Consider the following 247,985-nt stretch of genomic DNA (forward strand, 5'->3'; position numbering starts at 1 on the left):
ATTTCGAGTGTGTTTATACATAAATATGGCAGTTAGGTATAAATGTATATCATGGGCCTTCAAAGTTTTTAGGCGATAAATATGGGGTCAGTGTGAGCCAAAAAAATGTGAATGTGTGCATATACGAAGAGCCTTTTTCTGGAGAAGAAAAATTGTGTTCAATTTTGTTTTGCTACTGTTGCCCCATACAATATTACAGTACATTACATATGGTAAAAATAAAGTGTTGTATAACATAATTAAAGTTTGATCATTAATTAAATATTTTATTCTTCTTAAAAACACCAGTTGCTTTAGATATTGCTGTTGTAATATTCTGAACATGAGTATTCCAAGTTAGATTGCTATCTAGGGTTACTCCTAGGAACTTGGTTGAATGTTTCTATAATATAACTGCACTGCTAATTAATAATATATTCTTAGCACCCAAATCCTATCCGATGACCCAAAACCTTTGCCCTCATCCCCCCCCCAAAAAAAAATCACCTTCAGACAACAAATTCACGATACCAGGTATCATCAACATACCCATACCATTTTAGATACACAATAAAAATAAAAATAAAAAATGATTTCAAAACCTTAGCTTCGTGTATCGTTAACCTGAGGCTCCATGACCCGTTTTCTCTATGAAAATCCTTATGTGGTAATACATACACCACTGTGCAATTAACAGTGTATATACGCACCGAAATTCATAAATACTATTGGGTTTTGTGAAGAATGACTAAAAAAAAAACAACCAAAGACAAAAACAGTGAAATACTGGATCAATTATATGTATGTCCTACACATAAAGTCTGAAACCCAGGGACAATAAGGTTGGATCGGAAGCAAAACTAAATATAAATCAGTCAATCATAAATCAAAATGTATAAAAAATAATCTTAAATTCAATTCAATTGTACCTTCGAACTGAAATCCCGTGGTGAATGGTGTTCGCCCCCCCCCCCCCTCAAAAAAAAAAATAGTCTGTGTGTCATAGCAACCAAGAGCAGTCACATAAAGAGTAACAGCAAAAACAAAATCACAATCCTGGTCCTAGCACATTGAAAAGGGAAACGCAACTCCTTTCTCCGTTTTCACCGACATTGTGATTGGTGAAGTTGTTGAAATTCGAGGATTTCATCTGAAATTATTTCCTTAGTTCATCTCAGTTTCAGTTGGAGAAGAAAAAGGTTTTCAGTAGATGGAATATCGCATAATTACGGTCGGAAGTCTCTACAAACTTGTCGTTTCGCAGCAGAGCACGTCGCTACAAAGAGCTACACGCCATGTGCCTGCTGGATAGTTTGATGAGGTGCGTAGCATATCGGTAGCCAAGTATAGTCTTCTTCTTCTAGACGCTGAAATATACGGAACCGCTACCACTGATTTATGTGTCGAAATAAAGTGGCCGTTGGGGGCGGTCTTCAATATCCCGTCGCTCGTTGCAAATGGAAAATGGAAAAACGAATATCGAACCGATATCCTGTTTTTCATTTCCTATTTTTTGAAATGTTCAGAAAATAGGATTTTGAGTCATTTTTTTTTGACATTTCATTATAATGAAACGCGAAAAACAGAATTTAAGAGCAAATCCATTATCCTGTGTTCCATTTTCAGTTGAAAATAGGATATTGATATTTCTCATTTTTCCGTTGGAATAGGCGACGGGCGACGGGATTTCCACGCAATATTCGATTTTCCGTCACCAGTTGTCGACCGGTCACTGAATGGTACTTTAATACCCTGATTCATCCCAGCAGGGGACACCTGTTCGTCAAAATTCAACGGCAACGCTGGTGTGTGTAGGGACTCTCATTTCAATGAAATCTTCGCGTTGTGGCGCCAATTCCGAGAATTACTCGCTCAGTGGCTGATAACCGGATTATCTTTGAAGCTGTAGTAGGTAGCACGAGGCATCATAGTCCTCGGGTAGCTCGGGTAGCAAAACGCTTTTACTCAATAGGTCGTACATGTTCCGCAAGGAAACGGAGATCTTATCACATATTATAGTCCCTTTCTCTCTCGCTCCTGAGTTCTCTCGCCTGTTAATTTCCTCTCTTCCCTTATTGTACTATTGGTATGGGTCTACATCTTCCTCTCTCTCCTTTCTAATTCTCTATTTTCCTTTTCCATTCCTTCGGCGCGTTTCCTGTCTCCCTCTCCTTTGCCCTCAATCAAATTCCTATTATTCTGTTTGCAACCTATATATCTCCCACTCTATCTTTGTCTTTATAATATATTCTTCCTCATTCATCTCTCAACTCTCTCACATTTCCTGTATTCCTCTTATATTCAATAGCGTTATTGTCCATCCCAACTTTTCTCCCTCGATCCTCCAGCTCGCTATTATCTTCTTCATTTTCCTCATACTCTGGATCATTACTCCAATCAATCAATCTACTGTATATCTATCTATCTATCTATCTATCTATCTATCTCTTATTGCTTATCTTAAAGGGATGGTATAGTATTGGTGGAATAGAGAATTGGGCTTTTAACTTTTTGTGAGATACTGTACTAAGAAACCACTTATGAAATATAATGCTACATACCATTTTATTAGGAATTCAAAGTTTACTAGATGAAAAGTTTTGGAATAGCTGAGACATCCAAAAACAGAGTAAAACAATTAAGCAATGCTAATAACAGGTGGGTCCCACCTTTATAGGATTCCTCTGTTTTGGATATCTCAGCCATTTCAAATACCAAGTTTCATCAAAATAAAACATTGAATCCTTCTTGGAATTGCGTGCGCCATATATTTCATGACAAGTTTTGCATTTTACCTCCAACAAATGTTACAAACCTGAAGTTGGGTCTCAACAAAACTATACGATCCCTTTAACATGGCGAAAAAAGTACTACTTCATCGATTGGCTAGTGGGAGAAAGATTCATAACAGTTTTCTGCATCCTTATTTAAATTATTTTGAGTCCCTCCCAAAGCTGCCCCCAATCCCTGCTATCATTTGCGTTAAAAGCATTAATCACCATTTGGAGATGAAACAAAAACCCCGCTTCATTGTTTCAAAATAGTTCTAAAAATGTGAGTTAGAGATAGAAACAACCAATGTGAAAATCTTATTCAGTACATAATCCATCACAAGCTTTGTTGAATATACAAAATGTGAACAATAGTTACAATATGATTGTTTCTAGAATAAACCGTCTGCATGTAGTCATGGATTATTAAAAAGATAGTAATATGTATCATATTCTACAAGTTTTTTTTGATAGCGACATTTTTATATGATAGGATGTTTTGTGATTCAAGTGACCTACACATATGCATCAAACAAATGTGATAACTTGATTTTTTTTAATCACTGCTCACAATGGTAAGTAATACCTTTCAATACGATTGTCAGAAGCGTTTTACTTGCTTCAATCATAACTAATGCTTACGTTTGTGATTGTGTAACGAGAACCATTTTGCCTTGTTATTGTGAGGTGAAGCGCATGCATAGAGCCTGGTCGAGCCTAGTGGGAATTTAAAGAGGGGTTATAAATCGTTATTCCGAAGGAATATATAGAATTAAGAGATGTTCATTCGAAAACGAGACCTCGTTTATAATGCGAACATTATTTGTGGCGTTATTCCGAAAGTTCGTTGTTTCTAAAAGGTTTGTTCAACCGAATATGAAATAAGGTTCCCTAGTCCGAAAGATTCAATAATGCGAAAATGGAATTTAAAAAAAGAGTTGCATAATAACCAACTTCGGACTTAGGAACTTTTTTTTTTTTATTTATGAACCTCAGGAATATGGATTGTTTTCTATTTTTTTTTTTTCATTTTCCGTATTACGACATTCGGAATAACGAAACTTTTTTGGGTTTTTTTCGGATTATCGAAACTTTGGAATATTATAATACGCCTAATTTAATGTTCGGATTAACAAACCTTCGGAATAGCGAACCTTATTTCAGTGTCTGATTTATTAACCCTCTGAATAATGAACTAGTAATCGTCTATAACATTTGTAGCGGCTTATTAACCTTCGGAATAAAACGAACCTTGTTTAATTTTCGGAGTCAATGGCGGGATAACGAAGTGGTAACCAGTCTATAATCTGTCGCGGCTTGAAACGTATTCATAGTAATTTCAACCAACGGCGTAAATCCGTACTGAGGAGGGGGGGGGGGGGGGGGATGATAGGCGATAGTCACCATCACCACGATTACAAGCCCATAACCGGACCGGCGCAGCCTGTGGGGGGCGGGGGGGGGGGGGGGGGAAAGAAGCTTGGTGCCCCCCCCCCACACACACACACACTTTACAAGGATCTGATGTTCCAGTCTTTTGCATGAAATATAAAGTGGGAGGAAAGTGGCAGCAAAAATATGAAGACTTTTTGTTAGTGTTGTTGCTTTTTTTTTTACTTGTCAGATGACTTTCGGCGGAAAATCAAACCTTAAAGGTATGAAGACATTTTTTGTTTTTGAAATATCTGTGAGAGGGAGCGGAGCGACCGAACGGGGGGAGGGTGTGTGTGTGTGTGGGGGGGGGGGGGGTATCCCTCTCCTACACGAGGAAGATTTTGCATTTTTAGACCTGAAATTCAGCGATCTGGGGGGCATTTCATGAAGCGTTTTGGTCGGATATATTTCTGACAAACTGTTACAATTCAGCTATCGAAATCCTTGCATCTGATTGGCTAAGAGCAATTTTGTCCGACAACTTTGTCGGACAAAATGCTTCATGAAATGCCCCCCTGGTGCACATTTTTGGTGAAATTTTTGTTGTTGTTTTTTTCTTAAAAAGCAATAGGAAAATAAAATATTCACAATATATTATTGAATGACTAAATCGTGGTATTTCAGCTCTTGCTCCGCCTGTGCGACATCACTGTGAAGGCCTACTAAATAGTGGGGCCTATCACCGGCGTAGACAGGATTTGATCTTAGGGGGAGCAGTTATGCGAGGGAGCGAAGCAAGCGAGGGGGGGGGGGGGCGGTTATGGTACTGGGGTTTCCCCTTCCACGGTGAAATCTTTTTGCATTGAAAATTTTGACATTTTACAGTCCAAAAACTACCGTTTGTAGCTATATTCTTCGCTTTGGAAATTAGGGGGGGGGGGGGGGCGCACCGGGCGCAACTGCGGTCAATCACTGGCAGCAACATCCGGAGAATGGCATAGCGATTAAATGCGAGCTTGAAAATTTTGACATTTTACAGTTTAAAAATTGCAGTTTACAGCTATACTTTTTCGCTTTGGAAATTAAGGGGGGCCGCACCGGGCGCAGTTGCTGTCAATCACTGGCAGCAACATCAGGAGAATGGCATAACAATTAAATGCGAGCGAGCGAAGCGAGAGAGCTTGACAATTTTGAAATTTTACAGTGCAACAACTTTCGTTTTGGGCTGTATTTTTTCGCTTTGGAAATTAAGGGGGGCGCACCGGGCGCAACTGCTGGCAGTTACTGGCAGCAACATCAGGACATCATCGACGCCTCTGCATATGAGGGATCTGCTGCACACTCTTTGATAGTAGGGAAATATACGTCAATCTCAAAAGTGTACAAAGTCTATCGAAAGGGATCCAGTATAGCGGAGCTTTTACATGTTTATGACTGCAATTCAACGATCTGGTGCATAGTTCTGGCGGTATTTGGACAATTTTCCATTAAGAAAGTTCGAGATTTGTCTTCATCTCGTGAATTGCTTTGGGGATAAATGATTTGTCTGTAGGGGCGAGGCAAATGCCCCTTTGCCCCCCCCCCCCCCCCCCCCGAGATAGATTCGACGCTCATGATATTCCCTGGGCATGCCCATAGATGTATCCTGACTGAGTCATCACTCACTGTCGTTTCGATTCAGGAAATTGAGGGGGTTCATGCTATTATTATGGCGATATATTTTTGTTTATTGTTTGTTTGTTTGTTTGTTTTGTAGATTGTCCCCAGTTTCTCGCGTCATAGCATGCTTACATGTAGGCCTATACTATTTGACGTTGTCAACGTCTGAGCCATACCTTACAGTGTATGTCGATAATACTTTAATCCTAAATACTTTAATACTAAAATTATGTATACATTTTCCTACAAGATAGAATACTGTTCAGCTCTGTTACCTGTCTGAAGGCCGGCGTACAAACGTCATGCAATATCCCAAAATTGATACAATCGGATTTTTGCTTCCTCCATTTTTTTTTCAAATTTCAGGGGGGATGATTGTACAGGCCATCCCCCCCCCCCTCCTCCATTTCAGTTCACTATGCAAAACAGCGGACTAGCGTTCAATGAATTAGGAACGAAATTCGGCGGTATGCCAGGTAGAAACATTTGGGCAAATAACCAGGATCAGGACCATGATAGAATAAAATGTTGCGATGAAACTATATTATACAAGGAACACATTTGCTTTGAGATTTTCAAAGAGCATTCGACAGAGTGGAACATAATTTTCCCTTTGAAATTTTCATAAGATTTACCATGGAACTTAGTTGATTAGGTAGATAGAGACTTCTGTTTATTCTTTTTTTAATACAATCCAAATTTTTGCCCATCCCAGTCATGTCTATATAGAAAATTTGCCTACAGGAAAGAAAAAATGTACGCCACCTTACACAGTCATAGCCCGACTTCCAGGGACCACACTGCCTTGTATTATGCCATGGGCCTACGTGTAGCCCCATGATTAGACCTAGCAGTATTTATTGGGCGTGAAGAAAATAAAGGTGATCGTCTCAAAGGCAGCCATTGATCGAGGTGGGTGTGTCAAGGACAGGGGGAATCCCCTTTCTTTCCCGTATAATCTTTCTCCGCATTGTATTCCCTCGTTAATTCCCATGCAGACCGTTATGTCTTACGTAACCGTTAATCCAGGTGGCATTCCATGGGCTAAAGATTTGCTGTACATGTTTTTTACCTATTGTTGTATCCAGTGGCGTATCTAGGGAAAACGGCGCCCGGGGCAAGTGCGAAAATTGCGCCCCTAATTTCTGAAAAAGACTATTGTTCAACCCCAACCCCATCCCGGTAGGGACTTTAAGCAAAGTCCACATGATATGCTTTTCAAGCCCTTAAAAGGGGTCTTTTGAGGGTGATTTAAATGTAATGAATTTTGATAAATTTTGGCGAGCGAGCGCAGCGAGCGAGCCGAAAAGTTGTGTATTTCAGCTGACAAAACATGGAATTCTTGTCACTTTTTGCTTATCAAATCTTACAACTCTAATCAAGATAGTGACGGCCTTATAGATAACGATTTATCTATACCAACAAACTGAGTACTTTAAAAAATATTCTAAATCAGAGGGGCATTTCATGAAGCATATTGTCCGACAACTTGGCGGACAAAATTTGCTTTCAGCCAATCAGAAGCAAGGATTTCAGTAGCTTTTAACAGTTTGTCAGACGAAATATCTGACAAATTGCTTCATGAAATGCCCCCCCCCCCCCCCATGTACGCGCGAGTGAGCCGAAATTTGTATATTTCCGCGTCATCATCACGTTTTGTTCTTATCTCCTTTTTAATTTTGATAAATTTTGGCGAGCGAGCGCAGCGAGCGAGTCGAAAATTTTTGTATTTCAACTTACAAAACATGGAACTCTTGTCATTTTTTGCTTATCAAATCTTACAATTCTAATCAAGATACAATGTATAGTGACGGTCTTATAGATAACGATTTTTACTAACAAACTGAAGACTTGAAAAAATACTCTGAATTAGTACGAGCGAGTGAGCCGAAATTTGTATATTTCCGCGTCATCATAACGTTTTGTTCTTATCTCCTTTTTGTTTTGATACATTTTGGCGAGCGAGCGCAGCGAGCGAGCCGAAAATTTTTGTATTTCAGCTTACAAAACATGGAACTCTTGTCATTTTTTGCTTATCAAATCTTACAATTCTAATCAAGATATAGTGACGGCCTTATAGATAACGATTTTTACCAACAAACTGAGGGCTTGAAGAAATACTCTAAATTAGTACGAGCGAGTGAGCCGAAATTTGTATATTTCCACGTCATCATTACGTTTTGTTCTTATCTTGTTTGATTTTTTTGGCGCCCCCCCCCCCTATGTTCGAAACCGTTGGCGCCTTCTTTTGATCCAATTGGCGATCGCTTCAGAACGAAAGAAATTGCAGCCGCTGATCAGTGAAACATTTTGCCTACTAAATATAAAATGACATGGGTGAACACAATAGACATTGTCATTTTTTCCGCTTCATCATCACATTTTGTCCTTACCTTCTTCTTCTATCAAAATTTAGAGAGCGAGCGCAGCGAGCGAGCCGAATATTGTATTTCAGCTTACATAACATGGAATTCTTGTGTGAGCACAAAACATTGTCATTTTGTCCGAGTCATCGTTATGTTTTGTTTTTATCTTTTTTTTTATTTGGTTTTCTGCCCCCCCCCCCCCCCCACCACATTCTTCCTCCCCCCCCCCCCTTCCGGTGAGTTTCTTCTTCTTCTTCTTCTTCTTTTCTTTTTCTTTTTTTCTTCGTTTTTTCTTTTTTTTCTTCTTCTTCGTTGTTTTTTTTGCGCCCCCAAGGAGTGGCGCCCGGGGCACGTGCCCCCCTTGCCCCCCCCCCCTAGATACGCCGTTGTATCAACAAGTCAATCGTGGATAGAACTTTCATTTCGCCCTCTGCCATTGAAAGTACAGATGTACATTTTACCATCGTGACGCTTGTTATTCCGTAGAAATGTTAATCCGAAAATCGTTATAGGGTTTGTAAGTCAGAAGGTCCTCATTCCGAAACATACAAACTCCCTGTACCTAGAGGTTTGTTGATTCGAAAATAAAGGGATTCGTTAATCTGAAAATTAAGAGATTCGTTATTCTGAACAATAAATTTTCTGGAATAAACACCGAATTGATCAGTGTTTAGTTGTAGCCATGATAAAAATCATGGACATACACTCAGCAAAAAAAAAAGAAAGTAAACACTTTTTCGAGTTCATATTTTTCATAGCAGATTTTGATGAAAATCAATGTATTATTTACCATATTAAAGATAATTTAATTGCCTATCAAGCTAGTAGGTTAATACAAAAGGAAATTTTACGCATGAGTGAACACATTCGTTTTTGTCCTCCAAAGCACAAAAGTAAAAATTGCAAAAATTGACATGCTGCCTTACATTTGCAAATGCCCATCAGGATAACAATGACAGCAAAAGACAAGTTTAACACAATGAGAGACATGAATGAAATAGCAAAATTAAGTTTTTTTTTCTTTATATATATATATCTAACCTCCAACAAAAACAAAGTGGGGCACTAAAGTGGAAAATAAGAATTTTCTGTCAACTCAAACTTAAAATCATATAGGAAGTAATATGCATAAACATGGTTGAATGAACAGAATTTTTAAATTTCATTCTTTTATTTTTTAAGAATTCATAAGACCAATTAAAGAACCAAACATTATTGACAATTTTCTAATTTGAAAAAAGCAAAACTAAAATTTCTGCCATTTTTGTTAATTATTGCTTCTTCTCTTATTTCATTTGAATTTAGATTTGACAGAAGATTCTTCATTTTCCTCCATTGTTTTTAGCCTTCATTGATCTTTGGGGCTTTAAAGATATCATGGAGATCATAGGTTTATTTTTGCAACTTAATTCATGTTGCTTTTTGTGTGAAATTTGTTGTTTGTTCTCATTGTTATATTGAAGGGCGCCTACCCATGAATAACAACTTGCTCAGTTTTGCAATTTTTACTTTTGTGCCCTGGAAGAGAAAAACAAAGGTGTTCACTCATGCGTAAAGTTTTCCTTTTTGTTGACCTACCGGGCCGATAGCCAATTAAATTATCTTTAATATGGTGCATAATACACTAACTTTTAGCCAAATATTATATGAGAAGTATAATCTTGAAAAGTGTTTACTTTCTTTTTTTGCTGAGTGTACATACTTGGGTAGGATTCGAACCTGCGACTTTGTATTAAAACACCAGACAGGTCTGGAGTCTTATCCACTAAACCGTGTTTCCGCCCGACAGCCAGTGATGGCTCTTATCCTGTCGGGTTCTAACTCGCTGGTGCGGATACTGTGTGTTCATTCAAATAGGCCTAAATTAGGTTCTTGCATTGAGATGTTTGTTATTGCAACCATTTGTATGATTAACAAAGTGCCCCAAGTCGACGTAAATAAGACTGCCCGAGTATGCCCATGATCTTTTATCATGGTTACTACTAAAACACTGTCGGTGGTAATATTTGCATTGATGTAGGGCAATTTTTGAATCAGTTGCAATAAAGATATCTCGACGCAAGAATTTCACTAATTAGAATGAGAAAATTAGAACCCGAAGGTTCGTTGATCAAAATAAATAAACAAATAGATAAGGTTCTATATTGCGATGGTTAGTTAATAAGAAAAATAATTTTTAAAAAAAAGTGATGCGTAATATTAACGAACCTTCGGAATAAGAAACCTAATTTCATTTTGGATAATGAGCCTTCGAAATAATGAATCTAATTTTGATTTTGGATAAAGTAAACGAACCTTCGGAATCACGAACTGTTACCAAGACATGTCTTTTTTCCCTCTTCATCATCTACCATAATATTTGAAATGTTTATTTAAAATAGTTCTGTTCACAACTACCAAAAAACAAAAAACAAAAAACAAAAAAGCGGAAAAATTAATTGCAGAAATCGTTGTCTGTAGGGACAAAATTGTCGCATTCACCGGGCCTAAACTCTGGAATTCATTCGATCGAAGTTTTATCATCTCCATAGTTTTATCAAATTTATGAGACACAATTCAGGACTCCTATACTACATAAATATTCTGTTTAAAATAATCACTCCTCCTGCTCGATATCCTGTCCTCTCTCTCTCTATCTCTCGCATCGCCGCTCATCTCAGCTTGTATTTTATTATAACTCTGCTCTTTATTTCTTCTCTCTCTTCTTTGCTCTTCGCATATAATAAGCCGAACTTTCGCCTCAGCTTCATTTTTTAAATCTATTTAATCAATTTTGGTATATAAAAATAATAATAATAATAATAATAATAATAATAATAATAATAATAATAATGATGATAATAATAATAATGATAATAATAATAATAACAATAATAATGATAATACGCATTGTTATACATTGTATGCGTTTAAAGGGTACGTTCACCTTACTTGATACAAGTGGGTTGAGTGAATGCAGTAAAATCAATAGAACACATTAGCAAAAATTTGAGGAAAATCGGATAATCCATTCAAAAAGTTGTGAAGTTTGAAAGTTTCTATGCAGTCACTACTGGATGAGAAGACTACTATAGTTTTTGATGTCACATGCGTACAACGATAGTAAATATGTAGAGAAGTCCACAAAATTTCAATCTTTTGAAGAAAAAAAAAGCATACATTACCTTGACTTGTTACTGACATATGTTATAAGGGTAATATCATTTGCCCCATCCTTCTGAAAGAGACAAATCAAGCGGGATAAGTCAACCACGCGAGAAAAGTGATTTTTTTTTTTTTTTTTTTATTTGTTAGCTGTATAGTCTTCTCATCCAGCGATGGCGGCACTGAAACTTCAAAAGTTATACATTTTGAACAGATTGCCCGATTTTCCTCAAACTTTCAGTGATGCGTCTACTAATATTGCTACATTCATTCTATCCGCATGTACGAAGGTACCCATGTATACACCTGGGTCGAGAGGGACGTGGTGGGTAATCTTGTCCAAGGACGCAAGTACTGGGCGGGAATCGGAATCGGGTCCCTCGTACTGGGAGTCGGGAGTCTTAAATCCGCTATGTCACAGCATTAGGTCCATGGTCACAGCGCCCCCACAATGTACAGATTTATATTACTGAATTGATGTCACCTCCCTCCACAACCCGTCTTTCTCTCTATATAGAATTATACTGTTATATATATATATATATATATATATATATAACGAAGAATCAAGAAATAAAGTAGTAATGCATTTCTAAATTTTTTTTTTTTTTTTTGCTAATAAAGAATGAGTTTATTGGACTCAAATTTTCAGTGGCCTCCACCTTCTTCAGGAGTCTCGACGGGAGGCCACCGAAAATTCGAGTCCAATAAACTCATTCTTTATTAGCCAAAAAAAAAAGGAAGAAAATGCATTACTAGTTTATTTCTTGATTCTTCGTTATATTGGAGCCAATACAAGAATTCTCAACATGTTTGTATATATATATATATATATATATATATATATATATATATATAAATATATTGTGACGAACTCGCCTTCTCGTCGTGAAGTAAGAGAATGTATTTGACTGTTTGTACAAAAAATGTCTCCGCGAGCCGTGTCAGGATGGCCGAGTAGGCGGGGTTCGTTTTGTTGCAGTTTACAACGATCCCTTTAAATTATTAAAACTACTAGTCTGTACACTACCATGTATTATGTTGTGTCAGAAGCAGCTCACTAACACAAGCGGCACACATACCAAGTTCAGCATCACTTAAAGTATGTCACTCCCAAGCGTCACTTTGTAGAGGATGTTGAATTGGTACACTTATTTTGTTACCAACTTTTACTGCCAACTCTTGCTACCAAGTTCTGCTACCAACTTTTGTTACCAACTCAGTCACGCTAACGTGGAACACCTTTCACAACCATATGGTGGCACGGGGTAAAAGTGCTGTATCGCACCGTTACCAACTTCCTCAGGCGACGACTGGAACTTGGATTGGGCACAGGGCATATATGCGACAAGTCACATTACCACTATCCCGAATACCAACGGCGACGACTGGAACTTGGACTGGGCACGGACTATGCGACAAGTCACATTACCACTATACCCGAAATCCAACGGCGACGACTGGAACTTGGATTGGGCACGGACTATGCGACAAGTCACATTACCATTATACCCGAAATCCAATGACTTGCTAGTTGGTCTTCTCAGGAACGGCGCTCCAACGCAATCAGGAACATGTATCACCACTCTCCAAGCTATTGCATCATGGTAGTACCCTCAAGAAGACACAGTGAAAGCAGCAGCTCAGGAACACATGTACCGTTTATTACATATAGAAGTGAACAATAACAACACATTGGAAATGTATCATACACGGGCTACTTGTTGCGGACTATGTCACACAACGGTCACTTTATATGCCACTCCTCCTGTCGCGGAACGAGGAGGCAATCCCGCACGGCCGTGAACAATGTGGAAATTACCCGCAGTAGTTTTTCAAATTATTTACAATGTTGGCGTGGTTACAAAATTCTTACAATGATTATACGTTTTAACAGTATCTCTTGTACATGGTTACTATAATTCGGCATGTATCATCGGTCTAAACCGGAGTTGGTATTAAAGTAATCCAAACTTGCCTATGACAAACAAGTAACCACATATCTAATAATAAATATTAAAACTCATAATAATGCACTACCACATTACAGCATTTGCCAAACGTTCCAATCGTGCCCCCTTTCTATGCTATAGGCACAATCGATCATAACAAATTATAATCGAAACGGTTAAATCGAATCGGTTCCACCGAATTTCGTTACAATATATATATATATATATATATATATATATATATATATATATACTGTACTTTTATTTACTGGTATATGAATACATTGGTTTATGCGGTGGTTTCTATAACTTTCTCCTACATAATTATCACAAACGTTGCCATTACACTATTGACTTGCATTATTGATAATTCAATAGGACTTGTTATATCAAGCTCTTTATATTGTTTGCCCACTCTTCATCACACTGTCATCAATTCGTTTTACTTCTACTGTATGTTCGGTTTAATTATCCTGTAAATATGTTCCTCAGGATGATGCAAACATTATTGCAAGCTATATGTCGCTTCCCTTTGGAAGATAAGAAAATAAATAATTTGTCTCTGGATGAAATAATTTTTGTTCTCTCCTACATGTGTGTTTTGTTTCTATTTTCTGCTTCTTTGTTGTTGTTTTATTATCATTTTTGCATACTAAAATGCACTTTATTTCTTATGCATGCATAACTATGCTCATTTCACTAACACAAGTCAACACACCCATCTCAAAGACACATCAATTAAAAAAAAAAAAGCAGCACAACATTATCATTGGAACATTTTCCCCAGTACCCTTTGATAAAGTGTATTACACAATATATGTTTTGAATGAAGGGAACAGCATCATTTCTTCAGTAAATACTCTTTAATGCAGACCACAGACATTCTAAAATATTCAAATCGACATGAATCAATAATCATCATTACCATTTTTATACCATAATTATGTATACATGATTTTATTTAAATCAAAATGAATTGATAATTAACATCTACACAAATGTTAGAGTAAAATATCGTTCTTCACCATAACCTTTGGATTTTCAACGAAGGGTACTAATCTTCCAAAACTTGAACAAAACGTCTAAGAATACAGGGTAGAATAGGATAGTATCACAACAGTTCACCTGCTGAAAAGGATAGCAGCAGTCAGTCTAAATAATAATGCAATAGATTCTTTCTATGCAGTGCTTTTATACTTCTTTGTCGAATGCCATCAAATTTAACAAGTTCATTTGGGTCTCTACTTCAAATTGTAACTGTTCAAACACCACACTTAAAAACATGCTTTGAAAGAACACATTTTTTCCCTCTAATTAAGTCGTTTACATGAATTTTTTCTTTCAGTGCAAGCTATGATAGTATAAACAAATTCAAGCTAAGATAGTATAAACAAATTCTTGCAAAACATACCACCGAGTGACCACTTGCTCTATTATTAATTTTGTATACCAGTCTATGGACTCAAATATCAAGTTAAACACAGGAGCTTGAATGAAATAAAAAAATTCAAATAGAGAAACATGTCAACACAACTTTTTAGTAAGATATAGGCTTACAGTCAAGCAACAAAAAAAAAAAATACATAGGCAAGATAAGACCTATTTATGAATAGTCATAATAAGGGACATTAACTTTTGCTATACTATGTTTGCCCATATAGTGAAGATGGCTGAGTCTCTTCACCATCAGTATCACAACTAATCAGTACAGATGTTCCGAAGCTTAATCAACAATAAGCAGGGATAAATCAATCCTCTCAACACTCTATTGTAACAAAATGGCCTTTGTTGAGGACTAACTACAATGATATGACTGAGTGGGGGGAGGGGGGGATTCTGACTTTTAATACCTCATACTCAAATTCTGACAGGGCTGAAATCGGATGAGCTGAATGCTGCTGATAATATGGCTAGACGAGTTAAAAGCTGCAGTTATCATGTGTGAAGGTGTACCCCTTTCAGGCCAATTAACTTAAAAGTGCCATTGGCATTAGTACAAATAATTTGCCTCCAGTACTGAAAGAGTTAAGGCATTAGAGTACCACTCAAGGTGCGTGCAGAATCAGTTAGTAACCGGAGACCTCCCATGAGATCCTAAGTCTTCTTTTCAATAGTTGAATAACGTGAATAACCTCTCCTCTTTACATACAAGTCATGGGGATCACATCTGCTGGAATTTATGTGCACTTAACTTAATGTTCTTTTCTTCCTCTTTGAATTGCTATTTTCTTCAAATCTCCTATCTAATGTGAGCCAAAAGTTGGCAAAATACCACTTTGCAGGTCTATTTTTTTTCTTGAAGAAAAAAGGAAGCTAAATGCAGAAGAGCAGAATGAATTAAACTTATTGATTAAAATGTGTTATTGTGCCAAGCTAATTTCATTGAGTCCATACTTCACAAAATATATTCCACATAAAAAGTATTTGGACTGGGAGAGATGGAATGTCCTTAAACTTTCAACCAATCGCAATCAAGCATTCAGGACTACCTCTGATTTTGTGGCTGAAGTTTATAAGTGCCTCTCTAAAATGGTATACCCTGTTTTACAATTGTGGACTATATTTCATGAGATTACACTAGATTATAAAGTATTCTTACTCTGAATATGTCTTACACTTCCCGCAACTTTACAAATTGGGACTTGTAAGACCATTTCACACGTGGTTGAATTCGCGATCAAGAATCATTTTGTGGAACGAGAAAGAAGCATTATCATTTTCCAAGAGAGGGTGATTTCCCACCTTTCAGATGATATACAACAAGTTTATTTGGGTCGTGGTAGGAAATGATTCATTATTAATTTTTGTTGTCAATCTTTCAAATATCTGTCAACTCACTAACTTCATGAACATATCAACACCATGTGTACACTATACTACATTTCATTCATCAGGGCAAATACCTAATCAACATTATGTGTAACATTAGACCATGAAAATGTATATAACTGACCTCCTGCAGTTCGTTCTTTTACATGGGTGAAACTGAGAAAAATATTACAAAAATATATGAGAATTTACATAGTAAATGAGTCGTATGAAACACAACTGAACTGTCAAGACATAATATGCCATCCATGGGTGGATTTAAGGATGTGATTTCAACAGTACGGGAGTCAAAGCTGTCATCAAAAAAAGAAAAAAGGAAAGAAAAAATGTATTAGTGAGGCAACTATGACACCACTAGCACAGCAGATCACACACATTTGCTTCCCAACACGAAAAGACCAAATCTAAAAATCTGTTCATACAGTCATGAAAGAATTAACATCCACTTCAAATACCATGCACTTTGTGCTCAGGTATCTTTGGGAAAGACTTGTAAAATAGTACTTTGTGTGTCCTAATGGCACACATGAAGTTGATGGTGTGCACCATAATATAATGTAAATCACAAGAGCAGCATCATGCATGTACAAACAAAGTGATAAAATCACAATCATGTAAAACTCATGATTTTTCTTTCATGCACCCTTGTCTTGATACTCACAGCAGGAGACTATTCACCAATGTATTGCTCCTGTTTTCATGTACTTCCTGTACAAGCTTTTATTACTGTATACGCTATAATTTTCGCGTACATAAATTTTCGCGAATTGCCGCTGTCACACATTTTCGCGAGTGGTTAAATTCGCGATTGGGGGACCAGAGAAAATATGAAGTGGCAAAGAAAGTGTGAATTTTCAACGATACTAGCAAATAAAAATGATACTAGTTATACACTGCATGAAAAAAAAAAACTTACCAAACTCTGCAAACTAGTAAGTTAGAATTCAACATTTTTGAAGTGGTTAAGTCCATTGCATTAGATTTCTGACGAGTGGTCCCCTTGCGATAATGGATTGGCTCTCTACAGTGTTTGTAAGTAGACGTGGACGAGCGTAAACGAGCTTAGCCAGTATGGTCTGTTCGGTAAGCCGTGACATGGTATACTAGTACTGAAATGTTCGTATCATCAAAGCAAGGGATTCATTTTGGAAGGTAATATTTTCGCGTGTTGTTAATTTCGCGAATAGCTCCCGACTCGCGAAATTCGCGAAAATAAAACCCCCGCGAAATATATAGCGTATACAGTATCACTAAGGGTTTAATTTTTTTTGCAAATCACGGTTGGACCACAAATTAAGCATGATCTCGAACTGACAGACATTGGTCCATGACCTCCTCATTCACACACACACACACACACACAAATATATGTATGCAAAAATGACAGCTCATACAGTATAATTATGCACTCATCATTCTGATAAGTTTACCATATCACATGCCAAGGTGTCATTGCTGAAGCATACAAACAGAGTTGCGAAGGATAACTCGATCTAATCATCATCACAATCAATACTGGAACAAAATTTTTGTTCCCAATTCACTTGGCTGAAATTCTGTTTATGATTTTTTTTAATTTTTTTTTTACAGGGTCTGTCATACAACTGGCTAATACACCTGTGACTAATTTATATACACATCATGGGGTAAGTTTTGACTGCATTCACTGCATTTATAAGCAAAGAGTACAATGATTTTCTACCCTACTTTGGGATATGAGAAGCAGAAATTTCAGGCAAACAGACAAAAGTGTCAATACTGAATTCACTAAATAGTACAAATCTTTCCATGAATTGCCATAAATACAATAGTCTGCTTTACATCCTTCATACAACATCTCTTACACTCACAGTCATACTTGTCAGGAAAATATATGAGACAATTCAGTACTGCACTTTTTATTGCAATGCAACCGATAAATGCATGGAATGACTTGTAACCTTACAAAAATACAGCTAAACTGAACACTCAGTAAAACTTTACAGAAAATAGAAAAGAATTTCTCTACACAAAAGATTTATATGAAAAAAAAATGAATGACAACATACCAATTTTCTTACAGAGTAAGAGAGCAAGTTAATGTCATGATTGAATTGCAAACTACAAATAGATTAAAACAAATCACTTATAAAATGATAATAATACTCAACCCTGCATGCACTTCACTGGCTCAATGCATACATCTGAGTCACTGAAAGCCACTTCCGTACCACACCCCAAGTTGAATCCATGCCAAACCCCAACTTGGTCAGAAAATACCTGAAAACTGCATATAATCTCTTGCTAAAAAAAAAAAAAAAAAAATCATGAATATTTCCCAATTCATATATAATGTAAAACACACACACGCACACACATACTAACAAACACACAAACACAAATACACACACAAACACACACACACACACACACAAATCAAAATCACATTGGCGAAATGGATATGGAATAATTGTAAGAAACAGACAGTACAACACGGACACATTAGGCATCATATCTTGAACACCTATGATTTCTGATGCAGATTAATTTTTTTTTCTCAAGTTTCAAGTACTGAGAAAGATACCTAAAACAACAATCCCTGATAGACTATCCTACTGAATATGAAAGTACTGATTTATGAGAAATTGAAAGACAATATCTAGTACAGTGCATGACAAATCATCTTAGAAATATAAATACATCTGTACATGTATGCATTCTTTTGGATATAGATAGATGCTATCAGTTCATATCTACTTCAATACAATTATGTGCATGATAGTTTAAGGCTCGGAATCATTCTACTACTTCCTTGTGTGAATAATCTTTTTGAAAATATGTGATAAAAAAAATAAATTTATGATTAAATCTATGATATCCGAAGTAAAAAACAAAGCTTATATTATGACGGCAAAGAAACTATTATTGCAACAACTGGGTGACTACAATTCCAATATATATATATATATATATATATATATATATATATATATATATATATATATTCCTTTTCTAGATTTGCTTTTGGGAGCAGATCACATTATCTTGCTTTTGTCCCTCTTTTAATAGCGTGCAAACCACAATTTGAATCTAATAACTGCAATTCTTATGTTTACACATATTTTTTTAAAATAGTTTTTTGCCTTGCAACTCAAATTGCGACCCAAATAATCATAACCAATGGCGGCTGTGTGAATGTGCCTATAGAAAGGTGGAGATTAGAAAATGAAAGCAAACAGGTCTCTTCGTTTGTCTTCCCTGCTCGTGCTTCACAAAAAACAGAATTGTATTCAAAATATTCTTAGACTTTGAAGTTTAGACAGAGGGTACAAAAGATATTAATCTTTGAATTCTGGCTGATGCATGAATACGTAATATATTCCTGGCTAAATCACCCTAATATGAAAATGATGCATCTGTAATATTTGTGAGGTAATGTGGTTACAAGTGAAAACTTTTTACACAATTTTTTTTTTTTTTGCATCATGAAACTTTTGCAAATTGTGTACACAAGAATTTTCATCTGCATTTTGCTTTTGCTAATCTTGGCTCCTCGTAAATTATTTGCAAAACTTTCATGCATGCAAAAATTTCTGGTTTTCCATTATTCTCCATAGAAGCTGGATAAAATATACATTGACTTTGCCTTGAAGGTGTTATACAATCTCAGCTAAGATTGAAAAATAAAAATAAAATGATACAGCCACCAGTAAATCTTTAAACTGGTATTATAAAAATATTTCATAATTGAACCAAAGGTAACAAAATCTTGTCGTCTCTTTGGAGGCTAACTGCAGGAGAGCAAAGCTCCAAACGTCATAAAACAATAAAACTGAACCAATCTGAGATGTTCACAGGCAGATCAAACCTCACTTTGGTAGAGTTTGAGGAATGCCTGTGGGTTCAGAGCTTGATTGAAACAGTCACATGTCAAGTCTGCATCACAGGCACGTTGATGGTTGATCCAGATGCCGCGATCATCTCCGGTGGATCTCGGTGCACGAAATGTGGTTCTATTCCATCCTGCCCCTCCCTCCCACCACCACCCAGCAGAGGGAACCCAGACATGGGGTCATGACAGCGATCCCGGTAGTTGTTATCACTGTGACTCTGTTCCATGGACGACGTGAGAGGGATATTAGGAGTTGAGACGGCGTACGGTGGACTGGCAAGATTGCTATGAAATGGTGGTTTTCCCTCTTCAAAGTGAAATGGCGTATTCATTGTCCCCTGCCCTGGACTTGGTTCAGCACCACCATGGTTGCGGAGAATATCCAGTCCAATGCCGGTGATGAAATTGACGGTTTGAAGAGATAATGCACAAGGACGAGACTGACTAATGACTGGTCTTGCGTCATACAAGTCAAACTCGTGACCTGGTTCAGAGTTTTTATCAGGGTGGTTGTTGCCTTTCTCCTTTTGCAATTCTGAAAAGGAAAATGATACAATGGTTTCAAACATCTCTCGAAGACCTGATCACAGACATGGCTACCCTTAATATGGCCAAAACTCACTCTAGAGAGTACAAATTTAAACCATGGTTAATGCAAATTTCTTCTGCCTAAATATGATTGACAGTCTGTGTATGCCAACAGACGTCTAGCAACAAATGCACATTGATATACGCATGTCAAAGGTATGCCTATTTCATGCTCATTTTAGACCATGGTTTAAATCTGTACCATGGTCTAGGTTTAAATCAGGTTCAAACCAACTTCATCAATTCGGGCCAATACGTGTACAAGTTACACGGAGTGGAGTATACACTACACATGAGACATAGTGGTGACCATCATACAGGCACACTATCAGAGGTACCTATAATAGTTCGGTGGGTCCGGTCTTGCGAGTGCGAGTTTGGGGATTAGTCAAAGTAACCAGGATAACGGTTGCTGTTTTGCTCAGAAAGGTACTGCATGTGTAGAGCATGTTCATTCCTGAGACACAAGATTCTGATTCAAACATTTGTATAGCCAGATGGAGACTGTTTTGATGTCAGCTCTTGAAGGCATTCATATAAATGTGACCCTGCACTTACATTCCAGTAGGCCCAATAGGTCTAGTAGGGTATAGCCATTTTGGGTCACCTCAACCGGGTTTTGGCTTCTGATGTTATCTGAGAGGCTTACTCTTTTTCTAGCTATATATGAAGTTTGAGAGCAAAATTTGAAGGAAATGTATAGTCTTAAAGGGACTGTGCAGTACTGGTTAAGGTGAGGATTCAGGGTTATAACATTGCGAATTCCCTCGTACTCTGGGAACCTAAACAGGGAACTGCAAAACGAGGAAGACGTAAGGCCACTTTAATCAGTGTCCTGAAGAAGGACGCAGGCCTTGATAGCATTAATGACCTACGGACAGTCATGTTAGATAGAGAGGTTTGGAGGCGCAACTTTGTTTATGGAACCCGAGTTGGCATCGGCTGAAGCAAATAACTACATGCCCTCGAAAAAGTACTAGTAGTAGTAGTAGTATAACATTCCTAAGTGATATAATGAGAAACCTCTTATGAAATATGAAAGAACACATAATTTCAAAAAGGATTCAACAATTATTTGATGAAAATTGGTTTTCAAATGGCTGAGATATCAAAAAAAAAAAAGGTGATAATAATAAAAGGCGACAGACCACGCCTTTTATTAGGATCTCTTTATCTTACCTTGTTTTTTGATGTCTCAGCCATTTCAAAACCTATTTTCATCAAATAAACTTTTGAGTCCCCTTCGAATTGTATGCTCTTTGACATCTCATAGAGTGGTTTCTGAATATCTTGCAAAACATTAAAAGCTGCATCCTAACCTCAACCAGAACTGTACAGTCTCTTTAAGAGAGGGGAAAAAAATCTGTGTTATCTTACATTTTATTTATTCATTATTTATTTTATTTATTTTTTTATTTTTATTTTTTTATTTATTTTTTTTTTGGGGGGGGGGGGTGTCTTATATGGCTTTTCCCCATTTGCTACAGTGAAGTACAGTCAGCTTTGCCTACATTGATCTTCAGAGGACTGTGAAAAACCCATCAACTTAGGCAATATTCAATTTTTGTGTGCACAGAACTAGAGGAATACACACGCAAATCTATAAATCTAAATTGGGACATATTTATTCTGTTGACTAAGTTGATTATTTGACATATGCACCATCGACTTATATGGAGTTGACTGTATGCGAAAGTGTTCACATAAACCTGCAGAAACTTTGAACAGTCAGCAACAGTTTTAATGCTTTGAGACAGTCACGAATGGAAAGAAGTGTGCAAAATCTTCGTAGGTTAAGCTAATAATTCCTTTAAAATGATTGCCATGGGTTTTTGTTTGTTGATATTTTTTAACAACATAGTGATACTTGGCATCAATAATATGCAAATTAGATGAGATGATGATGTCATTGCCTTGTATTTCTCCCCCTGAAATTTACAAAATTGTTTACTGGACATTCTATTCTGTGATGAAATCATGAGGAAAAAATTCCATCATACACATCAATTATTAAAGTTACGAAGCACTAACGACTTTTCAACGGGGAAGAAGCTTAAGTAGCAATTTTTTTTTTTTTTTTTGCTATTCAAACACAGTTTTTATTTACTTTTCAGTAAAAAGAAAAAAAAGGAAAGGTTTATTGCAACTTGGTCTAATACTGTAAAAGTGGAAATTTTCGCGGTGTTGAAATTTTCGCGCATTTCGCGCAACCAAAAACTGGCGCGAAAATAAAAGCCCGCGAATATTTTTGCTTGCCACATGCTCCTGTGCGTGGCGTCTTGATTCCGCGGAATTAAAAACACGCGAAACTCTTCTGACCCGGCCAAGCGCGAAAAATTAGTCGCGCGAAAATATCCACTTTTACAGTATCAGATGCTCTACTTCCCAGTTTGTCTAACACCACTATGGCAAAACTCATTTAGTCTACCATCAATTTCGTCTAATGCCCGTTTGGTCTAGTCCTCATGTGGTCTAATGTCCAGTTTGGCTAATCATCATTTCGTCTAATGTGCAGTTTGGCTGATTATCATTTTGTCTCATGACCAGATGGTTTAATTGCAATTTTGACTCCTTGGATTTTTTTTTTTCCATTTTGTCTGATAAATAGCCCATCTAGAAGCAGACCAACTGGTAATGAGGCTCAGTGCAATTGGACTAAATGGTCATTTACAAACTGGTTGTAGGCAAAACAGGATTAGACCATGTGATTTGAGACTAAAGGCTTTTAGGTGAAGTGGGAGTAGACCAAGTGAAAGATTACCAAAAGATGTGAGGTAATGATATCTTAATTTCATATACTTTGCATACATGATCATGTCCAATATTCTTCTTCTTTTTTTCTTTTTTTTCTTTTTTTTCTTTTTTTTTTTTGGGGGGGGGGGGGGGGGTGAAGACACGTGAAAGTTTATGACTCCATGGTATTTTCCCACAAACTTCATTTTAAGTAGATAAGACTTCTACTATTCTATTTGCTTTTACCCTATTCATTAACTTCCACTTGATCTTGGACTTGTATTTCACTTTTCATAAGTCTAATTTTTCACGAATCAGAACTTCCCGGGAATTTCATGAGTGGTTATATTCGTAATTGTGAAGTACAGTACTGAATGTATGCATGCACATCACATTTACATCAAAATAAGATTCCATAATTTCGCGTGTTTTTAATTAGCAAATAGCATCTGACTCGTGAATTTTGTGAAGATAAAAACATCTCGAAATATTCAGCATATTGTCGCTGGGGCGATAAGAGCTCATATCTACAAAATGTCAAATGTTCAGGAGAGCCAAAAAACATGGCGGCCAAAGCACTGTGGCGAATGGGATAGCCTTTCCTTTGACATGCCGTGGTGGCTTCATTTTTGGAGTAAGACAGTTGGGATTTGGACAGGACATCATTTAACCCATTATATGACCATTAATCAATAAAACTAATTTTCACCAAAATTGTAGATACAAGGTCTTATCACCCCAGTGACGATATACAGTATTTCACTTATACTGGTGGGAACAGAAGAGAGATGAAACGGATTCTTGATAGTTTTCTGTGAAGTGGGTCCTGCCATTTTTCTTGGGATGAGTGACAAGGCAGCTTTTTGTTGAGTGTGCCAAGGATATACAGTGCACTCCCATTATAACAAACATGGTTATAACGAAACTCTCAATGATGTGAAAATTCATGTCTCATAATTGTCTAAACATCTTTGTATACATTTTTGTTTGGCTCCAACACAATTTTGATAAAACCAAAGAAGACTTGGGGTCCTGAGGACTTCGTTGTCGTGGGAGTCGACTGCACCCTAGCCTGGGGATCTTTCAAGAACCCGCGGTGCTTACCCTCGCTGCTCTCAGAGGAACGGTACTTTCGCCTCCCTTGGCAGATGCCGATGGCCACGACGCATCCCGCGAGACTGCTCCCAATGGTGCAAGCAACGATGATGACCATCAGGGATGCAGTGGGAGTCTCTGAGGATTGAGAATTCAGAAAGTTCAACAATCAGCATCAAAGTCCAGACATAGTTCTATAAGGGGCTCACGGTTCATCTTCCTCCATTTGGCATTTGCTTGCAGTTCATTGATACGGTCTTACACGAAACTTACCTGGCTGAATAAATTTGCAAGGATGATGAGTTGATTTGGAATATTTTGAGAACAAAAGTACAGTATAATTTTGGTCATAGTACACAACATTTATTCCAGAAGAACCCTCCCTCTTCAACATTGTGGGTAGGTAGAACATTACATGACAATCGATCATGCTCTAGCAACTATATTTTTTGACAAGCGCCTTACAATTCACTCTCGCGCAGAAGGTCAATGAGTACCTGCTTTTGCCCGATTTGTCAATTATCAATAATGGATTATTAAAAAAAAAAAAATGTCACAACCCTGATTGGGTATGCTCTTAGACAGTCACACTTCTGGTGAACCTTTCTGGCTAATACCTCACATTTTGTCATTACCCAACTAAAATTGTGTGATTACAACTTTATTTCTTATGCATAAGGGTGTATTTTAAAGCAAAAATTGACAGTTCTGGAGGCATAAGAGACCTATGTTTTCACCACTTCAAGATCATTTGGTGATCGTGTACTTGCAGAAGCTAAAAGCAGACAGAGCAATTGTGACCATGCACCACAAAACGAACAAAAAGTCGCACACATTGATTTTGTGTCAGAACTGAAAATAGGTGAAACAGGTCAACCTAGCCAATCTTGAGATTTTCATATTTTCTGAAAGAGCAAGTCTTCTTCTGCAATATACTAAAGTTTAGAATCATAAAACGAACAGGAAATTGTGTTTTTAGCAGTTTTTCTCAAACGCTTTTTGGTAGAATAGTGTGATGAGCTGTGTCTTAAAGAGTCCCCTTTTCATTCTTAAAAACCCTGTCCATACTCTCCAATTTAATAAACCATTACCATTAAACTCAAATGACTTTAGAAAGGATAATGCTACTGCTTTGAAAGTTGGCATTGATCATCTAAAGAATGTGTTGATAACGCATGCTTAATTTCAGCTCAATCGGATAATCTCTTTATTGTTGTTGCTAAGGTGGTTTACATCATGTTTTTTCTTCCATTCATCGCACAGCTAGCACAGTTTGGTAAAGATTAAGCGCTTGAATAGACTCTGTACGTCAAGGCCTCTTTTCTCGGTTCATACCTAACAGAGTGTGTGATTTCTTTCCAATGTTAGGATAGGTTAGGAGAGTCCTTTTGAATTGAGTTATACATCATTTTAAAGCTTAAAGTCTGCTCTTTCAGAATCTGTTCTAAACTGAAAATCCATGTCTGGCGACTTTTTGTTTGTTTTGTGATGCAGGGTCACAAATAGTGAAACACAACAAAATGGGCGTATTACCTGCCACATACACGTGGAACTCGCACTTTACAGGTCCGTTGCCAGCTTCATCCTTCACCCTGTACGTCACAGTGGTATTCTCGCCGGCAGGAAACCATGAGCCGCTGCGAATGGTGGATTCGACAAGCGTTGGCGAGGCATCGCTCACCACCGGCTCTGCCCAGGTGATCTGGAGCCCATCCTGTCCCGCTTCAGCGACGTAGGACAGATCCTCCGGGCAGGAGAGGAACTCGGGAGAAGTTGTGTCCACTAGGGTGGTGAAATGGAAAAAGTGAAAATTGTCTTGGGATTGATATTATTCATTAGCATCGTCTATAGAAAAAAAAAAAAAAAAACTTTAAAAATACAGCAGAAATTTATGTGTCCACTGTGCTAAGAATATGAGAAATGAAAGTATACTTAACACTGAGCACTGTGTCACACAGACTCTTTTGATAAATATCTCCTTGGAAAGGTGCATATAAAACAAAATTTAATGTTACACATTGAAAAGGAACAAAGTTGAACAATGTGGCACTGCAAATATCCCTTCATGAGTAAGTTCTTGTGATGAAATACTCCATTTTCTCTGACAGCTGAAACTCTGTGAGAACTCCTTCTTTTTTATTACACTTACTTTCAAAACTCTCTCCTATTATTACAACATTACAATCCAGCCTGACCTACCTGCAGTGACCTGTATTGTGAACGAACACTCGGAGTGGTAACCGTGCAGTGTGGCACGGTATGAGACCCGTGTGATATCACCAACATGGAATGTGCTGGTTTGCGGATCATGGGAGCGAGTCACACTCATCGAAAAGTTGCACGGGTTGATGAACTCTGGCTCCTCCCAGTTCAGGGGTCCGACCTCCGTCGCGTTGCCAAGCTCCACTTCCACAATGATGTCAGAGGGGCAGTTCCTCATCTCTGGGGGTTGACCTGATAATGGGGAGAAAGGCTTGTTGCATAATCTAGACAAAGCGACTTCCTTTAAACAACAACAACAACAAAAATCCCCTTCCACCATATATATATATATATATATATATATATATATATTTATAACTTCACTCAGATATGACACTTTGTCTGGCATATATATGCTATACCGTAAAAGTGGAAATTCTTGCCGTGTTGAAATATTCAGGCATTTCCCGCAACCAGAAACTAACGAGAAAATAAAAGCAGCCAAATGTTTGTGCTTGCCATTATGTTCCAGTAGTTGAGGTCTTGATTCCGCAGAATTAAAAACATGTGAAACTCTTCTTACCGCGCTGTCAAGGGCAAAACAAAATTACTCAGCGCGAAAATAGTCACTTATACAGTATTTGAATCAAATGACGCAACTCCATACTGAACATGACATTTACTTGTAATTAAGCAAGCCATAAGCATACAGTGAACTTCTTTCCATTTCCTTCTAATAGATAGGTACAAATGACTTTGTGCAGATACTACCATGGTATTCAGCATGTCAATAGCTGTATTGCCAAGCTTAAGGCTCACAATTTTTCTAATGATAAGCCTCCATAATAACATAATTTGTCTCACTAAATCAAAATGCAACCTTAGTTTCATATTTTGCACACTGTTAGGTATTGACATTCTTTGTTTAAAAAGAAGTAAATAAACAGAATAAAAGATCAATAAAAATCTTTCCCAAAAAGTTGCAGAAACCAATAACTGACGTGGAAATGAAATGATATGTCAAGCACCAATGCTGCATATATATATTGTTGTTTCAGAGCCTGCCAACTCCCGAGGAGGAATACTAATTTCCTGAAATAAACATGCAAACCATACTTTCACACTCAATTGTCTCACAACAGCAGTGATAAAGATTTATTGCTGTTACGGAGCCCGCTCTTAAAGCACGCAGTTGCACAAAGATGGACACTAGCTACCTTGATAAACATATTTGGTTTCTGAGTGCAATATGACACAAAGGTAACAACATATAAAATCGTGAAATGGCCAAGCATAAAAAAAAAACACACAACAACAACAGCAACAACTAAATTGAACCCATTTTTCCAGATGGATCCCCGAAGCCACAATTTCTCGAAAAGATGATGCAGTCGCTTGCTGGGGGAAAGCCCACACCTCTAGCAGGAAACACTCTTTCCTTTCATGAAAGTTTCATAACTTCACCAGCAGCATTACCATTCCTGGTTTGAAAGACAATACTCTGCCCCTCATCCATAAAAGAAATATAATATTACCACCCACCAGCATCCATCGATCCCACTTTGACAAATTTAAGCCCAGTAGGGAAATTCAAAACAAGTTATTGCAAAATGACAACCTTGGAATGTCAATAATAACGCCTTTTTGTGTCTCATGTTGAATTCTGCTAGGTCATTTTAATGATAGAACATGGAGATCGTAACTCATTTGTATTCCTTCAAATGGGACATGGAGAAATGGGAACATAGCTCTAAAAGGACAATATTACAGCAACATTTCTGAAGCACGTATTTTTAAACCACTTGAATAGGATAAGACATCAAGACTCCAAAGCAAAACAAACAGAACTCTAAGATATATATGAAATTTTTACATGTAAAGCATTACTTGGGCAACATTATGAGAATAGTGAATTGTGAAAGAGCTTATTAAACTGAACTGTCCTTTCTTGCTATCAAAAATCAGGCTAAACGCTTACACTTCACATGTTTGTGATTTGCTTATTTTATTTGCCTTCTCCCCTTGCCGCGTGTATCTCACCTTGAATTCTAATTGTTCGGTCGTACCATTGACAATATGGACACTGCGGAGAGCGAATCTGTTGGAAGAAAAGACAATTTGATGAATTGAATCAGGTGCTGCATTCAGTGATACATGAAACATCAGAACAGGCTTTATAGCCTCTCAACGCCAACTACCCACATATTTCCTTCTCCTTCTCCTGTTTTTTGTGGGGTTTTTTTTGTCTTTGCTTCTTTTTTTCCCTCCTTTTCAGGACATGACCAAAATTTAGGGATGGTATATTATTGGTGGAGATGAGGATTGGGCTTTTAACATTTTGCAAGATACCAAGAGTGCACTTATGAAATACTACAGAGCATACCATCATCCTAAGAGAAATTCATAACTTATTTGAAGAAAATCGGTTTTGGAATGGCTGAGACATCTAAAAAGCAAAGTAAAAGAATGCGATCGTCATAAAAGGTGGGTCCCACCTTTCATTAGGATTGCTCTGTTTTGGGTATGTCAGCGATTTCAACACCAAGTTTCATCAAATAAGCACTGAATTCCTCTTGAAATTACATGCTCTTTCATTTATCATCAAAGATTTCTCCCTCTCTCACCCAAACATGTTAAAGACCTCAAGTTAGGTCTCAACCAAAACTATACGATCCCTTGAAGTGGATTCAGTCAACAACTGTGCATGGGACCCAGGTTATTGCTGTAAGCTGGCATGCTCACCTTTTTTCTTTATTTTTTTTTTTTTTTTTGGGGGGGGGAGGGGGTTCATTCTTGTACACTAACACATACACACACTTTCATCAAATAGACAGTCATTAAAAGATAAGATGAAAAACACATGCAGTGTTACAACCACACAGTCACAAACAACAATTACAGATACCCTCACAGACACAATCGAGAACAGATATTATTACACACCTACAGGCAAACACAAATACACATATCTCCTCTTACCAACAGCCTGACATCTGTGTCAGGCAGCAGGCAGTCGAACGATAAGTTGATTGCCAGCTTCCCGTTGTGAGTGAAATACTCAAGCCCAGTTGTCTGTGGAGGATAAAGTGACAAAGAAACCCCTTTGATGCAAAATCTTGAGTAAAGGGCGTATCTTATGGAGGAGACTTTGTCGCGACTGTCGCGACTTGTGTAACTCGACAGACTAAAAAAGGCAAGAATGTGACTCAACTGCGACTTCAGAGACGTTTCCAAATAAGGCGCTACTGTAAAAGTGGAAATTTTTGGTGGTGTTGAAAATTTTATGCATTTCGCATAACCAGAAACTTGCGCAAAATTAAAAGTATGCGAAAATTTTTGCTTGCCACATGTTGCAGTGGTTAATGTCTTGATTCCATGGAATTAAAAACATGTGAAACTCATCTTACCCAGCCAAGCGTGAAAAATTAGTCACATGAAATTATCCACTTTTACAGTAATATATTCATCCAGAAGTCGCAGAGACATCTCCAAGATGTCTTCTCAGTCATGAACATGTCACTAGGATGTCTCTGATGGGCCGCCATTTGGTCTCCGCAAAGTTGCGAAGACGTCTTGGCGACCTCGCAAATAAAATTAGTCTCCACAACTTGGCTTCGACTGAGGACACGTCTCCGTGACTAGGGAGACTTGAGTCGCCACCAGTTTGCCACATAAGTCTCCAGCCCAATGAGATACCCACTTAAGACATGAGGTAAAGGCAGAAAATAAAAAGTTCTTGAAGTTCTTTAACCCTTGACCTGCCACACTCATGAACTGTCCATAAGTTTGTGTGTGAAATTTGTGTACATTTTACTTATTGGCATAAAAAGGGTTAACAACTCATTATGCATAAGAAATCTTGTACAGAAGCAGTTACAAGTAAATCATGTCACTAAAATGCACTAGGGATGTGTGTTTGCACATTTGATAGTGTTTCCACCATATATTGAAACTCCAACAATGCTAATTTACTCGCTATATCCATACACATAATCATTTCATTATCGTTGATAAATCTATTCATTCATGCATTCATTCATTCATTCAATTAGATATTTTTCTGAATTTTTTATGTTATCTTTCAATCCATATTATTTTCCAGTAAATAAACTGAAACATTGAAATTGCATACAGATTTCATTTTTCAAACAGATCTTTATCCCTGCACAAAAATCTTCCAGATCCTTGACTATTAATGTTACTTGCAACTCAAACAATTTTTACTGTTTCATGGAAGTTGTGAGGGGTGTTGGCAAAGACCTGGGACTTCTGCAATTTTACAATAGCATACTAAATTTTCTCCCTCTTGGAAGAGAAGATGCTGTATAACAATACATTGAACTGAGAAAACTCCTGCAATAGAACGAGAGTGCCTGCTAGATGAAGTGTGACAGGCATAACAGTGAGCGATTGAACTGATATTGAACAATGTCTGAGGGACGATAATGCATCAGTTTGGGTAGTATATAGCCTCCAAACTGTCAAACAAGCTTACACTGAAATCTACTTGTCTTCGCAGATATTCCCTCCTCCGCAGATCACCTCTCCTGTGCTCTAGAAGGGTTTGAAACTCTGTCAGGGAAGACTGTGTGCCATTGTAGAGAGTGAAGTTCAGCATGAAGGGCATTTCATGGTATTCAATGTCCGGACTCCAACCTGTTGAAGAAGCAAGGAAACCAGACAAAACTTGACATGGACTCACAGATGAATACAACCAGGGGACTTGCTACTCATGCAGTCAATGCACAGTGACTCCTGTCACAATCATCTCATGACATGCTGAGGATGAGTCCTGAGTATACTCGGGCATGTGTCTATGGGAAATGCCTGTTGTAGCAAAATTGGCCCTTCTCAAACAGGTTAAACCTCTAACAAAATGGAGGCTTTGATTGTGTGAACATGCACACAATATTATGTGCACGCAGCCCAAATCACGAGTGTGAAACACCTTTTTCCCCATTATTATCATCATCATTATCATCAACATCATCATCATCACCATTATCATCATTATCATCATCATCATCATCATCATCATCATCAAGAAGACAAAAAATAAGTGAAGAACTATGTGGCTAAATGCTGACATATCAAACAATTCTGTTTAATCTGAAATGATGAGGTAGGTGTGTACAGAATGGCCTTGCTCCCTATGTACAGAACTGCACACTTACTCAGTTTTCATAGAGCCTAAGAATACTGACATCTTTACAATTGCTCTGATGTCATGACATCTGAATCAAAATGGCTGCCAGTGGTCCTACCAAGTGACTGCCATCAGGGTGAATTAAAAGCTTGTTCACTTTCCATTAAGCTTTGGAGGAAGAGTGCATTTCAAAACACAAATTGGGGCCCTCATTAATATCCTTTCAACTGACTGGCAGTAAAGTATTACTTAACTCTTCACCACTAGATCCATGTCCCAGCCGCCCTTCACCCACACACACATGTGTGTGGGTGTGTGTGTGTTGGGGGGGAGGGGCAAGAAATATGAGGAGGCATGGGTGTGTAAAAATGTGTGTGTGTGTGTGTGTGTGTGTGTGTGTGTGTGTGTGCATTTCTTTGGCCTGTTCACGTCATCCCTGCATCGACATTTTCATTTCCATTTTAGCATTTATTCATATTCTCGTTCCCCATTGTTCCATTCCAACATTATATATAAAAACAGCAGTCAATTTGATATTACTGTACATGCCCTGTGAGCTACAGACACAAGGTCAATTTGTGTATACCAAGGGAAAGAGAAAGTTAGAAACTCCCCTTTTTTCTCAAGTGTAATGTGGCAAACCCCATCTTCATCTTGAAATTTCAATTAAACTTTTGAAGCAAGATACTTCTTAATACTCTGACATTTTGGTGATCCCCCCCCCAAAAAAAAAAAAAAAAAAAAAAAAAAAAAAAAAACTCATCATATAACTACTGACTCTACAAAACAGTAATGGTTCCACCTACATGTTTCCTCAGGGATGGTGACCTGAGTGCTGACTGCATTATTGCTGTAAACGCTTGTCGGGAGAGTCTTCACTGAAACCTCGTAAACTGCTGTCGGTTCCAAGCCAATGAACCTGTCATAGTAGAAGGTGTGCTGTCAAAAACAAATAAAGAATTCATAACAGAGAGGGAAAATGCATGAAATATTTCATCAAATTAATTAGTTGCTGTGAAAATACATGCTGCAGATTAATGCACAGATATCCACTTCCGATATGTTCAAGCTCTCTCTTGAATACATGTAGAACGTCTTTTATCTGACCTAGAAATTTGTCTCGCAAACAAAGGGAAGAAAAGTCATCAGAGGTAATAACACTGATTACATTGTGAAAATGAAAAATGTTCACTTATGCAATATATTAGAGAAGATTGATAATATGCAAATCCAGTCACTATCAATTGGTTACAACAAAAGCAACTTCATAAGTTTGGCTCTAAATTGACAATGGAGGGAAACAAAATCATTTATATTTGATTTTATCAAATATCACGATTGCAACAAAATGCCACAATTCGCTCCATGTGTATCATGCTGACTAGAACCAGAAGACACACAACAGGAGAGCACCATGATGATCCACCATTGTCCTTCTTTTTTTGTTTTTGTTTTCTTTTTTCTAGTATTTTCCCAAAGTTTTTTTTTTCTTTTTTCTAGTATTTTCCAAAAGCTTTTTTTTTCTAACTTTAAGAGACGATCTGACTCATGCTACAATACTGCATTTTTTTTAAGTTTGTTAAATCAACACCGCTGCCAAAACCACCTGGATTACACACTTTTCACTTAATACCTTTTTCACTGTCAATTATGCACCTTGATTGTTATTCAATATATGAAAGTCACATTACACCAGCACATTTCAGACAGAATTCACAGAAACTGGAGAAAAAAAAAAGTGTAAAATTACACCAGCATACTCTTTTTCGTTGAACCGACATGTCAAACTGATACCAGCAAAAAAATGCTGCATAAGATCAAAGGCCTGTCGGAGCTTGTATTTTGTTGTTGTTGTAGTTCATCATATGCAGTGAAGATGTGTACATCTCTACAGCTGTGAAAGTTATTTATCAAAAAGGCTTACAAATGTATTATGAAAGTAGGCGACCTAACACACAAAAAGAGCTCATTCACTGTCAAGGTTATTTCTGAATTGAAAGACAATCCAGCTAAACGAATGAAGAAACAGCCATGTTTTAAATCATTGGACTTACAGGCCACATTCTTTTCAAAACATCCGACAACCTTGTGCTACTAACATCATTGTTATCCATGTGACGATACAGGATATAAAACACTGCATGCACACAACGTGCAGATATGCGTGCATCACACAACTTTTTACAGTTCGTGGAAAATTATTCTAATTTAATGACACCAGTAAGAACTAAACCAATCATTCATCTTGTATGATTAATAGTACGGTGAAAACTACTCCCCTCTCCATCCATGATGTGTATGAATAACTGAATAAACAAATGATGAATGCACAAATGAATGCATACATTGATTCACCAATCAACTGATTATGCATTTACAATACAAATGAATGAAAATATCAAATAAATCAGTTAACTCTTTAAGTTTGCAAATAATGTTGCTCAAATGCACAAACTCGCCCAAACCGAGATTGATAAATCGCCAGCTACAGCATAATAAAAGCTTCACTCGTGATTCCATTTCTCTCATAATATGTAACTTGCATTGCATGGTGATTGAATATTAAGCGATATTCCCTTGTACAATTTTTTTTTTAAAGTAAATTCCCATTTTTTGTCATGGTTGTGTGTCCAAAAGTCATGTCAACCAGGCCAGGAAAATGATGTAGCTACTTGCCAATTGAAAGAAAAATAATCATAGATATATCATACAATTTCCATCAAAGCAAAGCTTGGGAATTTCAATAAAATTTTGCCCATTGCATGTCCGGCTTAAAGATTTCTGTAAAGAGTTGATACAAAGATTGAAAAACAGCATGTTCTCCCAAAGCATGCCTGCATTGCAGTTTCAGAATGATTTGGCACACAGGGGGTTGCACCATGGGGCAAAAAAGAGTAAAACAGAAAGTACCCACAATTAACCCTTTTTTTTGGGGGGGGGGGGGAACCACAAATGAAACATCTCTGCAAGTGTCAAACCATTTTAGAGAATGGACCTCTAAATACCTTATGGTGCTATAAAAAGGAAACAATTATAGAATAAGTTTGGAAAGCAAGAAGGGAATGACAGTTTGATAACAATTAATTAGCTAGTATTAATGCCATGCTATTGTTTTCAATCATTAAATCAAGTGCTCTTTGTTGTTGCTTGCAAGATACAGACATACAGTCTTGGCTTGGAGAACTCTCTTTGCAATTTTGAGCAGAAGACAAACTTGCACCAACAAGAAAAATTTCAGGGCTAAAGTGAAATATGTTGATTTCTTTGTAAACTGAGCTCAAACCCACCAGTCGTGCAATGCAGTTTATTTATATTAAGCTACTGGTGTCAGAGAGTGTTTTGTTTTGTTGTTTGTTTGTTTGTTTGTTTTTTCCTGGTTGTGCCTGCCCATTCAGCACATTCAGGTTGAAACCATGACACTGTATTTTGACGGACTTGCACAGCTATGAAGCAACAATAGGCAGCTACACCACCTGAAGGACAAACAAACAATGCAGCCAGTATTTAAGGAAAGGAAACTTCCTCTTTTGACGATAGCGGACATCCTCAATTGCTTTCCTGCCCAGCTATGACGCACTACACACTCATAAATATACTAGTTAATTCACAAGTGCTCCTAATTCATTGCGCATTAATTTGCGAAAGGTGAGGAACTATTTTTACAATATGACACTGATGTAGCATGATACAATAATTCATTAAACAATAGAAATCGTGGTATGATCTATTGTAACCCAGTGGATAAGATCCTGGACTATCAATTTTGAGGTCCCTGATTCAATCCCTCAGGCAGCAGTGGTTGTGCCCTTGGCAAAGGCACTTCATCCTCATTTGTGCCACTCTCATAAGGCGTTTTCACATCAGCCCGATGTTTCGAAATAGCGCGCTATTTTCTGACTTGGGAAATTAAAAAATATCTCGAGCTTGGATTTTATCGGGCTGATGTGAAAACGCCTATTGTAAAAATTGCAAAATTTGGGTAGTGATCAGGGTTGCGTCTTTTTGTTCAGTAAAAAAAAATGCAACTTTTTGGGTTCCAAATATTTGCAAAGAGCTGACCTGTGTATGTACATGAATGATATGCTTTTTACATCACAATGATAATTCAATATGCCACGGTGCATCACAGCTGGTGAAAATAGCAAAGGAGCAACACAGGTGGAGCATTGTGGGACGTAAAATTTTGATTTTTCTTTCTTTTCTTTTTTGCAGTCACCGTTCACACTGTACAACTTTTTTGAAAAAAAAATCACAAATTTGTGCAAATTTGGATCGCGACCTACAGTAAAGCTCACAAAATAACACATCATTTCTATTCACACTATAAAAATGTTGGAATTTGGGACGTGATTTTAACATGTTATTTTGACTGCAATGAGAGTGGTACTGTTGGCTAGTCTGCCAGAAGGGACTCTACCTTCAGTTCCAAAGTTTTTGGCTTCACTGCTTCTTTAGTGGCCATCCCGAACAAACTGTAATTCAGTAATTCATTCCTTTTTGTGGTTTTAGAAACTTTGCATTTTGCTGTCAGTTCTAATGCATCTTACATACTGCATTTTACAGGTATGTATATATATATATATATATATATATATATAGATATATATACCAGGTGTCCCAAAAAAAGCGGAACGGTGGATTTTCAGTACCTTGCATTCTAAAAGTTATATATTTTTTGACGTCATTAGAAAGAGCATCTTCCGCAGAAGACAATGATACCCAAATCCTTAAATTTGGTTCAGTACTTTTTATTCTACGCCAATTTCTGTAAATGAAGTCATTTTCAAATTTCGCCGGATTATGAGATAATAATTTGGGTGCGACGAGCGTTCCATACGGTGAATTGTGTAAGCTCGCTGATCATAAAGATACTGCTTTCACGTTGGGCGCGCACCCACACACACACACACACACACACTGTTCTTTCCTGGCCCGCGTTTGTTGACATGGACCACCGAGCTTACACAATATTCACCGTATGGATCGCGTGTCGCGCTCAAATTATTATTTCATAAGTAGCAAAAATCCAGCAAAATTTGAAAATGACTGCATTTACAGAAATTAGAGTAGAATAAAAAGTACAGAACCAAATTTAATGATTTTGGTATCATTGTCTTCTGCAGAAGATGCTCTTTCTAATGATGTCAAAAAATATATCACTTTTAGAACGCAAGGTACTGAAAATCCACCGTTCCGCTTTTTTTGGGACACCCGGTATATATATATATATATATATATATTGTTTCATTTTTGACTGCCTAGTTTTGAAACATTCAATCTTCCCTGTATTGTGGTAATACTTGTTATCATTATTTTAGTGACTACAAATAGTATTTTCAAGCCTCTTTTGTACTGACACATGATTACTTCCATTACGATATAATCCAACTACAAAATGAAACTGATACTTTACTGATTTCTTCAGCAATTAAGTGTAAAGTTGAAAGAATGCCTTTGCAAATTCATCATAACTATCAGCTGATTCTTTGGCAAAAGTTGACTGGCCACTGGTGAACATTTCTGCTGACCCTTTTGGATTCAGATTTTGCTCTGCTTTTGTAGAATAAAACCCAGAGAAAAGCCACCAGTGAAACTCAGACAAGAGAGCAGATATATTGCAAGCTCAAAAAATTGTACAGAATACTTGTTAATCTCAGAGAATCACATCCAATGAACTTTTCAATAAAGCTTTGTCATTTTGTCATTTGTAGACAAATCAATTTTGCTTCCATCAGGCCAATACTGCAATGTCATACTTTTTTTCTCGTTTCTTTTTTTTTTTTGGTAATCTATTGGAAAGAAGACGTTTTCCCCCTCCATTTTCAGCTGTGACAAACCAACCTACCCCAATCTCTGGGAGTTCAGCTCAATGCCTCTGGGAAAAATTTCCATGATGCTGGTGGAAATTCCCCTGACTATATCTCTATCTGTAATATCATTGTTGAAGGCAAGCAATCCCACATTCACATCACAAAGAATTGTTGGCAAGAGGACAAAAGGCTCTTAAGCATGGGGTGTGTGAGTTATGTATGTCTGCATGTATGTGAGTGGGTGGGGGGGGGGGGTCGAATGCCTAATTTTGAGGGCATATCAATACACATAAAAGTACCAGGTACGAATGCAGTGTAAGCGCATTCTTGTTTGTGAAGACTGCGACCGCACAGTGTAGCTGCTGAACTTCTGACCTCAAAACATTGGCTTTTGATTGGTTGTCAAAATCATGTGATTGCACATCACAAACATTAACTGCATCGTAACTCATAATAAGTCAGACATGGAATTACTGAACTAAACAAAACAGAGTTTTGCACAACAGTACAAACGTTAAACATGGTTGGACGTCTGAGCGAAAGATCTCATCCAAAATTGAGAATGCACTGCCATCTCAAATTAAGAATGAGAACTAAAAAGAAAGTAGAACTGGAAGGAGAGCAGGAAGAGGGAAAAGAAGAGGTAGAAGAAGCAGAAGAAAAGGACAACCTGAAAACATAATGCCTCCGCCACCACTTCGTGGCGGATCAGAGGCATAAAAAAAAAGATACTAATGATGGTGATGATGAAGATTGAGGCAGAAAAGATAAAGAACAAGGAGAAAAGGATAACGAGATGAAAATGAAGAAGATGGGGGGGGGGGAATGCTATTAAATAAAACCCTGAAAAGTGCTATACAAGAAGAAGGGTCAAATTGTGCAGAAGGATCATAACATTTTGAGGGCTTGGGCATAAGATAATGGAGAAACCATGCCTTGATGCCTTAGCAATCATTGGTAGGTTATGTCTACACATTAAACAAGTTCATGTAGAGGACACAAAATGTTCTGTTTTCAAAAAGTAAAAAAGAAAAAAATTCAAAGAAGGGAGATTTATTCAAAATTTTGGTGCCGGAAAGGAGGTTGGGTCTCTTCCTACCTCCCTGGTGCAGATAAATGGGAAACTAGAGAGGCTGATTGCCTCATCTTTGCATGTGTTGTGGCTGCTACTGGTATCACTGTTTTTGAGTGCAGATTAAAAGTGAAAATGCAATAAAATTTCTTCTCTGTGTTTGATGAACCCTGCCTGACTGACTTTGTTTCATTTACTGCTTTCAATGTGAACATGGTGTGGCATGGGGGGGGGGGGGGGAGCGAGGGGGAGCGGGACGGACTGAGAAAGGGAAAATGAGGGAGAGGGAGAGGGGAGAGATGTATGAGAGGTACCTTGGTATTCCCCAATGGGCGTTCAACGGTATACGTTGATCCGTTTCCAAGCAACAAGATAAGCAGACTCATGTTGGCGGGCACAGCCCAGTGCTCCCAGCAAAATTGGATTTAGTTGCTATTAGAAGCTGCATACAAAGGTAATCACCGCCTGTCATTTCACCATCTTGCCATTTAACCAGCTTAAAATGGCCTCATCATTGAATTCAGCTGAGATGGCTGCTAAAGTGGTCAATGACAGAATTTTATTTGCACTGGGTAATCTTTTTACTGTGCTGTTCAGATGAAATGTAGAATCATAAGCAAGATGTATAATTCTCAACAACCTCTGTTTTCTCTGAGTAATTTGATATAACATGGACATTGACATCTACCAATTGTCATGATTACAAAATGATATTACAGTAGGCACATGAAACATGTAAATGAATGGTCTCAATTGCATTTGTCATGTATGCCCTTTGTAGTAATTAGGTCAAATTTGGTTGTGTCATTTGAGAAAAGGTAAAACCAGAGTAACCTATAAGTGAAGCAGGAATTCTCACAAAATATGCTTGATACCCCAATACGAATGATCTACATGTATATATCCATCCTGCAAACAGTATACAATTTTCTCTCATTTGAATCCTGACTGAAATCATATATATTCTACCTTTCAAAAATCAGATAATATAACTGTAGAAGGAGTGGTAGCTCTGAGACCAATACTTGACATATGCACCATTATGACTCCATGCTAAAGTTCATCTCCCATCTACAGCTGTACACTGCATCAACTCCAACCCCATTCAGTTTATCTATTATAGGTGTAGAATAACCTGTTATTGTATATGGCCTGGTATAAATGAAAGACCATCGCTGTGCAAAAGTGCGATCATGCATGTTTACTTGTATCCGTGTGGAAATCGCAACCGATGATTTCACACGCACATCTGCACGCCGCAGGTGTGTCAGACTTGTTTTGACAACACAACAGGGTTCAGTCTGCATGGCTGGCAACCAACACCCATATGCAAGCTGACATTTTTCGCATGCACCTGCAACGTGAAACTGTGGAAATCTATAAATGCAGCCCTGATTGTTTCGATTCAGAGTATCAGTACACTGAAGAGGCTTTACTGTGTTTATGATGTCAAGCTCATCAATCAAACATCATTTTAATCTCACCTGCTACCATCATGGTTTTTATTTAATCTGCGAAAAGACAGTTGGGCAAAGATCCAACCCCCCCCCCCCTAAAAAAAAATAAGAAGAAAAGAAAAGAAAAGAAAAGAAAAATGGGGAAGGAAGAGTGCATACATGTGCATTTCTCTTGATGCTGTTTATTTTACGTGTTTTTATGAAGGGACAGTGAGAGGCATTCACAATTTCAAACACACAACAAATCGACAAAGTGATGAGGTGTAAACAATGCCATATCAACACAAATTTTACAAATAATACATAATAATGACAAAATTTGATGGAAAATTGAATTGAGGCATATGAGAAGGAAGCTGCTATATACCCAGGTCATGGGTTCAGTAGAGCAGTGTGCTTCAGGTGAATGCTCTTATACCCATGAAAGACTTGCCAAGAGTATCCACAGGTAGGTGTCTATGGGATATGCTTGCTGGAGTAAAATCAGCTTCTCCTAAATGGGTTTAAGAAGGTAAGGTCACTGCACAGGGTTAAGGATTCCTTGACATTTGCTCCAGCAACAATTGCTCCCATGAAATATTTGCACGCTATATACACAAGAGCGAAACATAATTTTCACCCACAAACATAACCCTAACACTAGTACTAATCCTCACAACAAACTAAACCTAAAACCCTATCAAAACCCTAACCCTAACCCTTAGTCCTTGGAGAAAACAAGACAAGAGCAATTGTCACTGGAGCAAATGTCATGCCACTGGGCAAAGACACTGTTTAGCCCTGTCAGCACCAGGGATGACTTGATTGCATGCATTCCCAATGGCATTCTAAGGTGTTTGGGAGGAGAGGGTTACTATTGTGGTGGCTCTAACTGAATGATTTGAAACTCAGAACTCCACTGACTTGAGCTGTGTAATGATGTTAAAATGGATGAAGAAACATTGGGGTATAGCAACAACAACAACAACAATAAAACCATAGTATCACTATCAAGATATCTGTGAACTACCACCATCATACAAAGAGTTTGGCCACAAAACAATTTAACTCCATTCTTCGTAATTTTAATTATGTGCCATTAAAGCTGCAAAAAACATACAAGGAAAATGATGAGAAACTAGAGAGGGGCCGTCAAAGGCGGCAGACCCACGCCTAAGTACAAAGTCGGGGTAAACATAATGTGCATTCGGTCATCTACCAGAATTCGGCCACTTAATTGCCAGTGTGCTTTATCACCAGCCAGTGAGTTCTACCAAAGATCGTACACTGAAGTGTACGATCTTTGGTTCTACAGTCACATCACACGCAAATCACATAATTACACATACGGTATTAACACTCATTCACGTACAGGAAAGTCCTTAAGTCTCCTCCAAAAATCCATCGAAAATCCCAAATTCCACCGTCAAAAGTGCAGAATCGGAACTTTTCCAAGCGCGCGCGAATTAAGTCCAGTTTTAAGAGTATTGTCTACGCGACGGGTCGCGGAAAAAGCGCTAAAAATCGAGAAATACGCCGTTTTCTTGCGGGATATTTTGATTATAGCAAGCCGAGAGTGTGATGATATCAAAGGTCGTATGAGTGTACGATCTTTGATGGTATCCACAAAAGCAAAAAAGAAAAACAAAATTTACGTACCCCCTAGGCAATTACCCCTATGATTAGTGTCTACGGGAATTATTCAATGCAAGGGTTGAATGCAAATGTCTACTGCACCAGTATTCGGCCACCAACGAGCGCCGCAACGTCCCCGGTGCAATTTTGCACCAACAGTGTAGAGCGCGATGCATTTTCAGCGGCCTTGCACACGCATTGACATTGAGCACGCATATCGTGCAGTGTGACTGCGACCGAGCAAAATGCTCCTCCAACGAAAAAAACAATCAATGTTAATTTGAAAAATCATCAAATATCAAAGGTCGTATGAGTGTACGATCTTTGATGGTATCCACAAAAGCAAAAAAGAAAAACAAAATTTACGTACCCCCTAGACAATTACCCCTATGATTAGTGTCTACGGGAATTATTCAATGCAAGGGTTGAATGCAAATGTCTACTGCACCAGTATTCGGCCACCAACGAGCGCCGCAACGTCCCCGGTGCAATTTTGCACCAACAGTGTAGAGCGCGATGCATTTTCAGCGGCCTTGCACACGCATTGACATTGAGCACGCATATCGTGCAGTGTGACTGCGACCGAGCAAAATGCTCCTCCAACGAAAAAAACAATCAATGTTAATTTGAAAAATCATCAAAATACGGGCCAGTTTGTGATGACGGAGAACGAACTTTCATAAATCTAGAAGGACATAGTCCCTCAAATAGGCCTAAACGTAAATTTCGGAATTCTTACGAACATTTGAGCAGCGAAGTCGGATCGTTGGGGAGTTTATGTCTTCGTATGGTAGCGGAAAATCGCAAAGTGAGAAACGGGAAATTTTCGGAATGGTCACTATACCATGGGGTCAAAACTTCAAGGTCACACAGAATTTGCAAGGGTCAACCGATTATCACCAAAATCTAATCGATTCTTTCCTGTCATTATCCAAACATTCCCTGAACATTTCGTGCAAATCCGTTTACCCGTTCTCTTGTTATCTTGTACACAAACAAACAAACAAACAAACAAACAAACAAACAAACAAACAAAAAACAAACAAACAAACAAACAAACAAACAAACAAACAAACATACGGAACCCTTTACATAACCCCCTGCCGATTTTCATCGGCGTGGGTAAATATATGATATTTTCAATGAAAATTAGCATTCATATGAGAGTTCAAAAAATCCAGTACACGCTGCAGTACGCTTTTTTGCCACGACTAAAAATGCTTTTATGCACACGCATATCGATATTTACGTGCGTGACAAAAATTCTTGCATTCTCACCTGGGATGCAGCATCCCATCTGAGGCCGGTCTCTCCAATATGCATCCTGGCGCACCACACTGTCACCCCGCTCTCCCCGCTCATCTTCCTCAGAGAGATCTCAATTCCCTCCAAGTGCTCGGCACCTGTGGAAGACGTTAGTCTCTTATTACATATGTCTGGCAGTCGAAATTACTTTTAATTCTTTATGTGCCACGTTCGCACACCCAACTCAGTCGACGGCTTACCAAGTTCGCATATTTTGCTCAAATGCACAAACCGCCCGAACCGATTGATAAATCGCCACATGCCACAGTACAATGAAAGCCTCACTTGCAATTCTATTCCTCACACAGATAGCTTGCATTGTGTGCCGATTGACAGGGGTTTTTCATGTAAATTCTAATTTTCTTTAGCGATGGTGTCTACAAATATCATGCTTCCCAGACTGGACAATAACGTAGCTACTGTACTGGTCATTTGCAAGAAATATAATCATAGCTTTGCCATAAAATTTACTGCCAGTACAGTTTGGAATTTTCTCTACAACTTTGCTTATTGCATGTTTAGCATAACCATTTCTATAAAAAGTTATATGGCTTTGAAAAACAGAATGTTTTCCAAAAAAACGCTCGTGTATTGCGGTAATGTGGTGGACAGGGGGTTTACATCATGCCATATTCAAATGAAATTTGAGAAAGAAAATTCTCTCTCAAATAACCAGAATGTTCATGGACATACAAGGTCTGCATGTTGTTACGAAGCAGTAAAGTTGGCTGGAACCACAAACGCAAATCAGGTGGGGGTGATGATCGATATGACATCATCACCTCACAATACTAGCTCCCACAAATTTGCACCCAAAAATTGTATAAAGTGTACAGAATACCTTGCCTGAATATGATGAGAGCAATCCAAACCAAATGGATGCATCTGGCAACCACAGAGGCATGTGAAATGAGTGGATGAGTTTAAACAGTATTGTTAACAATTTCTGACAGACTGTATTTGAAAAAATGCTTAAGATACAAAATGGAATTTTGAAGTGCCATTGGTATCACGCATGTACGTACCTGATTAAATCGGCTGGTAAAAACAAACTTGAATGTAAACATTCAAAAATATGTATGACTGCGTAGTGCCTGGTTTAGTTTACAATAACCAAGGTTTGATGGAAAATGCATGAAACCCTCTATTTCTTTCCATTGCAGAATGCAAGCACAAAAGTAAACTCCTTTTATACTCACTGATCTCATCCGCCTTGAAAGTGATGTTAATGCCAGAGAAGAAGTTCCCACTGTAGTCTCTGCATTGAGTGTTGCATGATGACGCCATGAGCGGAGTCGCGTTCGACATGGTATGCCGGCAGGAGGTCACGAATGGCTCCACCCGCAGCTCCTTTACAGGTCCGGGAATGTGATCTTTGCTGGTGTACCCGTAATCTGGGCAACTCCCTATGGGAATAGAACACAGCATCATATGTTTCTCCACAATTCTCCCTATTGCATATAGCACTCCGAATCTGAACACGTGTGGCACTCTAATTTTTTAAACCTTCAATTCTTGGGATATAGTGCAAACTTCCAGTTATGAATGTGCCATGTGTAAATGTATGCTTTTGTCTACATTGAATGCCAAAGTACTAGCTAGTATTCATAGATCCTATCAAATTCTAATCTCGCAAATAATGGAGTTATTTTCTAATCTGCAACTTTACATTTCATAAGTGGGATTCTTCTGCGAAGCGGCCCAATGCTGGGCTGATGATGCCAAATGACGAAAATAGGGAAAATATCCATATTATGAAGGTCATGACGAGGATGAAGTTCCCAACAGACAAAGTTCAGCGGAGAGCGTGGAAAATCTGCTTTGCAGGAAAGACCACTTCGAACTGAAGTAAAACTCGCATATTTGTTCGAGACATTTCCAGAAAGGAATGTACGATCAATTATGATCCTACACTACGTAGGATCTTTGGTGCGATTTTCCAGAACCGCAAAACCGGAAGTATACGTCCCAGAAGCGATCAATCAGATATCGGTATCACAAGGTGATACCGCTTGATATCGGCTATATGCGATGGGGGAGTTGGCACAGTCTGAGCTAGCTGCAGTACACGTTATATCCACTGACTATAACACTTTAAAAAAAGGAATAAAAAAAGGCCATTCTGCATAGGTGATCTTTTTACACAGGATGAGTTCATATGCAGACTACTCTGAAGGTAATCAAGTTAGCAGTATTATCTTATCTATGTTTATCTTACAAAGATTTTCCCTTTATTCACTGCCTTTATTCACATGATTTACATGTGAATCAGGCACTTTATCACCATTCCAACAAGTAGTTAAATCCAAAACAAGTTCTCAAAAGGGCTCAAATTCAATCTTCCACCATTTGGAATTTGCTTTAATGCCATACATCGAAAGGGTCTACCAAGAAACTTGTTTGGCTGCCACGAGATTTGCCGGGATAATTGTCTTTAAATATTTTGAAAACAACTGTAAGATTATTTTTATCGTATGCACACAACTTTTATTCCTGAAAGGCCTTCCATATTAAGTAGTGGGTGAGTAGAATGTACAGTATGGGTAGTTACACAACTGAAATCATGTTATTATGGCTTTCTTTCATCCATTTATCATACATAAGTGTACATTTTAGAGCAGAAATTGACAGTTCTGCAGGTATATGAGAACTATGATTTCCCTTCAATTATAATCTATAAAGGATAGATAATCTTCTTACCGTGTACATATCCTCTTCTCCTTCCATTTTTTAACTCGCAACTGACATTTCTCTGGAGGAAGGAAAGAAGAACAAAAACAGCAGCAATTATAACAAAATGACAGCTTATAGTATGCAAGTTGACAAAACAGGATGTTTTGTTTCTAAGAGCTATTACTTTCTCATATTTCCCTGCAGGTTCTCCTACACATTCCTCTTGGAGCATAAACCAACTTGGGGGACATCCTGTAATTCATCTCAGGAACACAGAGCTGGAGAAAATGAAATGGGCAAACATAATTAGTGAAATAATTAGTGAAATAATTAGTGAAATACAAGGCAGCAATCTAAGAACCCTTCAGAAAGGAATCACAATCTATTTTTGCATCAAACATCCCAGGCCCCTGGTAAGCATAGAGAGCAGCCCTTAAAGAAACATACAAATTAAGAAACCAATGCAGATAAAAATATTTAACCTCATTGGCAGAGGTAATAATGGATTGGAAAATAGAGGCTGTCATTAGTATCATAGCTGGGTGTTTGTTTTTTTCTCATCATTATTATCATTATTGTTTTGAAAAAAAAAAAATCAATACATAATGCTTATGGCAAGTGGCCCACACTAGACAGTAACTTTTTATACAAGGGAAAAAAGATATGTGACAAGTATACATGCTAACACACACACACACACACACACTAAGCTTGTCCACAATGAACAAGTCTTCTAACATTTCAAATCCATATTTTTCACAGCAAAAGAAACCACAATGAAAACAGAGAAATGTCTTGATCCTTCTGTGTCCACAGCTGTGTAGTTGTGAAGTTAACACTGCAGCATTGGAGAGAAATGGCCATTTTTTTTTTTTTTGCTGCTGTAATGTACATGTGCATTATCTATTTGCAGTCTGCAGCATATGTATGTATACAACTAAACATTTGAATAGTAACATCCTAGGCTATATATGAATATGCATCAACATACACAGTGTTCCTGATCTAGATTTTGTAGATGCTTGCATTCTTCATCTATGACATGAAAAATAAATTCTGTATTAATGATGGAAACCACTGGCTAGGCCCAAGAGATTATAAACATATCACATTATACAAACAAACTGTACTAAATATGTATGAACATAATAAATGTACATCTGGCATTTGATTTATCATGCAATAAACATTAGACCAGACATGAAACCATCAATGGCAAACCACAACAAATCATGCTAATGAGCTGCCAATCTCGTTCAATTTCCCATGTCACGGATCCCAAAATATTCATACTTTCATGCTCTTCTCGAGAATTTACAATACAGTCAAACTCGGATACCTCGAATTCGTCGGGACTGAAGAAAATGGTTCGACGTACGCGAATTTCGAGGTACGCGTACGTCGAATTTTCTTCGACTTATCCGATGTTTATCGATGTTCAACGTTTATCGATGTTCAACATGGTGTCTGTTATAGTGAATACTGATTGTGTGCATGCTTGTCAATTTGAATTGAATCAACTTTTATATGAATGAATTGAGTGAAAATCGGAAATGAAATCAACATTTCAGAAATAAAGATTTTGGTGGCCCGATCGCGCCACCAAAAAAAAAAAAAAAAGTCGGATGTTTGCCGTTACTTTTCAAAATGAACAGCGGTAACAATCGGCTACGTAAGATGCTAACATAAATGTCAGAGTTTTGCGTTTAATTGTGGAAATGAATGACGGTAATATTCGACTCGGTATGATACTGAAATAAATGTCGGATGTTTGCTCATACTTTTGGAAATGAATAACGATAACACTCAGCTCCGTATGGTGCTAAGACTAATGTTAGATATTTGATTTTGCGTTCGGAAATGAATAAGGATAACATTCGGCTCCGGAAGACGCTGAAATAAATGTCGAATTTTTGCTATGACGTTCGGAAATGAAAAACAACATTCAACTCCGTACAATGGTTAAATAAATGTCGGATGTTTCCTTATACTTTTGAAAGTAAATAGCAATAGCATTCGGCTCCGGAAGATGCTAAAATAGATGTCAGATGATCGTTTTTATGTTCGGAAGAAAATAGCAGTAATATTCTGCTCCATCATGTCCATATGATGCTAAAATAACTGATGTTTGCTTTGAAATTTCGAAATGAATAACAGTAACATTCAGCTGCGTTTAATGGTAAAATCAATGTTTGATGTTTGCTTTGACGTTCGGAAAAGAGTAGCAATAATATTCAACTCCTGACAATGATGAAATAAATGCTGGATGTTTGCTTTTATGTTCGAAAGTAAATTGCAATAACATTTAGCTCCGGAAGATGCTAAAATAAATGTCGAATGTTTGCTTTGATGTTCTGAAGTGAATAACAATAATATTCAACTCCGTACGCTGATAAAATAAATGCCGGATGTGTGCTTTTACGTTCGTAGGTAAATGTCAATAGCATTCAGCTCCGGAAGATGCTAAAATACATGTCGAATGATTGCTTTTACGTTTGGCATGTTTGGAAGTGAACAGCAGTAACATTCTGCCCCATACGATGATAAAAAAAAAATATTGGATATTTGCTACGGTACATTTCAAAATAGATATCAGTAACATTCAGCTATACGTTTCATAGTCCAAAATGTCTGATGTCTGCCTTGACGTTCAAAAATGAAAAACAGTAACATTCGGCTCCGTGCGATGATAAAATAATTGTCAGATGATTCATTTCACTTTCGGAAGTGGACAGCAGTAACATTCGGCTCCGTTCGATAATGAAATAAATGTCGGATGTTTGAAATGAATAACGGTAATATTCTGCTCCGTACGATGCAAAAATAAATAACAGATTGTTGCTTTAAATTTTGGAAATGATTAATGGTATTAATTCGCTCAGTTAGATGCTAAAACAAATAGCGGATGTTTGCTTTCACGTTTGGAAATGGATTAGGATAGTATTCAGCTCCGTAAGATTCTAAAATGAATGTCGGTTGTTTGCTTTTACATTTAAAAATGAATAACGGTAACTTTCGGCTTTTTACAATGCTAAAACAAATGTCGGATGCTAACAAATGTCAGCAAATGCTCCTATTTTCTCATTTCAAACGTAAGTTTTGACCTCCTCAATATATGGCCATCAACTTTTATAATAATATCTACGCCTATTTGTCAAATCTTTAAACACAGAGTAAGATGATTGAATTTTCTATTCATTTGTTTTAGACATGGACATCTGTATCACTTCAATAATGCTTAATATTAATTTGTCTATGTAATTAGTAGGACCGATTTAGTTTTTCTAGTATTTTTCCAGATTTTTTTTTTGTCACCAGATTTTACTTTCGACCACCAGAAAATAAAAATCAATGATATTGGTGGCCCGATAAAACTTAGTGCGGAGCCCTGTGTATTCTATTCTTCATTGTGATCGGCCTATACTTCCAGATTTTCATAATCGCATTGCTGGGAAAAAAAAAAGTTTCAGTGCTTGCGTTCTCGGGGAAGTAAACTTCGTGAAAGGCAAAAAAAAAAATAGTTAAAAAAAAAGGCACTACGAGGTAGATTGATGTTTTGACAGTGTACAGAGCGTGATTAATGGCAGAGATATAACTGTCAACGTAAGCAGGTGCGCCCCGACGGTTGAGAAATCTACGCGCACGGTATGACTGTCTCGATCAAAAATCAAAACACAGTGGTTAAAGAAAAGCAAATGATGGGGCAGCGCGTAGTGCTATCGTAAAGCACTCCATTGGCACGGGTGCTATGTGCATACCATGTACGTGTGTTGGTAGGTGTTGGGGATTTTCCTTGTCAGCTGTGTATCGGGTATTTCTTCTTGGGCGCGCGATTGTTCTGGTCTCAGCATATTTACAATCGAGTGTGAAAACATGTGACATGTCTTCGCTGTCCACGCGCGCTTAATCGGAGATGCTGAGTGATGTCTACAATTTCGATTCGAGCAACATGCTGGGAAAAACAATAAGTTAATTAAGATCGGGACATTAGATTTCCCTTCGAGGTAACCGAATTTCGAGTTATCTTTTTCGAGCTACGCGAATTTTAATACACGGAAACTCCATAGGAACAATCGGGACTTTCATTTCGCCCCCGAGGTAAGTGATATTCGGCTTATCCGACGTCGAGGTATCCGAGTTTGACTGTATACCAAGTTGTACATTAGGCCTCATTGGCATTAGTACAGACATTGGTAAACCTTCACAATTCTTTGGAAAGAAAAGAGTACAAACACAGTATAAGGTAAACTATCATTCATTTCGAAAGATTTGTACAGAATTTATGTTCTAGACATGTCTGTAAAAGCATAATAAAAAGTACATAGAGAGCTACCTTTAACTATACGCACCTTCTGAAAGATCCAAGCTTATTAACATCTTTACTGCTGCGACGTGCACATTGTCACGAACACCGTATCATAGAGCACTCTCTTCAAATTACGACCCATAAAAACAAAACATTGTTAAAGTGGATATATATCTTTTTTAACTGCTCTGATATTTGCTCTCTCTCTCTCCTAGTCTCAGTTGACAGATGACCAAAAAATTGTAAGTTTTTGCAGAGAAATTGGGAGTCAATTCTATATTTTTTTTTCTTTTGAGTGATAGATGTTGATTCTTCATATATGCGAGCACGCTCTGAAAGTTCGCAATGTTTTTTTTTTTTTTAATGTGACGCATGTGAGAATTGCACATTGTCAGCTTGCGATAGGGAAGATGTCACTCCGCGCTACAGCTGTAGAGTAAACTCACAGAAATGGTTAAATTAAACAGAGTTTAACTGTCATTGATATTGAACAAAAAATTAGATAATTATACAATTTCAAGTCTTAACCCATGGAAGACTAGTCCTGAGTACACTCGGGCAGGTGTCTATTGGGGAAAGGAAACTTCTCACAGTCCAGAACATATATTGTATTTCTTAAGCTTTTTACCAATTCAACTGACTGTAAACACTGATTTACAACAAAGCAGAGATGTGACAGACAATTATTGCAAGCAAACTGTGCAAACTCCCGTCTGCCTTGGCTGTCTGTTGTGTTGTTTTCTGTTAAGTGTGCAAGGCTATCAACCTTTTTGCTAAAATGTTTGAAATTTATGAATGCCTAGTCTCAGCACTTGACAAGAGTCAATCTCTTTAAAGATATACACTATTTGTCAAAGATTTAGCTCTTCAAGCTTACTCACACGGGATAAATGTTGATCTCTGAGCCACAGGGTAGAAGATATCGCGCATTGATAAATTGTATGTTTGGAGGAGGGGGGGGGAGGTGGCATTAGGAGATGATCCGTTTGATAAAAGTTACTAATACTGTACATAGAGAACGAAATTGCAAAAATCTTCGAGAATGAGGGAAATATTCCAAATTTATCTAATTGTAATTTTGTACCGGGAGTCATTCAGTAAGGCTCCCATTTCTTTTTTAAATGTTAGAGAGCTGTCTAGATGATATATATACATGTGCTGTTGACATTAAAAATCTCCACTTACTGGTATTTTATATTGAAATGACAGTAAAACATTTTCTAGTCAAATGAAAGAAATGTCCTTATATTTTGTATACAATATATCCATGATACTACAATTCTTATGTAATTTTAGAAGTTAAACATCAATCCTTCATGAAAATAAAATAAAGTGAAGGGAATGATAATCAAATGTAATACAGACTTGTTCTGGGACGACCTCTAGTCTGAAGGTTTTGGGTTATGTCTAACAGTTATGTCAGATGATTTAGTGACCTCTACAATGTCATACTAAGTCACATGATTTTTTTTAACTAGTTTTACTCTGCCATATGTAACCTACAATATATGATGCTGTCTCTATCTAACTTATATTTTTTAATGATTAATTCTCTTTCCACTATTGCATAGTTATATATTCAGTGAGTCTAATTTTTCGAGAATCAGAACTTTCCAACAATTTTAAGGAGTGGCTAAATTCATGATCGTGGTGTACAGCACCTGATAGAGAAACATTCATGTCGGGATCAGAGTAGATACTTTCACTTGTTTTAAAATTTGCAAACAGCACCTTGCAAATTGTTTGCAAAATGAAAACCCAGCAGAATATGTGGGATATTTACAGTAAATTGCTACACACTACTGATTTTTGAGAAAGTGTATCCACTTTGACGGTAGGCATTTTGTCATCTTGCCTGAATAATCTCCATACAATGTTATTTACTGTGGGTAAACACTGCCAACATTATGTTACAATCAAATTTCAGTTTAAAATGGAAATCAAGCACATTACAGATTTTGCCATTCAGATTCTAGACATGTATGTGTGGTTCTCTTTTTGGGGGTAGCTTTCATTTGTCAAATGGTTTTAATGCTCATACTCTGATAATCAAGTTATTCGTGAAGTTGGCTTTTTTTCCCCCCAAAGCGACATTATTTCGTGTACTGTTTTATATCAGTTTATATATTATACCAAGTATTCTCTGGTTCGGTTCATCAATGCAGTGATGTTTAGGGCTCGTGTCAAGCACACAATAAATTACAGAGAGGATGTTTTTGTGCGTCTCAGATATTCACAGACATAAATCATGCCGTGGCTGACCCCATAAATTTTCGCAAATTGATTCTGAGAGAAGTGTCATTACTTTCTTTAGTACGCTTGTTCAGTATGAAGTGTGTATGTGTGTGTGTGTGTGAGTGGATGACTTCTTCATGTCTTGGGGTGCGTTTATCAACTCTTTTTCTCGGCAGAAACAGGTTTTCCAAACGGCTTTCAGGGAATTTTTACAAGATGATAAAAGCAAAGCTGTTTTGATTGTGAGGTTCGGAAAGCCTTTTTGAAAACTGCAAATTTGTGCTTTCTGGAAAACTGGAAACAGGTTTCCGAAACAGGTTTCCAGAAACTTATTTCTAGAAGTCCTTTGAAGCGAGATAAACGCAAAGCTGTTTTGAAACGGCTTTGTACTGTGGTAACGAATCAAGCCTTCTCCTCGGGTCAAAATGCATAATGTAGCTGCGCAGTGACAAGCTAGTTTTCGCATTCGCGATGAGTTGATAACTATTTTGGAAGCCGTTTCTAAAGGGCTTTGGAAACGGCTTTTGAAAGCCATTTCAAACAGGGAGAAGATGATAAACGCAGCCTAAAATGAATGCAGTCTCATTCTCATAATGGCGGTGATGATGATGATCAATATGATTATTAATGCTTGATCATTACTTAATATTTGCTGAATAATATTGTAAGCATAATTTTCTGATCATTATTATCATTATTCCTGTCTACAAATTGTGAAGAAAAAAAATCACAGTGTTTTCTTTCTTTCTTTTGTGTGAGGAGTACACTCTGTTGTCATGTAAATAAGAAACATGAAATGTTATGGCCATATACAAAGACTCTTTAATCTCTTCCCAATGAACAAGGTTTCAGTTGCCTGAGTTCTCTGATGTCTTATGATACAATGTAGCTGAACATATCTCAAAGAATGGGATCTGAATCTTGATGGATCTTCTAATTCTAAAAATCTAAAAATCTGCATTGGTGTGAACACACCTTATGAAATAATGTTGCCACAAGTGGATGGCTGCTTTTTCAGATATTTTTTTTTCAATACCATTGCTCCTATGACCTTAACTGCATTGGCTTTGAATCAGCATCAGAGGACAGATTTAGTATTCATTAATTTGTACCCACTGATGACTGTGATCAGCGCAGAGATTTTGAGAGCTGTTCTTGTCATCTGTGTCTACTTGGTAAATGTCATTACTCAGAATCAAACTGACATCCATTATTGTAAAACCAAGAAATATTTGCAGCATGATTTTCTATTTTTGCAAATCCTGGCAATAAATGCATTTGCAGTGTAGACAAAAAACTTCATGCATGCATTTCAATTTTGCAAATCTTGGCTCCTCACAAAAATTTCACGCACACAAAAATTTAACTGGCTTTACAACTGTTGTTACCACATCAGGCAAACTATTTGGCGAACTTTCTGGTTTGTATCCAGGGGATAACCTGCGTCATAAAACCATGTCATAGTATGTGTGGTGGCAGGATATGTGACCGCGCATTACAAAACCAACAAAAAGTCGCACCTTTTGATTTTTTTGTGAGGACTCAAAGAAGGTGAAATGGGTCAACGGAATCAATCTTGAGTTTTTTCATATATATGCGTATTCTGAAAGAGCTCTCCTTCTTCTACATTATTTTGTTTAGTTTAAGATCATAACATGAATGGGAAAGTGTCTTTTCAGCAGTTTTTCTACAACCTTTATTGGGGGGAGAGTAGAATGATCAGGTATGTCTTAGAGGCCCTTTTCATTTCTTGAAATCCTTTGCACATTCTTCACTTTCAAGTCTAATAACTTTTGAAAAGACAATGCTACTGCTTTGAAAGTTAGACGCTCATCAATTATGGACAGAACGTGTTAATAGAATAAATCTCAATTTCAGCTTAATCCGATAATCCCTTCATAGTTGTTGCTCTGGTGGTTTACATCCTGTGTTTTGTCCCTTTCATCGCACAGTTAGCACGACTTGGTAAAGATTACCAGGTAAGCGTTTGAATAGATCCTGTACTTCAGAGCCTCTTTTCTCAGTTCACAACTTTCCCATAAGTGTGTGCTTTCTTTAGTCCTAATTTAGTCTTTTAGATACAATAGGATAGAGGAGTCCAATTGAATTGAGTTAAACATCATTTTAATGCTTAGAGTCTGTTCTTTCAGAATCTGCCCGTAACTAAAAACCCACGTCTGGCAACTTTTTGTTGGTTTTGTGATGCAGGGTAAAATACTCATACACGTAGACTGTTGATATGCTTGGTATTAAACTGAAATAAAAGATTTAAGACAAACTGTGAGATAGGAAAATGAAAAACTACTGCTTGAGCTTTGACATTTCTGATATCAAAGTGTGTGTGGGTTTTTTTCCTCTTCTTTGTCATTTGTTCCTTCTCCATCCAATGTCCATGTCTCTGCATCATTCTTGTATATTACCAAGGAGTACATCTGATATTAAACTCCTTGAGATTACAGTTGCAGAATGTTCTTTCATACATAATCCCCAAAACAACACTAACAATGGAGATCTGCAAACAATGATTGTCACCTTGTGTGGGTCATGATAAGGAGACTTCAAGTGCGGAATTTGATTTCAAAGTCCAATTCTTTGGAAAAGGTGCAATCAATCTTGTGCAACACACTACACGTTACACTCTCTGCAGTTCCTACCAGAGGTGGTCTAGTGTACACATACTGTAACTCTACCAAAGCTAGCCGAACAGTTATTTGGGTTTTCCCCACAGCTTTTGTTCAATATTTCAAGAGAGGCAATGAACAGAACATACTGCAGAGTAGAACAGAATGCAAAATCACTGAAGGGTGCACAAACACACAGGCCTGTAACCTTTTCTCTTTTCTTTTTCAATAATCCTCACTTCACAAATATATGTACTACAAAGACTATTACAGACTGGGAATCCACAGAATATGCCCAGTATAGAAACACTGACACCCAAATTGTGTGTGCCTGTGTGTGTGAATGAGTATGTTTGTTTGTGTGTTTGAGCATACATGTGCTTGACATCAATATTTAATTAAGATATGCACACAATCAGAAAGTACACAGAGCAGTGATCAAAGATTCTGACAAGGAAGAACAAACTCTATGTTCCCTCACCACTGAGTTAGTAACTGCTATGAAAAGACATTTCTTCTCACTTAAAAAACATGTATTTACAATTACTGCTGTGTATTCTCTACAAAGTTTTCAAGCGGAAACTTGTCTCTGATATTCAACAGCGTATTTACCACAACGCACAAAAGGAACTTTGTCAAGTCATGCAGAGACACGCAGCCCTTTCTATTAAGATCATGGTCTAGTACTATGTCCTTCGAACTTGGAAAGAGCAAATTAAATTCCATAATGAAGCTCAGATTTGGGTAAATTCCAATAACACATACTGTGCATATCTGCTGAAGTTTACCATATAATAATAACATTGTCTGACAGTTTATTAATGCAATGTAGTGAGAGTTTATTACATAGAATTAGCATCATTTTTAATCCCATTCTTCATATGAGCACTACAAATTAAGTTTGGGCTTCGTAAGTATTTTATTTTTTCATTTTCAAAGTGCCTGTAAGTCGTTGTCAAACCAGTGTTTTTATTCAGACCTCTACTGGCATAACACTCCTTTGGTTTTATTCTCATAAATGATTGTTTACTCCACACCCTTTATCATGTCTTTCTTGGTTACTTGTTTGTTGTTTTGTTTTCTGAAGAGTTACACCTGTACCTACACCTGCACAGTGACAGGTAGAGGTTACGCTCAGCTCCGCTCAACAAATGGTTGAATATTACGCAGGAAGTACCGGTATTCTGGAAGACTGTAAAGAAGCTATGTCATCAGCTCGTGCTACTTGGCCAAATTGTTTCAGTGTTCAGGAGCAGTGATAATAAATTTTCCTTCCTCTTCCTCTTTCACCTGCCTCCTTCAACAATGCTGAAGATACCTTCAGACAGTATGCTTAAAGGGGAAGGCTAGTAACTGATCAGTGGGAATCAGTGGAAATGCTGGGAGATGATTGTTCCAATCCTTATGGGATTCATTCAAGAGTTCATTGTATATCTATTGTTGTGTGAAAATGATTTGCTTCAGAACGGTCTCATATTCAATTAATGTGCAGATTAATGCTCCGTCACTGACCAGGGACGCTAACCTGGAAGCATTAAACTGCACGTTACTTGAATATGAGACCATTCTGAAGCAAATCATTTTCACACAACAATAGATATACAATGAACTCTTGAATGAATCCCATTAGGATTGGAACAATCATCTCCCAGCATTTCCACTGATTCCCACTGATCAGTTACTAGCCTTCCCCTTTAAACTCATGGTACACTGGTAAAGGGATTATCCATCTGCACACATACATGTGCTAACAAAAGAGAATAGATACGAAACCCCCTTCATTGACAGAACATAAACAAAATAATATGTTTCTTGTTTTTTATCACAATTTCCTATAACTGCAAAACCTACACAACCAATTGGCACAAGCTCTTTCGTCAGTATGCAACTCTAAATCAAGCTACAATGCCCTGATTGCAAAGCTCAAAGGTTAGTAAATATGTGGAAGTACAGTTTGGAATCTAATACACAATGGCATACTCCTCAATTTGCCAAAGATACACGCTGTAAAAAGGCTTTTTACTTTTTCCCATTAGGATATTCATTATTCCATATCATACATATGATATTTATTGAAATTTATCTTAATACTTCTAGCCAAACACTTTGACAAACAGGCAACAAACTGTCATGACTCAGAGCATCATAACATTAGGTATCAAGAAAACAGGTGTCTAAACAGAAACCATTAACTTTTGGATTGTGGGTTATAACCAAAATGATTAGGGATGGATAAAAAGAAGGCCAGTTCCTCTTCTGGTTCATTTTTGTTTACAGGTGCATGACATGTTAGCATGGTGTGATTGCTTTTAATTACAAAAAGATAAACATTCAAATAGTCATGTATATGAAACTGCATGTTATTGCACGTAGTACCAGAGCACACAGAAAGAAACTTGTGTGGATAAAAGTAAGAAGTGCAGTGCCATTGGATAATAAGGATTAAATCTGTATTCAAGGAATACTGAAGCTCTTCTACAATGTACATCTAACCATGACTGCACTTTGCCCAATGCCACATTCACAGAAGTGCTTTCTTGGCTGATTTGAACATACACTCAGCGAAAAAAGTAAACACTTTTCATATTTTTCATAGAAGATTTGGATGAAAATCAATGTAATATATACCATTTTAAAGTTAATTTGATTGGCTAGCAATCTAGTACAATTATGTAGGTCAATATAAAGGGAAACTTTAAGCATGAGTGAACACCTTTGTTTTTGTTCTCCAAGGCACAAAGTAAAAATTGCAAAAGTTTACATGTTGTCTTTCATCTGCAAACGCCTTTTAAGATAACGATGATAACAAAAGACCAGTTTAGCACAATTAGAGTCAATAGAGAAAAACACAGGTGTTCACTCATGCGTAAAGTTCCCTTTTTTATTGACTTACAAAGTTGATAGCCAGTTGATTTACCTTTCATATGGTATATAATACATTGGCATTTAGCTAATCATTCTATGAGAAATTTATAAACTTGAAAAAGTGTTTACTTTCTTTTTTGCTGAGTGTATGTTTATGTCTCAAAACTTTTATTGCCAATGATTGGAGATTTAAACTGAATTCTCTTCAATCTCTATCTTGTTACTACACCCTTCCTATGACTGACGCACGTCGTCACACCTGGGAGGGCTGGCAATATGATAATGAGGTGAAGTTTGGGAGTATTGCATCTGCTAAACATCTACCAGTAAATGAAAAAAGCAGAGCAAATTACAGCCAAGTGCCTGGGCATACATAGAAAAGGTTAATACATGTAGCTACCACCATTTTCAACAAACTCTATTAGTGAGATTAGAAGAAAAACAAGGGATTTGTAGAGGAGATCGGCAATCCAATTTCACTTAAGGGCAAGTCCAAGATAATGTCCCCTCAGATGCTCAAAATTCATCTTGATTTAATCGAAAAGTTATTGATATCATGTTGTAGCCAAAGAGTTAAATTATATATTTCCAGCAAAGAAAATATTGAATTATGCAAATTTATGCAAGAAATATGACCTTAATTTGCATAAAGTAAAAACAAACCTTACGTATGGGACAAATCAAAAATATTCATATAAAATCAGTTGAATTTGTCCTTGACCTAGTTCCTTTATGGACATGACCCCTGTATGAGCTAGTATAATTTCCAATTGGTAAGACAAGGTCAGCACATTAATTATGCAAATTATGCACTTTCCCAGAACGAAGTGTCCCATACGTAAGGATTTGAGTATGTTTTTTAAAGTTTTCTCTAAAGATTTCTAACATTGACCAATCATACTTCAGGAAGTTCTAATTTATTCATTTTAACTCCAGATTAGCAAAACTAAATATGGAAATTTAATTAGTCCTTCGTCTTATAACTAATTAAAGTTTGCTTACGTATGGGACAAATGCCTTACGTATGGGACATTACATGCAAAGTGAATGGGAAAACCGCCTTTTGACATGGATGCTATATGTCCTTACATTTGTTTGGTTAATGGTTATCTTTGCACCTACTCTGAAGGATATGTCTATATATCTGCCTCTCCTACTCAGTTGACCTCAGGGAGAGTGTAAGAACAGCATTATTGAGTCATTCTATGATTAAGAAAGGAAAATAAAGAATATTCATTTATTTTCTTATTTTCATTACAGGCTGTGCAGCTGGTCTTCAATTAGCATTCCTCCCTTTAACATTTTGATATTGGATATTTTCTTAATTCAGTTATCATTTTCAACTTTACCTCCCTACAAAATGACTTTGTCCAAGAGAATGGGATTCTCTGAGTGTCATTTTAGGTGCAGTACATTGTTCAGCATGTACTACAGGCTGTACAGCCTCAAAAGGGAAATCAAAACAATTGTGCTTGTGGAGCTCATCAATGACAACATTACAGGTCTTACTGAATAGAAAAATCACTTGAGGTGACAGCAGGTAACTTTGTCATTACTAGAGTTGATAGCAAAGGAAAAACCCTACGAGAATACTTTTTATTTTGATATGATGTTTAATATTTCAACTGCACACCCTCAGAATATGTCATGACTTTATCAAGGTCATGAACATGATTTCTGAAAATCCGGTAAAATGAAGACTATAGTTTACATTTACCATGAACCTCAATATCAATACTGGTTCTCTGGTTGGAGTGCTAAAAACACAAACTACACAAAAAAAATAGGGAATTCATTTTTTTTTTTCTATTTTGTGTTTGAGGAGACAGATGTGCTCTGAGACACCTTCATCAAATCATACTTGCTTTGTACCCCACATCTACACAATTATCAACATACATTGCAATCTGGTAGTGTATGATCAAATGAGGTTATTAGAATTTATCAAAATTGTAAGTTTCAGATCAGTGAGTTACTTCAGTGTTTCAAATCTAGAATTACATTTTCTCTTAAGATTTGAATACAAATGATAATCTTTCCTGTTTCACTACACAAGCATTATGTATGTACAAAGTATCAACACAAATTTTGTGGTCTTTGGCTTCATAGACTTGAAGCCATGCAATTTGAGAAAAAAAGCCAGCATAGGTACATACATTCTTCTATCTCTTTGTTCTACCACGGCTTTTAAAGTCTAAAAGTTTCATTGAAATTTGATTGATTTTGCAGAAGCTAAAATTCACATGGCAAAACATGATGATTACAGAGCAAAATGAATTACTCTTGTTGTTGTGTTTTGTGCTGCATTTCAAACAATTATAAAGCTCTGTAAAAACTTAGACAACTTGCAAGGTAAGCCTAGAACTACTGAAAGTACCCACTTCAAACTGTATTTGCAAATTACACTGTACATGACATTTGATTTTACAGTTGAAATTATCAAGACTACAAATTAGTCATGGTACATGTGCATGTAATACCGTATGCTACATCAAGGTCACAAGCTAGAATTCGCACATTTTTTTTTTCAATTGATAAAAATATTGACCAGAGTATTACAAATGGGCTAGAAATAGAGTGTCAGTATATACTGTATCTGTATGTATAGACATCATGAGGACAGTGTTAATGCATGACGGAATCCAAACTAAGATATTTAATTGTAAATTGGTAATTACTTTTATTTGTCTTATTTTAGCTTTTGTTAGGTACCTGAACTGGGAAAGCACCTACTTAGCAGTCTATTTCATTTGTTAAATGTTGTAGTATGATTTGTGGAACTGACAATATGACACTATGGGAAAATTCAAAGTCATTCCCATGAATACACTTGTGCACTAAAGACATATGTCCCATACGTAAGTTGAGCCATGTCCCATACGTAAGGTGTACTTTTGTTAATTAAACCAACTTCATGAAAAAATGCTTTATTCTTTTGCAATGAAACTTTGCTGAAAGATACTTCAGTATTGTACCTTTCTTCACTTCTAAACAGAACTTGATCAATAAGGTACTTTCAGAGAACTTTCAAGTCAAACTTTTTTTTGAAAAATCCAGTTTTTCTCTGGTCCCATACGTAAGTTGCCATATTTTTCTTAATAAAATAATTAACCCAAGGTCAAATGACATCAAACTTAAACACAATGTTCTTCTCAGGGATACCAGTCATCCTGATGATAAACAGTAAAATCCAAGTGCTCCTTCACTACTTTTCAGAGGTTTGAAATCTCTGAATGTCCCATACGTAAGGTGCGCGATATCTTGGACTTGCCCTTAAACAGATTATGTGCCTCAGGAGCATTAAAAAAAAAAGCTCCCATCGTACTCCACACACTCAATCAGCAAGATTTGAAAGTAATACAAGAAATTTGTTGATGAGATCTGCATTCTATCATATCATGCAAAATTATTACAGTGCAAATATCGGCAACACACAGTTGAAAGCTCATTTACAAAGTCGGTAACCACAATGTATAGAAAAATTCTGACAGTCCATAATTTGTTCTAAATTGTCCACCAAGAAATGAATACATAGATCCACGATACAAATTAAATGACATTTTGTGAACCAGTGAACCATTTTTGAGGATATTACAAAAATGTGATGGGGAAAAAAAAAAGGTCATCTGAATGATCTATGCATGTGACATCATACACTGCAAGTCTTCTCATCCAGCAATGACTGCAAAGAAACTTTAAAAATTAATAACTTTTGAATGGATTGTCCGATTTTCCCCAAACTTTCGCTGATGGATTCTACCAATATTGCTGCATTCACGCAATGCACATGTCTATGAAGGTGACCTTTCAAATCTCAACTTTCGAAGTGTGGAACATCAGTTAAATTTTGTACACAGTAAGTATTATTGAAGTCTTTTTGGCTGAACAACATAATTTGAACCTTTTTCACTTGCCGCTTCCAGGTATCATGGTGACAGATCACAGTCACATAACTCCAAGAAACTACATTTCTGTGATTTGATGCTGCATCTTTTAATCATGACTTTCTACAACTCATTGTTAGGATTTCATATGAAAGCAAGATGATCTCTTTTCTTTATGCCTGTGGTAGATTGTTCAGGGACAATGTCCAAACACCTGACGTTTATTTCAGTCCAAAATAGGATATATGCAGAAAGACTTAGTCTTGCAAGTAATGATAGCAAGATGACAATTTAGGCAGCAAATTTTCCATACGACTTATACGGTTTAACACCTCACCTCTATTTTCTGCCACTAAGTTTGGCCAATAACTATCAAATAAAGCCCAAGTTGAAATTGCTTTATTATTCATGATTTGATATTTCACAAGATTCAACTCTTTTCATCAAAATGAAACATTCATGAAAAGCAAATCAGCTTTATGACAATTTATGATGAGATGACATAATCTATCCTACCCATATTCCCTGAATAAAACAAAACAAATGCTACCCAGAATCCACGCAAAGGACTCAGTATGTACTACTATGAGGAGAATATAACTCCATCAATTGCTATGTGTGGTAGGTGTCCAACACATCGACACTGTACATTGAAACCAACACCCCTCTATATTTATAACACTGCGCGAAAAGAACAAAAATGCACGCATGAGACTTTGCGCAGTGGCTTTTTACTCTTCACTGGGGATTTAAATATATCAAAATATTACTTTAAAAATCAATAATAAACAATAACAACAGCAAAACACTGATACCATAGATTATGAATGCATGTAGGAAAAGCATTATGTGCACTTCACATGTATACTATTGTCAATAGAGAGTAACAAAGTTGGTTTCGAAATTACTGCGCAACGGAGTGCGTCAAAATAACACCCACTCGTTTGAAGCTGTTATCTTAGAGCATGTACAGGTCTCAAAATTGCATTTTTAATGTCGAATTCAGTGTATTTTCTTGACAAGTGAGTAAAATTTCAGGCAAGTTGGAGATATTTTAAGTTTTTATTGATAGAAAAATGTTAGGGTGTTAATGTATCAGACACCCATTACTGCAAAGATTGATAAAGCAACAACATTCGTTTTGTGAAAACAAAATACTCCCCCCCAAAAAAAAATAAATAAAATAAAAAAAAATAAATAAATAAATGTTTGAAATCATACAACAGTACATTCTACATAAACAAATTCAGAAAGCAAGTTCAAGTAAGCAACTGCAACAATATAGTGAAATGATGGGGTATATTAAAATGGAAAGAAAACATAAAATCTTACAATGTGCATCATTATCATGTTTGATATTCATCTTCTATCGGTAAGGGAGTAACAACACATCTTCCACTTATAAATCTTATTCAGAGAAAATTTGTTATCAAAGATTTTCATAATTTTACTGGACAAAATGTACATTTCAATTGTAAATCCATGAAACACAAGCAATAATCAGAGACAAAACAGAGGGTAGTTGCAAAAATTATGACCATGTAGCCTATACTTCAGGGCAATTTCATATAATGTTCCCATGTTCAACTTCAATCTTTTGTGAAGTTCCTCTTTTAACTTAAGATCAGGAATATAAGTGAAAAAAACTATCTCCTTTTTACTGGATCTTTGTTGTTGTTGCACTAACCAAAAGCATGGATTTTTGTAATTACTTGTACACACAGCCCTGTCTTTTTGTACACATGTGGTTAGACAGGGCTAGGATTTTTTAGGGTTTAGTCACTAGGGTCTAGATTATAATTGACGAAATATTATGTGCAGACGAGCCAATGTGAGGGTTGTGTGTTGAGGACACCACCTCTCTATAAATCTTAGCTGCATAATTATGAAGTTGCAACCAACAGTATCAATGACAATATTTATATGTGTGGTAATAGGCCTAATGTTACAAACTGTACAAAGTGAAACTTTATGACCCCACAACTTTCCATGAGTCTCTTCACCTACCCCATACCATACCAGGCCCAGTGAAAACGGAGACAGAAAATAGAAATCATATCCACTCACTAATTGCACGTTTTGGGTGTCTTCGTCGTAGTAACTGAAGGAGCAATCCGATATCGGTGGCTGCTGTTGCGCACAACATTTACCATTATTTCCAGAAGTGGCTGCTACGCTAAAAAGAGACAGTATTATTATTGTGCACCTCAGTATTGCTGCAGCTGCAGCACCAGCGGAGAGCGGTCCCAAAGTCGCCCGAGTCGACCGCGCCGTGGCCGCGACGTACCGGGAGCAGGTGGCTGCTGATGTCGAGTTGAAAAGGTGCATAATTCCAGCTAAGATTCTGGATTTGTGATGGGATGGCAGTACGTGGGGATGAGTGATATATTAGCCCACATTCGTGTCTCTTTGACTGCCTATCAAATTGCCACGGATACGGTACATCCTGGGTGTCGTTTCAGCCAAGCCCAACCCACTTCCACGAGCTCAGCAACCGACTCGCTCACTGCTGATGACGAGATGAAACAATCTGGACCGTAATATCCTATGTGTACGGTGGAAGTACACATGGTACTGTTGTTGTTGTTGTACATTGTGCTGTATGTAGAGCATTAGTCTTTTCACGAGACCGTGTGGAGCCGGGGCATCTCGCAAGGATTATGTAAAAACTTCGGAAATGTAAAAAATATATATATACATGTATATATCGAAAATTGCGTCAACGGGAAATGTAAAAACGTCCATTTTTGCCGGGAAATGTAAACATAATGTAGGGCCCTACTTCAACGGACCTAAGAATGGTAGGCATATCTACTACTGATATCAGTACATGAAAACTGCTCATGTCCGAACCTTTACCGTTTTCATTTTCTTGTAAACCCTACAATGGATTTTCACCAAACTCGGCTGATAGAATTTTATGGTGATTATGATCTTAGGCCTTAAGTTGTTGAGCCCCCCTCCCCCCCCCCCAACACACACACACACACGGCTGATGGGGGGGGGGGCGGAGATCGAAGCCTCAGAGTCCTGAAACTCTTGATTTTTTTAATCTTCTTCTGTCGCACCGAAAAAGATAGAACTTAAGTTTGTGCTATTTATAGAACATTAATGACTAAAATTTCATGTTTGATTATCTGATCGGGATGGGGTGGGGGTCGAGGGGGAGGAGGGGATTTACTGCCACATTTTCAGCATCTTCAGTGAAAAATCTACAATAACGGATTTTCACCAAACTCGCAGATAGCATCTTTCTGGTGATATGATCTTCATCTGTTCAGAATGAGTCCTCCCCCCCCCCCCCCCTCCCTCCACACACGCACACCGACACACATGCGGGGAATTTGAGGGCCTCAGGGTCCCGAAACTCTGATCTTTTTTTCTTTAATCTTCTTCTGTCGAACCGGAAAAAAAAAAGAGCTATAAAGATTTAGTGCTGTATATTGAGACATGACTTTAATTTCATGTTTTATTATAGGGCTTGTCCAGGGGTGCCCTGATCGGGGGGGGGGGGAGGGGTCAAGGGGTAAGGGGGACGAGGGGACGGTTTTCCACATCAGTTTTCAGCATTTTCTTGAAAAATGTTTAAGGGCTAGCCTAGTCTCCACAACTAGATGGTCGCGACTAAGACGACGCGAAGACGTCGTCGGACGTCGCTGTATGAGACGTCTGCGAGACCAACTGGAGATTGGAAATTTTTTTCGGAGAAAAGTCGAACATAATCATGTTCTATTCTCTCCTGACACCCCAGAGACCAGGCTATTAGACTCCAAGCTAATGAAATACTGTGTAGTAACAAGTTAAGCGCCGTTTTTTCTGTACTTCTATATTCAAATCAATTCAAAACAAATTGTATTTCCAAGATCACAAATTCTCTCAAATGCGCCAACTATTATTACAACGAATCAACACTCTGGAAGGCGGAAGACATTTCATGAGCAATTCACATAAATTATATAAAACTATTGTTCATAAGATCGTGTTATAATCAGTGGGTGATTGTGATACGTATTCCAAACTCCGAGCGGAGTTCGAGCTGACCCTTCCCCCACCCCGTCTTAGCAAATTTCTGAACTGAATAATATTGACAGGGTTCACTACTGTTACTGTATTTGCAGGATTGTTCATCGATTCTAAATAGAGGGCGCTGTTATCGAAAAAAAAAAAAAAGCGGGGAATCGTGACAGGGCAAGATAATTACACTAATGGAGTTGATTCCTCCAATCCCGGATCTTGGTGTTTGCACAACGCTCGACACTGATGACGTAGTATACAAATAATGACTGCTATGAGGGGCACACTTAAAATTATGGGCCCAAGGTGATGTGTAAACCATAACTATGTCCGAAGCGAAGCTGAGGGCATAGGCCTAGTTATGGTTTTCACATCACCGAGGGCCTACATAATCTTAACTGTGCTCCGAATATCAAGCTGTCAATATTTGTTTTATATACCGAAAATATAGATTCCGAAATATAGATACCGAAAATATAGATTCTAGTCTCTTTTACAGCACTCGTAATCAACGCTGATCGACAGCGCGGCGGTCGTATCATTGATGCGTACATAAGTGATCTATGTGTACGGGGTTGCGACTGTCTCCAAACCTATATTTACAGGGCACAGTTCATTCTATTTGGGCGCGCAGTAAAATCATGACATCATTTTGATCAAAAATGGGGCACAGCTATTTTCATGACTCCACTTTTAACCAATCGGATGAGAGAAATCTATTATGAGGTATACAATAACAGATCGATGGTTACGTGTCCCCTGGACCGTCAATTTCGAGAGTCCCTTACACCATAATATCATTTTGACAATATTCACCCGTTAGCAATTTTATGACTTTTATGACTTTTAATTTCGTTCGAATTTCATTGATAATCTTATAGCAAAATGTTGCTTTCGTCACAATGTTTGTGGCATTAACTGGATGCATCATTTTCCGGAATGCTTTTTACAATGTTATTGGTCATACATGTGGTTTAGATTTACCACTTCCATTCTTGTCTTAATCAAAATGAGTAGCACATTGTTTCAGGTGGTATCTTTATAGATAAACATGAAATAATAACAACAACAATATACAGAAGAGCATTCACATCGGTGACAACGGAACTGAAGATCCGCTGTGTCCGTGAGTCATTGCTGCGTGAAACGGAATAAAATTTTGATTCAATATACGATGTGCTCTTTTTCTTATTTGTTGCTTGCTGTGGTGTTTGTGTGTGTGTGTGTGTGTGTGTGTGTGTGTGTGTGTGTGTGTGTGTGTGTGTGTGTGGTTTTTTTTGGGGGGTAGATGTTTTTTACAAGTCTACAAGGAAATGAAGATGAAGTAAAGATTTGTAAATGCTCTAGGCGAGTCTTGATGTTATCTTTCATTAATGTGATTGAGCTTTGCGCAACAAACTTGATAATAATTGGATATACATGTTTTGTTGTTGTTGTTGTGTGTGTATGTGTGCTTCCCTCTCAGCAGCCCCCCCCCCCCCCCACTTGATTTGTTAAAAAGTTGCGTAAAGCTAGTTTTCCTGCACCAAAGATAATTATGTACTGCATCGTAAGAAGTCTTTTTTTTTTTCGCTAAGCACTCAAGTCAACAATCGGAGAAAAATATCCTGACGCCCTCTGTCGACTGGAGTGTCGAAGTTGACCGACGTTCTCGTTCGATCGTCGGTATACATTTTACAAAATTTAGTCGGATTCTCGTCTCCTATTCTGAATTTCGTAAAATGTTTGATATGTTTTGTTTTTTTTTTCAGTAGCGTTTCAGTATCCTATTTTGACCGTGTGACCGGTGCAATGTTCTGAATGCATGTGATTTTTGACCGTTTTCCTTCGGTAACAATCAAATTGCTCTGATATACGGAATTATCATAATACATGTATACATTGTACTTGTATACAAAGAACTTTCTGACCTTCCAAGGGTAATCGAATACGCAGGCCTACACATTATCATCAGTTAGATATACAGAACGTCGGGAAAAAACTCCGAGTAAATTATGATAAAATTTATAGACAGAAAGGGAATTCAAAAACAAAAATATAAGATTTTTTTATGTACAGGTACCTTTGTTCTTTTATTTTTGCTTGCTTGTCATTAATTTTATTCAGTATGACTACATACTTTTTAATCTATGCACACCATCTATGCACGACAATGAAGTCGGTATAATGTTAATTTGTATTTACTCATGAAGAATTAACTGCTTTCCGTCCATGCTCACGATATTGTGATTGAAAATTGAGTTTTCAATCATTGAAATAGCGGCAGTATGCTTCATCTGCCTGTGTAATTCCCTGGCTTGTCTTTGTCGCTGTTGTTCATTTCTTTGAATATTCTCATGCTCAGGTCTCATCTCAAAATGGTGGATATTATAATTCACACATCGATGAACAATATTGCATTATACGCAGTAGAAATAAGTGACGTGGAATTTCCACTCCCATGCACGAATGTTTCCAGAAGAAAAATGAAAAAAAAAAGGCATTTCTACAGAGAAGGGTTTTCTGTCTCACTGATTTAAACTGATCGATTCGCCTGATGCTATACTAGTATTCAATTACCAACACATTTTTTTTCGTGCTTATTATACTCAAAAGTACTTCGAAAGTTCGATTCAAAGCCATGCATGTTCAAGTGCGTGGGTTTTCATGACGATAGAGTAGACACTAGAAAGCGAATCCCACATAAATGCATATAAATAGTTTCACTAATATATGAATCGGACCTATTATACTGTATTAGAGGAAATCCAGTCCCAAAATAAGTTAGTGTGATGAAAAGGGGTAAGATCTTACGAGTTCACTGGTCAAAATTTGACTGAAATCGGATGAAAAATAAGGAAGTTATGAAATTTTGAAGTTTTGCTAATTTTTGCAAGACACGTTCTTGAACAGTGGATATGAATATGCAAATGAGTGAGATGACCATGTCATAGCCTCACATTTTTCCATTGATCGTTTACAAAAAAAAAAGAATGACGAAAATTCAATGTTTTTGTCATTGAAGTCTGAAACATGATGATATCCCTGGTTGAATAACTTCAGAAATTTTAAGTGATCAGTTAGATGTATCAGAATTTGAGCCTCGGGCATAATTACGTTTGAATGAAAAACTGGAAATTTCAAAATTTTATGTACAAACTAAATGGCAAGTTGTGAGGGGATGACATGCTCACTTTGTCATTTGCATATTCATATTGACCGTTCAAGAACTGTTTCCTCAAAATTGGCAATTTGCGAAAATTAGCGAAACTTCAAAATGTCATAACTTCCTTATTTTTCACCCTATTTCGATCAAAATGTTATACCTTTGAACTCGTATTACTTTACTCTTTCTTATCAGATTTACTTATATTTGGACTGGATTTCCCCTTTAAAATTCAGCGGAGTTTTACTATTCTAAATAGGTGTTGGTTAAGTAACAACCACTTTATAGATTTAGGTATATTTTTGTGATCGAAAATCATAGGTTTCTTATACCGACGCACAAAACTTATATCAGAGTTTCATGATGCCTCAGAATCGAAGGCGCAGGTGAGTGTCTTCGGGTTGTCAGTCTGTCCATGAGTTGGTCAGTCTGTCTGTCCGTACCAGATTAGTCTCGTTGTCACGATAAAAGAATGGAAAGAAAGGAGAAACTCGATACGTTTCTGGCACCTGGCCCAGTAAATTATAGTGTGTGCTTAATATCCTGAGATTTTTAGCAAAATCCCTCATTCCAAAGGTTCGTTAACCTGAAAATGAAAGAAGAAGAAAGAAAGAAAGAAAGAAAGAAAGAAAGAAAGGAAGGAAGGAAGGAAGAAAGAAAGAAAGAAAATGGCTCGTTATTCTGACCTGAATTCGCTAATCCTATGTTTATATAAGTCGAAATAATGTAGCTTATTTCCGGATTAACGAATTACATTCGGAATAACGAACCTTTCATCAGATAAACGAATAGTTAACTAATGATCACCCAATCATTTGACTGTTTCCATGTATTTCCTCTGTTCAGATATTACTCAATAACTTTCAGTGTTCACTATTTGGACTTCGTGTTATATTCTTGTATGGAAGGAATGTAGAAATCAAAATTTCGAAATAAAGAACATCACCCCGTTTTGGAATTCACTTTAATGTGAAAATGCCCAACCTGAATGGATGATATTAGATTTGCAGGGAACACTATATGACGTTAAAAGGACTGTACAGTACTGGTTGAGGTGGGGATTCATGTTTCGAACATTCCTAAGTGAGATAATGAGAAACCTCTTATGAAATATGAAAGAGCATGCAATTTTAAGAAGGATTCAACGTTTATTTGATGAAAATCGGCTTTCAAATGGCTGAGATATCCAAAAAAGTGATACATTGTAGTAATAAAAAGCGGCAGGCCACGCTTTTATTATAGGATCTCTTTGTTTCACCTTGTTTTTGGATATCTTAGCCATTTCAAAACCGATTTTCATCAAATAAACTTTTGATACCCTTACAGAATTGCAAGCTCTTTGACATCTCAAAGAGTGGTTTCTGAATATCTCGCAAAAAGTTAAAAGCTAAATCCTCACTTCGACCAGAACTGTACACACCCTTTAAGTTTAATGGCAGTGTAGTCATGATTAAATCTATTAATGTATAACAAAACGGCAATCTGATGAAAATGGTAATGATTCACAAAAAACATTATCAATGTAATCATATATGATTATAAAAAGTTATAAACTATAGCTGAGCAACGGATGCGGAGCAATCACTGTTTTTACATGCTGAACGTATATAGGATATATAAGGTGCACCCGTTATTCAATCAATTTTATCGTATAAATAATACACTTACTATGATATTATCCACAACCAGTGTAGATCAATGGTAAATACAACACTCTTTCTCGCCCTTTATATACTTTGAGCTGAGGCTTAAGGTCATGGCATCACCACTCCCCTCTTCTCTCTCGCTTCTCTTTATATATATATATTTATATATCATTATTATCAGATTCTACCTTTAGATTATTTTTCTGTATTATAAATATACCATGCAATGAATTAGATAATTGTCAATATTTTGTATTCACCAAGTCTATTAATTCTTCTTTAAAGATCATATGATTTGTACAAAAGAAAAATGTATGTATATTCCGTTTGTCATGAAATGGCATAAATGAATAAATATCAAATATAGGCTCCCTAATTATATCACCTTAAACGAGGAATTTTCACTTAAATTCCACAAAATTGAAAGTGAGTTTGATACATAGAGTGGATCACTAAAAATATTTATATAACAATATAAAAGTTGCTATCACAAGCGATCTTGCTGTACAAAATCGTGATGGAATGAAGTTACGTATCATTTCTTCAAATCGGTGACAATCGGTGACATTTCATCAAATTGGTGACAATGGTTGCAATAAATAATAATAATGATAATGACAAGGTATTATTTACCCAGGGTAGCCTCTTCAGTGTTGTCAACTGCTCTACCAGAGGGCCCTGCTATTATTATTACCCTAGTGTTGCCAGGGACCCATTTAAACACCTGGGTCGAGAGGGACGTAGTGGGTAAAAACATCTTGTCCATTCCAAGGACGTAATTGGCGGGATTCGAACTCAGGTCCTCCGACCGGGAGTCGGGAGTCTTATCCGCTATGCCACAGCGCCCCCACGTAATCATTACGATTATCAGCTGAGGGGTGATGTCGTGAAGAAGCTCAAAACTCCTTTATTAGTTTCAATGCCAAACTTTTATACATCACTTATATTGTTTGGATCGATGATGTATAACAGTTGTACATTTCCCCATATCATATTATCGGTAATTGCAACGTTTGAACTTACATTGATTGATAATATGGGGAAAGGCATTTTGTTCATGTTGCTTTCGCGTTAAAAGGGCTGAAATGCTTCTTCAGTGGGAAAGTCACTTGTGAATCCATGAGGGCACTATCTTATATCATTTGCATATTAGTTGCAGTGGCGGATTCGGGGGTGGGCGGGATGGGGAGGCGCACCGGGCGCACGCCCCCTCTTTATTTGTTGTTCAAACAAAAGAAGAAAAAAAAGATGAAACCCGAAAGTAGCACTATAGAAATATTGTTTGCGCCTCCCCTTTATGGAATTCCTGGATTCGCCCCTGGGTTGTCACAAACATACTGTTTTAAATTCCATAATTTCGAGTAATGTGGGTCCGATTATGATATAACTCTACCAATCTGCTGAAAAAAAAAATCACCCGTATAATTATCGTTCAATATGATGCGAATTTACAATGTCCTGTCAACAATTAAATACACACCGTGTTATAGCTATTGAATAAAAAAAAAAGACAAGTGCACTGAATGATTGTTTTTTTTTTTCAAGTAGGCCCAAATCTGGAAACTTATAAAGCATTTCCAAAACAATGTCATTCGTCAAATTAACATAGAAATGTAACTGAAGAAGCTAGAAGTGATGATGAAATAGCTATTTTCTGTAGGCTAGACGTTGTTATATATGTAACTCGAACGTGGTGTGGAGAAGGCTTTTATAATGGTTTGTAGAGCATGCAAGCAAGACCGATGCAGGTTCCGAGAAGGGATTCTGAGGTGTTATAACGTTTCGGACTTGACGAAAGGGAACTATCTTCTCGGACACACGTGTATGGACTGAACACACTCACAATGCTCGTTGCTATGGCGATGAAACCACACCATGGTGAGGCCGCGCCCATGCATGATAGAATCCTTTGGTGTACAAGTACTCTAGTATTAGACAAAAGGTCGGGGAAACCCCTTGTTGATGAATTCGTGCGATCGACGCTTATCTACAGGCGTTATACGGTTTGTGTAAACAGAAGGTCACACATAATGTTGTTATACTTGTCTTTCTTCCAGAATAATGTTGCCTCCTGTCCCTGGGGATGCATATAATACTATACCGCAAAGGGCAGAGTCGTGTGAAGCTTTCTTAAATCTTTCAATGTGAATTAATGTACGAAAATAATATCCATCGATATATATCTATTGTGCCTTTCCTCAATTAAGGCTCGCAGGAACATCGCAGAAAGTTTATATGATAACAAGCTCTGTGGAAAGTTTGTGCTGAAGTAAGATGTAGACCGATTTATAGACATATTCAACTTTGATGCACAACGTTTGAACAAGGGTCACTGACATCTGATATTACACGTATAATGGCTTTGCCGGCATGCCCGAAAAGCATGCAGAGACGAATCACTGCGGCACATTGCCATCAAAACATGGGGATTAGTTTGCTATATAGAAATAGGTTTATAGAGGCCAGTTTCAATTAATGTATTCAAGAGAGAATAGTACCATACCTCACAAAATATACCTATTAATGAGCTTCTCTTGTTGGGGGAAGTTTGGTTCAATTCACTGCATGCAGTTCAAAGCCATTCCGTTTGCAAGATAGCCTCACCTTACGTACGTCAGTATTGAATAAAGGCCTGACCTTATTCTCAGTAAGTCACTAGAAAAATGCATTGAGTATCAAGTTATAAAACTTGAGATCGCTTTTTCCCTTTAATAGTTAACATAATTATGTATGATAGTTATCCCTAATTCTCCAAGAAAATCCGGCTGCAGAGATATTGAATTGTATATACAAGTCCTGAAATTATAACGCTGCTCCCCCCCCCCCCCGTCACAGGCGAGGATGGCTGAGAACGTTGCAGGAAATTGATGGTCAAATGTTTATAAAGGCCTTTAGCATTCGTAATGGTTGTGTTGTAAGGCTGAATTTGAGCAACAAACATAACAAAATGTATATATGTAATTCGTACAAATTAACATTTTCACTGGTAGGTTAATCCATGTATACTGACTGTATCTACATCTGAGAGCTAGGCCTAGCAGACCAGGGAGTTCGCAAATTGTACGCCTGCTCAAAATACAACATCCATTTTTACAGAAAAAAAAACCCATGAACTTTAAAGAGTGACCACATGCTCTCCCTCTTATTTTTCTTCATCAAAGATTTGCGAAGCCACAAAAAACAACAACACACAACTAAATATCCTTAGATCCATTGTTGTCCCTTCTAGATATTCCTTCCTCACCTCAAAAGAAAAATAAAATGAAGAGTGAGTCATGCGCCTGACGATAACACCCCCCCCCCCCCAAAAAAGACATCAAAGAAACGAGCAAACCAACAGGTGGTTTGCGAATAGATCTTGAAAAAGCAAAAACCAATGGCGTAGATACCTCTCAAAACTGATATCATTTTATACGAATATAAACGATCCAATAATAATCATGATTGCTTACGTTGACGCCCCCCCCCCCCCCCCCCCCCCCGGACAAAGGTCGCATCAAAAATAGAATGGTTTAGGCTTACAGAGCATACTCTTATTTGTCGAGAGAAACATTGTCAAGTTGTTGGTTGTTGTTTTTTGCCTCTGTCCTTACCACTGATGGTAGAATAGCCTATACATCACCAAAAATTACAGAGGTCATGAAATCTTATTCTAACGAGAAGACAAATAATTTATATGCCCCCGGCAAAACACAAACAAAATGAACACACTATAAAACTGTGTTTTCTTTGCTTCCAATTATTTTATTACTTAATCCAGGCCTTCTACGTATTACTGAGAAACGATCGGCAACAGGTAGTTTGCAAAGTGGGGTAGGCACTTCTCCCGAAAAACGCCGCATGGCGCTCTCGGCTCACACCTCTTGCATGAATAAAGTACATCTGCGCTCTTACAATCAGTTCACGCACCTGTACCTTGTTGCTTCTCGCTCCTGTAACTGGTTGAGATGCGCTCATAATCTAGTGAGCGGCGGCGTGCGAGGTGCATGCGACACCAATTACTAGTATGTGGTTTCGGAGTGCGCCGGTAGTGAAAATGTGTGGATTATAGCATTCAAACAATAACCTGTCGTCTATCATTGCTTCGATCGCTTGAGCATTACCGCATATTTTGGTATGAATTACAGTACATAAATGCCGGTACGATAAACTGGAGCAAGTTCATGGTGTGTGAAGCAACGTAAAGCTCATCATCAACAGTCAACATTCTGTGCGTGGCCCGATGAAGTCACCCCTGCATACCACGTATGCACCCATCGATCATGCACTTGTACTTCCATTCGGACTTCAGCGCGCAGATAGCGTGTTTGAATTTGTGACTGTGCAGTGTTCTCTTCTCCTATCTCTGTACCGAAGAAAACCATCTCGCCACATACATGACGTGACAGTCATGTTTCTTCAAATTTCTTAGTGCATCTAGCCTGTTAGCTAAACTTCGGAATAGCTGGTTTTGCTCATCATCTTCTGGGCAGGTTCAGAAATCTGCGGATATCTTTCAGCGTCGCTACCATGAGTGTGGAGTGGATATTACGGCTCTGTGGCCTCTGCTTCGCCCTGTCCACCGGCCTGGAGTCCGCTCCCGTTGCTGTCTCCGCCGCGAGTAGTGGCAGCCGATGCCCAAGCGTGTACACTTGGAATTCGGTAAATTCCTGATAAGTGACATCAATGTAAAACTCATAACAATGCACTGATATTTTGTATGTTGTTTCTCGGGAGAGTTCTTTTGGTGAAGCTTTCACCAATGAGAGCATGCATTTTATAGCATTTAGTACAAGTTGCTTTTCAAACAATTCATAGATCTACCTTCTAAGTTCTGGTGGTATGAGTATGTAAATATCAATATTTGACCTCAGTGTCAGTGATAGGAACATATTGGAATATCAGTTACAATTTTGTTAACGATTTTGTAGATGAGGTGTGCATTTCTGAATAGATTTGAATCTGTCATTTGATGGCATGAAGGGGCGGATCCAGGAATTCCGTAAAGGAGGGGGACCGGACTGGGGAGGGGGCGCCTTTACAAAATTGAAGGGGGGGGGGGCATGTGCCTCCCCTCTTTATTCTTTTTATTTCTTCTTTTTAGAAAAAACACACAGATGTGTATATCTGTGAGGTGATGTGAGTGAAGGTCTGGTAAGGGTTGGGGTGCAGGTAACCCCGGCGCGGTGCGCTGTAACCATTAACAGCTACGTGTTGGGGTCGCTGCTGCTGCGGTTAGGGTGCAGGATGTATGTCAAGGAGCTTTATCATGATGTAGGCCTATGTGATAAATTTGGCTCAGTCATAGAATTTCACATGCCTACAGTCATTCAGAAGAAAAAGAACAAAACAATTCAAGCAGAATATGAAACTTTCAGCCACCACCCCCCCCCCCCCACACACATCTTGTGTGAGGGAATAAACTCTACAGTAAGCCTATTGTATAGACTGAGAAATACATTATACACACCTTCTCTTTGTCATTTAGAAGGTGCTGGAAAAAATACCCCCCCCCCTTTTTCTTTAGAATTAACAGTAGAAAGTAGAAGTTTTGTTGTTTGTTTCTTTTGTTTGAATTAACATTATTTATAGATTTAAATACATATATTTCCCCATCTAAACATTATTTTTGCAAGTATATATATATATATATATTGATAAGGTAGTCCACGTGTTGGCAAGATAAAAAGATAAGTAACAAAGCTGCAACAAAGTTCATGCTGTATTCACCAACGGTTTATTTCTTCACACAAAAGAACAAAAAAAAAATGATTACTCATAACACATAACACATTTCTTTGTGTGAAGAAATAAACCGTTGGTGAATACAGCATGAACTTTGTTGCAGCTTTGTTACTTATATATATATACATATATATATATATATATATATATATATATATATATATATATATATATATATAATGATGTGAATGTGTGTTGTGAATTGTGTATGTCAATATCGATAACATAGAAATGAAGTGTAATTAACGAAAATTGTCTTTCTGAGTTTGAGGTGACAAAAATGATGTCAAGTATCAAAACTCAACCCGATCACCATGTTCACTTTGTGTTCGCTTTGTTGTTGTGCACCACCCTGGTACAGCCTTGTCGCGTGGAGATACGATGCAAAATGATATTTGTATCTTACATCACACAATATGTTTGTCTTGTTCTTCTAACTGGCAAAAACCGGAACAAAGCCTCAATGAAAGTTTCACAAATTGTTGGTTAATACATTCAACAGTTGTAGTGAATTTTAGTATTCAGGAGCGCACTTAAATATCCCCCACTATTTGTAAATGCTGTCTGAATGTGTTATCATTATCCCTGCGTTCACATTGTCCCCCGCGCCGCGGGGAAAGTCCCGAGCTGTGGGACTTTCTCCTCCAAAACTATAATGTGAACGCTCGCTGGGACTTGTCCCCTCGTCCCCGCGAATCAAGTCGGGTACGGGGACAAGATTTGGAGGGGAGAGTGACCTTGGGACGAAATTGATAGCGTCCAGCTGTGGTCATCAAATGTGCGCATGCGCTATGCCTGGCAGAGCTCGCCCCAAGCCCCAATCGCCCCCACAGCTCGGGGACAGATGAGATACCAATGTGAACGGTCAGTCGTAAAAAAGATAAGATCTCTTGAGGCTGTCCCCGCGGCGCGGGGGACAATGTGAACGCGGTGTAAATGAGAGAGGTAGTGTCTTCAAGCATTCAATTCAAGGAGACTAGAGTGAAACACTTCACCTTTAGCCTTTTTATATCGTAGGCCATCAAGCTGCTGGTACTGACAGTTGTGAGCAAAGAGATCTGAGACCAAGCTGTGAAGCATGTCAGCACTTTTCTTCTTCTTTTCTTGAGATCTGCAAATGCAATTATTATTCATGAACCTGTAGAGAGTCTAACTAGCAAAACACTCCTACTCATGAATCCAGTTACTGAGCCATTCAGATGTTTTAGTCATTTCCACCAATGGAATAGTGACTTTCTCCATGGACAGACATTAAGAAATATTTTGTAAGCTTCTTGGTTGCAATTTTGTAAAATCTTACGAGTTCAACGGAAAAAACTGAAATTGGATGAAAAATAAGGAATTAATGAAATTTTTTGATATAGCTAATTTCAGCAAAACAGTTCTTATACAGTGGATATGAATATGCAAATGAGTGAGCTGACCATGTCATAACCTCACAATTTTTCATTTATCGTGTACAAAAAAATGACGAAAATTCAATGTTACTGTCATAGAAGTCTGAAACATGATGTTATTGAATACGGTAACTTCAGAATAGTGATTACTTAGATATCAAGATTTGAGCTTCTGGCATTTAATTGAGTTTGGATGAAAAACTGGAAATTTCGAAATTTTGTGTACAAACTTTATGGCAAGTTGTAAGGGGATGACATGCTCAATTTATTATTTGCATGTTCATATTGATCATTCAAGAACTGTTTCCTCACAAATAGCAAGTTATGAGGGGATGACATGCTCACTTTGTCATTTGCAGTATATTATATTCATATTGACCATTCAAGAATTGTTTCCTAAAAAATTAGCAACACTTCAAAATGTCATAACTTCCTTATTTTTCATCCAGTTTAAATAAAATTTTTACTATGGAACTCGTAATATTTTCCTTTGTCTTATCAGACTAACTTATATTTGGACTGTATTTCCCCTTTAATCTTTACCAAGCTGTGCGATCAATGGAACAAAAAACAGGATGTCAATCACTGGAGCAACAATAATAAAGGGATTATCAGATTAAGCTGAAATTGAAGATATGCTTTATTAACACATTTGTAGATGACTTATGCCAACTTTCAAAGCAGTAGCATCATTCTTTTTGAAGTTATTGGAGTTGAAAGTGAAGAGTATGGACAGGGTTTTTAAGAAATGAAAAGAGGATGCTACGAGAAACATCTAATCGCACTATTCTACCAAAAAATGTTCAAGAAAAACAGCTATAAACACAATTTCCTGTTTGTTTTATGATCTCAAACTTTGGTATTATGTGGAAGAAGACTTGCTCGTTCAGAAAATATGAAAACTCAAGATTGGCAGGGATGACCCATTTCTCCTTTTTTCAGTCCTAACAAAAAATCAGTGCGTGCAACTTTTTGTTGGTTTTGTGATGCATGGTCACAAATGGAGATCCCATGTGTGAGAGAGTCACAACTCCTGCTTCATTTATTGCAAAGAGCAACAAGGTGCATAAGCCAGATAAGTGGTCCCACCTCACATCCAACTGGACCTTTCGAAGACCAGCCAGTGTGCACAGCTGGATGTGGGCTATCCAGCCATCTTCTTACAAGATGGAAAGTGAAACAAACAAACAAAGCCCTCTTCTTGAGCTTGCCTTTTGCTAGTGGCTTGATTCTGTCATGTGTGACAGCTCTCTAATGGGATCTGCTAGCTTCTCATGTAATTATATATTTAGTGAGTTTATTTATTGTTTGTTTGCTACATGTATTTGTGATTGCCCAACAATTTGGCGAATGGGTGAATTCACGGCATGGAATACAGTAATGGATGGCAGTATATGTATGCATGCATGGCACATTTATGTTTGGAACAGAGTAAATACTTTCGCATGTTGTAAAATTCACCAATACCACATGACTCGCAAAATTCGCGAAAATAAAATCCTCAAAAAATAAATGGTGTAAACATTTCTACAGTTAGAGAGGCTACTACTAGGGTAAAATCGGACAGCTTTCGGTATTCGGACAAAGAATAGAAATGTTGGGAAGTTTTCAAACTCCACAAGTTTCCCCCCCCCCCAAAAAAAAAAAATGATATTCAACTCACCATTATGACTTGCAATCAAATTATGCAATTTAAATGTGGTACTGATGCCGTAGAATCACAATCTCACTTTGACCTTCACACAGAATAAATCTCCACTGAATTCAATTCCTATGTTGAAACGAAGTATAATGAAGATAGTGTGTGATTTTATAGTGCCACACTTATGCTAGCTTTGCTTTTTCAAAACAATAAAATATCATGAACAAATTTGTTGAGACTGCATTGAATGTAGACCTTATATGTAAAATAAGAAAGTTATGGCAGTTTAGTTTTTCACTTTTTTTCACAAATGTATTGCATTCACACATGCAGAGTGGAAGAGGTGGTGATTTCAGTACCTACGCTAGTCTCCCATTGACCCGTTCTTAAACTCTCATTTGTTTTCTTTTTTATACCCCAGCCACACATAGTGTGAAGGGTGTATATAGAAATCACCGCGATGTTGGTCCGGCGGGTGGGCGGTCAGTCGGGCGGTCGGGCGGTTGGTCTGTTGCGAAATCTTGCATTGCGAACTCCTCCTACAGTTTAGAAGCAATTTAAATGAAACTTCGGGTAAATGATTATATTGAGGTATAGATGTGCAAGAGATGTTTTTTTTGTGTGTTTGTCGGACAATGCGTTGTCATGGTAACCATAATTTTACCCAAACCTTGTGGATTGAATAACTTCCATAGTATGTAGGCAATCAATTTCAAAATTGCTACAATATGATGATCTCTAGGTGTAGTTATGCAAGACACATTTTGTGTTTGTACTTTTACAAAGTGTTGGCATGGTGACCGCATGTTTTCTTCGAAATCTTGTGGAGTGAACAACTTTCACAGTTTTGAAGCAATTGAAATCAAATTTGGTAGGCATTTGAGGTGGCCTTGAGGCATAGATGTGGAACACATGATTTTTGTGTTTGTTGGACAAAGCGTTGCCATGGTAACCATAATTTTGCCGAAACCTTGTGGATTGAATAACTTCCACATCAGGCAATTAAGGTCAAATTTAGTATGTATGATGATCGGGAGGTGTAGTTATGCAAGACACCAATGTGTTGATATAAGAAAAATGTGTTGCCATGGTAACCATTCCTTTTTGTATCAAATTGAACCATTTAATCTGTGAAGGTGAAATTTAGTGTGTATGATGCTCTTTAAGTGTAGTTTTGCAAAATGTCCTTTGTATTTGTATCGGACAATGTGTTGCCATGGTAACTGCATGTTTTTTTTAATCCTGTGGAGTGAACTTTTTCCACAGTTTTCAAGCAATTGAAATCAAATTTGGTAGGCATTTGGCCCTGAGGTATAGATGTGGAACACATAATTTTTGTGTTTGTCACACAAACCGTTGCCATGGTAACCACAATTTTACCAAAACCTTGCAGATCGAATAACTTTTCCATCATTCAAGCAATTAAAGTCAAATTTAGTATGATCTAGAAGTGTAGTTTTGCAAGACACCAATGTGTTAGTTTAAGGAAAATGTGTTGCCATGGTAACCACTCATGTTTGTATCAAAATAAACCATTCAAGCTATGAAGGTCAAATTTGGTGTGTATGATGGTCTTTAAGTGTGATGATGCTGGGGGAAAGCATGTTTCCATTTGCTGTAAGTTTTATACTCGGTGTCAACTCTAATTGTACAGTAAACTAAAATTATTCTGTTTCCAATTCGACAAATGCACAAACTTGGTATTAACGTCATTGCCCTCATGACATCACATACTATAAAGCAACACTAGGGGCGGGGGTATTAATCACCTTCAGTGATAATTCTTGTTGATACATGAAATTGATTCATAATAATGACATATCTTGCATACAAAATTACTATTGTAACTTGGTGACAATGTGGCAACACTAGCGAGTAGTACTCGATTTTCAACCACAAATGTGATGTTGATGATATTCTTTTTAATAAATATCTGCAGCCACAGAACTGTATGTTGCAAACAAGGGCAGTTCTAAGATTTCTTTGTGTTACATAGCTTATGGACAAAGCCTAATGGTGTATTCTGTGAGTGTGTCAACAAGTTATCTTGCATATCAGCTTGTTAGTAAAGCTTGAGACTTAATGAAAGAGGAAGTGACTGAGACAATGAAAAGCAGTTTCGGAGAATTGATGTAAATGAATACTATTCAGAGTATGAAAACTCTGTGGAATTGTCTTGTGTTTCATCTTATTCCGGTGAGGTGATCTTTCCTCATGTACACCATTTTATTTCACCACTATTGGTCACTATAGCAGCAGTCCTGATTGTGAGCTGCTTCATTTCCCACAAGACTTTGTTGATTGTCTTGCCTTTGCTCCAGAATGAAGCCAGAGGTAGGTGTTATGTTTTTGGATCCTGTTATAATTTGCCTATGAGATAGCATCCATCTGTTCACCTGTACATTATAAATATTGTGAATATAATTAAAAAGAAAGGGGGTGGAGAGATACCTGGGTGAATCTTCTTTATACTTGTCACAGGTTAGTTTACTACCTGGGTGTACATGCACTGATTAGAATTTTGGCAAATCTATCAATGTCAAATGTCAAGGGTCACTGAACTTTGGCTGTAAAGATGGTATCCGAGCCATAACGTGAGCAAAGAATGTCCAGTGATAGCGTACAATAAGTAAAATCTGCAGGAAAGCAAGATATCCTATACATGCAGATCTATGCAACAAAAGAGCAAAATTCAAGGTAGAAAGCCGGGGGGGGGGGGGGGGGGGGGGAGGGGAACGGGAACTGTAACTGTAACTAAGAACGCACTCGTAGAGCGCACATCTCCGCCAAGAGCTCATATCCACCCATTATATATGCATGCTGAAAATCCGTCATCAGGTTCTAGCTATACGTGACGCCTCGCCCGAGCATGCACTTAAGAGCGCGCATGCAAACCTCAAATACATGCCACTTGAACTCCCAAGTTCAGGATGTTCAGTGACCCTATCTGGCAGATGATTAAAAACATCCTTCAAAAATCCATGATAGATTGCCAGATCACTTCCAAAATTAAACATCTGTTCCTTCCAGTTGTCATTATCAACTTTTCCTGCTAGTTTCATTGAAATCCATTTACAACTTTTTGAGTTTTGCACTCAGACAAACAAACAAACAAACTCCGATGCAAACATGACCTCCTTCCTTGGTGGAGGTGATAATTTCCATCATTGATTGGCATTTGCTCTTCCTGAGTGTGGAATGCAATGTATGTTGTTGAGAAGAGATGTGTTGACGAGCCAATGAATGTGTTATTTTATGTGTGCAGTGTGTTTGTACGAATGTAATTAAGTATGCTGTCTGTATCTGAACAAAGCTGAGAATGTATGCAGGTTTATTTTTCTGTGTAGGAAGAGTTATTTATGAAAGGAATAATGTAGCCTCAAGAAGGCACACGTTGACTAGGTTTTAAGTCGTCCCATAGTGTGTTTGCTCAGTATGTATGTGTACAAAACAGGTATGCGTTAGTATGCATGTCTATGCGTGTGTATGTTTGTTTTTCTGTAGAAAGGGTTGAACTGCATGAAGCAGATGACGTAACTCTGCATTGCCTGTAGTGTCAATGAGTGGCATTGAACTCCAGGGAATAGTTTTCAAGGACCTGTTTTCTTATGCCCCTGGCCCAAAGGGTACTTATTTAAGCTAGGAGGGCTATATATGGCCAGTAAATCAATATTGGATGGGTTTTCAATTTTTTGTTTGTGGTAGATTGACATCTGTCAGATCATGGATTTTAAGCACTTGATCACGCAATTACTTCACAGCACTTTTTTTTTTTGGTTTTGTTTTGTTTTGTTTTGTTTTGTTTTTTTGAAAAGGGCTTTTAGTGGAAATGCAGAGTATTTGCAGTCTTTTAAAAAGTCTGTTTATGATAATTTGCCCTTTGATTTTTCTCATGCCACAACTCATTGATTGTTTAAATAATTCATTCCTGTATTTATTCTTGTGCCCCCAAAACAAAAACTACAAAACGAACAAACAAACAAACAAACAAACAAACCAAAACATCCTGTTTAGGTGGTGTTTTAGTTTACATCTAATCTACAGACTAGCAGGGAGCCTTTTTTTGTGAGGTACAATTGTATGAGTCAATAAAACTGCAGTCACATAACTTACAAGAGGACATATTTCATGAAGAATATTTTATGTAACGTTGCAGAAAGGCAGAGATGTTGCGGATTGAGAGGACTTGATTGGCCTAGCCAAATGGTTAACGTAATATCGTAGAAGGCTAAAGAGGCAGCCATACGTGGAAATAGATATTCACTTCCCCCTGCCATTGTGCCCATCTACATCATCAGCGCACACATTAGGGATCCTGCCTGTGTACAGTAGTCCTTGGCGAAAGGTGTAGCAAATTGCCTTATGATAATGGGTCATTAACAATGTTTACTGCTTTGAATCGTTTGTCTTTCTGTTGTAACCCCCCCCCCCCCCCCCCCCCCGAAATGATGCGACGCTCAGCATCTTTTACTGGACAGTGCATTAGCAGATCGCTTTTGTAAAGAGTCGCTTCATGAGGGGAAAAAATCGCCGTTAACCTGTTGAGGATGAGTCCTGAGTATACTTGGGCAGGTATCTATGGGAAATTCGTGTTGTAGCAAAATTAGTCCGTCCTCAATGGGTTAAGGTGTCAGTTTTTGGATTCCTGCATCATACAGTGTCTTCAATGATTGTCACGATTTCAATGATTGTCATGATTTGTAGTGATTTGAATACATTCACACTTTTCGATTGCCATTGTACACTGTACATATTGTTATATGTTTCTAACAAAAGTTTCAGTGTGGGCTGATTTTGCAGTCTGGCCACAATGGCAACAATGAGGACGACAACAACAAAGATGGCAGCTTCACCAGAAAAAGAAAAAAAAATGGCAGGGCCAGATTTTCTTCACAATAATGTTAGTGACGTATAAAGACAGTTTATAGTCAAGTGAGGTTCAAACAAGAAAAAAAATTAAAAAGGTCATATTGCAATGGTGGTAGACTTAAATTAAGTTATTTATAAATGTTATTGTTATTATTAATATTAATATGAATACACCACAAAACACCTAGCGAAATATTGAGGAAATGCCATGGTATCGTTTTTGCCTGGAAGAATGACACAAATGCATGCGAGGCGCATGAGATGTGCCCAGAAGAACCATGTGAACGCACTCGAGCCCCGCAAGTATTTTATGCACCTTTTGTGTGTTGGCCTCGTTTTTCCGGGCACACCTTACATGCCTTGCGTGCGTTCACGTTGTTCTTCTGGGCACACAACTTGCATGTATTTAGGGTGGTTAGTCAAACTTTGCACAAATATGCATGCAAGATTTGAGTATGATTTATATCACGAAATATCAGCAATCATACAGCAAGGAGAGGCGTTTCTCGTGTGACCTGACATGCTACCGGTACCGGTACCTGTCTTTTCCCTACAAGAGATTATGCACAGTGCTTGAAACCTCATACCCCTTTCAGTAACTCATGCATTTTTGGCCAGCTCCTGGCCCGAGCTAAATTTGCCCGCACCTAGCAGTAAAAATTGTGTTCAGTAACTATATAGCAAAGCGCACTATTTTTTATTTTTACGATGACCCATTCAAGAACTCGGCCACATAAGGGATAACTACCATGGTAACTGAACGCCCCCTCCAGCGGAGGGCACAGCCAGGTAATTATGACCTTTGTCTGTGCAAGGAATTTTGGTCGGAGCCTGGCGCTGCTATCGTTAATAAACTCTTTGATCTGCACCAGGCCCGAGCCTGGCCTGAACCTGGGTTCTAGCTTTAGCAGTGCCAAAATAGTTCGCTCCTAGCGCGGGCCACTTTGGCCTGATCCATTCATAAACTCAAATTTTACAACTTAGCTCAGGCCTGGCCTGAGCCAGAGGAGTTACTGAAAGGGGTATCAGAGAGGTGTACTTTTGGGCCAGTAATACCACAGTATTTCATGAATGAGAATAGAACCAAGTGAATTACTGCTGTACATCTATTACTATTGCATTTCCCCACGTGAGAATGGTGTTGGTAAATAACAGAAGTTTTTAATGCCGTACTAAATTCAGATGTGAATGCCCCTGTACTGATGTTTAAGTGTCATGCCTTTACAGAACTGTTGCAGACAAGGGACTCAAACCACAGACTTTCATGATTTTGATGGCCCCCATTGGTCTTACACATTGAGCTGCAACAGCTCCTGAGGTGAATGCATTGACACACGGGCACTTGAAGTCTGTCTGTATTTGCAGGCCATTGTGTGTGTGTGTTTGAGTGCAAATATCTAGATCCTGGTGGATATGTCATAAAGTTACCCCCATCAAAGGGCTAAAGTCCGGGAGAGTGGAGTACCTCTCGAGACAAAAACTTATGGACATGACATTGTCATGGTAAGACAGACAATCAAAATTTGGGTGAAAGGTTGGGAGAATAATTCTTTTTTTAAAAACTTTTTTGGTTGAAATGGAATAAGACCTCAACAAAATACTATCTTGATTTTTAACCCATTGAGGATGAGCTGATTTTGCTATAACATGCATTTTCCATAGACACCTAGCTCGACTATACAATGTACTTGGGGGACTAGTCTTCAATGGGTTAAGACCCAGTTTCACTCCCATATCAGTGTGATGCCACGGTCACGGTCATGTTCCTGTATTTGTGCTGCTCCAAAATGATGACATTATGGTAGAGCAAACCTTTCATCACGCAACGAAGTTTCTTCCATTCTAAAAACATCTGGTCGTGTATTTCAAGCAATATCCAGGACTCATTGTAAAGTCCTTTGTGACACAACCTTTGATCTTGCGACAATAGCTCCAGTCTTATTTTCTCCAAGGACTTAGGGTTAGGGTTAGGGTTTTAGGTTTTTATGCCTCCGCCACGAAGTGTCGCTGGAGGCATTATGTTTTCGGGTTGTCCGTCCGGCCGTCCGTCCGTCCACCCGTCCTTCAGTCCTTCTGTCCGTTATCAATTGTGTGGACAATGTAACTAAAAACCGTTTGAGGTATCCTAATGAAACTTGGCATGTATATGTATGAGTGGGCGAAGTTGTGCCTATCAACTTTTGGGTGCCTATGCTAAAGGTCAAGGTCAAATGCTCAACTATTTCTCCCATATCTATGCAATGCCTCAAGGTATTTTCTTGAAACCTAGTGTATACGTGTACTATCACATAAAGATTCCCCAGAGAGAGTTTTGGGTCATGAGGTCAAAGTGCAAAGGTCAAAGGTCACATGAAAATGTTGAAATTTCACTTTTTACCCCATATCTTTCCAATGGTTCAAGGTATTTTCATGAAACTTGGTACATATGCATGTACTGATTGGCAGTGATTATCTAGGGAATTTGGGGACCATGGGTCAAAGGTCAAAGGTCAAGGTTAACTCCTCAAAATTTCACTATTTCCCTCATATCTATGCAATGCCAGCGGGATTTTTCTTCAAACGTGATGTATACATGTATTACCCAATAGAGATTCTCTGGGAAGTTTCTTGCCAAAAGGTCAAAGGTGAAAATGTCATAGCTCAAGTGGAAGAGTTTAATTTCACTTCTTCTTCCATATCTTGATAGTGACCCAAGGTATTATTATGAAACTTAGTACAGTACATAGGAAGTATTAATGCATTAAATTGACAGTGATTCTCTTTGGAATTTAAGGGTCATAGGGTCAAAGGCCAGGCTAGAATGCAAATAATTTACTATTCAATAGTGAAATTACACTTTTTCTCCATGCCTTGAAAATTACTCAATGCATAAACTTATAAAAAGGTCAAAAGTCAAGTAAAAATCCTCAAATCCCCAAATACACATACCTGCACTGTAAGACAATATAGCAAACCTAGTTCAAGGAAAGTGAACTTTCAACACATTTGTGACAAACCTGTCTTTTCAATATTTTGCCAATTATGTGAAACTGTCATCCCACATTGTCGAGACATTGTACGAGAGACCTATTAGGAGAACCATGCATTATGGGCGGAGGCATACCAGTCGCCATAGTGACATTTCTAGTTTTAAATTTGATGTGAAGATTAGAATTAGGGTTAGGGTTATGTCTGTGGGTAGAAATGAATATATTTTATGTTTGACTTGGCATGCAGATATTTCATGGGAGCATTTACAATGTATCGTAGGAGCAAAATGTCATGGAACTGACCTCCTCTCCTTGCCGTCAGTCATGCAGTTTGATATGATCTGAAGGTAGAGCTATCATGCCATATATCCTGCATTTTGCAGAAGTGATGTGTCCTATTTATCTGTGAATTGGTGTGAATATTTGTCAAGAACTCTGACTCAATAACTTCCCAAGAATTTGGAGAGCATGGAGGGTTGCCTTTAACTTACTCTGTGGTTTACATAGTCTGAATGCAAAGTGATGCCAGTGTATGGTACATCTTGTACATGTACGTCTTGCAAATGTTAATTTTGTGTGGTGCCTCACAAACCTGGAGGCAATGTTGAATTAAAACTGGTGTAGAATGAATGACTCTCTGCTGTTTATAGCATTGATCAGTTTTAACATAATGTATGAAAACAACAAAATAATAAATATATACACACAGTGCAGAAATTAGAGGGGGGGGGGGGATGGAGGGGAAGGAGAGACCAAAATAGAATGTCTGTTCATTACGTATTGCATATAAATGCCCTCATATTGCATTGTCTGTGCTTTGTGCTGTATGTAAAAGTGGAGAGTTTCACTCTAGTAATTGTTCACGCTTGGCCAAGAAAGATTAATTTCATAATGCCTTTTTAATTTTCAAATGATCAAAATATAAGGTAGTGTATAGTGTATTGCAAATATAACAAGCAAAAAATTTTGTGCTTTTATTTTTTGTGCTAGTTTTATCGCGGCAAAAATGTTCACTTTGACAGGAAGTGTCAAGCAAAATGTCATTATACTTTTAGAGCAAGTTGCCGAAAATCAGTGTTAGTTTGATTAATTTTTTTTTGTTGAGGTATATTTTAAGCTTTATTGAGTTTTGAATCATTCTAAATAATACAATATTACAATGAAGTGTTGATTTGGGGTTCTAAAGGCAGATGTAATGGAACGTGATGGACGTGTTGTGAATGTTCACCTGTGGATGGAGTTTCTAGGAAGGATCTGTAATGTAACCCTAAAGTTGTGACCTTCTTTCTTTCTCCTGGTTGCCCACTGTGTCCTTACATGTCGAGGTTTGCATGTGATTCACACTCAGATGATATTTCATATACCAGGTAATTGTAAGCTGAGCAAAGAGAGGGCCTGATGAAAAGATATGATAAAGACAACATTGTTGTTGTGTTGCAGTACTGTTAGTGAGAAAAATTCAAGAACAAACATTTGAGTAATATTTGAACAATATGAGGAAGACTAACACTTTCAGTATCAGTAAGTTAAATACATTACTGTAAAGCAAGATTTTTTCGTGAATTGTCACTGGCATTCGATGCATATCGTGTAGACAAGAACTTTTTTGCATGCGTTTTAATTTGCTTTCAATTTCTTGAATGTTGGCCTTCGCGAAATTTAAATGCATGTGAATATTCCTTGTTTTTACAGGATGAGATATACTAGCTGCATTCACATGTACAAAATAGTGGGTTATCTTGAGTTTTTTTGTCTGTGCAACCGTTCAGATGCTCCAAATGATTAAGCAGGTTAGTGATAATGCTCAGAAACTTGAGGTTGTTTTTTTTTGCAACCGTTCATAACCCAAAGTTACACTGTAAGCCCACAATGGTGTGGAGCGCACGTCAACGTTCGCTTTGAATGATGGGATATAAAAATTTGAGTTTATTTGGTTGACTGTTCACACGTTACCATGGGGCAAATTAGTGCGCTAATTCAGAAATTAGAGCAAGATTTCTTTAATAGGTGTATAGCATTGCGCTGCTGATTGCGCTGCTGATTGCGCTAATTTTCTGGGTTTTTTTTGCATCCACAGGTGCAAAAAACTAGAGCTTGCTAGTGGCTTACAAAACTCGAGTTCTGTGACCCGCTAATTTGTGTATATGTCAATCCCCCTTCTATCTACATGTACATACAACCATGTGACAGTTCCCTGCATCAAAATGAGAGGGCTGAGAAAGAGAAGATTTCCCTTTGTCACAAAACTTCTAAGCCTCATTGAATATATTAAATGTAGGTCACAGAGTTGGAATGCTGGATTTTGGTTCAATAAAGACTTTACACAGTGTGGAGTTCAAAGGTGGCGTTATGGTTTTGCATCTGTATGAGCATTCCACCACCAGCTCAATAGCCGAGGGGCCCACTGTGCATTTTGGATGGATGGCTAAACAGAATGAGAAAGATATGAGGAATGGGTGCTGTCTGATCAGATGAATGAGCCTCTCGGTCTTTATCATATTATGTTAATAAGTAGTAATTGTCATTTGCATTATTCTCCTGAAGCTATTCCTCAACGGAAAGGCCCTATTATTACCAGATATTTAAGACTATGCCAGATCATTCGATTATCTATTGAAGTCATTGCATTTATCTTGGGCACACTGAACATAATGTGATGTTGCAAGAAATGTATTTTACTGGAAGATGATGCTAATTGCACAGTTGTGAGGGCTTATTACTGTACAAAGATAGGTAGTTCAAATATCGGGTGAAATATTGAAATGAAAAGAAATCAATGCATGCGCAGTTAGTTGTATAAAAATGATACATATCAGTGAGGGCATTAGTAAGAATTACCCTCGCAGGGTACCTTTCAGAACAGTCTAATACTGTGTTGACATACCGAGTGTGGGTAAACAAAATGTTTATTTTTCATTTTATAAAATGATTAAGCCGTTCCTTGTAGTTTTATTAAATTTCGTGGCAGCCATTTTCATCAGAAAATAGGACAATAAAGGAAACAAAGTGCTAGTGACCAGTCATTATACTTCACTAATGACTGGTCATATGCAAAATTATATGTCACACAAAGAATACGTGGTCACATGTGCACTCTCAACCAGTCATATGATTGTGATCTGCAAATACCAAATGATATCTTGAATGGAAAGGTCATGCCATGTTCAAGTTGTCTTCAATGCAAGGGCACAAGACAAACTAAACTCAGTGTAAGTCTTCAAAGTACAAGAACCTTTAGAAATGTAAATTATTGCTTAGGTTATCAATCAAAGGTTTACAGTGGTGGTCTCTATCACACAGCCAAACATGAGAATTTGATAGATTCAACCCCTCACAACTCTTCAGCTCTCTCATAATTTTTTTTTTTTTTTTACATGGATGAAAATCATTAAAATAGATTCATCTACAGTAATTAACTGTCTGTGTGCCACATAATTTTACCTGCTCAGAGGTTTGTTTGTGAAAAATATGCACATTTGACCCATTGGCACAGTAGCTATTAGGAATGATAAATAACAGTTTAATGTAGTTTTACAAAGGGAAATTAAAGTTTCTTATTAAAAGGTAGTCAGAAATTATTGAGTAACATCTTTTAAAGCACAACACAACAATTTTTTTTGAGGATGACATCATCATATTGCACATGTGATTATTAATGGTATAGACCATTGATTTTTGTAGCATATGATACTGTAACGGTCCATTCATATTTCTTGTATTTCTTGTCTGATTTCTGCATTTTCACATTTTTGTACGTGCTTGTTTGTTTGCTTTTTGTTTTGACTTGCTTGAATTTGCTCACTAACAGTCACCTTGAACTTAGACTGGGGTATAACCTCGTCTTGCACCTAGGATATAAACATTGATGGCTGAAGTTGGGAAGGGCAGGCATCCAAAAAGAAAGTGGAAATTTCCTTCCGCGTAAAAGCTGACATTGATTTCACTCTCTCACTTTCTCCCAGTGTGAAGTTAACCTTCAGGAAATATGTTTATTACTATACTGGGAGTCATTAAAATGTATGCCCTAGAGGTCTGTTAAGACTCAACTTAAGTTGCTTTGATGTTGTTTTTTTTTTTAAGAATTTGCCCGTGGGAATTGTTTTTACAAACCTTTCCATAATTTTGAGCTCAGTGATTGTCTACTAGATATACTTCATGGCTGAGCAGTTGATGGTATCTACTGGCAAATCTGCCTCCTATCCAACTACATGTAGCAAACCTGCTGCCATTGTGACAGCCTGCAAAGCGTATTACTTTAAAAAGAAAGAAAAAAGAGATGATTAACAAATCTCCCTAAGCAGAATGTGAATGAGTCAGTTGATTCTACTGATTCAAAGATTTGATATTTTCTTTTTCTTTTAATTGTTGGTCTTCTCTCTTTGTTTTTGTTTGTTTGTTTGTTTCTCTCTTATTCTTTTTCTTCCTCTTTTTTGACCATCTGTCAAATGCTGCTGAGTAAAGTTTCAATCCAGAAAAAGAGATGGCAAGCCCATCAATCAGAGCATTCTGTAGTCTGAAAGGCATAAATGTGAAAGCTGAGATAAATAGCCATATCATACAAAGAATCATACAAACAAATACATAGAAATATCTTGGCAGTAGTAAAATTGTCTCTGGATAATATTCACAGTCGGCATCAATATCATAAGGTTTGATGTAGGGATTTGTATACTACTCCCAAGAGCAATATTGTGTGTAATAGTCATTGTGCAGTGAGCTAGTTTATCTTTAGGTGCATGGGATCTGCCACAATTCCATCTGACCATGGTGTCCAGCTAGCCTAGCTAGAGCTTCCTCCCCCCCCCCCAAAAAAAAAATAAATATATATATATATATATATATATATGACGGGACCCTCTGCAATGATAACTTCAAAAAATCTAATAAATCAATGCAAATACAATTTCAGGGTATGAAACTATAAAACTTAAATACCCACATCTTACAGAAAACCCATCCAATTTGCGTCATTGGTCGAAGAAAAATGAGGATTTTTGTAGCAGGAATCCCTTCCCTAAAAGTTCTGTCCATTGTGTTCGTCCATTGATATGCAGTTCCAAGAGCATTCAAGTGTTAAACTTGGAAGAATCAGACCCATAACACATGCTTTACAACAATCTACATTTCTCTGTGACCACTTCACCAACCTGAATGGGGTTTCTGCAAAATGTAGGTTAGATGTTATATTTCTAGACCTTGAAATAGCATTCAGGCAGTTTGATTTTATTGGAAGTTATGCTGATGCGAAATTCCCATTGTATTTTTTTTTACATATTGTATAGGATAAGTATTTGGTACTAAATTACACATAAATCAGCATCTTTTTTTTTTAATATGAATTCTTACACTCAAATAAATGTAGACTGAAGCAGGTTGTATCATGCAAAAGACAAGGAATAGATGTGCGTGTTCACCGTATTTGCCACCCAATCTGACAAAAGCAAAATATAGTGACTGCGGATCTTCGCTTCCCTCCCAGTTAGGCAGGAATTTACATGCTAATAATGTCTTGTGAATCGTATATCTTCCTTTGCTGTACAATTTAATAAATTGAAGGGATGTACAGAACCCTCATAAAAAAAGAGTTGCAGAGAGCACTCAATTAGAGTGAGCGATGTTGAGGGGACTTTAGAGGGAGATGGATGAAGTGTAGGGCAAACAGCCGTTTCAAACTGATGGGTATTCGGGAAGGATATCGCGCTACTAATCCATCCACGCAGGAATCGCATCGCTGGTGCTCCCCTATTATCTAGGGAGCAATTTCCTGCAGATCTTGGAATTGATGTAACATCATCTGTGAGACTCAGCCAAGTACAAAACAATGCTGTGTATGAAAGTGCCAGGTCAAAATTGGAGTGAAAACAAGCAAGCAAACAGACTCATCTGTGGCTATTCTTGTAACAAACATCAATCTTCCTATTTCATGTGTTTGGAAGGCATACAAATAATATATCTATTAAGCAGACCCTTCTCCAAATGAATGTTTTCAGTGTTTCTTTACGTAATTCAGACATCTATGTTTTGGCTCATTAGCTGATCAGTTACTGTTTTCTTGTTTTGTCCTAATTTAAAGTACTGTGAAAGTGGAAATTTTTCGCGGTGTTGAAATTTTCATGCATTTCGTGCAACCAGAAATTAGCACAAAAATAAAAGCATGTGAGTATTTTTGCTTGCCATATGTTTCAGTAGTTGATGTCTTGATTCCACAGAATTAGAAACATGCAAAACTCTTCTTAACCGGTCGAGCGCAAAAAAAAAATTAGTCGTGTGAAAATATCCATTTTTACAGTACTTGTTTATAGTAGTATTGAGTCTTCAAATTTGTGTTTGAAAAAACAAAATAATACAAACTTTCAAAAACAAGCATAGAGTTTTTCTCTCTTTACGAGCAAAAGAGCCAAAGAACTGAAAGAAGTGTCATTAGTAATAGTATTGTATTGTTTCTGGTAATGTGCAGGTAGATTGAGGCATTCAAATCTTTTTGTCAAAGTGTGTGGAATTTGTCTGTTTTATGGATACATCAATGAGTGAATGCAAGGCATATAAAGATGGACGAGAATGTGTCACTATGATTTAAAAATGTTTCTTTTTTTGTCTCCCTACCCCCCCCCCCCCATCTCTCTCTTTCCATTCATTCAGGACCAGTATGGCTATGAACTGCTGAAACCGAAGGACGAAATGTGTGGCAGTAGTGAGTAGTTTTCACGTTTGTTCACTAAAATTTGTTCATGTGAATTGACAGTGCAGTCAAATAATCATGACGGACGATAAGTTCATACCCCCTTCTTTCTTGCATCCCATTTCAAATTGCATTATATCCTCTCTTGTGTGTGTGTGTGTGTGTGTGTGTGTGTGTGTGTGTGTTTGTGTGTGTGTTTTGGAATTTATTTTTGGTGAAATGCAACATATAAAATGACTGTTATTGCTACTCAGGTATAATGTCGGTTCCATTACATTTGTTGCGACAGTTGCTCCCATGAAACATCGGCATGCCAAGCCAAATATAAATTCTACAATATCCCTAACCCTAATCATAATCCGCTCAACAAATTAAACCTAAAACCCTATCACAACCCTAACCTTAAGTCCTTGGGGAGGAAAAAAAAAGAAGAAGACCAGAGCAATTGTCACAGGAGCAAATGTCGAGTCACCGCAATTGTCACAAGTCCAGAGTCTGGGGGTAGATGTGGGGAGGAGGAAGAAGGGCAGAATTAAAGGGTGTGTACAGTTCTGGTCGAGGTGAGGATTTGGCATTTAACATTTTGTGAGAAATTCAGATACCACTCTATGGAGTGTCAAAGAGCATGCAATTCTAAGGGGTATCAAAAGTTTATTTGATGAAAATCGGTTTTAAAATGGCCGAGATATTAAAAAACAAGGTGAAACAAAGAGATCCTATAAATAAAAGGCGTAGCCTGTCACCTTTATTATTATCAATTTTTTTTGGATATCTCAGCCATTTCAAAACCGATTTTCATCAAATAAACATTGAATCCTTCTTGAAATAACATGCTCTTTCATATTTCATAAGAGGTTTCTCATTATCTCAATTAGGAATGTTCAAAACATGAATCCCCACCTCAACCAGTACTGTACAGTCCCTTTAAAAGAAGATGGCAGGAATGGTATAGAGCAGTGTTCAACTCATTTCTTGTGTAGAATTAAAGTTTCCAAACAACTCTCAGGGAGATTTTGGGGAGATGAACATCACAAAGCTGCTTTGATTCTGAGGTTAGAAATTCCTTTCTGAAACACCAAAAAAAAAAAAAAAAGGTGCTGATAGCAAATTCGTTTGAGCCAGAAACACCTTTCTATGGAGATGATGAACACAAAGTCGTTTTGAAATGCATTTAAAGCTCTGACCTGCCCATGCCAACTGCATGATTTCTGCTCTTTCGGTCAAACAGTGCAGTGGAGCTGTGCAGTGAAACGGCCTTCCTCTTGACTTGTGATGGAGATGATAAATGCAACAATTCATAAAGTGCAATCCAAAAAGCCTTTCCCAATACCTTTTTGATAAACGAAAGAATCCAAAAAATGCAATCCAAAAGGCCTTTGCCAATGCGTCTTGATAAATGCCACAATTCAAAAAATGCACTCCAAAAGGCCTTTGCCAATGTGTTTTGATAGACGCAACAGTTCAAAAAATGCAATCCAAAGGCCTTTGCCAATGCGTATTGATAAATGCAACAATTCAAAAAATGCAATCCAAAACGCCTCTGCCAATGCGATTTGATAAATGCAACAATTCAAAAAATGCAATATCCAAAGGCCTTTGCCAATTCATTTTGATAGATGTAACAATTCAAAAATGCAATCCAAAAGGCCTTTGCCAATGCGTTTTGATAGATGCAACAATTTTAAAAAATGCAATCCAAAGGGCTTTGCCAATGCATTTTGATAGATGTAACAATTCAAAAATGCAATCCAAAAGGCTTTTGCCAATGCATTTTGTTTAATGCAACAATTCAAAAAATGCAATCCAAAAGGCCTTTGCCAATGCGTTTTGATAAATTCAACAATTCAAAAATGCAATCCAAAAGGCCTTTGCCAATGCATTTTGATAGTGGTATTGAAATGTGTTTCAGATGTGAGAATGATGCTAAACACAGCCTAGGAGGACCCAAAAGCTGTCGGGACGAGGAGCAGGGAAAGCTCTCTGGCAGAGGGGAATAAAAAAGGTGTATTTGCACTTACGGCCATAGGAGGAAGGGAGGAAGGGGGAGATCTGAAACCTGTCCAAAGCCATTCCGTGACGTGAGACTGTAGGAAGCCACTTTGAAAATCGTGTTCAAACACACCCAAAATGAAGGGTTTTTCAACAACAACAACAACAACAAAGTCAGTCTTTGCAGTGTGATGTGTTAAATGCAAATTCTTTTGTGTTGGACACACACACGGAAAGATACCAACCATTGTGAGCCACATTGCTACGTGTGACTTTCAGTCCATCTTGCTGTTATTTTTTAAAGCGTTGTGATGATTTTCCTTGTGCAATTTGTATGAGCAGCATGTGAAAAACAAAATGAACAGACAAAAAAACAAACACCCTGTTTTATCCTGTGATGCAACTCATCATTCTAAAGTCAATTATTAGGGTGCCCTGTGGTCATGCTCCAGTCATTGTGTAGGCATAGGCATGCACAGTTTTGAAATTTTGGGAAGTACTTGCAGCCAAATAGTATTATTGACCACATGTGAACCGTGGCAAATCAAATTAATTTTTGCAACATTGCAACCCCCCCAAAGCACGACATCACTTGTATCTAAAAGTGTAAAAAGAAGAAGAAAAAGAAGAAGAAAAAAAAGAAGAGTACCTACAAGTTAAGCAATGGCATGGTTTGCCTCATAACGCTTACTGGCAATGGGGGCAAAACTTGTTGAAGGTGAATGTAAAGATTAGCAGTTTATGTTTACTGCATGTAATATGTTTACTCTGAAACCAGAAATGTTCGTGTGCATTTTAATTTTGCATTGGATGCCAGTGGCAGTTTGCAAAAACTTTCTCGCTGCAAAAAGGACCGTCACCTCCAATTCAAAAAAAAAATGTCATGCCGCGAACATTTCTTGCTTCAGAGTATATGATTCTTGCATTCTTTCTTTCTTTCTTGGTGTTCATGTGTAGGTACGCTTTGCATGAGCCCATATCCTCGGCCAGCTAGTTCGGATGAGTACCCTCCCCCAGTACCAACAGATAGTGTTCAGCTGGAGTTTATAGGAGAGCCCGCAAACAATTCCACGTGTCTTAAAATCACCTATCACCTTGACCAGTATGGTGAGTGCATTGGAATTTTGAAAAAAAAAAGAATTCATAACTATCAAAAATTTGAATGATCATCTCTGTAATACATGTGTTTTGTAGTTGATACTCATATGAAGAGAAATTGTTATGAAAATGTATTCAACAGATTTATGATACTATGGGAATTGTGCATAATCATAGTGAGAGTTTCTATTCACCCTTTTGTTCGGTTTTGCTGTTATTGTTGTTGTTTTTTCTACCCTAGCTTACATCACCATTATGGTTGTCACATAGCCATACGGCTACATGTATCTCTGCAAACTTTCTCATTTTTGCCAAACTACTTTATATAAACATGAGGCATTCGCGTAAAACAGAAAATATTTTCTTTTTCTTTTATGTGTATTGATTTTAGTCATGTAAAGATTAGACTCTTTGCTGCGAGGTTATTTTATGTCATTTGCCGGGTGAGCAATTAGGTGGAGCCACATGAAGTATACCTTTGGGGACTGGCGGTGAGGGTCTTTGTACTTCTAATAGAATTACCAGTGCTCTTATCATCACATATCTGAATCACATTTTCACGCATCCTAAAGTGTTTCTGAATAATTCAGCAGCTGTGTCACGAATCTCATGGCCTCTCAATCAGAGGCAAAACTCACATTGTGCTTGCATGCAGTATGATGGATGATAAAATTGAATACAAAACTCCACCCCCGTAATTACGCTTAAGATGTCAAACCCTATGCACATTACAAGTGCACAAGCAAAATCTCAAACTTGATTGAAAATGCCTCCACTACCACAAATGCCCAAATGTGATTTGAGGAATGCAGTTTAGGAGAGAAATATTCAAGCTCGTTCTCAAACTTAACCCTTACTGTGCTATTTTTGCTGATTGCAATGCGCCCTGGGGTGCTTTAACTGCTGATTAGCAACCAACTGTCAGTATTATAGAGAGAACCTTATCACTCAATCCCTTTTGTGTCACCATCAGGATCATTCACACATAGCTACCGAGTCTCACGCATTCTGCATGAGACTCACGCATTTAGGGTCCGTCTCACGATCTCACACATGACACCCATTTTTCTCACACATCGGGACCATAGCTCAAAGGATTAAAGTGATAGTTGCAATGGAAGGTATATTTCCCTTTTGTCTTTCAAAATAAGTAGAAAATAGTCACTATGCACCAGATCGCACCATTAAGAGCTAAAAATTGGAAAAGCTCCCTATCGTGGGAGGGGGGGACACCCCCCTCCCACACACTCCCTCCGATCGGTCACTTCACTTTCTCGCTTGCGTGCATGCGCGCACCCCCGAGACACCAAGTCATGAAAATCTAACTCATAACAATTTTTTGAACTTGGCATCTCTGTTCACACAGCCCCCAATAATTGTGATTACTTGGGTCATGATTTGAAATGCAACATGTAATAATCACAATTATTCAATAGTGAGATTTAAATCATGATCCTCGCACCACTACAAGTGTGACATTTATGAAATAGCTGCAGTTATTTGTGGTGCGAAGTGTGTATGAAAGCTGTGCGCAATCGTATCCGTTTTTTTATACACCATAACAAGACGCGCCGCTAGACAGTCCAAAGTCGGGTCACGTTCTGGAGACTCATGTTTGTGCAGTTTGGCCTCATTCAAACTGCTGTGATTTAGGTTGCGATTTTCTTTGTGAACCAATGGATGTGAATGGGATCATAATCTTTTTTTATTTTTTTAATGTTTTTTTTTTGCATATGTATGTGTGAACCAGAGCACAAAAATGGGTTATTTGAATTATTATTCAGCTGGTGCATTTTCAGTGTCTGTGAATGGGCCTATTGCCTTTCTGTTGGACTGGGGTACATTGTCACACCTCAGCGAGCTTGCTATCCTTACAATTCTCCATATCGTATATAGCTCTCCGAATCTGAACGCGTGTGGCGCTCTAATTTTTTACCTTTAATTCTTGGGATGTAAACTTCCGGTTATGAACGCGCGATGTGTAAATGTACGCTTTTATGCACATTGAACGCCGAAGTACTAGTATTCACAGTTCGTATTAAATTCTGTCTTATAATCTGTCGAATAATAGTGTTATTTTCTAATCTGTAACTTTACATTTGATGAATGGGATTCTTCTGCAAATGCTGGGCTGATGATGCAAAACAACGAAATTATGGAAAATATCTATAGATGAAGGACGTGACGTGGGTAAACCGCAAAACCGGAAGTGTACGTCCCAAGAGCGATTGATCAGATATCAGTATCGCAAGGTGATATGGCTTGATATCAGCTATATGCGATAGGGAGAATTAGGTCAAGTCTGTATGGATTTCTGAATGCTGATGAAAAGTCTTTGATTTAAGCTACACAGTGGCGGATCCAGGCGGGGGCACACTGGGTGCGCGCCCCCTTTAATTTTTTGTGAAAACACAAGAAATAAAAAGAAAAAAATGGGGGGGGGGGGCATGCGCCCCCTTTAATTTTGTAAAGGCGCCTCCCCTTTCCAGATTTCAGGGATCCGCCCCTGCTACATGTAAGTCCTGGTGCATAGAGGGTTAAAAGATAAAAGAAGAAATGACTTTATTATGAATCTTGTTAATATACACTTTAACGAATGACTTCTTTCGACATGTGAAAGTCCTATGCGGGGCTATGACCAGCCTGCTTGATTCCAGTTGACGAGGAGTCAATGAATTCTTGTTTTTTTTTTCACGTATATAGTCACTTTAATAGATATGATGGTTTCAGCAGGACTTTCAAATATTGCCCAGATAAATCTGCGCAATTCCCAGAGTAGTATGCACGGCTTTGGATGGTAGATCCTCAAGCTGCAAAGACAACGAGAGTGAGAGCCCTCAGTGCACCTCAAGTGCACCTCGATACCTCCATCGTTAATCCCTGCGTGGTGAAAGCTCTCTTGCCGCACACAGATGCAAATTGTACACCAAGTCGTTTTTCCTCAATCGGTTACACAGTCATTGCGAGGCTTGTGTGAGCCATCAGAAAAGCAAAGACAAGTCAAAAAGATGCTCAATTTGCTGAATAACTCTACTTTGCCACAGTGCACTCCTGCAGACATGTTTATTTTCAGTATCTCAGTGTATGATACGGAAAAGTACAATCCCTGATTTCCAGTCAATGTTTGAGACATTTTGATAGAAAGTGATAGAGAAAATCAAAGTCGTGACACCCAAATTAAAGTGTACCCAAGGTAAAGTATATATCCTTTGATGTCATTGACCCAAAGAGCTACCAGGTAAATGTATATTTGAATTTGAGAAAGGATAAGCAAAAGAGTATAAATACAGTCGTGACTGTTTTAATTTCAGAAACTTGTCTGGTTTGTTTGTCTGTTTTTCTTCTTTACTTTTTTTTAGTGTGAGTAACCCTTGTTGGCTGATTTTTCACAGTTTTTTTTTCTCTCAAATGTGTATGATAAATGACAAAATATCTTTAGTTTTAATCTGAAATTTGGTTTCTTCCATTTGAGGTATTAGGTATTCAAGCACATACGTATACACAACTAATGCGCAGACACACACACACACACTCACTTAAATGCCATGATAAAGTTGATAGATCAGGGTGATTGCCACAGACATTTATTTGTATCTTAATCTGACCATGACTCTCAGTATATCAACAAGCATTCATTTTACATGCCCATTATAGTATACAAATATACTTGGCCTTGAGAGTTTCTTGTTAAAACTATAGGCAGAGGTGACTCCAAACTAGTACTATTCACTGAGGGGCGCAGCCCCGAGGTGAATAGTACTAGTTTGGAGTCACCGAGGCCCATAGTTTTAACAAGAAACTCGAAACTAGGCAAAGTATATTTGTTTTATATTTTGGATCAAAAATTTGAATAAAAAGTGAAAATCATTTTATATAGGCCCGAGGCTTAGCCGCACTGCGGCGGCAATGCAGCGCCTGCAATACGCAACAGTGCGAGAGATCGGAAATTGAAAAACGTAGTAGCCGTGGCACCGCCAGAGTTACCCGTCGCATGTATCCAAGCACTCGTATGGCCGCTGCAAACCTGAACACTAGAATTCGGGACTGGACGCGGACGGGTACACTTGATTGTAAAGAAGGGTGATTGTGACATCATTTTGCAAATAGTATACTATTTGCAAAATGTCGTCATAAAAGTGACGTCATTTTGCAAATAGTACATCATGGAGTGCCAAACACACCAACACTCTAAAATAGTTCAAAATACCTATAATCACGTGAAGCTCTTTTAACCAATCAATGGAAGACAAATTTTTGATCCAAAATATAATAAGTGTTATTTGCCCCTGACAAACAGGCAATTGGTTTGGTAACACTGGGAGTTTGTGCGTGGTCAGGAGGAGGTACAGTACATATAAAGGTATCATAGAATCATGAAAATCACATAAAATTCAAAACAAAAACAAACAAGCTTTTTTATTTGCCCTTCGTGCTGAGAGACAAATGCTGATTAACTTCATGTTTTTGTTGGTTTTTTTTTTTCTGTGACATGTGTAGCATCATTAAAAGTCTTACAGTGTGAGAAGCTGCAGTAAAATTCTGTCATGTAGCCAGCGAAAACTAGACACCCAATAGTGTGAAATTATCATCACGAGTATGCATGGTTATAAACAAATATATTCTTGTGCATATTCCATGTGAATCAGAGAATCTATTCACTGCCTGCAATAAGCACAATTGTACTAGATTACTATAACATTACATCTACGGTAGTGTGAGTTAGACGCATCTTATGTGATTCGTCTTTGGAAGCAGCCCATAAAAATGTAAATTTGAACAAAGCCCTCGTTTTATTTTCTTATATTAGTTGGTGTGCAGAAGTGCTTTGTCTAAATTTAGAGACAAGGAGAGGCAACCTGTTAAATGGAGGAATCAGAAAATTGAAATACAACAACTAGAGATACGTAGTAATACATGGCGATAACTACTAGGGTTGTCCAGACATGATCTCAGAAAGAGTGTTTGTTTGTTTGTTTGTTTTTTCTTGTATTTTATTGAGAGGGTTGAAATCCTACCTTGGGTGTCATTTACATTGCCATTGATTAGGCCCATGTACAATAATGCTTCGAACTGAGAAGGCAAGCATTTCTAGTAAAATTTAGAGCATATTATTCCCTTTTTTGTCTCTTCCCCCCCCCCTTTCTCATTTAACATCCCCTTCCAAACTGCTTCCATGCCTGTAGCGGCAGTCCATTAACTATTCAAGTATTTCATGTCAAGCTATCAGTCACTGATGAGTGTGGAAATATCATCTTACCGTTTTACATTGAATGACTAGCGATTGGAATAAAGCCAGTCTCCATCCATCTGATTAAAGGAACTCTTTGCTACTCCAGTGGGGTGAAGACATGGCGGCATGCAAATTTTCGTATGTGTGACATGAAGTGGCAATTTCAGCGATGTGTCCTGGAACGGCAATTCAAGGGACTCGATCGAAAGATAATGGAAGTGGATCCTGTGCAATGCATAACATCGCCTTTGAAAAGTGAACAGTGTACTCTCATGCTGTTTGTGTTTGCAAGGCATTTTGCCAAATTCTTTTTTCATTTTTCTATGTTTGGAAGAATGCTCACAGGTTAAAAATTACATGGATATTTACCCCAAATATAAGTGCTGCCGTAATTCAGTGACAGGGAGCACTTTCATATTAAAAAACTGTGAAAATTGGACCAATTTAAAGTTATATGATCTTTGAATTTTTTAAATTAAATTCGTGTGCTGTCACAGCTGGAAGGAAAGGCTACAACACTGTGCAATGATACACTCTTGTGAGGAAAATACAAGGAGAATTCGTCTAATTTTCATTTGCTGTAAAAAGAGCACAATATATGCTTTTGACTTGTTAATGACATGAACATCATTAAAGGATAATATCAGTCCTCCTGCCTTCTGAAGGAGATAAAATCAAGTGCTCATTTGCTGGAAAATTTTGCTGGAATTTAGATGTGTAAAATTCTCTTTATATCAATTTTTCAAGATATATGTGTGGGGCAAATCTTCCTTCGACAAGTCCCTGATTTCATATCAGTGACTTGGCAGAGGCATTCACACAGTCACCAATAGTCATGATTATTTTGGTCGCACTTTGAATCGTGACGCAAAAACTTTTTCTTTTTTTTCATATATGTGGGCAAAGTGATCAGACATTGGTGAGATTAAGATTGGTATCTGTGCACCACTAAGAGTGAGATATTCCTGAAATAGTCATGCTTTTCATTGAATAGTCACAATTACTTGTGGTGTGAACAAGTGTGTATGAACACAACAGTATGAGATAGTAATTTTATATCCTAAAATGCAAAGTGCACGGGAGAGTCCTGTCAAAGTCGGGTCAATGTCAGAGACACACCCATGCGCAGTTTTATCTCGCCCAAACGGGTGAGATTTTACAATAAGTGCAATTTAGATCACAATTCTGTACGTGTGTACCAGAGTGAGAAGTGATAAGCGTGATTTGAATTGCGAATCGACTCACGCTTTTTCAGTCAGTGTGAATTTGCCTTATCTGTCTGTCCAGCCATCAGCTCTTGACATCAAAGAAAGGATGTATGAATGCTGCAGGTGAAGAGCAGATGTGCTGATTAGATTTTGAGCAATATCCCCAGAGGTCAAACATTGAAGGTCACTGAACTTTGGCTTTCATTGTCTGTTTTTGTTTTTTCCAATCTGTATCTGTAGATTTGAGTATCCAGGGATAATTAGATTCCTCATTAAAAAGTTTATTTTGTATACATTTAGGTATTTATTTGCATAGATGACAGTGGTGAAAGGTCAAGGTCAAGGGTCACTAAACTTTGTTTTAAAAGAAGATGGAATGTAAATGTATACATCCACACACACACACACGCACACACATACACATACATGTGAAAACACAAAGAAACACAGTTTTGGGTGAAAAATATTTTCAAATCATGTAATTTTAATGCAGGAAATGATGGTCTTGCAAACAATGGGGCATGTTTTCATCAAACTCCTTAATCACTTCTTTTTTTTTTATTGCCCAGGGGCGGTCAACATCCTAGGAATGCAGTTCTTGCTACATGGACTGGGATATAACAGCCACAATACGCACTGCTGTCAAATTCTAAATTACACCGTACCACTCGGCTACAATGCAGCCTTCAGAAATGGCGAAAACGTGAGTATATTGAAGTGTCTGATATTGAACAAGATTTATTACCATGCTTCCCCCGAAATTTCATTTCATTTGCATTACAGGGTACGAGACACGAAAAAACTTTGCCTTCTACATGACAGAATTTTCCTGTGGTAGTAAAAGATTAACAGAGAATCTGGCTATTGGGAAATGTCTTGTCTATGTATTGACTCATCTCTTTTGAAATATTCGATATGTCAGAAGTTTTGCTCAGTACACAAAGGTTTTTGATAGATTTCTGCCCATCAAATCAATAGGACTCAGGAGATATCTTCTGTTTTGAAGTTTAGAATTGATGGTTTGCAACATCAACTGATGGTTGAATATTTGTCTGTCAAAAAGAAGTTTAATTTGCAAAATGTGTGCTGGATATATCTTATTCCTTGCAGAATATATAATGTGCAATGCTGACATATCCGATGATACTTGATGAATTAGCACTGAAATATGAGAATCACTGATATTGATATGAGTTTTTTTTTTTATACTAATGCATGCAAGATTGTCGCTTATCTGTCATTTCTGAGTATTAAAGACATGAGTAAATTTTTTTTGTATAATCGGAAGCTATCACTATTGAACCCTTATCTGTTCACATGCTTTGTGTTGCTCCTTGTTATCAAATTCTGTTTACAAAAGTAAACACTTTGGGATGTTACTCAAGATCCGAGTTTATTAATTTGTGACTCACAGCATGATAGGTATGCACTTCTTGTTTGTGGCGACTCGCCGCATGCTGTATGTACCATTAACTTCAAATATACCTGGTTTTCTAAACAATGCGAATTTTGCACGAGTGGTGAAATTCATGATCGAGAATGATAGTGATCGTGGTATGATTCAGTAATTTCTGTAATTCAGAGGTTGATCTAGTTTTGCATTTTTAATGTTGAAGACAATATCATGTCATGCTGTTAATTTCATTAATATCGTTAGACCGTGCCGGTGCATATGTGTGTGCATCTGTGTGTGTTAACAATTTTAAGACTGCCAACATTGTGCTTGTGTTAACATATTACAGGACTAGAAGAGTTAAAGCGGGAGTGTATGGCATATTGATTGTGGTTGAGTTTGTGTGCGTTTGTATGTATATGTGTGTGTGCATGTGTGTGTGTGTGTGTGTGTGTGTGTGTGTGTGTGTGTGTGTGTGACATCGATTATAAGGCTGCATCCAGTGTATACACCTGTCCTAACTGTACCAAAATGTCAGAAGGGGCAGGTACTTAACTTCTCAATTTGAACTTGAACCTCTGCAGTGTCCCTCAGGGCTATATTGGAGAAACAAAGCAAATGGGTGTCACAGGGATGTTTTCAGGTTGTGTGAGAAGAATATTTTAATGTTTACATCAATTGCATCTTGTCTTCATGCTTCTTTTGTTGCATTTTATACTGTATACGCCAAATATTTCGTGAGGTTTTTATTTTCGCGAATTTCACGAGTCAGGTGCTATTCACGAAATTACAGACATGCGAAAATATTGACTCTGATCACGCTACGAATGTGACATACATGACATTTCTCCCTTCTGTATAGAACTCCACTATCGCGAATTTAACCATCGGGAAGTTCTGATTCGCGAAAATTTAGACTCGTGAAATATATGGTGTATACAGTAAGTCAATGAAAAGTAAATTACATGAAATAATTTCACAGTGCTTATTCACTAGAAACAGATGGAAATGAAAAATAACTTACAGTAATGTGCCAGAAAAAAAAAAAGTCTTGACAGTTGTTTCTCAACTCAGATTTCAAATTCTCAGAAAAAGAAATATATTGTGAATGAAAAAGAGAGCAGCCGGTGTGTGGACAAGAAAAGAAATGGACTGGGTAGGTGATGTGATAAAGATACAAGCAAAATATTAGGATATTGCTTGAGCCTTGTTCATACATAATGTGCTAAAAACTGCAATGCTCACATTGCCATAGGGCAAGCAGTGTGCAAGGTCAGAAGGGGCATTACATAATCTTCTGTAACCCAGGAAATGGGATGGTAAGCATCCTTGATACAGATTTCAAGGATGCAGGAAATATTAAAAAGAAATAGAAAATGCACATAAAAGATACAAGATAGAAAGATAGATAGATAGATAGATAGATAGGTAGATAAATAGATAGATAGAAAGATAGATAGATAGATAAATAAATATATAGATTGGTAGATGAATAGATAGATAGATAGATAGATAGGTAGATAAATATATAGGTAGAAAGATAGATAGATAGATAGATAGATAGATAGATAGATAGATAAATAAATAGATAGATAGGTAGATAAATAGATAGATAGATAGATAGGTAGATAAATAGATAGATAGATAGATAGGTAGATAAATAGATAAGTAGAAAAATAGATAGATAGATAGATAGATAGATAGGTAGATAAATAGATAGGTAGATAAATAGATAGATAGATAGATAGATAGGTAGATAAATAGATAGGTAGAAAGATAGATAGATAGATAGATAGATAGATAAATAGGTAGAAAGATAGATGAATAGATAGATAGATAGGTAGATAAATAGATAGATAGATAGATAGATGAATAGATAGGTAGATAGATAGATAGGTAGATAAATATATAGGTAGAAAGATAGATAGATAGATAGATAGATAGATAGATAGATAAATAGATAGATAGATAGATAGATAGATAGATAGGTAGATAGATAGATAGGTAGGTAGATAGATAGATAGATAGATAGGTAGATAGATAGATAGGTAGATAGATAGATAGATAGATAGATAGGTAGATAGATAGGTAGATAGATAGATAGATAGATAGATATGTAGATAGATAGATAGGTAGGTAGGTAGATAGATAGATAGATAGGTAGGTAGATAGATAGATGGATAGATAGATGAATAGATAGATGGATGAAGAAATGGAGAGAAAGAGAAGAGTGGACAGGATGTCAAGCAGCAAAAAAAAAACTTAAAGAAAATGAAAATCTTACAACAAATTTGTTTAAAAACATGTTGTTGTGACATTCAGCCTTTTCATTCATACTGGACAAAGTTGAGAATTTTGAAGAGTGAGTTGTTTTTTCCACTGTGAATACTGAACACGATTGATTCAGCAGGCCCCTGCATGCAGTTATAGGGCTATAGCAGAGCTATATGTCCTATCAGATAGAACTAGCTGCATGGTCTGTGTGGCTTTGTAGCGAGGATTCAAATATAGAGTGTAAGAGCGTCAAGAAAATGCAATCAAAATTTAGACAGTTGATAGAACATCACCTGTGGGTGCCAGAGAGGCACAGACTTTGTATAGCAGCTCCAGCCCAAATATCAGGACTTTTCTCACTGTTTTTAATCTTTTAAAATTTTTTGTTACTGTTACTAGTGTTAGTGTGAATGACCGTATGTAAAAAGTAATGAGCTGGACATTCAAGGATTTATGATCCAAAGTGAAGTTATAGTTAATTCAAGATAGGATTTTCAACTTTTTATCTTCAGAACATTTGATTCTGTAGTAGATAATCTGTGCTCTATGGTAGATTATTTAATAATTCATTTTTTGAATATACCAAACTTGCATCAGACACATGTTCAACCAACCAGTGCGTTTTATAAAATGTAGTAGGCTTGTGTGGAGTACCATGGCCCATCAAATGGTCATCCTGGTAATGCAGCCTGTGGCAGTCTCTTGCAAGTGGTACTTCGCAGGGTTTGTTAATCTACTGTATTGTGAGATGCTGCTGAATCCACATCATTCACCACAAACCACAGAGAGGCATATTAGCTAACATGGTGGGCGAGAATGGCTGTAATGTTTGAAATTTTACTCGTGCGTTCTCCCCGTCATTTCTAATGCACCAGGTAGCTGGGGAATTGCCTTCACATCGTTGTTGCAGACGACAATTTATACCGATGATATCAGTCTCTTAGTGTGGTCGTATATCATTGTCTTTCCTTTTATGTTAGTGTGACAATGGCAGACAAATAAAACTGTTTCTATTTGTTGGTGTGTTTGTATGAGTGTGAGTGTGTGTGTGTGTGTGTGTGTGTGTGTGTGTGTGTGTGTGCATGTGTGTATGCATGTGTATGTGTGTTCTGTGTGTGTATGATATACATATGTTGTGCATATGTGAATACATACTGTTATGTATATGTGTACTGTATGTTGTGTTTGTGTGTCTTTGTGTTGATATTTGGTGGTGTCCTGTAATTAAAGCACATTGTAGAAAGCATTTGACTCTCAGCCATAATCCTCGGCGTGAAGCAGCGAGCACTTGGTAGAGTAAAGAAAGGCTCTGCCCACTCTACTTTGGAGAGAGTCTTTAGAAACTGAAGTAATCAGTCATTGCCATGGTGATCTCTCCACGGAGCATAGTTTTGAAGGAGCCATGAGGGTCTTCGAGGACGGCATCTCTGTCGGCATGCCTCTCCCGCAAAATCCCAATGTCTTCCATCGATGACGTCATCAATACCATTGAATGGAAAGCAGACGAAACAACAATGTGCTGCATTTTGGCATTTTACAGTATACATGTGTTAATCTGATTTGCACTGTGAAGGATTACTTTAGCTCTTCTGGGAGAACACTCACAAGAATCGATACATGAATTGCAGTCTTTTGTTAATTGTGGTAAACTAAGATGTTTTGTGTGTATCATGTATCGGACATTTAGATTGTCTTCTTTTTTTTTTTTACAGGAAGTAAACTGTCTTCACTAGAGAAGGGTAGTACCATGGGAAATTCACCCCACATATCTATATTCTACAATTGTATTGAATGTGGGTGTGTGTGTTTGTATCCAGTGTATGTTCACATGTTCCACAATACAGAAAAAAAAAATCAGGGCAAGATTTTGCCAACTTTGAAAGTTTTTAGTTGTAGTTTTAGTTGTCATCATCATTTTGTAACTTTTTGATGGGATGTAGGCCTATGCATACTTTGGCACACATCCAAAGTTGAATTGAAAAGCAAACAACAATATTCAGTACAAGTTCGGGTAGGGTTTGTTTTGTTTTGGTTGGTTGTTTGTTTGAGCATTCACACACCATCCTCTTAATGAGAAAGAAGATGCTAAAGATTTTACCTTTACTACATTTCAAGTTCAAATTTCAGCTTCACATTTGATGAGCATACAAGCTATGTTTATGTTAATGCTCAAAAGATCAACATGCTATATATACTACCGGTACCTGCAAATATATACAGTAAAGCAGCAGCTTGAATTTATATTAAGCAATAAACCATCTAAGCAGCAGAGCGTGTCTTCTTCAACTTTCTTGCCCTAATCTTGCCATAAACCTGGAAAATATTATGCTGGTGCTGATATACATTTATAGTGCCGCCAAAGCTTCCGCAATACACATGAATTTAAACAACAAAGAAGAAGGGGAAAAAATATGGCGTGATCATGAAACAGCTGTCTTTCATTTTAAGTGGTTTTATTGTGACACCAATAACGAAAACAAACAAAAAAGAACAAGATGGAACTTAACACAATATATTGTAATGAAGGTTGGGGTCAGAGGTGAGGGAAATATAATTTTAAATCCTGAATATGAAACATTGTTATATGCACTTGAATATATGTTATTATATAGGATGGCTATGAGTAGGATATCAGAGAATATTGCATGAATTGAAGATGAACTCATGCATTATTGGCCCTATCAAGTGCAATATTCCCTGGTATTCCATGAATCAAAGCCATGTAACATAATTATTATCATCTATAATCATTATCTAGAGAAGGCATAAACTGTACAAACTTACTGTACTTCTACTACATTGTAGACTATTTGCTGTATTTGAAAATCTTGAAGAGTTTTTTACAGGTTTAATCAGTACAATGTGTTTTGGAAATAATTTTCCGAGACTTACTATTAAAAAAATAAACATGTACAACCCTTTATTTTTTGTTCTAATACACCACTCATATAGCACTGAAGGTTTCCTTATGGGACAGTTCAATGGCAAATGTAGTTAATTCTGTTGATACACCGTACACAATCTAGAGGACAAAACAAACAAACAAAAAGTAAAGATGAATCATTGTATGTGAGCAACAGAACAAAATGTACCAAATGTAAGAAGTTAATTGCAAAATATTGAGATAATCCGTAGAATTTATGTCTATAGATATGGCCATGATGCACTATGAATATGTTTTGTTCATTCCTTCCAACAAGACATTTCTCTAACACAATTCCATGGCTATCACTGACAAAATGCAGGTGCCAATACATCAGACTTTCTGAACTGCTTCTTGTTTTCTTTAATTCAGAGCTACATAGACGTTGAATTTCGAAGCCATTGAATTGAACTTGTGACATTTTGCCGACTGGACAAACCCATAATTGATGCAAAAAGAAAATACTAAGTAGAAAAAGAAAAAGGGTTCAGCAAGATTATTGCTTCTGAGGGGATCAGGAAATAGTGGCAAGTATGAGATGTGATTGTATGGGGACTGACAAATGAGAGAATATTCATGATGAAGGAGTACGATTTGGAATCTGTAAGTTAATTCATTTTGCTCGCTGTGGAGTAATTAGTAATGACTTGCAAAAAACCTTGTAGTGAATGGTTGAGGGGGAAAAGCCTCAGAAACAGCTTATTGAAGCAGAGCTTGTTATAAAAGATTGTCTTTGAGCCTGTAATGAATTATTTTACATACATTGCTGCATTCTGTGTCCATTTTTCCCTATCTGTAATGGATACGAGTGATTCAAATCATTTATCTTGCTAGTGGATAACTGGAAGGTACACTTCTTCAGTATGTTAGGAAAATAATGGTAAAAGCATGGGATATTTTTACAATTTCTAGTGCCATTTACAGCAGGTTGGGATTTGGGCTTCATTGTCAAATGGAAAGACTATTCTGATCTGGATTGAATGTCTATGTGGAAATGAAATTTGATAGAAAGTCTGCTAGCCTGAAATTGAGAATTAGACTGGGTAATTTGGGTGATTTTGCTGTAGAGTGTTAATGTCCTTGTCACCATAGATGAACATAGATGACCATGGCTTTTGAAATACCACGAGTGTGAGTGCAGAATTATTCCTTTAGGGAAGTATCAGATATTCAGTCAATGCAGACAATAACTGTGGTAAGCAAATGTCCACATTTGAAAAAAAAAAAATCTAAATATTTAATTTCAGATATATGCCGATGTAAAGACAACAACTATGGCATGATAATGGAAACTGTAAGAATAGATGACAATAATACTGTAAAGGATAGGGATGTGAGTGTGAGAAGCCGTCTAACTGTAAAAATTCATGGTACCTGGATATGATCTCATGGGAAAAACTTCCAAGAACAATTTACGAGCAAATAAAATGGAAAATTCCTCATATGTCTCTCAGTGCAAGTTCTGGGCGACAATAAAGTGATTTAGAAACATATTCCACATTAGGTAGTTTACACTTGCGTATCTCATCTCACTTTGACGTGATCCAAGCCGTTTTACTCTTACATGTGTGTGTGTGTGTGTCTGTGTGTGTCTGTGTGTGATGTGGATCTGCTAAATATATTCATTTCAACCTCGATTATCCAACCATCTATTATCTGGACTTATTTATCATCCGGATACGCTCATGTAGTGAAGATGAAAAAGAAAGTGATTTCAAACACGAATCTTTTACAAAACTAACATGATTTACCTATAATAGATTCTGCTCCGCTCCGATCCAATTAATGCCTTAAAAAAAATTGGCTGCAACGTGACTTCCACAAACCATGAACAGCATTAACACAGACAAATTCACGTTGTAGGCCTACATATAATTATACATAACTTTTACCCACTGCGTGCTGCATGTTCTTCATTGGGACAACCATCGCCAGATAGATTGTGATTTTGCAATTTCTCAGTCTATCATTACAGTGTGCATACGAACGTGAACATTGTTTTTCCTACATCTGGCCAAATTGCTTTAATATCTGGATGGGTGCCGGCCTTGACATGGTCGAAAAACAGAGGTCTGACTGTAGTATTTGTAGAAAGTTGAGGCCAAATAATCTGTCTGAAGTCCTCCAGCTGTCTGGTGGAGTGGAACATCTGGTGCCTTCTGCATCCTGATGGATTAGCCTGGAATGAACAAAATATGAACGTGAGTTTAAAAAAAGAGCTGTCAGGAAATGCATGATGTACACATATAATATAACTTTGAACAGGTTGTTCCGGCATGTTTTATGGTACTACTGAAAGAGTTCTCATGTGGCCCATTGATAGCTCTTTGGAACATATTGGTACCATCAGGGAGGTGAGTCTCACCTCCCTGGTACCATCAGGGCATCAGGCATCAGCCAGAAACCCATCAATCTTGCCACTCCCAATGAGAGATCCATCTGATGCAAGGCCTTTGAAATAATCACTAGTTAAGTTCACCCACAGTTGCCAAAATTGAAGTTTAGGTCAAAAACTGAACTGTTGATGATTAGCTCCACTTTTGAATTCACGAGGCAGGTTCACACACACACACATAAACTTTAAGTCACAACTTACGAGCGAATCCCACTTGATGATTACACCGGAAGTACACAGAGTCTTTGCTAGATGACCTTATGCCCATACAAAAATAGCGCAGCAAACAAGAAGCCAGGTTCACACGAACTCACAAGCTCGTTGATTATTGTGTCCACACGGAGCGAAACTAAGAGTGGGAAATCACTATTCCCAAAGGTAAACAGGACCTTAAAGAATCTCATTGGGAACTGGTAAACCTTGGAGCAGGCTCTGAAAAGTTTGTGGATGTGGAAAAGCTGATGTGTGGTGTGTCGTATCCAAAGCATGGGCCATGGAAGTGGGAGAGTTGGTAGAGGATGAGATTTGATCGATGGCCTTTAACTTCTACTCAGCAGCATCACAAGAGGAAAGAAGTGTACTAGTATTCATCACAGAGGCAAGTGATGCTCCATTAGTTGCAGTTGTCAGGTGTACTGAGACTGGTATCATGGCTCACTTGGGTTCTTTGAGTGAAAGTCTTGGGAGTAGCAAGTATTGGTTCAATAGACCTGCTGCCACTTCGTTTCTGAGCAAGCTCTGCAGGAATAATGGCTCACAGAAAAAGGCCGAAGATAAAACAGATATGACAACGGCAAGTAGGCCATCGATCAAGACCTCTGCTGGAAATCTCTGAGTCTGGTATTTCCTTTCATAAGTCATCATGCCATTGTACGTAGGAGATTAGGCTATTTGTAGTTGCAGCCTGACCCCAAAGAAAATTGAGAGAAGATGGCTTTTAGAGGGGACTTAGCATGTTGACAGTGACAGTGCTGTATTGTGCAGTGTTCCCATCCCTAAGTGAGCTGAATAAGTGGCAGGATCAGAAGTTTTGATGCCCTGCCAAAGGAACACCGAGAATCATAATATGGAAGCTCAAGAAGGACCAATGTCTATACTTCAAGATAGACAGCAAGAATAAGCCCATATCAGATGGGAAGATCGAAAAATCAAGATGGAAAGGTGGTGGGTTTCTTGGATTACTTTTGAGTTGCAGACCAGTGTGTTTGCAAACTCCGTGGCCTGTCGGTTAAAATGCCTGGCCTACAAGGAAATGTGCAGGCAAGACAACATACAATGTTTGCATGATGTACAATAGTCCAAAGAGTACAAAGCTCCAAGGGGTTCCTGCTAAGCTCGATCTCCCCCCTGAAATATGTCGTGCAGGTCAATCTGTTCAGATTACAAAATGTGCACCCAGAATCATGGAAAACTTGATTGGAAAATGCCTCCGACAAGTCACTGATCAACCAAACGTGACAGAGGTGGTACAGAAACTTGATTCAAGTTTTCATTCAGACTTAATTACGAAATCGAGTCGTTTGGCATGAAACATGTTTACAAATGAGGGCTCAGTATTTTAGGTCTTAGGGTTTGTCTATACCAAGCGCGGTATCGGCAACGGTCATGCCTATTTGCTATGGTGTGCCAAAAGGAATCATGTCTGGTTCTATTTTAAAAAAAAAATCAGTAATTCGGTACAAAGTCACCCAAAATGTTATTCTTATCTCAGAATCAAGAGCAACAAAATCACCAGTTGAAGATTAATTTCGTAACAAAATTATTAGCGGGGAAGAGATATTGTGACAATACCAGACATGGTTCCTTTTGGCACACCATAGCAAAAAAACTGAACCGTTGCCATTACCCATGCTCTGTGTAAATGGAGCTTTACTCTATCAGACCTCCCAACCGTTCTGAATTTGGAGGAAAGAATCTGAATTTCTATCATTCCCAGCTCTTGATTCAATAGGATTTTCCTATTTTTGTTGATAGTTTTACTACACACTCCAATGAGAACTGCTCTTTCTGTCCTACTTTTGAGCCAAACCATCCCTATTTTTCAGTCTGAAAGGTTGGGAGGTCTGCTCTAGGATGAGGCTGGTTACTGGTTAACATAGGTTAGTAGCAGGAATCATTTTTAGGTTTTCATTCAATGCACAGACTGGAATTGTGGCATTGACTTTAAGTCTGATAATGTTGCACAATGATGCATTTGAATTTAGAATCTAGATATAAGAATTTAGCATTATTGTGCCTGTCGAGTATTAAAAGCACCATTTGAAGTCCTGCTCAAGTTAGCTCCACTGATAAATAAAGTAGAATTAGGAGTTCTAACATAATTATTTTCAAGGTTTCTTCAGAATTGAACATGAGGGAAGGAAATTTGAAAGTCTGCCATATTTTTGTAAGTCAGTAATATTAGTTGCAACTACACATCCTTCAAATTGGCAACAGTGATATGAAGATGCATCTTTCACATCAAGTTTTTGTAGTCTTGATTAAGCTGGTAACAATACATCGACTTTAAGAGAGAAAGAAGTTGCAGCTGTTTAAAATCATAGACTAAAAGTATAATGTCAATGATATATTGGTGAAGATATAAACAATTCAATGAGAGATTTGTGATATAAAAATATCACCTCTTCCAAGTATGCATTTAGTGAAAACTTGTAAAACTTTGAAATTCCATGACTTTCTTATCAGTTGTCCAATTTTGATGTAGCTTGTAGCATTCTGTTCATCTGATCTGACCCTATTCACAGAAGTTAAATTAGAAATGGTTTGGAATGTTGCATATGTATAGACTGCAGTTGATCGTTAAACCATGGATTACTTAATTATTTACAATGCTATCTTCAAATAGTGCTCAATGAAATGTGGTCAGCATGTACTTTCATGTTTGTTTTCTTGATGCCACCTTTAGTTTTAATCGGTTTTGGCAATAAATGCACTCAAACATGAATTAACCCGTTCCATACTGAAGTTTGAAATGTCCATAGACTTAATAAACAGGCCACCAAGTTCCAGTACAGAATGGGTTAACTCTGATCAAACCCCAGTTTATTCATTCTGCCCTTTCATATCAGCTTGGATGATGGGAAATGAAAGACTATCTACTTGTTTATCTTCTTCCTCGAAAAGACCAAAAATGTTGTTTTCCTTGAATTTATGTGCAAACAAGCTGATGTTACCTATCCCACAGGAATTGTAAGACAGATGTTGTCCTTGATATGTTTTGAGCAGGGTTGGGGCAAAAAAAAAAAGTATTTCCTTCCAGAATTGAGGTAATCATTCATGAATAATGTATGAGTAAACACTATGTGTATAGCCTGCAAAACCCCATCTAGATCTCATAAGCAAGGTAACTGCATTTAAGAAGTAGAATTTTGTCAAGTCTGTATAGATTTATTATATAGGCAGATCCTTTCTCCTGTACAAACTCTTGTTTGATACTTGTTCTTTAATATGCGAAGTAATTTGACCTTTCTCCTGATATTTTCCCCCAACTAGATGAATATAGTTGGATAACATATTGAATACCAAGAAAATCACATACACATGAGAAAGAAAAGGGCAGTAACTTTGGCAAATATACTGTAAAAGTGGAAATTTTTGTTGTATTGAAATTCTCGCATGTACCGGGCAACCAGAAACAAATATTTTTTACTAACATGCCATATTTTTCTATAGTTGATGTTTTGATTCCACTGGATTAAAAACATGGGAAACTCATTTGGCCTAGCCGAGAGCAAAAAATTACTCACGCAAAAATATCCACTTTTACAGTAGGTTATTCTTTTCTGTTTTGCAATTTATATTATTGTTTGGTTCATACATATGTTCATTGACTTACAGACATTATTTCACTTAGCTAAGTCATCCTAAGAAGGTTATTAAGACCAAAAAAAAAAAAAAGAAAGAAAGAAAGAAAGAGAACAAATAATGAAATGCCCCCTTAAAGGGATGGTATAGTATTGGTGGAGATGAGATTTGGGCTTAAACTTTTGGCAAGATATCAAGAAACCATTAAAGAAATAGTGCAGAGCATACCATTCTAAGAGGAATTCAAAGTTTATTTGATGAAAATTGGTTTTGGAATGGCTGAGACATCCAAAAACAAAGTAAAACAAAGCGATCGTAATGAAAGGTGGGTCCCACCTTTTATTTTTAGAACCAATTTTCATCAAGTAAATGTTGGATTCCTTTTGGAATTACATGCTCTTTAAGTTCGTATTTCTTAAAAGGTTTCTAATGATCTCACCCAAAAATGTTAGAAATCTGAAGTTTCTAGGTCTCAGCCAAAACTATACAATTCATTTAAATGATATGGGAAGGATGCTTGCAACAATAAAGAATCCACATTCTGTCACTTTATGTGAATTATTGAATGATAACGTGTAAATGAGAATGAGAGCAAAAAGAAGAGAGAGAGAGGTTGGGGAGGAGGGGGATGAAAGAAAGAATCCAGTTGGAAACCAGATCACTGTAGAAGACTGGATATATTTCAATTAGTGTTCTGCTCATCTCTTTACTGTAAAAACAAACAAAAAATTGTGAATTTTACTTTCGTGAATTTCACACGAGCCAAGAATTATGAAATCAAAATCCACATGAATTTTCTTGTGTACATTTATATACATTGAATGCCAGTGGCAATTTTAGAAAATTTCATGCCACACAAAAAGCTGGTCGGCTCCAATTCTCAGAAATTTCATGCTACGAATGTCTTGCTTTACAGTAAAAAACCTGTGTTAGATTAGGAAGGGGTTGGAGCATAGAACCCTTTCAATTTAATTGTATATTCCCTTGTGGCAGGAATAGCAAGACCTCAAACTATTTTGCCCCCTCTCTGGCCTTGCGGATGAATATATCAATGGATGAATATATCAATCCTTTGTTGACTTTTAAAGTTACGCTAAAGACGGAGTGACCTTTAGCAACAAATTATGGAGAGAATCGTGTCCTCCACCCAGTGTTGATTTGATAACTTATTCAGTGATATATCCTTCCGCTGCTATGATAATTTTAGATTGCTCGGTAGCCTCTGGCTCTTATACTTCGGAGATGATTTTGAGAGTAACTGAGAATTGGCATTTCTTCAAATCTGCGATCCTAAGCCAGCAGTTAATGCAGAAACTTGAAAGGAGGATGCAGCACATTCACATTTAGTGATTGATCGATGACATTGCATGCAAAAAATGTTAAGCCTGACAAATGTGTATCCAAATTAAAGGGGAATTTTCCTCATCCATATTGTATACATGTGGTTTCAGTGAGTGTAGAAATCTTAGGAGGACACATTAAAATAATGAAGTTTTAGGAAAATTGTGCGATTTTTGAGGTCTTTGGTAAAATCCAGTGCCTTCATAGCTGGATACGGGGACTATAGCAATGTGTGATGTTACATTGGAGCACTGATGTTAAGAAAATGCAAAAGTGTTCATTATTTCATGAAAAGAACACATTCATTTGATCTATTACTAATACGTGTTAATACCTGTTAAAGGGCAATACTATTCCCCCTCTCTTCTGGAAGAGGTAAGTAAAGAGCTCTTTCATTATGTTGAATTCTCATTTTTTTCCCCTCTAAAATCATTGATCTGAATAAGATATTTATATGTTCCTAGGGTGTTTCCATTGGGGGTGGGGGTGGGGGGGGGGGAAGAGGGTCATATTAAATGTCAGAATTAAATGTTGGCTCTCGTAAAGTAGCTTAAAAAGTCCAAGGCTTTCAGATGAGTAAGATGATGATGCAACTACTTTTCTGTCAAATCCTCGAAGAAATTTGAATTATAATTCTACATGCAATATTCTAACACCAAAATGCAGCTGTCAGGTTTGATATCAGTGGGAAATGAGAGTGTTCAATCACAAAAGGTTATTATCATTATCATTATTATTATTATTATTATTATTATTATTATTATTATTATTATTATTATTATTATTATTTGCAATATGAACAGAGAGTGGAGAATTGGAATGAGGAAGAAGTTGGTCTTGATCAGCGTCAGGAAGAGGAAATTTCAAGCATGGTTTCACTCATTTTTGTATTCAAAAGGTGGTGTAAAAATTAGCATCCCAGTTCATTGTATTGTGACACCTCTCAGTGTGGGAGTGATGTAAAGTCACAGATGGGGGGGGGGGGGGGGGGGGGGGAGAACAACTGAATGTGGCGAGTGTGTAAATCAGTTACCGTACAATCGAAGTTGATAAACAGCACTCTGTCAGCACATCAATATGTCTCTATCAGGTACTTGATGCCACCGATTCCAACCATTCTTCCGGCACCTTCTTCCTACCTTCCCCCCCCCCCCCTCCCATCTTTCTCCCATAAAAGAATTTGGAATTACATCATTTCTCCAGACATATTATAGCACTGGATTCATTCAGACACACAATGCGTGACACTGTAGCTGTATTCCACCGTGTATGTAAAAAACCTTGATTCTGTCTCCCATTTGTGGAGTATTTCCTACCTCGCAGACAGGAGACAGCTTGAGTGTCTTGTCATTCAATTCTTGCCATGATGCAGCATAATACTCTAGAGGACCTGAAGTAATCAGCATAAGAGAGATAAAGAAAAAACCAACAACATGTGTATGGTAAAGCGAAGAGAAGTTCTCGTCATTTGTCATATCCAGAAATGAGGGAGTAGTATGATCTGAAACATGATGCATGATCCGATACAATGCATGATCCGATGCAAGGCAGACTGCCTTATGCAGCTGAGTGTTCCTTGAAATTGGGGAGAAACTCACACGCCGTGTGTGAGATAACTGTAACTGCTGTTTTGAGCTATTCCACATTTGCATGTGATTTATATGCATGGTGCAGTACAGTCATGTCACCAATGAGCTGAACTATAGCCAGGCGAGCGATCTGAAGTGTGGTGTAGGATTTGATGAAGTGTGAGACCATGCGGAAATATGTGCCTTTCTTTTATGATCTCGGTGAGAAGAAAACCACTATATGAATCGTTGGTCTTTGCAATTAAAAAAGAAAGAAAAGGTGCTGTAAATCTCAGTAAATGTCAACATTCTCTGTATTTATTTGTGGCTTTGAGCATGTTTATGTGTTTGTATGTGTGTGTGTGTGTGTGTTTGTGGCCCCAAAATGTACTGATTTGGATGGTCCAGATTTGTGAGCTTGTGAATTCATGGTGAACTCTGTTTAATCAATGTTCAGATTTAAACAACATATCTGTGACACTACCGTAGAAGTCAGTGAAACATTCCTGGTATTGCATGTTACATGACTTTTATTTTGTTGTGATTACTGCAGCAGCATTTTTTTTTTTTTTTTTTGATAGATGGGGCACATTTTATGCACCAGAAGTTAAAATATTTCAAATTATATTTGTTAAAAAAAATAAAGAAGAATAAGAGAGAATTGCTTTATCACTTAAGAAAGCTGAGAATTACTTCTTTGACAATGGCATCACAAAGATGTGATTTGTCAGTTCAGAATGAATGTTCAGGGTGATTTGCAAAAACTTTTACTGGTATTAAAGTTTTTATCAACAAGTTCTGCAATGAAATGAGACTGTGTGAAGATGATGAGGGCAAAAAATGGGTTTGATTAGAACACTTTATTGGGCCTTACATGAACTTAAATCCAAACTGATGTTGGTAATAATCAACTGACCTAGTAATGATCCTGTGGGGTTGTTTTCACTGCACTGTCTAGTAAATGATTTGTGGAGGATGCAAATGTCAGAAGAAAAAAAATGAGAGGCAAAGTTCAATATTTGCAGAAGTTTTTCTCTCAGTAATTTACCAAACAATGGAGCCCCAAACCATTCTTGTGCAGTTTGTGCATACTTTTCATGACGTGCATGCCAATAATCATGCGTAGCATTACTGAACTGTGGGTAGTCACTATAACACGCAACATACATGTGAACAATGCAAATGTTCCAATAATCACAGGGCAGCATGTTTCCAAGGAGAGTTGAAGTCAAATAAATTCTTGTCTCGTTCTCCTTCCTCCTTCCTTTCTCAACAGCTGCAGACGATATTTCCAAATCCCTGTGCAGGTTTGGTGATCTTGTTCAGACTAAAATACAAATGTTGGACTTTGCCAATTTTTGTAACTTTCACACCCTTGGCAAATCATTGGCATACTCCGTGAAGATAGCCCTCAATCAAATGAGATAATGCATATCATTGTGTTCTTTCTAAACACATGTGGCTAGCTATATTACCTTTTTTTAGTAATATTTCTGAAAAGATAGAAAAAAAAATGTACTATTTTACCTGTGTTACTTTGAGACAAATGAAGTTACACAACTGGATACACCTGTACATGCGATGCGTGATATCATGATGTCGCGTAGCCCCCTCTTCAGTGAAAGTTCTGCTCGTTCACCGCTATGTTATTGTTCGTGAGCCACGGTAATCAAGCGTAGGAAAGTATTTAATGCTTGTCAGCAGCTTGACTATGTGCCATGTTGAATGTAAATGAATAGGCAAACCCACAGAAAACAATTGTTGTATATCATTTGTAAATTTTACATATTCCAGTGTGCACTTTAAAAAGGGCTTCTCGTGTCATTTCTCTTAGATTTATCTCTGCTGAAAAGCATTATGTGTTGGAATCTGAGTGAAAGTGTTTGTCAAAGTCCAGTTTTATTGCTTCTCTCATTTCACAGTGAAGAGATGGCAAAATTTTATTGTCATATTTTCTGAAAATATCATCATCGTCTCTGCACTGCTGTCTTGAAAAGGAGAAATTTCCTGAATGAGGAATTCATTATGATTTGAAAGCATTCTCGATACAAAGGCACATGTAGCTGTAAGAAGATATAAGTAAATGCAATGAACAGTGTGAATGCCTCTCTGTGGGGCTCTGATTGATTGAAGCATATATTTGTGAAGAGCAAATATATCCACGTGAATGCCACTAGGTCTTGCAGCTAGGTGTTGGTTGGACTCTAAAAATAGCAGGTGTAGTAATTTTTCATTCCAAGACTTCACTCATGCAGTGTTTTCTTATAATATGTATGAGCCTATGTTTTGTAATGTTACTATCGAATGTCATATTGCCTTGCGGGCTTGTGGGAAGCACTTTTTTTTCGTTGGCCTGGCCACAGGGAAAGGCGAATTAAAGGATAGTGTGTATTGATGTATTGTCTTCTGCAGGGAAAGCCTATACTCTCTAGTATATCTTGAGAAGTTGTATGTTTATATTTATGTAAGATTTCTCACTTTTCAAAGTTTTACCTGTTCAAAAATTTAAAAAAAGAATAGCTATTTCTCGTAAATTGCAAGAGCTGTGATTTAGTATGAATAAGAATAGCTACAAGCTTTCATCACACGGACACAAACTTTTCACTGACCTGTTTGCATTCTATCTTAGCAGCTTGTCCTCTAATGAAAAGAACTGGTGTGGTACTACCAAGAATTAGCCTAAGAGCTGTAGACAGACTTTCAAAAATCTTGGTAAATGTGTGTACACAATGAAGAATAATTTTTGTTTTACATGTAAATCTGTAGTCTTGTGAGCAAGATGGCTGATGTTACTGTCATCTGTATGACACCATATATTCACTCTTGAGTCCTTGCCCAGTTTTCAGTTCTTTCCTGTATAACTGGATCTAAATGAAGTTCAGATTCATGGTAGCTAACATTTTCTTATTTTTGAGATAATTTGCTTGTGCATGTCAAAGTGTCATTAAGTACGTATAGACTAGAAGCAGAAAAAAAGAAGTGTTTCTACACATCCTGGGGCTGTCAGGGGAAGATATGAGGCGACTGGCTGATTGATTCGATAGAAGTTTCTGCCAGCAAGCTAACTCCCACAGGTGTTTTTACCAGCATAAACAGTGGACAAAGGGAAAAATGGAAGTTTCATTGCTGTTGTTTTATTTGCCAGTATAGAGAAGCACGATGAGGGAGAGAGAGAGAAAAAAAGAACCTGCATACTCTGAAATAGAGGTTTCTTTATACCCCAAGCTTGAAAACAACTTGATTTATGGCTAAAACTGGCATTTTTCCTTCTGACATTTTTTCATCGCTAACATTTTACCTCTAATGACAGTGTTGTGTCAAACCAATCAACAGTTGGGGATTTATATATATATATATGTGTGTATATTACATGTACATGTACATATTTCCCCATGTATTATTTTTTCATGTTTGGTTATGTATGTTATTACCTCCGCCAAGGGAGGAGATTATGTTTTCATTACTGTTGGTTTGTTGGTTGGTTTGTTTGTTTGTTCGTTTGTTTGTTTGTCCGTGTGCAAAATAACTCAAAGATTTTTGCACGGATTTGGATGAAACTTGCAGGAAAGGTTGAAAATGACACAAAGAACAGATGATTAGATTTTGGTAGTGATCCGTACATTTTTATGGGTTTTATGAAGGATTTTCGATATTTTACCATGTAGGGTCAATGAACTTGGAAGTTCAAGCTGCGCATTTTTGAAGTTTTCATGCGCGCACTAAAGTGCATGCTCTAGTTTCTGCCGGGGCAAGGTGCGCCATGCATCTAAGGGTTTATGACATAACAAAAGCCTCTATATTGGGAAATCGGGCGATTTTTCAGTGGGTGGAAATTAAATCACTGATCTCTATGGAAGAGCAAGATCATTAATGGAAAGTAACTGCTTGGCGGTGGTCTGCGCTCTCGGAGTGCTTTTATAGTTTTATGAGTTATGATTTACCATCTGTAAAATGTTGAAATGCAATATTTCCTTTATCTGTTCAATCAACATACAACTTAATAATGATTCCACAAATTCTGATCTCATTATCAACCCCCTTGCAGTATGATTTCGTCTTTGACTGCTTCTGCGACCTTTGGCCTCAGGAGGAGTACCGTCTGACGATTCGGTCGCTGCCAGTAGATTTTGAGAACCAGTCTCTCATTGATGACAGTAGCTACGTGGAAGACTTTGTAGTGCCAGGTGAGCCAGAATTGAGGGTGAAAATCTACACCAAAATCAAGATGATGTCTGTAGGTTAAGATGATACAAATGGAGTTAGGCACAAGAGAAAAACTATGTTAGGGAGATATCTTCGTCGCGACGATATGAGACAAAAGATCGTCGCCAATCGTCCCCGACGATCCAAATTTTGGGCCTCATGTGCTCATTACTGCGCTCTTTTTGGCTCATTATAAATATCAACAAAAGATGGTTCCGACGAGTCGGAACGAAGTCGTCTCTTTTCGTCGCGACTAATCAGTTAAGGAGGTCTTTTGTCGATCGGCGAAGCGTTTCAGTGATTGTTCAAACGTCGCACATCGTCCCCGACGACTGCGTATTCAACTTGACTAACCGTTTTGTAAAGGTTTTGGTGATGGTTTCGCGTCGCTCATCGTCCCGACGATTGACCATTGAATTTAAATCACCGTTCCGTGGCGAGTTTGTTAATCCATAATTGTTCAAACGTCGCACTTATCGTCCCGACGATTGTCCATTCAACTTGAATCACTGGTCAGAGACGCGTTTAGTAATTTTTAAATCGTCGCGCATCGTCCCTAGGCTTGCCCATTGAACTTAAATCACCGTTTTGTATGAGTTTGAAACGTCGCACATCGTCCCGACGATTGCTCATTCAATAATAGAAATTGCTCGATGCTGAGGTGTTTATTTTTTCTAACATCGCGAGTGGTCCCGACGATTGCCCATTGAATTGAAATTGTCGTTCAATGATTGCCACCAGGGTAATTCATCTTCTATGAAGCCTTGCTCTCATGTTTGCCATACTTGTCTGTAAACAGTACAAAAACATCGTAACGAGATCCGATGGCTGTCAGACTCCCGAAATTCTTGAATGAATCATGAAAAAAAAGTGATGAACGTACATTATTATCTTTCCACAAATCCAGAGCTTGAAAGAAAACATCCGGCATTTATTTTATCATCGTACGGAGTTCAATATCATTGTTATTCATTTCCGAACGTCAAAGCAAATTTCCGACACTTATATTAACATCTTTCAGAGCTGAATGTTATTGCTATTTACTTTCGAACGCATAAGCAAATACCCGGCATTTATTTTATCATCGTACGGAGTTGTATGTCATTAGTAGTCATTTCCGAACGTCAAAGCAAACATGCGATATTTATTTAATCACCGTACGGAGTCGAATATTACTGTTATTCATTTCCGAACGCAAAATCGAATTTCTGACATTAATTTTAGCACCGTACGGAGCTGAATCTTACCGTTATTCAAATCGAAAAGTATAAGCATCCTTGGTATAAGCAAACATCCGACATTTATTTTAGTACCGTACGGAGTCGAATATTACCGTTATTCATTTCCAAAAATAAAAACAACATCTGACATTTATTTTAGCATCTTATACGGAGTCGACTGTTACCGCTGTCCATTTCCAAAAGTAAAGGCAAACATCCGGTCCACCGAGCCACCGTTAGTGTCGAGCCCTGGTGTACACCTCACTAACCTCAGCTTGTTGGGGAAACTTATACTGCCATACGAGGGGAGATGCTTTCATCTCTTCTAGAGAGCTTCCCTATGAGCGAATGAAAATCTTTGTTTGGCATTTTCATTTCTATACTCCATAATCATGTCGGTATTTCAATATCATAATATTTTTCTTAATGTATTCCATTTTCATTCCTTGACCAAAGTCAGTATGTCCGCCACATGTACGGTAATCGCTACGTTTCGCGCAGTGCAATATGTGCCGAAGTGCGAAACACGTGGTTATCAAGTTCAATGAAACGCGCCGTCCATGCGTGCTTCTTGTTTGGTTTCGTAGTAGCTCCATGGTTACGGCAAAGACAATAAACGGAGGAGGCACTCCGTATAGTTTTTTTTTTTTCGTTTACAGTAAACAGTTTACATTCGATACAAATAAATTAATAGTCACGTCTTTTACTGCTTGATGATCGCCAAGTCGGGAAGAAGTATCTAGAGGAACTTCTCAGTTGATATGTCCGTGATGTTCATTCTAATTTTCACACGCAGTGGTACGCAGATTTTATGAGTGTGAGATCGAAAGAAGTTTCAATATATGTTGCCATGATATTATGTAGGCCTACTGTTGTGTAATTGGGTAGGTATAGCTCTTACACTATAAACTTCAGCTTGTTGCAGCGGCATCTAGGAAAGCGATATTTTCTTCGGCATTCGGGACCTTTTTTATATCATCATTATTTTTTTTGACACGTGATTTGATTGTAAGTATGAAGCGACGAATAACCCCTTTGTTTTGTTTAAGTGTTAACATTAATGTGTAATACACCAATACTGTTCAACGTGTGGTTTTTTTACTGTTAAAGAAGCCAAGATAAGGCGACATTTTAATAGAATTATGCCGTTCGGTCGGTTTACAGACTGCTTATAACCTGAAATAGTTGCAGTGCGCGCATTTTTATTTTGGGCCACCTGTTTTCGCAGAAATTTACACTAGAAAGGTTGTCAGTTGTTTTTCTTCTGCCATTATTTCCTCTGATATGATTTGTCGTGGCCATTAAGTTATTTTCAACCTAAAAGATACGTGTCACGTATGTCTATTGGTTGCCAGCACGCATTTATCTGACTTGCTGTGCGGTTAAGTCTGCTGTTGTTGTTGCTGTTTTTTATCATTCATGGGAGGGGGCAAACAAGAGTGAGAAATGAGGGAGAGGTGAAATCAGAACAAGGAAACATCTGTTCATTTAGCTGTCACTTATGCCAGCAGTAGTAATTGTCATCACCATTGCTATTCAGATCAGTTTTATAGTCATATCCTATAACATTCAATACACGACTATCATCATCATGACATGAGAGAGAGAGAGAGAGAGAGAGAGAGAGGAAAAAACCGCCAACCGTTCAAGGGCGTATACAAAGCAAACGAATCGCAAAGTAGCTCAACGGGGGTGGGGGGGGGGCGTTTCATCAACGAGTTCGTCGGAGGTTTTCACCGACAAATTTGCCATCAGCCAATCAGACGCAAGGATTTCAGTAGCTTTTAACAGTTGTCAGTGTAAATCACTGACAAAAAGTTTCATGAAACGGTCCCCAGGAAGGTGGATTCATGGTACAATATTCCGTATGGCATACCAGCAATACAAACAGACACGTTACTGCAAAATAAATGATAGAACACAGCAAGCGAGCAGGCTAGAATCAAACCTCCTTTTGTAGGAAAGTCCAACAAAAGTCTTACAACATACCTGTAATAGGGGGTTCACACGTACACAAATTAGCATGTTACAGAACTCAATTTTTCTTACCCTTTAGCAAACTCCAGTCTTTTGCACATGTGGACACACACACACACACACACACACACACACACACACACACAACAGAACACTAGTGCGAACCAGTAGCGCGATGCATAACCTCAGAAATCTTGCTGATATTTCTGAATGAGCGCGGTATTTGCCCCAACAGTACTTGAACGGTCGGGTTTAGAAACTTGATTGAGTTCTTTTATTCTCATCATTAACAACAGCGTGCTCTCCACACCACTGTGAGGCACAAGAACAATAGTTTCATCGATTGGCAATTAGCGGGTTATTTTCTGTACGTGTGAACGGTTGCAAAAAAAACCCCTCAACTTTCCGAGGGTGGCTGGAGCGTCTGAACCAAAAAGTGTACAATCCTCGCGTGTACGCTCTTTTGTCTGAGAAGTTGGAAAAAAACAAAAACAAACCTCGAGTATTGGAGCATGTTCAGTAACGCGCTATTTTGCACATCGTGAAGGCGGGTATTGATATATCAGACTCAGCATGGGGGGGGGGGGGGCTGATGAAATCTAGTATTAAAAGAATGAACTACACTGACATACTAAAAATGATAAAACTGGACATGAAGTTCATGACCTCTATCCGAGTGCCTCGGACACGGGAAGTACTATGCATGTATCTACAAGCTACATTAAAGTAAAGCATACTGATATAATCATAAACGCTGCGATTCGAAGTGTTCTTCTGTTTTGCTTTCAGCAATAACCAAAACTGTATTTTTACGCTCGATTCACAGTGGAGCACTAAATAAATCGAGTGTATAATATCAATACTAACTCTTTAACTCTTTATGTGCCACGTTCGCACCTCCGACTCAGTCGACGGCGTGCCAACTTCGCATATTCTGCTCAACAAACAAAGCCGCCAAGACGGATCAATAAACCGCTAATTACTGCTAATCCCGCGGCACAATGAAAGCGTTACTCGTGCTTTTGTTCCTCTCATACTAACAGTATGCGGCTTGCATTCTATGTGGTGAACGACTATCAAGCGATGTTCCCAACTAGATTTACTCGTACATTCTATGTTTCTGTCACGGTTTAATGTGCAAAAGTCATGCCTTTATAGTAATGTAGCAACTGGTCATTAAAAAAAAAATTGAAAATAGAGTCGGCATACAATTTATATCGAAACAAAGCTTGGCATTCCTCTTTAACTTTGCCTACTATTACGCCCATCTTAACAGAAATTTGTAGAAGTTATACAATTGGAAAAATGATGAGCTGAGCAAGACTCTGATCGGCGATATACACGCACCACATTTCGTGAAGTGGTGATTGGCATGACGCACAGTGGCGTTTGAAAAGTGTAGACACAAAGTACGATATGTGTATATATATATATATATATATATATATATATATATATATATGTATATATATAATGTGAGATATTTTATAACAGCTAAAACACAAAATAGCGAACTTACGAAAGCTCTCCGAGTGTACATTGACAAAGGTTATTTGCTTCATCAATAGATAATTCATTCAAATAATGATAATAATCAGCTGTTCCCTACTATGTGACAGGCTGTTCAAAATCTATCTTTGGAGATATACAAGGTTAATTTCCTTTTCGCAAAGACAATTCGTGCAATAATTCATTCGCTAATTCGCCAAATGAATATATGTGTACTTTTCCCAGTCCAAAGACTTATTGAATAAGTTATTGCCGGCAGGGAGAGAAATCGGAACAATAACTGATGCCCATTTTAACTCGTGTTCTCTTTGTGAAATCTCTTCATCTGAGCACTTTTAGAAGTAGGGCCTATTTGAGAAAATGACAGAAAGCTTTGTCGCTACACAAAATGTGTTTGTTAAATAAGAATGTTTTTCGTGTAGTACGTGTACCTGACAGTTCAGAGGTCAAGTGTTCAAAGAATTTGCCTCAACAGCTTTGCGAAACTCGAATCAGTTGCCTGTATTGAAATGTGTAATCAGAATGAAAAGACTCGGAACTTCACGCCTTGTAACAGAGTACCACAGAACCACACACAACGAAACACACACACAAGAAAGGTGAGCTTCCTGCAATCTCAAGGAATGGATAATCAAGCAGCCATCATCCTTTCTTCTCCATTGATAGCAGGAAGTGACGTAATGGAGCGATGCTGTTGGAGAATCTGCATAAATGTCTGCTACAAGTACTATGTACAAAAAAAATTCAGACCCCCTTTGTGTTCATGTTTTGCCAAAACAAAAGAACCACAGTCAGTGAGACGCTAACTTACTTTATGTCCTATAAACCAGGGCTCCACACTAACTTTTATTTTTGGTGGCCCAAAGGTAAACATCCGTCCTTTTTTGGTGGCCCGATCAGGCCACCAAAGTCTTCATTTCTGAAATTTTGGTGGCCCGATGTGCGTTTTTGATGGCCCCGGGCCACCGGGCCACCGTTAGTGTCGAGCCCTGGATAAATTATGGTTACTATAAGTTGAACGTTGAAACTGCCTTTTGCCTCCAGGCTTTTATAATAGCATACAAAGCTTTTATTGTTTGCCTGTATAAAAAAAGGCGGGAATACATGTACACCCTTCTCGCAATCATCCTGATCTGATAACAGAGTGATACATTTTTTTTTTGTTATCTTTCCCCGACCAAGACCGACGCCATTAAAAAAACAAGATCAATGCCATTAAAATAATGACCAAACAAACAAATAAACAGATCCATGCATATAACGAACAGAATATGCGTTTGTTTCATGTTTGTATAGGTTATCTCTTGATAATTGTTTTTATACCGTTTCCTAATAAGTACCTCTGGCGAAAACCCGACTTTTTTTTCTTTTTCTCAAGGAGGGAAGTTAACTTCAACGTAAAGATAGCTTACAGCTACATGCAAATGGGGCAATCATACATTCGCATTGTCAATTGTAAATTTGTCGGATGACGCTTATAAACGTTTGATGATTTTTGTCTCCTAAGGCATTTTGGTTATGATTACAGACGTATCTATTTACAAGACATAAGTGATGGTTTAAAGAATTGATCTTCAATTTAGCAAGGATTAGTCTTATAAAGTCATGAATTCCCTTTACCCATACATCATGGTTAATGGAACTGCGACATCGTTGAGGTAACCAAACCTTTCAATTTTCATAGTTCAAACCTAAATCGTAACATAATCAAAACACAAGCAAAATATCTCAAAATGCTCAGAGGATGGCATGAATCAAAACTTTTTACGGAGATTGGATGTGGCAATCTTTATTGACCTATATTTAATACAAGTTTTCCACAGCTATAATTTCCGCCTATGATAGCATTCTGATGATTTCGATTGCGTTTTGAACTCGTACCGAGCTATACTATCGAAACAGCTTTGACCTTTATACATGTAGTTCAATATGAACGAGTGTTTCGGACTCATAACCAACGTTCGTAATCGTAACCACACAGTAACAAATCAAACGAATATTGAGTAACGACTATCTTTATACATAGGCTGCCTAACTGATCACATGGTTTGACTACTACTTCAAGCAGGCTGAAAATAAAAGAAGAATGAATACACTTTTAATAATGATACGATGCTTTACAGCGTATTCACAGTATAATGTTTGCTTGCGTTTCTGTGTGCAATACGGACGGAAAATAAAATGCAGATGGATGCTATTAAATGCTAACACCCAACGCATCCAAATGTTTTTGAAATACATTTCATTGTTTTACTATACTGTTTGAAACGTCGAATTTACGAGTCCTTTAAAGGGTTACTACTCATATTATCAGGCAAAAATAAAAGTATTAGGATTTCGATTTGCTCGCAAGACTAACGATGCTATGGCGATCGTTCGCAGCAGTGACAATCCGCTTCAATAGATCTATTCAATTATTCTGTTTTCATTGAAAGAGGAAGGAGAAGTCAACTTTAAACTTCATTAGTTTTCTCGCCTTTTAAACATGTTTTCATGTATCATGCGTGGTATCGCTATTCCTTCTCATGGTAGTGCGTGAGATGGAGCGTGAACGCCGTCGCTAAGCAGGACTGCTTTAGCGTTTCGTCCGAGAAAAGAAACAGGTTGTAAGCCTCTCTGATATACAATTCAATGTTACGCGGCAGTTTCTTTTTGAATGGACTCCTATATTGTACTAGCTACTTTCAGGAGATTAAGATGACCACGCGCTTAACGTTTCACATAATAAAAGAACCTTCTTCATCCCCATCCCGACAATAGAAAGCGTCGCCTAAGCAACCACATCCTGTGTACCACCGATGCTTTTCGTCCCGTCTCTTTCGCGTATACTACTGGGAATGTCTAGACCATAAAGTCTTTATAGATCCGAGCATGAATCATAAGAGGGCTTGCTCCAGTTGATTTGAGCGACATCATTAGTCGTCTTTAAGATGACAATAGCCTTTCAAACACAAAGTTCAAAATTGATGCGCCCCTCTAGCCTGAAATAACTATCATTCTCATATTCTATATAGACACTGAGGTGTCCACCGCGTACAAAAAAGAGGGAAATTTGGCTCTTGCATAAAAATGGGCCAATGGTGCAATTCTAAGCATACTAATTCTTAGTTGTAAACTTACTAGACATTTGATAGAATGCATGGTACTGAAAAAAAGCACTTTGAATATGTTTAATGTAACAAACCGTTGTCAAGAATAACTCTATTTGATATCTAAAGTCAAGAATAACTCTATTCAATATCTAAAATGGCGCATGTCCATTTTGATACATAATATATATACTGAAAGTTAACGTAAAAGACGAAAATCGCAAAATTATAATTAAAGATTACAGGTAACAGTGTATCGTATAAGACTCGATAACTTATTATGATAACATCCATAAGTCGGCTTTCATTGCACACTATTCCGCTGCTATCAAAAAGAAACCAATCTAAACATGTAAAAAAGTACAGCCTCAGTATTGCAGTTATTTCAAATCAATGTGCTACATGCTGATGAACTGTCCGCATTTTTTTTTCGAGGGGCAGAGAAGCATATTCAAGGTGTTAAGCATGAAATAGTATAATTGGTTGAGATGAGGATTCAGCTATTAGCCTTTTTACAGATACAACATACTTTGAAAAGAAAGAAATATTAAAGAGCATACAATTCTGACAGGAAATCAAATTTCATTTGGTGAAGATCGGTTCTGAAATGGTAGAGATGTCCAGAAACAAAGTGAAACATAGCGATTCTTGTAAAAGGCGGGCACCTATATCTCAGCCATTTCAAATCGCACTTCTCTTTGGGTTTTGGATTCACGATGAGCCCTTCCTGCCATACTAAAAAAAAATAATCATTGTCTGATTATGTCAATTACTATCGCAGTATTTCAAAGTGAAATGAATATCCCTACTAACTAGTTACTACCTGTAAAAGTGGAAATTTTCGCGGTGTTGAAATTTTCGCGAATTTCGCGCAACCAGAAACTAGCGTGAAAATAAAAGCACGTGAATATTTTTTGCTTGCTGTATGTTCCTGTGCGTGATGTCTTTATTCCGCGGAATTAAAAACACGCGAATCTCTTCTTACCCAGCCAAACGCGAAAAATTAGTCGCGCGAAAATATCCACTTTTACAGTACATGACACAAACATAATGATGTCTTGAAATTTGTTGTGAAGATGATAGATGAATGTTACAAAGAGATAGGAGGTAGAACATATCCTAACCGCATTCATGCAAGACTAATGATATTGTAGCAATAGTACCCTCCCCCCCCAAAAAAAAAAAAAAAAAAACCAACCCCGCAATAATCATAATAATAACAATAACGATAACAACGATGATAATTGCAAAAAAGTCTTCTCTATTTAGAGTAGCCTCTTCAATGCTATCAGTGCTCTAGCTATCAGAGGGCCCGCCTGACATTATTATCGTATATAGAGTTGCTATAGGACGGAATAGGACGTAATCGCTGCGGGGAGGGAATTGAACTCGGGTCCTTCGACTGGGAGTCGTGAAGCTTAAATATCCACCGTGCCACGATGCCCTCGCCCCCCCCCACCCCCCCCAAAAAAAGAGGAAAACCAAAAAACACCCAAACAAAAAAAAAAGAAAAAAAACGTTATTTGGCATAAAACAGTCATGATTATGCTTGATTTTTTATGGTTCATCCCTGCAATACTGAAGATTTGCGATTCTTAATATCATTAAAGTATCCGTGGCATAAATAATAATTATGCTTATTGTCGCTGGCATTCAATGCATATAGTGTAAGCAAGAACTTCCACTTGCATGCTAATCTCTTGGTTCTCGGGAAATTTGCAAATGCTGTGACAAGTAAAGCTGAACAAAACATAAACTTGAACACGAACGGCATTGAAACGAAGCCATATAGTCAGAACGTCTCCCGACGGTTGAACAATGATTCGTCGGGAACGATATGCGACGTTTTTAACAAAAGAAACGCAAGGCACAATAGAAGCCGAACTTTGAAAATAGCTAGTAAGTCGGGACGAAGAGCGACGATTAGTGAAAGGGAATCCTTTCTCTATCGTCGCTTATCGTCGGGACGAATAAACAAAGGTATGAATAGAAAGTACGTGTATTCATATGCACGGTTGCTTATTCATATGCACGTGACGACTGTTCATATGCAAATCATCAAACATGCACAATGCGACATCGTCGCGACGAAGATATCTCTCTATCAGGTTTTTCTGTGGTGCCTTATAGATGTTTCATCAATTTGACCCTTAACTCATAAAAGTTGTTGCATCTTATACTTTTCATGTTCTCGAGAAATTATGATATTGGTCTTTACCACATGTGCAGATCAGGAGGGATGATGATGGCATCAGGTAACAACTACTGTATATGCTGAATATTTCGCGAGGTTTTTATTTTCGCGAATTTCGCGAGTCAGGTGCTATTTGCGAAATTAAAGACACGTGAAAATATTGACTCTGTTCGCGATGTGGATGTGATGTACACTAGTACATTTCTCCGCCCAGTACAGGACTTCACAATTAATCGCGAATTTAATCACTCGCGAAATCGTCGGGAATTCCCGATTTGCAAAAAATTTAGACTCGCGAAGTATATGGCGTATACAGTATCCCGTCAATACATATTATGTATTTGCAGAAAAATAATATGAAGATCCTGTTTGTAGTCAATAATTTAGCAAAAACTTTTCCCCTTTTGTGTCATTTTACTGAGTTATAGCAAAATAACAGACATTTAATGCAGAGAATACATGTTTTTTTTTCATGATTTCTAATTATAAGAAGGAAATTAAATCTGCAAAGATTTGTGTATTGTGTGTATGTGTGTGTGTTATATATAGGTATGTTTGATATTCATTAGGTCGTGACATCATCCTGTCCACTTTTGGTGTGGGGTTGCTGCTAACATCATTGATTTGTGAACATTTGTGAAGTTCTGAAATTCAAGAACCTTCTTACTTTAAAAGTCCAATTGTGGTGAAACCCGTAGCCATCTTATTGTTTGATTCAACTCTATCGAAGCCAACTTGTGCTTGGATTGGATTGGTTCTTCAAGTGCAATATGGTGGTGGTGGGGGGGGGGGGGGAACAATACGGAACTGATACGTGTATAGCTACTGTCTCTGAAGTATGTGGGAAAAAAGCCAGTAATACATGAAATCCCCCTTCCCCTCCCCCCCCCCCTCCTCAGAAAAAAAGAGAGAACAATCAGTATACTACACCGTAAGAGAAATTACCCTCACATAAATTTAAATGTTCAAGCTTCTACCAACCTTTAATTGTAGTGGGCAACCCTCACATAGGTTGAGACTAAAATGATGAAGTAAGTATTCAACAGGAGTGTAACAATTATAATTTTAAAGATATTAAAAACACGTATATAGGATCTGAATGTTCTAAAGAGCAATAAAAACAATTAAAAGAGAAGGTTTAGCTGTTACAGTAATGTATGTTTGGTCCAGTTGTGCCACGAACTGAGATTGCAGTGACTTTTTTTTTCAGATGACCTATCAACTTTTTTTTTTCTGGGTGGAAAATGAAACTTTTAGACATCCCATTTGAATTTCTGTCACAAATGTGTAGGTGTATACTTCAATATTTCATGTCGAATATGAATGAGGGGGTTATTTTGACATGAAAAGTGTTCCAGCCATTGTGATTCAACAAAAATCTCTTGGGATGCCAATTTTACACCATTCTAAATGAACCATGGATATTCTTACAGTCATGACTTCTGTAATTACTACCAATATTATTTCACTCAAAGTTCTTCTGACCTCATCCTTACTTTGATTTTACTGGGTCATTAATGTGTGTGTGTGTGTGTGTGTGTGTGTGTAGTAGTAGTAGTAGTAGTAGTAGTAAAGCACATTGTGATATCTGCTAGTGGAGTTCATTCTTATATTGATTCATGTGCTCATACTGACAGATATTGATTCTTATAATGTTTAAACTTTGTTTACTGCTTACAATTGTTTAAAAAGGAATATTTCAGTCACATGTCTGTATTATCAATGACTTATAAAGTAATCCTTTTGAAAGCCAAGCTATTTTAATGGTTGTTAGTAGTAGATTTATATGTGGAACATATGTTGATGTTGGTATGGAGATTTAGAAAAAAAGAATGATTCTTTAATAAGTTTTCATTCACATCTCTTTATTTTATTCTTTGACACGAGATGATGAATAAAGTTTTGTATGTATTTGTTTCAAACATACAAGTGGAATGAGAACTGGAAAAAAATATCAGAAAGACAAAGGGAAATATATTGATGCATTTTCAAGTTGCACTGAGACAAGAACACACAAAACAACTTTTTTTTTTAAAAATTAAAGCTGAAAATGTGTTCGGGCTGTGCATCGCATGTTGCGCATCATATATGAGTCATCAATTAAAGGCGTCACATCATCAATTATCTCCTGGGTACTATATTCAGAAGAGCGGAAGCTGGTCAAGACCTTATATCTTGAAGTACCGGTATGAGTTTTCTTCAATTTGTCTCCCTCTGTCAAAATTGTTAAAGGGATGGTGTAGTTACGGTGGAGACGAGGATTGGGCTCTTAATTTTGTTGTGAGATACCAAGAAACCACTTATGAAATAGTGTAGAACATACCATTCTTATAGAGGACTTTACACTTTATTTGATGGAAATCAATTTTCGAATGGCTGAAACATCCAAAAACAAAGTAAAACATAACGATCATCATAAAAGGTGGGTCCCACCTTTTTTGAGGATCGCTCTTTTTGGATATCTCAACCATTTCAAAACTGATTCTCATGAAATAATCATTGAATTCCTCTTGAAATTGCATGCTCTTTTATATCTCATAAGAGGTTTCTCATCATCTCACCGAGAAATGACAGAAACCTGAAGTTAGGTCTCAACCAAAACTATACGATCCCTTTAAAAATGTAGACCAGCAGTTGCAATCTCACAAATTTCATTTGTGCAGATAGAATTTCATTTGTACAGACAATTTGGAGAAAACTCATACCTCATATCTTTATCCCTCTGCTTGATTATCTCCTGCTTTCACCGTTTATCTTGTCAGATCTTAATTCATTACCTTGTATGGGTGGACTTTCTTTGGTGGAAAAAAAGTATGTCAATAATAAGATAACAAACATAAAATACAGTAAAGTTTTGGAGCACAGTAAGATCACCTTTAAAGATAATATAAAGTTTTGGTACCTCAAAAGTTTCCCTGAATTTCCTTGTCTTAGTTTGTGTTTCAGGTTAAAGTACCTTTCATATAACTAACACTGTGAGACTTACTCGCCCCAAAGTGCTCTCATGTCTTAGTAATCATGCAATTAACTGCGACCAGCAGCCCCATACGCATAGCGTAATGGGGCTTCGCATTGTAGCATTCAGGATCATGACAGATTTAGTATCGCGGGTAAATATCAACTTAAAATCCAAAAATTTCTTCAATTTGAAGACTTACCAATTAAGTTGAAGTATTGAAAACAGGTTTCGGGCAACGTTTGGTTCTGCCAATAGTCCCTTTCTGTTCGAATTGATGACTGAATGTGACTCGGTCGAGAGGACCTTGGGAGAGCTATATACACTGAATACTACGGCCAGCGCATGTCTGTGTGCGCATGCGCTGGCCGTCAATTCAGTGTAGCTCTCCCAAGGTCCTCTCGACCGAGTCACATTCACTCATCAATTCGAACAGAAAGGGACTATTGGCAAAACCAAACGCTGCCCGAAGCCTGTTTTCAATACTTCAACTTAACTGGTAAGTATTCAAATTGAAGAAATTTTTGGATTTTAAGTTGATATTTACCCGCGATACTAAATCTGTCATGATCCTGAATGCAACAATGCGAAGCCCCATTTAGCTGTGCGTATGGGGCTGCATGCTGCTGGTCGCAGTTATCATGCAATAATGGTTTCATAAAATATGTGTACTACCTCGCCACCGTATGGCGTCGCATACTAGTAAACGGCTCTTGATTGCATGATTACTAAGACATGAGAGCACTCTGGGGTGAGTAAGTCTCACAGTGTTAGTTATATGAAAGGTACTTTGACCTGAAACACAAACTAAGACAAGGAAATTCAGGGAAACTTTTGAGGTACCAAAACTTTATATCATCTTTAATTAAAACCTGATGTGCAGCTATTTTCTCAGTGTTACCTGATGTATCACTTCTGTGCACATTATCAAACAATGTTTGCAAACAATCCCAAAGCATGCCTAATTTTTCTAGAAACACACATTGGTACTGCTGTAGACTAAACTGAGGGGGAACCTCCTTTAGTGCCTGGCCGTTTGTTTGTTTGTTTGTTTTTTATGGGGGGGGGGTTCTATGCATTATGTAAAACTCAAGATAGGTTTTAAATAATGACAAAAACTCATAGAAAACCATGCAGCCTGATATTTAAAATGAAGTAATTGCTAATAACACACAACTGGATGTGGTCATGTGATACTAATTGGTGGCTATTTTATGTGGCAAAAAAAGAATTACTGCAGAAATTTGTAGGTAGGATGTTTGATCATGATTAGATTTTCTTTGCCAAAATGTACTTAAAACTTAAAGATTACAATTGTATATGATCTGGTTGATATCTTCCTTACCTTTTCTGTTAAATCAGGGGTGAAGCATCAGGTTCTTTAATCTCTTTCTTTCCATCTTTTACAAAAAACTATGCTGAGAATTTTTGACAGATTTGGGTTTTTTTTAAACCAAGATACTACCAAATGTTTTCATATTTTAACAATAATACTATCTTAATATTCCATCAGCTAATTGGCAGTGTTCCAGACATCTTTTGAAAATGACTTTATGAGTTGGGGGGGGGGGGGGGTGGAGGGAATCAGTTGGAAATAAAATTTTGCCTTTTATTTCTTCATTTCTTTGTGAGGGATGGACGCACCCAACCCTGAGTGTATTTCCACGATTGGTTTGCTTCAGTTGTTGAAAGAAATTGTAACTCAGCTGACAGCGTGTCAGATTTATTGTCTCTCCGAGCAGATATTTTCTCTTGCATTGCATGCACATTGCAGAAAAGATCTGAACCAGTGTTGCAATGAGACAACGCTTGGGTGCATCTCTGCAGCAGTCTAGCAAGTGCATTCACTGTGCTTTCACTCTCTCACTGAACAAGTCCAATGCCATCCTGTGATAGTTTTTATTGCAGAATAGTTAATATTCCCACATTTAAGCTTGTTTTCTCCTAACACACGAATAAGCCAGTTTTGGAATTCTACTCTGCACATGAGCAGAAAAAGGTCATGTATATCAACAGACGTGTCGGTTTTTTAATTCACTGAGATATTAGAGCATCTGTGATATGATTATTACTTGTGTAATTCTGTCTGCTAGCACATACATCCACTTTTAAGATACGAAGGATATATTAAGTCACTTGTAAATTTTCTTATTAAATTTTAGCCTATACAGCCGTGGAAAGCATACAGCAAGCCTGGTATTTGGCAGTATCAAAAGAAAAGAATACATTCATTAATTGTCTATAAGTATAATCAAGGATGCTGATGAATTACTTCTCTTGCAGTAGTGAGAAAAAAGGAAGAATGAAAATATGTATTTTTAATCTATTTAAGTAGTCTTCTCCTTACATAGCCATGGCTCGACACTAACTTTTTTGTTTGGTGGCCCGATGGGGCCACCAAAATCCTAAATTTCAAATTTTTGGTGGCCCGAGAGAAAAATTTGGTGTCCCGAAAAAAAAACAATAAAAAACCTTAAAAGTCCTTTTTTTTTTTTAATGAGTCAAATATTTAAGCTTTATGATAGTAAGAATTAGAAGTTGGACATAATTATCTACTCATAAATAAACTTCAACAAACTTGCAACACTCACTCTCAGGCACTCATTCAGTCCTTTTTATCCATCCTTTAAACAAATTTAACTGCTAATTTCCGTCGCAAAAAGTGAGGAATTTATTGACATACTTTTCAAAAAATTTTGGTGGCCCGAGGCAGGCCACCAAATTTGCCCTTTTTTGAAATTTGGTGGCCCGGCTTTCATTTTTGGTGGCCCCGGGCCACCGGGCCACCGTTAGTGTCGAGCCCTGACATAGCTATCCAATAATGTTTTCATTTGTCAAATTGCACACCTTTGCATAAGTCTAGCCTCATCTTTCAATGAAATGCCATACAAAATATGCAAGTCACACCCAAAAGCAAGTTCAGTATAACTGGTTAAGTGTTTTATGTGTCTCTTCTCCTTAATAAACGTATAGCCTATGATGTTGTTGCCACCCTCTCCCAAACTAATCCACAGTTCCTATTAGATTTCAGGTTTGATTTATCCAGAAATGCATTTCCTGTATTCTATGCATTCTATAGTTCATGGGGGCCTTGTAAACAGATGGATTAACCACTGATCAAAGCAATCAATCAGCATTCCTTACATAATGCTCAATTTCTGGTTAGTCAAGAGGTAGTTTTTGACTAATGGCTTCCATTTCCCTCATGGTTATACAAGATACGTTCAGACGACAAGCTTTGACCTCGAAGTTAGGAAACCTCGAGGTTAAGCTTGTAGTTAGGGACAGTGAAGATGCACTCATAGTTAGCTAACCTCGAGATTAGCTCGATTTTAAGAGCCACGAAATCTTATAGTGAGCGCTCTAACCATAACCCGCGGGGGGGTCCCTACTTATAGTTAAGAACCGTGTGGACACAAAAATCAATGCACTCAAAGGGGCAGGAATTTAACCTCGAGGTTAAGATTCGTCGGTGGACGCATGTTGAAGTTAAAGGGTGTGCACAGTTCTGGTTGAGGTGAGGATTTAGCTTTTAACGTTTTGCGAGATATTCAGAAACCTCTATATGAGATGTGAAAGAGCTTGCAATTCTAAGGGGTATCAAAAGTTCATTTGATGAAAATCCGTTTTGAAATGGCCGAGATATCCAAAAACAAAGTGAAACAAAGAGATCCTAATAAAAGGCGTGGCCTGTCGCCTTTTATTATTATCACTTTTTTGGATATCTCAGCCATTTGAAAATCAATTTTCATCAAATAAGCGTTGAATCCTTCTTAAAATTACATGCTCTTTCATATTTCTTAAGATGTTTCTTATTATCTCACTTAGGAATGTTCAAAACATGAGTCCCTACCTCAACCAGTACTGTACATTCCCTTTAACCTCGAGGTTAGGGCTTGTCGTCTGAATGTAATTACAGTCATTTAAAAACCTGGTAACATGGGCATACATGGAGTGGGAAGGCTGACCCACCTGGGATATATTCAAGAATCCCCAAAACGAATTGTTTAAAACTTTCTCACTGATGTCTACGTTTTGAAGTACACGCACAGCCGTAGAATCTCCACTGCAAGTCGACCGTTACTGATGAGCATAGATGTCCATGCACATATTCACCAATGGGAGCTTTTCGTGGTTTTCCAATGAACCCTGGTGGTCAGCGAATGAGGATTGATTCTGTGTCGCACCATACTACTGTGTCTTTCTTGAGTCAGCTTCTCAGCCTCTCCCCAAATGCTGCCTTTTTTACTCCTAGATGACAGAACAGGGCCCTGTTTCATAAAGCTATTTGTGATGTAATGCATGACTTTACAAATGACTGGAATATGAAGTGCCAATGCGTGTGCCCATTTCTTTTTCTTTCTTTTTTTTGACAAAGTATGACTGTACCCTGTATGTCAATATTTCATCTTCATTGGGGCAAAAATACACTTTCAACTAAAAACATGTGTTAAAATGTAAGAGTAATCATTATCATCTGTAAGTTTCAACTTTGATGGTAAGCTATTGAAATCAGCAATGATTAGGAAACCCATTTGGCTTGCCATGTTCCTGTCTTTCGTAAAGTTGTGTGTAACTTATAAACAGTATTATGAAGTAGGGCCCTGATATCTTCACCGTTATTCAAAGCATATGGATGATGGATTCCCATAGATTTTATGAACGATACACCCAGTCTCTATAAGCAACAGAGTAACCATCTTTTATTTCTCAATGGATGCATTCATTAACTCGCCTCTGGTGTACAATTGAGGTTTCCGAAACAACTTTCTGGAAGATTTCGGCAAGTGATAAATGCAAAGTTGTTGTGATTATGGGGTTTCATAGAAATGGCAACCTGAAATTTCGAAAAAGGTGTAATCTCTATGCATTTGAGACAGAAGCACATTTCCATGGAGATGATAAAGTTAAAGTCATTTTGAAACGTGTTTATACTTGTAGCTCTGGCATGCCCATACCAATTGCGTGATTTCTACTCCTTCAGTCAGACAGCACAATGGAGCTACACATTGTATGTACATGTTTGTACACTAAAGGCCTTCCTCGAGATAGAGATAATAAATGCAACAATGCAAGAAACGCGTTCCAAGAGGCCCTTTGCAAATGCGTTTTGATTGTGGGTATTGAAACATGTTTCAAATTCAAGCACGAGAAAGATGGTAAATGTAGCAAGTGCTTTGAAAGGATTTTATATTCCTGAAGCAATGCATTTATCAGCACAATACACCCATCTGAGTGTGAGATTACCACAGGCTTTCTTCTGGTAAATTAAACATTTTCCAGCAGATTCCAAATGTTTTCTCCTAGCCCATGATAAATGACTGACCAATCGTATTTGGAGGGGGAAAAAAATCTTTCTTTCAGTGTAGCATTTGAATGTCAGTTATCAAATGGTATACTTTTTTTAAAGTTAAATTTCAAAGATAACTTGAAAACCGGATTGGCATGTCAATGTTCAGAATTTGTTGTTGCGACCTTGCCCTCTCGTGTCTTTAGGTGGAAAGCAGATTTCGTATTACATTGACATCTGTACAGTTCCACGCTGATGGCGTCAAAGTAAATGATGTCTTCGGTCAGACCAGTTTGGCAAGAAAAAGAAATTCCCCAAATTGTGATCACTATAGCAGTATGTTTGCAAGGACTGTATCTTGGATCTTGAGTTTATTTCATTGTAGGTTTCATTCTCCAGTCATCCACTTGTAGACAATTCCAATTTCTGCAGATTGCGCAGTGACGATGCCCATATTAGAGCTGCTGTTCCTGTAGACATGTTGAGGAATGTCGTGAGTGGCTTATCCAGTGGTGGATCCCCCCATTATTTCTTACTAAAATAAAAGAAATAAAATGAAAAAAAAAATGAAAGGGGGCGCAGGCACCCCCTTTATTTTGTGCCCCCCCCCCCCCTTTCCAGAATTTCTGGTTCCGCCCCTGTTATCATCAGGGTGTTTTGTTTTGTTTTGTTTTGTTTTTTGCTTAAAGTAAATTTCAGAGCCTGGCAATAGATTTGTCATCATAGCTTTACTCCAGTGGGCAGTATGAATTCTTCTTGGATGAATTGATGAATTTTAAGTCAATGATTAAAATCCCAAATAGATTTTGATCAGGTATTACCAGCCATGTAGTAGAGAAAACATCAAAAGCTGAAGCCCAGAAATGCCAAATATATTACTATTACATATAAGGTTGTGTTGGACTTCATATTTAAAATAACTTCATTTGAAGTTGTATGAGAATTCAGTTTTCAGTTTTCTCATGGCCATTATTCAGACATTAGCTCCTAAGTTATTTAAAAAAGCAGAAAAGGTGAAATTTGTGTGCAAGTCAATGTAAGACTAGTAATTGTTACATCATCACCTGCATTAAAATTCCTTTATCCCTTTTATGCAAATGTAAGGAGATTTAGCATGGTGGAAGAATAATGTCTCTCAACATCATGTATGAAATCCTGTGGTAATGCACCTTTTTGGAAAAGAAATTAAAAACCAATCCTATGTCACTTGAGAATATGCTACCCTTTGTACATAGAATAACAGTTAGAATTTTTTTTTTTTCAGTCTGGATAAATTCACTGGAAATCTCCGACATAACAAAGTTTCCAGTTTTTATTTTTCTGAGAAAATGGTTTAATTACCTACATCAACAATACACCAGCTTATGAAAGGAATCTAATTTTCAGGGTTACAAAAAGGGACACACAAACTTTAATTTGTATGTGTGTCTGTGACGAATGTCAAAGTTTTTTGAAAATGTATTATCAAGCTTCTAAATTCCATGACTGTTTTCATCAGATTTTACTAATAAAATCAATGTTACGTTTGTTTGATTTCAAAGGCAAATTGAGCATGGAATTATATTTCAGTTAAAAACAGTTATTGCTAAAACCTTGCCCTCCCATATCATTAGGCGAAAAAGCAGATTTTGTATGGCATTGACATTTGTACAGCCTCGCACTGACAGTGTCAAAATGATGCTTTCTGTCAGACCAATTTGGCAGGAAAAAAAGAAATCCGCCAAGATCTGATCACTACAGCAGTTTGCTTACAAGGACTGTATCTCAGATCTGGAGTTCAGTTCAGTGTTCGAGTTACTTTTCCAATTGGCTACTTGTACATGTAATTAACTCCCCTTTTTTGCAGATTGTGTAGTGATGGTGTGCAAATTGCAGCTACTGTTCGTACGGTGCGTGTGTTCTTTTCGTAATAGAGCCATGTAATAAGATGCAGAGAGGTGACTCTGATCATGTTTTCTTCTCTTTGGTTCCTACAAATTTAGTTTATCTTTTAATAACTGCATGCAATTATTATGTGATATATAATCAAAGCATGATGATATTATAAAACAAAAATTATTTGTTCACTCTATCTGAGAAGTTGATGATAAACATAAACAGTATCGCTGAAAGTATGCCACCAGTGGATTTATCAGTCATGCATGACTTGTGTCGTGATGTGAATTTCTGTGCATACTTCCTCAATCTTCCAGATATCTCCCGTGCCATGATTGTGTGTGGCAGATATGTTCTTCGTGGATTGATTGATAACTTTAAATAAAACCAAGTAGAGCATTACTGCAAAAATGAGACAAAATTCGAAGTCGCAGACGCAGACACTTTTGCAACCTTATTTGCTCTTTGTTCATATCGGCATATTATTATTACAATGCATAGTTGTACAGAGAGCATACTTAGCACATGTTTTTATCTTATGCTCACATAACAAACAGAAGATGTCAAAAGGTCAGCAAACTCAGTGTATAGATTCAATGTGACAAGGGACTTCTTCAGTATTTACTCAGAAATCAAATGTATGGGAGTAGTTTAGATCAATTTCCAAGGTCATATTCTTATTTCTCGGTGATATAACTACTGACGACTCAATCAATGTTTCATGTAATCATGACATTTTCATAATGTATATCTGAGAAGTTATGTTATATATACATTGTCCCAATACCAGGATTGTTTGTGTTTGCATCTGCAAATTCTGGTGCTACTTGGGTCATGTTCAAATATGTGAAATTTCTTCGTTTTGCATTAACGAGATAGGCAATGTAATGTAATCTTAGCAAATGTGGTAAATTGATAGGAGTATTTCAGGGCTGTTGGTATATCATTGTTGTCATCATTATCTTTCATATGGTTAAGATGCTTGTGGAAGTCAAGTATAAAGAATATGAGGATGAAGTGTACCATGATGTATTAAAGCAGAATCATAATGTTTAATATGCGATCTGTCTGAGTAGCAAGGTCCTTTGCAGTGATTTTCACATGCACTGAAAGAGAACTTTAGATAACTTGCAGCATATGAGGCAGTGCATGCCTTGCATCGACTGGAAAACTATGAATTTTTTAAGATTTGCAAAATTGAAACGCATGAGAAAGGTCTTGTCTTACGCTATTATGCATTGAATGCCAGTAGCAGTTTGCGAAAATTGCATGCCGCAGAAAGAGCTATCTGCTCCAATATGCAAAGAATATTTCTGGTTTTCGAGTAATTTAATATTCTCCAAAAGTGGCTCCAAACTGTACTTCAAAGCTGGCTTTGACATTAACCCTCATACTGTGCCCATATTTTCTAACTTAAAGTGGAGTGCCATCTGTGCGTATTTTCACATATTTTACATATACTTTCGTCAGTGTGTGGTCATTTGTTTATAAATGCTTATTGAGATAAGTGGATTGCATTGCATGTGCTAATGAATCACGTAATCCTAGGCACGCAAAGTTTACATGTTTGCCTGTGAATTAGTCTTTTGTTGGAGTCAACCAGCATTCCTTGGGAATAGTAAATCTTCAAATAAGTATTAACTGAAAGTGTCAATATCCCACTAGCATGGGCTGAAAACTCAGTGGGCTCATGAAGGGTAAATAAATGGTAGGAAAATGTGGATAAAAAACAGCAAAGGATCCTTTTCAGCCCAGTTGTGTATTCAGTCTGATTGCAGAACATTGATGACATAGACTTGTAAGTGGGTCTTTTTTTCCCTCTTGCAGTGGATTGGGGTCCAAGGTACACCTGTGTGCAAACAGCATTACCATGGCGATGCGATGTAATGTACAGCAGACACTTGATGTGTAGCCAAGACAGATTTTTCCCCCCTCCCATTCATGTTTCTTGTTGAGTTTCATCAAAGCAGGGAGGTGTTAGAGAAGAAGAAATAAGAATCTCTCCTTATTGCCGATGCTCTGTTCATTGGAGAGGTTGTGCACTGTATTGCAGGTGTTAATGAATTGTTTCGACAAAAGACAGCATTCATTTAAAAATATTTACTGTGCAGAGAACAGGATATGCAAACAAAAATTGGTGAAAAATTGTACTTCTTTTTAACTGTATACTGCTATTGAACATGCATACCAAGTGCTTGAACAAAGAGATATCACATTCAGGTACTTATAACCTGGTGAACAAAAGTATGAGCAATTGTGCATGTTAAAGGACAAGTTCACCTTCATAAACATAAGGATTGAGAGAATGTAGCAATATTAGTACGACACATCATTGAAAGTTTGAGGAAAATTGGACAATCCGTTCAAAAGTTATGAATTTTTGAAGTTTTTGTGCAGTAATCGCTGGATGAGAAGACTACTGCAGTGTGTGAATAACTTAGATGTCACATGCGTACAACAATATAAGGAAAATATAAAGAGAATTTCACAAAATTTCATCTTTTGCAAAAAGTACACATTCCCCGACTCGTTACCGACAAATGTTATGGGTAATATTATTCCCCCTGCCTTTAGAAAGAGTCAAGTCAAGAGCTCTTTTATTATGCGAAAAAAGTGAAAATATGTTGAATTTTCTTTACATTTTCTTTATACTGTTGTATGCATATGACTCACAAGCTGTAGTAGTCTCCTCATCCAGCGGTTCCGACACAAAAATTTTAAAAATTCATAACTTTTGCATCGATTGTCCAATTTTCCTCACACTTTCACTGATGTGTTCTACTAATATTGTTGCATTCTCTCAATCCTTATGTTTATGAAGGTGAACTTGTCCTTTAAAGGTGGTTCAAGTTTAACATTTTATGAGCTACTGATAATCCTATTTTTCAGTCCTGGGGTATTGATTATACTAGAGGATTTGAATGAAAATTAAAAGGACTTGTTCTATTATTAAGCACATATAACCAACAACTTCCTTGGAGGATTTCAGCATATCGTCTGAAATACAGCTTAAAATTTTTAAAATCAAGAACTTCTTCTTTGGTCTCCATAAATGCAAACTCTATGAAAGAGTGGCTTGGCACATGGAACATCAAAGCCAGTGAAATGCTTTAAAAGAGCATTCAATTGTCATGCTTGATGACTACAAATTGGGAAGAGATTCCACTCCTTCTCAAACACCTCCCTGGTTACATCAAAGGTGCCCTAATTGCCACTTATTGTGATTGGTTTATTAATCAGTGTCTCCGGGGATTGATCCCTATAGATGCAAGCAGCTCTCCAGGCCTCATGCTTATAAAAGAAAATGGACCAGCATGAGCCCCATCACGATGTCATACCAGGGCCCTGTTTTATGAAGAGTTGTAATTGATTATATAGTTGATTTCTATCATAAGTCTTAGGCTGCATTTATCTAAAAAAAATTTGTGGCAGAATCACGATCCTAAACGCGTTTGAGGCATTTTCAGGGGTTAGATAAACGCAACCATGTTTTCAAACGCATTTAGAAACGCTGTTTTGAAACGCCTTTCAAAGGGCGTTTTAAAACACGTTTGAGACCACGATCCCCGTTCTGTGAGTAGATAAACGCAATGTCGTTTTGAAACGCGTGTATATCTCAAGATCAAATCCCAGCTGTTTCTGGTTGTGCTCTCTACCCATTATTTGTGTGTGGCTGATGAGGCACGTTTGGTGGTATGCAGTTGACCTTTACTTCCCGGGTCAAATGGCGCAACGCAGCTGCACTGTGACACCACTCAAATCGCGATTGTATGATGGTTAGATAAACGCAGCACCCTGAGAATCGCGTTTCAAACCACGTTTGCAAACACCGTTCCAAACGTGTTTTGAAACATGATTCTCTCGCTCAAGGTAGATAAACGCAGCCTATGTCAGCCTGTGTGGTAAGGAAATTGAGAATCGAATTTATCTTTTGATAAAATGGGGCCCTGGGCCCTGTTTTATGAAGAGTTATGATTTATTATATCGTTGATTTCTATCATAAGTCTATGGCACCCTGTGTGGTATAAGGAAATTTATAATTGATTATATTGATTATATATATTATTATTGATAAAACGGGACCCAGAGACACTAAAATGTATGGGTAGAAATTTCTACCATAAAATGTGCCATACCAGCTTCACCTGACAACAAGAAAGCTAACTTGAAGCTTGCTTGAGGTTGCCTGACTTAGCAGCAGGTCATTAATGCCAAGTGCATCACAAGTATTGAAATGCATTGAGTACAATGGACTCCCATTATAATGAAGTTCTTCGGACCGGCAGTTTTCCTTCATTATGTCAAAATTTTGTTATAGCCGAACTGTAAAGTCTGCAAAGAGAGATATATACATGATAATTTTGGGACCTGAATTTTCACTTCTTTGAAATGAGAATTTTGTTACAACCATGTTCGTCATAACAGGAGTTCGCTGGATGTACAGGCGCATAGGATAGCTTGTTATTGGGTCTTGAGAGTAAAGATATGATTTTAAACACTTGGGAACTGGTTTCTTTTGGGCAATGAAACTCATTTTGTTGTAGATTGAGAAAACATGTTGTATGCAATTTTTGAGTGGTGCGACCATGTCTTTCCTGTAAGGACCTCTAAGCAGAGTTTTAGCCAAAAGACACCTAAGCAGATTTTAGAATTGAAGTGAAACAAGTTGGTTCACTTAGATATGAAACAGGAAGGATATATATCTTTCTTATGTTTTGTGGCAATTTTGCTTTTTTAGTTTATACATATTTCTGTGGAGCTTTGCAATAGTAAATCTACAGGCGGTAGACCTCCAATGACAGTTGCCCTCATTTGATTGGCAGGGGCATGATATGTCATTGTACTTTCAAAGATATGATTATGACTAAATAACTGCATTATATCAGCACATTCATGTACGGCCTGTTTAGCTTGCAAATGAGGCTGTACTCCGTAATTGCTCATCTTCAGAAAATGGTGGTGGGGGGTATGAGTTATTGAATGTTAGTGGACATGCTAAAAGGGGTATCTCTTTGGGCTGGAGACTAGTTGGTGACCTTGTGGGGACCCAAGTCTCCCTGGTCAGTGTGATATGTCTCTGCCACATCTGCTGGAATGTAGCCGAGTCTCCGGGGAGTTGCCAAAGAATCAAACATATTCAGGGTTGTTGGTTTTTTTTCAGAGACTCTTTCCATTCGCTAGCTGGTCGCTGAGACATCTTTGCGACATCTCTATGAGGTTTCCTTTTAGTCACAGCCAAGCCGGCGAGACTAATTTTACAAGGTCTCTGAGAGGTCTCTGGCTGCGTTCTTGCGAAACTAGAATTGCGTTTCTAAACGTGTTTGCGTTGCGTTCATGGGATTTTTCCATTTAAATGCGTTTCAAAACGCCAATCTGAAACGCGGAAAAAAGGGTGTTTTGAATCATGATTCTGCCAGAATCACAATCGCAGAAACCGCATGAACGCAACCATAATTTCAATCATGATTCTGGACGTCATTGTGCGCTGTGCGCATGCGTGTCTCACGAAGTATCCCACAGCTTCTGGTTCTGTTCGCGCGCTTGTGTACGTCTTATGAATTGTGTGTTTCGGTACCATACCTGCACTAGTTTGTTTACATCAATACCATACACCGATTCTATGCTAGTATCTAGCTGTTTATTATGATAATACATGTAATTACTCTCCGATTGAGTTGATAATATAATGGCTGCAGCTGTGCACTCTACCAAGGGAAACAATTGGACAGACGAAGAATTAAGATTATTCCTCAACTGTGGACAGAGCCTGAATGCCACAGCTTATTGGAAGGTATTCACCGAAATAAAAACGTAAAGGCCTACAATAAACTGAGTGATCCGTTGGCATAAAGATTTAACAGGTCAGGCTCGAGTTGCAGAGACAGGGTAAAACTGCGCAGTGTGCTTCACAATGGCAAAGGATGAGCTGAGCCAGAATTAGCGTTGCGAAAGCCCGCATGAACGCTCTTCCGCAGAGACCATGATTTGAAACGCCGTTTTGAATCATGATTCATGTTTGTGATTCTGGCTACGAAATCCGCATGAACGCGCTCTCTGTGACTTTGTGCAGAGATTCATTGGCAACCTACTGCAGTGGCGAATTGGGGGGGGGAGGGGGAGGGGGAGGGGGAGGGGGAGGGGGAGGGGGAGGAGGAGGTGTAGGAGATGGGTAAGAAGTACTTTTCGTACTTCTGTGTGTTAAGACTCCAGGAGAATGTCACCCCTGTCCCCAGGAAATTTGTCGCATTTGGGGACAGGGCCCCGTTGCAAGAAAGTTGCAATCAATTGCAAATAATTGCTACAGTACGCGCAATAAGAAACGCCTCCGTCAATTTCGTTTTCCAACGAAAGTTCGTTATCGATCGAGTAGCAACGAAATTTGGACGAAATTTGGACGAAATTTCGTTATCGATCCAGTAGCAACGATTCTGACGCTTTGTGGACGCATTTCACGCACGACCGCCCGCTCAATTTCGTTCGGCAAATGCGTTGCTCGTTCGGAAAATGCGTGTTCGGAGCTCGGCAGTTTCGTCCAAATTTCGTTAAAAGCGTCCGTGATCCAAGGCGCACATGGAATACAGTACACACGTGTGTGTGTAGTGGCCACATCCACAGCCGCTAGCCGGCAAGAATCACTGCAAGATTAGACTCAACAAGTACTACTCATTAGGTAGTAGCACAGCGGTCGGGAATGAGAACAGTAGACAGGCGTGGAATTCACCTGATTCACATAATACTATTAAGAATGGTAACATGTATACATACATCGATGCCGTTTTCATTGAAGCAATTTGTAAAAGTTTTAGTTTCCCTTACCCTAGCTGTAAGTACGGCACCGTTAGCAGATTATTCACTGCATTTGTAAGTCACCTGATACATCACATGTTGGTATGCGGGCTGCATGTAACCAGGGAATGTGCACGTGTGGGAAAGGCGAGTGCGCCGTATGTGCGTCGCAATTGCCATGGCATGGCTCGCTCGGCTGAACGAAACAGAGATGTACGATACATGACAAGACCCAGTATAAGGCCTACTAATTGTTCACGTGTTGTTGTTGTTTTTTTTACAAGCAGAAAATAAACAACTGTTGATCATGAAATAGACTAAATTACCAATCAGAGATCATTCGGGTTCATAGTATTTAAGAGAAATCACGCAATTTTGGCGAGGGTGAACCCACAGGAACCCACAGGAACCTTATCGTAGAATGCCGACCAAAAAGAAAATGGTTTCACTAAAATTGCGTGTACGTAAAATCCATTTGAGTATAGAAAGAAAATTAACCCCCAAAAAGAGGAAAAAAGAAATTAGAAGGATTTGTTCGCCGTTATTTGGTCATTAAATATATTTTCTTTCTTCAGCAATTGCGCGTTACATTGCCCGTTTTTTTATTGAATCAGGGCCCTGTTGCATAAAACCCTTACCGCTGGACTTACCGCTCCTTTCTATGCGGTAAGTCTTAAATCAGCGGTAAATTTTATAATCATTGATGCTGACGGTAGTTACTATTGAAATTCAATGGTAAGTTTTATGCAACGGGCCCCAGAAAAGCAAAAAAAAAAATAATATTCAAAACAAGACAATAAGTTTAATTCTTAGTTTGATATCGTTTATTTCTTTATTGGACAGAGAGATAATTCAGACGGTACGTGGAATTTTCAAAGCGACTAATTCAGACTGATTCTTAGTTTGACTTGGCTCTTTCTTTCTTTCTTTTTTTATTTTATTTTTTTTTGGGGGGGGGGTTTGAGGTTCATGTTCGTTGTACCCATGCACCCATAAGGTTCATTAGGACGAAAATGAAACATTCAGATACACGCGACTTCCCTACACGAAAAATAGATGTTCGTAAATGTGATAGTCAAATTATGATTCATAATTCGAAAATGCACGAATGTCTGTGATTGGATAGGTGCGTTATTGTCGGATTAGCAAACCTTCGGAGTACTGTAGTATCGAGCCTGTTGTATTCAAGGATAAACGAACTTTTGAAATAATGAATTTTATATTCAGAGTAAGACAATAAGTTTAATTCTTATATACCTGTAGTTTGACATCGTTTATTTCCTAGTTGTGAAGCGGGAAGCGAGAGATAATTCTGAAAAGAAGTATATATACAGTCATGCAGACGGAACGTGAAATATTCAAAGCAGCTATGAGATTAAATCTTAAGTTGTTTATTTGTTTGTTTGATTGCTTGTTTGTTGTTATGCTCAAGCGTTGGTGTAATTATATATACTTTTTTTTTTTGGGGGGGGAGGCATTTTTGTAGTACCCAATGCACGTAAAGTTCGCTGATGCGAAAGTGATAAAATGTTCCGTAACACGCAAATTCCCTACACCTTGTAGATGTTCGTACCTAGTGTGAAAATAAAATGTATTACTATTATTTTGTTTCCCCCATTGTTCGATGGGTATAGCAAACCTTCGGAGTGTCAATCCTTTCGTTTTCGGATAAACGAACTTCCTTAACTCACAACACCATGTTTCAGAGTAACAAACTAGTCATTATTTTATTCGGGCATTGGGAATAGTTCAGGAATAAAATATAGAAGGGAGGAAAATCTTTAAGGCAAGAATTACGATGGATTCTTAGTTTGAAATCATTTATTCATTTCCGTGGTGTTCATTATTCCGAAAAAAAGAAAACGGGTGCGCTATTCCGATGGTTACGGCGTTATTTCGAATCCGAAACACGCATATTCCTTGTGCCTATCCATGTTTGTTGATTCGAAAATGTAATCAGGCTGCGGGTAATTGCTATAGGGGGCCATATATTGTTTTATTTCTGTCTATTGTTATATTATTATTATCATTATCATCATCATCATTATTATTATTATTATTATTATCATTATTTTTATTATTATTATTATTATCGTCTTTAACATTATTAACCAATGTTTTGATTAACGAGCATTTTGTGGGCTGTTTTTGTTTTGTTTTGTTTTGTTTTTGTTTTTGTTTTTTTTTGGGGGGGGGGCATTGCCCGATTAGCAAACCTTCGGAGTGTCAATCCTTTTGTTTTCGGACGAACGAACTTCCTTACCTCAGAAGAAGAAATCAGTGTAACAAACTAGTCATTATTTTATTCGGGCATTGGGAATAGTTCAGGAAAGAAATATAGAAGGGAGGAATCCAAAACACGCATATTCCGTGTGCTTATACGTCATGTTTATTGATATGCTGCGGCTAAGGGCCTATTGGAGGTCGTTATACCTTTCGTTTGGTGTACGATTTCTTTCGTTTCATATCACTTTATTTGTTCCTTTCATATTCTGAAATATTTAAAGGTAATCTTTCAATTGCCTCGCACTGTGTATATATACATGCATTTTCGTAACGGCGATTTCGCGCTTTGCTGCAGTATTTCGAAGGGTGTTTGATGCCAGCCGCTTCGGTGTGCTCTGTGGTAATGTTTATGTGGTTGTCAGGGAGGTTGTTGATACTTTGTCTGTTGACATTTATTTTCGTACAGGCATGGGCGGATCCAGGAATTCTGTACAGGAGGGGGGAGGGGCGCAACTAATATTTCTGGTGCCACTTCCGGGTTTCCCTTCTATTTTTTTTTCCACGATAAATAAAGGGGGCGTGCGCCTCATGCGCCCCCTCTGGATCTGCCACTGCTACGTGTTTATCTCGAGTGATGGTGATCGTGTTTCTAAATGTTTATAAAAAAAGGACAAAATTATCCGAGTGATGCCTGATGATAGTGCAAGTGATGATAATCAACGATGCTGATGTAAAAGACGGCTTGCTGTGGATGCTGAGCGTACGTGCCCTTCGTTTATTTAAATAAGTTTTCCCTCTTTTACTCTTCTTTCCCCTCCCAAGAATGATAAAAAAAGAAAATACCTACACCTCACAATAAAAGGAACCACGTGTGAACAACCATCGTTAAGTTCAATCGAAATGTTCATTATTAGCAAAGAATAAGGGGAAAACACGAGTGACGGAAAATGATAGAAGCGACGAGATTGTCTTCTTGTGTATAATGCGGTCTCTTGGGATTGGAAAAACCCCACCCTCTCCCTTTGTGGAAATTTCCACAAAACCAGGTGCGTGCCAGACCCCAGGTGCCAGACGAAAGAATGCGCGCATTTGGTGTAGTATATCGATCGAAGAACTCGCGGGTGAGTTGAGTTAAAGGAATCATTGCAAAGATGTTCTGATGTTCTGGTTCCCGAACTGTAAAAAGGAATTGATTAATCACTCAAAAATGCAATCACAGATTTATATGAAAAGTCTCATATGCCTAGACAAATTCACTGAGATGTCCTATGTGATGCAGCCACCACCCGATTAAACGGTAAAATCATGACAATAAAATTTCACGCTCATCAAAACTGCCTATTACTTTTCATATGAATTTTGGTTATCAACACTCGTTCGTGGATTTGTTTGTTTGCATGTTTTGTGTGTATTATTCCTCGATCCTGAAAGACGTAATAATTATTCGCATCGAACGTAAACTGTTTACCGTAACTAAGCCTATGGCGCATTCGATCCATTCAACTTGCAGTAACCTTTAAGGCAGTACAACTGTAAGTAGCACATGGTGCATTCTTTTGAACCACGTGTTTCGCATATCGGCACATCCAAACACATTAGCGATCGTCCTTATGGCAAACTTTCCGATTACAGTCAGGGGAGAAGAAATCGTAATACTGTACATGTACTTACGAAAGTGATTATGCTTAAGATCAAATAAAATGAAGAAGTTTGAAAACAACTTGGCAACACTCAATCAAGTTTTGCATTCTCTCACACAAAAGCTCTCTTGAGAAAATGAAAGCATTCCCTCTCCCCTGCTAGATAATGGAAGTTTTCATTACTAGCCCAGCAAGTTTTGGGAGTGTAAGTTTTCGATCATAGCAGAATCTTCGTCAGAAGCAAAATGGCAAATAGGCAGAAAAAGCAACCACACACATGTAAAGCGACTTCACACAACAAGAACAGTCAGGAACAGGCAAGGGACAAGGAACAAAGAAAACAAAAGGAGAGGGTAGGATGTCAGGGGCAAGGAGCCCAACAGGTAAAGGGAGGGGGATTAGAGCAGGAGGATGGACAGACAAAAGGCAGGGGAAGGTTAGTAATGGTCGTGAGGGCCAGGGGGCAACCATTGAAGGAAAAGGATGAATATGGAGGCAACAGCAAACAAGATAAGGAACAACAGAGAGACAAAGAAAGGTAAAGAGTGAAATAGCAACAGCAAAGGGGGGGGGGGTGAGCAAACAGCAAGCCCTAGAAAGGATCTGTACAAGTACCAAGAGGAGGCAACAAAATGAAAGTTAGAGTCAATCAACAAATGCAATTAACCATATCAAAGTATGGTAATATTAATACAGCAATGATGATGATATTGACAAAACAAATTAGAATAATCATTAAAGCACATAAAAAAAGGGGGGACACAAAGTCCATGGTAGAGAAAATGTATACTTGCAAAGCAAGTATCAATAGGCAAATTAAATACGTTTCAAAGAGCTGGTTCATATGAAATCACCTTTGATTTATGATTTTACAAACAAGAATTTTCATCGCTTACTTATTTCTTTTATTACTTTAGTAATGTCATGATATTTCATGATGGTATGTGTTCTGTCTTTACATGGCAAGATAGGGGTTTTTTTTCCATCCAGGGTCAAAAGAAGAAAGTGATAGAAAGATAACTGAAAGGATAGAATGGAACACCTACTCAGCAGGCAACACTAAAACAGCCCCCAGGGCCAGGCCATGTCGTCAGTGTCACTCTCGTCTTAGATCATTACAGGCCTACATTGTACATGTATAGGCTACTCGTTTCGTACTCGTCATCGCCAACGTCATGATGGTCGGTCACACGAAATAAATTGCATCATCATAAGAGCTCTTATATCAACACCACTAGATAGTGTAGATTCATTATCATTATCACTATCATTCCAGTCGATCTCATCCACCGCGAAACCCTCAAAATCCTCAAAATCATCGTGGTTAATACTCTCACAAAACACATCTGTAAACGATTCAGACATCGCAGACCTAGCTACACATCTTGCACACAAAAATGAAATGGAGGTGGAAAACTACGATGAATACACAAAAAATATCGACGATGGCATTTTACCGTAGCAGAAAATACACAGAGTATCTTGCACCGGAAAAAAAAAAATGGATGTGGAAAACTACGATGAGGAAAACTAGGGTGAAAACCCGATGCGTGAAGACGAACGATGAAGACACTTTACGGTAAATGTACTTACACGGAAACAAACGAGTGGGTACGATATTCTCGCACACACGAAGATAATCGACACATCGTTCAATCGAAAAACTCAACAAACACTCAGAACAAAAACTCACCCCAAATTGTGGCAAACACGGTAATCACTTAATGAAAATGAGAAAAAATACTCTCTAAAGTATGATTGTACTCTGAAAAGAAAGGGATACAATGATACGAAAGCAAAAGAGAGAAAATGAGAGAAATGGACGGGAAACCTAGAGAACTTCGACGAAAGAAGAGCTAGCAATTCGCGATTAGAGCTAACTTTCCTGTGTGTGTGTGATCGCGTGTAAAGGGTTGAAAGCGTTGAAAGCGCTGAAAGCGTTGAAAGCGTCCACAGCTTCGGAAAAGCGTTCGGGGATTTCGTTGAATTCGTTGAATTCGTCCAAAATCCGTCCATGAAGTCTGGACGCAAAAAGCGTTGAAAACGTCCCCGACGAAATCAACAACGAAAAAAGCGTTGGGACGAAATTTGGACGCACTTTCGTCGGGCGTTTTCTATTGCGCGTACTGTAATTTTGAAACAGCCATTCTGATTGGCTCAGGGTCTACCCTATTAAGAAGACATGCATGCAACAATGATTTTGATTGGCCAGTGACAATCAGTTGCAAGTTGCGTTTAAACAGCAACGGGGCCCAGATCTGAAAGGGGTAGTGCCCCCCCCCCCCCCCCCCCCCGTGTTCAACATCATGTGTACGTTCATATTGAGAGTGCGTAATGGTGATGGTGACCCATCCACATGGTGACCAGTAAACCATTCGAGTGTGAATTGCAAGTTCAAGGAGGTGAACTTCAATCTTGAGGAAGTGCATAACCACAGTTTGAGGAGGGAGAGAGGGATGTGAACAAATGATCGGTCTGTGGATGTGTTTATGCTCAATTTGCGAAGGCAGAATCAGCGTTTTGAAACGCTGCTGATTCAAAACACCATTTATGGGAGAACTTTTATGCTCACTTTCTTCGAGCTTGGAAAGAGCATTTGTGATTGCTTCATTGGCCTCAACAGAGGCGGGTCAAATTGGGGCGCATGCTTTTTCTAATGTTCTAGCCCGAGTGTGTGCATAGTTCACGTTTCGACTGGTTGCGTGTTTTAATAGCATGACTAAAATACGATATCATTTCGATTATTAGTCAGAATCGCTGAATGTAAACGCACCTTTTTGTGCATTTTGAAACAGCATTTTGAAACTGAGTTTATATCAAAATTAGTAAGGATGCAGCTGCGCTTTGTATAAAACTTAGCAAGAACGCAACTGTGTCTTGCACTAATCACATTTCATAATGCTGATTATGGCCATGTAAAAGGGAAGTATGAACACAACCTTACACAGATAGTCACAGATCTTTCCAGTCTGTCTCTGGAACTTAAATCAGATGTGAATGCAGGGTCCATACATGGATGCCACCTACAAATGTACATGTCTCTTACGCGGTCAATGTGAAATACATGCAGTACACCAAATTTCATGTCAGTGCGAATACACAAATGATATAGTCAGCTTTTGTTGATGTATTGTCTCTTTTAAACTTATTGAAATGTCAGTTGAATTGTTGAGCAATTAAAATAGGCAATAATCCTTTCATGAAGTACAGTACTTCTGACACAGTTACTTTGAGGAAAATTAAAATTTACACATTGATTTTGAGCATTCCTGTCATACCATCACAGCACTCATATACAGTACTTCGACCATGCTAGTTATTAATCAGTGAGTTTTCTGCAAATTTTATTTTGAAGAGTGATTCTCTAGTAGCATGCTTTTGATATGTTTGCCTCTCTCTCTCTTTTTCTTCCTTTCAGCATGCACGCCAGCACGTTCATGGGACCAATATTGTCAACAATCGAAAGAAGGCAAGTGTTTGTCCAAATTTGAAAGGACATTAATTACGATGATAATATAATGATTTCATAATTCATGTTTGTGTTAATATGTTTTTCAGAGAAAGGAGTTTGTTTGCATGAAAGCCAAAATATGGACACAAGATACATGCTTTGTTTTTTGTTTTTTAAATGAGCATAACATATTGCACATCTTTCCTGAAGTCCAGCATTTATATAGAAGGTATGGAAAGACATGATTCTGAAGAAGCTATGAAAAGATATATCACATTTTTATGTTCTTATGTTCAGCCAGTAAAAAAACTGAGAAAATTATCTTCTATGGATGTTATTAACCGGCCTTTCATCTTTACCCATGTCAAGAAGTGCATTTTCTATAAAAGTAGAAATGTTTGCAGTGTGAAAATTTGCATGCATTTTGCACCACCAGAAACAAGCACATACAGTTCCGTAAAGCTGATGGAATAGTTTTGCTTGTTACATGTAACAGTATGTAATGTTTTAATTTTGTGGAATTAAAAACACATGAAATTCATGTCACCTACATGACCAAGTGAAATAAATGAATAAATGAATAAATCAATAAATCAATAAATTGATGAATGGATAAATGGGTAAATGGATAAATGGATAAATGAATAAATGGATAAATGGATAAATGAATAAATGAATAAATGAATAAATGAATAAATGAATAAATTGATAAATAAATAAATAAAACTAATCCACAAAAAATTCCACTTGTACATGTATTTAAATGTGACAACCAAAGGTCTGAATTGATTTTGCCTCTACTGCACATACCCAATAATGATAATGATAATCATCATCATCATCATCATCATCATCATCATCATCATCATCATCATCATCATAATGATAACAATACATTGATCAGAGAGATTTTTGCATGATATTTGTTGTTGGTATTTAGTTTTCTTCCCTGGATACATCCTACAATTGCTGTACAGCAAGACTTGTGGCATAGTTTCATCCCATTTTATTGTTTTGAACAATAGTGTTGAAATACCTAACTGTGTACACCTAAGTAAATTGCAAAAATTTCCTCCCATGATGGCAGAGCACTGTGTGGTGTCTCAAAGATTTGAAATTATCAACTTTTCTCTGAGATGTAATAGTGATTTCCAATTTTGTTGTGTGCTTTTTATGCCTCCGCCACAAAGTGTCGCCGGAGGTAATATTTAATGGTAAATTCACCATTTCACAAAACCACCTTATACAAGTTTAATTTGGTTTTGTGAAATGTACTTTGTGTACAATGGCTTTCGAGAATGATAACAGTGGGTTTTATTTTGTGCTTATTTCAGATTAACTAATTATTCTATTGAAAAAAAATAAAAGTTGTGCCTTTTTCCTCCCCCTCCCCCATAGAACAATGGAGACCACAGCATATAGTTTTGCAGCAGATATTTCCAGATTACACAAGAATGACAGTGACCTTCAATATAGCTCCGTTTAGCTACCGATTCACATACTACGTGGTCTCCCTGTATGAGAATGGGGGAAGTGCACGTCCACTCTCCACAAAATCAGCCGTGGTGGTGAGTCCTCGCTTGTTTCAGCCTAGAAGTTTGTTAAAGCCAGAAGTCTTTAATGATTTTAAGGCAGTTTTATGAACGAGCATTTTAAATTAGTTAATCTTTGTTTTAATAGCATTTTGTACAGTGCACTCCCATTTATGAACATGGTTCGGAGGAAATTATGATTATGAATATGTACATTTCTCTCTGCTTTGGGTTTGACTTTGATTAATATTAATGAACAAATGCCTGAATTAATTAATTATGTATATTTATTTGTTTATTTATTCATTGAGTTAGTTAGTTTATTATGTATGTATGTATTTATCTATTAATTTGTTTATTTATCAATGTATTTTTGTGCATTGGATATCAAGCAATGACGAATGTATCAAAGATTACCCCTAGCATCTCTTTTTTCCATAGTTGACCTATTGAGTCACAGGAAGAATTTTTTTTTTTTTTTTCAGCTGACATGATCATCTTGCAATTATAAAATTGGCAACATAGATTTAAATTATGTATCCTATATTGGTGAAAGACTTGGTGAAACTGGTTGAAAGTTTTAATTCTTAATCAGGAAAAGAAAACAACAAATTTTCCAGTCGGGGAAAAAACAGGAAACATTGCTAATTGAATGATCAGTTACATCCCAAGCAACAATGAGGCTTTTCAAAATTCTTTGATGACTTGTGTGATGATGTATAATATATATCTTTTCTAGGGATTTTCAGTTCAAGTTAACCTTTAAATGTTTAAAAAAAACAAACAAGTTTTTTTTTTTGTGATGAAAATGAAAATAAAAGGCATGGAATTTTAAGCAGTCATGCATATCAATATTCTTCATGAATGTGCTTGTAAATGTCTATCGTGCCCTGGGTTGTTATTATTGTTATTTCTTTTTTTCCTGATTAAATTATGTGTGTTTTCAGGGTGAACCAGAATTCATAGTCTTCGAGATAAACATGGACGGGCTGCGGATGAATGCAACAAATGTCACATTTGAATTAGACAATTACCTTGGAAAGGCAGTTTTTGCTGAGGTAAGTGGCATTAATGTGCTGTCCCGTCTTCACATCTGGAAAAGTGTCATTTATGGAAAAACGTAGCACATAAGCCTTTAACCCTTCCCCCATGAATTTCTGAGCACTCTGATAGGATATATCACAATGTGTCTTTGCACCATTTTGTATATCATACTTCTTTCCCTTTTTTTTGTTGAAAGACTCTTTTAATGAAAGTAGGAGAATATCAAGCAGAGGGGTGAAGATTGAGGTGTGAATTGTCTTCAGTTTGTATCCCTCTACAAAAAAAAAAAGAAGAGAAAATAATTCGCACCACACCCTTCACCCCTCTGAATAATATCCTCCCTTCATTAATACCTTGTCTGCCTTGGACTACTTATGATAATTTCGGAGTTTGAGTATTTGTTCCATGTTCAGCGTGTTACTGCCGGCAACCAGGGATAGCCTGGTGGTAGTGACACTGCCCAGAAAGCAGTAGATGACAGGTTCGATTTCCATGGTTCCTCTTGTCCAACATGTTTGCTAACCCACTGTGGACAAGTCCCGAGTATACTCGGGAAGGTGTCTATGGGAAATGGGTGTTGTAGCAAAATTAGTACATCCTCAATGGGTTAGATCATAGTTCAGCAGTTGCGATCTTACAAATTTCATTCATAGAAGAAGACAAGTTAAAGAAAATTCACACCTCGACACTTTTAATGTTGCATTCTTTTGAATGCAGTTCTTCTTTCCTAATTTTGCTTGCATTTCTGTGGCAACTTGCACTGTCCGTCACTGGCCTAACATGTAGCATGTGTGAACAATTACCATGAAATATGTATGTCTATGTGTCTTTTACTTTGGGTAGATTCTTCCTCGCTGCGAAAGCAACCTGGACTGTGCTACTGTTGCCGTACAAAGCGATGTCATCATGATGCTGGGTAAGTTTGTGAGAAAGATATTTGATATTTGACTTTGGTATGTGCGATGAAAGGTTCCATGACATTTGCTCCTGCGACAGTTGCTTCCATGAAATATGTTTATGTGCATGCTAAACGGAACATAAATTCTACCTACAAACATAACCTTAACCCCAATCATAATCATCTTGTCAAACTAAACCTAAAACCCTTTCACAACCCTGAGCCTAGCCCTAAGTCCTTGGAGAAAGTAAGACTTGAGCAGTTGTAGCGGGAGCAAATGCTGTGTCACCGTGATGAAAACGTGTGATGAAAGTAGATATCAGAGCTTGATAGAAATTAGCATTCATGCATGTACTACAGTATCACAGGCAGGAAGCAACCCGAGTGCTACCAATAAAAGAGTGTAAGAAACTGAATCATAAAATAGCTTTATGATTTCAAGCTTGGTAATTCGTCAAAACGCGTCACATGGCATTCACCTTTTTTTTTGCGCTCTGCACAGGAGTGCAGATGTCTCGTAAAAAAAGTGATATACCACGCTCGTGACATCGCGTTGAGTTTATATATCATTCATCGTGTATTTGATCTAACTTAATGTCGCCTCACACTGTACTTACTGTATGTTATTTTTTGGAACGCTTGCAATTCTACATCCCAGCGTAATGCAAGAATCGCACAGTGTGAGGTGGCCTTTAGACTGCCGTTACTGGCGCTATCGCATTGAAATTTGTCTATCATTCATGTTGTACAATGCCATTTCTATTTTTTTCTTTGGGGGGGGGGGGGGGTTATTCATCAAAACTCTCTATATTGTAAAAGAAATAGCGAACTTGTTCTGTTGTGCGACAATGTAAGTGCAGTGGACGCTCAGTATCTTTAGATGGTGCACACTTCGTACTCACCTAGCGGCTCATATGCAGAGGCGGCACCTATCTTAAGAAACCTCACGTTCATAAAGAAACTTCGCGTTCACTGCACTTTGATATGCTATCGCACTCCGTGCCGTGCACTATGTCTGTAATATTCTATTTACCAAGGCTATAACCAAGGAGGTTCGAGAAATGCAGTCACAACAATCTTATTCACTTTGATCCCATGCTCGAGGCCGGCACTCAAAAATATTTGATGTATGTGTCAAACTGGATCTGCCGCTCATATGCAAAGACAATTGACTCGTGTCTCATTGCATAATCACCAGCTACTTGCCAAGGGAGATATGTCTTTGTGATGGTAATTACTTTTCGCTATCCCTTCTTACAAACGACAGGCGGTAGACAATGGTAAAGACACGGGGGTGCGCGAATAGAAATTGCTCAAATATTGCTGAAATAGATTTCAAAATTACTCCATTGTACGTGTCTGTATGCTAATCTGACATATTGATTTATAAAGAACTATACTTGAAGATGATTCCATATTAGTTTCATTTGGCTGAAATAATAGGAAAAGTGATAAAACTGGCTTTCCTATGAGGGTAAAATTTCAAACACTTTCACAAAATACATCTCAGATTTACACTTTTGTATATATTTTCGAACGGAATTGACTTTTGTTTTATATATGCTTTATCATTAGGTGAAATTTCATTGCATTTGATATATAAACGAGCAGCATATACCCGATATTACGTTAGTGTTAAAAAATGAATCTTCAGATTGCTCAGAAAGATGGCGGCTTCAAGCATCGAACATCAAAGGCACAAATGCACCTGTGGAATTCTTTTGTCCATCCATAGAAAACTGACAGCTGATTGAATGATTATAGTCAGTTGTAACTCCATCTCTCGAACTTCCTTGCTATAACCATTGGGTACAAGCCCCATTCTTTTACTCTGTATACAGGGGTCGCACTTAACTTTTTTTTTAACTAGCCAGGCGGACTAAATACTTAGAATCAATTTTGACACTGAAGCAATATTTTGGCTAGCCAGACGGACTAGTTACTTCAGAATTTTATGATTTTTAGCTAGTCCGACATGATTTTGGGTGGCCAATGGCCAGCGGACCATCGCCAATTTCGAACCCTGATGTAATCTGCAGCAGATACCTGGGCATCACCAATATTCAAATATCATTTTTCAGTAAGAAGTGAAGTAAGAAGTTGTTTCTCTCTTTTTTTTTTTGGTGGCCCTTAGAGTGCTGTCAGCATTCCTGTCATAGTAATGTGGAATTTTTATGTGAATTATGAATAGCATTACCATTCTTAGTTGAGGTTAGAAATCATGAATCATTTTTGTCTCGCCCACCGGAGGTGAAGGCGAGACTAAGGGATCCAAATGGCGTCCGTCCGTCGTCCGTCCGTCGTCCGTCCGTCGTCCGTCGTCCGTCTGTCGTCCGTCCGTCGTCCGTCGTCCGTCCGTCGTCCGTCGTCCGTCACAAATGTTAAAGTTTACCTGCAAGACTCTCTTATGATACATAACTTGGCAACTGTTACAGCAATGGCAGCCACACTTGGGTGATAGAAGCACTAGGGGTATCTTCATGTTATGGTGTTGTCAGAGGTCATGTGATGAGGTCAAAGGTCATTTGAGGTCATATATTAATGGGTATGTGCAAGACCCTCTTTTCTATGTTAAAGTTTACCTGCAAGACTCTCTTTTGACAAATAACTTCACATAAGTTGCTTGGATTACAACCTAACTTGGGTCATAGATGCACTGGGGGTACCTTCATGTTATGGTGCCGTTGGAGGTCACAGGATAAGGTCAAAGGTCATTTGAGGTCATACGTTAAAGTTTACTTGCAAGACTCTCTTATCACTCGTAACTCGACACATGTTGCTACAATAGCAATCAAACTTGGGTGATGGATGCACTGGGAGTACCTTCATGTTATGGTGCCGTAAGAGGTCACATGATAAGGTCAAAGGTCATTTGAGGTCATACGTTAAAGTTTACTCGCAAGACTCTCTTATCACACATAACTCAGCACATGTTGCTACAATGGCAATCAAACTTGGGTGATGGTAGATGTCTCTTGGGAAGTTGAAGGTAACCACAAGGTCAGAGGTTACAGACGGGTCAACGAACTTTTAGGGCCCAATGTTAAGTTTTTAGGGTGCATTTCGTTTATGGCTCATAACTTTTGATCCCTTTGTCCGTTTGTGACCAAACTTGGATGGAACATGTCCCTTGGGGAGGTGAAGGTCGTCACAAGGTCAAAGGTCACAGACAGGGGTCAACAAACTTTTAGGGCCCAATGTTATGTTTTTAGGGCGCGTTTTGATTGTGGCTCATAACTTTTGATCCCTATGTCCGTTTGTGACCAAACTTGGACGTTAGATGTCCCTTGGGGAGTTAAAGGTCATCACAAGGTCAAAGGTCACAGAAAGGGGTCAACACATTTTTAGGGCCCAATGTTAAGTTTTTATGGCGCGTTTCGATTATGGCTCATTACTTTTGATCCCTTTGTCCGTTTGTGACCAAACTTGGATGGTAAATGTCCCTTAGGGTATTGAAGGTCACCACAAGGTCAAAGGTCATAAGCAGGTCAAATAACTTCTGGGAGTTATAAAAAATATTAATTCCTTGTACGCGAATGGGCGAGACACAATTTGGCGATTGCCTTGTTTTTTTTTAATCAAGGCCTTGTGGTTCTCTTTGAATGAAGGTTCTCACTGAATGAGGACAAAGAAAGAAAAATCTTTTTATCCTGAGCATTACTCTGGTGAAGGAAACCTTCCATAGTTTTCTTTTTTAGTTTATTTTAGACATATTGGTATCAAACAGATTGAATGAAAAAAATAAATAAATAGATAAAAAATAGAAATGCTAGATTAAAGCCTCATGGAAAAAAACGATAAAAGCAAATATCAAGGTTATTTGACATTTTTATGGTCACATATAATGCTTTAGTCACCAAAGATTTCTCCTGCTGTATTTAGTACTAACTATATGCCTGAATTTGCCTTGTCTCATAATAAACGTCAGATACAACTCCTGTACCTCCTGTATTTATTTGAGAGTGCATTATGTGTGTGCTCAATAAAAGCTGGACAAGGATTTCAATTTACATTCACTTGTCATAGAACCACATTCATTAACAGTCATTTGGTAATATATGGGAGTTGATATGAACACCATTCTTCCCTTGTTGGAACTGTGCCCAGATTCTTTCAAAATGTCAAATTTTTTCTTGTGATTTAATTTGGAAAGCTTCATACAAGTCAGGACGAAGATGCAGTATAGGTCACAGCATTCTTTACTGAATATGAGGAAGGAAAATATGTGCGATTATTGCCTGTGAAAATACAGTGGCTTTGCAAATCCCGTCAAGGAAATTGGATCTGTGATCGAAAGAAAAAAAAAAGAGGAAATTACAAAACAAAATGACCCTCTTATGTCTTTACACTCTCTGTCCCTTTCTGTAGCAATCTGATCTTAAGTGAGAGATTCTTCTTCTTTTTTTTCATGATGTTTTGATGGCAGCTGATGAGTTGACAATCTAGATTACAAAGCTCTCTAATTTCCCTCTTGAGACCGAATGCTGTTTGCCTCTTTACACACCAGGGCAACTACCCTCAGTCATGTGATATTGGGGGATGAGTAATAGTGGCGGCCTCGCACATCTCCCCTGTCTGAACATAGGATTGTGCCAGGCCAGTGTGTGAGGTCATTCCATGGCCATTCCAGGTTCCTTCCCCCTATCCAAATCAAGTCTGGTCTTTAAAAGGACTTTGAGCTATATGTGGGACTGATACAAATATATACTAGAGATTGTAATTTGTCATCACTGACAAATTAAGGTGATCCGATCTTTTTTTTTAATCAATGATTCGAGTCCTGATACTGCAAAGTCTCAGCTACAACATATTAAAATCTGAGAGAAATTCACCGAAGCATAAGTAAGATAGTGCTCGATAAAGAGAGTCATGTCAATTTTCACATCTAAAAAATTCCCTCCCATAGAGATAACACGTCATAGCAAAGATAGAAAAAGAAGTACATATGACCTTTGACCCCACTTTGCACAGACAAGATGGCATCTGAGCAAAAAGTGGTTATTTTATGAAATGATCCTTGTAACATGGTCTTTACGTGTGCAAAATATGGGAAAGATAGGACATGTATTCACCAAGATACAGGATGAAACATCTATGACCTTTGACCCTAATTTACATACCCAAGATGGCGTCTGATCAAGTAGTTGTAATTTTATGAAATAATTTTCGTGACATGAACTAAACATGTGCAAAATATGAAGGTGATAGGGGCTGTTTTTCTTGAGTTATTGCAAAGAAAGTTGCAAAAAGAAAGAAATATTTCAATACATCGAAGATAAATTTTAATTTCAACCAAGTTTTTTAACGTGATCCCGACAACGTATGAAAAAACGAAGGGCACACTTACGATAGCCCTACATCTCAGCTACAACATATTAAAATCTTAGAGAAATTCACCGAAGCATAAGTGAGCTAGTGCTCGATAAAGATAGTCATGTCAATTTTCATTTCCATAAAAATTGCACTCCCATAGAGATTACACGTAAACTGGTCAAATTTGACAAGGTTACCTTCAATCCATTTTTTCGAGGTGATGTCGTCATCAAATCAAAATTGTTTAATTACATTTATGAAAGAACATTTCATAAGCTACAACATATTGAAATTTGGGTGAAAATTGGCAAAGGATTAGTGAGATACGCTCGAGTAAACTTGAAATTTGATGACGTCATTTTGAAAATCTACTTTTTTTACTTTATTAAGAAATTTGATATCTTTTAATCATTTTATCAGCATAGCCAGCCCATGAAATGACATGTACAACTCATCACCTTTCAGAATATGTAAAGAAAATGGGGGGTCACCGTCCATCCTGACGAGTAAAATCCGATTTAAAATTGGCGGTTTTTTGGCATAGTTGCACTGTGTATCCCCATTGACGCACGCGCGGAATTTTGAATTTGACGGGCCCGTATGACGTCATATTGAATCGGATCGACTTGAAACTTGGTAGAAATATTCCTTGAAATTTCGGACATCCGATCCGTGTGAAAAAATTGAAAATTTCTATTTCATATTAGCTGTGCGTGCGTATATGTGCGCGCGTACGCGTCCGTCCAATTTTTTCAATTTTTCAAAAAATGCTCCAAATGGTCTGAAACGTGTGCAAAAAAAATTTGAGCTGGATTTGAGCATACAAATATTTCAACGCGCGCGTACGCGCGCGTTTTGAGATAAACATGAATTTTGAGAATATGAGTAGAATGCGCTTGACTTGAAATATATGTGACGTAAATTTCATTGAAATATTCCATTCCATTAATGAGATATGCATGAAAATGTGTTTTCATATAATGACGTCATAGTGACGTCACGGTCGACTGATCACTATGATTTTACTTGCGCTGTCGTCTTTGCGACATGATACATATATGGTATAAGTCTGACATTGAGAGGCAATGCACTTTCTGAGCTAACCTCTGCACAACTTTTGAGGAGAAATAAAGAAGAAGAAGAAAAAGAAGAACAAAGAATCAGTACAGATACAGAAGGTGATCCGAGAGGATACTCGGATCACCTAATTAAAGGCTCTGTTTACCTTTGGGAGCAGTGATTTTAAAAGATGTTCAAGATATCACATGAGTATTTGATGCATATTGATAGATGTGTTGTACCACAAAACATCCTGCCGTATAAAATTTTCGCAATAAAGCCTACAATGTAAAGGAGATATCAGTATTTTTCTCAATAAACCATAACTGTAGACGATTTAATCTGGAAACATTTTTACTATAATTTCCTAACTCACATTTTAGAATTATTTTAAAGGACTAATGCTTGGTTTTTGTTTCATCTGCAAATAGTGAATTTGCCTTAAAGTGTACCAAAGAAATGTCTGCATGCTGTGGCACAGTGTACTTGCATTTTGCCTGGTGTTACAGAAGGAATGTTGCGCAAGCTCCTAACCAGGTCTTCTAGTGTGTCAGTGGGGCAAGGTCAGAATAGAAAATGAGATGGGTTCTGAATGGCCTTAATTGCATTGCCACTGATAATCTTACAGGCAGGTCTATGTTGGGGTTATTGTGGAAATAGGGTTGTGAACCAGAGTGTAAATAGATATTACTTGAATTCCCTCATGAAATAAATAGTCCCCTTCCTAGATCCTTTTGAAAGACAAGCAGCGGTCAGAAACCAAAAGGTTATAATGGCGTATGTACGCAAGGAAAGCAAATACCTGCATTGTTTAGTGACAGGAAGGCACTGCAAATAGTGAGAAACGGTGAAAGGGTACCCGAGTATTATTTGCACTTCCTTCTGATTGGAATGTGATTGTTTCAGCTTTATTTTCAAAGATTTTAGTTATGTTTTATTTTCATGTGGCAAAAAGATCTGTAGAAACTGCTTAATGTCCACAAATCCTCTTTTCTAAAAATACTTTGCTTTTTGAGGTGAATTGTGATCTCTGTGGAAAGTTTGAAATGTTTAACTTCAGAACAAGAGAGTAGAATTTTCTTTTTTAGATAAAGTTTTTGACATTCTGACTATGTCTGAATTTCTGTTGAATTTGCTTGTTTTTTTTTTTATAACACTAGTCTGGTGGTCTTTGCTTGCTATTCCATAATTCAAAGTGGTGTTTTCTTTGAGAATTTCACCTTTAATTTTCAAACAAATGACTGAATTCACCTTTAAACTTTGAGTTGCAGAGTCATAAAAATAAATTATCACAATTGAAAAAAAAACCCAAAACTTTAAAGAATTAGCTTTTATGATCATGATAAAGGCAGCGTGACCATTAATCTTTATGATAGTGATTTTTTTGCCTGGTCTGGGAAGAAAAATAGTGGGTGGGTGGAAGCATGTGCAAGTTCAAGGTATGGTCATAAAGTCCAATCTCCCCAATACACAAATTCTGCATAAAATGCAGCTACACTGGGCGCCATGCAATAAATTTGCCATGATTTTGTGTGTGAGGGGCTGCATGGGGATGATGTAGTAACAGTGCAATCACTATTATTGCACAGTCTGCATGCAGCCTCTGTGTGATACCTGTGCTGAAAAACATTTATGAGCAAAAGCATCATTTGCAGCAATGAAAATAAAATGATAAAATTTGAACAGGCAGAAAAAGTAGAAAAGCTTAATAATGCTTGAAATCATCAAAAGATACATTCAAGCATGAGGTTGGCTGGTGGTGCTCACTTTCCCTTCAAAGTCAATAAAAAAAACTTCGCATACCATAAAACCAGAATTAAGCTCAAACTCAGTGTGCATGCAGTATGATGCAAAGTGGATTGGAAACTGAATGCCACCTGATTAAACTAGATGGAGCTTTTGAGGTACAAATGTAATGGACATTTCATATTGTTTGACTGAGCGATTTCTAAGCCCTGTTTAACAAATTACAGTTGAACCTCTCTTATCCGGCCTCCCTTTATCCGGATCTCTCTATTATACAGACGCATTCTCGCCGTGATTTTTTTTTTTTTAATTACAGGAGGAAAGGGGGATTCCCAACTCCTTGAGAACTCCTACACAAACACACATGAATTACATATTACTTCCAATATGATTAACATACATTACATCAAATTTCCTTCCAAATTGCTTACCTTCAGACATTTTAACATCCCCAAACATCCCCAAATCATCGCAAGAACATGGACAGATTATGCGCTTGAGTCCTCTCACATGTAACAATGAAAAGGTTGCAGTATACACATTACTACATGTGGTACTACAATGGGCTACATCAGTACATGTGTGTGTATATGCACATGTATAAAGCATTGAGTCTCCCGTATCCGGCCAAATCCCTTATCCGGATGAGCCCCGGTCCCGACTTGTCCGGATACGAGAGGTTCAACTGTATATTGAATATCAAATGACCAAGCTGCAGCTTGGTCTCCACCCGTTACTGTTTAAATACACCAAGCTTGGAACACGCCCAAGCTTTCGGGTGAATCGCGTCTAGTCTATCACAGATTGAAGCCAAACATCTGTATGATTTATCTGTTATGAATAAGGGGAGATTAACCTAATCCCTAAAATTTCAAGTGGAAAAAGATGATGTGATACATGTATTGTTTTTTCTTTCCAAGGAAAGCCAGTGTTTACCCAAGTTGGAAAGAGTTAATGTTACAGAGAAATAGAATCAAAACCCAGTCTTTGTTAAAGAATATTCTTCAGTATAAAGAGTATCTTATTCAAACTTTGTTTTTATTCAGTCATTGTGCAATTGGCATCAAACTGGGTTAGATTTAAATGCAGGCAGTTGAGTGAACACTGAAAATGATGATGCATGAGTAAGATTTTCATTCTCATTCTAGTGTTGAAATGTTTTAATGAGATGTGAAAAAAAAAAGTGCAGCGAAAATTATTAAAGTTCCTAGGAAAATCTGACGATACAGAAGTATAAGATATTGTAGTGGGAATTCAGAGATTATTGTGGAGTGATCATGGCAAATAACAACCATTGTGTTCCTTTGGTGTTCTTCGCACCCCTCAAAATGATTTTTGTTTTGTTTTGTTTTGTTCATGTGACTGATGAGTTCCCTTAAGGGGATCCATACAATCACTGTACAGTATGTCCCCCCCCCCCAAAAAAAAAAAAAAAAAATACAATTGCATTTCCGCATCTTTAACCTTCTATAACCTTCTATGTGATTAAACAATCTGAATGATATATCAGGGTAAAAAAATATAACATCTTACCAATATTTTTGCAGAAAACCCCATTCAGTTTGGTTAAGTGGTCACAGAGAAATGTGGATCGTTGTAAAGTTTTAGGGGACATAATGGTAAATGACCTATCTCTGATGATATTTTTCCCCTGCAACAAATATGCCTTCTTGAAGATTCTGCCCCCAATACTTATTATTAGTGCTTATAGATCTAGTTTTCTTAAAGGACAAGTCCACCTTCATATACATAAGGATTGAGAGAATGCAGCAATATCAGTAGAACACATCAGTGAAAGTTTGAGGAAACTTGGACAATCTGTTCAAAAGTTATGAATAGTTTAAGTATCTGCGCAGTCACTGCTGGAAGAGAAGACTACTACAGTGTATGATGTCACATGCGTACAACTATATAAGGAAAGTAAAAAGAGAATTTCACAAAACTTTACTTTTTGAATAATGTGCACATTTCTTCGACTTGCTACTGACGTATGTTAAGGGTAATATTATTCCCCCTGCCTTCTGAAAGAGAGAAGTCGAGTGTTCTTTTGTTATGCGAGAAAAATGGAAATATGTTGAATTTTCTTTATTCTTTCTTTATATCGTTGTACTCGTGTGACATCACAAGCAATTGTAGTCTTTTCATCCAGCCGTGACTGAGCAGAAACTTCAAAAATTCATAACTTTTAACAGATTGTCCGATTTTGCTCAAACTCTCACTGATGTGTTCTACTAATATTGCTACATTCAGTCAACCCACATGTCTATGAAGGTGAACTTGTCCTTTAAGTTTTTATGTTGTTGGGATTTTTTTGGGGGTGGGGGTGGGGGAGGATGGAGTGAGTTAAAGAATACATAGGTCTGTGTAATATATTAAAGCAAATCTTGTACAGCTGTATTTGATAATTTTGTATGCATAGCAAATGAAGAATGCCCCATGAATCACATTGGAGGTGTGACATACTATATCTCCACGAGAGGGCCCACATGGGGCAGTATTAGCTTTCACCCATTTGTAGCTGTCGTATTTTTAAGCTGCAGCTGGCTCTGTGCTTCCCAGATATTGCTATTGGTGTAAGGCTATTACAGATAGGACACATCTGTCTCCGCTATCAAAAGCAATGCTGGCTTTTGGACAACTATAAATGAGGGCAACTTCTCTTGTATAGATTTAGTGTAACAAGCTTGCATAGAGAAAAGACCTACAGTCTCTAGAAGTCACTACAGTTTGTCATTTCTACTCCCAAGCATGTATGCATCAAGTTTATCTACAGCAAACAACGAATTTCGATAGCAGCGGCATTTCATGTGGACAGTTGCTCTTTGGTCATATGCGGGGGCATATTGTGCCATGTGGGACCAATTGCATACAACTGTATTTTAGCTTCTATTTACTACCAGCTGCATCATATCTTTGTGTGCTTTTGAGCTTTGTCCAGCAGATCTGATAACAACTTTTTTGATACTACAGATTTTTTGTCCTTCTGCCTCAAATTTGTACATCTTTCACTGAGAGTTGCAATCAAAGGAAAAAGTAGTCTTCTGGTCTTTCTGATCATTTCTCTGTTAAAATGGAACGCGAGATCCCAAAGTACCAAATTCTCAAGTGCAAAGAGAAACCGTAGCTCCACTACCTTTGCGGTTTAGAAGTGGTCTTTTTTTATATAGAGTTGTCAAGTGGTCTTTACGTAAATCTCAAGCTCAACTTGTTTAGTCCCAAGTATACTTGGGCAAGTGTGTTTGGGAAATGCATGTTGTAGCGAAATCAAACCATCCTAGATGGGTTAGAAGTGTATAGATCACAGTTAAACTAGACATTAGATACACAGAATTGTAGTCTTCTTTTTTTGAGACACTTGCACTCAACAGCAGAGACCATGTAGTGAAGATGAGACTGTCTGTCTCTGTATCTTGTTATATGTTGTAATCTGTGTGTAATGGTTTGTACTTGTACTTTGTATTTCATCTAGTGATAGATAGGAAATCTGCTTGAACACTTTTTACAAATTCTCTTTCTCTTATGGAGTTTGGCTTGATAAATGTTTCCAGCTTTGTAACCGCAATAACGTACAGTGGATCTGTTAACCTGTTGAGGGCTAGTCCCCCCCCCCACCCCCCCCCCCCCCCCCCCCCCCCCCCCCCCCCCGTATGCTGGGGTTAGTGTCTATGGGAAAGGAGTGTTATAACAAAATCAGCTCATCCTTAAAGGGTTAGTGAAACAGAAATAGAGGCTACAACAAAGAGCTGATAATGCTCCTTGGAGATGCAGCACACACAGAAGGGATTGAGGAGGTAAAAAAACAACAAAACCTGACCACAACAAACCAACACAAAACCTCACCTACATGTATATAACAAATTATCAAGCAACAATAGGCCGATGCACAAGCAAGAGAGTTATCTATTTTTAGATTGCATTGCTGGTATCAATATTATTTGCCACTGTCCACACATGCCCTTCCCCCCCCCCCCCCCCCAAAAAAAAAAAAAAAAAGATTAAAAATACATTTTGCTAAGTGCAGTACTTTAAATATCTGAACTGTGCATGCCTAAAAAAGACAGGCACACAACCCTGGGAACTGTGGTGTGCCGACCTAGTGTGGCAAGTTGCCTCATGGAACTTTAGTTGCATGCCGTTCACACTACAGTGCACAAGGCAAATTATAGTGAAGGTTTGGGGGAAAAAAAAAGATCAAGTTGGGCAGATTTGTGCATTGCAATGCAAATCATGATGTAGATTTTGTGTATGTATGTACACACACTAATATTATTTTTCTTTGTGTGTGTATTCAAACAGACACACACACTCACACACACACACACACACACACACAATGAATGTTTGTGATTTTTGACAACTTTGACAATTTGGAGTGTGTGTGAACAAGCCTCTGATCCATGTCTCAGAGTTGTCGTAAAATTCAGTGCACACCATCACAGTCCTGCATCCTGCGTGCATCCTGTGAATTTTATTGCCCATTAGAGATGTGAAAGTGTAGAACTAGCTGATCTTGCCTGCTCATGTAACCACCCACAAAATAAGCCTGAAGTTATTCAAAATGTTCTTCCCAGACCTTCAAAATGGTATATCCTTTGAGGAAAAAGTGTTCATATGCACGATTTCATTTCATGTAAACAACTTAAACCGATTGTTTCACATACTGTAAAACATGATATATTCGCGGCATGAGTTTTTCGCGAATTGGAGCCGACGGCCTTTTTTGCGGCATGAAATTTTCGCGAACTGGAACTGGTATTCAATGCATATAGTGTGGACAAGGACTTTCGCGCGCATTTTAATTTCGCGAATCTTCGCGCTCGCGAAATTCGTGAAATTAAAATGCACGCGAACATTTCTCGTTTTACAGTACACACAGCTGACTGTGACTGTGCAGCTACCCATTTGCCTTTCACAGAAAATGGTTGCCAATTCTGTGCTAAATTCAAGAATCTGTGTGGATCACATCTATTGACGTTCGAGGTGTTGTATAAAACAAATAGTGTATGGTCTTTACTCATGCAATCGAACAAGGTTTTGCACTCTGTAAAAGGCGCACTATTCAACTCGGCTGTGCCTTATTGGGAAGGACACCTCTATCTTTCATCTAATGTGAAATCTTGTACCATCGCACTCATGACCATTCACTAAAGACTTTAAGGTGATAGTACAGTTGTATCATCACCCCTGTCAGTGTGAATCGGTAGTTGTGTTTAATATTTGCTAATCTGTGAAGTCATAACAGAAATTTAGGATTCCATTTCTTTCTTCCTCAAGGCCTGATTTTTATGACACTTCTCAGTGAATTCAGAGAATGCAGTGATATAATAACACACAGACTCCAACTCTCCTAGTGCTTTCGACGGGAGATCTCCCGCCGAAAGCCCATTTTTGCCAAATCTCCCGTTCTCCCGCTTGAGATAAAATTTCTCCCGCCCTGGCTCTGTGTCTCCTGCTTGAATGATTTCTTGCTTAGTGTCGTCGTATGTTGAAAAATAAGCCTGAGATAGCACAAGAGAGCATCTAGAACCCTAAAGCTTCCAGGGCCCTGGAGGGGGGGGGGAGGGTTTCTGGACCCCGGCCCGCAAGGAACTTCGCGCACATAACCAGTTGGACTCTCCCGTTTGCTAGGGGTTTCAGGCAGGAGAATCTCCAGATCAGAAGGTGCTTGGGGTCGGAGTCTCTGAGAACATATTCTTGTAGGTTGTGGAAAAACTGGATAATTTAATTCAAGGAGGTTTATTTGTGTGCATATAAACATGATTCAGCATTGCAACTTGACTGGTTACTTTAAGTTGACCGAAAAATGAAAATTGAGTGAAAAATCGAAGACATTGTCCAATCTGCCCCCGTCCCTTTTACCCATGATTAAGTCTTTTAGTGCCAGGAACTGTGGATAGTGTGTACAATGCCCAGGGGGTTTCTTTGCCAGTTAGCATTTCAAGCACAGAAAAGGTCAACAAACATCACATTTAATCATTTCAGGGCATTTATTTCATCATTTCATGGACCAATTCTTTGCTGACATACTCAAGTTTTGTTTTTTGTTTTTTGTTTTTTGTTTGCTCTTTGTGTTGCTTTTGATTGTTGAATTCAAGCAGATTGCCATATTTTAACCTCTTGATTCAGATTCTTTATATTGAAGTAAAATTCAATTGCAAGTTTACATCAGACGAGTATATAGACTCATAGAAATTACACAAATATTCCTTTAAAAATTTCACAAAACTTAAGAACTTAGATGATAGCATTCTTTAACATTTCACATAAGATCAGAAAGTAATCTTATCTTTATATTGGAGCAAAATTCCATTGCAAGTTTCAAGTTCATATCAGATGAGTAGACTCATAGAAATGACACAAATATTCCTTTAAGAATTTGACGAAGCATAAGGAGATGATAGCATTCTTTAACATTTCACGTAATATTGAAATGTGATCTTATTGGTCACAATTGTGTGCATATTATGAGATGATGTTTCTTACCTTATAATTCTACCATTGCTTTGCGCATATGTTTTTTTCTTACTCTTGACATGAATTCATGATTGAATGAAATACGTGAAAGTATTCCACAGTTTCGGTAGTTCAGCAGTGACATACAGTTTTACAAAGGCGGACATGTAATAGTTGTTAGATTATCGACTTGAACATTTATTATGTAACTCCATGACTCTTCTTGGGTTTTTTTTTTCGTCCAATCAACAAAACTTCATCGTTCTGTTTGTCTTAAAGGCATAATTTACCATAAGCAGATCGATGAAGCAAAAACCCAGTATTATGACTGCTTTAAAATAGTTCTAAAATGTGAGTTAGGAATAGAAACAACTGATGTAACAATTTGAACCAGTAGTATTGTTGAATATACAAAATGTTAAAATTAGTTATAATAAGAATGTTTCCAGACTAAACCGTCTACAGTTATGGTTTAATGAGAAAAATAGTGATATCTCCTTATATTTTAGGCTTTATTGCAAAAATTTTATATGGTAGGATGTTTTGTGATACAACTGACCTACCCATATGCATCAAAAGTGATATCTTGAACATTTTTTAATTCACTGCTCCCAAAGGTAAACAGGACCTTTAATGTTGTTTTGTTTTTCTCTCGTCAAAGCAGGTTTTGGCCTGGAGTAAAGTTTCCCTTCATAATTCTGGGGACTTGATATGCTCTTTTGTCATTCATTTTGTATACTATTCCTTTTTTTTTTTTTCTGCTGCTGCTATGTCTACACAGAGAATCCATGTGACTCTACTCCCTGTGGTAGTAATGGTAGCTGCACCCCAATGGAAGCCATTTACAACTGCGAGTGTGATCCTACCTTCATCTTCGATGGCAGTAAATGCATCGGTGAGTTGATATCCAGAGTTTTGTGTGGTTTTTTTTTTATGTCTGTTGAAATTAAGCCCTGGCATTACACAAAGATTCTTTCTCTCTCGCTTTTTTTTTTCTGTGTGTGTGTGTGTGTGTGTGTTTGTGTTTACTTATGTTCTTGATGGGAATTTCCCCTTCAAGTTATTCCTCAGAAATTCCTCATTCAGATATGGTGAGCAAATAATGGAGTCGTGCTGTGGAGAATGTTGACACATCAAAAGAAGTTTGCACAGTCATGATTCATTGCAATGTGATGAACAGATTGACACCTGGGCCATTCACGCTGCAAAATAAAAAGAAAAAAAAGTTCGATATTTGAAGTGTTTGAATATCATTGAATACCATACTCTCTGTTTGATGACTTTAAGTGTAGACCTATTCAGCTTTAAAACCCTGCTCCTTATTATGACGGCCATAACTATGGGACTTCCAAGATAAGGAGAAAAGATAATTTGATGGGTTATGCAATGAGCAAGGAGCATTGCTGTCTCAGTATATCACTCTTCTATTGTAAGGCATACATGTCCGCTGTACTTGAAGCCTCTTCAGTTATGGCTGAGATAGACATTAACATAGAAAGCAATACAGAAACTGAACAGGTCTATAGCATCTTGACAGATTTGACCTGAAGCCTGCATAGGGAGAAATGATCTGTCATGTACCCTGGATGCAAAATGCAACATCAAATTGTGAGTTGTCTGTGCTCCAAAGTTTTCTAGCATGGATGAAAGTGTCCAAGGCCTGAGAGTCTGTTGCCATGTGATTTGCACGCATTATTAAATTCACAGAGAATTCCCGGCCTCCTCAGAGGTAGGTATTTGTGCAGATTCCATGTGTGAGATGTCACGACATGTGCAATGTACTATTGGTTGCTCATGTCACCACGCATCACATTTACATCCAAGTGTGACTTGCGAATTTTTCAGGCATGTTGGCATGACATGCGAGGGGAGAGTGATGTCCTTGGATAGAATGCAGTCACACGTGTTTAGGCTGATTCTTTTTTTTTTTATGCAAAGACTTCGTGTTAAATGGATAAAATGATTGCACATGGAATTATCCAAGCTGTGATAGTCACTGTTAAAGGGCCTATCTTACTCGAGGTGACGTTGCCATGACTGCCGCAACTGATCAGTTGCCATGACTCTTGCGACTCGAAAGAAAAAAAAGAAGAAAATGGCTTGCGCTGTCACCAAGAAGGCCACTCTAGGGCAACTTCAGAGATGTCTTCAAATAAGGAGATAACTTTTATTGGCACGGAAGTCGTGGAGACGTGGCTGCAACATCTAAGATGTCCTCTCAATTGTAGAGATGCCTCCGGGAAGTCTCTGGTAACAGGTCATCAATGGGTCTCTGCAACCTTGCAGAGACGTCTGGGAGACCCCGCAGACAAAATTAGTCTCCATGACTTGACCACGACTAGGGAGATGTTGGGGAGACATTAGAAATGTCTTCAAGACCAGCTAGAGACTTGAAAATTGCTCTTGGAAATATCTAATTGTCTCATGACTCTGGAGACCAGGCTAGTCTCCACGACTACTCCACGACCAATGAGACTCTAGCTGCCCCCAGTCTGCTACCTAGTCTCCAAGTCAATAGGTGGGTCTTCATCAGCACGAGCTTGAAGAATATAGCCCGCTATTTCTGATCCAAAGAATGAGCCCGATCAGAAAATGGCCCACTGATTTTGCAATGAAGACCGAAATAGCCCCCTATTCCGATCGGAAAGTAAACCACAGAAATCTTGGACTTATTTGCAGAAAAGTAAGCTAATGTGCAAAACAGCGCGCTCATCTTACCGCATCTTCATCAGCTCGAGCTTAGACATCGGCACTGCATGCGTTGCGCACCACGCAGGAATGGAGGCAGTCGGGTCGGAGTGTGTTCTCGCGGGTACCGTTTGTCTAAAATGCGCATGCGCCAGCATTGGGCTTACAAACCCAACTGTGCTTGAAGCTCGAGCTAGTGAAGACGCGATTGCACATTTCAGCTGACTTCGGGCTTATTTCTCTGATACCCCATAAGCGTGCTATTATTCAAGCTTGAGCCGATGAAGACCCACCTACAGATATCCACTTCAGACCACTAAAACAGTGACCAGTATCTGTTGTATTTGTAGCTGTGCATGATTAGAAGGTGGCCAGCCCATCAATATCCCCACTCTATAGGAATTAAACATCTTTCTTTGATACTGAATATCGCAATCATGTTATACAGATGTTCTGCCTTATCTTCGTAAATAATCTGATTGGTAGGTTTGATATGTGAAGTCTGGTCGCAGTCCAAGCTCTGTTTATGTGCAGGATCTCAGGAGCAGCGGATGGGTTAAGAAGGGAAGAAGGGCTGTTGGAGACATTTTGAATTCATGCCCCATTGTCCCATGTGCATTATTTACAAACATGATACATTGCATCGTCTGCCTTTTATTTGTGTGTTGCTGTGAAGGAATGTAGTCGCCATTGTTGGGCGCTCTGTAATGGCCTGTGGTGGAATTAAAACCGTCAGAAGAGGATTTGTATTGAAAGAAAAGAGAGATAGAGATAAATTAGGAAGGAGGAGGATGAGAAAAGAGAATTCAGCGTGTGCCACTATGTTGATAGTGGTAATAACATGCGCGTGATAAAGTGTATGCAATTATCTTGTGTGCTGGAATGATGCGGTTTTGCAATGTTTGTCAGCCTTCATGTTTGTTAAAGTGTATTGGTTGGTTGGTTGGTTTGTGGCACACTGTATAGAGAGATGACAGATGTTGAATCTGTGCTAAATTGAGCTATGCTTTAAAGACCCAAGACAGTGTTTTTTTCTTGAAAATCATTGTTGTTGTTGTTGTTGTTGTAGTAGTCATCTAACTTGTGCTATGAATGTGACCAAATTACTCGCGTATTTTATTGGTTTTGTCTCCCAGCAAAGTCTAAAGTCCAGCTCGACTCTATTTCACCATAAGACCAAATCCCATTGTTATCAGGTGGTTGCATTGCGCTAAAATTAACCAAGCACATCCCAAATAGGCTTTTTTTAAATAAAAAGTACATATTCCCTCAATTTGATACAGACGTATATGTTCAGAGATATTTTATTACCTCCCCCTCCTTTCTGAAAGAGGGAAGTAAAGTGCTCATTCATAATGCTAAAAAACTGGAATATGTTCGATTCTCTTCTTTTTGTATTCTTGTCCTGTAGTGATGTCAAGAACTGTTATAGTCTTCTCAGCCAGGGGAAACAGCATCAGAACTTTTGTTTTAATCCATTACATTTGAACAAATTACCCAATTACCCTAAGAAATTCACTCACATGCTTTTCTTACATTGCTACATTCACTCAATCCATGTGTACATATGGGTGTTATTCCTCCTTTAAACAGATCTTATCTCTTACTATAAAACAAAAACAAACAAACTGAAATACTTTACATGCAAAGAGGCCAAAACAAAGTGAATGTGATGCCTGATTCTGCAAGGTGTGTTTACAGTTGATACAAAAAATCAAAATGTTTACTGGTAATGTTGATGCAACAGAACATGGTGTGTCATGTTCGTGACCGACTATTAGGTGAACTTCCAGTCATTCTCACCCTCGGTAAAACTTGTGTATCACATATAACAAACATTACTCTTAAAACTCACAAAAAGGTCTGTGAACCAAATGAAAAAGGATAGCTGTGCTGTGTCATGTTATTATCTGTGTGTTGATTTCACTGTTGATTGTAGAAGGGATATCATCCTTCTCTTTTTAACCCGTTCCATACTGAATTTTGAAATTCCCGGAGTTGATACACAGACCACCAGGTTCCCGTATGGAATGGGTTAATATCTCATCAAGATTGTTACATCTTGGTTAAAGGACAAATTCAACCCAATACTGTCAAACCTGTCTTAGTAACTGCCTGTCTATATAGTGGCCACCTGCCGTATGCAACCACTGAAAACGATTCCCCCCCCCCCCAAAAGAAAAAGGTTGTTTGAGAACCTGCCTATAGCGGCCACCTGTCTGTAATGACCATTTTTTTTAAATTTCCCTTGGGTGACTGCTATGGATAGGTTTGACTGCTGCGTTGGTGGATTGAGAGAATGCAGCAATCGATAGAACACAGCAAGTTAAGGTTTGAGGAATATTGGACAATTCGTTCAAAAGTTATGAGTTTTTGAAGTGCCAGTGCAGCCATCGCTGGATGAGAAGACTACTATGGCTCGTGATGTCACAGGCGTAGAACAATATAAAGAAAATGTAAAGAAAATTCAACTTATTTTTCACTTCTGTGGCATAAAATTAGCACTTGACTTGACTCTTTCAGAAGGCAGGGGTACTTGATACTTGATACTTGATACTGTAATCCCTCTCGCAGCTCAAAGAAGCTATACTGGGATGAAACTACACATGTGTGCCATTGGGAGGTGCCATGGTGATGATCTCTATTTACAATAAAAGTGTGCACTGTGCGAGTAAAATCTGAATGCATCCTCCTTTAAAGGATGAGTGATCCAGAAGAAGGCTGCAGGGTTGTAATACATGGGAGAGCAGCTTCTCTGAATGTTGTTAAGGTGGTGGCATGTACAACTTGACTAGGTAGGCGGTTCCAGATCCAAATTGTCCTTGGAAAGAATGAGTACTTGAATGCATCAATAGTTGTCTTGGGTATGTTGAACTTGAGGTCATGATCGTTCCTTCCATAGTAGGTTGCAGGGGTAACCGCTGAGGGCAATGGTAGGCTTACCACTCCATAGTGGATTTTGTAAAAAAGTGAACATTGGTCCAGGAGTCGCCGGTGGTGTAACGTGTTCCATCCGTGTGCCGACACCAGACGGGTAGATGATGTAGACCATCTGTAGTCACCAGCAACAAACCGGGCTGCTGCCCTCTGCACTTGTTCGAGGCTGTTAATGGACGTCAAGGTGTGAGGGTTCCAAACCTCAGAGGCATACTCCAGTTTAGGCCTAACCAATGCTGTGTAGGCTCTACACTTCACTTCCTTTGAGCATGATGGCAACGTTCGGCGTATAAGTCCCAGGGTCTTGCTGGCCCTGCACCTGATGTTTTGACAGTGTGTATTCCAGCGTAGGTCAGGTGTTACAGTTACTCCAAGGTATTTATACTCCGTAACTCTTGGAATTACACCATTCTGAAGGTGGTATTTGTAGATTTTAGGATTGCGTTTTCGAGTGATTGACATTACTCCGCACTTCTTGATGTTGAAATTCATGAGCCACTTGGATGACCATAATGATAATGTCTGGAGATCTTGTTGTAGAGTGTTGTAGTCATCTTCTGACCTAATTTCCCGATAAGTCACACAGTCATCAGCATACAGACGGATGGGTGACGACATGCCATCCTGGATGTTGTTGATGAACAGTAGAAAGAGGGTAGGGCCAATAATGGAACCCTGCGGAACTCCTGATGAGACCTCCTTCCACGATGATTTGGTTCCATCAACGACTACAGCTTGTGACCTATCAGCCAAGAAAGCACATATCCAGTTGAGAGACTCTCCAGTAATGCCATAATAGCGTAGCTTAATAGAAAGTCGCTCATGTGGCACCCTGTCAAAGGCTTTCTGGAAGTCTAAAAAGATGACATCAGATTGGCTGCGATTTTGGAGTGTCTGAGACCAGTCATTGACAGCAGAAGTGAGTTGTGTTGTAGTTGATAAGCCTTGTCTAAAACCATGCTGGGAGTCTGCAAAGATGTTGTTTACTGCTATGTGCTTGGATAAGTGACTCAGCATGATATGTTCCATGACTTTGCAGGATATACAGGTTAAGGAAATTGGACGATAGTTGGAGGGATCACTTCTGTCACCAGATTTGTGGATTGGCGTGACAAATGCTTGCTTCCATTGAGGCGGAATCACACCACTGTCATAGCTTTGTTGGTAGAGGAAGGACAAGGCTGGTGCAATCTCATGGGCTATAAGTTTAAATAGCCTAGGGGGTATCTCATCTGGACCACTAGCCTTTGACGGGTTCAGCTGTTGAAGTTGTTTCTCAACGCCAATGCTGTAGATATGGAGGTGCTGTATTTCGGGAAAAGGGGAGGAGCCTTTATGGGGCAGTGACTGGTCATGTTCTTGGATAAAAGCTGACTGGAAGAACTCGTTTAAGCTTTCAGCTTTGTCGACCGATGTTGCACATAGCCTGGAATTCCAGCGGAGTGATGGTATTCCAAAGCTCTCGGTGCGGCAGGACTTAATGTAGGACCAGAATCGTTTTGGATTTTCTGTTAGGCTCGCTCCAATGACTGAATTGACATAATCTGAGTGTGCAGTATGAACCAATTTAGCAACATGGTTACGGAAACGTCTGTACGTTTCCCAAGCAGCAGTGGTAGATTGGTGACGTGCTTTCTTAAACAGTCTGTCTCTCTTGCGCATCTGACGTTTGATGGAGGGTGTTATCCAAGGAAGATGTCTTTTGCCCTTAGTCATCTTTGACGGCACAAACTCTGTGAGACATTTGTTCAGAAAAGTGCTGATGTTGTTCCAGTTTGCCTCCACGGTTTGATTCTGTGGATTACCATTGAGAAAATCTGTTGTGAAGTCTTCGGCAGCCTTTTTGAGATGTTCAGGGTCTGCTTTATGGAACTGATAAATTTTCCTTGGTGGCTTGGTCTGGAACTGTGTGCATGTGGTTAGCTTGAAGGTAAGGATATTATGATCCGATATCCCTGGATGGATACAGAGATCCTGTATAAGAGCTGAATGTGTGGTGACAATGAGATCAAGTATGTTGCCTGAAGCTGGCCTTGTGATGTCCCTAACCGTCTGAAACAGCGAGTACTGAAGGAGGATGTCCGGCAATCGTTGGTGGGATGCTGCGCTTGTTGGGTCTGTAGTTGACTGCAAATCCCAATTTATGTTTGGATGGTTGAAATCTCCAGCGATTGCGATATTTGGCTGACGTCTGCCATTCTTAGTCATTAGTTTCTGCAGTGAGCCACGAAGACCATCTAAACTGGCTGAACGGTTGTTTGGAGGGCAGTAATAACTACACAGGAACATCGGTTTAGTGTTTAATAGCTAGTTGGATTGTGCACCACTGCTACTCACAGTCCGCATCGAAATCTGGGCATGCGCTGACCGTCAGTGAGCTGTCAATGGCTAGAAAGACTCCTCCGCCATGTTTGTCCCTGTCCTTGCGGAAAACCAGATAGTTGGTGGGGAAAACTGAATAAGTTGGTATGTCTTTGTCAAGCTTTGATTCACAGCCAAAGATAACATCTGGTTTGTGTTGCTCTATAGTTGCCTGAAAATTTGCTATCTTTGTTCCACTTTTTAACCCATTGCAATTTAAAACCATTGCTTTGATTCCTCGTTTGGGTTTTCGTTTCTGAGTAGACGAGTCAGGGGAAAACTGGAGACGATTTTGACCAGTACGACTAGATGTTGGAGTAGATGTTTGTGGGAAAGTAGGCTGGAGGTTATTCCCATCAACACCACTTTCATCACAAAAGGACAAACTCAATGGTGAGTAGGTATTTGAGTGAGTAAAATCCAGTCCCAGTAATGAAGCACTGGAACCAATATTTGGTTCCCCACAGTTGATACATAGCCAAGAGAAACTCCTTGATTTGTTAGCAAGGCATTGGTACGAGTTTGGTGAGATGCCCACACATGAAATGTGACACCAATATCCACAAGCATCGCAAAGGATGGCAGCATCGTCATTAAAGACTGCCTTTTGACATACTGCACATGGGTAGTCTGATTGGGCATTGTTTGTAGATGGCCCTGGATTTCTCTCAATTTGGCCACTCAGTAAAAGTAGAATAACAAGATGGCTTGGAGATCTTGAGCTGAATTCAAGGAGACGTGCAGGTACAGCACTTGACCCCTTAGCAAGGGATGCACACACTGCCACCTTCACACAATCAGATTCAAAGGATTCAATGGATTGATATTGACTTACTTGCAGGTCTTTGGTCAACACAAGAAGAATACATACGGTTGCAAAAAATGCAAGCAAGAATGAATGCTGTGTTTTGTTCCAGGCACCCATATTGGTAGGAGTTTCCAAATGTTCCTACCCAATCTTTCAAGAAGAGTTCAAAAGTTGTCAGCAGTTGATCCTTGGTTGAGTGAAGTACAAATCTAGCTCCATGGGGTAAGAAACTGCACAATAATTTCTCCTTCAATGCACAGGAATATAAAACATCTCAAAAAAAAAAAAAAAAAGGGGGTAATGATTTTACCCTTTACATATTTTGAGGAATGCATACTTTTTTCAATATAAATTCTATGGAATTCTCTTTACATTTTTCTTATATTCTATGCATATGACATCATAAACTGTAGTAGTGCTCTCATCGAACAGCGACGGTGCAGAAATTGTAAAAATTCATAACTTTTGTACAGAAAGTCCAATTTTCCTCAAACTTTCACTAATTGGTTCTACTGATATTGCTGCATTCTCTCAATCCCCATGTGAAGGTGAACTTGTCATGTAAAAGGTCCTTAGGGCCCCTTAATTTTAAGGTATTTAAAGAAGATATGCAGGTGCAGTGGTAACTTGACCAACAGAAAAACAAAAAACAAAGACACAATAGGAACATTGAAACTGTGAAGCATTCTAAAAGCCATAAAGAGTTTTTGTTTCTACCAAAGTTAAAAACCAGTGCAAAGAATGTAAATGTTTTGTCCATTTTCCTTGAGTACTCATGCAAGAAAGGAAGACATAGAATCTTTGCATGACATGCTTCGTACGCGGAAATCTGTTGTGAGATTTCATTTGAACAACAGCATTTAGAACCAAATCTGTTGATTAGAAGAACTTCCTACAACGGTTTCATGCTCTCTTGACTCCTATTATAATTTCAAGGGGCTGCCCTTTTAACAGAGGTATCGAGAACTTTCCCCTGTTGCCTAGAAACCACTGTAAAGAAGATGTACAATTAATGTACTTTGTAATGCAGGCATTCAGGTTCCTGCAGTCGGTTAAAATCATGATGCGTGATGTGATGTAACTAGCCCAGTGTTTGGAAAATTTTCCGAAGTTTGAAAATAGATCAGTCACCTTCTTAATCCTCATCGCCTTGCCTGGATGTTACAAGATTTCTCCATGTTCAGCAAGACCTTTGCACTAAAAGTGTTCCTGTACAGCAAGTGTCAGTATAGAATGGGGTAAGAAAATTCTGCAGTCTTATTGGTTGAGAGCAGTGTATGAATTCTTTACTTGGTGTACATTGCGTCACTGATGCTAGCCACTGTGGGAACATGTTCTTGCAAACTTGAAGCAAGACGTAAATTCGTGCACTAAGCATGGCATTCACATATTCAGTAAGAGACACCTATTAGCTAATAGCTATCCATACATCCAGTAAAACTGTCTCATACAGTAATTCCAGCCATGCATTCAATATTAGATTACAAATACATGTACGAGATGCATGGTCTGAGTCTATGGCAAACCAAAAGGCAATGCATCCAGTAGACGTGTTATCATATTAAGCATGATTAAAAATGGAATCCTAGCAACAAAAAAAGAAATAAATGAATAAAAGATAAAATAAAATTGTCTCCCTTATATAAAACTAGTGATGGGCGTGTCTTCTGTGCTTTAGTAGGACTAGTGCGCATGTGGTAACTATGGCATTTAGTCAACCCACTTACACTCAGCTTCACCTTGTTGATTAATCATTGCATAGTTTCACTACGTTATGTGCACATAATTCCTACTGATGCACTTAGATCTGTGCATCATTTATGTTTTGATGGTTTACCAGTTGCCAAGATCTGACTGTATGATGATCATGTCTACTGCAACACATAAGATATAGACAATTTCAATCTTAACAGATATGTAAAATTTCCATACAGTAGAACTTCACAAACTCCTCCGTACGAATATTGAAACCTGTATATTATGGCATGTAAAAAGAATATGATTTGTCAAACCACAATTCTAGAGGTGAGGCACTCTCCCACATTTTGTCAGAGTTTACAGAGTGTATGTCGGGTAAAAAAAGAGCAATTCCTGAGCTGATTAAAGTTTGCCCAATGAAGAAGTTGCAGAGACATGTGCAAATGAGTCATAGCAAGAGCATGGATGCCACATTTTCAACATGCAGACAAAAGAAAGATGATAGATTGTTTAATGTGGGGCCCTCAATGATAATCATCCATGGGGTTATTTGAAGTAGACATTACTATTCAATTGAAAGGCATTCCAAAAAATGTGAAAGTTATAAGAGCAACAGGCATGCGCTGCATGCTGCTGCAAGGCGCCCGTTTGGCACAAATGCATCACTATATCGGCCCAGGCTTTTCCATTCAGGAGACATTTTATGGGGAGATGATGTTACAGTGTATTTTTATGATGCTATAAAATCAGGCAGTGATGGAACTGTGCTTAGGAGTAAGTGGCAGGGATGTAGTCAAATACCCCTTTCATAAACTCATCCTCCAATTATCCGCCTAAGAATTATGCGGACATTTCAATAAAAAATGCGTTCACAAACTCGGAAAATTATCCACATTATTTTTACAAGCGCCCGTCCCGAAAAAGGCGGATAATCGTCATGGTGACTGCACATGTCCCTCCTGCGGGAAAGACAGGTGACGTTTTGACCGCACCCCGGCAATTATCCGCATTATGTGGGTTTGCGTTCACAAACTCCAAATCTGGTCCCGATGCTGCTATTATGCGGATAATAGAAGGGTCGAAAAAAAGCGGATAATTCTTCCCCCGCTCCGATTTTACGACCAAATGATGCGGATATTATCCGCATTATTGAGTTTATGAAAGGGGTAAAAGTCAATCATTTATCAGTCCACAGGAAAAAAAAAATACATAAATTATTATTCTTTTTTCTCTATCTTTTATCTAAATGATTTTTCAACTTTCTCCTTTTTCCTCTACTCCCTAATTTCCGATTCTTCTCATCCGTCTCACCGACTTCCGAACCCTTACCTGATTCTCACTTGTATTTTTCTCCCTGTCTCTTCTTCTCCCATCTCCATGACGACAACTTCAACTTCCACCTCACCACAGCCCTGTCTCCTCTTTCGCCAAGCAATAGTCCAAAGGTGCCACATATTAACCCGTTGAGGATGGTTTGATTTTTGCTACAACACGCATTTCCCATAGACACCTGCATGAGAATTCGCGGTACTCGGGACTCATCCTCAATGGGTTAATTAAGCACTTGCGTGATTGCTTGAGGCACAGGAAATGGCGGTTGTAACAAATTTTGAGCTGTGTGAAATATTGAGCAAATCTCAAACGTTGCAACGCAATCTGAAAAAAATTTCTGGGGTGGTTGTGTGTAGTGGAAGGGAAATGAAAGGTAGGCCTACACTTCTTTGGGTTTTTAGATGAAGGAAAGGCTGGACATATTGTAGCGACTGATGCCACAGTACAAGCGTTCTATGAAGCATAATGCTATTGGTACACATGGTTGTGGTTCATATTCATTCTCTTCAATTCTACTTGCAAAAAAAAAAATGAAATAAATAGATGAATAAACAAATATATTCCCCCTCAAAAAAATATGTAAGATACAGCGAGTGAAAAGGTCTGTAGATTGATAAAGGACTTCAGGTACTGGAAAAGCAGTTATTTACTGTGTGTGTTTCAACATCTTGTGAAGATATGTCTGTAGGCAATGCACAAGTATAAATCCAGGCTTACAGAGAAGTCTTTATCCAGTGATTTAAAGTTTGCGCGTCCTGTTTGCAACCCTGAAAATCAGATTCCTTTCATAACTTGGTATATTGTAGAGGTAGGTAATTCAGACCTTTTCTCAGAATAATGAAACTGGAAATTTTTGTATGATGGAGGTCGAATATTCCATAGTGTAGATTTCCAATGAATTTATCAGACCTCCCAACAAATTCTGTTACAGTTGAACCTCTCTTATCCGGCCTCCCTTTATCCGGATCTCTCTATTATACGGATGCAATCTCGCCGTGATTTTTTAAAGAATAATTACGGGAGGAAAGGGGGATTCCCAACTCCTTGAGAACTCCAACACAAACACACATGAATTACATATTACTTCCAACATGATTAACATACATTACATCAAATTTCCTTCCAAATTGCTTACCTTCAGACATTTTAACATCTCCAAACATCCCCAAATCATCGCAAGAACATGGACAGATTATGCGCTCGAGTCCTCTCATATAGCATTGCCACATATAGGTCCATACACAGCCATCGATATGACTAGATAGACATGCATTATTTCGAGTCATTGGCTGAGCAACGAATGATATTGAACACTCAAAAATTGTTCACACACAGTACACACACAAAGAGAGAGAGGGAGACCATCTAACAATGGCAACCTACAGTCGACTTTGCCGAACCGTGATGATCGAATTTTGAAGCGTAGTTTCGTCAACTCGTACTGTTTATTTTCAAGATCTATTCGATACATTTCTTAATTATTATTTAGGTAAATCATCCCAAGAATTTATAAAAGAAAATGATTTCATTCTTGCAAACACGAACCTCTATTTTGGGGTCTGTTACTGAGTGTAACAATGAAAAGGTTGCAGTATACACATTACTACATGTGGTACTACAATGGGCTCCATCAGTGCATGTGTATGTATATGTACATGTATGAAGCATTGAGTCTCCCGTATCCGGCTAAATCCCTTATTCGGATGAGCCCCGGTCCGGAGGTTCAACTGTTTATCGTGGTACAAAAAGGGGAGTGTGTTCAATATTGACATCAGATTAGTTTTTCTTTTCTTTAAAAAAAAACTGTGGTAAGATAAAAAACGCTGTAAGATTTCATACACAATGTTGGGAGATATTCTTCAACCATGCAAAGTTTTTGTTATGTCTGCAAAAGGGATATGCCACCTTTTAAAAAAGCACCGCGCAATAATTTGGCCTGTTTCGGTTTGCTGCTAGCATCATTAGGTTTGATCATGAATTTGCCAAATTCTAATGAATCAGACAGAGTTTTGATGAAATACCTCACTGCAACACTTCTTGTGGTCATCACTTGACAAATATTACATAACATACCTATAGACTGTAACAATTGGCCGTACTCTAAGTCAGAACTCGTCAGAACCGACACAAAATATAAAACCAGAAATGTTTGCGTGCATTTTAATTGTACAAATTTTCTCTAGAGCAGAGATTCATGAAATTAAAATGCATGTGAAAGTTCTTCTACACTACGTGCATTGAATGCCAGTGGCAATTCACAAAAATTTTCTGCGGCGAAAAAGACCGTCGGCTCCAATAGGGGAAAATTTCATGTCACGAAAATACTTTGCTTTACAGTGTAGTAGTTGAAACATTGCAGTTTCACATTAATGCAGGTGCGGCAAATTTAGGCTGTATGAATTAAAGGATTTTAATTTGTTTTTGGTTTTTTTTTTTTGTAGTCTAGTCATTTGCATTTAGGATCAAGGTGTTTACTGAGTAAAATTATGGTGCATAGAAGAAAAGACGTGCCTGTGATTGTGTCGAAGAGTAATACCATCTCGTGTGCTTTTGAGATCAGAAGAAGTAGCATGTGAATTCTGCTGGGGTAAAGTCAGCATATATCATTGAAATGTTGATTTCTGATAAATGATTTTTTGATGATGTGGTATAATAAGAAAATACTCCAGGTCTCTGAAAACCTTCCCCCTCCCCCCCCCCCCCCCCCCATCCCCATCAATCCTTTATGGTTCAGAATCTTTGTTCCTCAGCATTTCACAGCCGATTTCCCACCAGGCTTCTTTGCTGAATACATCAATACAAAATGCTGGTAATGATTTCTCACCAGCTTCTTACTTGTGGAGCATAAGATTGTAAGAAAAAAAAGAAGAAAAAAAAGAAAGAGGTGCGTGTGTGCATTCGTGAGTGAAAAGCTTGATGGAGGAAGAATTTGTCAAGTCAATTTAATGAGGAAATTTTGAGGGCCATTTGGGGTTCGGTTTTATTTCTACTGGTCAGGGGATAAAGCCTTATTACCGGCTAGTATGCATGCAGCTGTCACGGAAGCAAATTTATCAACTGGTCAAAGTAAACTTGCATCTCAACTTGATCCGGTTGGGATTTGTGTGTGTGTGCGTGTGTGAATGTCCACAATAATCTGTCTTATGACTGACTGTCTGTCAAATGCGTGAGTGAGATTGATGGTCATGCAGTCACAGCTTTCACACATACATGTAGGGGGGGGGGGGGGAGAGAGAGAGAGAGAGCTCAAATATTGTACAACAAACAGTCATTTATGAGGACATCTGTCGTAATGTCCATGGCTACCATGTAGCTTGCACTTCCTCAGTATTTTCTCCTCATTTATACTAATTGATTGATGGGAGTAGAATGCCTCTTTACTTACGGGCTTTTTTCTTTCTTTCTTTTTTTTTAAATTAATGGATCCGTTAACAGGGATGCCATTTATTGGGCCAATTAAAGCCTGAATATATGTCTTGACAGTTTCAAAGCTTGGGCTTTTTCCATGTACAAAGAGGACTGATATTGATGGATTTCAGGCCTTCCCCTATCCTTCTAACTGGCATCCCTGCTCAAATATCGAGTAATCCATTCTGAAACATTCTGTATAATTCATTTACCATTTACTTGGACCCCCCCCCCTCACACACACACACACACACACACACACACACACACACACACACACACACACACACACCATGCTGGCCTTGTGCCCAATTTGTCCAATTAAAGCTCCTCATTGAGATTGTGTCTTGTGACAGATATGTCTCATTTTGCCCTAGGACTGCTCGGATTAGCTAAATTAATCTGAAAATCAACATTCTTATACTAGTTTACGTGCATTGTTATGCACGTGCCAACTGCTGCTGCTGAAGTTTGGATTTGGAGGAAATTTCCTTCAAGGACTGTGAACGGAAGACTACAGCATTAAAATTTGGCATTGGGAGCACGTAATATCTCGATTATGATTGATGGCGTTAAAGGTTATCCACAATTCAAAAGTGTATCTCTGCATCATATCCTGCAATTGTTTATTTTTTTTTGGGGGGGGGGGGAGGGGAGTCTTTACACATGATAGAAAAAGACATTTTTTTTTGTTTGCTACTATATTACATGTTTTTAGAGTTCTTTTGGTCATTTTGAAAGCAAACTTTTGAACACATTTCCCCAAAAAAACCTGTTTTTTATTGTAAAGTCACCTTCCTTTTTATTTTCATCTGTCAAGGTCCAGTCTAGTTTTGCTCAATTTTTAATTGTACTTTGAATTTGTAGTGCAAGTGGACCTTCAGGTTGACCATGTACTGTAAAACGAGGAGTGTCCGCGTGCATTTTGATTTCGTGAATCTCGTGAGAGCCAAGATATGCGAAATTAAAATGCATGCAAAAGTTCATGTTTACACATGAATTGAATGCTAGTGGCAATTCGCAAAAATTTCATGCCGCGAAAAAGGCCATTGGCTCCAATTTGCGAAAATTTCATGGAGGGAATATATCATATTTTAAAAATCCTTGTGAAATATTTGGCGTATACAGTACTTGCACTATAGCAGAGCAGGGGAGAGAAATTCAACTGGAAGATCATTTGCTAGTCAAAGTATGATTTTCCACTGATGTTTTCTATTTGAATCCTTGCTAAATCTCCTGGGTGATTACCCTAGTGATAACTAGTGGCTAGTGTGAAAGGAGTAAGAGAGAAGAGACTGTTAAATGCCTGGAGAACATTTGATAACACATGAATGTTGCTCAACTAGACTTGACCCCCAGCCATTTGATTGCAAATCAGACATGACATGTTATTGACCGAGCCAGGTTACCTCCCTCTATTTTTGACATTAAACATCAGGATGTTGAAATGAGTTCACCACAGGCAGAAGTGTATTTTTGTTACAGTAAACATTCGTATGAGTCCCAAGCCTTTGGGTTTAGACGAAATGCTTTATGATAAGTTAAGCAATTTGAGTCAAATTATTTTTTAGCTCCTTATTGTCGCTTTCTTCTTCTTGGAAGTATTGCAATTCCAAACCATGTCCAAATTGACTTTTTTTAGAATAAGTAAAGTAGAATCAGAAGAACAGAAATATAGAAGACTTTTTCAAAATCAGACATAACAATCATAACATTACAAAGTTTTTGAAATTAAAGAATTCAAAGAACCTCTTTACCTCTGAGTGTAATACTGTTGCCAAGGTAACTATAACAAAACTAATATTTTTCATACAAAGGATACATGTTATTCTTTTTGTAGTCAATGCATAAAGAAAAAAGACAGGATATTTTGGTAAAAAAATATTTGTACTTGTAAAATGATGGTCTCATCTTTGCCAATTTGAAAATACAGGTGCAACCATTATTGCTGATTTTTTAAAACTTAAGAAGTCTTGGAATTCCATTACTTTATTTTATGCTTAGCTCTTATAAAACCTATACCATTCCATATGTCTTATTTTGCCCTATCCATTTAAGCTAAAACATAGATCCGGTAAGGGCTCAAAATTCATCTTTCACCAACTGGGCTTTGCTTGCAATGTACATCAAAAGGGTCGATAACAAGAAACTTCCCTGACTGATGTGATTTGCCAGAATGATGAGTTGTTTTGGAGTATTTTGAAATCAAAAGTGTGGATTGAATTTTGATCGTAAGACTCAACTTCTATTCCGGGAACCCTCCCTGGCAATCCCGTGTTTAGCATTTTGGGAAGGTAGAATATATTGTGATGATCCATCATGCTGTTGCAATTATAGTGTTTTCCAACAAACTGCATGCAATTCACTCTGGTGTGGAAGATTGATAGGTAATTGATAATAACGATATTGATATATCGATTATGAAAAATTACTTAGCAACCGCGATCGGGTAAGCTCAGAGACTGTGGACTTCTGGCGAGAATTTTTGGCTAATATTTCACATTTTCAGTGTCCCCCAAATGAAATTGTTTTATTGCAGCATTATTTCACACAGTTCTTTCATATGCATATGTGTACATTTTGGAGCAATGATTGACAGTTCTGCCGGCATATGAGAACTGTGTTTTGGCTGTAGAGCTAGTTGCAAGATGATGAGTAATTTCACTTCATTTGTGCCCAAATTTCATGTTTATATTAGGAAAATTACCCCCCCCCCCCCCCGCTAAATACCAGTATTTAAGTGATAGGGTTGGAGTAAAGATTAGGGTTAGGGTCAGGTTCAGTTATTAGAATTTGGGTTAGGGTTAGGATTACGTTCAAGATTAGGGTTAAGGTCAGGGGAAGGATTTGGGGTAATTGTCCAGAGGGTTATTGTCCTAGAACCATTTTTTGTATCTATTATACTGTTGTTTAAGCATGTTCCCATTATATGTAGCCACTATTAAGCTGGAGTTTTGTCTCTGAATTGTATGCATTTTTTTTATTTATCTTTTTTATGGACCAAAGGGAGAAAAAAAAGAACCCAAGACTTCTACTGTGCACAGCATTATTGCCATATCAATCCTAAATTTGATTCCTGCTTGAAATAGTGCCGTAAAATTTCCATTAAAAAGAAAGAAGAAAAAGTACTGTCCAATACATTCTATGAAAATCAAGTGTTCATTTCTTATCCTCTTTTAGACAGAGGAGAGTTGTTGTTGTTTTGTTTTGTTCCAAAAAAAAAAATCCACAGCAGAAAACATACAACAAATTTTGTGATAAAGGACATTTACACTTTCATATTTTAGTGTACATTACAAGTACAGAATTGTGTATGAGGGAGGCTGAAACCAAGTGATGGTAACAGCCATTTTGAGATGTCCAGTGACAGACCAGGCAAACTGTCTTAATACAATTTGTATTTTTAGGGGGCTGTATTTTCATATTTCAATACTTTCATTTTTATAGCTTATGTTATTACTCAGATTTCCTGTCTGTTTTATTTTTCTATGCTTTTTTTTTAATTTACTGAAGTACAGCCTACTCTTTCTCTCTGCATTTCCATAAATTTGTATTTATTTATGACAACGGATGAGCGAGAATTGAAGGGCTCAGTGCGATTATCAGTTGTTCCCTTTCGAGTGTGCCTATTTTCAGAGACTGCTCTGCCTGTATGCTAGTTATTGCTTTTTAGTAATCAGCATCAATGCAGATTTGGGACAAGGTACAGAGTTGCTATCCATAATCCGTATATATGAGGAAGACTAGAAGATTTAAATGCATTTTAGTGGCTTAAGGTATTAGCATAGTTAGAGATCGCATCCAGAAAAATAACGTTCTCCTCCGACATAATAATTCCCCCACATTCACACAAAGTAGGTTAATGTGTCTTCCATGTGAATTTGCACGGGAGGGAGGAAATTGGAATGCATGTATGCAATTCGTATGGTAAACATCAATTTGAAAAGGAGACATTTTTATTATGATATTTACTTCACGTCCGACATTGAAGAGGAATTATCCCAAATATATGCGTGGATTTTAGGGAATGCAGAAATATCAGTAGTATGCGCATCAGTAAAGTTTGAGGAAAATCAGACAATCTGTTCAAAGGTTATTGATTTTTTTCGAGCCCACCGGAGGTGCAGGGAGACTAAGGGATCACCTGCGGCATCTGTCCGTCCGTCGTCCGTCCGTAACACTACAAAAACTTGAATAACTCTCTACTGAGGACTTCAATTTCAATCAAACTTGGAGGGAAGAGTGGTCATACAAAGCTACACATTTTATGAAACATGAAGGTCACCTCAAGGTCAAAGGTCACAGCCAGGGGTCAATGAACTTTAGGGCCCTATGTTAAGTTTTTACGGCGCGTTTCGATTATGGCTCATAACTTTTGATGTATGTCCATTTGTGACCAAACTTGGATGGTAGATGTCCCTTTGGGAGTTGAAGGTCACCACAAGGTCAAAGGTCAGACAGCGGTCAACAAACTTTTAGGGCCCAATGTTAAGTTTTCATGGTGCGTTTAGATTATGGCTCATAACTTTTGATGTAGGCCTATATGTCCGTTTGTGACCAAACTTGGATGGCAGATGTCCCTTGGGGAGTTGAAGGTCACCACAAGGTCAAAGGTCACAGACAGCAGTCAACAAACTCTTAGAGCCCAATGTTAAGTTTTTACGGCGCATTTCGATTATGACTCATAACTTTTGATCCCTATGTCCATTTGTGACCAAACTTGGATGGTAAATATCCCTTGGGAAGTTGAAGATCATCACAAGGTCAAAGGTCACAGACGGGTCAATGAACTTTTAGGGCCCAATGTTATGTTTTTACGGCGCATTTCGATTATGGCTCATAACTTTTGATCCATATGTCCGTTTGTGACGAAACTTTGCTAGTAAATGTCCCTTGGAGAGTTGAAGGTCACCACAAGGTCAAAGGTCATAGGTAGTGTCAATGAACTTCCAGGAGTTAGAAAAATATTAATTTCTTCTACGCGAATGGGCGAGACACAATTTGGCACTTGCCTTGTTCAAGTTTTGGTTGAATCCATATCATGCCCTCATTGCTGAATGAGAGGACTACAACAAATTGTGCTGTCACAGAAGGACAGTGATATTAAGAAATGTAAGAGGATTCCATATATATCAAGGGTTTTTTTCTAGCTTAATAAAAGAATGCTTGACTTGCCTTTTTCAAAAGGTTGAGGTAGTGATATCACTCATAACATAGTGATGACACCTGTAACATGTTTAGTAACAAGTTCAAGGAATGTGCACTCTCCATAGAAAATTACACTTTTTGAAATTCAGGAGAGCAATAAAACAATTCTGCTGCCCGTGAAGTTAGTGGAAGTCACATGATAAATGTTGCAATTTTTCTGCAGTGAGCATTTCGTTGGATGAGAATGATAAGGCCATTAAGTTGCCACTAAAGCCATAGTGTTCGAGGCACCTTAACGCTCTTCTCATTCTCAGCCAACGATTTTTGCTGCAGAATGTCACAGCAAAACAAACTTCACACACAGAATTAATAAACAAATTGCACCCTGGTCTGCAATTTTTTTCTGACATCATTTCAAGTGGCATTTGTCATAGGTGTCCACCGACTTTCATGAAAATGTCGAATTTGTGCTAATGTCGCAATATTTCACTGGCTGTGTGACTGGCCCGTATAGTGTCAAATACCACATTCACATTGCCCACTTGTGCAAGTGTAGTATCGAGTATCAGTGTTGTACCTCAGGCTCAATTGTACTGAGATGGGTGGCAGTGCAAATGTGTCTCGGATAAAATTCCGTTGCATAAATTGTGAAAGATCGAACAGCTGCTGTTTACGATATTGAGGGGGTCAGTCGGTTTTTAGGAAAGATGTTTTTGAAATGCAATGTATTAGAATGTAGTTATTAGTGAGATTTACTCTGGAAATAAGTACAAGCATGATATTCTGTAGATTTATATCTGGGTCAATCCACGTCAAATCATCCAATTTTCAGAAAAGTTGTCACCCGACCCCCTCCGATTTTCTTTAAAATCGCACCAAATGTTCCCCAAAGTGTCTGACGGAAAATCCCAAAATATTTGCCCCAAGGTCAATTGGTTGCTAAGATACAGCCTCACATAGCAACCGATGCGCATTCAGAAAAATTAGTTAAAAGAAAATTAGGCATTTTTGATTGATTGTGGTGGCATGGATATTTATGCAAAAGTGTTCATTTTCAGGAAATTGAGAGAACTTTATAGTCTTTGCAAGAAAAACTGACTGTGACGCAAAATTGACTTTTCGTTAACGTGCACGAGGTCACCGAAAATGGTGTTAAATGTTAATTTCCAAAATTTTGATGCATATTTAGAGGCTAATATCTTCCACATTTCATCACCTTAGGTTCTAATATATTATGCTGTTGAAGGCTTTGACTTGCTTAGTTATTTTGAAAAAAATCGGTGCATTCATGCCCACCGTTTTTACGGAGAGCGCCCTCAAAGTTGACAAAAATGAAAAATGTGCCAAATTCAAGGTCACAGATCACCCTTCGTCCCACCTAGGAATGGCACCAATTTTTGTGTATTGATAGACATTTACCTATATCATCTTGGGTTACCAAAGAAATTTTGCTCCCGAAATGTTCAATGGCAAATTTACCCTACCGAAAATGGTCGTAAATGGCCAAATTCCCATGTAATATCACATATTGGGTTTAGAGGACATTTCAAATGTCCAGGCTTTCAAGATAAAAAGGCCTAGCCCTGTGATATTTGCAGTAGGGATAGTCTGTTATACATATTTTAGTAATATAGACCACAAAATACTTTCATTACATAATGATGACCTTGAAATTTAATCCAAATTTTGATAAAAACAATAAATTGCTCTATTTTCCTCATTGCACTGCATACAATATTATGTAATACGTGTTTTGTAACACTTTTCACACAGCAATATTTCAAGAATTATTAAAGCTGACAGCCTACCACATTAAGGTTCTAAAGTATTTGTGCTCTTCTTTCAGATTTTGTGTCAATTTGATCATGAATGTTATACCCTTGACCTTGAAGTGCTTCTAAAAATGGCTGTAAATTTGTTAACTACAAACCTACACACATGACAGGTGTATTATGGCATGCTATACTTGTGATTCTTTCACAAACACAAAAGCTTTTTATGGTGTAAATGTATATACTGGAATTAATCTATACATGCTTGCAAGATATGTTACAATCAATTACTTTGTTCTGATAATGACCCTCGATTTATGACCTTCAAAATCATGAGAAATGCCTATTCCTCTCCATAAAGACCTGTATTTAAGTACGTAATAATAGTTGATAATTATTGACATTGCGCCCAACATAATAAGACTCTTATTCTAGCCTGTGAAACGCACATTAAAAGGACTGAGAGTCTTCTTTTTCGGGGGATTTATTCTGTACCTTATGAAAACTTCCAAAATCATTTCAATTCTTATGTATTTTCTTGTTTTTGGAATTTCTTATGTATTTCTTTTTTTTTTCTATTTTCTACATCATAACCATGTTTTTTTTATTGGAAATTGTCACAGCCCACTTTTCTAACATAACTACAATAGAATTAATCAATCAAAGTGATAGATAGTAAAAATGGTCAAGTTTTTATGAGTTTCACCACAAAGCACTGTTTTCCATAGGAAATGCACACAAAATCACAAAATATTACTGTCCCCTTTTTTGATTGAAATTGAGGGTCATTGTCAGAACAAAGTAATTGATTGTAACATATCTTGCAAGCATGTATAGATTAATTCCAGTATATACATTTACACCATAAAAAGCTTTTGTGTTGGTGAAAGAATCACAAGTGTAGAATGCCATAATACACCTGTCATGTGTGTAGGTTTGTAGTTAACAAATTTACAGCTATTTTTAGAAGCACTTCAAGGTCAAGGGTATAACATTCATGATCAAATTGACACAAAATCTGAAAGAAGAGCTTTAGAACCTTAATGTGGTAGGCTGTCAGCTTTCATAATTCTTGAAATATTGCTGTGTGAAAAGTGTTACAAAACACGTATTACATAATATTGTATGCAGTGCAATGAGGAAAATGGAGCAATTTATTGTTTTTATCAAAATTTGGATTAAATTTCAAGGTCATTATTATGTAATAAAAGTGTTTTGTGGTCTATATTACTAAAATATGTATAACAGACTATCCCTACTGCAAATATCACAGGGCTAGGCCTTTTTATCTTGAAAGTCTGGACATTTGAAATGTCCTCTAAACCCAATATGTGATATTACATGGGAATTTGGCCATTTACGACCATTTTCGTTAGGGTAAATTTGCCATTGAACATTTCGGGAGCAAAATTTCTTTGGTAACCCAAGATAATATAGGTAAATGTCTATCAATACACAAAAATTGGTGCCATTCCTAGGTGGGACGAAGGGTGATCCGTGACCTTGAATTTGGCACATTTTTCATTTTTGTCAACTTTGAGGGCGCTCTCCGTAAAAACGGTGGGGATGAATGCGCCGATTTTTTTCAAAATTACTGAGCAAGTCAAAGCCTTCAACAGCATAATATATTAGAACCTAAGGTGATGAAATGTGGAAGATATTAGCCTCTAAATATGCATCAAAATTTTGGAAATTAACATTTAACACCATTTTCGGTGACCTCGTGCACGTTAACGAAAAGTCAATTTCGCGTCACAGTCAGTTTTTCTTGCAAAGACTATAAAGTTCTCTCAATTTCCTGAAAATGAACACTTTTGCATAAATATCCATGCCACCACAATCAATCAAAAATGCCTAATTTTCTTTTAACTAATTTTTCTGAATGCGCATCGGTTGCTATGTGAGGCTGTATCTTAGCAACCAATTGACCTTGGGGCAAAATATTTTGGGATTTTCCGTCAGACACTTTGGGGAACATTTGGTGCGATTTTAAAGAAAATCGGAGGGGGTCGGGTGACAAGCACTGGATGATTTGACATGGATTGACCCATCTGATTTCAGATATTTTTTTTCTTCTCAAGTCTATACATGTTTTGCTTTTCCATGTATCAAAATCACCTGAAAATTTTGATTTCCAATTTTTTCAACAAATCTCAATATCATCCCTGTAAGTAGGATATGATAATTTATATTTTCCAGGGAATATTCAGCATTTAATGTTGTAATGGTATAATTGTGCATGCAGTTATTACTTCTTTTTCCGGCGTGCAATGCCCCAACTGGACAAGAGGCAATGATTTCTGGCTTGATGTTCTGTAGCTGATTTAAATCTGATTTCAGATTTTTTTTTTTGTCTTCAGTCTATACACATTTTGCTTTTTCCATGTATCAAAATCACCTGAAAATTTTGATGTCCAATATTTCAACAAATTATCCCTGTGATTTGTATGTAAACAGAAAACGTACATGTGCATAGATCTGCTTCAGTGCGAGACAAACATTTTGCAATATAAACACACTGTCACAGGATTGTATTGGATTTGCTTCGAGAAGATGAAAAAAAAATGCAAATTTATGTATTTGTTATGGGACTGTTCTGGAGTTACACTCTGCCATTTTGTCTCTGTGCAACAACGGTATAAATTTTATAGGCAGTGTGAATGTGGTATTAGATGGCAGGGGATTAGTGAACTGTTCGTCAGGAGCAGTTAACAACAGCTGCAGATTGCAATTTTGAAGAAATTCTATCTTGGTGATTTCTTGAGAAACAGGGTTTTTCGGGGGGGGGGGGTGTTTTTTGGTTTTTTGTATGAAGAGAATGATTTATATACATTGGGAATTCATCTTCTTAACTCCCACAGCCCTGGTAGGATAGGTCCCACCCCCCTTCATAAATCATATCTGCGAATTAGATCATGTGACCCAAAGGGGAATTCCCTGTCAGCCCTGCCTCTGAAGGTTGGGAGGGGGTCGATTTTATCTGTTGCAGTTTTTATCACATTGCAGTTCTTCCCTATGCATAAAATGGTTTGAAAAACAGGGGACATTCTAGTCTAGGGGATTGTGATGCAGAAACAAGAGTATACGTCCACACATAGTCTTTAACGACAGAATTATTCATGGTCATCAATTTTTTCCTAAGCTATGACTTGTTTTTAATGCATAGCATTGAATAAATGGCGTATCGCACCAAATGATGGCTGTTTCACTTCGAGCTCTTCTCCAACAGGCATTCTTTAAATGGGCGCATTGTTCCAGAGCGATTAACTCGACTCCCACGCACCCTCTTCATAAAAGTCCCCTGGGTGTCTGGACTATCGATGACTTGTATGTGGTGTTGCCATGGTGCCTCTTTGAGTTATGGGAGGCAGGGCTTCTTACTATAGATCTATAAGTAAACTAGTCTTCGTGTTTCATTTTCATATTTTTAAGTGGTGTTAGAATCAATGAACTGTTTTTGCTTGAAATAAAAAGAAAGTTTCCATTTGACAGTGTTCCTAAGCTTTGTAATCTTCTGAAATATTGTGACCTACTTGCATCGCGTTGCAAATTACATATTTCATTGAAATGGATCGCAAATGTGATTTTGGGTGATTACCACCATAAACCCTCAGATGATTCCAGTTCTTGCTCAATCTTCAATTCAACAAAACATGTTTCTTTGACAGATAAAGCTTGTTAGATATATGCACCTTGCGGATTGCGAATCACGCAATTTCATTTGTTAAAATGTACCAATTGAAGAAATTTTATTGCAAAAGAGTTAACTCAGTTCTTTTTAAGTTGCAATGTTTTCGATAAAAACTGCTTTAAAAAAAAGGACAAAAATTATATGAGAAATTATGGTATGCATGTATGTTTCTATTGTAACTTCATGAATATTCCTTCATGAATACAAGTGAGGTATTGCTGGAAAGGTTTTAGTTTGCTCCATCTTATGATGGACCTAATTTAAATTGTTTTGAAATTGGTACTTAGCCCATTTGTGACAGAACTCTTCAGTTATTCACTGACTGAATTATTTAACATGAATATTGTGTGGATGAAGGTTTTCGATGGTTATGAATAATAATCATAATCTTGGATCTCAAAAGGCTTTGTGATGACGCACTTGGCTATGCACAGTCTTTGCATTATGTACCCAGGTATTCTATATTATATGCATGCATACGAACAAAACAAATCCTCAGAAATGGACGGTGAACTTGAATTGATTTTGGCTCTTATTTGTGCATGTGTACCTCTTCTACTGCTGCTGACTGTTATGCTGCCAGCAGCTTGCATGCTTTCCTAAAACAACTGACATGCTCAGGAATGGATTCGAAATAGCTGATGAAAGTCTGATTTATGTCAGAGGGCATCCTGCGATCTGACCTTCACAATAAACAGAGGTCGGAGGTCAAGAGCTGGTTAACTCATTCTGGAAGTACTCCAGGTTATTATTAACTCCATATGTTGTTTTGGTTGTTTTTGTAAGGCGTATCAAACGTGCAACAGCATTCTTAAAATGGCTATTAGGAAGATTATGTGTGAATGGAAGGTGCAACCAAATGGATACTCAAAATACATTTACATTATAATGCTGGAGGTTGACGGTGTAGGCCTCTACTGATATTTCCCCATGTAGGCTTCCCCCCCCCCCCCAAAAAAAAAAAAAAAAAAAATAGAAATACTAATACTAATAATGAAGAATCATATCCATAACATTTGTAAAGCATATTATATATGGTTTGATGGACTTGTTTCATTGCTTTCCATTGTGATGTTGAGGTGTTGTTGGTTTTTTGTTTTTTCCTTTTCCTGTGTGACTCCACACATAGGCCCTAGAGGTTTATGTTCCTCGAAAAGAGGGTTGTTCAGTGTCAATAGAGCAACCGAATACAGTAGATCGTCAAAAATTTCAAATGAAATGTGACAAATCATGAGCAAATTATGATCTGGCGAATGGCTGTAAATCATCTGACATCATATCACACCCCTCGGCCACCTCAAAACACATACCCATCTACTGTCATGGGACTTTAATAGGCTGCATTTATCATCAACTTTCCTACATAGGTTTGAAACACATTTCAATACCCACAGTCAAAACATATTTGCAGAGGCCTTTTTTGATCACATTTCTCAAGTTGTTGCATCTATCTTATCTTTGTGAGTCGAGAGGAAGGCTTTGTCACTGCGCAGCTTCATTATGCAGTTTGACCCGAGGAGCCAGTGGCATTGGCATGTCCAAGCTATACATTTCAAAACGACTTTGCATTTTATTCATCTCCGCAGAAATTCGTATTTAGCTCTGATGTTTTTACGATCACACTTTTTTGTTGTTTCAGAAAGGCGTTTATAACCCCATCAAAATAGCTTTGTATTAGTCAACTGCCCAAATTTCTCTGAAAGTTGTTTAGAAACCTTTATTTTGCACCAAAAGTGAGTTGATAAAGGACCCCATGTGATCCTTTGCATAACATTCCCTGCATTCTCCGTATTACTAATCAAAAAGATCATTTGTCTACATTTTCCAATAATATCATAGAACTTAATATCTCTCTTTCTTTATATCTAAGATTATGTTTTGAGCAGAATCAATGAGACATTTCTTTGCAGATAAAAATGAATTATTTATGTTATTAATATTTATAACTATTTTGAACATGTTCTAAATAAAAAGATCTGCTCCAGCGTATCTATGTGAATCCATAGGAATAGCTTATGAATACAAAGAACGTCAAACATGTCACAAACTATTCTTGTACATGTATTACCAATGGATGCTAACATGTCTTAAAATTTTCAATTTTGTTGGGCATTTGATTGCTCAGTGTGCTCTTGTGTGATGGAGCCATAACATGCAATTAAAGCACAATCATTGAGAATCGTATGATTGATCGACAAGCCATGAAATTTGTGACACACCTGTGTTATGGAATGCAATTTGCACCTTATGGGTCTAGTGAGTAGAATCATTAGGGACTTTTAGATTTCGCATGTAGGACTTGGACTGCTGCGACGTGATGACGTCTTTTCATGATACTGCGCATGCTCCAGATTTTCTGGCACGTCCGTCCAAGAATCGAGAAAATGTCCTTGAGGGATTTCACATCCTCCCAGATTGAGGATGGGCAATGGGCGCACCGTGTATTTAGCATGACGATTATGACGTCACCACTTCTGTCGGACTAGTACTCACCGTCGACTGAAATCTAAAATGGTTTTACTCTGGCGTCGACGGGAGTCACCTGGAACAGTTGGCTCGCACTTTTGGGCAGCCTGCCCACTGCCCACTGTCCACACAATCTAAAAGTCCCTAACAAAGTCTGTGGACATCCTGTGCGACTAGACTAGGGTAGAAATGCAATGCAGATGTACAGGATTACAGATGAGTTCTTTTTCCAGTCTGAAACTGCTCATTGCTTTTGATAGTGGCTATTGTAAAGGAATGTCTATGTATGCTCTTCTTTGTATCTTTCTCATTTGTCTCTCTCACTTCACCAGATCATCCATGCAAATTCAATCCGTGCGCGGACCTTGGTGTCTGCAGCCTCGATGGCCTCAAATACGTCTGTGACTGCAACGACTCTGCCATAAACACGGGGAAGACCTGCAAACGTGAGTTGAGAGTTTATACTCCGGACCATCAGGATTCAAAATGTGTTTATTCATAAGTAGTTAACAATGAGATAATGATTATACTGTTGAAAAGATAATCATAATATTCATGACACCTAAGGTATCATCACTGTTATTATTATCATTGTTTTGATTTTTATGATTACCGTTAATGTAGATATTTTCATACGCAATATCGTTGTTGCTATTATCATCATTGTATATAATTTTAGCATAATACAATGTGAATATCTATATGGGTGAGAATTTTGAACGATGTACAATTGCCAATTTTTGTACCTTATGACATTCTTTCCCTTAGAACACGCCAGGATGATCTAAGAAACCAGATTTTTTCATGTCATCTCAAAGATTGGTAAATTTCCTTTCAGGAAATATATGGTTTGGTTGACTTTTGCCTGATATTTTTCATTTCACAAGGACTTAAAGCGTAAAAATACAGTAAAAACGCTATTTTCACAATAATTTTTGTTTTTCAAACTAATGATGTGCATTTTTAATGGTACGTGGCATCTAATATCTGACCATGTTCTGGATCTGACATATCATGGGTATGTACCACAAAATTATAAGAACTTTATGAGCACGTATAAAATTACAGAGAACAATTGAAATATCAAAGTCCTAAACAGACGAACGTCCGTGATGCTTTTATTTCTATCGCTGCTGCAAATTCTACTTTGTTGTCCCAACTGTAACGTATACGAAAATTTGGTGTTCCACCTAATGAACAAATAATGAAAAAATTGTACGTCTGCTGGCTGTACATGGGACGTAATATTCTTTTATGCAAAATTATACTCAGTTTTCGTCACGGACGTGCTTCCGCTATTTTCTAGTAAAGATCGTAGCCCATGAAACGTTATTGGCGATATTGTTCTGAGTCGTAATCAACTAAGATCTAGCAACACGATAATATGTTTGTTTTGAGTTTCTGTCCATCCTTTGTCAAATAGGAACCGAAATTATATTTTTAGACGAACCTCCAAGAAAAAAAGAACGTCCGTGATGATTAAAACGTTTTCGAGTGGGACACCATCTTGCTTCGATGGCGAAGGTGCATTTTACCTTAGGCTCTCTAGCCGAGGAGCTGCATGCCATTTTTGGAGCGGACTGAGGTTCGTCCGCAGTTTTTGGACCATGCAATTCACCAAAAACCAAGCATATAATTAATATTTTCTCTGAAAATTCACCTCCTGATCCCCCTCTGAGCAATACATATGTTGTAAGGATGTCAAATTTCTTATAATTTGCATTGACAATACCTTTTCAATTTTTTGAAAGAGTTAGGAAGGCTAGGTACTCTCTGCCGATTAGTTATCCGTCCTGGAACATGACCCTAGTAGTAGAACGAACGTCCGTGATAATTCCAGAGAACGTCCGTGACGTATGCAATCCCTCCGATAGGGATAACTTGTCCCGAAAGTGTCCTGTATTCTTTAAAACTTTTGGCTCGAATAGCGACAAATAAAGTTTTACAAAGTAGAAAATGAGTTTAGAGCAGTAGTTTCAGAATTTTTAAGGCGTTATGTGATCATGATGAACAAACAATTGAAAATTTACTCACAATTTTACGCTTGTTTTCCCTCTAATTATACAAAAAACAGCTAAACACTTAAAACAAAGTTATAGGAAAATGGAATTTTGCGTAATCCATAATTTCTGTGCGTTTGAATTTCTTTCTAATGAGGTTCTGGCGACGATTTGTACTGTTACAGGTTCTGAAAGTTTCGCTCACGGACGTTCTGTCCGAGAAAGGAAATTTCTGACAATTACAAATATATCACTGCACATAAGATTAATGTTAGTTGAAAATATTACCAAATCACCGAGCTGCTCATACCCGAAAGTGAATAGCGTTCAGCACTCAATTTACCTGTAATAACAAACGGAAAACGTTGTTTTCACGGATGTTCGTTGGTTGAATAAGTCAGTGGATTACATAATAGGAGAAAGAGGATCAGTGCCACTTTTTAGTGACAGGTGCTCTAAGTGTTTATCTTTTGAGTATGGTAGCTGCCGTCTCAAACAGAACACATCCAGTTTTGGTCTCCATAACGGACGTTCGCTGTAATTGTCATGATATTAAATGCCTTAATTCATTCTTATTTTTCTCTTCATGACGATTTTTTTCTCATTCCCTCAATAGCCTGAACATGCTGCGACCAAATAGAAAACAAAAAACAAAACAAAACAAACCAAAACAAATCCGAAAAGTGCTACGCAATCACATTCAGGATAATGACAGAAGAAGTCTGTAATGAGCATGTGTTGAATAAGAAACGGAAAAGTTTCAAAAGGACGTGGAAGCAGTTGAATGAAAATGACTGAGAAACAGAGAAGGGATCGAGCTCCAACACACAGAGAAAAGAATTGCCAGTGCACTTCCGTTATACCAAATTCTTCTGGAGAAATTTTTGTTTGTTTCTTTATGTTTTTTATTCATCGAAATGCCGTCACAAGCGAACAAAAATCATGCAGTATACAATTATTGTTTGATGAAAACACACAAATCCTCCGCTTATCATCAAATGATGTTGTTTTATACTCATCAATGAAAAGCAATATTCATTTGTAATTTTTTCCAAGATTTTTTTTTTTCATTCTACATTTAAGAGACAGAGAGATCGTCAATTTGTTTGTGCATTTTTGCTTACTTTGAAAACACATGTTTAAAAAAAGTAATGATTAAGAATAGGTTTAAGGTTGCACTTTGATACGTTCGCTCTTCCAAAGATTCGTTACTCCGATGTCCAAAGGTTTGTTATTCCAAAATGAAAAACAAAATTGTAGTTAATTCAGGAGGTTTGTCATTAGAAATGTTCTTCGAAAAATAGATATTAAGGATCATTGTTTTTAGGTCCGTTCTTCTAAAAGTGGAATTGGCCTAATATTCGTTTAGGTGAAAACGGTTATCATTAGGCTCTCAAATTGGAGGATTTTAGTTGTTAACTTGTTTCTCCACATTTGGATAAGCGAACATAATTTTTCACGTTCCAATTAATAAGCCTTTCGGTTAACCTTCGGAGATTCCTATCATTTACCGAATAAAAAAGCTTCATAATTATACGAACTGTATCAATTTTTGTATTGACAAACTGTATGAATAACGAGCCTCCGAAATGACGCGCTACAAAAGGTTTGTTATAACAAACCATATTGTATAATATCGAAGTCACAAACATCCATCCAAGTTATATGGACTTATTATGGGCTTGTTATGACGAAACTTCGCAGTATCGAACCAATTATCACTTCTGACTAATATAATAACACAATTCTCCTCGATAACAGTGTGTAACACAAGGAGCAAACACAGAGGGATTTCTTCCTAACGTATTCGTTTGCCCTCCCCAGCTAAACTTCGTATTTCTATAACGGAGCACATTTCTGTTGTTTTTCTATATTAATTCTTTGTCATAATTTTAGCTGTGACCATGTTCGTTATATAAAAAGCAAATTTTGCATTGTAGACTTTATAATTATAACAACTTTAGGACCTGAATATTTACTTCATGATAACGAAATTTTGATAATATATTCGTTCTCAAGGATGGACTACGTCACTGAGATTACACGTACGTTTGTACGTTCATTTACGAGAGATGGAATAATTGTTTTCTTTGATTCCCCAGTATGAGAAGATAAACAAGCTTATATAATTGAGAATTGGTAATATCTATTCAGGATTTTGCAGAGGAGTTTGTTCTCGACATGAAATTGCTGTTTGTTGTGAGTAGAATGCGTTTCCAACTCAAGAGAGCTGCATTGTTCAATATCTTGTTTGTTCCGAACGTCCGTGAGCTACATGCGAACCTCCGTAATGAAAACTATGCTATGTTTGTTGGGTTATAGAGACTGCCCAGATGAGATACATCCTAAAAAGGTATATTATTATTTGGGAGTGAGGATTAAAGTATGGGATAGCGAAATAAGAGGTGAAAATATTGAGTTTCTGTAAAATGCGCGTAAAGTTAAGAAAGTGTTTAGCGGAAGAGCAATATTTCCCAGAAATGACGAATTTAGTTAAATCATCAGTTGTCTACCATTACGAACAGGTTAAGAGTACAAGCTTGATATTCTGCAATCACGTACACATGTCCCTTGAGATATTTCGCTAGGATTTTGAACTGAATCAGATCTTTGGAAGCTATGTTAAATGGTATTCAAATGTATGTGCAGTACTATCCTCACGGACGTTCGCTGCTCTGGACATGGTAAACTTCAGTGGTGAATAAAAACTTGTTCCTCTGGGAAAATCCTAGTATAATTGGGTTCATGTTAAAGCTTGAGTTATACTCTTTCAGGTAAGATGAATGATTTGGAGAATTTCCTACTTTTTAAATTTTGCCTTGTTTTGGCTCAATTGTACATCGTTCAAAATTCTGACCCATATACACTGTATGTATCTGTATGGATTTCTTTGCCTTGAATTTTTGTGATGGACAGAAATCCAAATTCAGATGTTTTCTGTTTGAATCAGCAAATTTATGCATCTTTTTTTTTCTGTGAATAGAAAATAGCTTTTGCTTACGAGCAAAAGCAAAGAATAAAAGCCATCGTGGGATATACTATATGTTCTCAATTCATTAATTTCTAGCATGCAACAATATAACACAGAGATGAAGCTCAATTGTTTTTTACTTCCCTTTGATGAAAATGACGTCCCTGCAGCAAAATATAACTTCACCGATTTTGCTGATGAGCATCTGTTATAAAATTCCTGGAAAGTTTGTATTTTGTAATTCAGTATTATGAAGAGATATTTGTGGTGCATGTTGCATTTTCACCCTTTTACCTTTATATAGTTGGATGTAATGGCAGGGCAATTCCACTCATTAGTGATGAAATTTGTCCTGTGACTAATTTGTTTCCTGAATCTGTCTTTCTTTTTCCTCCTCATTACCAGCCAATCCATGCCAACCCAACCCATGTGATCCATACAGCACATGTGAAATCGATGAAGTCACATTCGAGCACCACTGCAGGTGCCCAAACGGAGTCACTTGCATCAGTAAGTTTTTGAAGACATTGAGTCTCCAGTAATCTTGCAGCTGAGATTCTCATTTTGTCCTTATCAAATTGGCAATGCCAAATGTTAGAACTGGTTAAATTCAGTGAATCCACACAGTAACAGATCCTTTTTTTTTTAATCATTGTCTATTTGAGACAAAAGAATTAACCTTAATCTCCTGAAATGTATTGCCAACGTAAGAATCAAAACTGTAGCAATTTTGAGACTTTTGACTTCTGACTTTTGTAAGTGAAATAAACTGCAGTACATGACCGAAATAGTGCTGAAAGGGAAAAAAAAAAAGTTTGTATCGTACCTTTTGAAGTACTTGCAATCAATGGTTAAAAATCATAATTTTTTCAATTCAGCTTTTTTTCATTTCCATTGAACAAAAATCGATAAATGGTACAAAGTATACCAACAAAAGGTAAAGAAGTATTGTGTAAATGCAAATTAATGTATAATAGTATAAAACAAACAATGCATATTTTGCAGAAATGACATTAAATAAATAAAATACCCGTAATGATTAAGAGTGATCCACAAAAAAGCTTAGCTTGTAGATATGAATCCCTGGGTAAACAATGTGCATATAACATAGCTATCCAAAATGTATCTACACTGAATAAAAATGTTTGCTAGCTATTTATGATAAAAGCATATTATCCGATTTTCCTCAAACTCTGAATGATGTGCTCTACTAACATTGCTGCATGCGCTCAACCCACATGTCTATGAAGGTGAACTTGTCCTTTCAAACAATATCACACAATTGCAAAAAACATCACCCTCCCCCCCCCCCCCAAAAAAAAAAAAAAAAAAAAAGAGAGAGAGAGAGAAACTTTACTTTATGGTTGAAAAGTTAGCAAGTCTGTACTGTTATAGCATTGTTCTTCAGACCTACAGCTTTAGGGAGATTAAGTTGTAATCTCAATTTTTTGTTTTTCATTTTAGTTTTTATTTCATTTATTTCTCTTTAATCAAAAATTAGGTCTCAGACATACCTGCCCATCGGCAAAGAAGCACTCCAGCACGCGTGTCGATCAGTCTGCGAACCTAGAACAGTAAAAGGTTAATCAACCATTATCTGATGAATGTGGGCCGATAAGTACTCATGGGAATAGTTGGGCGAGAATGTTCCTCCTTCATGTTCGTTCCTCCATCCTGGAAAACAGATTAATAGAGAATGTTTTTTCTGCAGTGATGCCAATCTGCACTGTCGTATTACGCCCTTTTTATGTTGTTGTTGTTGTTGTTGTTTTCCGCTGCTGCAGTCGACAAGTGCCAAACCAGTGAATACCCGCAGAGCCCCTGCCTGACTATGGCGGAGTGTCGTACTGACATGGAGGGAAGCACGACTTACTACATCTGCGAATGTCTGAAGGATTTCTCCCATTCAAACATCTCCAACATTTGTGCTGGTAAGAGTGCGTGGGGTTTCATAGACAAGTTAGTAGGGTCTCTGAGGTGGGAATTGTTATTTGGTAATTTTATATGAATTCTGGCAGTGCATCAACCCACTGGTGGCAGTAAAGAGTGTAGACGATGGTTCCATTTAGACGGTCATTTGATAGCAAAGGTAAAGGTTACATAGATAAATGTCAGTCTGCTCAACATTCATTCTCAAAAGTGAGATGAGTATCCAGTTTAAAAAAAAACTTTTTTATTTAAGCAGTCTGTTAGAATATCACCAAAGAGAAAACTACCTGTGTCCGTGCATTTAGTTTTCAATACTGATGAAGGAGAAAGCTTATTATTTATATTTGTTCTTCATTGTGTGTTTTTGTGTTTGTATAATTTTTACATTGTTTTAAAAGATAAGCAATAATTTCCTGTTTTCCACAAAAATAGATGAGAGCAGCACCTTGAGACATATTCTTGAGTTTTATTTACTTTAATGAACACTGAAAATGAGTTCTGAGTATTTTCAGGCAGGTGTCTATTGGAAATGTATGTTGTTGCAATATCAGTCCAGGGTTTAAATGCTCATACTAGCACAATAGTAATGTAGAACTGATGAGGGAGGTTTAATAGCCACATGACATCACATTCATTTTTCTTCCCTCTTTGTGCACTGTCCCTCCATCAGATGACACCTGTAACGGTGACAAATGCAACGAACACGGCAGCTGCGCCTTCAGGCGAACACCGGAAGGCGCCGAGTACAACTGCTCGTGCATGCCGGGCTTCGTCCGAGAGTCTGCTGATGGACCGTGCAAAAGTAATCCTGCTCTCCTTACTTTTTCTTTCGGGAGTGATGTGTGACACATTGTGGGATCCGGGCATTTTCATTGTTCCTTCAGATGGGTGGGGCTGAATAAATGCTGTTTCATCATCATCAACATGACCGGTAGAACCAGGGGGGCTCAGGCCCCCCCCCCCCCCCCAACACACACTTTTTTTGCACCATACAAAGGAAGTACATAAGGTGTCACCACTTGGGCCCCCCCCCCCCACACTTTTTTAACCCCAGGGCCCCATTGCATAAAAGTTACTATTGTGGTAACTTTGCCATCCAATGGTAACTACCATGGAATTCTTGATTTTGATTGGCTGTTGAGTATTGTTACCATGGTAGTTACCATTGGATGGCAAAGTTACCACAATAGTAACTTTTATGCAATGGGCCACTGAAGTGTGTAAGTGCGTAAGTGGCACTAGAAAGAAATAGATAGAAACCTTGAAGTGTGAGTGCGGTAAGGCTTCGTTTAGGCTTTGTTTTTGCGCTGAAGACCCTTCTCCCCCCCCCCCCCCCCCCTCCCCCTCCCCGGAAGTGGAATGAGAAAGATGAGTTCAAGACCTTTTTTTTTTGTTTGTTTTTTTGTTTTTGCTTGTCAGCTGAAGAAATCCGGAAGTGGAATGAGAATGAATGATGAGTTCAAACCTTTTTTTTTTTTTTTTTTTTGCTTGTCAGCTGAAGAAAACTTATACCCTGTTCAGAGTTCCCCTGTCTAGGAGGACCTCTGGAGGACATGCTAGATGAAAACTAGCTATTTTTTATACAAACTCAGTGGGTGGTAAGAGAGACCCCCGTTTAGAGCCCCCCTGTTGTCTAGAGTGAGGTCCACATACATTTCTATGGAAATCAGTGGACGGGTATTTTTTCCACCACAGTGCTGTTCACTGGAAGTGTGCGCTGTGTTTACGCTAGTGTGGTTTTCAGACCATTTTCTCACACTAATTTCCTTTTCAGAATATTAACTACTTCTAACGACAAAAGAAGTAGCAGGTTAAGCTGATGGGCCTTATCCTTTGAGAAAAACTGTGGCTTCGTTAAGGGCGGCGACAAAATCCGCGGAGGGTGCATTTTGTAAAAGGAGTACAGTTGGCAAAGGGTCTGAAAATGAGACTGTGTTCACACCGTGTTTGTGCCAAGACCGTTCAGAGTCCCCATCGTCTGGCGTGAGCACAGCACAACCTGTTGTGCTAGACAAAGTGCGACCCTGAACGGGGTATTACTCTCTGTCATTTCGTCTCTTCCCATCTACCTCACTCTTTTTCTTCTCCTCCAGAAGACACATCTCCAGAGATGTACTTACTCATTGCCTGTGCCCTCATCGTCCTCGCCATCATCATCGCCTTCAGCTACGTAATCAAGCGGATGCGCTCCAAGAGAAGCAATCCTCCGTACTCCACCCAGGGTGAGCGTTCTGCTCTTTGATGCAGAAAAATTTCTCTTTATGCACTTCCTCTTCATAGTAAAAGATGTCCTACGATTCTGTCTTAATTTATTGTTCTTGTTCTTGTATTGCTCTTGTTCTTGCAAATACAGTTTGCAATGCACATAAGCTAGAAGAAGAAAAATAAAATAATGGCAGGTAGTGGCCCTTTATTTCAGTGTTGTGTGAATTACAGCAAGTGTCCCAATGTTATCTCAGACATTCTATCCTTGGTGTCGGGGAGGGTAGACATTTCACGAAAATAATATGGAAAAACATCGCAAAATAATACACTGTTGGTGATGTAATATTGCAAATGTGAGTGAGATGATCGTTGCTCTCCAACTCATATTTTTCAAGGCAAATCAGAGTATGCCATCATTTACCTCGGGAAAGGACCTGCGAGTGGGTGTTTGTGTGTGTGTGTTGTGGGGGGAGGGCAAAGCAAACATTAGACCAATACCAACTGCCATCTCGAGACTAAACATGGATCTTGGAGGTGGGGGGGGGGGGGGGGGGGGGGGGCGGGGGGAGGGGAGGATTTAAACGAGAAAGGGCTGCAACCTTAGAGAAACTGAATGAATCACACAGAAAAGCACTATTGATGTAATCTCTCAGATCAAACAAACAAAATAGCACTGCTTTTGTATTGCATATGGGTATGGCTTTGCATAAATTTTGCATGTGGGGGAAGGAAGCACTTACATATAGAGCTTTATTTGTGCATTGGTTTGCGTTCATTTAATTTGCTCATTCATTATTTTGTTAGCTCGCATGCTCTTAGTCTGTAATATCAAGCTGTAGAAATTCTCAGCACTGGCTTTAATTCGATCCTGCTTGAAGGTTGTATAAAGAGACATTATGAGTTTATTAAAATTCATTTGCCATTGTGATCCAATGATACTGAAATGGACAGCTGTGTTTTGATTCTCCGTACTGACCTTTCAGTATTAAAGCCAGTAATGTCTATTTTTTTACAAAGGCATGGTGTTTGTGCTCTTTCCAGGAATGAGACATTTGGTTGATTTTTAGTGGTTCCAATTATTTTTTTGTGTACATCAGTTTACATTTATTTACTAGTTTCAGTGACCCTCAAAATCCAAAGTTTGAATCGTTAACAGCCGAGTGTTTTGCTCATTATGTATCTTGTATTATGGTGATGATAGTAAATGGCTGCAAGGGCAGTTGAGCTTGTTGTTATAGAAGAGTCTAACGTAAGCACTGCTCAATGCCATTGGCTGCACAAAACCGATTCTTCTCTTTAACCCGTTGCGTGCTTTGAGGTGGGGATGGGCTAGGGGAGCATAAAGTATCATCTTTTCAGGAAATCTTGATTTTTTCTGTCTTCCATGTAAATATGTTTTTCTGGCTACTCAAAAGAAGTTGCTCCAAGCTACTAGGTTACTAGATGACTACCGTACCATATGTATTTGTTAATAACTGTTGGGACAGGCTTTGAGAATCCAGTGCCTTCTAGCTTTAGCTTTAAATCCCATTTAATGATAGTAATGGTGAGGAAACATAATGTATGTAATTTGACAAATTTTTCAGAGATGTTGATCAAATAACGGTCCACATAGTCAAGTTTTCAAGAAAAACTGTAAGTGTAAACCATACTACCATTTCCCACTGGCTTTTCTGAGAATTAAAATGAGGGTTGTGAAACTAGCCAGAATTGTTGTGGACAATGATGCACCTCCCTGTTGTATACCCCATAAACACCAAGGCGTGCTTCAGAAATGTACTTTGCGAGATGTAATTGTCAACATCGAGGAAGAGGAACAGCCATGTTAGCATGTTTGTCATTTTGCATGCTCTTGCAGACACTCCAAATTCTTCCGAACATGGGTGTGGCACGAGAGATGATGAAGGTGGTATTACGTGAATTTATCTTGTATCAAAATTCTCCTTCTTCCCCCCTTTTTTTTAGTCAGATCTCAGCTCAGTTATCTTTGCATCTTCACTAGCTGGCTCGCTTTGTCGTCTTGCTGTCCCTGATTGACGTGTTCTCATTTTGTGATTGTGTTTGTGCTTTTTCATTCATTTGCTCCTCCGTTAACAGCTTTGCCAGCATACTGCATGTGCATGCATGTCAAGCTTAATGATGGTGGCAGGTGTGCTCTTCAAGGAAGAAATTTTACTAAAATTTTCCTATACCTTTATGCTGCTTCACCGGATTGCAAAAGATATAGTGAAGCGGAAAATCTGATAATTCCGTTCAAATGCAATTAGTCACGTGTGCAGCCTTGCAATTCCTATATCACGTTGTGATTTCACATGAGTAAAGTGATATGAAAAGAATGTACATGAAATTTTACAAATCTCCATTTGTTGGAGTGAATAGTACACCTTTCCTCGGCCTCTGTCTGAGATTTGTTAGAGCAAAAATAAAGCTCTTTGCTCTCTAGAAGAGCTAGGTCAAGTATGCTTTCCCATCATAGAAAATTGAACTTTTGAGAAATCACTTTAATCCCCCCCCCCCCCCCCTCAGTCGTTTTACTACTATATCAAGAAATCCACAGGGGGGACCAAATGGAATTCCCCAAAACAAGTTCACTACCTTTGTATGGACATTGATTTTTCTTGAAATTCAACTGAGTGTTTCACTAATCTCTTGACAATCCCTGAATCTGCATATGTATACATGTATCTTTAAGGACAATTTCTCTTTAACAAACCAAGTTTAAGAATTTGTGACTTGCATTCTTTTATAGCCACTGTCTGTGCTGTATTCCTACTTGCTCACATATCTCAAGTCAGTGGATTCACCTGCTAAAGGGAGAGACAGACAGACAGACAGAGAGGGAGAGAGAAAGAAAGGAAAAGAGAGAATATGAATAGATTTGCTACATGTATATTTAGGTCCTTTGATATCTAATCACTAACTAACGGCCATTCTTATCTGTAGACATATCCTTGATCTTTCTTTTCTCTCTTTTTCCTTTTTAATCTGGTGCCAAATAGAGTGTATGGAATCAAGCAATGGTCAAGAAACTTACATTAGATATCAAAGCGCATTAAGACACGTTATAGTGTGGCTTGATAATGTACAGTATATTTGTTTTACCTGTGCAATTAAAGAGTATATGGGTATTGTGCCCCTGGGTAAATGTGTCCTGATACTGACCATGGGTTATGATATCAAGTGTGATGATTGGTATATTTGCATATACAATGAATAAGTAGAAGGCTGAGCGCAAGTTATGCCTGAAGTGTAAAGTGAGACTCTAGGTCATACAATTGTACAGTGTAGCTGTTTGATGGCAAATTTCTAAAATGGCACAAATTAATTGTTTGCTCTGAATAGTATGGAAGAGGACACTTTTTGTATGATAATCGGTATTGTGTGTTTTGAAAATAAAGAGAGCTGATCTAAAATATCAAGCAGCGTATGTTTCCCCGAAGAGGAATCCCTGGAACTAATGTGTAATTTGCTCACGATGCAGCCAACTGAAATATGCACACAAAGTCAAAAACATTCAAACAATTGTTACTATGTGTGACAACACCATCATAATGTGCTTTATAGATCCAGCAATATGCGGCGTTCAAAACATTTTCAGACTTTGAAATTTTGACAGACAAAATCAAACTTGAGATTTGAAAACATTTTTTTTTCTTTAATGTATCAGAAGTGAATTATCCTGTTTTGTAGTTTTTGCCCTCAAAATTAGTGACTTAATCAGGGTGTTGTCCTGATGGTGTTGTGTCATTCTTCTACTGTGAGCTGCCTTTCTAAACTGAAGTGTGGTGTGTTAGAATAGCAAGATTATATTATAGCTGTAGATTGTAGAAAATGGGAGTGACTCCTTCAAGTTCTTCCCCCTGCGCCTGATTATTTTACATTCCATTTGCATTTTCTTTCCATTCACATGCAACCAACGGTATTGCTAATTGTCTCTTTGCCTGGACCTACAAGTATGTAGCTTGCTCCGCATGTAGATATATATGTGCAACTAACCATTTGCTTTCAACTCTAGCAAAAATACAGTTGTAGATAGCCCTGATCTGTAAAAAAATATCTCCCGTTTTCATAATGTCTACTCCAAGAAGAGACATGCATCTGGAAGTAATGTAGCTTTCTAGATGCCTCCATTCTTTGTGATCTCAGACTGTCTGTGTGTCTGTGTGCGAGTCTGTATACATGTATTTGTCTGTGCATTATCATTTGTGTCACTTGATATGTTTGTTTACAAACACTCAGGGATGACCCATTTTGGGGTCAGAGGCTAAAGGGTCGAGGTCCAAGGCCAGAACTTTGCTGTTTGATAAGCTTTTAGAAGTAGCCAATGAAATTCTTGAAAATTTTCATTGAAAAATTACCTGTAAGATCTGACAAAGTACTTTTTGAACATGTTTTATTTTTGTTAATTGGTCAGCTCTTCTGATGGACCGAAATCTGTGGAGTTTTGTTATCTTTTTGCAATTAATATAGCAGTATTCAGAGAAACTCTGTCAAATTTCCACTAAAAAGCATTTCGGACCTCTTCATCAAGAAAGTCTTGAAATTGATATGCATCACTAGTCAAGGGTCAGTGTTCAAGATCATATCTTATCAACACTTCTCCATGAATAGTCCAGATTCATTTTAAAAAATCTTATCTGAAAAGGTGAAAAGAAAAAGAATGACATGAAATACAGATGTATCTTACAGCTGTTTCAGAAAAGGCATTGAGACATTAGTACAAGTGATATTTATGCTCTCATGTCCTAAATTAAATGGATTTTGCTCCAAGTAATACGTAATTCAGCTGAAAATGTTCTAATTTTTATTGTTTCTTTCAGCTGATGCTCATTAATTCCCACAAACAGGATGGCTCATGTAGCACTTGTCACTTTCTCACCTTTTTTTTTCTTTGTGATGTCATAGCTGTTCTTAATCATAGACAGGTACAAGATAACCCTGCCCCCCCCCCCCCCCCCCCATCAAACATTGTAGATCCTGTCTCCCATGTCTTCACTGTCACGTGATCGTGAAGTGATGTTGGAGAAGCCATCTTTTTTTCTGTGGCGGAAGCAAACTTTAAACACAGGAGATTTGCCTGCCGTCTTCACAGCGGCTTTCATTTCCCCTGCCAGCCTTGCCTCGCGATAGAACTAACCAACAATATTTCAAGGACAGGAAAGCTAGTGAGAGTATCAACTGATGCTTGCTTTGAAAGCAGGGATTGTATTGTATTGCCCTTTCTATGACTGCATTAAGCAGAGGGTGCAACGTTGTCTACAAAAGTGGGTGGGTCTGGGGAGATTAGGAAGCTAAAATACTAATGGTATGGCATTTTATTAGGTCAACGCTGCTAACCCTACTCTTGTTATTATCATACCGTCCATGTCCTCCATGTGAACTGAATGTGCTGGTGGGTATGTGTGCATTATCTGTACTGTGCGAAATCAGTAAAAAAACAAACAAACAAACAAGAAGTTTATGTGCTTTGTCCGTAATATGTTACACTCCCTCCCAGTATAGAGTTGAGGGATGTATACTGGCTACATGTAATGATTCTGGATGAATGGACACAATGATGTATTACAGATAAATGCTGGTTGATAGATAGAAAGATGAAAATAGACAGACATATGGATCATATTACAGTAATCGCAGTGAATCTTCATCACCATGATAAGCTGACAAGAAAGCCAATCGATAATTTTTCTGATTTTGTTATTGGAAAGTTTCACCAGACTTCAAGGTTGCCAGTAATACACTATTTGCCCCATTCTAGTTACAAAGCCCCATACGGAAACAGCGAAAAATCTTATCACCAGATAAACTTACTTTTTGGGAAATAGGTTCTAAGTGCAGTTGAGCATACAGGAGATATTCAAAGACAATTTAACACTAGGTCCATTAAATTGACCATAGTAACATGCTTTAGAAAAATTGAAGAATTTCAACACATTTTTTTTTTCTTTGAAATTCAGACAAAAATGTGACTAGAAACTTATCTTACTTTTGATGTTTGAATAAACATGCCCTTTTCCCCAAAATATTTCAACCATGTCACATTCTTTTTAAACAATTTTGTCTGCTTTAAAACCTGGCACTTTTGTCAGGGTTATATGTGACTTTGGGTCACATTTTCTCTGAGTTGACTTTTCAGTGTTCAGAATGGATATAAAATAGTGTGGAAAAAGAAAAAACACATGTGTCTTACCTCACTAACACAGAGAGATAGGGCAAAAGAGAAGAAAAGCTGCGAAAGGTAAAATCCCAAATACTGAGAAACTAAGTGGTTTTTCATGTGCTGCCGGTAGTTACTGAAAACTCATCAAGAAAAGGCTCTACCGGTATATATTCATCATTCGATTACTGCATTCGCCACATACGCCACATGTTTTGCAAATCATGACTCCTGAGACAATTTCATGAGTGGTTGAACTTTGCGATAAGAGAACTGCTGCTGCAGAATGAGAAATAAGTACACTATCCATTTTTCAAAAATTGTACTGATAATTTCACATAGATCGGCCAGCTCTTGGACTTTAGAAAGTGACACCGCCGCAAAATTTATGACATATTGTGTGACAGTTTACTTTTAATACGACTAAGATGGCCTCAGCTTGCTATGATGAATGGGTACACAATGAAAAGCTAGGTAATCGATCAAAATGTGACTTGAAATGAGGGAGAAAGAGATATCAAGATCACAATAGATAGGGGGAGGGGGAAAGAAAACAAATGATTTATTAAGGGCACTTTGCTGCTCTTCACATTCGAGTCCTGTGACGTACTTCTGATCCAACGTTTTCCCAGGGATCAGCTAAATACTGACTATTAGTATAAAGTTGCCTGGTTCCCAAACAGAATGAACCATTTTGTCCTGGAACAAAAGTAGACTGTAGCCAACTTTAAAAGTCTAGCAATTTTTATGCCTCCGCCACAAAGTGTCGCTGGAGGCATTATGTTTTTGGGTTGTCCGTCCTTCCGTCTGTCCGTCCTTCCGTCCTTCTGTCCTTCCGTCCGTCCTTCCGTCCGTAATCAATTTTGTGGACAGCGTATCTCAAAAACCGTTAGAGGTATCCTAATGAAACTTGGCATGTATATGTATGAGTGGGCGAAGTTGTGCCTATCAATTTTGGGGGTGCACATGCTCAAGGTCAAAGGTCAAAAGGTCAAGGTCAAATGCTCAAAATTTCACTATTTCCCCTATATCTCTTCAATGCCTGGAGGAATTTTCTTGAAACTTGGTGTATACATGAACTACCAAATAAAGATTCCCCAGAGAGAGTTTTGGGTCATGAGGTCAAAAGTCAAGGGTCAAAGGTCATGTGAAAAATGTTAAAATTTCACTTTTTTCTCCATATCTCACAAATATTTCAAGGTATCTTCGTGGCACTTAGTATTATATGCATGTACTGACTTGCAGTGATCATGTAGGGATTTTAGGGGTCATGGGTCAAAGGTCGTGGGTCAAAGGTCGAGGTCAACTTGAGCATCAAAATGCCATTATTTCCCTCTTATCTATGCAATGCCTGCAGGATTTTTTCTTGAAACTTAGTGTATGCATGTATTACCCAGTATAGATTCTCTGGGAAGTTTCTTGTCAAAAGGTCAAAGGTCAAGTGAAAGTGTTAAATTTCACGGCTTTAAACTTATAAAAGAGTCAAAAGTTGGGTACAAATCCCCAGATAACTGCACTCTTATTAGACAGTATAGCCATTCATCCAAATAAACCTAGTTCAAAGAAAGTGAACATCCAATGAATGTGTGACAAACCTGTCACTTTAATATTTTGCCAGTTATGTGAAACTATCATCACACATTGTCAAGGCATTGTGCTATAGACCTATTCGGAGAACCATACATTATGGCGGAGGAATACCAGTCGCCATAGCGACATTTCTAGTTATAATATTAAACCATGATACCTTTTTTTGGCTCGCATGTCTTGTAGCTAACAGGAGTTGTTAATCAGTATTTGATTAAAGTGATGTATGAATGATTTCTTGCTCAGAACTTTATCTCATGTGAACGGTGCCTTCTCCTGAACATTTTTTAATGATAACTTTAATCACTGTTTTATCTTTTGTCGATTATTTGTGCCTTCTACAGTTCTTTTTCTTTACAGCAATCTACATAATCATCACACACATCAAAAGGCAAACTCATTAAACCACAAAGTGCTTTGTAGGGCTTTGGAGTAATAACTACTTCTGAGAAATTGATGAAAGCAACAATATGGTGTCAAATATATATTCAGCAGCTGCATAAAACTCTGTAATAATTATATCAAGAAAGAATCTTGCCATCATTCTGATAATCCTAATATTAATCAAAGTGTAACTAACTTAGTTGAAGTATCATTTTCTGTGTTTACCCTTGTATTTTATTAGCATTATCGTCCTATTATCATAATCCAAACCCCAAACTGTGGTGCAGCAATGATGTAAATATTTGATGTTTCATTTTTCTGTTGATCCTAACTTAAAACCCTACGTATTTTCTCTTGCTTGCTTTGATAGTGAGGAACTTGTCATATGTTAGATGCCACTGAAAATTTCTTGATATATGCCTCAGAGAGAGAGAGAGAGAGAGAGAGATGCAAGCTACATGAAATCAAATTAAAATAGTACGTGGAATTCTGATGGATATTATAATAGAACATTTTACCACTGAAAAGTAATATAAAAAAAACAGCAACACCCAAACAAATATATACAAACAGTATGTAGCTGAACTCGTGTTATATATATCATGCAGTCAGGTACATAGAAAATGCATTCTGTTCATATTTTTTATTTCTGAAGGGGGAAAAAAATGAATATACATATAGTAGTTAAATAAAAATGTTCCATTGGTAACAACTCTAAGCTCTAATTCAACAGACAATATATATGTCATATGAATAACATGAGTTGATTGATAATTGCAAAATTTCACCATTGCACCAAATTATGATCTATGACACAAACATGATATATATCCTTGCCAAGATGAGAAACATTTCATGATTCTTCTTGAAAAAGAAAAATAATAACTTATAATTCCATAGATTTCATTCTCCATTGCAAATTTATGTGATCATAAGATCATCCTATGCAGGCCCCAATGTGCTAAATATTATGCTTGCAAAATATTGTAGCACTTACAGTGTAACAAAAGTAATGATCACTTGAATACTGTAAAACGAGGAATTTTCACTTGCATTTTAATTTCGCGAATTTCATGAGCGCCAAGATTAGCGAAATTAAAATGTACGCGAAAATTTTTGTCTATGCTTTATGCATTGAATGGCAGTGGCAGTTCGCGAAAATTTCATGCCACAAAAAAGGCCGTCAGCTCCAATTCGCGGAAAATTCATGCCGCGAATATATCATGTTTTACAGTATAAGTAGGATTCCGAGCTACACTGTATTTCCTGGGCATCTAAAAATAAAATTCATGACTTTTTGGTTCCTGTTCTTTGGATGTAAGAGACATGGTATCACCTAAGTGATACTAATGGAAATACACAACATGAATTGCTTTAATAGAAACATGATATCAAGTTTTTTATAATTGTTTTATAGTATACAAATGATGCGCAGGATAGAGTGCATTAGTGGAGATATAGAGCACTCGAGGGTATCTACAAATGTGAAACATGCACGAGGCGAAGCCGAGTGCATGTTGCACTACATTGTAAATACCCGAGAGTGAGCTGCATCTCCACTAACGCCACAAAATAATCCTGTTCATCATTTGTTTTATAAAATGGGTCGAAAACTAACAGCATTTTTCACGTACCTTTGTGGGTCAATACCAGTTAGCTACATGTAGCACTAGCTCAAGTCAAAAAGTCAAGATGTCCGAAGATGTTCGTCCCAAACATATTACGCACGTCACACTCGGAAATCCCGCACATATAAGTACTGTGAGCGTGTTGTACGTATAAGAGTATACGTATGCCACATGTATGCACAAGAAAGGCCGGCTGGCAGCCCGAACTACAAGTTGTTTACAGGATTGACAGCGCGTATAGTAGCGCACGATGCACTTGTAACAACTGATTGAGTGCGCACTGCTAGTGTAAACATTGTGACGTCAGGACGAACATGTTAGTGAGAAATTAATGCACACACACGTGACTCATTTCAGCGCTTCCAATTGGCTACATTCTTGAACCCATTTTATAATGTATGTTATTATTATTATTATTATTATTATTATTATTATTATTATTATTATTATTATTATTATTATTATTATTATTATTATTATTATTATTATTATTTTACTACTACTACTACTACTACTACTACTACTACTACTAATACTAATACTACTACTACTGCTATTACCATTATTGTTACATGTATTATCATCACCATCAATCACTGTCATATTAAGAACATATTAAGAATCCTTAGTTACTTTTAATGCAGAGTTTTCACAACAGTGATTTTGTACCAAGAAAACATGAAATGAATATTTATCAAATGAAAAAGAGGCAAAAGACGGAAGGAGGAATGGTTCTCAATTTGCTGACAAAGCCACTTTGCACATTGTATGTAGAAAAGATGCACAATCATGGTATTTCCAAAGAATGATCTCTTTGTATTTTCATGTATATTCATATGTTTATGTGTGTGTAAACATGTGTTTGTGTGTGTTTTGGCCCATTGTCTAATTGTGCAGACTAGAAGGAAAATTAACATAAATGTAAAGTGGCTACATGCTTGCCTGTGTTTGTTCTGTGTTTGCAGATCAGAAATGTAGTAGTAGTATTTGTTCAATGCGCAAATTCTTTTATGTATGTACCATTTCTGAACATAATAGTAAATGATGCATACACATGAGCATTACCAGTGCTGAGAGGCAGCTCTTGCTAATATCCCATCAGAGAGAAGTAGCATTCACGGTACTAAATGCTGCTAGGTTACATGAAGATCTGGAATATCTGGTTCTGGAGTTTGAATTCATGAAAACAGGCCGTAGTAATTATGGAGGATCTCAAAAAAGAATGGCATAATTGTAGCCGTGAATACCAATTCAAAAAATTTGCTTTCCACTTCACAGCACGATGTTTAAGTTGTGCGATTACCTGCTTTTTTCATGCACAAACTGGACATTGATAAAAGTCTTGAGTGTTCGTAGAAAAGGAATTAACACTCTAAGATCCCTTTCATCTCTCTTCCCTTAGTAGGCCCCTATATAGGAAGACGTTTGAAGCCAAACATTTAGATATATGATCAACCGCCACCTTTCCCTGTTAAAGTCAGTCAGGGGATGTTTTGTGATTAAATTGTCAGTTTTATGAAGCATGTTGTACTAATGCTTTGAATTGACATATTTCTTGTAAATGCATATTCATGTGTACCGGTGACTGCCTCTGTAGCTACAGAACCTATCATTAATTTGATAACTAGGTTAATGTGCTGGCTTGCTTTCTTACAATGTCTGCTGCAGGCCATTGGAAATATGTCTTGTACATCATTAAAAAGCTTGATGTTCAGTGAATTTTAGGAAATCTGAAATCTGGAATTTGATGCTTATAACAACTAAATCGGACTTTGCTGGTGATGGGGTCACAGGTAGTTGGGACAGATACCAAGAACCGTGTGATGAGGAAAGTTTTATGAACTTTGGAAGGCTTGGAGAGGTACATTCATTAGACTGGCACCATACACCTTTGTTTTTAGTGCCCTGAATACATGGTCCAAGATTATAATTATATTTGTTGTTTTCTTCATGTCCCTTTGCAGTCTCAGGACTGGAGCCACCCTACCAACCTGTCCACTCAGATGAGAAGAGAGTGCTCATCATCAGCACCGAGGAGTCAGAGGAGCACAAGGATGTCGTCCAGAAGTTTGCGGCGTTCATCAGGGAGCACGTCGGTGTGGTTCCCATCCTCCCCTCCCAGCACAAGATGGAGATCCAGAAGTCTGACCTGGAGACCTGGCTGAGCAGTCAGAACCAGCACGCCTTCAAGGTGGTCTTCATCTGCTCGCGGGGGACACGCGAGTGGTGGAACGCGGCCAAGTCGGGCTGCAACTCGCTGGTGGGCGCCTCCATCTTTGGCGACCCCTTCCAGAAGATGGTGACGATCACGAAGAAAGAGCGAGAGACCATCGGCGTGAAAGGCAAATTCCTGACGGCGTACTTTGAGGATTACGCCACGTGGGAGGACATTCCAGAGTTCCTGAACGACCGCCCGTGCTACAATCTCATGCACGATCTGGGTGAGCTCAGCTTCGCTCTGCTCAACAGAGAGAAGGACACTCCGACGTCCAAGCGTCGCATGCCTGAAGTTGACAACTATGACTTGCAGCCAGAAGGGAAGGCGCTTGTGCAAGCTATCAAGAGGGTAGCATCTCTCAACAGAAGAAACTTTCAACCACCACACCCTCCACAGGACATGCCAGTGACCAGCAGGCAGCCCCTGGAGCTCTTTGATCCTCAGGACCCGCTGGATTCCCGGGAAGCGGTCCCACTGGATCTGATGGAGATTCCGGGCGACGATCCGGGAATGGAGTCCATCCGCGGGATTTTCTCCTCGACAGTTGCGGAAGTCGGGGACAAGCACAGTGCTGGAGCCAGTGATGAGAACATGGACTCGGGCTTCGACACCTTGCCGTCACCATCGCAGAATGGCAGCGCCTCAATGGTCTGACAGTGCAATGACCTTATGCCGACACTTCCACCTTAGCACACAAAAAACTCAAATATGAGAGAGATGTATGCTTGTCCATGAAGAGGTATCACAAATTAAGCGGTGTGTTGTAATATTGTCACTTCTGATGTCATGATATTTCTGGAATATACATTTTAAAAAAGAAATGAACCAAATCGTGCTATTAAGTGGAAAAGTTCTGGTTTGAGTGGAAGGATAAAAAAAACAAAACACATTTGTCCCTGCCTGCCTTGTGACAGCAGGTTTCTACCTCGAGACAAAGCTCAGTGTATATTTCCTGCCACATCAGACTGAGGAACAAAACAAAACGAAAGGGGAATGTGTGTGATTTGCTGCTACAGGTGGAAATACTACGGAGATGACGTCACAGCAAGCTCGAAAGTGTTGTATGCCTTGAGCCTTAAAAAAAAGAGAGAGAAAAAGACAGATAAGGTTGCATTACTCTTGAAAATTTGTCTTCTGCTGCACATGAGGTATTTCTATAAGTTTTCATTGTCTTTGCTGCGATGTTGCTAGATGTTCCATGCAGGGCAGCTCGGTCTGCCAAGGTAGACCTGCAGAATGAGTATATCTGGTCATAGAAATGCAAATTCTGACCGAAAAAGAGTTCAGCTTAAGCACGCTCTTTTCACGTAAACTCAACTCAAAAAAACAGAGCGGTAAAATCGTAAGAATGTACTGCAGGGGAAGTTTCGTGTTGTTAGGCTTCACCATTTCAGTACCCCTCCGTGAACGTAGGCAGGACTGGGCACCTTTATTTGGATGACGTTGTCTGGAACTGGAGCAGCGACTCGGCGAGCAAACATTGTCGGGCCAGAATGATGTATGCATGATTGATCCCGTCCAATGACGATTTGGGTTGCCCAGGCCCGGCCCAAGCAGATGCTGCAACCTTGACCACTATGCCAGCCAAAGCCTACTCGGCTGTTTTGATGTTTGGCAAAACAACTCAGTTTCGGAGGGTACCAGTATGCACACACATAATATTCCCTCCATGAAAAATGGTTCCAAGTACCTGTAGATAGTCTATGTGTGTACATGTCTCGTATGATGGATGTACATGTACATGTAGATATTGGTAAACATTCATAATGCATAATGCGTCAATTCACTCATTAGACATTGGGCAAAATCCCTCTACAGAGGTTAATGGATTTGGCTACTAAATGTAGTTTTCTACCATAACTTCAGCCAAGAGAATTTGATTGGAATGTAATTTGGTATGAAGGATACAAATAGAGAAGAAATACTTTTATTTGTACATTGGGGGTAAGAGCTCACGTATTTCATTATAATCCATGTATGTAAATGAAGGGCCAGGCGAGTGAATTATTGAGTGATATTGAAATGTCTCTGAAATTTTTTGATGTGATGTACAACCGTAAATCAAAGGTGTGTCACACCATCGAAATTGGACATCTTGCCAGCAAAACAGTTGAAAAAACACCCTCGTTTGTCCTGTGATGTGATCACACTAAAATCATGATGTACACGTATTGCCCCTGAGAGGGGCATTCCTGAAATTATTTCAGTGAACGGCAACCACTGAAAAAAATTTCCCCCTATGCCGAGGCATTGTTATGCATTGATGTTGCCGCTTTAAACCGTGATCTTTCCTGAGTTGGCGATGTGTCTGTCAGAGTCACGCTTTCCTGTTTCCTTAGCGTGTACGACGTACCTTGTGTAATTTCGATTAAGTTGTCGTGTGAATGATTATTGGAGCCTCAGAGGTATGTATGATAAATGTTTGATTGTGACTCAAGTATGTTTTTTGTGTTGTTCGGTTTTTTTTTTTCAAAATTTGATATTGGGGAGAGAGAGAGTGGGAGAAATTATTTGAGTTGTGTCAGATGTCAAGGAAATCAAAGGATTTTTGCAGAAAATGCTGCAGAAGGGTCTCATTTATATGCAATATCTTAAAAGAAGCAAAGAAAGGAACGATTAAATCGAGACACTTCTGATCTATTCTACAACTAGAAAATCTTTACAAGTGCAAAAACACTTTAGTATGTATATATTTATGAGTATGTATCCACGCATGTCTAGTCCCCAAAAGCTAGATTTCATGTCATGTCTCAACATCCTGGGTTTTGTCCCTGTAAATACATGTAACTGTATATAATGATGTAGAGATTCTGTAGTTGTTCTCAATCAAGTCACTGCAGGTGTGATTGAACCAATCAAATTAGCAGGAACTGATCACTCTTTGTATCCTAATACACACAGGGGCCATGGAACTATGATTTTTTAAGGGTTCTATTAACCCTAACATACCTGGGGGGGGGGCCATAATGGCCCCCCCCCTCGACGAATTCCGCGACCATTCCGGCGTGCAAATTTTTTTGACTGCGCCGCTCACTGACTTTTTACTTTCAAGTCTCGCGCAACTTTTGAGACCAAATTTGTTGCGCCCGGGCATACCGTTCCGAAGCCACGCCCCTTCAAAAAATTTTCGTCAACCCCAAAATTGCTCAAAAACGTGATTTTGTGTACAAAGTCAATACAAATTGTGTTTTTTCAATTAGCTCATATAAAGATTCATATTTTGAATTCTAATGGCTGAAATGAATTCTTTTTAGTATAATTATGCTTCAAAAAAGTGTATGACAAATTCTGCTGAAAAAAACAACAAAAACAAATGTTCGAAAAAACAGTGAAATACGTAAGAAATTCATAAAACAATAAAAAACATAAGAAATTAATTTTGCTACTGAATTTTTTTTTACGCACAAATGTTCGGAATGTCACTAGGAATATTTACACCAAAAATCAGCATTCCATAAGCTTGTATAAGCCAATTACAGACGAAAATGAGGTTTTTTGCATATATTTGCATAATTAATCAATTTAAAATAGAAAATGCAAATTTTTTGAAAATATAACTTAACAGTCTTGTAGATTACATCCGGCTTTATGTTCATGCAAAATTTTGCGGCAATTGCGCGATCAACGGCCGAGATCTGATGGGGGGGCCATAATGCCCCCCCCCCCCAAGGAATTCAAGCTCGCTAAATAGCCCAGGTAAGTTAGGGTTAAAGGGGGGGGGGGGAGCATTGCCTTCCGACCCCATCTTGAGCACTACCCCTATCACTTTGCCCCCCCCACCCTAAAAAGATTCCATAGCCCCCGATGCTATTAACCCGTTGAGGACGAGTCCAGAGTATACTCGGGCAAGTGTCTATGGGAAATGCGTGTTGTAGCAAAATCAGCCCGTCCTCAATGGGTTAAAAGGGAAAGACGATTGTGTATTTAAAGATTGTTGCTACACCATTGACTGTGGAGAAGAATGTAGCGCATTTGTCTGTGTGAGGTGTATTGTATTCATGACAAATTTGCAGTATTCGTCCAAGCAGTAATTCCCTCCAGTTTGCGCAGAACTGTTCAGAATGTATGATGGAACAGGCATCGGCCAATGAGACAGTGTATATGACTGTACAGGCAAGGTTTAATCACAGTACTTCATACGTCACCTTTCAAGTTCATGATGCATTGTTTTTTTTCACTGTGGTTCAAAGATACAATGTGTACCTGTGTATCACTAAGAAATAATAAAAAAACAACGACAAAAGAAACAACCACATAGAAATTAAATTAGTTAATTCAACCCAATTACACTACCGTGCCTCTGCAAAATTTGAGTTGACATAGTGGCACATGGAGCCAAACATTTTCATCAGTGATGAAATTTGATAGCGACTTGGATGACCTGCAATAGCTGCCTCTCAGTAATCATCCGTCATTAGTCATTTAACTCTCTTCGATTCTTTCTGGATGTGCTCAAATTTGTTTATGATCTGTTGGTGTCATACTTTAATTTTTTTTTAAACTTTAGAATAAAGATACACAGAAACATATACACCGAACCAAGCTGTCAGTTTCACGCAGTATTAGTAAGCCTTGAGTATTCTCGTTCAGCTGAAAAGATTAAAAGCTGTGATGAGAATCCTCAAATTGGCAGCAGTAGATGAGATAGATGGTCTTCCATTCTGATGATGAATGACAGGTATCATTGCAAAGTTCATAATTGCCATCAAATTTCTGTTCCACCTGCTCCAGGGGACATCTTTACCACATTATATAGCAGTGTCACCAAAGTCTGATATTCAACAAGCTGAATTTTTGCTTCCTTGTCTAGTAGATGTAAAACGTTTGTTGTGAGTACAGTTGCAACCCTGGGGCTATAATAATCTATTAAGCAATGTGACCATGACGATCACTTCTTGAGCAAGCTGTTTTGTCTTTTCCCTGGTCTGAAGGGTATGCAAAGCTTGGGGGTAAACTGTTCTGGTTTCAGTGTGTTTTGATGAAGCAGATGGTTTCAGTAGCTTGATATGATTAAAGGTTGCATTCAGTGACTCTATGCTCAGTTCTCTTTTTTCCACCCTTGATGACATTATCCCTTTAGATGCCATTCCTCCTTACTGCAGAGATGCAAACCAACAGGATACTGTGGTACATTGTATTTGGTACAATTATCAGAGGGAAATACGATAATACAATATTGCCTCTTGAAAGTATGACTTTTCATCTTTCAGATAAAAACATGAAGCTGACATAAACTGCGGAAAAATGCGGAAAACTGCATCATCATCATCTTATCGAACAATGTACAACTAAATTCCTGCAACCTCTACAAAATGTTGAACAACGAGCCTAAATGTGGGGAGGGGGGGGGAATATGCGAATGCTTTACAATTTTCTCATCAATGTTGATGAAGAAGCAACATTTTACTTGGCATGCATGTTCTTTTACACCAGGGATACATTTTTTTCCCCCAAACATTTCACTGGCTCAGGGCCAACGACCTAGCGGTGGTGTCAAGATTTCATGAAAATCTGATTATCCTCTCCAAAATCTGATTTTTTGAAGGATATTCCATCTGTTTTTGTGTTGTTGGTTTTTTTACAGGAAGTTGGCATCTCGATCTGTTACTGTCGGAGGCAGTGGTTACAGTGTTTTATTCATGTTTTCCTGCTATTGGATCCACCCAGTTTCTATATAGTTATATGAATCTACTTCTCCACCCCTCAAGCTGCCCCCCCCCCCATGAATCATAGGATGGAGGATTTGATTGACCAACTGACTTAAACTTGTGTGTGTATATTTGTAGTGCTGTATGTCTGTCTCTTTAGTCAAGTCGGTCGGTCAATTTGGATGTGAAGATGATGGGTAATTTAGGTGTCGTGACATCATAAGAAAGTGCATTCTCGGGTGATAAAAGGTCATTCTACAAGTCATGTATATCTGTACAGCGTTGTATGAAATATCGCACCCAATGATACCCAAGGCCAGTGCTGTAAATGATGTATATACATGTATGAAAGTCCTGTCAGGAATTGAATCAAGAAGAAGTTGTGTGATTTGAGACATCAGCAGCTCTAATGTGGTTGTGTGTGTGTGTGTGTGTTTGTGTGTGTTTGTGTGTGCATGTGCATGTAAAGTAAATCATTACAAAGTCTCATTCCTTTGTTTCTGTCGTGATGCGAGGATATCAACTGAATACTTCTTGTCGCACATAGTAGAAGATATTTGGTGTGTATTTTTATGGGACCATTCACACTAAAAAGTTGTTTGTTATTTCATGCAGTGGTGGATGCATTGTTACAAAGTGTATGCCTTGTTTTCAGTCATTTGCATTGCATTCAACACGACAATTATAGATGTTTATTACATATATAGACATTCTTTATTTTTTCACGTATGAAACGGGGAGTGATGAGAATTCTGTGATGATACAAAGTTTATATTTTTCTCGTTTATTTCATTATTTTTGATCTCCCTCCGTGGATTTGATGCAACTCCTTGCAACAGTACTAAATGTGCCTACTTTTGAGAGATAGACACTGAGAGACATTTGCCGTATGGTAGTTGATGCAGGCAGTACCTCTGTCTTGGCACACGCATGTAATGATGCACACATTAGGATTTGGCGATCTAAAGATTAATATTTTTATTAATAAAATCAACCCAGAATGCATCTTGGGAAATGAGTTCCCACAGTACTTCTTTTGCGTGTGCTGGCAGAAAGCTGCGAGCGGCATTTTGTGCAATTAACAGAGCGCAGTTTGCAGTAATTGGTACCTACTGGAATTCCAGATGGCGGCACAACCACAAGATGTGTGCAGATGCGTGGATATGTCGTTGGTACGTGATGATGCACTGAGAATATTTCCAGATGTGTTAAGAAGTGTGAACCACCTGCTAACTACATGTCAGCATATCTGCAAGGGAACACTTTGAGAATCTAATAATGTTAATGTCACATTCCATATTGTCCCAATCACATTAGTATGTGTTGAGCCCTGTATATGAGTCTAATTTTTCACTAATCAGGACCCCACGACAATTGCACGAGTGGTTGGATATTGTAAAGCAATCATTGATTACAGGAATGAATGGGGAAAGGTATGCGTGCAAGTTTTATTCATGTCGGGATCTGACTTCATATTTTAGCTTGTTGTTAAAATGGCGATTAGCACACAACTCTTTAAATTCACAAAGTAAATTGCATTTACAGTGATCATCCATCAAAGATGCTGCCATCCTCCTTCAAAGATGTGAACAAAATGTTGCATAGCAGTGAAGAAAGAATTTGATGGCAATATGATTCTGCAGGCCAAGAGAATAGAAACATTTTGTGTGTTTTTCCACTGTAAAAATTTCTCTTTCAAACACATCAAGTTCTCTGAAACATAGTATTATTGTTCTTTATTTCATGATAATTTTGTAGCTTACTTATCACTGCAGTAGTATGTTCCAAGTTGCTGGATTCGTTCAACTTCATCAAAGTTTGGCTATTGTGATAATGAAGGATCACAGAGGGGCTAACGAGGTACCAAACTTTGTGCCTGTAGCCCTGTGGTTTCGATGGAGCTTTTGTTTTTTTTCTTATTCACCCCAAAGCGAACATATGCATCATGTATTCCACAGCTTGGTACCTTTTAGAAAAAAAAAAATCAAGTGACTCAGGGATCACCGGTGTGATGGCTCAGGTTGAGATGAGGAAATGTGTTCATGGGACAACGGGAAGCCTACTGAAAGTTTATGTTAACCAGTTGAAGACTAATCCTGGGAAATGCGCGTTGTAGCAAAATCAGCCCGTCCTCAGCGGGTTAAGAATAGCGTAAAATCAAATCAGCAGAATAGAGTGAAGTTTTTTAAACTTGGACATACAATCAGAAATTCTTAGGTTGTTTAAATTTTGCAGTAAAAAGGGGGAAAAAAAGTTGTTGGGGCAGCCTCATATGCAAATTAGATGTAGCAATTATAACATTGCCACACAATCCTCCCATAGAGTTCATAAAAATGATATGAAGATATGGTAAAAGTTGGTATTTTGGCAACAACAACCCCATTTCCTGTAGAATTAACTGATGTATGTTGTGATAACTCGTTACAAGTTTGGAATTAACAATATAGTGGTTTTTGTGTGTGTATGTTATTTTCAAAAAAGGGGCTCTAGTGAGGGTTTGTGTTCAACTTTATGGGAAACTTATGAGGTGATGACATTATCACCTCTTCTAATTTGCATAATTATGTAATCGTAACCAACATTAATGAATTAATGATTTGTGTAAATGTGTGAAATGTACACATTTGGTATATTCTATACAACTGTAGTTTGTATCTTTGTGAAATTACACTTTAATCCTCTTATTCGTTTGATTTTGCTGTGGTTTGATAGCAAAGTTCTGTCTGTTTGATTTCATCGTTATTGTTGGAGCCATTTTGAACATGCGGCACAAAGTTTGACTCCATGTCTTCCCTTCCCGTAGGTAGACATTGAGCAACTACTATAATCCTCCTACGTCACCCCGATTCCAAGTGCACGTAGCATTCATGTATTCCCATTCAGTAGCTTGTAGGAAGGCTATTAGACTCAGGAACTGTCAACTGTGATGGCATTACGATATCAAATTTTATGGTGAAACAAGAGTTGATATTTTAGGATCTGCGATGCCAGTTCACCTTCACTGCTTTTCTCCGTGAATGAACACGGAGCTAGTATTTTGTGTATAAATACTTCTGATTGAAGGATGTGCAGTTTGTATTCCAGTGCATTTATTATTATTATTTTTTTTTTTAATCAATTAAAATCCTTGTGGATTTACTACCTTGAAGACACAAGGCATTAAGATAGTGGGCTAAATACTCAAATCTGTGGCATATAATCTAACCTTCTGCCATTTCAGATGCAGACTAATGCCATGTGTATGAAACTTTATTTTCTGTAGCTTATCTGATTGCCATCATGACTGACCAGCATGAAATGAATGTAACATGACGATGATAGATTGTGTGGATATGATGTACTGTCATGTTGAAGTCACCTGCAAGTGTTGGTAGATTCCAAATGACTAACTTCCAAATTGCATCCAAACATTTGTGAGAGTCTTTTTTTTTTTTTAATTCCTGCATTGTGTTGGTGTTGTTGCTGAAACAAGAGAATTATCAGATGTGCAGTTGACTTAATTGAGATTTTGGTCGCAGTTGAATACTTGCGATAAGATGTATGATTGTGGAAGCAACATACAAGTATATTTTAAGTGCTTTATCCATAGTTTGCCTTGATTCTCTGTATTTTTGTTGTAGGATGACATTCCTTTGCAAGATTTCTTTTTGTGCTGTGATTCAGTGCTTATGTTTCCATAGCAAGGTACAGTACGAGCAATGTGATACAAATTATATTGATTCAAAAGATATATTGCTGTACATAATGCTGCACTATATTCGAGAAATTCTATTATACTACACATAGGTTGCAATTTTCTGTGAATGATTTGAATTTCAACATTTTTGTTTTTTTCCTCCCGGTGGATTGGAATTTGCAATACTGGAATAATGGAGGAGTCGTGTTTTGTGGCTCAGAAAGAATAGCACTATTGTTTTAATTTTGATGCAGTAGAGTGATGTTCATGTTCTTTGTGCAGGGGAAGGTTGCAATTTTAGCATTGAGATGGATGCTCATCGTGTTTGTTTGGGAAAATATTTCGCATTCCTTCATTGTTTCTTTCATTCACTTCCACTCTTTTGTTTTGATAGATACTACATGATACTTTTGAGATAACCTGAGGAAAATTCTTATCACACACAAGCGCATGAATGTTTACATAAAGGAAAGATACGATGTAGGAGAATGACAAGTGAGGATGTGATGATATCAATTTGTTACAACTTGCAGGCAATATATCAGTTGGGAAAAAAAATTGAAATGTGTTTACAAGCCTCAGGATGTATGTGACAAGTTCTCAGAAAGGTGATATCTAGAGTATTGTAACAAAGTCTTGCAAGTGAGGATTTCTACCAAGAAATTAAAGTAACATTACTTTCCTTTGTATTAGAGGGATTGAAGGTGTGTTTTTTTTTTTCTTTCAGAGTGGAGATTAATAATCGTGACGTAATACCTGTACAGCAGTAAAGTTTCTTAATATGATTTAAATCATAGCTTTAATATGGTTGCAGACAACAACAACAACAACAACTGACAACCACTGAAGCATGATGCACAATTTCCTTTGTGTTGTTTCACCACAGTTTAAGCTGTTTCCAGATAATTTTAGCTGTATAAAAGGAGGCTTATTTTCAAATCACAGCAAAGATGTGTATAAGCTGTTAACTTACAAACTATGTAATTTACGATATGTTGGGGTTTTTTTTTGTTTTTTGTTTTCGAAATGGAGAAAAAGATTTAAGCTTGTCCTGCTGAATGGCATCTACATTGTATAGATGTTGACATTTGGGCAAGCATTGGATATACACGTTGTATTATTCAATTTTAATGATTTCGTAACATCATGCCTTTTGAAGTGTGTGCATGTCACTTTCATTCCTTTCCTAGCTTCTTGACTCGCATATTGAGAATTATCAAGCATCCACAGTCGAGTTAAACTGCAAGTGTGTGTGTGTGTGTGTGTGTGTGTGTGTGTGTGTGTGCGCGCGCACAAGGATTGTTGGATGTATGAATGTGTGTGAGTTTGATGCCTTTTATAGAGAGTACATTTGTAATAGTGTTCATATTGTAAATACATTGTATTTCTCCCATGATTCTGTCATCACTTTACCGGTATAATCAAATCTTTGGGCTGTTTGTATAGTGCTTCACATGTGGCGACGGCGACTTTTTAGCGTGTGATCGAGTCACAACGAATGGCCACAAATGGAGGAGGAGGAGGCAACAATCTGCATAGCCCTCTATAGAGCTGACTGTGCTAGCTGCACATATTTGAACAACTCACCTGCCATTTTTTAAGGGATGAAGAGCTTGACAAATGTGGCAAGCTCCATGTGTGTGTGTGTGTGTGTGTGTGTGTGTGTGTGTGTGTGTGTGTGTGTGTGTGTGTATTGTGGGTACTATGAGTAAGAAGGTGTGTATCACAAAATTCAAGAGAAAGAAGAGAAATGGCCTTGCCATAATTATGTGTACATGTACTTGATGTATATTTTTATATGATGATAACATGAAAAACGTCCTTATAGATTTTTTCCTTGAGTGTATTGTGTGTTTTGTCCACCCCCCCTCCAAAAAGAAAAAGAAAAAAAAAAGAAGAAAGTGATATATGTCACCTGCTGAAATCAGCAGTATAATTGCTACAGAGTAACTATTGTCATCATGTTTGAGTAGATATGGATGTTGATCTTGAATGCTCCATATTGAGGAGCCCCCGTAGCAAAGGTTGCACAAGAGTTCCAGCATTGTCATATGTATACAATTCATTCTGTTTTGTTGTGTTTTCAAGCAATTACGAGCTTGAAAAAAAAAAAGTTTGGGGAAACTGACAAGTGATTATTCCTGCACTGTAGGTTTACCAAACATATCTTCACTTTAAGGCATCGTTACATTCCATCCATACTGTACCTATTCCATTTTAAAAGAGAGCCCCACGAGGAAGAAAAAAAGACTCGGCAGTGTAAATGTGTCGTTGACCTCATCTCAGGTGATCATGATGTTAGATAAGAAAAGGAAAAACAAATGATGAGGAAAGCGCCCTCTGGCTATGGGTCAAAATAACTCATAATGTATCATATCACTGCGTCATACGTATAGATCTGTGTGGGTGCTATTTTTACGAGGCACCATAATTCAGAATAAACCAACAAAAGCTTTTCCTAGTCACTGCACATTTTGTAGATTTATAGATGAAATGATCAGTAATCTAATGCAGACATCGTTTGTTGGTTGTTTTGTATTAACAGAGCATACACACACACAGACAAACAGAATCAATAAATATCATATCTAGATAACAAAAGGTACAGCAGATTTTCATATTTATTTTTTCAGACTTCTCATGACTGCCTTGGAGAAATGATTAAGAATAAATACACTTGTATTTTGTCACAAGTTGATGAAATCAAAAGCAAAGTAGGCATAAATCTGCACTAACACGCATGTTCATTTGACACTGAGGTGAACTTTATCATTGCAAAATATATGGATATAGAGAGAGAGAATAGGAAACATGGTGGGGAATCACGCAATTCTTTCAAGGAATACATCTTTTCTTTTTTTCATTCACAATCTGTGGCATAATGTATCTTTTTCATAAAGCTTTCAAAAGGTCATATTGATTTGATCCCCCATAAGAAAGCAAATAAAAGAGTGATTTTTTTTTTCTTGGAACATGTCAAATAGTGTTTATGTAAAATTCTGTGAAATTATGAACAAAATCTAGTAAATACAAGCATTTTGTAGTCCATCAACTGATACGCTATATTTTTAAAAACAGAAATCATCTTGTTCATGAGGTAACGGCTATCATGCCAAGGTCTGTGTTTTAAAGAGTACCTTGCACAATGTTTTTCAGCATTCCTTGTCTGCACTGTGACACTCCCCTCACCCAGTCACTAAATCAGATCAGATATAGATTGGGTGTAGGTGGTGTGCAAGTATGGTGATCTGTCATCGATTGTGGGAAAAGGATCTATTGAAGTTGGAATTTTATGAGATATGATGAGTGACGAGGTTCATGGTGGGAGTGCAAGTATCACAATAATGGTCATATATTCTTCATTGTTCAATTTGTTGTAACTTCACATGAGCTGTGCATACATTGTGTCTTATTGTAAACTGATGCTTGATGACAATTACTAATGTGAATAAACATGTTCTCTTTTTTTTGTACACATCAAAATTACGATTTTTATAGCTTCTCTTTTAAAGCATGTTGTCCATTTTTTTTTCTTCTTTTAAGTTCCTGTTTCTCTGTTAATATTAAGAGATTTGTTCATAATGTTTACCTGTTTGTGTGTGTGTGTGTGTGCGTGTGCATGTGTTAAAATGTGTCCTTTAACTTAATGGGAAATTTCGTCATGATGATATCACTTTGCATTATGTGGAACAGAAAAATCATAGTAGATCAACAAAACTTTTGGGGAAATCAGACACACACACACACACACACACACACACACACACACACACACACACAAGTTATGAACTAGTAAAGTTTAGAGAGTACCCCGGTAAAGAAAACTGGCAACTCTGTTCTGTAGGTGTTGAGTAGCTCTCCATTCCATTTGTACATAAAAAGTCAACAATTTTTATTTTTCACAGGGAAAAAAAAAATTGTCTTTGGACCTGCTCTTTGTACACTGTAGGAAGAGTATTACATGTTTGCATATTCTTCTCCGCAGATAAGTTTTGTCTGCACAAACATTTGAGAAAAATGAAATTAGTGAAAAGTTGTTTACGAAACAAACGGAGGGCTGCTCAATACTTCATCACACAGAGTTGCCAATTTGTCATACTTTTTGTCTCCCAATTTTCCCCAAATTTTCGCCGATTTCTCTGATTTCTCTGTTTTCATACAAAGCAACATAATTATTTAGATGGAATATTCCTTAAAGCTACAACAACAAAAAAATAGCAAGTTAAGGTCTATCACCCTTTTGTACTAGATTAAATAGTGCCTTCTCATAAGTGAGATTACTTTCAATTGTAAATCTCGTTCCCTGGCACACAACCCTTCACTAATATAAGTTGTTTATAATACTGTAAAACGAGGAATGTTAGCGTGCATTTTAAGTTCGCGAATTTCGCGAGCGCCAAGATTCGCGAAATTAAAATGCACGCAAAATTTGTTGTCTACACTACTGTAAAAGTGGAAATTTTCGCGGTGTTCAAATTTTCGCGCATTTCACGCAACCAGAAACTAGCGCGAAAATAAAAGCATGCGAATATTTTTGCTTGCCATATGTGCCTGTGCGTGATGTCTTGATTCCGCGGAATTAAAAACACGCGAAACTCTTCCGACCCGGCCAAGCGCGAAAAATTAGTCACGCGAAAATATCCACTTTTACAGTATATGCATTGAATGTCAGTGGCGATTTGCGAAAATTTCATGCCACAAGAAAGGCTGTTGGCTCCAATTCGCGAAAATTTCGTGCCGCGAATATATCATGTTTTACAGTAATTTAAAATGAAGGAAAGGTCCTTTTGCATGAACTTGTTCTAGAGTTGAGTTGGTTTTAGCAATAACGAAAAATTAAAAAAACACACAAAGTGAAAGTATGGGAAGTAATAATCGAGGTGGATAAAACTTATGTAAAAAGATAAAGGGCAACATATCAATCACTACAAGGTCTGACTTAATTAATGCAAGTTATATCAGTAAGAGTTATGACGCCACCAAAAATACCAACAGAACACACATAAATAACTGCACACGGAAACAAAAACAGTGACATAATGAAGTCAGAAAGTATTGTACTATTGAAGAATAACACTTTATTTGACAAATATATATGCGTGACAATCTGTAAATAATTTGTACAGTCAGCATGGGGAATATTACAAGTTGAACAGAGCTTTATATAACCATTTCCATGATAATACTTCCAATTTTATTACAATTCTACAATTTACAAATTATATAAACAATGGTTTTCAACAAGTATGTACAGAGAAAGAGTCCATATCTTTCTGTAGTGTTGCAGAAGAAAAATATACCCAAGTTCTGAAGTGGACGGATGGTAAATACATCATTTCTAAATTTTATTGCGCAGCCCTACAGCTCCATTGGATTGTCACAGAGAGATTTCAACCCCATTATTTAATGTGTGCTTCCCATGTATGATTTGGGATCACAAAGGTGTCTCAACTTTGCACAGAGCCTTTGTTCACGTGCGTCTTAAAAGCAAAACAACCACGCACGTGTTCTTTACTCTTGACTGTTGAAAGTGAAAGCATGAGTGGAGAGAGAGCAATCACTTCAGAAGAACCACAAATGACCAGGACAAAATGGTCAAAATAAATTGCGGTTTTGATTAAGAGAAGACAATAGTCTCTCCCAGTTAAGTGGTTACAGCTGGGAAGCAACCATCTCTTAATTAATGAAGCAGTCAACAGATTGTTGATAGAAGCACAGAAAAAAAGAGAAAACTTTCGATTGACTGGAAAAAGGTCAACAGCCTTCTGCAACTGACTGGTCTGTGTCCACTGAGACTCTGGAACTATTGTAGCTGATGATAGCTTTCGGTTTCGCACGAAAAACTTTTGTGCAACTGGGAAGTAAGAATTTCTTTAATAAATTGGTCAGCAGAAGGTTGGAAGGAGCACAAAAAAAAAACTTTGATTGACAGGAAAAAGGTAAACAGCCTTTTGCAACTGACTAGCCTGTGTCTACTGAGAAACTGAAACTATTGTAGCTGATGATTACTCTGAAGTCGGTTTTGCATGAAAAACTTTTGTGAAATTATTCCCAGTGCTTTCCCCCCCTGCTCTTCCTGTGACGAATGAAAACAAGAATATGTCTTTAGGGGTTACAGTCTTCTGGATTTATTTGACATTGACAGTAATGCATGTCAAACTACAAAAAATGCATGCTGAGAAAAACTGATATGAAGGATATTTGGGTTAAATGTATGTAGGGTTTTTTTCTTTGTCCTTTGTATCAATGCTACATCAAGAATAATGCCAAGCCTCCCTGAAATTTTCCAGAGAAAGTGAATGATTGATAGTATACAAGTCAACTGTGGACAATGTGCCCTCTTAAAATCATAGCATTTCCTCAAAATTCCATGCCTAATGATGGCATATTTATACACATCATGCTGCTCTGCACAGAGAGTTACTGAACAAAATAATATTGTGAGACAATCCCACCTCACAGCAGGGTTGTGCAACTGGAGTAGGGAGTACCAGCACTACGTGCAAGTGCTCTAGACGTGCAGTCGGCAGTAACTGAATTTTTGTAACTGACACAAGATGTGTCTTCAACTGGAGAGTGTATTTCATCTTGAAATGTCTCAAGGCTAGTAGCATTTTGGATGTTGCTGGCGGATTCAGGCCTTGAGGGTGAGAGCGGGCCGGTTGGAGATACTCTTGCTCTCCTGCTTCCTCTGGGCTGCATTCTCGTGCATGATCTGCGCCATGCCCGGCAGTCGGGAGAAGTAGTTGCGCGCCCTCGTGTGCTTGGTCTTGATCTTGTGGCAGAACACGCGCCCGTACGCCTGCAAAGGGAGAAAGGGAAGATTGCGTTAATGTTATTACTGACAATGTCAGAACATAATAACATAATATGGAAAATGACTTAAAAAGTTTGACATGAAATGAGACAACAGAATTTTAATCTCCATTGGCAGAGCATTTGGTTTTAATGTCCATGTGCAGTTGGAATAGTTGTTTCAAATTTCTTGTTTCTTCTAGAAGAAGATACACAAGTCTGCATCTGCGAGTGCCCTCAAACACCGTCACTCTAATTTCACTGCAAAAAGCACCTCCTCCATTGACAAAATACATCCAAATAAAAGTACAGTCAAACCCGCCTTAGCGACCACCTGCTCTAAATGGCCACCCCCAAAAGACATGCCACATTAAAGACCCTGTCTATAGTGGCCACCTGTCTATAACAGCCACTTTTTGGTCTTCCTTAGGCGGCTGCTATAGACAGGTTTGACCATATATCACTGACAACACTCTGTCATCTGTTCGTGTGCTAAATAGTGTGGATGGAGTGACTTCTTTGCATCTGGTATAGTACATAGTACTTCTTTGCATCTAATATAGTACATTTCACACTGTTTTATTCACTGAATTGCAGAGGAACTATAAATGAATAATTCTTGACGAGTCACATTACTTTACATCTGATGACGGGAAAAGTATTTGGCAGCTAGGAATACCAATGCACATGGAATGCAGTAACTCGATCTGCTGTCGATGTAGCAATATCCGTGTTGGCCTTACGTTATTTCAGAGACCTTTTTCACCCAACTTTCCATCACACGCAAATGTGGTGTCACCATTGTGTACACAAGACATTCAAAAAGTTCCACAGAATTTCAGCTCATTGAGCAGAACACAGAAGTTTTCAACACATGCTGGTAATGTTGGCTCTTATGGGATGCATCAAATGCATATATATCTATGTAGGGGATGAAATTCTGCCCCCTCTGTGAATGAATGAAGCAAAGGGTCACCTTTTCGAGGTCGTCGATCTGAGCGTGCGCCTTGGCCTCATCCTTGGTGAGGAGGATGCAGTTCCAGGGTGACCACTCCTCGTCCTTGTCCCACCGCACCAGCACCAGGTCGTAGAGGTCCTCCCAGCAACTCAGGGCGCTCTGGGAGCTCCAGATGTCCACCACCAGATACCTCAGGTCAGCCTCCTGCCAAAGGACAGTGACAACAACAACAACAACAAATCATCAAAAGGGGAACAGTACATGCAAGGCATGTTTCATGTTTGTTTGGGTGGCTTAAAGGAGACCTCCGGATGATTTTCAGATTTTTACATTTGAACAACTATAAATCAGTTATACTGAGGACAGAGTTTCAGAATTTGTGATAATGGGGATGAAGAATAAGAATATTTTCTACATTTAGAACAAATTGCAATGAACAAGGATGATGACATGGCAGAGTCACCATAAGAATGCATGGGTTGGGGCTCAAGGAAGCAGAACAAAAGAAGAAGGCATGCACAGATTATACACAGGTGAACTCGCAAGCAAGCGGTATTGTAATGGAATTTCAATGCTACATTTCTGAAATATGTGAATCTTGTATGTCATCATCCTTGTTCAGTATAATTTGTTTAAGGTTTTTCAAAGTATTGTTTCTCTGCACAAGAATCACAGTAAATTCCACAAATCTATACATGGAGTTGTTGATTAATGTACTACATGATGTGAAGTTATGAAAATTGTCTGGAATGTCCCTTTAATTGTTTCAATTTTAAAAAAAAAACTGACTCAGTCCAGATATTCATCATATCATGTGTTATGAGAAGTTTCATTGTTACCTGGGGTCCGTTTCATGAAAGTCTTATGAGAGACCTTTTGCTCATAAGACACATTTATGAGAGACTTCATGAAATGGATTTGAAAGTCTCATATATCTGTGTTCAGGACACCTGCAAGTAGCGTTAAGTGCGCCAGGTGTGAGACCTTGTTGCTACAAACGCGTGACCCCCTCTAAAAATATCTGATGGGGTACGCTTTCTCCAGAGAGCACTCTACTACTCCAAATCTGGCATGGTATCATATGGTATATGTTAGATTGGTTCACTTCTGAGTGCTCGAAGGCGGCCGAAGAGGGAGGGAAGCTGTGTAGGTAAGAGGTGTCCAGTCACTCACCTGGAGCAAGAAGGCAATCCTTGACCCATCCCCCATGGCCTCCTCCGACTTGCGCAGTCCCTTGAGCATGTAGCGGAAGTGGCTGTAGTCCTGGCGGGTGCGGGCGTCGTTGTCCAGCTTGGTGCAGCGCCGGCACCGCCCGACGTTGGACGAGTTGGAGGACAGCTGGAACTCGGTGGACGGGAGGTAGCTGCTGCAGCTGGGGCAGAAGTAGATGTTCTTGCGTAGCGTGGACGGGTCTTGAGGAACCTAGTGAGATGAGGAACAGAGTTTGAAATGTGTAAACTCTTGTATCATAGCAAGTACATTGTAAATCCTACGATTCCAAGGGAAGCAGGATTGATAAGCAGACTAGATATTGAAATGTAGGAATCACGTTTAGACCTCAGCATTTGTGGAAATTGTAAATGTAGTATTCTTTCCCCAATATAGAGAATTTAAAAATTGCCAGATTTTTTTCTTCAAATTCTGAAAAGCATTTGGTGCCCACTTTTATTTTGATAAGGAACTCTACATGATTGCAACTTGATGGGTTGTAGTCATTCAAATTTACACTGTAAGAAAACAAACACAAACTGTTCTAATCACTTCAGTCGCTACAACTGACGGTAGCTATGATAAATGAAAGATATAGTGACAGGACTTTAATGAGAACGTAAGAACATTAAGCTGAACATGCATACCGTCAGATGCAATGGCATGGTGCTTAGGACAACAGTAAGGCGAAAAGACAACAGACACAGACAGAGAGAGAGAGATCAAAGATAGATTGTAACTTTGGCCAGTGAGACGCACCTTCAGGAGTCGTGCTGCCTCGGCGTTGAAGGTCGGAGTCTTGACATACTGCAGGAAGAGGGTGGATATTCTCTTCCTCAGTCCCTCCAGGTTGGACTCCCGCACCCCACGCATCAGTAGATCGGCCTCCCGATCAATCAGCTGGATGATTTCTTGCGTTAGCTTGCAGTCATGTTCCTAGGATGATTGAAGCATCACATAGTGTCAAAAATTTTAGGAATGCAAGGTGCGAGCTATAATTTCAGTGTGAATATTTAGAGGAATTATTCCACGCTTGTCATTTAAGTTGTTGGCACATACTGAAAAATACAACTGCTAGATTTCGCTTGTTAGAGGAACAATGTCTACAGTATCAAACAAGTTTGTTTTGGTTTGTTTCTCATTAAAAATCTGGGCCCTGTTTCATAAAACTTGTTATCAATCACAAGTTATGATAGTTGTTATAAGCTACTGAAATCTTTGCATCTGATTGGCCGAGAGCAAATTTGTCGTAGAAATGTGGCAGTTGTTACTGATAACAAGTTTCATGAAACGGGACCCTGGTCGTAGATTGGTTTACTATGAATTTGTCACACGTTTCACACTGGTGCACAAACAAATAATAAATTACAAACATTAATAAGATAAAAACATTAACGGCTGCACAGTGTAATATCTCCCTACCTTGACTGTATGCTTCAGCGTGAGCAGAACATCTAGGCGTTCGTCCTGCGTCAAGTACTTCATGTTGAGGCTGTTATAGATGTCCTTCAGCTCCCTGGCCCTGATGGTGTAGGCCGTGTCCATCTCTGTGTACTTCCCATCAAAGGCCTTCCATCTCCTTGGAGCAGCAGCCTGTGGTGCATTGTTTGATACGCGGAAATGCACGATGCATAAAAAACCTCTACCCTCTTTTTCATTTTGATAAAAAAATACACTCTATGTGCCCATTTCATTATCAAACGCACCACTATCATGACAACTAAATCTTCACAGAAACTTGCTCTCTGTTGAACATATGTATATGTGTGTGTTTACGGATGAAGAGTTTGAGTGAAAGTTAGAAGTCCATGTAAACTGAAGCAGGTCAAACGATCAGTAAGAGCATAAAATCAAATTTACAAAACAGTGTCATTAGTATATCAGACGTGTTACATCCATCTTCGTTATAACGAGAATACACTGTATTCAGAAACAAGAATTTGATATTGATAGCGAGTCGGTGCAGTTGGTCACGGAAGGTCTAGATATGTCTGGAATATATCAAAGAACATTGGGCTGACCACCCACTCACCTTGTCGAGGAAGCTCTGGATGGAGCGCTGTTTGTTCTCGCTGTCTGCCTGCAGCTTGTGTCGGCCGATGGCAGCAATAAGCTGGGTCTCCTGGTCCAGTAGGTGGCAGAGGGCAGCCTTGCGCTGGGCCCCCGTCATGCCTTCATCAATGGTAGTCAACTCCTCTTGTCTCCATTCTAGTTGTGAAAGCAAGGGAGAGTATGTACACAAGGGAAAATTGATTACAATACTAACTCGTCTGTTGAGAATGATAAGGGCGTTAAGTTGTCACAAAACCCATAGTGTTCAAGACAACTTAACGCCCTTCTCATTCTCAACAGACGAACTGATGAATTTGATTCACATGGAGAAAATATCACTGTGATCACATGAAAGACCTGGGCCCCACTTCATAAAAGCAACTCTTGTTAGAATGGCAACTTCCCTTAGCAACAGCCAATCAAGAAGCGGGATTCTTGTCGTTACCATGACAACTGCCATTCCAGCAAAGAGTTGCTATCATATCAACTGTTTTTTAATGAAGTAAGGCGCTGGTAGCATGGGGATACAATAGAGCAGAAATGCTGGCCTGGCTTGGATATATTCCAGAATCCTTTATTGTGTACAGCTTCTTCACTGATCTCTATGGAAGTACACACATAGTTGCAGAAGCTTGACTGGAATCGACTGTTACCAATGAGCATTCGCGTAATGCACATATTAGCTGATGGCCGCGATTTGTGGTCTTTTAACTGACCCTGGTGTGCAGTGAATAAAGATCAATTCAATAGACCCACCCGTGAATCCCCACATTACCACAACACGTAACTTCCTGCAACTGCCATATTTACAGGGCTTTTTAACTTGGCTGGGGCAACAAGACCTCGTATCTACAAAATGTCAAATGGTCAGGAGAGCAAAAAAACATGGCGGCCAAAGCACTATCTAAAATGGGACGGTCTGTCCCTTTACATGCTGTGGTCGCTTCATTTTTGGGGTAAGACAGCTAGGATTTAAACAGGACATCACTTAATTGATTATATGGCTATTAATCAAAAGTCATTTTAACCAAAATTTGAGATACAAGGTCTTGTCACCCAAGCGACGATAAATTCATTTTCTTTTTTCCCACATGCTTTCATGTTTTGGTACGTGCAGCTTTTCTCTTGTTGTTGGTTGAAATGTAAAACATTCAAAATGAAATTGACAAACACTGACTTCTCTTCCCTTCAAATGACATTTTGTTGAATATATCTGTGTTTATTAAAGTTAAGGCTACAATTTCTATTTGTCAAACAGCTACGACTACCAAGGACTCACTCTCCAGTGCATGGTAGAGGAGGTCAAAGTCCTCCTTGGTGCGCGGGTTCATGCGACGCTCAAACTCCCGCCGGATGCGCTCCTCCTTTTCCTTGATCTTGCGTATCTCTTCCTTACGCTCCCACTCCCGACGCCTGATCAGATCCTCCTTCAGCTGCACCACGATGTTCTTGGCCTGCCAGCGCCGAAAGTAGGACTGCAAGATGATGACCTGAGTTGGCGACCCCAAGAAAAGATCAGAGAGGAGAGAGAAAAAAATGAATGTGATCAAAATAGGTGATGCTTCTGCACTTACTATCACATTAAAACATTGACAATTTCAATGTCCTTGTACACACAAGTTCCTTTGATCACTATGCAGAATGGCTTCATGAAAACCAAGATATGGTTGGGGCAATAAGTAATTGAAGAAAATTCTTAAGTGCCACACTTGTTTGGCACAAATATAATATATGAATAGACTACGCAAGGCAGTCCTCTGTTTGAAAGAAATTATTCAGAGAAATTAGTTCAAGCTATCCAATACGACATCCCATGAATCCTGAGCCCAAGATTCGGATGGAAAACCAGCATGCACAGGATGACTACTGATTATTTTTATACAGAGTGACAATCTACAATAAAAGAAAAGACCGATAAACACCTTGAGTCACCAGTCATACTGCAAACCATGAAAGTGGAATCAGAATTTTTAAAAATGTAACTACATGATCTGCATTAAATCCTGACTGGACCCCCCCCCCCCCCACAATAAAAATGACCTTATGTAACAATTTTGAGATCTCTGAGAACAAAATTTTACCTTCTCGAGTCTCTTGGCATGATACTCATCAGCAGTTTCGTATCTGCCCGGCACCACCAGCTTGTCGGTCATGTTCGACACGTAGCATCCGATGGTGGTCATCTGAGTGGACGTGTCCAGTGTCGTCTGCTGCAGCCTGTTCTTGGCGGACACCGTCTGCGTGTCTCGGCAGAACCTTGTGATGCCGTCGTCGGCGCGCACTCTCCCCATGGTCTGGGCCGAGGCGTTGTGGAACTCCACCCCACTCATGCGGTGCCTGAAACCACCAAGGAATGGCTTGCGTCGCGTGGTCCGCTCAATCTCGACTACAACGTCCTCGAATGTACCATCCTCTGTAATAACAAGGAAAGGAATTTATGTCGCAATGGAAAGAACATCAGAGGGGTGACTAATATTGCAAGCTAACAGACCAATATGTTATGTCAAAAGTAGCGGATATGTATGTGAAACAAGCTTCTTTTACTTTTTAATGAAACCTTATAACTAATAAGAGTTAGGAGACTTGACCAGATTTAAACAAAAAACAAAATAAACAAAAAGTCAGATAAGCTCTAATACACTTTAAATGAATATTACCTTTGTGGCATGTATTTGGTTCAAGATTGCAAGAAACTGTAAAAATACATGATTCTGACTAATGCTACTTTTTTCTGTGAGTGCCAGCATACCTTTATATTTTAAACAAAAATCAAAGTGATAGTTTTGAAAGTGATCCTGCAGGCAACATTATATTTTGTATTTTCACATCGACTAGATCTGTAAATGCAAAAAAAGTGCCCTAGTGTTCAACAGTCTACGTACCCCTTTCTATTCTAGTGGTGATAATATCGGGCATATTGTACTCTGGCTTGGGCTTTG

The 247,985-nt window shown here is 38.0% G+C and overlaps 4 protein-coding genes across 4 annotated transcripts; 2 read left to right on the plus strand and 2 right to left on the minus strand.

Moving 5' to 3' along the window:
* Positions 1 to 19,983: 19,983 nt before the first annotated feature.
* On the minus strand, positions 19,984 to 64,065 carry LOC139744155 (uncharacterized). The gene is made up of 12 exons (XM_071654609.1): positions 63,619 to 64,065; positions 45,668 to 45,719; positions 44,167 to 44,373; positions 42,941 to 43,065; positions 32,516 to 32,648; positions 31,059 to 31,219; positions 29,543 to 29,635; positions 28,604 to 28,661; positions 26,561 to 26,815; positions 25,895 to 26,143; positions 24,371 to 24,499; positions 19,984 to 20,480 (listed from the first exon to the last, which is right to left on the minus strand). Exons 1-12 carry the CDS (start codon positions 63,877 to 63,879, stop codon positions 19,984 to 19,986), a joined length of 2,220 nt encoding a protein of 739 aa, XP_071510710.1. The 5' UTR covers positions 63,880 to 64,065.
* Positions 64,066 to 74,367: 10,302 nt separating this feature from the next.
* LOC139744156 (uncharacterized) lies at positions 74,368 to 177,887 on the plus strand. The gene is made up of 11 exons (XM_071654610.1): positions 74,368 to 74,997; positions 93,597 to 93,648; positions 96,583 to 96,732; positions 103,731 to 103,864; positions 122,905 to 123,043; positions 157,243 to 157,293; positions 158,674 to 158,843; positions 159,755 to 159,865; positions 160,695 to 160,767; positions 176,102 to 176,325; positions 177,762 to 177,887. Exons 1-11 carry the CDS (start codon positions 74,866 to 74,868, stop codon positions 177,885 to 177,887), a joined length of 1,362 nt encoding a protein of 453 aa, XP_071510711.1. The 5' UTR covers positions 74,368 to 74,865.
* A 23,777-nt stretch (positions 177,888 to 201,664) lies between these two features.
* On the plus strand, positions 201,665 to 225,362 carry LOC139744157 (interleukin-17 receptor D-like). Its single transcript, XM_071654612.1, has 8 exons — positions 201,665 to 201,671; positions 203,962 to 204,075; positions 209,006 to 209,110; positions 210,385 to 210,531; positions 211,200 to 211,331; positions 212,623 to 212,751; positions 214,593 to 214,640; positions 224,455 to 225,362. The coding sequence occupies exons 1-8, from the start codon at positions 201,665 to 201,667 to the stop codon at positions 225,360 to 225,362; spliced, it is 1,590 nt and encodes a 529-aa protein (XP_071510713.1).
* A 15,304-nt stretch (positions 225,363 to 240,666) lies between these two features.
* LOC139744158 (IQ motif and ubiquitin-like domain-containing protein) lies at positions 240,667 to 247,980 on the minus strand (the record flags this gene model as incomplete). Its single annotated transcript, XM_071654613.1, has 9 exons — positions 240,667 to 240,834; positions 241,804 to 241,989; positions 242,959 to 243,207; positions 243,754 to 243,930; positions 244,417 to 244,587; positions 245,027 to 245,202; positions 246,326 to 246,536; positions 247,128 to 247,459; positions 247,929 to 247,980. Coding segments are annotated over 9 exons (1,722 nt in total), but the record flags the coding sequence as incomplete, so codon positions are not given.
* Positions 247,981 to 247,985: the final 5 nt, after the last annotated feature.

Source organism: Diadema antillarum, unplaced genomic scaffold (assembly GCF_040938485.1).
Source record: "Diadema antillarum isolate AM-2024a unplaced genomic scaffold, OU_Dant_1.0 seq00001142_RagTag, whole genome shotgun sequence".
Taxonomy (NCBI): domain Eukaryota; kingdom Metazoa; phylum Echinodermata; class Echinoidea; order Diadematoida; family Diadematidae; genus Diadema; species Diadema antillarum.

Coding starts and splice junctions, on each gene's coding strand:
- LOC139744156 (XM_071654610.1), top strand. CDS start 74,866: ATGAGTGTGGAGTGGATATTACGGCTCTGTGGCCTCTGCTTCGCCCTG. Junction 159,866..160,694: donor GAAAGGCAGTTTTTGCTGAG/GTAAGTGGCATT, acceptor TACTTTGGGTAG/ATTCTTCCTCGCTGCGAAAG. Junction 176,326..177,761: donor TTTTTTTTTTCTGTGTGTGT/GTGTGTGTGTGT, acceptor TCTGGAGACCAG/GCTAGTCTCCACGACTACTC.
- LOC139744155 (XM_071654609.1), bottom strand. CDS start 63,879: ATGCACCTTTTCAACTCGACATCAGCAGCCACCTGCTCCCGGTACGTC. Junction 45,720..63,618: donor ACACCCAAAACGTGCAATTA/GTGAGTGGATAT, acceptor TCCTTCCTCCAG/AGAAATGTCAGTTGCGAGTT. Junction 26,144..26,560: donor CACAATACAGGTCACTGCAG/GTAGGTCAGGCT, acceptor TCACCACCCTAG/TGGACACAACTTCTCCCGAG.
- LOC139744157 (XM_071654612.1), top strand. Junction 212,752..214,592: donor TCCTCCGTACTCCACCCAGG/GTGAGCGTTCTG, acceptor ATGCTCTTGCAG/ACACTCCAAATTCTTCCGAA. Junction 214,641..224,454: donor TGGCACGAGAGATGATGAAG/GTGGTATTACGT, acceptor GTCCCTTTGCAG/TCTCAGGACTGGAGCCACCC.